The 282113-nt window shown below is 40.0% G+C and overlaps 20 protein-coding genes, 4 long non-coding RNA genes and 4 other non-coding genes across 43 annotated transcripts; 12 read left to right on the top strand and 16 right to left on the bottom strand.

Annotated features, from left to right (window-relative positions):
* Window positions 1–1712: 1712 nt before the first annotated feature.
* cd2bp2 (CD2 (cytoplasmic tail) binding protein 2) lies at window positions 1713–8683 on the bottom strand. The gene is made up of 7 exons (XM_004552449.5): window positions 8553–8683; window positions 8143–8221; window positions 7035–7164; window positions 3890–4047; window positions 3128–3692; window positions 2966–3051; window positions 1713–2252 (listed from the first exon to the last, which is right to left on the bottom strand). Exons 2-7 carry the CDS (start codon window positions 8215–8217, stop codon window positions 2142–2144), a joined length of 1125 nt encoding a protein of 374 aa, XP_004552506.1. The 5' UTR covers window positions 8218–8221; window positions 8553–8683; the 3' UTR covers window positions 1713–2141.
* On the top strand, window positions 8157–12668 carry pheta2 (PH domain containing endocytic trafficking adaptor 2). 3 transcript variants are annotated; one of them, XM_076883400.1, is made up of 5 exons: window positions 8157–8272; window positions 8629–8708; window positions 11036–11124; window positions 11217–11517; window positions 11807–12668. In XM_076883400.1, the coding sequence occupies exons 2-5, from the start codon at window positions 8693–8695 to the stop codon at window positions 12208–12210; spliced, it is 810 nt and encodes a 269-aa protein (XP_076739515.1). In that variant the 5' UTR covers window positions 8157–8272; window positions 8629–8692; the 3' UTR covers window positions 12211–12668. The 3 variants fall into 3 exon arrangements, with proteins under 3 accessions (XP_076739515.1, XP_004552508.1, XP_004552507.1); XM_004552451.3 differs by lacking the exon at window positions 8629–8708 and having other exon boundaries at window positions 8163–8272; XM_004552450.5 differs by lacking the exons at window positions 8157–8272; window positions 8629–8708 and adding an exon at window positions 9673–10057.
* A 3779-nt stretch (window positions 12669–16447) lies between these two features.
* mylpfa (myosin light chain, phosphorylatable, fast skeletal muscle a) lies at window positions 16448–20544 on the top strand. The gene is made up of 7 exons (XM_004552448.4): window positions 16448–16602; window positions 17206–17304; window positions 18629–18704; window positions 18800–18904; window positions 19076–19154; window positions 19248–19296; window positions 19690–20544. Exons 1-7 carry the CDS (start codon window positions 16600–16602, stop codon window positions 19789–19791), a joined length of 513 nt encoding a protein of 170 aa, XP_004552505.2. The 5' UTR covers window positions 16448–16599; the 3' UTR covers window positions 19792–20544.
* Window positions 20545–20781: 237 nt separating this feature from the next.
* On the bottom strand, window positions 20782–32325 carry tbc1d10b (TBC1 domain family, member 10b). The gene is made up of 10 exons (XM_004552447.2): window positions 31851–32325; window positions 30013–30928; window positions 29194–29293; window positions 28812–28919; window positions 28191–28297; window positions 27390–27504; window positions 26055–26120; window positions 25781–25970; window positions 24785–24939; window positions 20782–24635 (listed from the first exon to the last, which is right to left on the bottom strand). Exons 2-10 carry the CDS (start codon window positions 30912–30914, stop codon window positions 23706–23708), a joined length of 2673 nt encoding a protein of 890 aa, XP_004552504.2. The 5' UTR covers window positions 30915–30928; window positions 31851–32325; the 3' UTR covers window positions 20782–23705.
* Window positions 32326–37354: 5029 nt separating this feature from the next.
* LOC143418405 (uncharacterized) lies at window positions 37355–37829 on the top strand. The gene is made up of 2 exons (XR_013098405.1): window positions 37355–37688; window positions 37775–37829. It is a non-coding gene; the product is annotated as an uncharacterized LOC143418405 (long non-coding RNA).
* A 5410-nt stretch (window positions 37830–43239) lies between these two features.
* Window positions 43240–47977, top strand: LOC112434766 (uncharacterized). The gene is made up of 2 exons (XR_013098404.1): window positions 43240–44754; window positions 44841–47977. It is a non-coding gene; the product is annotated as an uncharacterized LOC112434766 (long non-coding RNA).
* Window positions 47978–50021: 2044 nt separating this feature from the next.
* On the bottom strand, window positions 50022–58927 carry hsd3b7 (hydroxy-delta-5-steroid dehydrogenase, 3 beta- and steroid delta-isomerase). The gene is made up of 6 exons (XM_004552446.6): window positions 58723–58927; window positions 57368–57523; window positions 54429–54537; window positions 52285–52384; window positions 51666–51828; window positions 50022–51163 (listed from the first exon to the last, which is right to left on the bottom strand). The coding sequence occupies exons 1-6, from the start codon at window positions 58880–58882 to the stop codon at window positions 50751–50753; spliced, it is 1101 nt and encodes a 366-aa protein (XP_004552503.3). The 5' UTR covers window positions 58883–58927; the 3' UTR covers window positions 50022–50750.
* A 53-nt stretch (window positions 58928–58980) lies between these two features.
* On the top strand, window positions 58981–60978 carry LOC143418404 (uncharacterized). The gene is made up of 3 exons (XR_013098403.1): window positions 58981–59166; window positions 59821–59973; window positions 60855–60978. It is a non-coding gene; the product is annotated as an uncharacterized LOC143418404 (long non-coding RNA).
* Window positions 60979–61065: 87 nt separating this feature from the next.
* On the bottom strand, window positions 61066–84817 carry setd1a (SET domain containing 1A, histone lysine methyltransferase). Of its 4 annotated transcripts, none has more exons than XM_004552445.5 (21): window positions 84795–84817; window positions 83620–83764; window positions 83433–83531; window positions 83071–83341; window positions 82632–82762; window positions 82272–82522; window positions 79950–81621; window positions 78639–79631; window positions 78143–78310; window positions 77266–77350; window positions 77038–77180; window positions 75490–75526; window positions 75214–75403; window positions 75085–75125; window positions 73699–74990; window positions 71896–72250; window positions 71520–71701; window positions 65980–66090; window positions 64867–64986; window positions 64467–64604; window positions 61066–64352 (listed from the first exon to the last, which is right to left on the bottom strand). In XM_004552445.5, the coding sequence occupies exons 2-21, from the start codon at window positions 83755–83757 to the stop codon at window positions 64179–64181; spliced, it is 6591 nt and encodes a 2196-aa protein (XP_004552502.2). In that variant the 5' UTR covers window positions 83758–83764; window positions 84795–84817; the 3' UTR covers window positions 61066–64178. The 4 variants fall into 4 exon arrangements, with proteins under 4 accessions (XP_004552502.2, XP_004552500.2, XP_076739513.1 ...); XM_004552443.5 differs by lacking the exon at window positions 84795–84817 and adding an exon at window positions 84454–84788; XM_076883398.1 differs by lacking the exon at window positions 84795–84817 and adding an exon at window positions 84485–84788.
* A 2391-nt stretch (window positions 84818–87208) lies between these two features.
* Window positions 87209–96130, bottom strand: ccdc47 (coiled-coil domain containing 47). Its single transcript, XM_004552442.2, has 13 exons — window positions 95973–96130; window positions 93201–93493; window positions 93001–93102; window positions 90373–90547; window positions 90146–90267; window positions 89994–90059; window positions 89776–89877; window positions 89485–89595; window positions 89273–89358; window positions 89141–89199; window positions 88932–89041; window positions 88691–88858; window positions 87209–87829 (listed from the first exon to the last, which is right to left on the bottom strand). Exons 1-13 carry the CDS (start codon window positions 96022–96024, stop codon window positions 87749–87751), a joined length of 1527 nt encoding a protein of 508 aa, XP_004552499.1. The 5' UTR covers window positions 96025–96130; the 3' UTR covers window positions 87209–87748.
* A 14865-nt stretch (window positions 96131–110995) lies between these two features.
* Window positions 110996–117725, top strand: dcaf7 (ddb1 and cul4 associated factor 7). Its single transcript, XM_004576365.3, has 7 exons — window positions 110996–111398; window positions 111713–111871; window positions 113514–113625; window positions 113733–113851; window positions 113940–114149; window positions 114398–114515; window positions 116468–117725. The coding sequence occupies exons 1-7, from the start codon at window positions 111261–111263 to the stop codon at window positions 116638–116640; spliced, it is 1029 nt and encodes a 342-aa protein (XP_004576422.1). The 5' UTR covers window positions 110996–111260; the 3' UTR covers window positions 116641–117725.
* A 243-nt stretch (window positions 117726–117968) lies between these two features.
* On the bottom strand, window positions 117969–118040 carry trnac-gca (transfer RNA cysteine (anticodon GCA)). Its single transcript has one exon. It is a non-coding gene; the product is annotated as a tRNA-Cys (tRNA).
* A 1031-nt stretch (window positions 118041–119071) lies between these two features.
* Window positions 119072–145613, bottom strand: kcnh6a (potassium voltage-gated channel, subfamily H (eag-related), member 6a). 2 transcript variants are annotated; one of them, XM_004552440.2, is made up of 17 exons: window positions 145446–145613; window positions 145050–145161; window positions 141453–141683; window positions 139700–139849; window positions 139314–139417; window positions 138188–138497; window positions 136328–136530; window positions 127574–128002; window positions 126234–126651; window positions 125578–125777; window positions 124526–124778; window positions 123658–123851; window positions 122622–122721; window positions 122247–122534; window positions 121862–122045; window positions 121124–121331; window positions 119072–120615 (listed from the first exon to the last, which is right to left on the bottom strand). In XM_004552440.2, the coding sequence occupies exons 1-17, from the start codon at window positions 145569–145571 to the stop codon at window positions 120328–120330; spliced, it is 3798 nt and encodes a 1265-aa protein (XP_004552497.2). In that variant the 5' UTR covers window positions 145572–145613; the 3' UTR covers window positions 119072–120327. The 2 variants fall into 2 exon arrangements, with proteins under 2 accessions (XP_004552497.2, XP_076739512.1); XM_076883397.1 differs by having other exon boundaries at window positions 121862–122042; window positions 145446–145612.
* trnac-gca (transfer RNA cysteine (anticodon GCA)) lies at window positions 121745–121816 on the top strand. Its single transcript has one exon. It is a non-coding gene; the product is annotated as a tRNA-Cys (tRNA).
* On the bottom strand, window positions 125099–125170 carry trnac-gca (transfer RNA cysteine (anticodon GCA)). Its single transcript has one exon. It is a non-coding gene; the product is annotated as a tRNA-Cys (tRNA).
* Window positions 139885–139956, bottom strand: trnac-gca (transfer RNA cysteine (anticodon GCA)). The gene has a single exon. It is a non-coding gene; the product is annotated as a tRNA-Cys (tRNA).
* A 4252-nt stretch (window positions 145614–149865) lies between the features above and the next one.
* On the bottom strand, window positions 149866–155891 carry gfap (glial fibrillary acidic protein). The gene is made up of 9 exons (XM_004552438.3): window positions 155308–155891; window positions 153548–153608; window positions 153355–153450; window positions 153094–153255; window positions 152796–152921; window positions 152439–152659; window positions 152308–152351; window positions 152011–152093; window positions 149866–151559 (listed from the first exon to the last, which is right to left on the bottom strand). Exons 1-9 carry the CDS (start codon window positions 155826–155828, stop codon window positions 151518–151520), a joined length of 1356 nt encoding a protein of 451 aa, XP_004552495.1. The 5' UTR covers window positions 155829–155891; the 3' UTR covers window positions 149866–151517.
* A 6062-nt stretch (window positions 155892–161953) lies between these two features.
* map3k3 (mitogen-activated protein kinase kinase kinase 3) lies at window positions 161954–182813 on the bottom strand. Its single transcript, XM_004552437.4, has 17 exons — window positions 181402–182813; window positions 176261–176350; window positions 175667–175788; window positions 172798–172838; window positions 172259–172358; window positions 171721–171834; window positions 171369–171489; window positions 170594–170727; window positions 170140–170213; window positions 169877–169944; window positions 169393–169488; window positions 169080–169241; window positions 168205–168353; window positions 166877–167008; window positions 166208–166337; window positions 165877–166054; window positions 161954–164664 (listed from the first exon to the last, which is right to left on the bottom strand). The coding sequence occupies exons 2-17, from the start codon at window positions 176262–176264 to the stop codon at window positions 164436–164438; spliced, it is 1854 nt and encodes a 617-aa protein (XP_004552494.2). The 5' UTR covers window positions 176265–176350; window positions 181402–182813; the 3' UTR covers window positions 161954–164435.
* A 2688-nt stretch (window positions 182814–185501) lies between these two features.
* Window positions 185502–196653, bottom strand: limd2 (LIM domain containing 2). Its single transcript, XM_023152544.2, has 4 exons — window positions 196463–196653; window positions 188757–188801; window positions 188415–188551; window positions 185502–188324 (listed from the first exon to the last, which is right to left on the bottom strand). The coding sequence occupies exons 1-4, from the start codon at window positions 196463–196465 to the stop codon at window positions 188165–188167; spliced, it is 345 nt and encodes a 114-aa protein (XP_023008312.1). The 5' UTR covers window positions 196466–196653; the 3' UTR covers window positions 185502–188164.
* Window positions 196654–198800: 2147 nt separating this feature from the next.
* Window positions 198801–206999, bottom strand: ddx42 (DEAD (Asp-Glu-Ala-Asp) box helicase 42). 3 transcript variants are annotated; one of them, XM_004552429.5, is made up of 18 exons: window positions 206861–206999; window positions 205100–205321; window positions 204829–204979; window positions 204684–204745; window positions 204294–204330; window positions 203853–204005; window positions 203623–203727; window positions 203345–203464; window positions 203084–203260; window positions 202863–202991; window positions 202665–202764; window positions 202514–202561; window positions 202323–202420; window positions 201800–202076; window positions 201434–201660; window positions 201203–201313; window positions 200987–201100; window positions 198801–200103 (listed from the first exon to the last, which is right to left on the bottom strand). In XM_004552429.5, the coding sequence occupies exons 2-18, from the start codon at window positions 205312–205314 to the stop codon at window positions 199498–199500; spliced, it is 2730 nt and encodes a 909-aa protein (XP_004552486.1). In that variant the 5' UTR covers window positions 205315–205321; window positions 206861–206999; the 3' UTR covers window positions 198801–199497. The 3 variants fall into 3 exon arrangements, with proteins under 3 accessions (XP_004552486.1, XP_004552487.1, XP_004552488.1); XM_004552430.2 differs by having other exon boundaries at window positions 205100–205316; window positions 206861–206942; XM_004552431.4 differs by lacking the exons at window positions 204294–204330; window positions 204829–204979; window positions 205100–205321; window positions 206861–206999.
* strada (STE20 related adaptor alpha) lies at window positions 206960–216438 on the top strand. Of its 3 annotated transcripts, XM_004552433.5 has the most exons (13): window positions 206960–207100; window positions 207732–207795; window positions 208249–208306; window positions 210549–210577; window positions 212597–212699; window positions 213431–213552; window positions 213745–213853; window positions 213991–214114; window positions 214216–214387; window positions 214541–214645; window positions 214853–215106; window positions 215223–215265; window positions 215435–216438. In XM_004552433.5, the coding sequence occupies exons 2-13, from the start codon at window positions 207784–207786 to the stop codon at window positions 215588–215590; spliced, it is 1287 nt and encodes a 428-aa protein (XP_004552490.1). In that variant the 5' UTR covers window positions 206960–207100; window positions 207732–207783; the 3' UTR covers window positions 215591–216438. The 3 variants fall into 3 exon arrangements, with proteins under 3 accessions (XP_004552490.1, XP_004552491.1, XP_004552492.1); XM_004552434.5 differs by lacking the exons at window positions 208249–208306; window positions 210549–210577; XM_004552435.2 differs by lacking the exons at window positions 206960–207100; window positions 210549–210577 and having other exon boundaries at window positions 207734–207795.
* Window positions 216439–216476: 38 nt separating this feature from the next.
* Window positions 216477–221082, bottom strand: rnf113a (ring finger protein 113A). The gene is made up of 10 exons (XM_004552428.3): window positions 220926–221082; window positions 220437–220516; window positions 219949–220047; window positions 219583–219690; window positions 219283–219392; window positions 218855–218961; window positions 217332–217421; window positions 217162–217255; window positions 216976–217082; window positions 216477–216620 (listed from the first exon to the last, which is right to left on the bottom strand). The coding sequence occupies exons 1-10, from the start codon at window positions 221029–221031 to the stop codon at window positions 216553–216555; spliced, it is 969 nt and encodes a 322-aa protein (XP_004552485.1). The 5' UTR covers window positions 221032–221082; the 3' UTR covers window positions 216477–216552.
* An 884-nt stretch (window positions 221083–221966) lies between these two features.
* Window positions 221967–235717, top strand: rundc3aa (RUN domain containing 3Aa). 4 transcript variants are annotated; one of them, XM_004552427.4, is made up of 11 exons: window positions 221967–222242; window positions 230079–230194; window positions 230408–230541; window positions 230647–230732; window positions 230930–231019; window positions 232922–233002; window positions 233096–233261; window positions 233347–233504; window positions 234108–234221; window positions 234322–234428; window positions 234773–235717. In XM_004552427.4, the coding sequence occupies exons 1-11, from the start codon at window positions 222136–222138 to the stop codon at window positions 234913–234915; spliced, it is 1302 nt and encodes a 433-aa protein (XP_004552484.2). In that variant the 5' UTR covers window positions 221967–222135; the 3' UTR covers window positions 234916–235717. The 4 variants fall into 4 exon arrangements, with proteins under 4 accessions (XP_004552484.2, XP_004552483.2, XP_076739510.1 ...); XM_004552426.4 differs by having other exon boundaries at window positions 230079–230206; XM_076883395.1 differs by lacking the exon at window positions 221967–222242 and adding an exon at window positions 226170–226357.
* LOC105940928 (uncharacterized) lies at window positions 223805–228823 on the bottom strand. Its single transcript, XR_001167588.4, has 2 exons — window positions 227242–228823; window positions 223805–226173 (listed from the first exon to the last, which is right to left on the bottom strand). It is a non-coding gene; the product is annotated as an uncharacterized LOC105940928 (long non-coding RNA).
* zwi (zwilling) lies at window positions 223805–229743 on the bottom strand. The gene is made up of 2 exons (XM_076883396.1): window positions 228830–229743; window positions 223805–226173 (listed from the first exon to the last, which is right to left on the bottom strand). Exon 1 carries the CDS (start codon window positions 229502–229504, stop codon window positions 229256–229258), a length of 249 nt encoding a protein of 82 aa, XP_076739511.1. The 5' UTR covers window positions 229505–229743; the 3' UTR covers window positions 223805–226173; window positions 228830–229255.
* Window positions 235718–237284: 1567 nt separating the features above from the next.
* Window positions 237285–246472, top strand: fam117aa (family with sequence similarity 117 member Aa). 3 transcript variants are annotated; one of them, XM_004552424.3, is made up of 8 exons: window positions 237285–237831; window positions 239218–239360; window positions 241916–242011; window positions 242204–242317; window positions 242634–242750; window positions 243107–243332; window positions 243473–243647; window positions 245066–246472. In XM_004552424.3, the coding sequence occupies exons 1-8, from the start codon at window positions 237708–237710 to the stop codon at window positions 245277–245279; spliced, it is 1209 nt and encodes a 402-aa protein (XP_004552481.1). In that variant the 5' UTR covers window positions 237285–237707; the 3' UTR covers window positions 245280–246472. The 3 variants fall into 3 exon arrangements, with proteins under 3 accessions (XP_004552481.1, XP_004552480.1, XP_004552482.1); XM_004552423.3 differs by having other exon boundaries at window positions 237287–237831; window positions 239215–239360; XM_004552425.4 differs by lacking the exons at window positions 237285–237831; window positions 239218–239360 and adding an exon at window positions 240960–241373.
* A 246-nt stretch (window positions 246473–246718) lies between these two features.
* Window positions 246719–253425, top strand: slc35b1 (solute carrier family 35 member B1). The gene is made up of 9 exons (XM_004552422.5): window positions 246719–247407; window positions 249289–249380; window positions 249566–249696; window positions 249815–249845; window positions 250329–250489; window positions 250636–250762; window positions 252058–252164; window positions 252299–252452; window positions 252739–253425. Exons 1-9 carry the CDS (start codon window positions 247283–247285, stop codon window positions 252789–252791), a joined length of 981 nt encoding a protein of 326 aa, XP_004552479.1. The 5' UTR covers window positions 246719–247282; the 3' UTR covers window positions 252792–253425.
* A 3266-nt stretch (window positions 253426–256691) lies between these two features.
* ndufa4a (NDUFA4 mitochondrial complex associated a) lies at window positions 256692–258332 on the top strand. Its single transcript, XM_004552421.4, has 4 exons — window positions 256692–256852; window positions 257448–257536; window positions 257657–257717; window positions 258061–258332. The coding sequence occupies exons 1-4, from the start codon at window positions 256811–256813 to the stop codon at window positions 258115–258117; spliced, it is 249 nt and encodes an 82-aa protein (XP_004552478.2). The 5' UTR covers window positions 256692–256810; the 3' UTR covers window positions 258118–258332.
* Window positions 258333–282113: the final 23781 nt, after the last annotated feature.

Raw genomic sequence — 282113 nt, 5'->3', positions numbered from 1 at the left:
GATAGTTATGAATGGTTGCTGTTTTTTCACTACTTATTAATGCAACAATAAGTAGCTTTGCTCGCATAATTTCATAAAAATACCAAATATTAGCATACCCCCCCCCCAAAAAAAAAAAAAAATATTCAGTTTAGTATAACGTGTGACATCTAACAGCAAACCACTTCTTTTTCTTAGGTTTACTAAATAGTCACTCAGCTAATCGAACAGTTACTGCACCATCTTTCACCATCTTTTGTTACATGCACGCAAGTTGATCAGAGTTGGATTTTGGTTTTTCTACTTTCTACGTATATTCTTCTGTATGGAAAATGTGCATTTTCCACGGCAGAAGTATCTTAATAGTACCTGTAAAAATTCCTGTGTGACTTTATCAGTCTTGCACATGATTGTGGAGGGGTTTTGGCTCACTCTTCTTTTCAGTTCAGTGAGGATTGCCAGATTTGTTTACGCTTTAGCATTTTAATCAGATTGAGGTCTGGCCTTTGTCTGGGCCACTGCAACACCTTGATTCCTTTCTTTTTCAGCCATTCGGTGATAGATTTGCGGCTGCATTGAGACTACTGTCCTGCTGTATGACCCAGTTAAGCTTTAACTCTCCTCAGATTTGTCTCTAGAAAACTTTAGTGTATAGTGTTCATGGTCCACTCAGTGACTAACTCCTGATTCATGGAAAGCTTCATAACTGTGAATATTTTTAATGTTTTCCACTTGTGAATAATATTTCTCACTGTAAAATAATAAACTTCAAATTGTTTGGAAACAGTCATATATCCCCTCCCAGACTGACTGGCACGCAACGATTGTTTCTCTAAATAATTTGCAGATGTATTTCCTCCATGGAATTACTTGGGGACCAGCAAAACTGCCAAAAAGTTCTGCTTTGAGTCAGCAGTGGGCTGTTACTTACCCTCTTAATTTATTCATTCTGGAATAAAGAGTCGAAACATTGACTCTACATAAGTGATTTTGTGCGTGACTACATCTATGAGTACATATGTTTGTGTAGATATAGGTCGATGTATGTATATATGAATGAGCTGTATAGCTTGTATACATATTAATGCATTGGTGCAATTTACATCTCGATATATGTAGGCCATAAGTTTTGTTGAAAGGAAGATGAATGTTGCAGTCATTTATTTAACAATAAGAAGGGGGAGGGTTATAGCTTATACTTCTTTATACTCCCTTTTTTTTAACATAAAATGCATAAAAGTTGAGTCCCTTACATTCAATTAAAAGCCAGACCTCATCTGTTTAAAAGCCTGGAAACATTCACAAATTCTGCTAAGAATAGTGGTCAAATATCAAGCCAGAATTATTCCAGTAGCTTGTTGATGGCTACCAAAAGCATCTGGTTGAGGTCCAACTTGCTAAGGAAAGTTTAGCAAAATATTAGTGGGTTGTATGTATGTTTGTCTGTATGTATACTTTTGACCTTGTGTGGATTAGACAAAATCCAAAATAAATTCAAACATGTGCACCCAGTTGTTCTTTTTCAAAGACATTAAAGATGTATGCTGTCTAATCATTCGACCTTGGAAAAAGAATAGTTCCAAGAATCAATTAAAATCCCCAAATTACCATGACATTCACACCCATGAGTGGATGTAAACTCTTGACCACAACTGTATCCATCTGTGGAACCAGTGAGGATGCTTTCACACACTGCTTCTTCTTTTTGGCTTGTTTTAAATAATGACACTCTGTAATATGTGATTTTTTTTATTATGTCCAGACAGTAAAACCTTATCATTTAAAGAGGGTGTACCTTTTTTTTTTTTTTTTACCATGGTTATAAGTGTAAAATACTCTACAATAACTGAATAATTCAGTCTCTCAAAATGTGCTACATGTACCGTCAACTGGAAAGGCTATTTAAACTTTCAGCACATGTCAAGAAAGAAATAAAACACAGTGAGCTTAAAATTGAGTCATCTGATTCTAAGATTAACAGAAACATGTCAGATTACTTCACCACATACATCATGTATTTAAAAAAAAGTGTACAGAAAACAAAACCAGTGTTAAAATGGCAGATCTGAAACCAAAGCCCTAAAAAAAAACATGAAAAGGCTGAGAATTGATTGTAGCTGAAACATAATATTATCTTCAAAGTTTTCAATACTCGATGTAAATCATGTATAGAGTTCAAAGTCCAGTCTCTTGGAGCTGTAGAACTGCGATCCCTCCTGGTCCACCCTCCTACAGTAAACACCACTGCTGAAATAGCCTTCATCCACCCAGTCCTGGAAAGACACCAGAAGATAAGATATTTCAAATTTCAAAGCTGAATGTCATTAGTGTTTTTAAAATTCCTTAAACCTAAAAGCTCTTAACTCTATGAGGTTCATTATTACATTGCTCTAGATCCACAACAAACACCTTTACAATTAGGATAATGTACAGTATAAGATGCTATAATCTATTCATTAATTTTCTGCCTCTTATCAGCCGAGACACCCTGACCTCTTCTTCTCAGCCACCTGCTCCAGCACTTCTAGGGGGGAAACCCTCCCAAACAGTCAACCTCACCCTATCTCAGCCCCCTTCCAAAAAGGCTCATTTCTGCTACTTCTATCTGTGATGTCATTCTTTCAATGACTACCCAAAACCATAGCTGAGATTAGGAGCATAGACTGACCAGAGAATCGACACCTTCACACTCTGTCTTCAACACAATCGATCAGTACAGTGTCTGCATTACTGCAGATGCTGCAACAGTCTGAGATACTTCGAGCAGCAACACCTCCCCAACACGGAATGGACACTCCACCCATTCCCAGTTGGAAACCCAGGCCTCAGATTTAGAGGATGAAAAGATTTTTGGTCTAAAAAGATTCGATTACCGTTATCGATGGCCAGAGAGGGAACCATTTCCCTTCTGATTATTTTAAACAGTCACCTACAAACACTTAACAGAAGTCCTGTTATTCAATTTCAAGTAGTTTTAGGAGAGTACCTGCATCTGCTGGCTTGTGAAAGGGCCGTAGACTTCTGAATTATCCTTATTTTCCCACTTGTACTCCCACATCACTTCATCGCTCACTGGATGGAAGGCAAAATGGGATTAAACCAAAAATACAGTCTTTGAAAATTAAAGCAGATAAAATAACTAAATTACCTCTATTATTGTCATCTTTGTCCTCAGCTGTTTCACCATGCTTCTCATCAAACTTGTCAGCAAACATGTCAAGCTCATCTCCTTCCTCCTCCTCACCCCCCACCGCTGGCCGCTTGCTAGTCATGCTCTTTAACATGTAGGCCAGTTTTTCGTAGGTTTGCTGATAGATTTCAAACATCCCGGATCCAACCAGTCGGTCAGCTAGCGCTGTGAGCCGATCAAGCTTTTCTTTATCCCCTTTGGTCTCCTCTGTGGATTTTTCTTCTTCCCTCAGCTTTCCCTTCTTCCGTCCTCCAAGGCCTCCTAACCGACGGAGCGCTGTAGCGACTGTTTCTCCAGGCTGCAGTAGTTCGATGACAGCTTCAGTGAGCTGGTGCTGTGTGAAGGATGCCAGTGGGTCCTCTGGAGGCTCTGCCTCTTCCTCCTCCTCCTCTTCTTCTTGGTCTGCTTGCTGTTCTTCTCTCTGTTTTTCTTCCTCTGCCTCGTCCTCATCACCTGCTCTGCGTGTCCTTTTGGCTCCAAGACCTTTCTTCTTTTTTTTGAAAGGCTGCTCTCTTATTCTCACCTGAAGAAAGAAGAGACTTTTATTACTGAACACTGTTTAAAATATGAAGCACCTGTCACCAAAATGAGATTACAAACTCGTGAAATACAAAGACACCAACACTCAAAAGCAGATTTCGGGCTGAAAAAAGCAGACAAAAAAATAAAAACAGTGAGAGAAAGAATAAACAGTGGTGTAATACAAAGGAACTCAATTACCCAGTCAATGTTATCAAGCCAGTTGTCTCTAATCTGTTGCTCCTTTTTGATGAAATAGTTCCCCTCTGAGTCAAAGTGTCCTTCTTGCATCTCCTCTTCCAGGTTGAAAGGAGTAATAGAAACTCCCTCATCAAAGTCAATGGTTGCTCCCTCTTGACCTGAAAACACAGTTGGCATAGTCGTATTAACCAACTACTCACAAATGATGCTTACGGGTTTTTTCCTGGATTAAAGCGGGTCTTTGGCAAAGCAGTATGTATGTGTTGCTATATTTGCATTTTGTTATTTATGACCATTTATTTCACTTGTGATTTTCCATTGGCTGTGACTAAAAACCCACTGGGGTGCTGCCAAAATTCGCTCTATGTAGGAAAACCCCTGACTGAGCCAAAACAACATCTTTCACTTGCATAGGACAGAAATCAGAGAATTCAGCACCCCTTCTCGCTAAAATGGGTTTGATTTCTTTAAAGTGGGATTAGGTAGGGACACATAATTAAGCACTTTAATCTTGATCAGGACTTTGGATTCCCACAATTAAATGAGTATAATCCTGTGATATTTAGAATACATGCTCCAACAGTTAAAACCTTGACTACCTAACCACATGTGTGAATGTACCACACAAACTGAAATTACCTAGATGTAGTCTGGATGACTAAAACAGTGTTAAAAGACAGATATACAGGGTGGGCCATTTATATGGATACAGCGTAATAACATGGGAATGGTTGGTGATATTAAAGTCCTGTTTGTGGCACATTAGTATATGTGAGGGGGCAAACTCCTCAAGATGGGTGGTGACCATGGTGGCCATTTAGAAGTCGACCATCTTGGATACAACTTTTGTTTTTTCAATAGGAAGAGGGCCATGTGACACAGCAAACTTATTGGTGATGTCACAAGAAAAACAATGGTGTGCTTGGTTTCAACGTAACTTTATTCTTTCATGAGTTATTTACAAGTTTCTGACCACTTATAAAACGTGTTCAATGTGCTGACCATTGTGTTGGATTGTCAATGCAACCCTCTTCTCCCACTCTTCACACACTGATAGCAACACCGCAGGAGAAATGCCAGCACAGGCATCCAGTATCCGTAGTTTCAGGTGCTGCACATCTCGTATCTTCACACCATAGACAATTGTCTTCAGATGACCCCAAAGACAAAAGTCTAAGGGGGTCAGATCGGGAGACCTTGGGGGCCATTCAACTGGCCCACGACGACCAATCCACTTTCCAGGAAACTGTTCATCTAGGAATGCTCATGACCTGGCACCCATAATGTGGTGGTTCACCATCTTGCTGGAAAAACTCAGGGAACGTGCCAGCTTCAGTGCATAAAGAGGGAAACACATCATCATGTAGTAATTTCAAATATCCAGTGGCCTTGAGGTTTCCATTGATGAAGAATGGACCCACTATCGTTGTACCCCATATACCACACCAAACCATCACTTTTGTTGGTCCAACAGTCTTGGAGGGATCCATCCAATGTGGGTTAATGTCAGACCAATAGCGTTGGTTTTGTTTGTTAACTTCACCATTCACATAAAAGTTTGCCTCATCACTGAACAAAATCTTCTGTGTGAACTGAGGGTCCTGTTCCAATTTTTGTTTTTCCCATTCTGCAAATTCTGTGCGCCGATCTGGGTCATCCTCGTTGAGATGCTGCAGTAGCTGGAGTTTGTAAGGGTGACATTTGTGAGTAGCTAATATCCGCCGAAGGGATGTTTGACTAATGCCACTCTCCAGTGACATGCGGCGAGTGCTACGCTGTGGGCTCTTGCTGAATGAAGCTAGGACAGCCACTGATGTTTCTTCTTTAGTGACAGATTTCTTGCATCCACATTTTGGCAAATCCTACACTGAACCAGTTTCACGAAACTTAGCAAGCAGTTTGCTGACTGTAGCATGGGAGATGGGTGGTCTCGCAGGGTGTCTTGCATTGAAATCTGCTGCAATGACCCGGTTACTGCGTTCACCAGATATCAACGCAATTTCGATCCGCTCCTCACGTGTTAACCTCTTCGACATGTCAATGGCTGCGAACACAGAGAAACTTGTAAATAACTCATGAAAGAATAAAGTTATGTTGAAACCAAGCACACCATTGTTTTTCTTGTGACATTACCAATAAGTTTGATGTGTCACATGGCCCTCTTCCTTTTGAAAAAACAAAAGTTGTATCCAAGATGGCCGACTTCTAAATGGCCACCATGGTCACCACCCATCTTGAGGAGTTTGCCTCCTCACATATACTAATGTGCCACAAACAGGACTTTAATATCACCAACCATTCCCATGTTATTACGCTGTATCCATATAAATGGCCCACCCTGTACATGCTCCAACAGTTAAAACCTTGACTACCTAACCACATGTGTGAATGTACCACACAAACTGAAATTACCTAGATGTAGTGTGGATGACTAAAACTGTGTTAAAAGACAGATATACAACAAAAATAAACTGTTTGGCACTGTAGAATTGCATTTGCACTGCATTTCGTTGCCCTGTACCTGTGCATGTGCAATGACAATAAAGTTGAATTCTATTCTATTCTAGAAGGTGTCCCGCTTGTCCCTCAGAGTGACTCATCATTTGGTGTTTCGAAATGCTTTGGGTTTAGCAACTAATGTTAACAAAGTAGAAGTTATATGCAAAGTGCTGTGTGTCTGCACTTTAAAGCAACACAACTAACTAAAAAGACAGTACGACCAATGCATGAAGGCCAAGTAAAACAAGGCAATGCTCAAGTGAATCCTCCAAAATTTGCTCAGATAACACAAGGGTGTACGATGTGTCTCTGTAACTGTTCAGCTGACAAAGACACACTGAAATCACCAGTCAACTAAAACTCATTTGGCCAAAAATTACTGTCAACTTAACAGACCTATGATATGTTATCCCCTTCAGCAATTACTTTTCCAAAGTGGCACTACCTCTACTATACGCAAAACATTCCAGGGGGAAATAAAAGGAATCATAATATCTCATAAAATCCAAATTCTAAGAAATCAAACTGTCCCTTTAAAGAAATAAAGGGACAGTTCTAAATTTGACTCAATGTGGGGGAAATAAACATGTGAAGAGTAAACAGGACCACTTAAGAGTTACAGATACAGCTTAAATAATCAACATACCCTCAACATCATCACTGTCTAAAATATTATATTTGCTGCTGTTTGTGTCCTCTCCTTCATCCTCTTCATCGCTGTCGAGGGAATGTTTACCCTTAAACCTGGAGCCTGGTCCGCTGACAGCTTCACAACTCTATTTCGAGAGTAGAAGAAAAATAAAAATAACACAAATATTTCACCAAGTGAATTGAAATGACATAAAAAAGATGTATTGACTACTCCTATTTCATCAATTAGTTTTTGAAAAATAAACAAAACAGACACACACACAGAGTAGTGTGCTTTTAATGGTTTCGTCCAAAGAAAAAAATAAATAAAAAGGCTCTAACATTTTATTAAATGTGCCAAAGCACACGAAAAACTCTCTCAGTTAATGCTGCTTCTGCTGTGGTCAAATTGAATTCTTCGGCCACCAAATATAGTCTTTACTAGAGTAAAGGTTATTTGCTTATACGATGCATCTGTGTTTTTAGGATGACTATGAACTACAAATGACTGAGGTTTTTAATGTCATCAATTATATTTGCTGCACAATAATTCCATCCTGGGAAAGAACAGCTCAAAAAAAGCCGTTAAAAGCCCAAATTTAGCATGACATTCACGCCCTGACTGTATGTAAACATCTGCAGCTTTGCACTTGCTTTGAGCATCTCTGGTACAGATGCTTATGTGGCGTTAAGCTGTCTCTTTAGAACATGTTGCTAACTAGTTTGTTACATCAAAAGCTGAAACACTGCTAAATGACCACACATTTGCGTTTTTCAATACACTAAATACATAATAGATAAACACAGGCCAATATGTTGACATCAGATTATTTCACTCTACGAAAGTTAGTGTTAGCACCACCTAACTTTCTATTATTATTGACTATATACACAACTGTATGCATGACACTGACAAATACTTCAGAGCTAAATTTCGGTAACTGACTTATACTGGCGCATTATTGTGCCATTTTAACATTGGAGATATCGAAAGTACGTGTGTGTGATGCTTGGCTGTAAACAACTAGTAAGAATCTAATTGCACTACAAAATAATTATTGCTAACCTATGCCACCACAGCAGTCTATACTTTTTAAATAACCGTGTAAAGAAGACAGCATTACCTTTTTATTCGGGACATCGTCTTCGAGGTCAAACTCTCCGTTGCCATCCTCAAATGTTACTTTTCTTTTCGACATGGTGCTACAGGAGGAAAAACAGTGACTCTTTTATTCCCGTGAAGTGGAGGTGAAGGTGAGCTGTGATGTTACTTGAGCAGTTTTATGAAACTTTTAAGGCGCGTAGCCCTGTAACGTTGTAATAATTAGCCCTGAACATGCAACTCAGGTTAGCTCTGTGGCTAACATGTTAGCCAAAAACATGAGCTACAAACCACATGCAAATATTACATCTCAAAACGCCTTTGTAGATGTGAAATAACATTTACTGAGTATAATGTTTGCACGCTATAGGTGAAATATGAAAAAGAATCTATTAAAATAATGTTTTGCTGTAAAATGATGTAAAAACTTGCCGAAAATTATTCAAACGACGTTCGTTTTCGACTCAGTTTCTTCTTTTCATGTTTTCACGTTGTCGTTAACAAACAGCGATACGGCGCACTACCGCCACCAGCTGACGAGGAGTATGAATTGGCTTGTATTGTCTTGATGCATGCTCAATCATCCAGGTAAGTAAAAATCCCAAAAGTTGATTCTGTTTACTTAATCATCCACTGAAAACGCTAGATGAACAGAATCAGCTTTTGGGGAATTGGATCGTATATTTCAGAAATACGTGTATTACAGACGTATATAGTGAGTTGTGTGTGAGGCTGGACAATTAGAAAGGAGAAAAGAACTTGTTACGATTGGTTAGGCAGAGAGGTCGGGCTGGATGGGATTTAGTTGTTAAAGATAGAGATAGAAAAGTACTAATGAGTAAAGAGAAAGTTCTTAGACTTAGAGGTGGCAATGAAGGAAGAAAATGCGTGAGATAGGAGAATAGTTAGTGAAAGTCAGTAGGAGCAAGACAGAATACATGTGTGTGAATCAGAGGCGGGTGTAACAGTGAAGCTCCAAATGCTAGAGGTTGTGAAAGTGGATGGGTTCAAATACCTGGGATCAACCATCCAAACTAAAGGACAATGCTCTAAAGAGGTGAAAAAGAGAGTGCAGGCAGGGGAGTGTTGGTGGATACAAGTGTCAGGGCTGATGAGTAACAGAAAAAAAGCAGCAAGAAAGATTTACAAGGTGGTAGTGAGAGATGCCATGATGTGAAGACTGTGGCACTTACAAAAATACAGGAGGCAGCGATGAATATCCAAAGTATATAAGACATCCAAGGCCTTATATACCAAGAAAGGGCTCCTCAGTGTATAAGGCCTTTGATGTCTTTACACGTTGGAGCCTTTTAGATTCTAAATTCTCTGAGGGCCATAAGGATAAAAAGGATAAGTGGATGTCAAAAACAGACACAAGCAAAGAAACGATGAGCTACATTTTCAGGAGGCCATTTAATGTTTTTCTGCTTTTAGATATATGGATAAATATATACTTTTTCTGAACAAAGTTCAAGATACAAGGGACATTTGCCTCACATACAATGAGAGACTTGATCTAAACTTAACTGATATTAAGTTTAGATCAAGTGACAGAAAATACAGAAGTGAGAGGGCTGAGCATCTCACTTCCAGGTAGCACTTCTTGTCAGTAAGGTTGGTTTCAACTGCCGGTGTATGACCCATCAGCTCAAAGCAGACTCAAGCGCAGAGGCGAGAGAATATAATGTTACCAGGGTTTTGTTACCAGGAAGTGGGTCGAGTTATTTATATTTCAACGCTCGTCCTCTTGTTCATGAGGGAGAACCGGTGGTAGTAACCTGAAACTATACATTCAAACATTGTCTGGATCTGGAGGAGAACAATCGGCTTCACAAGCAGGAATGACAGGAATCAAAGAAAATATGTGCGAATGTAATTAAGGTAAAGTCCACGCGAGAGGGCAAACTGACCCCGTGAGCGATTTATCATTGGCAGGGGTGAGTCTGAGACACCGTTTTCTATTATGTCACTGTTGTTTATAGTTACTAGACAAGAGTGTCGGATTTTGGTCGATACAATTTAGCTGCACAGCTATACACCTGTTTTCACTGTGACTGTAACTTACTTATAGAAAAAGCTCGTAATGGTTGAAAAAGCAGTATGAACACAGCAGTACAGCAGTAATAAATTTACTGTGTTGGATCTAGTTTTTACTGCTGTATATGCAAGTATTGCAGTTTTTCGGTTCCTCCGTGACATGACATGGCGAGATTATTTAGCGTGGCTTAAATGGCTTAAAATTCATTCAAATCACATTTAAAAGACATTAAAATCAAAAGCAAAAAGTTAAAGGTACACAAACCAATTAAAGTTAAATAATCTGTATACTTTTAATATTTGCAGACTGTTTCACTAGAAACAGAAGATAAAATCTGCCTTGCTTGGTTTCACTGTAATAGGGAAAACAGAGTAAGCTTGACTCTGATGACCTGAAATATCATTGCTTAATTTTTTCGAATTATTTATTTAGTTTTGAGTCCGTTTTTTGAGTTTTTTCTATTGTTTCAAAATGTTTCATTTTGTGTTGCTACGTTGTGGATGCGGTCGACTCACAGTCATGTAGAAAAATCAAAGCCTTGTGTAAAATCAGGCAGGTCATGTTAATAAATGTAACTAACCTGACACTGACTAAAAATGATGTTAGTTTTATTAGTGCACATACTTTTCATAATTTTCATCAAGTATTTTTTCATTTTTATTTGTTTTCTTGAACACCTGCCTTTACTTTTTAACTTTCATGGATGTTTTGTATCATACCAACAAATCCATTTTGCTTTGACACACATAAAACAAGTACAGTAATTTAAGGGCCATGCATGTTTTGCCGTATCACTCTTCTGTCATGTGTTCGTTACATCTAGTGCAGATTTTGGTATAAATATCATCCGAATGCATCAGCGCTTTCTCCTTTTCAGGTGTTGTGATGAAGCTTCATGAGAAGATTTTAACCCATTACCTCTCGTGCACATCTCCAGTGGATAAAGAGGGATATCTCAACAAAAGGGTTTGAGATGATATACATCATAAACAATGTGAAATCACTTTTCATGTGCAAATACAATCTTTTGACTTCATTTATCTTAAATGTCCCCGTAGAAAAAACGAAATGACACCTACCACCGGCGGTGGTTTGTCCTGAAGGCAAACTTGCTTTTTTACCAGGAGCGCCCAGCTGACAGACACCTGCTGGGTGTCATTGTGCTGGAAGGGTGTGCTGTTCAGCACTCGGAGACCGATGGACATTTTACCTTCTCCCTGGTGTTTGGGCCTGGACTCAAAACCTACAGATTTGCAGCAATAGATCGCCAGGGTCAAGAGAGTTGGGTGAAAGCTCTCCACTCAGCCAGCCACTGTTACCTCTCCATGGTGGTGAAAGACCTAGCGAGACAGTATGAAGGTGTGTTAGGAGTACTGCCACCTATACATCAAATTCTCATGTGTTTTTTGCTTTCAATCAGCCATTTTTATATGTTTTTAATCTATGGTTTGCCCAGCACTTAAACAGCTCACTGAGCTTTTAAAAAATATATAAAAATAGAATAGTCTGGTTTATTTACAGCAAGTTATTTCCCCTAGTCCTGAAATATCACAGCACATAACCTGAATTTAAAATTTAACTGTTGAAATTTTTACACTTTATATATACAAGCAGGGTTCTCTGTTCATATTTTGGTTTCTATTCACAGAAGCTAAGCGGCAGCAAAGCCTGGGTGAGTCCCACCCCTCTGTCAGTGCCCTCAAGCTGCCCACAAACAGCTTCTTATTCACCACAATGCAGCAAACAGCAGTAGTCAGAGAGGGGAGGAGCTTCAGTGCCAGCACCCTTTTACAAGCACCTTCCATACCAGCTAAAGTAGTGGCAAAAAAATCCCCCAAACTCTGGACCAGGAGACATGCTTGTGTCACACCTCTTAATGGACCAGCACCTTTGTATGGGGAGTGGCCTTTGGTGGGATTTGACCTGTTCGAGGATTTTAGCAAACTCCATGATTATTATGGCCAGGAAGTGAAGAAAGTGCGAGAGGACTGGCTGAAAAGTCGTCAAAAAGAAGAGGACCACACTGATCAAGATCTTATTGACCTGGGGTGAAAGAAAAAAGAGTTTAGTGTTTCCTTAGGAGGAACTGAGATGGGGTGAGTCATGTGTGTCAAAGAGGAAGCGAGCCTGTTTTAGTATTTTGACATTTTTGGCAGACACCTGACATCTGTCTGATCAACGCCGGTCATTTTTTAGATTAGCTTTAAACTCTTTGCAGAAAGTTCCGATTTTCTAGATTCTGTGAAGAAAACACACTGGAATGTAAAGCAGGGTAGATGCTGTTCAAAGGGGCCTTTTCTTTTTATATTTTATGGCAATATTTTACACCTGTGATTTTCTTGCTGTGGGATGCCCACCATGATGCAGTGTTAAATAAAAGAGTATTATATGAAATTCACTGTACGATCAAATAAAACATGTCTATTGTTTTTTTATGACTTGTAACTGGTTCGTTGGCATGTTGACACACAACTTTGATGCACAAAATACAAATAAACATAACTCCTAAGAGCCCCTTCTTAAATCTACGCCTGTGATTAACAGTGGTGGTAAGAAAGTCCATGTTCTGAAGGAAGATGAGCTTAAATACCATCCAAAGCAAAAGAAAGGAGAGAGTGCAAGCATGAGTGTCACCGGTGATTTGTGACAGAAGGATGGCAGCAAGAGTGAAAGGGAAGGTTTAGAAGATGGTAGCGAGACCGGCTACCATGTATGGTTTGGAGATGATTGCACTGACAAAAATACAAGAGGTGACAGAGTTGAGGATGTTAAGCTTTTCATTTGCAGGTTAGAAATCAGTACATCAGAGGGACAGATCAGAAAGTCAGAGCGGCAAGGCTGAGGTGGTTTGGGCATGTAAAGAGCAGGGATTGTGGATACACTGGACAAAGGGTGGAGGAAAACCACAGAGAAGATTCATGGATGTAGTGAAGGAGGGTTTCTGTGACAGAGGAGGTAGATGAGCCGCTGTGGTGATTTCTAAAAGGAGCAGCCGAAAGAAGAAGAAGCAGTGGATGGATGACTGAGAACCTGCACAGAGAAGAAGAAGCAATGAAGGAACATGAACAGTAGAGGGAGCTGCAGGCACAGTGTGTGACTGACTGATTTATAGACGCATGCAAGAGACACAAAGAATGCAGCTGGTGTTACATATTTAAGAAAATTTAGTGGATTTAGTTAAGTTAGTTGCTGCTTACTTTTATCAGCAGCGTCCACAATTCAGCTGTCCTGCAACTTGAAAAACAACAACAGACACCTGAAGTGCTTTTGAAATTCACTGAATGGCGACTGATGTAACACAATCACAGATGGACTCAAATAACCAAATAGAGTAACCTCAGACTGGACGGTGATCAAACACACATTATGACATTACAAACTCTCATGTCTCCCGTGTCACTCCAATTTGCTAAGACCGTCTTCCCCATAGGTCAAGCAGGGAGCTTCTCCACATTCCAGACCCTACATACACACATACCAATCATCCAGAAATGATAGATGGCTTCTCAAGAGCGTGGTGGGATGCGTCACATTACAGCACAGGCACCTGCAATGTACACACATATCTGTATGAAAGCATTCCCTCGCCACAGCGGCGATTAAACACAATGTGCAGACGGTGAAGTCAGTAAACTGCAGCAGTTGACACATCTGTGAAAAGTTTGAGATGTTACAGCTCGTTTGCATATTTCTTAAGAAGTGCTTGACACTCGTGTCCAACTAGAAGGGCCAGTTTGAAGAAAATGATTATTGTGGGAGCAGATTATGGAGCCGCTTTTAAAGCTAAAACACAGAGTTTCAGTGTAGTTTAATATGGCGCTGCACGTGTTGGCACTGTCACCTCACAGTAAAAAGGTTCCTGGTTTGAATCATTGTTTCTGCGTGGAGTTGCCTGCTTCAGTTTCCTCCCACAGTGCATTTCGTCTCATGTATGAGCGATAAATGAAGTGTACAGAAAAAAATATATACAGGCAAATCTTATCTTATCCACTTCTTCCTCTTAAAAGTAAAAACTGACACCATGTGGTGTGATACATATAACTCCTGCAACGAGATGTTGATGGTCTAGTGAAACAGAGGTCAAAGGTCAACAAGAATACAAAGTAAGTACTGAGACTCAGACCCTGGAATTCCTGCACGTCCAGTGAAAACAAACACCAGCCTAATTCAGATTACTGAGGGACTGGAAACCAGTGAAAAGCAGAGATGTGACTCATCGGTGGCTGGTGGGGAGATAAGTGGAAACACAAACAGTCTCAACCACAGAACAAAAATAAATGTGCCTGATTAATGAAATGAAAACAGATTATCTCTGAAGTAGATTTGGATATAAAACCTGAAAGAGCAAATGAAGGAAAGCATTTTGCTATTTGGGGGGGGGGGGTGGCGGCACGTCGACAGACTGTTAGGTTTATTTAGCTATTTTGGTCGCACTCAGCTGTCCCTTTTATGCTCTTCTGGGAATGTCTGCTGCCATCACCCTGCCAAGTAATCCCTTTATATTTAAGGGGGTGGGAGCCTGAGGGGTAGATGGTGTGAGAGGGGGCCAAACAGGTGGGAAAGTGTTCATGACTGTAACCAATCAGAAAACACACACCTCTGTAGTGATGAGAAGGCAGAGCCTCAGACAGAGATTAATGGTGCTTTCAATTGTCTGGCATGTTGTCGTACATTTAAGGCTCGCAACACCCCTTCAGAAACAACAAACACACAAAAAATGAGAAAAAAACGACTTACACAAAAGAGCAACTCACACTACACATTGCAAATTAATTGCCATTCTGCTTGTAAAAGGTAGTATTGTAGTTTTCAGGCCTCAAAATTAATCTTATATATGAAGCGACTATCTGCTTCCACAATCAAAATTGTATTTAACTAAGGGACAACATATAAATGTACATGTTTAAAAATTAAATTACTGGTGTGCAAACCTTTTGGCTTATGACTATGATGTCTTTGTTTAGTCCAATAAAAAAACTAAGTTAAATATTGAAAGTTAAGTGAAGTTAAATTATCCCTGCCAGGTATTAAGTATCTAATTAAGCCACACATTATGTAATATCTCATTTTTCTCTAGGATTAAACTTTTATTAATAATTTAAGGACATTTTCTTAAAATTACTTTCCGAATGCAGGAAGTATTCGTACATTGCTCTTTTGCTACTAAATAAATGTTTCAGGCATTTCATGTATCACCCCCTGTATATCTGTGACCTACAATAGCAGAAATTGTTTAATTATTTCAATTACATTATTAATTATTATAAACATAACAATTATGTTGTTTTTATTATTTTTCATTTGTTCATGTTTCATTGTTGTGGCACTAATCTGCATCCCTAACACATTTACATTGTTTGCACTAACATTTTAATTATTAAACAATAAGACTGTTGGATAAATAATTTGTTTAAGCTCTTTGTTTACACCTTATCCTTATTCATTTAATTCAGTTTTGGCAATGTTCCTTTTCACCATGATGGAATAGGTTTGAAAAGACTGAAAAAGAAAGAGGAAATAAATACATAAAGCTCTTTTTACAAAACAGACCAGTTTGCATTTGCATTAATGCATCCAGAAAGGACGGGGGTAAAATACAAATAGAAATTCTATATAACTAAGTCTGTAAGCATGAATATCCTCAGACACGCTCCCTTTTCTACAGCACGATTCTAAAGTATTTCAGTGTAAGGATTAAGTAAAAAAAATATTGCTTATATATCTTGCTGTTGCTCGTTTTATTAATGGCTGCATGTTTTTATGTAGTACTACGTATTTGATCCTGCTAAGCAGCTCCTGTCATCATAACTTCCATGGGAAAATCCCAGATTTGACATCAGCATCATCACTTTGTCACGGCTTAAAAAAAGAAAGCAGCGCTGTGCACATTCAGGGTAAGAGCTGCATCAGTTGCTGAGCATATAGAATGCCTGTCAAACTGTAATATCGCAAATGGACAAACCAAAAATAAAGTCAGAGTGGCCTCTGTGCCTTTCTGCAGACGGATGGAGGTGGACAGAAGGAGGGGAGGAGAGGCAGTGTCCAGTGGTCCAACAAGTATATATGTCCTGAATGTCCTTATTAGTCCACGTGGGACTGCAAACCTGCAACATGGTCCCTCAGCTATCAAGTTTACTTAATTCCAAGACTCCCGGGTCTATTTTTGATCTCCTGTAAGGTGATACGCTGCCCCGCCATTCTGTCTCCTTCACTTTTGCCATCACTTCATCCTTGGCCATCCTCTCTCTCTCTTTCTCTCTATTTCACATACACACACACACCCTCTCGCTCTCTCTCTTTTTATTCCCATCCAAACTTGAAGCTGCGGCTAAAGTTAGATTGGCTGGTGGATGAGTATATAAGCCCCCGGGAATAAACGTATAACGCGGCTTCACACACGGTGTCTTCCCTTTCTTGATCACCCAAACCTCAGCTCTCAAGATGGTGAGTACCAGGCTTCCCACATCTCTGCACAGTGATGGTGGAAATATCTACAGGAGAGTTTGAACCAACCCCATGGATTACAAATTTATTTTTTTTGGTCTAATTTTGAAATAGAAATTCCAGAATAGAAGTGTGGATTTTGGAGAACTGGATTTTTGATGATGCAGCTGTAAAGAGGCTTGGATTCTAATGAATTGTTGCTATTAGTTGATACAAGTTTTTAGATACATTGCAAGCCAAATTGATTAGTTCGGTAAAGCTAAATTGAGGAAAAAGTATCAAGTTTATAAAATTTCACACAAGCATAACTTGTGTTAAAATCCTGTTTTTTTTAACAAGCCTGAGTGATGACCTGAACTTGAACCTGAAGTGTAATCTGGATGAGCATTGATTTCCAATCAGACAAGTTTAGAGATGCTATGCAAAATTGATTATTTTTATGATTTTAGTATAATTTATAAATCTTATATAGCTTAGAAAGGTTAATATTATTAAACATCCTATTGACATAGATTGATAAAAGTAAGGGTTACCGAATCTTGTTCCGCACTCATCAGCATCCCATATTCATTTGAAGATGATGTGCTTGTCTCTGTCCTCCAGGCACCAAAGAAGGCCAAGAGGAGGCAGGCAGCAGGAGACAGCGGCTCCTCCAATGTGTTCTCCATGTTTGAGCAGAGCCAGATTCAGGAGTACAAAGAGGTGAGGTCGTCTTCATCCCTACTCCATAAGCATCCCTGATGGCTGAACGCCCTGGAAGCGTTTGACAGTTTCCGATTAGTTGTCAAAGATATTTAAATAGCCTCAGAATCTGAATCTGTGCAGAATTTGAGTTTGGTTTAGCAACTCTAAGGATCTGTTTTCACAGCGGTTGCTTTTTTGCATGCTTCCACTTCTCCCCTGACAGTTTAATAATCATAGGAATGTCGTTAGGAGCAGCGCTGAAATTTCGACACCATCTGAACCTCTGACTCCCCCCGTCCTAGCTACTGTCAGCTGTCACAGCTGGGTAAAGTCTGGGATGCCAAAGAGATTAAACTAACCCCTGTTATGATGCAGAAAAGAAAAACAAAGGGGTTAGACTCACTTTTGGGCATGACATATTTTTAAAGGTTTATTTTTCAGATGCCACTGAACATATTGTACTATTCTTAGTTAGCGTATTGTCTGTCTTGTCTTAATGTTGGTTTAAAATGGAGCACTGTAACAAAAAATAATTTCCCCCAGGGATCAATAAAGTATTCTGATTCTGATGATTCTGATTCTGATTTGATAAGATTAGAAAGAAAAGACAAAGAGCAAAAGGAAAAAGTGTAAAAAATAAAGATTAAAGGTTGTGTGTCAGAGTTCATTAAGGTCAGGGAGACTTGATTTGAGAAGAGCACGCCGACACGACTCTAGATAACGATGGTGTCCGGGTTTTCAGTGTGTTGCCAAGTGATGTGAGCTCCAAATAGACCATATTTATCCCCTGATAAGTGATACAGGCTTCTTAAGTGCCACACAGGGAACACATGTAATAATGATTAGGATGATCTTAGCACATTGCATAGATGGAAAGCTAGCAGGCAGCAGGATGTATTTGTAACTATCAGTACAAATGTGTGTGTGTGAGAGAGAGAGTAAGGAAAAGGAGAGCAAGGGGAGAAGGTGGAAAGAAAGGTCAGTGAGTGAAGTTCAAGTCCAAGTCCAAGGGGTTATCTTAAGTTTCATGGTTGTAAGATGCAGAGCAGATCAGATAGCTGTACTCTAATGATACTTTCCCAAATTAACATGTAAGAAAAGACTGGGGTGGGGGGATTAAACACCCCCTCCTGCCACCAAAAGCCCACTAAGGTTCTTTCTTACACAGTATCGTCTATCGTCATTTGTGTGTCAAAGATTCTTACCAGCTGCCACTTTAATGAACAAACTATTGACAGAGGAGTTCGTAAATGCCTAAAGAGGTCTGATCCCGCCCAACCACACAGACCGCATCAGCCCCAAGTGTTTCCTTCCAATACTAAACCCAAGCGTTTCTTTCCAGGCTTTCACAATCATTGACCAGAACAGAGATGGTATCATCAGCAAAGATGACCTGAGGGACGTGCTGGCCTCAATGGGTGAGTCCAAATGGAAGCAATTCACACCCCAGAAAGCATGTGCGAATTCACTTCACGCTCTCTCTCATCTTTATTTTAATTTCTGTGCTCTTCAGGCCAGCTGAACGTGAAGAATGAGGAGCTGGAGGCCATGATCAAAGAGGCCAGCGGCCCAATCAACTTCACCGTCTTCCTCACCATGTTCGGAGAGAAGCTGAAGGGTGGGAATCCCATTTTCACCAAATGACTTACATTACACTGGCGCTAAAGTTCCCTGATTTCCTTTTAAGTGCTTTCAGATAAAGGGGTGCCAACACATGATGCACAGTTATGTGCTAATGCTAGCATATTTTCCCGCTAACACTGTGTAACCGACCCCCTGTCCTCACCAGGTGCTGATCCCGAAGACGTTATTCTTAGCGCCTTTAAAGTCCTGGACCCCGAGGCTTCTGGAAGCATCAAGAAGGAATTGTGAGGACTTTTAAAACAATCTCTTTTATCCTCTATGTTGATCCAAGTGGAAAGAATTCAGATTAAAATCTTTTTTTTTTTAACCTATTCCAGCCTTCAGGAGCTCTTGACCACTCAGTGCGACAGGTTCACCCCCGAGGAGGTAAAATCAGTAATTCCACATTTTGGCACAATGGCCCTTTGATGTTGTTACTGTATACTGTTACTCAGCCTATCTTTAAGAAATAAAATTAATTAACATTAAAGAAATTATTTAATAATTTAACAGAAGTAAGTTAAAAAGTTCTATTTTTTTTAATCTAGATTTCTTTGGATATTTGGGATGGGTCTTCCCTTTACTGACAAAAATGTACACCCAAGTCTATTTATAGACGATTTTTGTAGTCTTTAAAACAAATCCTTTCTGTTCCTTTAAACATATAATTTATTATTGTTCTTCAGTGAGAGATTATTTTACTGATGGACCAAATATTTAATTATGGACCATGCTACTTTCTCAATGTGGTGAATTTCCAACTTTGCTTTTCTCCCTCAGATTAAGAACATGTGGGCCGCCTTCCCCCCTGATGTTGCTGGCAACGTAGACTACAAGAACATCTGCTATGTCATCACACACGGAGAGGAGAAGGAGGAGTAAAGAAAAAGCTAGAAGACAAGAAAGACAACAATCCCTTTGCTATTCTGCCTTCCCTGTCCTTTTCTTTCCTCCTTTCTTCCCACTCACCTTCTGTGTAAGCCCAGGTGCACAGCCGCTCATGTTTAAACCAAAGACTTGTCACACTGACACATGAGATGACTGATGCCCGAGGGATGTCTATGTTTGCTTATGGGGAATAAGGATGATTATTAATAATAAAAATGATCCTGTAACATCATTTCCAACTTTTCTTTCCGTGCAAACAGCTTCTGTCGTCTCACCTCTTCGTCTCTGTGTGGCCGGTCACTAGCTTCAAAGGTGCTTTAGCGTGAATGAATCGCGTCCCCTCTGCTTCCCTCGGTATCTGAGAGGAACACATTATTTGGAGGGACACACCAAGCATGAGGACTTCATTCCAAATTTTGAAGATGTCCTTCTGAGTAGAGGAGGTGGGGACAGAGAATTTGCAGGTTAGATTAGGAAAAAGTTACCTCATTAAAGTGATGGAAACTTAATTTATTTGAAAAGTTTAAAAAAAAAAAAAAGAAAGAAAAGGTTGAAGGAGAGGAGAGAAAGGGCCGAAAGAAAACATTCAATTCTTCGATTCCTTTCCCTCCCCTCCTTCTAGCAACTAACAAATCACCTTTTTTTTTCCATAAGCTGACTTGAATCCAGTGACTGGACTCTTCCTCACCTTTCCTGTAATGAATAAAAGGGAAAAAAACTGAATAAAATCTCTTTTCTTTTGTACAATAGTGTGTCTGTTCAGTGGCTTTGTGGGGCAGGGTTTGAGCAGCAAAAGTCACCCATCTGGTAACATCTGGTGGAGCTTCGTCTTGCCAAATATGGCTGAAACAATTATAAATAAAAACAGACGAGGACGACTCTTAATTTCAAAATTGAATGCTGGTTATTTAAATCCAGCCTAGATTTTTAATCTTTCCAAACATGTAAGCCACACACCAAAAAAGAAAAACATTACCCAAGTGATTTAATATATTATGGTTTATTACTCATCACAAATGTCATTATCATCATTAATTATAAATACAACAGTTGCAGATCTGAAGGAATGAATTCAATTAGCTATGATTTTATTTCACTTTCGCCAGAGAAGAGAGTGACATGTAAACTTAAAGACACTAAAGACGTAACGGCATAGGAAAGAAAAAAAAAAAAACCCACACAGCTGAGACATTTTCCTTTTTTGAAATGTTTGCATCAGTTGAGTTATTCCCAATGAAATGTACTTAAGAATTACAGCTTCAGGGTCAATGGAGAAATGCACAAAGGACTTGATACAAATAGGCTTTGTCACTATTGCAGAGCAGAGCAAAGAGCAGCTAGTGTCAGATTCATTTGATCATCACGTCACCTCCAGCTCCCTGAACAAAGACAAACGACACCATCATCCAGATGTGAGCTGCGAGGACATATTGCTCATAAATACCATAATCCGCGGGCCTGAAAGTGTTAAAGGAAAGGAAAAAAAAAACAAAAAACAAAAAAAAACATGTGGTGAAGCACAAAATCCTTTCCCCCACCCCCTGACGGCACCACTCAGATCAGCACGAGGTAAAATCAGTGCTGCTGTCACCACATAGACACACGCCAACAGTCATGATGAAGCAAAGTTTGCATAGATGTGTTCAGATTATCCACACTAAACACTACACTTAATCTGTGCCTATAATGCGCTGCCGTCGAAACAGAAGAGGGAAAGAGAGTGTGTGTGTGATATTCATATTCATATATAAATGACAGCCCTGTGAAGACCTGAAACAAGTGGGAAAACGATGAATATGGAGGACATGTTGGCTACAAGTACACGAAAGTCCCTCTAATCATCAACTACCAAACAGTACAGCTAAAGAGCATCAATGTTTGTTTTTCTTGCCATCAAATGGTTTACACTAACTACCTGGCACTATTCATCATATACTGACAGGGTTCAGCGCCACTTAATGTATGCATAAATATGTTACAGTACAGAACATTGAGTGTAAATACATTAGGGAGTTAGTCCATAAGTCATTATGAATGTTACAACACAACTTGGTGAGACAGAAGTACTTAAGATGTTCAATTAAAAACCACTTTTTAGTATATGACACAGTACAAAGACCTTCAGTTCCTAAATATTCTGCCAAAGTCAATCGTTCTAAAGGTTGTTCTCTCAATCTAAGGCTCATTTTCCCCCCCACACTCAAGTCTGTTAATACTGCACTTCAGTAAACTGGAGACTCGTGAACCTAAGCTGACCAAACCAACAGTGAAAGTAAACCAAAAGACATGCATTGAGTTTGCTGAAGCTGAAGACTTAATGTGCAAAAAGAAAACAAAAAAGAAAACAAGAAATGAAATAAAAATAAAAGACTTTGAACAGTTCCTCTGCAACTACGCTGTGTAGTCAGCCTCTATTCCAGTCAACCAGGTGTCTCTCACTTAGATAGAAAAATACTCAGATCCAAAATAATAATAATAATTCATAATATACTATATTTGATTAAATTAACCACTTTTTACATAAATACATCAGAGCCCAAAAGGTCAAAGATCAGAGGTTAATGCTACATTGGCACACCTGGCACCTCCAGTCAAGTGGCTTCCTATAGGTCCACAAGGCTGAAACCAGCCTGCTGAGACGCTTGTTCTCCATGTCACCGCACTAAAGGAGTGGTCACCTTCAGTGGTGCTTTGTGACAAAATGACAAGTGCAAAAAAACCCAAAACAAACAAACAAAAAAACAAGAAAAATTCTTCATTCTCTTACGATAATTGAAATCACATTCTAATGAGTTAAGGACCCCATACCTGTGCACACTATTTTGTTCAATGAAACTGAAATAATACTAAACTCACAGAAGGATATTTGGTCTGCAGGAGTTGTGCACAGATACTGCTTGCATGTTAGCACACAAGCAATTTACTGATAATGTTGTACCTCCTTTTTTTAACCTTTGAAAAAAACAACAAAAAAAACCCCCTAAAACCTGAAATAAAAACATTACCTGCTTATCCAAAACACACACAAAAAAAAAAAAAAGAGTGACCCATTAAAACACTGCCGTCACTAACAGACTACAAGGTATGGTTTTTCCTCTACTTCCCCCTCTTTTGTTTTTGTTGTTTTTTTTAATCTAATCTAGTAAAAGTTTGAAAACACAGAAGGGGTTCAATGGTAGTTTGACTTAAAACAAAAAAGGGAGGCCACACAAAGCACATTGACACATTTCACTACACTACTAAGGCACAGACAACATTAAACGTGACAATAAATACATCCTCAACAATACTACTAGCATTTCTGTCTTCAGTGCCTGCGTTTGAGACTTTAAATGATTTATTTCCGTTTTCTCCCCTCCCCCAAATAACCCTTTTCATCAGATGAGACGCGACGGGGCATTTGGAGTGTTAACACGATCCTATGTATCGTAGGTAGACCTTTTATTTACATTTTCTATGGCACCGTAACAACTTCTGCAAGCGTTTGAGATGATTTTCCCCTCACACCACTGCCATCCGTTTAATTAAAATAATTAAAAAAAGAAGAGGAAAAAAAAAGAATTTAAAAAACTAAAACAGAAAGTGACTGCAATCCTTTATATATATATAATAATTAAAAAAAAGTTTCACAGTCCATGCTCCAGTTGGGGAAAAAAAGAAAGAAAAAAAGGAAATTTTGTCCCATCTCACAAGAGGCAAAAAGTGCTGTTGAAACCATGATCCAGTTTTCTCCAACATAGTCCTTACACTACTTTAAATCCTTGAAATGATGCATTATATAGGAAGCCATCCCATTTTTATATTAGTCACTGTTTTTGGGGATCTTTTGTTCCCCTGACCTCTTTTTTGTGTTGTTTTGTTTGTTCAGCCTCCCTTTTTTTGTTATCCTGGAATGACGAGGTGGAAAATTAGGCCGACTCTTTCGCTGCTGCAGCTCCATTTTTGTCCTCTGCATCCCCTCCTCCTCCTCCTTTGTCTTTTTTCTTGCCCCCTTTCTTCTTCTCTTTTTCTAGCTTCTCTTTCTCTTTTTTGAGCCTCTCTTTTTCAGCCTTTTCTTTTTCCTTTTTTTCCTTCTGTTTTTTCTTCTCGTCTTCTTTCTCCTTCTTCTTGTCCTCTTTGCTTTTCTTCTTCTTCTTTCCTTCTTCCTCCACACTTGCGGCATCGGCTGATGGAGGTGCAGTTTCTTTTTTTGAATCTGGTAATGGGGGCAGAGGGGTGTTGTTTGCAGTAGGAGACGGGATAGTGGGAGTAATTTGCTCCGAGACGATCTTAGGAGAGGGGGCCAGAGTAGTGGGGGGTTGTGGTGTGCTTTGCATTGGGGCCGAAGAAGCAGGCTCGCCCTGTGCTGATGTGCTCTCTGAGGCTGGAGCAGGACCATGAGATGAACTAGCCACCTTTGATACTAAGGGGCTCTGCGGTGCTGCCTTATGACCTGCCCCTGGGGGCATAGGTGGTTTCTGGCCGGGCCCTCGGTTCGAGCTCGATGTTACTGCGGGTGGTGACGGAGGTGGAAAGCCCTCAAATCCTGACGGCCCTGAGAAGGAGCCCTTCTTGGCGTGGGAGTGGAAAGGAGCCTTAGATTTGCGGAAGCCAGGGAGTGACAGCAAACTGGAAGAGGCCCTGAGGGGTCCTGGTGGTGGGATCGAGCTTCCTAGGAAAGAGAAGCTTCCACCAGAGCTGATGGAAGCAGCTCTGCGTTTGTACTCAAAGATAGCTCTTGTACCGTGAAGGCGGCGTCCCGGCTGGTGCATAAGTTCCCCTCTGGACTCCCTCCACTTCCTCACCTGAATGTTGCACTCTCTCTCTATGAGTGCCTCAGTCACTGGGAGAGCGACGATCTGGACAACAAAACATCAGACAAAGTAGAGACAGACAGAGGAAGTGAGGATAACAAGATGAGCCACAACAGGATAAAATGACTAATAACTCGTGTCTCTGAGTAAAAACAGAAACAAGCTTTATGTACACGGCCTCCATAAGCACTGACCTCCTGTACCAATATGTCCTCTCTGATAGTGTCGGGTGAGATGTTTCTTAGACGCTCCATGGTCTCATACATGCCCTGAAGTTCCCGAAGTTTATCCACAGAACCAAGCATCTGTTTCAGCAGCACCAGGCCGACACGGAAGACTATCTTCACTCCTACACACAGACACTTAAGTTAGGTTTCTTTCAATCTAGAAAAACTAGATCTAGAAAAAAAAAGCAGTTCTCAAAGTTCTGTTAAAGGGGATAATTATGCATTTTCTTATTTTCACAAGTCATAAACACCGATACAGTTGAGGACACAGACATTTTCTATTCTTGGTTGCGTACGATGTAAATGAGGGCTGATATTCCTAATATGGTCATCTCAGGCACACCGCTCTGGCTGCGACCACAGAAGAGGGCGGGGCATCTGTGGTTGCAGCCACACCGCCACGTTTCGAGCATTTTTGAATAGAGCAGCTTTAAAGGGAGGAGAAAGGGGAGCTACAATAGCTTGAAGAGGATGAACACTATGACTGCAAAAGCCCCAGCGCCAGATAAACGTGGGTTACTTTGAATGGTGGATCATGAAAAACTACTACAGCAGAATCCAATAGCGAAAATACAGAGATGGAAAAAACACCCTTTTTCTCTTTTTCCACAGGATTAAAATAAAAATTATTTAACAAAAAAACAAAACAGTAAAATGCTGCATTCTTACAGCTCCTGCATTTAATCAAATCAGGTTGCTGGTCGTAAAGTACCTGCTATTTACATTTTAAATTTAATTTGATGCATTTGGGTTTTATTTTTTTGCCGTTTTATTTTATTCTATTGTTCTTAACTTATTTAATATTTTAAAGCGCTTTATAAATAAAATCGGATTGGATATTTAAGGTCAGACTGTTTCATGCACATTTGCAAGTAATTTCTAAACAGAGGTACATGGATCAAATTCACTAAACAGACAAAAGCGCTGCCAACTGGCTATGAAACCTGTAGATATTAACGGTACCTTCACAGAAGAACATGTCCCATACACGCAGGACACAGGACCATGGTAAAGTGCGTGAGAAGATACACATGAACCACTCCGTCATGTAGAGAATGGGATCAATCTTGAACTTCTTAAGATGACGATACGCCATTGGACACGTGCGACGCAGCACAGAGAAAAAGATTTCGCCATCAAGTTGAATCGCTTCCTAAAGGAAAAAAATAAATAAAACAAAATTATTAAAACTGAGATAACTGTGTAACAGACTAGCAATACATATTTATTCACTCACCAGCCCTGCACTGTAGTAGCCAGGAAGATATTTCTCACATATTTGGACGAGGCACCAAAACGCTTGCTGTGAAAGAGAAAGAAAAGTTAAAGGTTTGCACAGCAAACAATAAATTGTAGATTGAAAAACAAATATATTCTGACTTATTATAGTGTGGGAGAGGACTATGTGGACACTACACTACAAGTAGATTGCAAAATACTAAGAAACAATATAAAAAGTAGAACTTCTCATCAGTGTTGTAACCACAATTGAGTATAATCCGAGTGCGTTTAAAGCAGATATGTGCATTATTATGCCCTCTGCTGCTACATGTGTTTGCTAAGCAAGTGTGTTTAATATTAAAGCATTAACCACTAAAACAAAGAGCAAAACTCGACTGAACAACATCAATCATTTCCTGAATACATCTTTTTATGTCAAACAAACAAACAAACAAACAAAAATCAGCTTGCCCAGCTTTAAATAGATGTTGGTTTCATAAGAAAGCATTATCTGAAAAAGAATCTACAAGTCTAATTGTGACAAAGAGATAAAGGTGCAGTTTGCTATGAGGTACTGACGTGAGAAAACAAGCCTTACATAACACAGTTCACGCTCACCTGTTTATTTAAAGAAATGAGCAAACTTAGATTTCACACTGCGACAGTAACATTTAAGCAGGCGTGGTCACAATACTGTAAAAACATCAGCCCACGCTGTTTCCATCGCAGACAGAAGTGAGGTCACAGAAAGAAATGATGTCACCTTGTAATATGCGTTAGGGGCGGTGCAATAAGCATTTTAGGCTTCTTCGGTCTCCTATTTTTAATTAAGAAGACTTTCCAGTGAAATAGCAACCAAATAAAGTCACGTTTCAGATGCGTTTTGTTTTCTCGCTCTGCCTACTCTCTTTTGTCACGCGCCCTCTCTTTATTAACGTGTCAGCAGAGGAGGGATAAATAGAAAGACCAAGGCTAAAACAAAACATCCCTGATTTCTAAGAAAGTCTGACCACACACATAGCTAAAGGTTGTAAGATTAACTCATCATCCAATGCGTCAATTCATCCAGTTTCCTTTTTTTCTCTTATGTGAAAACAAACGCTGCACACCGGATTTAAAACACTGCTTCAAATGATACATGTTTAGATATGGAGGACAAAAGTAAACTGGACGGTATTTAACGTACCTGCATTTATTTTAGTTCTTTTGTAGTAAAAACAGACTTTCACCACAAGTCATTGTTCATATATTTATGAGACTTTCTCAAGAAATCACGCTTCTGAAGTCATCATTGTGAAACTAACACTCAAAACCTAATGAGAAACAGTACCCTAACCATTCCACCCCTCACCTCTGCAGGCATGTGCATGAGCAGTACTGCAGCCACCGGCGCTTGGGCCTGGCAGTAACCCTCATCGGGCCGGTAGATGGTGTAGGCCTTGAGGATTCGGTATAGATCCTGTTGCCTGCAAGAACAAGCATGACAATTATTCAGTGGCTTACGAGGGGAACTTGGGTGTTACCTCCAGTTCATGAGCTATTCAAAAAAAAAAATTACATAAATAATAATAAATAATTTCTTTCAATAAACTTGAAAGAAAATGAAAGAATATTAATTATTCTATACAAGGATTACTTCAAACATCTTTTTAAAGTACACATTTGTTTTGTTCATTGGCTTTGTTTTGTCACGTTACCCTTTTTTTTCCATTTCATCTTTGAATGTCTGATATCACTATTACTGCTATCTTTGATTCTGCCTTTAATCGAATCCAATTTGTTTTATTGTGGAAGCCAATTTTCCCTAAAAAACAATAACAAAAGTTTTTGATAAAGCCTCAAAAAAAAAATAAAAAAATAAAAAATTATGTTTTATTGCTGATTGCAGACCCACAGCCAGCAGCTTTTATTAGTCCTTTTTCAATGAGCTATTGTGATTCTGTGTTTTATTCAGGATATTATTATATGGCACAGCCTTAATGTTTACCGACAGATATAGTAACATCCTACTGTGACCCTGCCCTGATACGCAGCTACAAAGATCAAATCATTTCCAAGTAGTGCAGAGTGCATGGTGTTCCTTTTTTAATCAATCCTGCATGCCATGGTTCCTCTGGTATAAAATAGACTGTGTTTGTGTTTATTGTTTTACCCATGGCCACCGCGAGCAGCAAACATCTCATGAAAGGGGAACTGCCTGTGGAGATCCTTCTCTATAATGTCCAACCATTTAGCCTCTCCCTGCTCTCTCTCCAGCTCCTGTAGCGAAAGAGAAAACAAACAAACAAACAAAAAAGTTATCAATAAATTCTCTGGAAATTATTTTTTAGCCATAAAAGTGGATTATACAGGACGTTTAATTATTAACTAAAAATAAAAAAGCTGGCAAAGAAATTCTTTCATAGATAAGAGGAACAATAAGTTAGTAAATGGCTGGACACCGCCTAGTCAAGGCCAGACCCTCTCAGAGGGGCAGGGCATCAACAGGCAGGATTACTGGTCCTGATAAGAGGCTTATTGCTCACTAGGCCTGCGCCTGCGCCCCTTTAGCACTCCTGGAGCTGCAAGTGGCCTTCTCAGCCCCACTACAAGCCACTTAGTCAATACTAAAGATATCTCCCAAAATGTTTTCAAACCAGCTGCAATTGTCTTAAATTGAAAGAGAATTAAGTTGAATAACAGAGATCAAATAATTTGTATTTATTCCACTTTCTACATTGAATAAATGAAAACTAGTTCATTAGTGCTAAAAATGACATGACAACTGTGATACCTCAAATTTCCCAGGGTTGTCTCTTAGAAGCTCCTCACTGTTGGACAGCAGCTGCCAGGCTCTTGCTCTGAGAGAGGATGGAATCCCCTTCCTACAGCGCAGCTTCACCTGTAAGGCAGACATTTAGGCCATCGGCTCTGACATAATGTTTACCCATCATTAATTCATACTATATGTTCTTTTGGGGGGGGTGGGGGGGGGGGGTTCTGTGTGTGTGATTCTAGTTTTTACTGGCAGCAGTGACGTTATAAATAATGATTTTCAACTTGAATGTTTCATTAATAAAGATCAGATGTGCGACTTGATTGTTCTGTTATTTAATTTTTTAGCAGTTCTGTTCTCACTTTTACCATCACATACTGAAAGGCTGCTGTGTGTGTACCTTCTGGAAGCGATGTTTGACCCACTTATCCCAGTGGCAGAACATGTCAATCCATTTCATCTCCCGCTGTCGTGCAACTTCAATTCGAACTTCCTTTTCACTGCAATAGTGAGTAATATAAAATGACTTTATGCTGACAGAATGAGGAAGTTCTTTGTTCTTTTGATACCACTAAAAACTACACTTTGAGCACTTGAATCTAACGACACGAATGGCTTGCCTCAATTTGCAGAACATTTTGCTAACTCACAGAAAATCACGAACAATGGCAGGAATTGACTGGCACTGACACCCAGGGCAAATCAATAAGACTTTAATTATTCAACAGAGGAAGAGCAATTAGCTTGCCAGAAAAGTAAAAGCAAATCTGACAAAAAAAAAAGGGGAGGAAGAGAGCAGATGGGTGCGATGGGAAATACAACACAGACAGAGTCAGTACATAATGAGTCACAAAAGCGCTCTCAGCACTATCTGAGTCAGACCAAGGGGAGATAAAGGACAGACAGATATGTTTAGAGTAGCATAGAAGAAGAGGAAGGCAGGAAAGGGAGGCTGGGATGGATCTCTGTGAGTCAGATGGTGTAAAGTGGCCATAGGAAAACAGTCAAGCAAGAGTTACACTTTTCTGAGTAAACCAATTCTGTGGTCATGATTTAATAGTGTCTCATATTACAAATAGTGATCCACCTGCAGTGAAGCTAAGCATGAAAAAGCAGATTTTTGCTATGCTTTGTTTAAAATATTAATATTACACAGCGGCACAGCACATGCTTTTGTACAGTAGCTGGGAGTGTGTGTGACTGGTTAATGTGTACTTACCCCCCTTCACTGTACTGATTCCCACCTAGGAAGCCATACTTGTCAGTGCGTCTGACAGTTAGGCCATTAATCTCTGAATCTGACCCCACGGAGCTGCCATCTTCTCCCAGTCCAGACAGAGACTCCAAAGTTCCAGACATCAGACTGGCTGACTCAAGGTAACTGAGGGTGTCTGGTGCCGGCCGGGGTTTGGGTAGAGCGAAGGACAACGGTGGCTCTTGGATCAGGGGGAGTGGTGGGCTGTGGGGTTCAGCTCTGGTAGGAGTAGCAGGCAGTTCTCCCATCCTGGCTTCATTGGGAGTACCAGGCTTTGGGTACAAAGGTGGAGGCTCGTTTGGAGCATTTTGTGCTTCTTGGAGCGGCTGAGGTTTTTCTCCTTCAGCTGCTGCTGCTGATGATGATGATAAGACTGGAGGAGCAGGTGCGGGATTGGGACCTGCAGTCGTCTGGGGTTGTCCCACTTTAAGTTGAGCTTCTTCTACAACAGGATTTGGGTTACAGGTGACTTGCAGGTTAGGGTATAGGTTAGGACCAGGATTTAGATCAGGAGAGGGGGACGCCTGTGCCACTTCGCTTGGAGCTGGTGGCTTTCCTGCTGATTCTTCATTCCCTGGAGCAGGCTCCTGTACCGATGATAGAAGGGAAGCCTCAGCTGTGAGGTCGGGAGGATTTGAGGATCGGCGGGGAATCAAGGGGGACCCCCCTGCCAGTACTGCAGAAGTTTTTCCACTCAAAGCTTTGTCATTAAAAAGGGAAGACTTGGGTATGGACACCTCCCTGGGAGACTCTGTAGCAGTGCTGTTAGGTGGAGGAAGCCCTGGTGATGACGGAGGGATAGATGGAGCTGCATGAGGATCACCCAAAGCAGGTGGGGATGGGGATAAGGTGGAAAGCTCAGCCATGGTTCCACTCTCTCCTTTAGAAAAAGAAAAGAAAGACAAGCAGTTGAATTTTAATTGTAATAATATTAAACTCACAGCTACACAAATAATGCTTCTACAGAGGGATAAAGACACAAATCTTAACAGCAACGGGTCAATAATAAAATAAAACATGGGTGTGAAAGTGTATGAAAACAGACTTCTAACAATTCCTTTGCAACTCTTCTTAAAACAGAAGCAGTTTAAGAATGAGTCAAAATTTTTAATTAATATTATTTTTAAACTAATATAATACATTCACTATAAAAAGATTCACAGCCCATCCCAGATTTCCCTCATAACATCAAGTGTGCTATCAACATAAACCTAACACCAATAGATACACGAAGCTACATTTCCTCTTTTGCCACGAAAGCCTATATTGTACAGTGAAGTGATAGTGGTGTGTCTACATAATTCAGGAACTTCTTATTTGTAGTCACACAAAGGCTCACGGCAAAAAACACACAAAAATGAAAACTCTTAACAAATACATCAGAAATGTACTTAATCGATGATTAAGCCAGTGTCCCAGAAAATGCAATTTCCTCATTACATGCACGAGTGCACTGGTACTCAACAAAGCGGACGGACAACCATGGTGATCCAGCTTTTTTGCTGATGGAGCAGGTTCATGTTTGTGGTGGCTTCTCCAGACAGCTATGTGTTACGAGCTAGCAGCTAATAACACCACCACAATAGTCACAGTCACTGTGTTGTTATGTCCTCTCAAGAGGCCTTGCTACAAGCGACTCGACTTCCCGATTCAGCGCGCTAAGGCAACATTTTACGAGCAGCTAATAGTTAACACCCACCCTGCCTCCCTGCCAGGCCCCAGCTGAGCAACGTCCACAGGCCTTGTCCACCCCGCCGCTGCCCCCCTATCAACTATAACTTCAACTCCACTCTTCAACTCACCCACACCGGCGTGTCACTGTGATCGGTCCGCCTGGATAGCCAGCCAGGGGGTTCCTGTCGTCTCGTCCCCCCGCCACAGCTCCGGTTCCGTAACCTTATCCAATTAATGAGAACACGAAAAGGCGACACAGGGGCAGGAACCGCTGAACGGGGAGATGAGCTGGGAGAACAAACGTCCCGCAATCCGTGAGCTAGCTAGCTAAGTTAACAGCTAGCTAAGTTAGCTTATTTAACTATTAGCATTAGCCCCGATAGTGTTCTGTTTCTGTTAGCCGTGCTAGCTAGCGGGATGCCTCGGTACCGCGGTTACACATGCGCACTTGTTCGACGCATTCTCACCAAAGTCAAGCGAGTCTGTAAGTGATAATTTTCATTTTGTAATAGGCCGACTTTCTGTGATCAGATGTCCAGGCACAGCCGCAGGGGCTCGGCAGACACGAACAGCCTGTATTTCCTACTGACAGCTACGCGCGCGTTCGCGTCAAAAGACGACAAGCACGCACACGTACAGGAACCTCCCTGCTTACACACTGTCATTGCTTCCATAAAAACTAATTTAGAAATTCGGGATAATATCAATAGATATGTCTAATTTTTTATTGTTGTGAACAATGACGTTTGTTTCTTATATATCTATGTTAAACACCCCCACTGCACTGTTTACTACTTTGGATTGTTATGTTAATGGGAAGTGTTTCACTAATGGCTGAATGGTTCTTTTTGTCAGTGTCACCATCTTCAAACCATACATCACTACCGCCTTGTAAATCTTTTCTTTCACTCTTGTTGCTATCCTTTTGTGAAAAATCACCCCTGGTGCTTGTCTCCACCTGCTTCAACTCACCTGGCCTGCAATTTCCTTCCATGTTTACTATTACACCTGTCTCGGTCTCATTCACACACATTTTCTGCTATGCTTCTATTGAGTTTATGTTTCATATATCTTTTATTAGAAGCAAGTATCACAATTGTTACAGGTTAGTAGGATATATGCCCCCTTTCTGCTTCTATTGAGTTTAATTCAGCATATCTTCACCTTTCCAGGTTTTCTTCCACCTTTTACCTACTTTCATTGTCATCATAGTTCATAGAGACTCCTGCCTGACCTCATCTGTCATTCTGTCCAACACCAATGCAAACAAGAAAGAGCTCAGAGCTAATATCCGATGTAGTCCCACCCACACAGAGCAAGGCGTTCTGACCTTCTCTACTCTTCATCAGCAGTCTCAAAACAAACATCTCATCTGCAGTGCTCTTTCTTGGCATGAAATCATACTGCTGTTCGCTGATCATCACCTCTGTCCTCAACCTAGCTTCAACAACTCTTTCCTATATCTTCATGGTATGGCTCATCACTTTTGTCCCTCTGTAATTATTCCAGGTCTGCACATCATCCTTGTTTTCTTTTTTTTAATAATTAAAGTTTTTTATTATTATTATTTTGAACAATTAAGAAAACCATAACATAACAACCCAAAACAACAAAAAAACACACTCAGCGAAGAAAAATAAATAAATATATAAAATAAATAAATAAATAAATAGATAGATAAACTGTTGCACACACAGTTAAGTCTTAATTCATACTGTATCTCACATTGTCTTCATGTTGTAGGCCCATATAAACCAAAAAACTGTCCCATTGTTCTGTTAGAGTCTCTGTCTTACTGCTCAGTCTTCCCAGCATTTTCTCACATGCGGCATTTTCAGTCATTTTCTCCTTCCACTTTTTTAGGGTTGGAGTCCGAGGGTCTTTCCAAAGTGTTAAAATGAGACGAACACACGTCACAATCCCAGTGTTTAACACTCTAAATCCTGCTTTGTCTAACTTTGGCACCTCACCTCTGTCCCCCAATAGGCACAGTCTTGGTGATCTATGTAATTTTAAGTTTCACCCAACCCTCCATATATTTTAAAACATTTTCCCATATTGGGGAGACCAGTGGACATTCCCATAAAGCATGTACTAACGTACCTTTTCCTTCTTGGCACTTCCAGCACAGGTCGTCTTTACTGATTCCCATTTTACAAAGTCTCGTTGGTGTATAATAGTACCTATTGAGAATTTTATATTGAATACATTTGCCTCTAGCTTCCCTAATGTAGAACCCATTTTCAGAAACAATTGAATCCCATGTTCCCTCATCGAAGGAACAATCCAGATCTTTTTCCCAAGCCCTTTTAAGACTTTTACATATGTTGTTTTTAACCCAATGACATAAATGATACCATTTTGATGCCTTTGCAGTTAAGGGTGGAAGTACAAAGAAATTCTCTATGACATTTTTCTCCTGAGACAATTTTATTTTATCTTTCAGACAGTCTCTCATTTGTAAATATCGCCAAAAATGGCCGGGTCATTCCAAATTAAACTTTACTGTCAAATCATTGAAGGACATAAACATGTTATCTTCATATAAATCACTTATTAATCTTATGCGTTTTTTGTGCCACTGTGGCCAATAAATTGTTTGTTTACCTATTTTTATTTTTGAGTTGTGCCACAGGGGTGCATATTTTTGAAAGTATGGGGAGAGATTGCAGCTCTTGTGAACCTCTTGCCACATCATTTTTGAAAAAAATAACATCATCTTTGTTTTCTAAAATAAGTACCAATCAGTTAATTCATCAGACATCCTCTCACTCTCCAGGACTGTGTTAAGCAATCTGATTAAAAGCCCACCTCCCTCTCTTCCAGACATCTCCATACCTCCAAATGCATAGATAAACACAGATGTCTTCCGCTGTTCATTTGCTTCATAGCTGTTTTTAGTCATTAGTGTCAGTTTAAATGAAAAACTTGCTGCTATGTTTAGCAACCTAAATGATAAAAAAAAGTGCAAATAATTTGGACATCAGAAAACAACAGATTTCATCAGTACAATGTATAGTAACTCCCTTTTCCCTGTAATTATAAAACCAAGTAGAATAACAATTGATACAGCTACATTGATAGATAATATATTCACAAATAAAATTGACCATGAAATAGTAGGTGGACTTCTTATAATTGATATAAGCGATCATCTTCCTGTTTTTGCAATTTTCCAAAATTATTTTGGGATTAAAACTAAACAAAAGAATCAAACATTTGATATGATACGACATAGAACAACAAGAGCCATTGCTGCCCTCCAGGTGGACTTAAAGGAACACAATTGGAATGAGGTTTTTGCAAATGAAGATTCAAATAGTGCATATGATGCATTCCTATCAACTGTAATCTCACTATATGAAAAACATTGTCCTTTATTGGAAATCACTAGAAAGCATCACAGATCAAATAAGCCATGGATCACAATCTATATAAGAGATTCATAAAACAGAGGACAAAAGATGCTGAAATAAAGTACAAGTTATACAAAAATAGATTAGTAAATATTATAAGAACAAGTAAGAAAGAATATTACCACAAATTATTGGAGAAAAGTAGAAGTAACACACAAGAAACATGGAGGATATTAAATAATATAATCAAAAAGGGCTCAAAAGATAAGAATTATCCAGACTATTTCAAAAAAAGATAAAGACATTGTGCTTGATAAAACTAAAGACATTGCAAATGAATTTAATGATTTCTTTGTAAATGTTGGCTTTAATTTAGCAAAAGAAATTCCAGAGTCAAGAAATAATAACGACTTAATTATTTAAGTCGTTATTATTTCTTGACTCTGGAATTTCTTTTGTGTCCTCCATGTGTCCTCCATGTTTATTGGTGCTGTAACTCATAGAGAAATAATTAACATTGTGAAGGCATTTAAAAATAAAAAGTCCACTGACTGTTTTGGTATTGACACGATATTAGTTAAAAGTATTATAGAATATATAGTGCAACCTTTCACATACATTTGTAAACTTTCCTTTCGAACTGGTGTGTTTCCCTCACAAATGAAAATAGCAAAAGTTATTCCAATCCATAAAAACGGAGAGAGATGTCAGTTTACCAATTACAGGCCAATATCACTGCTCCCACAGTTCTCAAAAATTTTAGAAAAGTTATTTGTTAATAGACTTGGAGAAGCATAATCTCCTAAGTGATAACCAATATGGCTTTAGAGTGAAAAGGTCCACTTCGATGGCAGTGATGGAACTTGTAGAAGGGATATCTAATGCTATAGATAATAAGGAATATACTGTTGGTGTTTTTATAGACTTAAAAAAGGCGTTTGATACAATTGATCATTCTATATTAATGAATAAACTAGAGAGAGATGGCATAAGAGGGATAGCATACAAGTGGATGAAAAGTTACCTGGATCATAGATCAATATGTCGAAATCAATAATGTAAAATCTAAGCAGTTGAAGGTAACTTGTGGTGTTCCTCAGGGCTCTGTGCTGGGCCCTAAATTATTCATATTATATATAAATGACATATGTAGTGTTTCCAAACCGTTAAAATATTGTTTGCTGATGACACCACTCTGTATTGCTCAGGTAAAAACCTAGAACAGCTTCTGACTACAGCGGAAAAGGAGTTAAATATATTAAAGACACTAGACACATGAAAAATGTATCTAAACTCAGGGTTAATGGAATTGAAATTGAAAGAGTGTACGAAAATAAATTTCTTGGAGTGATAATTGATGATAAGCTGAGTTGGAAGTCTCATATAAACCATGTGAAAACAAAAATGTCAAAAATGAAAAGAGCAAAAATAATAATACTGAAACTCTTGACTGTTTTTCTTTGATGTAGTTACTTATCTAGGGTGGAAAGGGTTTTTTTTGTTTGTTTATTTGTTTGTTTTTGCTTTGCTTTGTTTTTTTCTTTGCTTCGAGCCCTGTGTACAGGAGCTGTATGCAAAAAGATCTTGTGTTAAAAGGGTTGGTGTAATAAGCAAATGCTTCAGCCAATACTTTTTGATTAGCCTTGTCTCGTGCTTTCTTGCTTTGTAGTAGATCTTTGTTCTATTTGAATGCTAATCAATAAAATCAAAAAATCAATCAATCAAAATCAATCAGTTACTGTATTTATTTATACTTTGTAAGGAACTAAAGGGAAGTTTCAAAGAAATAGGTCATATCAAAAGGAGAAGGCCACAAGATTTCCCACATCAAAATAATGATGGGAAGTTAGGTCAATGAAATCAATCTATTATCGGTTTTTTTTTTTAAAAAACTTTGTTGGTGTGTTCAGTTGCGCCACTAGATGGCGCAGTTGCATTTTATTGCGACGAGTTGATTAAGTCTGAGTTTCTAGATGCAGATATCACCATGGCAACGGGAAAATAAAGAGGAGCGTCTCCTTTTTAATCCAGTGGGCCCAGGAATGTGCGTGTCAGTGATGACCGTCTGTCTCAGAGCACTCAAGTAAGGATTACTGTCTTAGAAAGCAGGAGGGGAGGTGGGGAAAGTCATTTTGATTAGCTTGGACCACTCTGTCAACATCGTAGCATAAAAATTTGCATGTGAAAGAAATAAAAACATATGGGGACACAGTTTATTTATGAACCTGTGATCGTCACACCCATAGTAATAGAGAAATCCACAACCCTGATTGTAACAGTTGGTGAAATGTTAGTATTTGACCACTAGGCGGAGCTCTTGTAATGATAATGTAACTAACTCATTTTATTTTGTATGTTTTATTTTTGTGTTGAGCATGTTAACATTTTCCTTTTTTGCCTACCGGATTGGTGTACAGTTAATTTGATACATGGAAAATAGCCGGTTAATTTTGTAAATATAAGGTAAGGGCAGAGGTCACTTCCTGTTTTGGAAAAAAGTCAGAGAAGCTGCGCATGGTGACGGTCTAGCCGTGTAAAAGTCAAGCTAAGAAAGAAGAAATAAGCCCTAAGTTCCAGTTACACCGGTTTGTCTACTTGCAGGCCAAAGTGGTATGTTTGTTTATATTTTGTGAATTTTATATTGTAATATGTTTTAATGCTGAAATATAATTTTCTTGTACATTTGTATTCACCAGTTCTACGGTGTACCTGTACGTTAAGAGAAGCACAGTAAACATCAGTAAAGAAGAACTCTCGTGTCTCTCGTGTATGTGTACAAGCCGGCATAGTAGAACACTCCACTGCTCCGGAGAAGGCAACGAGATGGTTGGACCGACGCTACTAGCAAGAGACGCTACTAGCAAGAGAAGTTACTAGCAAGAGAAGTATCACATGCTCCAGCAAATGCATTGAATACGTAAAGAAGCAAGCTAACAAGTGAAAGATAGTCAAGCAAGCACAAAAGTCCGTGTCTTGGAAGTAACAAAGCACTTGTAAATTGTTATCAAGCCTCAGTTCCATTTGAAATTCAAAGTGACCTTTCATATTAAGGAGCAGCTAAAATCAAGATTTATCAAGTAAATGTTAAAGTCAAGTGAAAATACTATTAAGACAACATGGCAGATGAAAATGAAGATGCAATACAGCCCACTGAAGAAGAAAGTGCTGAGGATAATTTTCAAAATGATGAAAGTAAAGAGCAGACAAATGGAGAAGAAACTCCACAGTGCTCAGTATTTACTGAAGGCACACAGTCAGAAAGCTTACGCAGAAGCCAGCGCACACGCACTCTCACTGAAAAGGGACAATCCTTACAAGAAGCCAAGTTAAATGACTTGACAAACAATTTTGAGCGAGTTTACAAGAAGTAGAAATACCACATAAACTTATTTAAAAGAATGGTGAAGAGTAAAGACATTGAGTTAATACCTGAAGCTGTAAGTGTTATAGACACTAGTATGACTGACATCTGTAACATTCATGATGAGATCAGAAAAATACAAAGTCCTGATATTGAAATGCGCAGAAGATGTGATGTGTGCATGGCTATCAGTGAAACTGCCAGAGCAAAGGCTCGGTGCCTTTTAGAAGAAGATGGTGATCCAAATAGTATACCCTGGCCTGATTCAGAGTCCGTGTATGACAGCAGTTCATCCAGTGCTTCTTCAAGGATCACATATAAGTCAAGGTCTATCTCTGGGATGTCAAAGCAATCATATCTGGTCACACTACAACAAAGACAAGAAGCTGCAGCTGATGTAGCAGCTACAGAAGAAGTCATTAAAATAATGAAAACACAGCATCAGTGTGAGGAAGAAATCAGAGTACTTGAAGTTGAGGATGCAAGGAAAAGAGCTCAATTTCTAACTGAGAGCACCTCAATAAAGACAAGGTTAGATGAAAAGAGAAAGGAAGTGGAACTTTTGAGAGAATTGCAAAAGCGTAATGCAGCACAAGCAAGATTGAAAGTGTATGCTGAAAGTGTGAATAGTGAGGATGAAGACAAATCTCCTGTTCATTCCCAAGTAAGACAAGATAGTTCCGTCCCGCAACCAAGCTTTCCAAATGTGAACTCGAAACCATTCATCCCATCTCAAGTTAGAGCTCCGCAACAAATTGCACCTCTCCGAGCCTCTGTCCCTCAAACAGCAATTCGTAGTGCAAATGAAACGCCCTCCACTGATCTTGTAAGGATGCTCGCTGAAGCTATCATTGCAAACAGAATCCCAATCCCAGAGCCTCCAGTCTTCACAGGTGATCCACTGCAGTATAATGACTGGAAGTTGTCTTTTCAAACATTAGTTGACCGCAAGAATCTGCCAATTCAAGAAAAGCTATTCTTCCTGAGAAAGTATGTTGGAGGTTCAGCGAAGAAGGCTATTGAAGGACATTTTCTGGTTGGAACAGACACCGCTTATCATGCTGCCTGGGAGATACTCAACGACAGGTTTGGAGATCCCTTTGTGATAGGCAAATCATATCGTGACAAGATTCAGTCATGGCCAAAAATTAACAACAAAGACACTAAAGATCTACGTGAGTTTGCAGATTTTCTAAGCAGTGTTGAGTCAGCCATACCTTATGTTCAAGGTTTACAAGTTTTGCATGACTGCGTGGAAAATCAGAGGATAGCTGCAAAGCTGCCTGATTGGCTAAGTGCACGGTGGAACAGAACGGTGACAGAGTTTCAAGATGAACACAGAATGTTCCCAGATTTTAGTCATTTTGTCAAATTCCTGAATAAAGAAGCAAGAATTGCATGTAATCCTATCACTTCTCTGCCTGCAATAAAGCCGACTGAACAAGACAAGCATGCATTCAAAGACAAGCCCAAAAGAAACTACATGCTGAATGCTAAGTCACTTAGTACAAGCTCTAGTGAAAGGACAAATGTCACATGTCTCTTTTGTAAGAAACCTGGTCACACGCTTCAGAAATGTCGCAAGATAATGGACAAGTCAGTTGAAGAGAGAGTAAAGTTTGTGCAGTCTGAAAAACTGTGCTTTGGTTGCCTCAAGACTGGTCATAACTCTAAGAACTGCACTTCCAGAAGTGTGTGTGACAAATGCCAAAAGCCTCACCCAACTTGTCTACATCAAGACAGAGAGAAAAGAGACAAGGAACAAAGAAAGAATAGCCAACAACAATTTAAGGCTAACCAGGAAACAGAGGTTTCTGAAGTACAAGAGCAAGTATCTAACCAAGTTACATCCAACAGAGTTGTGCAACAAAAGTCAAAAGGTTGTACTTCCTCAGTTGTCCCAGTTTATGTATCCACTGTGGATGAACCAGAGAATGAAAAGTTGGTGTATGCTTTGCTCGATACTCAAAGTGACACCACTTTCATCTTGAAAGACACAGCTCAGTCGCTCAACGCCATGTTAGAGCCAGTTAAACTCAAGATTTCCACTATAACGTCCAAAACAAAAGTTGTTTCAAGCAGCAAGTTAAAGGACTTACAAGTAAGAGGCATTTACTCTGAAACGAGAATCAAACTACCAACAAGCTATACCAGAGACTACATTCCTGCTAACAGATCACATATTCCCACAAACAAAACAGCAGAGAACTGGTCACATTTGAAACATTTATCAAAGGAGATGGCTCCCAAGCTTGATTGTGAAGTTGGACTACTGATCGGATATAACTGTCCTCAAGCATTGCTCCCTCTAGCGGTGGTCAGTGGTGATCGAGACCAGCCATTTGCACAGAAATCTCTGCTTGGCTGGAGCATCATTGGCTACAGTGACTCTGAAGGTGATTGTGAAGATGAAATAGGAGTAAGCCATCGTGTTATTGTTAGACAAGTCTTGCCAGCTGTAGGACCAGCTCACAAGCTCAAAACGGAAGTTCACTTTGTAAGCAGAAACAAAGTCAAAGAAATACTTACTCCAGCCGAGATACTTAATGTGCTAGAGATGGACTTTGTTGAAAAAAGTGTTGAAGAAGAGTCAATGTCACAAGAAGATCTACTGTTTCTAGCCAAAGTAAAAGAAGGCATAAAACAAAGGCAAGATGGCCACTTTGAAATGCCACTACCCTTCAGACAAGAAAGACCTGACTTGCCAAACAACAAACTTTGGGCAGAACACAGACTGAAGTGTTTAGAAAGGCGTCTCAGAAAAGACGAGCGCTACTACAAGGACTACGTGACTTTCATGCAAGACATCATAAAGAGAGGTGACGCAGAGAAAGTGCCAGAGGCTGAGCTAAATAATCAACCAGCATGGTACATTCCTCACCATGGCGTCTACCATCCGCAGAAGCCAAATAAGATCCGCGTCGTCTTTGATTGCTCTGCAAGGTTCCAGAATACATCGCTCAACGAGCATCTCCTGTCAGGACCTGACCTCACAAATACTCTTGTTGGAGTTCTGTGTCGTTTCAGGAAAGGACGTGTAGCTGTCATGTGTGACGTGGAGCGCATGTTTCACCAGTTTCATGTTGCCCCAAAAGATCAAGATTACCTCCGATTCCTATGGTGGGAGGATGGTAACATGGAAAAGTCCACATCAGTGTTTCGTATGAGAGTCCACTTGTTTGGTGCAGCATCTTCACCAGGATGCGCAAACTTTGGATTCAAGCATGTCGCTGCGCAAGGTGAAAATAAGTTCAGTGAAGCCACGGTGAAGTTCATGCAACGCAACTTCTACGTGGACGACGGTTTGGTGAGTGTGGATTCAGTGCAAGAAGCTATTCAACTTGTAAAGGAAGCTAGAGAACTGTGTGCCACCGGTAAGCTGCACCTGCACAAGTTCATTAGCAACAGCAAGGAAGTGATTGCTGCTATCCCAAAGGAAGAATGTGTAGCAGGAGCAACTGATCTGGATCTGGCACTAGGAGAGCCAAAGATAGAAAGAGCCTTAGGGGTCCAATGGTGTGTAAGCTCAGACACCTTTCAATTCAGGGTGATTGTAAAGAATAACCCCTTCACTAGAAGAGGAGTGCTCTCGACAGTGGCCTCAATATTCGACCCACTTGGATTCGTCGCTCCGTTCATTTTAGTTGGTAAGAAACTCCTCCAAAGAATGTGTCAGGAAAAGCTGGACTGGGACGAGCCGCTTCCAGAAGATCTCAAGCCTCAATGGGAAGCTTGGCTCAGAGACCTCCAGAACCTGTCCTCCATAAAGATATCACGTTGTTATGTCCCATCAACATCTGACCAAGTGAAGCAGTATGAGTTACACAGCTTTTCTGATGCCAGTGTAACCGGTTATGGTGTGTGCTCATACTTGAGAACAGTGACCAAGTTTGGAGAAGTACAGTGCACTCTTGTGATGGGTAAAGCAAGAGTCGCTCCTACTAAAGTGACAACCATCCCAAGATTGGAGCTTTCTGCGGCTGTAGTAGCTACGAGAGCAGCTGACTTTCTAAAGAGAGAATTGGAGATCCAAAATATTCAGGTGTACTACTGGACTGATTCCAAAGTTGTCCTTGGTTATATTAACAACGACGCAAGGCGCTTTCATGTATTCGTTGCTAACAGAATACAGAGAATCAGATCAAGTACAGAACCAAGTCAATGGCGATATGTTGCCTCTGAACAAAATCCTGCAGATCACGCATCACGTGGAGTCATGACAAAAGAACTAGTACAGTCCAACTGGTTCACAGGACCAAGTTTTTTATGGCAAAAGGAACTACCACAAGAAGATGCTAAAGTGAAAGAGATCAGTATCGAAGATCCAGAACTCAAAGTCACAACAGTATTCGCAGTTAAGGCAAAAGAAGAGAAATCCATTTTAGAACGACTGGAAAAATTCTCAGATTGGACGAGAGTTGTGAAAGCAATAGCAAGATTAAGACGACGTGTAAAGTATGCAAAGAACTCAAAGTAAATGTCCAATGAAAGTACTACGTTGGAAGAAAGGAAAGAAGCCGAGGAGTTCATCATACAGACAGTTCAACAAGCATTTGGAAAGGAAATTAAGATCATAAAGGATAAGGAGGAAGTCAGACCATCTCACTCAAAGCTACTTCAGTTAAGTCCATTCCTTGATCAACACAATATCTTGAGGGTAGGAGGAAGACTTACAAAAGCATCAGTCCATCCCAACATCAAACACCCAGCCATTCTGCCAAAGAAACATCATGTGTCGCACCTGCTCATCAAACATTTTCATGAGAAGACGAATCATCAAGGCCGAGGGATGACAGTAAATGAGATACGGTCCAATGGCATATGGGTAATTGGCTGCAGTACTGAAGTATCGTCATTTATATACAAATGTGTCAAATGTAGAAAGTACAGGAAAGGCAATCAAGAACAAAGGATGGGAGACCTGCCACCAGAAAGACTGGAAGCTACCCCTCCATTTACATACAGCGGTATGGACTGCTTCGGACCATTCTGTGTAAAAGAAGGGAGGAAAGACTTGAAGAGATATGGACTCTTGTTTACATGTATGTGCTCGAGAGCTATACATATAGAAGTTCTAGATGATCTCAGTGCAGACTGTTTTCTCAATGCACTCCGTTGTTTCATAGCAATACGTGGCAACGTAGGTCAGCTGCATTGTGATCAAGGCACCAATTTTATCGGTGCAAGAAACGAGCTTCTAACGCAAGCAACTCAAGAGAAAGTCAAAGAGCTGGGAATAACTTTCGTTTTCAACCCACCTGCTTCTAGCCACATGGGAGGAGTCTGGGAGAGGCAGATTCGGACAATAAGAAATGTTCTGAAATCCATTCTTGACCAGTCAGCTTCAAGATTAGACACTTCATCATTGAGAACGTTCATGTATGAAGCTATGGCAATAGTAAACAGTCGACCACTAACTGTAGAGTCTATCAACGACCCTGTAGGACTGGAGCCGTTGACACCCAACCATATTTTGACGATGAAGTCAGCAGTGATCTCACCACCACCTGGAGAATTCGCTAAAGAAGATCTCTACCTCCAGAAAAGATGGAAACGAGTACAATATTTGGCGAATGTATTTTGGACAAGGTGGAGAAAGGAATATCTGTTAAACTTGCAACAGAGAAGCAAATGGAATAAAAACAGAAGAAATGCAAAAATAAATGACATTGTGTTATTACAAGAAGACTGTCTTCCAAGAAATCAATGGAAACTCGCCAAAGTTGTGGAAGTCACTCCAGGAGCTGACGGCAGAGTCAGACAAGTTAAGCTTCTCATCGGTGACTCTACTAGAGACAATAAGGGGAAGCACACAACTAAGACGATTTTAGAGAGACCCATACATAAGACTATACTTTTACTTGAAGCAGAGTAAAGACTCAACATAATGTTTATTGGTTAACCTTCGCTAAGTTCATTGTTGGGTCAAATTCCTTTAGGATCACACATGCTGTTGCGATAGTGTGATGGTGGGAGTGTAACAGTTGGTGAAATGTTAGTATTTGACCACTAGGCGGAGCTCTTGTAATGATAATGTAACTAACTCATTTTATTTTGTATGTTTTATTTTTGTGTTGAGCATGTTAACATTTTCCTTTTTTGCCTACCGGATTGGTGTACAGTTAATTTGATACATGGAAAATAGCCGGTTAATTTTGTAAATATAAGGTAAGGGCAGAGGTCACTTCCTGTTTTGGAAAAAAGTCAGAGAAGCTGCGCATGGTGACGGTCTAGCCGTGTAAAAGTCAAGCTAAGAAAGAAGAAATAAGCCCTAAGTTCCAGTTACACCGGTTTGTCTACTTGCAGGCCAAAGTGGTATGTTTGTTTATATTTTGTGAATTTTATATTGTAATATGTTTTAATGCTGAAATATAATTTTCTTGTACATTTGTATTCACCAGTTCTACGGTGTACCTGTACGTTAAGAGAAGCACAGTAAACATCAGTAAAGAAGAACTCTCGTGTCTCTCGTGTATGTGTACAAGCCGGCATACTGATGGATTTAACAACCTTATTTTGCTGCTCATGCCTGGAAAAATTACATCTTTATAGCTGGTCTGGAAACGCCTAGGATTTCCCCCAGATGAGCTGGATGAGGTGGCTGGGGAGAGGGAGGTCCTCCCTTTTGTGTTAGACTTCTGCCTCCAAGGGGCTGGAAATGGATGGATGGACTGTATTGCTTAATAAGATTTACGGAAAAACTCTGCTGTAATGTCCCCCAGTGTGGCCATTTGTAATTTCTAATCTAATTTCAGCCCACACAAATCAACAGCAGTGATCACAAAACGGTGTATAACTGAATACAGTAGTGAGATCTTTAACCAGGTCTTCCCATTAACACCTGACCTGTCCAGAGGTTCAGTCAATGAGCTCGTCAATAGCTTCAATGCTAAAATGTTAAATGTCATTGACACTATTGCTCCCATTAAGGTGAAGGTTATCTCTGGAAGGAAAAAGTCTCCATGGAGAAACTCCACACTGGTGAAAAATGAAAAAAGAGAGTGTAGGAAAGCTGAGCGCAGATGGAGAAAAACAAACCTCCAGGTTCATTATGACATCTATAAAGAGAAACTTCACAATTATAATTTACAACTGAGGAGTGCAAGGAGGTCCTACTTCTCTGACATCATCACCAAAAACAGTCATAATGCTCGGGTCTTATTTTCTACAGTTGACAGGCTAACAAACCCTCCTGTGCCAGTGGCAGCTGAACTTCATTCGACCATGGCCTGCAATGACTTTGCCAAATTCTTCACAGAAAAAATCCAAAAGATTAGATAAGCAATTGGTACATCAACAGCATATTCAGGATATGTACTGTGTCCACTGAAAAACTGTTTAAACACCATCAAACAGTTTCACCCGATTAACAGCAAAGACCTGAAGACATCTTAGGTCAACTGAACAACTCCTGCTGTTTAGATGTCCTGCCAACAAGTTTTTTCAAAAAGGTCTCAAAGACTTTGGAGTCAGACCTGTTACAGATCGTCAACTTTTCTTTAATGTCAGGTGTGTTTCCAGAACCACTAAAAACTGCTGTAATAAAACCTATACTGAAAAAGGACAATCTTGACAAGACACAAATGAACAACTACAGGCCGATCTCAAATCTCCCATTTTTAAGTAAGATCATTGAAAAAGCAGTTTCTCAACAGCTCAATTACTTCTTAAAACAGAATAACTGCTATGATGCCTTCCAGTCAGGTTTTAGACAGAACCACAGCACTGAAACCGCTCTGACCAAAGTGTTTAATGACATATGTCTGAATACAGACAGTGGAAAAATGTCAGTCTGTCAGGGGTTGACATTTGTTCAAACACAAGTAAGAGAAATAAGACACTGTAGACCGACTCAGAGAGTATTAGAAAACGTGCGCACGGGTGAATGTCTCTGAGAAGACACACACACTGAGCGCAGGCTTGGTTCTTTATTTATAGTGAAAGTAAGTTACATAGTACTTCCTCTTTTAACTGAAAGGGGAGAGGTCAGGCATTATCTCAGCTTATCTGACCTTGCACACATATACTGAAAATAACAATGCAGAAGTATATCATGCTTATCTGACATCACACACTGAGGTAAGGAATGCATTATGTTCTCTTTAACAATAAGCTTGGTTATGTAAAAATATATGAACACACAGAATATAAGGCACACTTGATTATATTGTATTATAGAGATTTGGTTATATTGTATAATGTAGAAAATCTCTTAACACAGTCTTAGTTTTACTGGATCTCAGTGCAGCATTTGATACAGTTGACCACAACATATTACTCAAACGACTGGAGAACTGGACAGGTCTTTCAGGAACTGTACTAAACTGGTTCAAAACATACTTAGAAAACAGGAAATACTTTGTATCAATAGGTAACTTCACATCTGAGCAGACAAGTATCACATGTGGAGTTCCCCAAGGTTCCATCTTGGGACCCCTTCTGTTTAACATTTACATGCTCCCACTGGCACAGATTATAAAGAACAACAAAATAAACTACCACAGCTATGCAGATGACACACAAATATATATCACAATGTCACCAGGAGACCGAGGCCCTATACAGGCTGTTGGTAAATGCATCGAGGAAATTAATGACTGGTTGTGCCACAATTTTCTCCAGCTAAACAAAAACTGAAGTAATAGTCTTTGGTGCCAAAGAAAAACAATTACATGTCACCAGAGAACTTCAATCTATACACCTAAAAACCACAAACCCGGAGAGAAATTTGGGGGTAGTGATGGTTGCAGACCTAAACTTAGAAAAACACATTAAGACAATAACAAAATCAGCTTACTATCACCTCAAGAATATTTCAAGGATAAAAGATCTGATGTCTCAACAGGACCTGGAAAAACTAGTCCCTGCATTCATCTTTAGTAGGCTTGATTACTGTAACAGCATCTTTACAGGTCTACCTAAAAAATCAGTCAGACAACTACAGCTCATTCAGAACTCTGCTGCTCGAGTCCTCACTAAGACCAAAAAAGTGAACCACATCAGTCCAGCTCTGAGGTCTTTACACTGGCTGCCTGTCCGTCAGAGGATAGACTTTAAAGTTCTGATGCTGGTCTATAAAGCTCTGAATGGTTTAGGACCAAAAATACATCAGTGACCTCCTGACCCAGTATGAACCTTCCAGATCCCTCAGGTCATTTGGATCTGGTTTTTTATCAGTTCCCAGAGTCAGAACCAGACACGGAGAAGCTGCATTCAGCTTTTATGCTTCATATATCTGGAACAAACTCCCAGAAAGCCTCAGATCAGCTGAAACACCCAGTTTATTTAAATCCAGGTTGAAGACTCCTATTCTCAGCTACATTTGAATAAAACACCAAATCCACACTGTTAAGCTTAAATTTCAAAACTTACATTTTAACTACTGATTTTATCTACTGTCCTGATTTTATCTACTGTTTTTTAATCAATTTTAACTCATGCTTTTTATTTGTTTTTGTTCTTTAATGTCTCTAAAGCACTTTGAATCACCTTGTTGTTGAATTGTGCTATATAAATAAACTTGCCTTGCCTAATCTAATCTAATGTCGGCCTTCACTGTTTCCTCTCTTGTAGCCGTAGGAGAGATGTCTTATCGAGTTATTGTTAATAGTCATAGTTAGAGCATAGTAATGGTTTCCTATTTAACTGAAAAAAGGCAGGGCAGCTTTACAGGTCTTTATTGAATGTAAGTTTTATCTGTAAAGGCAAACATGTTATGAACCATTTTAGATAAGGACCGGGGAACAGAATACAAACAAAATAAATGAAATATGAACATAAAAATTCAGTCTAGACAGGATGAGCTGCAAAATGGCCATGCTGAACCTCATCCTTGAGTCCTTGATCTTTTTCTGTAGGGCATGGTTTGCTGATCCATTATGGAGCCTCTAATACCTGCAGCTGGGTCCAGTTCTGGGCAGACCCACAGAGTCTGCTTTATGTGATTTTCAGTGGTACAGACACTGTACCTTTCAAATGCTGTTTGACATAATAAGTGAATCTCAATCTTTGAACAAAGACAAACATTACATGTAATCAGATTACATTCAGACAGTCTGTCTGCTTTTAAAACACCCCTTTAAATTCCTTTAGTTTAGTCTTAGTCTTAAAAATCATTTCTGTTCCTTACCCAAATATCCACATCATATCCAAGGTTCCATCTGTAACACAAAATGTTTCCATTAGTGTGACTGATTGCAAAACAAAGAACAGATGTCTTTTATTTAAACAATGATTGCTACAGTGACCTACAATAAATGTTGCAGTGCAAGGAAGCTGGCTGACCCTTACTGTCCACAGAGTGGAGGTCTCTGTTTTCTCTGTCTCCATAGTTCCTGCTTCCTGGAACAGGACCCTCACCTGCCACAGGTCTACGGAGTGGCTTTTCTGACAAAAGACTGTAATTTTTTTTAATTTGTATTATTTTTTGTCTTCTGCTATTCCTGGAGTAAGGATGTGATGCCAGCATTACAACAATGGTGTTTCAATCACAAAGATGCATAATATTGTTTCCTTCCAAAAACTATCCATGTAAAGTCTTTTTCTTTATAGAATCAATGTGATCTGTCGATTGTTATGACAGCAGACTCTCAGACAGAGTTGAAATTAAACTTTAAGACATCTCAGGCTGTTCATGTTTTTGTATATATAAAATGTTCAGAATATCTATTCACTTCTCATAAAAGATATAGGTGTTTGTTTTCACATAGGTTGTGTTTTACTGGTTCACCCCATTTGTTATATATAGCTCCTGGTTGGCTTGTGAACTCAAACAGGTTTGACACACCTAGAGACTCCAGTTGTGAACCACCAAAACACATCAGTTAAACTCATACAGATATTTTGCTGTATTCCCACAGACATGCTTTCTCTTACATCATAGAAACATTTTATAAGAAAGCCTAGCCTTTGTGTCAGACCATATTAAAATCTGCTGGAAATGTAAAAAACAAAACAAAACAAAAAAAACCACACACACAACTTAATTTTTCCACATTCTTGTTTCCACATCTTTTGGTTTTGTTTGCAAAAAAGGATTTATGAGTTTGTTTGGAAACTGTTAGTCTTTGCTTTGTATTTCCTAGCACCATGCATGGTGGTGTTTTGGAGATTGCTATGCAAAACCTCAAAATGGGGGACACCCAGGTCTACAGGAACACTATTTAGCAAACTCTAAAGGAACTCCCTTTTCCTTCTGAGTCATAGAAGTTCAAATCCAGCTGGTTTTAATATAGCATGACAACAAGTTTCCACATCATTTCATTCATTCATTCATTCATTTTCATTTATTTATTCATTTTCAGGCACAACACATGACTTCAAGGAGTGATTCTCTCTACCTACCGCAATGGGTAAACACTTGGATACATAGAAACCGGAGGACACAATGTAACCATGGGGATATGGTGTGGGCAAATATGCATACTGAAACAAAAACAAGGATTTAAAGTTGTGCAAGTGGTTTCCAGGGATGGGATGTAGTGATGTGTATCAGAGTTGTTATGCAACCAAAGACTGGGATGACAGGCAATGAGATCAGGGCACCGCCCTGATGCCAAGCACAACACACGAGGCCTTGTACAAAGGATTAAATAAATCTTTATTTGTAATGACAAAAAAAATTTAAACATTCCAATTGTGTCACAATAAACATTTATTCAAACAGTATAAAACATTTTATAAACTCTGCTAAATCAATAAAATATTAGTAACCTGAGTAGTAAATGCATGTAAATTGAGTTTACATTGTCACTATTAATACTGTGCATATTGATAATATTTAATGTGAAATGCATATCTAAAATTAGTACATGCCACAGAAATGGATAGAACAACAATGTAATAATTATGTCGTCTTCACCATTTGCCCCATCTAGAACTAGTTCATTAACAAATGTAGTTAACGGTTCTGATGGAATCAGTGGTCAACATTTTATAATGAAGCTTATTTTAACTTTGAATTAAGGCATTCTGTGGATGTTGGCAGAACTGAAAACACCAACACAAGACCAAGAACAATACTGCTTTATCGGTACTGCATAGTTTTTAAAGCTTGAATGTCGAAATGAATGCAGTTTCAAAAATGTTATGAAAGCACCTTTTAATCTACTACGACGAGAATTATTGAGACATCTTTTATAAAACTATGTTTATATGCTCTGTATAAAAGCTCTGATACACTGTCCCTACTGTAAGGCACAGTACTGCTTGTTTCTCTACAACATTAATAGACAACAGGCATTATTTACGTATTGCGATCCCGTCTGTCTACATAGCAGCTTCTAATAAATGTTGCTGTGGTTGAGCTCAGATCAACAGTCTTTGGAGTTTTCTGAAGGAAATGTGCTAATCCATTTCTTTGTGCGGGCCAGACATTCATCCCAGCTGTACAAGGGGCGGTAATCGAAATGACGCTCAGCTTTGTCGGTGCGCACTGTGAAGGTGGTGCTAACAACGGCCAAGGTGTAACTGTTCAGCAGCGGCGTGTAGTTGTATATGGGTTTTAGTAACCAGTGCATCAAATCATTAAACATGGCCAGAAACCATAACACCATTGTGGGTATCCGTGCCTTTCGAAAGTTAAACTCTGAGAACAACACCATGTTGAAATCTTCGTAGCTTTTGTAGGGTGAGTCATCGTAGCAGTAGAACGCTTCTCCTCCAACTTTCTCTGGGCGCTCTCTCAAAGCTTGGGCTGCAAGGAGATGCATCCAGGCAACATTGCCTAGGTAGACAAGTGGATAAGTAACGGATTTAATTATGGTGATGGTAAAGAGTGCAAATACTTAAAATACATCAATTGTAGATACTACTTTAGTCATTTAATCTGCATCCAAGTGACATCCTTTCTATCCAGTTGTGGCTGATACTGCATGCCTTACATGCATTTGTAAAATGTATTAATATCATAAATGCAATCATATTCTGTTAGGAGATCAGAGGATTTGTGGTGTGAATTGGATGCATGTATACATGTTCACCGATAATGACCATCTGGTATTGAATTTATTATAAACCTATTAAAAGTTGTTTAAGAGCATCAGGGTTTCTTATCATATTATCATCTGAAATTCTAATGTTATGAATTGCGTTAGGTGTAAAACTGTAAACTTCCTGCGAAGTGCAGAGGAAGTGCTTCTACATGCTACATCTGCTTTAAAAATGACGGCGCCTTTAACCAAGTTTTCAGTGCCACATAGGAAACATCACAGAAGTGGTAATTTTACCTGCATAAACTCGACCGTGTTCAACATGATCTGGGATGCCTCCAACAATCAAGCCTCCCCTTTGAACACCCTGCTTATAGAAGTCCTTTATTAGCTGGTGCCCCTCGCCATAGATCCCCGTTGGCCTCAGTGAGCATGTGTATAAGTGCTTACCACCCTTAACCTGGACAGGAAATAAAAACAACTTTTAGTTTCCAGGCCGGAGGCAGATAAAATAAAAGAAGATTTAGATATAATTGTAAACAGCAAAAATTACACCATTGTACCACCGCATAGCCACAAGGGAAATTCTCACATTCTGTGGCAAAGTTGCACAAGAAACCCCCCCCCCACACACACACTATGACTTTGTTTTTTTAAAGGCTCCAGTCCAGCTCAGCAAGAGACTAAAAAACAAAAACATCTGCATATCTCGAGCCTCTGCATGGAACTGCCCAGTCAAAGTTTATCCAGGTTAAGCCTTTTTAGAAACTAATCCTTTTACTGGTTTCACTGCATTATCATAGTTCAGTTCAAATGTACATTTACTAAATCTGCTTCATTGTGATGTAGTTCAAACAGTATACCACTTTTCTTTACACAAAGTAAACATACCATTAATTTGTGAAATATATCTTACCTTGGTGCCATTAGCATCAAGCACAATTTTCTCTGCCTCTGACTTGCTCTTGGGGTAGGCCATGCTGTGTTTCACTGTATAAGGTGTGTCTTCATTGCCCCTACAAAGAAAGAAGTTAAACATTCAGAGAAGTGCTCAGGAGAAGATAATCACCTAGTATTTTCTTGACCTTGCTGTGTGTGTTAGGAATGTGCTTATGACGTACTAAACAGAAGTGTTGAAATGAACCTTGGCAAAGAAGAACAAACCTGATATCCATGTTTATTTGCAAGTTTTTCAAAGTTTGTTCTTATCTTTTTTCCAAATCTACTGTCTAAATAGAACAAATATTTGTAACAAGAGAAGGAAAAGGTTCATTCTTATAGGGTAACGTCAGAACTACAACAGCTTCCAAGGTGCCTGTGTACGTGCAAAGAGTGCACACCATCTGGAAGGCAGACAGCACGTCCAGCACGTTTGCTGGGCGTGATTTTCCTCATGTGACAAGGGCATTATGTGGAATTCTTTAAATCCATTTGTTACTGTAAATCCATTTTTGATATTGATAGTAATATGCTGCGACTTTAATTCTACTAGGAAATACCAGAAAGCTAATCTGTCTCAGTGGCTGGAGATGGGCTGACGTAGAAAGATCTCAGTAGATAAGAGGGCATCCACTTGGAATGATTATATCAATATTTTTCTTTTGAATCTTCATCTAACAATCTGAGAACATATTGTACTGTGAAAAAGCTTTGCACGTGTTCTACGTCACACATCAACAAGAAGGTGCCTGATTGGTCCCAGATCCTTCTGTAGCATCACAAACATCCCAAAGAATCATCAAAAGAGACAAAAAGAACAAGGAGTCCAGCCTCAGATGCTGGCCTCTGTAAAGCCCTAATCTCAAGATCATGGAGCCAGTCTGAGATTAGCAGGCAGCACTCAGAATTTTACTGGTACAGGTTGGAGGGTAAAGGGTGCACATGCTAAATATGTGGTCAGAGTTTCTGCAGCGCAAACTCTTTTGTTTTTAACCCTTGGTAGTGGTTGGCCAGAATAGATTAACCGTAAACCTTCAGGAACTGGGTGGAATTTCCAACCAGACACTTAAATATTGAAGAATGCCCACTTGTGCACCGTCACCTTAACCTTAGTGCATACAAGCATTGCACACCAGGGTTTTTCATTTCGGTCATGGGTGACAATGGGAAAAACCCTACCTTGAAATGCTTTCAGCCAAAGCACAAAAACTGTTCCCTCTAACCGACATATGCCAGTAAATGGTCTGTCTGGGTCTCCTATTCCTATACTCAAACAATATGACGGTGAACTATACACCTGGATCTGACTCACGCCTTTAGGAGTGAACTTTCCATTTGTCATCAGTCTTGATTCAAGAGTCATTTCTATTTTGGTTTCTGCTCATTCTTACCCAAAATATTCCATAGCTACACAGGTATGGACATGCCACTCAAATGATGTCACTGAAAATGATGAATACACAGAAAAACCCGGAGACAGCCCATATTTAGAAATCACATTGTGTTGCCTTTTCCTCTCATGACAGGCAAAAAACCTGGCAAATGTACATTACATAACATTTTTTATTTGTTATTAAATAATTCAGAACTATTCCTCTGGTATCAACCAACCTTGAGTGACATAACTGTCAATAGCATGCCAATGCAAATGATGGTTGCAAAACAGTTTGAACTTTAAGCTCCAGATTTAAAAGCTGTTTAACTGCAGCAACATTACATAACAAGTGCGTGACATAAAAGTCTGGAAAATATTAAAGCACTGGCAAAAGAAAGCTCAGACAGTAGCTCCCATTTAATGTCTTTTAATCAGAATAAACTACCTTGATCACTCGGTTGAATAACACACAGAAAATACTAAATACTGCATTTGTCATTGACGTTTGACTCCACCCCATCATATCTTGCGCTGCACAAGTCATGTGTTAAATGATGGTGCTTTTAAGATAAGAGTGGTTACAAGGCAGCAACTACAGAAAATGAACTAGATGAGCTAAAGCACTTCTTCAAATGGGTTTAGATGTCTACTATGTTGGCTCAGTCAGCATAAAAAAATAAGAATAATTAAAAAAACCAACAACAACATTTTAAACAACTAACAATGTTATAGTTTTTGATTTTCACCTCTTAAAGTGATCTCCATTGATGTTGGGACCGACCACTTCCATGCTGCTGGTATAGAGGAGGCACTCTATGCCGCACTCCACACAGGCTTTGATGACATTCTTTGTTCCTAAGAGGAAAAGAAAACATCGTTTTTAGCAAGTCTGCTCACTTTTGTGTTGATAGAGCAGACTGTAGCTCAAAGGACACTGTGACACAGAAATAGTTTATTCCATCAGTGCAGATTTGAAGAAAGCTGCTATTTTTTATTTTTTTAATGGATTGCTTCAAATTACTATATGAAACATCTCCGTGTGAATAATTTAAACGGGACCCATGCGTGTTCTGTTTGTATGAGAGGATGCCACGAATATTTCTGGCTTCCACTATTGAGGCTATTGTTTACGTATCTGAAAGTTAAAAACAAAAATCTACGGAGTAAACACTTGACAAGCTGCATAGTTAACATTTGTTAAAGTGCTGATGAGAAAAAGAAGTGCTGATGTGTTTAATTTGCCATCTGAGCAAAACAAAACAAAAAAGAAACCCACAGAGTTCACAAATACCATGCACAGCTGCACAGACAACCATACCACTCCCTGTAAAGTGACAGACTTATCAGCACCAATGTGGTAGTAGATTATCAGGAACGTATGCCATATTTCACTAGAACAGAGCGAGAGGTTTCACGCGCTACAGAAAAACTGAAAAAGCCAGACCAAAAACACCTCTACAAAATCTAACAGTAAATTTGCTGAATATGTGTTGTGATACTCTATTCTTGGCAAAAGTGATGAACTGAAATTACCAGCACTGTCAAACCTACAGCTTTGCTGCTAGCACAGTTAAAACTAATCTCACTTTAAAGGCAAAAATACATAGAACAGGACACAGATAAGACAGAGGAACAGACCATAATTTAAGATTCAATTTAGGTAAACCAGTTCCACAGTCTTCTATGCATAGTGGCTCACTGGCATGATTTCTAGGACACCTAATTAAATACAGGAAACACTAATTAAATTTGTTTGATCTGTGCTTTTCCTGATGCAGTAATGTTTACCCTCTGCAAGCTCTGCTGTCTAGCTTTTGTGCCAACATGTGGTCTGAAAGGAGGTTAAACATTGCAGCTACAGCCTAAAATACACAGGCTATAAGTGTTTACAATATACTGCTGTTAGACTAGCATTTTAAATCTATACCAGTTATGAGAAGAAGAGAGATTTTAACCAGACACTAGAGGAGGAGGAACTAACAAGAATGTGTTGAAGAAAACCCCTTGACGCCAACACAGGGGAAATATTAAAATTCTTGAAATATTTTTCAGGTCCGTGAGGCCAAATGGGACAATCTCCTTGGACCGAGTAAAACAGACAGATGCAACTACTGGATCTTATCAGATTTTTACAGAAGAAAAACTTTAACTGTAGTGGTTTGTTCATATACACTCTAGCAATCCAAATAATTAACATCCATATGGAAAAAAGCTGACCTCTGCACGAGATCTTTGGGAGCCTACAGACAAAACTGCCTTTAATCTGCAGTGATTGTTTTTGGGGTACAGATATTAAAAGCAAAGCCTCACCAGCAACATTTGCATCCCTTCTTTATTACTGTGATCAGTGTCTTCAATCTGGTTTTAGATTCAGATCAATGAAATGTTTTTGTTTTCCTTCATCGCAGCACATCTGGCATGCTGCTGTCAATAAAATTCTTTAGTCACTTGAAAGTCAGCGCCAGAGACATTTCAGGAACTCGGGGAAAATAGGCTGCAGCATTTCCTGGCTGACAATTGTAGTCAACAAGTCCACTGAAAACAAATACCTCTTAAGTATAAAGAAGGCTGAATAGCTTATTCCTCTTCGTCACAGAGCTCCACTGTTTTCCACACACCATTTGATTTAAGGTTCAGTTAGCTGAATATTTTTTGAGTTTGTCTAACATGATGCCAACCTACTGTTTTAAATGTCCAAATACCAAAAATATTATAGAGATTAATGATAGCAAAAGCTTCAGTGTTTGAGCCAAATTTATCTCTTGAGAGCCATTTTGCTACATAAAACAGTAGAAGGAATGTTTAGACAGATTTTAAAGAATACAACCTGCCCACCTTCAAAAACCCCTAGAAACAATAGTAAAATAAACCCAGTAAATTCCACAGACCCGAAGAAACGATACTTTTGGGAAGCATTTAAAATAGTTTTCCAGTCAAGAGTAAACTCATTGGTTAACTGTTATTTTGGACTGCTTTTGGCAATCCAATACATTTATGAGTCACTAACTTTTCCAGGTTTGAACAAGGTGTTTTTATTTAACTGAGACACTTGACACACAAATCTGGAGTCTGTCTCTGATGCTCTCATGTGCAAATAGAGCTCTACAGTGACATATGATCAGTTAAACCTTGACCTAAATGTATAATTCAACCGACTCTATTTAGTCATAGTTTCAGTCAGTGAATAGTGACACTACTCTCATCATGTTCCAAAAAAGTAGAGGGGAAGAAAATGGGTTTCCCCAGCAGTTCGCTTCTCGTCTGCACAAAGGAAACCCATCTCCAATAACAACTTCAGCATCATGTAACACTTAAACTCACCGCTAAATTCCACACTAACAGCATCAGCCAATTAGAGTTGAAGTTTAAGAGAATCTGAGACCTCTGGTGTTTAAACAAAGTATCCTTTCATAAAGACGAAACAACACTTTGAACACACAAAATGACCCTTGACTGAAAAAAGAGGAAACCACACCTCAGACCAGAAATGTGAATATGTGAACTATAACTATTTTTCCATTTTTTGGTTGAAGGGAAACGCCTTGGAAGTCATCCAAAGTAAATGTAGCCAAGGTTCTCCTCTAAATATCTTTCTGTGGTAAAATGTTTTTCAAGTTTAACTGTTGATTGATGTTTCCACCCCACCCCTTTTCCTTGTTATCACTTTGATCTTTCCAAGCCTCACCTGTTACGTTGACAGAGTAGATGAGGGGCTCTGGGACTTTGTACCAAACATCAACCAAGCTGGCTGTGTGGATGACAACATCGGTTCCACGGGAGGCCTCCAACACAGATTCATAATCCGTGATATCTCCTTGAATGACAACCACTCTTGTCCGCTCTGGGTAAAAAACATGAAAACACAAAGTTAAAAACAAACAAATAAACCTGAAAATAATGTCCATATTCTCCCGAGAATTCCACAAGGATGTTACAAATACACTGAGGAACAAACAGTTTGTTTACCAAGCAACTTCAAAACAACCTCATTCTTTTCCCAGCCCGCCCTGATTTCATAATAGCAGTGTTATTTCCAGGTGTGATTTGCATCTTTCCGAATCATCAAGGCAAGTCCAATTTTATCCAAAGTGATAATGTCTTATTTTTAAATTCCACAGAAGTTTAAAACAATATAAGAGATCAGTCTCCACTGTTGCGCTGACATGGCAAAAATATTATGAAGGCCTTGAACCTATAAATTATCTACCATTTGTCCTTGAAACGCTGATAGCTCTGCACCTGGACTTTCACACAGAGATTCTGCTGAAATTCAAACTCTGTTTTATGGGTTTTGATTCTTAGATGGATCACTAGTCTTTTTGTTGGGGCATTAGTCACAGCTTTGAGGGTCTTGTCTTGCTTAACTTCTGTATTTTACTGTAAGCAGACCAGCAATCAAGGAAATAAAACATATCTTGGCTTCCAAGTGATTTCAATAATGTTTCCCAGGAAGCAGGGAACAAAAACAAACACATCATGTGAACCACCTTTGGTCACGACTTCTGGTTCTATGTAAACCAACAGGTTAGCATTCAAATTATTCAGAAGGTGCTGAAAGTCACGGCAGGTGCAACAACAAGACACGACAGGTAAATTAGGGTGCGCTCAAAACACAGCTTTCTTTACGTTGCCAAGGTGATTAAAAGCATATCTGAGACACAAACATCAGGGTATGCCATTTTTTTCCTTATAAGTAATGCTGTACCTGCTCGAGGTATTTCATTCAAACAGACTCTAATTAAGATGACATAAAGCTGGCACGCTAAAGGTTTGAGTTACGATTCTTATCAGGAATGCGGTGGCGAAGTGATGAAGACAGTTTTGTTTTCTCTGGAGAATTACCATGAAAAGGAAAATGCTGCCGAATAAAACAAACAGCTCGAGTGATTTACGACAATATATCTGCGCGTATGTCTGTTTGCCGGTGAAAGATTTAACGTTAAATCGGTATATTAGCTAACGAAGTTCCGCATTATAAACAGAAACAGCATTGCATGACATAAGTCACGAACAGTCAAGAAGCGCTTCTGCTCGTCTTACCTGTGCTGAGATCATGCAAGGTCGGATCTACGCGTTTGTCAAACACCCGTATCTCCTCTAGACTGTCCTCCTTTTCCAGGAGAATTCTCAGTAAATGCTGGCCGAGAAACCCACAGGCACCGGTGAGCAGATACACAAGACCCCGCTGGTGTTCCGACATCGTGTTACGCTAATGAACTCTGTGCTCTGCAGCGGCGAGCTGGAGCTTTTGCCTATACTCGCCCCGCCCTTCCCGCCCACAGAGATGATGACATTTTAGGGATGAAGCTGGACTCTCTTAATTTGGTGTTGGAGGGGCGAATGTTGTCCAAGATAAAGACAATGTTGGCTAATTCCTCCCACCCACTCCATGACATGCTGGCTAGCCACAGGAGCATGTTCAGTGAGAGACTGACATCAAAAAGCACCACTGCACGACACAGGAAATCATTCCTTTATTTATCAGTAAGTGAATTATTTGTATGTATATATTGTGCTACTTCTTGTACTTCTTGTATTGTCTGTTTTTGTTACTGTTTATACTGGCACACTCTAACCAACATAATTTCCCCTAGGGATCAATAAAGTATTCTGATTCTGATTTACCCCTTTTTGTGTTTTTGTGGGTTGATCAGCCACTATTTTAAGTTTCCCCTTTGTCTCGCTAGGTAGGTCAGTTTGTTTGAGTTATAAGTATTGTTTGTCAACTTTGAGTAGAGTTCTGTTACTTTGACCCAAGATTTCGATTTTTTTGTGTAATGTAACCAACTTTGTTTTGAGGGGAGCTACGGGGGCCTCATCTTGCTTCCTTTACTTTCCTTCTGTCATGAATATATTGTCATAGTAAAATGGATCAGGAGACCTGTGAATGTAAAAGTAATGCCTTACACAAAATGGTCCATGTTTTTCTGCTGATGTTTTTAATATGTTTGCCTCTTGAACACACTCACCTACTTTTCACTGTGAGGAACAGTGGATCAGAAGAAAGTTGGCCTTATAGGGAGAGCACTAAAAAGATGGGAGTTGGAAATGCATATAGGGGCACATGTTAGCCAGCTGTAGCCTCGTCAACTCAGGTCACCATCTGTTCTCATCAGATTTCACTGCTTCCTCTTACAGTCTATGACAGTTGCAGATGCATTCATTTCCGGCACACAACTTCCTGCTCAACCAACATGCCTTTAAAGTGGCATAAGAGAGCGATCAACTAGAAGTCAGACTCTCACGCTTGTTTCCAATCTGAACATCCATATCCAGCAGGACACTGACTTGGTAAAGAAAAACACAAGATTTTCATTTATTTAAAAAATATTTTTTCAACATGTTGCTTTAAATAAACATGGAGACAGTTCCATATTTATGTTGTTTATAAAATAAATATAAGAATTATGCTACATTTTGCTTCTATTTCACTATATTTTGGAAACAAATATTAGTTTATATTATACAATATTGCAAACCATAGGTTTATTTTAGTCATTGCCATTTTTTGCTGGTTGGCAACCATTAGTGAGGGTAATTTGGGTCAACAACAACAAGGCATTTATGCTGCATTATGACAGAAACGGGTCCTTCTTGTGTTCACCATGCTTCATTAAATGTTACAAAGGATCTCCACTGGACAGCGGACTACACTTTGGAAAATCTTCTGCTCTGTAATTGTTTTAGCATGTTGCATTGCTTGATTACATCTACCTTTAAGTGCACAACTGCTTCTCAAGTTTACTAAGAAAAGGCTTTTGAAGTGGTTAGCACTGTTACAGCCCTCTTCTTCAACTTGGGTGTTCGAACCCACTGTGTACTAATAAATTCAGTAGTCTGTAGGCATGCCTGTTTGGTTAACTGATGATTTTAAGGTGACCAATGATGTTTAATGTTTAAGAACATAAAAATGATCTGTTGTGATAGACCAAAGAACACCGCATACCCATCCTTGTGCCTGAGGGGAGCTAGGATTGATCCCAACCATGAACCATAAAATGTATTAACAGTTTTAAGACCACACTTTATGCACCATACTTAAACAGAGGACGTCATTAGAAAAAAGGGAAGAAAACTGGTCACATTTCTATAGTGTCATTTCAAAAGGAAGCAGATAAGAATGACTTGATGGTTAAAGGTTAAGAACTTTTCTTTTTTTTTACTGCTTCCAGATGAGTTACAGGGCTAGGAGTCTTCTGAACCTGGTGCCTTTATTGCCCTCAATAACTTTTAACCAGCAGCTAATGGCTTCAGAAGTGATGAGGGGAGCTACGGGGGCCTCATCTTGCTTCCTTTACTTTCCTTCTGTCATGAATATATTGTTATAGTAAAGTGGATCAGGAGACCTGTGAATGTAAAAGTAATCACTTACACAAAATGGTCCATGTTTTTCTGCTGATGTTTTTAATATGTTTGCCTCTTGAACACACTCACCAAGATTTTCATTTATTTAAAAAATATTTTAATGCACCATTAATAAAGGGTCCAACGCATTAATACAAGAGAAATATTGCAAATAATATTAAAATAATCATCAAATTAAAAGGAAAAACAATAAAAAATAAATGAATGGAAGGTATGTACATGTTTCCTCCTCATTGAGTAAGGAAACGGAACAACATATTTACAGCTTGGAATCAGTGTGTTTCTACAAGAAACAAACACCTCTACAATATTTACATGTACTTCTTTGTTTTTTTGTTTTTGCTTTTGTTTTTTCCTTTCATCTTTTTCTCCTTTATTAAAGAGGGTTGGTTTGTACTGAAAGGCTTTCATTGCAACAAGAAATATCTTACACATTTTCCTGTTTGGGAAAGAACAAAAAACAGGAGTTTAGTTAAAAGTTCAACATCAAAGTTAAACTTTGGACGGCCATAGCCATGAAAATAAAAAAAAGACAACACAAAAGGTCACTGAAATCCCCGTCTGCAACGTATCAGAAACTGGCTAGGATTGTTAACCTCGCAGGGACACGGACACTTTCACCTATCTACAATGCAAACAGACTGTAAGCAGGATTTTTTTTTTTTTTTGAGTTACGATCTTTCAGAAGGGATGACTGAAGTAAAATATAATGCATTCTCATGAATTCTGCAAAGATCTGCAACACAAGGGGAAAACAAGAACTTTAAGTCTTTGAACAGAAACCAAATCAAATAAATGTGCCTTACAAACAGATCTGCCAAGTTTACCTCGAAGGAGTTCTTCTTCTTATTATAACTTTATTTGACTTGGGGCTCTGCTAGAAATGCAAACTTGTAGCAAATGGCTGCAAAGCCAGCAGCATTGTTCACAAACTCACTTGTGTAATTCAGAACTTAACAAAGCAACTAGGGAGAAGGATTTGCAGAAAACGCTTTTGTCAATTGTTTAAACAGGAATTTGTGCGCATGTTGAAACGAAACAGGGTGATATATTGTAAGCAGCAACAAAACCTTTTCTTGACTTACGTCACTGACATACATGCTTTTAACCAACAAACGCAACGGCTGTGAAACCAGCGTCATTGCTAATAGGATTGCGTCCTTTGTGAATCTTTAGAATTCACCCACAAACAGGGACGTGACCTTGTCGACAACGAAACATACTTTTGCGACTTCTCTGTTGACACAGCAGATATAGCGTGCCAAATCATCGCTGACAAACAAGCGATTCGAGCTATGAACGTATACACTCCCCCTCCATTGTGTTGGTGATAGAAACAGTCATTGACAATTTCTGATCCCACCCCCACTGGACATGTGCTCAACTGCATTTCACAAGCACAGCCCTAATTATTGTAGATGAATAAAGAACCCACAAAGAGCGCACAAATAATTTGTTAAAAGCACCTATGTCAGTATCCATAAGTTTGGAGAAGAACAAAAAAAAAAAAAAAAAAAAAAAAACATAAAAAGGGGAATATAAAAGTTTAGCAGTGGCATTTAAAAAAAACAAAAAAACAAAAAAAAACAAAAAAAAAAACAAAAAACACGCACACTGTAAGCTGAAACCTAAATTACACATTTTCACAGTGGGTTAAAACGGCTTTACTCTCATACAGACTGTTGCAAAACAGGAGAGTAACACACAGTGGAGAGAGGAGAAAGGATTTATAGGGCTGGTGGATCACAAAGCCACTGAGGACAGTGGATGGGTACACTGAAGCTCATTTCACTGTAATATACTTACAGCTAATGCAAATAAGTAACAATACCATTAATAACAGCAATAGTAATATAATATAATACTATGAAATGAAATTTAAAAAAAAGCTCCAAAACAACCCTCAGGCTTGGAAATCTTGCATAACTGAAGACCAAATTGATTGAAGTGATTTATCTTAAAAGTTACGCCCTTAGTGAGCGAGTCTAAAAACCCTGAATTTTTCTGGTATTCGTGTGCGTCTCTGTGCGGATTTGTATGGGTGCGTGGTTACAGAAGGAATTCGACACTAGAGGAGTGACTCCTGGACGACGCCGACAAAAGAAAGCCCCTTTCAGACATGACCTCCTTATCATTAACGTGACGGCATCCAAATGCACTGCTTCACATCTGGATAAACACCCTGGCTTCTGTAATTGTCACAAAGAAAATCTTAGAGAGTAGGAGCCTGGCACAACTCTGCTTGCTGCCAAGTCTACAGATAGTTATGCACAATATTATTTTTGCACGTCTTGTGCATGTTTGTGAATTATTAAGTGCCCTAATCAGCAGTAACTTCTGGACGGCATTTTTCCTACCGACTGCTTTTATTAAAGATCAAAGCGTCCCCCACCGATTTGTTTCAGCTACACCCAATAAAGAAAAAAAAACAATATTTCAGAGGCTGGTTATGAGACGCACAATACAACTTCCACAGCAGCATGCAAACACGTGAACAAGTGCTGCTCTTAGAGATAATGGCAAAGGAAATGAACACCGAAATTGTAGTTTCACTTCACTAAAGTCGTTACTAACAATAGTTATTTACAAAAATATAATCCTTTTGAAAGTAAGTCATGAGGAACATAAAAATGACCCATGTCTGACTGATGCCGTCACTTTAAAAGAGTAATGAAGCCATGTCTGAGAGAGTGCCAATAAACATTTGTCCTTTTCTATTTTTTTCTCCACATTGTCTCCTTTCAAACGGATGCCGGCATGGAATCAGACAAATCCTTCATGCCCTGACTGACGCAACAACTTCCTTGGAGCACCCGGTTTTGTCCAGTAATACTGCCACTAACGAGCTGATGCTAAAGGCCTTGTCATGCATCGAGAGCCAGATGACGCCAATCCATCACCCACTAGCTTGTGGAACTGCCTAGAGAATGAAAACTGCGTGTGAAAAGTGCCAAGTGTGTGCGTGTCTACGTCCTAGGTACTGTGAGGCCGGCTATGAGGCCATGAGGAGGGGCAGCATAGTGTACTGGGGTGGTTCAAGTTACACATTTAGGAGAGCGAACTCATGGGGAAAGGGAGGTTGTTTACGGGTATGGCTGGCCATTGGTAAGTGTGGTAGAGAAGTGCGTTGACTAGTTGAGCGTCCCACGACAGTTCTCCGTTCCGCACAGACAAGGGATCTTGTTCTCCTCCAGTGGGAACTTGTAATCGTACGTGATCTCTTCGTTGACGGCAATGGGTTGCTTTGAGTAGATCACAATCTTTTTCTGGGACTCTATGGTGATGACCTTGGCGTAGCAGTTTGGCTGCAAGGGGGGAAAAGCATCGACAGACTGATGGGCGACAGCTGCAGAACTTAACATCAGTCCATATCTAAAGCATGTAAGAGGCAGATCATTGTTGAGTGTTTTCAGACTTACAGTGCAGCAGTGGTTGATGAATCGTGCCAGGTTCCCACACTTGGTGGCATCTATAATCGTATCATGGTCCACTCTGAACAAGTAGCTGCTCCCGATGCCCTGCTGTGCGTAACGCTTCTCTCGATTGTCAGCCACCATCTGCGCATAAAGAACATTTTCTGACTGACCACACCCTCAAAGTGTCTGAAAAACTGCAATTCACATACAGTCATATCAATATTACAATGCAAGAGTAAGGGTCCAACACAGCAGGACTCTTAGAGATTTATTATTTGTATAAGTATTTTACAGATTTGTTTAGATGGCAACAGTGGATAATGAAAACATTTTAGATGTCAAGATGGCTGAAAAGTTTCAAAAACCATCACTGGTTAAACACAAAACTCCTTATAAGTCATACCTGTCTTATGTTTTGACCCACATACTCAATGACCATCTCATCAGCAGCAATGGGCTCCATCGCAAACAGGCCCCATTCGTGGATTCGGCTGCGTCCGAAACGAAGCCTCTTCTTTCGGAACTGCATCAGGACAGAGCGGATGTAATTTAAGAGGAGCCTTACTAGCAATAGATATTTTTATAAACTAACCTGTCCTGAATTAACAGACAGCTTTAAGTATTTACAGGCTATATCTTTGTTTTATAATTGGATCTTTAACAATTCAAAAAGGTAAACTAATCCAAGTTGATAATTTGGTGTGAAAACCAGAAAAAAAATAAATTGTTGACTAGAATAAGAACATGCAAAAAAGGCCCACACCCAAAAGTTTGACCACTGACCTACTGTAGTGAGCAGATTTTCTGCACGTTTAGCACAGAGGCAGATCTGTGACCTCGACCCCGGATTTGTGTAACAATGAAAGCCAGAGATACAGCCTCTTTCAAAACCAAACACACACACGCACACAAAAAACGAGACAAGAGCCACCTTCCAAAAAAACGCCTATTCAGACATTGCATTAACAAATAAACAAATTCATCTTGAAACCAAAAGATAAACCCACCATTGTGAAGGTAAAATTTCTGCATTCAGCCCTGAGTTTCATCTTGTGAAGCTTGGAAAAAACCTTTTGCGAGTTTTGATTGATAAACCACAGAGTTCGTGTCAAAATTGGTCTTGTTTGTAGTCTAAGTCTGGACTTAAAGAAGTCCAGATGCTTTTCTTTCCAAGCTACGATGACCTGGATGACTGAGAACCTTCACAGATGTCTTGTTTGTATTGTGTTTAGACTGTAAAACATGTTGGTATATATCCTACTAAATTCAGCTATGCGCTTCTAAAAGCATGGAATCAGTTTCAGGCTCTGGAAATTTATTCCTTAGATGACCTTTTGATTACACTCGTGAACTGTAAACCATTTAATTTATTGTGTCAGGTGGCATAACTTACAGTGTTTTTGTTTTTTAAGCAAAGATTTTTTTTTAAAGTTAAATCTGTTGACAAGTCGCAGGTTGCAGTTTAACTTTGTCCTTTAGCTTGTAAGTGACCACATGAATATAGTACTGCTTGTACCTTAAGCTGGTTGAGTTTAAGCAGGTCAGAGTCCATGACAGCAGTGGTGCCGATGACAGTGAGGAGGCGGCGCTGCTCTGAACGTCTCTCTGATAGCACTCGGTTAGCACCCTGCCAGGAAACAAACAAAAGAGCTTCAGAGAGTGCAACGGTTACACTAAGACTTCATCAGATGGCCTTGACGGGTAACAGCATGAACCTCAATTTCCAATACCCCTGCTCTTGTAGCAGAGGTTCATTTGCGAAAGAGATATGACTGGAAAAGTTATTACGCAAGAATAGAAGCAAGTCTGCCCTCGAATACTTCAGTCCCAACTACTGCCTTCCCTCTATTATGGTTCAATAATTAAATTCTTCAGATGTTAACTTGTGTTCCTTATACATATCAAAAATTACTCTCATAACTACTGTGAAAAAAACTTGAGTGTTAAAGGGAGCCCAGCAGTGTAACTGTAGCACAAATTTCCAAAAACAAGGAAAAGGAATCTATGGAAAAAATGAAGCAGCTGAAACTTCCTTAGAAACTTCAAACTGAAACAAAATGAACTGACATGTTCTCATGCTACGTCTCAAACATCATTTTAGATTTTGTCAGACTATGCAACTTCTGTGTTTTTACAACCAATTAATGCTTTGCTTTCAGTACTAAACAGATCAATATTACAATCAAGATAATAATCCATGAGATTACATTTCATGTTTCACCTATAAAGCTAAGTGAAACAGCTGTTTCAATGTATCACCATGAAGTTAAATCATGTGTGTCTGTGTTGCTCTGTGTGCGGGGGAGAGATCCTCCTGAGTATCAGTAACTCTTTAAGCCTGCCACAAATCTTTGGTTTGAAAACATAAACAGGGATTATTCATCACGACACATCTCTTTGTTCCTGATATAAGCACATAAAAACCTCAAAGCAGCAGACATATCTCAGTTATTGGGACACTTTGATCAGATAATAAAAGACGCAGACTGATGTGGTGCCCCAGTTACATCTCATTCTGTGCGGAGTCTGAATTAGTCTGTAACTCTAGAAACAGCAAGACTGCATAAAACATGCCACAGTAAAATATAATAATTTGTGTGTATTATTCTAAGGAACTATGCTTGTGTCCATGGAAGCAGTAAGGGAAAGCACAACAGCTAAATGGGAAATACATTACGGAGGAATAAACCTTGCACAGCAACACGATAACGTGGATTTTCCACTCTTAACTCACACAAACACTAAGTGAGCTGATTTTTCAAATGTTCCTGCGTTCCATGACAATCTGGCATTGTGTGGAGGATAACTGGCTGCACATGGGACCAATGACGGTGCATCATATGAGTGTCTGACGAGCATCAAGATCATCACCCCCAAGTGACCCAAACCTTATTTGCAGACATTATAAAAGAGGAACGTTGCATGATGAAATCATAGAATCATCACAGTAATAGCCATATTTAGGCCTATGATAAATGTGTGGGGCTCTGTGACCCCTCTTACTCCTTTTTTTTCTGCTTTTGACTCTAGGCAGACTTATCAGAAAGCTTTCCCTGCACTTACACCAAAGTAATACTCACAAAGAGCTGAAAATAACTGTTAAAAATACTGTGACGCATTCAGGACACATACTATGTTACTGCCCAGCATTATGCACCGGGCAACCATAGCTCTGTAGGTTAAAGCTGACCACACGAACATATATGCAGTAGGACTATATGCATGTAGTGCAACTGTAATTACTCCTGGCACACAGGAAATGGTTCTCACACATTTTTTTAATCAGCCATTACTAACAAATAAAAATAAAAAAAATCATCCAAGCTGAACTATATTTAAAGGTTAGCGCAATACAATCAGCAATTCCAACTTATTTTCCCTAAATTCATTCAAACATTTTTATTTTCTCTGTCCACACGCCTCCTTCAGTGGCTTCATGCCCCAGGTCTTTGAAATTAATTGGCTGTAAATAAAAAAAACTGACTTAAAAAAAATATATATATATTTTTGCATGTCTGTGTTTGCTTAAGGCTGGGAGATGTCTATACTTGAGCAAATCGTGCCTTGGAATACAAAGTGATAAGTGCACAACCGGTCTAGCCTTACTATTTTTGTTTTTTTCTAAGTAAATTCTAATGAAGACATAGTGGTTAGTGTGTTTAGTGTAATAAATGCTGCGCTCATGTTTCCTGTTTGTATTTCCAGCTAAGAGGCACCCAATTCAGCAGTATTTCATGGAAGTTACAGACTGAACCCAGTCTTTTTTAATGAAAAACACATAAAACATGTATTCAAATCCTCCAATCTTTGAATGTGTGATATTTTCTCCTTTATTTTTAAGAAAGGAGAATTGGTTTAATTCTGGATTGGGAATACATGTGCTGTGCAAATTTCTAGAGCTGTTCAACCATGCTTGACGAAAGTTGGAGTTGCACATTTGCTCTGATTATTCTTTCCAAAACACTTTAAAGGTGTGACACTCACTATGATCAAACTTTTCAGGGAACTTCATAAGAATTTGTGATCGTTAGGATCCTTTGACGTAAATTGGATTCATCATCTTTTGTTCAGGAAGGAGTAATTCACATGTGACAAATCCGGATCTACATCAGGAAAAAAGAATTATGGATTTCCTGTGTCACAAACGGGAATGATCACTGTGCTTTACGTGAAATAACGCCTGGACTGAAACATCCTGCCACTGGCCCAGAGGAAGAATTCACTCTTCAACATTCTCGAAATGCAATAACATTTGTACTGTTTTTGAATACTGACGATAAGATACGTGATATGAACATTAAACTCAAAAGCAGTGGACACAACATACAATTTCAAGTATGTTACAATTATGGCTGCCAACAAAACGGGAAAACAAAGGGAAAACTACACGTTTACATTCAAGGTTGCCGCACTTGTTTCGTCTGTTGTTAAATTCATCACACCCTATCCCCACTCTAAACCCACTTCTAACAGCAAAGATGATGAGAAAAAAAAGAAAAAAAAAATGTCAGTCAGCAAGAAATATTTTTGTTTCAAGTAGTCTTGCAAGGAAAAACAAAAGCCTAATGTTTTCAGACATCACATTATTCCTGTGAACGACCACATTCTGACTCATACAAGCCTGATAAATCAGGAAGCCCGACTAGAAACGACACGCATCTCGCACGTTTCTCCATGACTCTTATTTTCACACAGTTTTTCAGTTTGTATTGTCCTTAGAGCTGGGCGATATGAGATTTTTTCATATCACGATATGTTTTTTTCATTTCAGGCGATAACGATATCTATCACGATATAAGCCAAATAACTATATTTGTAAGATTTAAATGTGCCGTTGCTCACAAGTAAAATGTGAAATAATCAGCAGCTTGTTTTTATTTATATATTTATTTCCCATAATAAGTTCAACAGGGTAGATGTACTTAAGGAACATGAGACTTTTTCAGATAAAGGCAAATATTGCAAACTACACAAAAGGCAGCCGCTAAAGCGTTTAAGTTTCAAAATAGAACAAACAAAACAGACTAAATTGTCAATTCCACTTAGAAACAAAATATTAATTCTAAAAATAAATCTTAGTTTGTTTTACAGAAGAACAGACAAAACTGACTAACTTTTGTCAATATCAAATAAACTGAGAACTAAAAGGAAATTCTCAATCTCTCCTTGTTGTATAGCTGAGCTTTTCAAACAGTTTTAACAGTTACTTTAGTCTGACAAAAGCCGAATGACGAATTAGCGCTTCCAGTCAGAGACTGAGGCTACGTCCACACGTACACGGGTATTTTTGAAAACGGAGATTTTCCGTTTTCGTTTTAAAAAAATAATCCCGTCCACACATAAAGGCAGAAATGAAGAAAAACGCTGCTAGGAACATGCCAAAGCAGCAGGTGGAGCTAGATTCCTAACCGTGCAGAAATGTTGGCCAATCAGAAGTCTAGAAGCCTCGGTGGGAAAAAGTAAACAAAGCTGGGGCATAGAAGCAGAACCGAGTCGTAAGTGTGGACGGACAGTAACTGTGTGTATATGTAAGCATTTAAACACTGCAGAGAGTAGAATTAACAGTAACAGTATTGTAGAAATTCATTTCACCGAAACAATAACGTGGCGCACAGTGTGACGCATGCACCAGTTTATTGTATTTCCAGACTTGCTTTCGGCACAATTTACAGTGCACGCTACTCTGTTTTTTGTCAGACTTGAAATAGCCGAAATACCTTCACACTACGGAACTTCTATGGCTCTTCCGTTCGACAATCTCTCCGGCATTGGAACCATCATCTGTTTTCTCTTCGGTCACGCTCGGTTGATTTTTCTAGTCGGCACACTCATTTCCTCCATTACCCGCTGGCTGCTTCCCAAACAAACACACGTGCGGCTTGGCACTTGTGCTGTACGTAACAAGTCACGCGACGTGACGCTGCGGCTGTGATTGGTTCGGCTCTGCGCTACTTAATTTGGATTGGCTGACCTTTAAAAAAAAAAAAAAAAAAAAAGGACAAGAGCGGCGAGGTCTATCGCGATAGCTTAATTTCTCTATCGAGTAAAAGTTATATCGCGATACATATCGTTATCGTTCTATCGCCCAGCTCTAATTGTCCTTCTTTTTTTTTTAAGCATGATTATAAATCAATAATTTACTGATTATTATCAGCCCTTATAGCACTGTTGTTGTTTTGTTGAATTTAATGTTCTTTTTACTGACAAAGAATACATGCCATGCTTTAAACATATGAGCAGTGATGTATGTGACTGAAATTAAATATAATTTGTTTTTCCTGCATGAGTCTGTCTCAACCACCAGACAGCACAAATGTAATGCCTAAAACCTCTGTATTGTAAATGTCCACATACTCATCATCTTACTTCTCTGTCATTTGAAAACCCTCACCTTTTTCCATCTCAAATCCTAAAATTACCACTTCAACTAAGCCAAATATGAATCACCTCCATTCCAAATGCCTGAGAGGCACTATCTAGCCAAATGTTGACTTTATAATAATACCCTGAAACAGCTACAAACCCCTAATAATTGATTACTGAGGCAGTGGAGACCAGCAAAATATTTTTCCTGGAAAAAAAAAAAGGTTCAACTGGATATCACATTAAAATTCCATTTAAACCCGGCTTCAACTTTCCACACAATCGAAAGCACGTCCACACCAACGTCTCCACTGCCAATCAGATTTACTGACTTTAGGTTGTGCTGCACGCACAGATTCACCTCACGGGCATTTTATCCTGTTCTTTCAACAACAAATGAAGAATCAAGCACAACAGAATCTCCAATCTCACAAACATTAGATTAGGAGAGTGAACGTTATCTGTGAGCGAGTGAACATGAACATTGAACTGTCCAAGTGCGTCGGCCTGTTACCTGATGCCGACTCGTTTTAAGGAAAAGCCTAAACAAGTTTCGCAAGATATCTCAAGTATTTCAGCAAAGCTTCTCAACTGCTTTAACAGACAAAATCAAACTGATGTGAGAACAACAGATTCAATAAATGGAAAAGAAATAAAAGAAGATGCATCCAAAAAGATTTGGAGTCTGCCTACCGAGGTGTCGACATTCTCCACCTCCCGTATGACCTGCTCGGGTAGGTCAAGGTCCAGGTAGACATCCTTCTCCTTGCGGCTGATGGCGTAGTACCCCTCGCTCCTGGCACAACCGGTCACATGCTCACGAAGCTGCCCATCTGTGTTCTTCTTTTTGCGGCGAGGATTTGGCAAATTGGTTAGTGCAGCCCAAAGGTCAAGGCTGACAACAGGGCACCAAATATCAAAGCATTCCTCAATTTAAAAACGTCACGTTATGCAGACAATTTAGTAAATTCATAACAGTCAGACTTTTTGGATATTGTGTCACTTCCATGTAAATCAAACCTAGTGCCCATACATCTTTGAGGTGAAAGATAATCACTGAAAAGGATATTAGTATGGTTGACCCAATGAGTGTCATTGAGCCAGTCGGAGCTATGGTCATCCTGCAGCAGCTTCTCATAAGTCTTCTTCAAAAACGACAAGTCTTCACCATCCAGACCAGAGTTCCAGATGTCATACAAGATGGTCATCTGCTCAAATTCACTGCGGTTGTCAAACTTCACAGCTGATGGCTCAGGCGCTGGGACAGGTTTCGACCAGTTCTGGGATGTTATTACTCCTGCTTCTTGCAAAAAGAGCCGCTCACTCTTTCTCACTTCTTCAACCAACTCTTCCTCAATGTCTGAGCTGGACAGCTCCCCAGATTCAAGCTCCTCCACATCCACATCTTTGTCCAAATCTGAGTCCTGCAGGAAAGAAAAACAGTCTTTTAGTTTCTAGTCTATGCGGTGTTTACACTAATACAGACTGACACATTGGACATTTCTCTGGCCAGTTAAAGTCATCTAATCCATAACAATATTCATAACTATATTCAGTGACTGAATGTCATTGACATTTTGGTTGAACATAAGTGTTCTTAGAAAAAAGGCACAGGTGTTGTGCCAAGATGCAGTAAAGATCAAAGATTACAATGCAGGGACTCCAGCAACACTTAACGGGAAGAGGATCAACTTTATTGACTGACCAACGCATTTCGCAATTATGTCTCTAAAATGTAGACTTAAAACGAGATGTCTAGAAAGCTTCTCTTTCTTTTGTTGATAAAATAAATTAAATTAATTATCTAGTCCAGTGTTTACTTGGGCATGCCTTAACCAATTTACCAATACCAACCTGTTATATGTCAGCTGGTTTACCTATGAAGATGTGATTGGTTAATTTGAATTTTTTTCTGTTTCCTGCCTTTTATTGAAGCACACTTCTACTATGTGTTACTATGACCCTGATGAAGGCCACAAGCCAAAATGCGTTGGTCAGTCAATAAAGTTGTTCATCTTCCCTTTAAGCGTTGCTGGAGTCCCTGCATTGTGATTATTTTCATCCTCTCCACACACTTTGGAAGCAGGTGAAGTTGTGCCAGAAATTTTTGCAAAGACCAAACCTGAACCTGAGGTAACCTATTGTTTGGAGCACCATCTGGTATTTCAAATACCTATTAGAGAGGAGATGCCTCAGAATCCGTCTGACTAAGTTCAGGGGGTGAAAACAGCAGAGACTCAAAAACAAATCAGAAACTCATCCAAATTGGTACTTTTTCATATATAGTGCACGAGTTGAGACAGTTTAATTCAGACGAAGTCTCTGGACTGTTACCTGCTGTATTTGCAAAAAGCGCCATCGGACATTAGACGTGTCACTGGCAGGTGGCAAGTTTATGGTTAATGAAAACTCATCTGCGCAAGTAAAAGAAGTTTTTTATGATGCAAAGCACCTGGCTGACATTAGCTTTAAGCAATGCTAAGGAAATGTCAGTAATTCTAGTGTGATTGCACCAGTAAGACTGAGAGCAGAGCGCTTCTACAGGGTACACCCTGTTGTTACCCCATCTGTTTTCAGCCAGAACATACCCAAGAATAAAAAAAACAAAACTGTATCACACAGTTCTGTAAATGCAAAAAAACTACATTTCTGTCTACACTGGAAATATATTCCTGGTCTGGAGAGCCCAAAGGTTTACCAGCGGATTCTGATTCTGAAAATTCTTTCAAGACATGTAAAACTCTTCAACTGTACCAATTTCAAAATTCCAACTTTGGGCTTACTGGTAATGAGTCAGTGCTATTGTTGCCTGTGGCATGTTTACGGTTATGACAATCTCAAACATTTACAGGAACAAACATGACAAATATACCTCTAATTTCCGCTTCCTCTTTTTCTTGCCTGGCTGCTCCTTCTGCTTTTTTGTGTGATGAACCTCAAGGTTTTCTTTATCTTTTCTCTTCCTCTTTTTGCTCTTTTCCTCTTCAGCTTCAAAACCCTTGCCAATTAGGTTCTTCTTCTTTGGTGATGGAGACACCGGCGTAACCTGGCCCGTATCCTCAGAGTCACACATCTCTCCCACTGCAGAAAAGAATTCTCCTGCATCTCCCCGTGACGTAAGTGGATCTCCAATGACTTCCTCTGGGGCTTCCAGCACGCCAGAAATAGAGTTGAGGTCAGCTGGGAGCAAAACAGAAGAATCTTGTCTGGAGGAAGTCCTTTTGGCACCAGTTGGTACTGGTACAACAGGGGGTTTGCAGTAGTTGTGCTCCATAAAGACGATTACAGCCCCTGGACTCATAAGGAGGGCCAGTGACTCTGGGGCGAAGTAATTTCCTTCCATCTTGTGCTCCTCTGCTTCATCAGATGTTTCTGTCTCCTCTGAGTCTCCAGGATCAGGGTCCATTTTCAAAGCCACATCAGCTAACACAGAAAGGTCAGTTGTTGAAGCAGAGGCCAGCTGCAGGAGGCTGGAGGCCCCAACCTGTTCTCTTAGTCTTAACCTCTGCTCACTTTCTTCCTCATCCTCATCTTCCTCTCTGAGAGAGTGACAGGAAGAAGTAGACAGGCTAGATGTCCGTGGTCTGCCTCTGGACCTTTTGTTGACAGATGGTGGTGCTGGGGCCTCCTCAAAGGCCATCCTACACATAGAGGCATGGTCCAAAGGCAGGTTCTGCACAGTGCGGCACACCATAACAGGAGGAGCAGGAGATTTGGGAGACTCTTTGCCTGCACCGCGTTTGCTAGGGGATTTGACTGGGGTAGTCTGGGGAGAAATGAGGGGTCCTCTCTTGGTCTCCTCGGTATCTTGGGTTCGTCCAGATGGGGGCACAATGAGAGCATTCCCTTCGCCTGGTTTAGAGGCAAAGGGAAGCAGCTGGATGCCCTGACTGGGACGAGATGAATTGGGTGAGGTTGCAATGATGGGTGAGTCTGGAAGCCTGCCTGAAAGGAGGGGAGATTCACCCGAAACTTGAGACGGAGATGGTGGTGCAGCTGGCAATTGCATTTTGCTTTCGTTCTCGTCTGTAGAGAAGGAGACTGTCTTTTTGCGCTTCTTGAGAGGGGGCACAAGAACGATAGGGGATGTAGGGCGTGGGTATGGTGGTGAGGGGGGATGTTTGGTAGGCGCCGTTGTGTCTGCCTTGCCATCTTTTGTATCACCTGAGAAAAGATACAAGTTTTCAAAGATTGAACTCGAACTGAAGCAATTATGTTACTGGTGCTTTTTGGTGATTTATAACAACTTCTGACTAACCTGTTTTGACCTCTGCCTTTGGAACAGCTACATTATTTTCCCTGAGAAAAACAAAACAAGCATTTGAGTGTTGAAAAGTACAACATTCATTGTTATATAATTCTGATTACAGCAGTACAAGTGATGTACCTCTCATTGTCTTTCTCAGTTGTGCTATCCATAGTTGACTCATCCATGCTGTCTGGTCCTTCACTCTCTGCCCGCTCTCCTTCCTCTTCATCTTCATCCTCTTCTGATGAAGATGAAGATCCTGAAGATGAAGAGCCTTCAGAAGAGGATGAGAGGCTCTCGTCATCACTGTCTGCACTGAGGACATCATCTAAAAAAATAAAAAAAAAGTCAATGTAAACAGTCATGATAGCTGAAAATAAGAACAAAGTTATGAGATTCCTGTTTGTGGTTTACCATCAGACTCTTTTCCACTTTCGTCTTCCTCATCCTCCTAAACATGGGGGGGAAAAAAAGTTGTCATCACAACAATATAATCACAGTGACATCCTGCCATCTACAGGTGAGGACAGAATTTGTAACCCTGCTATGAAAATTTCTTTTTATTGCATTCAATTCACTACAGAACTATTTCCTAAGTGGTGTTAAAGAGAGCATGGAATTTTTAAACACAGCTTTTCCAAACATATTGGGTTTTTTTTGGATGCTTACATTATTTTACTTTGCACACAGATTTCATAAAAACTACCAGGGTTATTACCCCCCTTGATATTAATAATCAACTGCATATCCTTTTCCTGGATAACAGCCTGCAGTTGTTTGTTATAGTTTTCATCAAGTCACACACACACACACACACACACACACACACACACACACCCTGAGCAATCGCAGCCCATTCTTCTTTGGCAAATCTCTCAAACTCCTCCAGAGATTTAATGGGTTTTCTGGCACAGACCTCAGTCTACAGTTCACCCCACAGATTTTCAGTGGGACTCAAGTCAAGGCTCAATGTTAACTTGGCTTTCTGTACCAGGAACAACCCATGCTTGGGTGTTGTTGAGTTGGAGAACAAAGCTTATGTTCTACAAACATAAGCATTGTCTCCATGGCCAAAGAACTCTACTTTTGTCTCATCTGACCAAAGGAAACATTTCTTTGGTTCCAACTTTGCTTAGTCATTCACTAGTGTCTTGGCAGTTGTTAATGGGCTCTTTAGACACCTCAAACCCATGCTTGTTTTAGTACTGCATGCAAATTGGAAAATAACCTTCAGTTTGAACCTTCACAAAGTCAAAGCACATCATTGCACAGCAGTGGTTTGTGCTATGGCTCAATAAAAAGGTCTCATTTTCTGGCGACTTATAAAGGTGACACTGGTAATTTTTGATTTCTCAAAAAATTGTTATTGTGTGTAAAAACAAATCAAGAAACAACTAACTTATGGTTTCTAAAAAAATTTAAATAAATAGTATCCTTACAAGTGCTATGTTAAAAATCCCTTGTACGTTTTAAAATAATGGTGATCACCAGTTCTACCCCTTAGCCTCCTAATAGATGCACATATAGCATAAATTTGAAAATCCTAGGCGACTTCCTTCTTGAGTTATTGTATTCACAGGAGTTTCAGAAGATCAAGGTCACCGGGAGTCAAACTCATGTGAGATTTTTAGTTGATGCACCAGTGGTATGAATTTCAAAATCCTATGCTGCCTCGTTGACGTCGCAAACTTGGGATGCCCGCCTGCCTGCCCAATGGGGTGACAGCAACAGCCCATCAGCCTTTTACAGCTGAGAGGTAGAAACTACTTTGGAAAGTTTTGAAAACAACTTTAATTTTCATACGAGGCTAATAATTTTGTTCTTATCTGTAGCCAACTAAAATAAATGACAACATGAATTATAAACTCATGTTATCACATTCATATATTCTAATAATCTAAAGTCATTTTTTAAAAATTGTGTTTTAATCTTGAATCACAATTTTAAAACAAACAGACAAACCTTTTCAGTAGAAGAACCATCAGATGTTTCTTCTCCCTCACTGTCAAGCTCCCAGGGTTTCCGATTTCTTGGCTTCTTTTTCCTCCTCTTGTTGTCCCTTTCAGCTCCATGCCTGTCTGCCTCTGGTAATCTCTCGTCAGCAGCTGAAAACAGGATAATTTAAGACTTACATGGAGCAGATCAAGTAATCCAACCTTTTTTTAAAGCCTGAATTACAGCTGAGCAAACCTTCATCATCTTCGTCCGGTGGTGTTGAGGGCCGTGGCCGTTTCATGTCGCCCTCTTCAAACTCTAGAGGTTCTTTCCGTTTCACCTGCATAGTTCAAAGTGTTTTTTAAGAATAAAAACCCCCCAAAAAACCCCAAAATTGACTTTACAAAGTCTGACTATTTTTCAGAACTAGAGGAAGTACCACAAACTGACAACACCAAACACTTGTGCACTTTTTGAATATTGTGGTACCACATAAAAATTCAAAATATTAGAATGACAATATCAGATATTTTAAACTACTCTTGACACCATTTATTGACTTAAGCTTGACATATACTGTGCTGAACATTTATACAGTATGGTTTACCTGTGACAGCCTTAAATGTAGCTTGAAGAGTATCTAATAAGAATTCCAACTACACAATGCACCAACACAATCATTATTATTGGTCCATTTGGTACTAACATGCACTGTAAATACTGCACTATTGCCTGAGAAACAATAAGCAGGAAAACAGCATGATGATAATGCAGTGAAACTTATGCCGTTTTATTATGTTCATGTCACATTCAGTTCATGTATGAACAAAATTACTGTCTTTTCTAACTCCTGACACTGGACAGGTCTCCCTTGTAAAAACAGAGTTCAGTACAACTAAATAAATTCTGTATTTATTAGGTCCAACATGGAGAACAGTTTCAGTTACCATTTAGTGACATCAACAAAGTGCCTCAACAAGGTGGCATACAAGCACCACTGCCACCTAGTGTTTTGGTGGTGTAATGGCAAATGAGACACTCCAACAAACAAACATAAAATATGAAGGCAGTATAGATTCCATACAGTAACATGGAGATGAAACCAAAATCTGCAGCAATAAAGTACTGTTACCTTGAAAGAAGGCAGTCGTAGTGCTCCACGGAGAGAAAATCCCTCCATGCCACCACTCTTTGCCCAATCCACAAGAGACATGAGAGGCTCCCGTGGACGGTTGACCTTTTCCTCTTTTTTCTCTTCATCCCGTAACGCAGAAACCCCCCTAACCATCGTCTGGAATGGCTACAAAAAGTAGACATTTACAGAAGATATTACGTTTTTCTGGCCTCGTAACAACAGTCTTTCTTTTATATAGTTAACTGACTAATAAAAGCATCATTAAACTGAGATGAAATAGTAACAGGAATGACATCTTTCATTAAAAAAAACAAACAAAAAAACATGCTAATTATAAAAAAATCAATTACAGTTAAATGGAGGAAGCACATACATAAACTAGTAAAATTATTAAGTAACAGGGTGGGCCTATTTATTTTATTTTACATGCACAAAAATTAACTGCAACCTTAGAAAGATGACCTTCATTATTGTTGAGGCTGGGCTTCCTTACCTTGGCCTTGGTCTCTTTCCGCTCCCACCACTCGTCAAAGGTGGCAAAGGCTACATTCTCCACCATCTTGCGGTTCAGGTCCCTTTGCATGATATTCTTCATTTCTTGGATAAGAGTGGCCAAGACCATCTGCACTGTGGCTTCATGAGGATTCTCTGCCAGCATGGACATCTCCTCCCCTGGAGCCCTGTACTCATCTCCATCCCCAGGCAGCATCGTGCCATAGCCAGGTGGGGGCATATAAGATGGGTAGTGTGGCGGTAAGACATGTGGAGGCCAGCCACTGTGTGGAGGCGGGATACCATGGTGTGGATGGGGTGGTATTTGAGTGCTGTGGGGATCGGGGTAGGGATAGGTCATGTGGGGTGGCATGTATCGGTGGTCTTGGTCATAATGAGTGCCTGCCCCATTGCCCTCTTGGTCCATGTAGGGGTGGTGTGTGTGATGTTGTGGAATAGAGTGGAGATGGTAGGAATTGTAGTCTGCAGTAGCTGCCTCACCCGGGCCTGTGGTGCCATTGGATGAGGACATGCGCAGCTGGTGTAGGCGACTTAACATGTGGGTCTGCATTTGGAAAGACATAGGGGTTCCACCACTGTACTGGTTCATCAGCTCCATGGAGCTGGCATAGTCATACATGTGGTGAGGCATGGGGGGAGGATACTCAGGATGCAGCTCCATGTGAGGAAGGGGAGGAATCCCTGGTGGAGGTGGGGGTTGTAGGGAGTAACCAGGGGGTGGTGGAGGGGGCAGATGAGGGGGGTAGGATGGTATGGGAGGGTGCATGGAGGTGCCAAAGTGCTGTGCAGAGTCAGAGATGGGTGGGGGTGAAGATGAGGGGTCTGTTGTTTGTGAAGTCATGGCAGCCTGAGATGAAGAAGGTGAGGATCCTGAGGTGACTGATGGCTGGTGGGTGGTCACGGTTGTTATGGTCGTAGTCTCCTCCTCCTCATCTGAGATCTCCATGTCTTCTCCTGAGGAATGAGGAGAGGCCTGAAAGAAAACAGAATTTACTGTCTTAAGTTGAGAAACCACCCACATATTGAAGCAAATTCTCAAAATAACACTTACTGAATTATTTTTCTGTCCCACTTTTCTAACATAGAAACGGGCACATTAAAAGCAAGAAACCAAAACATGAACATTATGTTTGACAGCACTCAGAATGTTAATCACTGTGTCGGTACTGAGGAGGTTTTTATTCATTTCCACCAAATATTTATTTCTCTGCCCACAGACAGGTATTTCTGGGTGACTATCAAAACAACTGATTCTATTTATAAAAATAAATTGAATCAGGACAGATCATACCTGACTCTGTCCATTAAAAGGTGGTGTGTGCGCTCCTGTCCGGCTCTGTGCATCAGCAGATCCAGCCTGTGAAGACTCTTCCTGCAATACTCCAGGACCAGCTGGGCCGACTTGGGCCTGAGTTTCCTCTGGGGGTGGGATGTGGGGAGAATAAGTAGAAACGGGTGGTGTAGATGCTGTAAGTACTGTGGGGCTCTTCCTGCCTTCTCCCCCTTTTCCCCTTTTTCTTCCTCTGTGGCCATCTCTGTCTCTTTCCCCTTTCCTCCTGTGGTCTTTCTCGCCATTGTCCCCCACCTGTTCCCGCTCCCCTTTCGCATCACTTGACCCACGTCTTGTTCCAGCTCCACTTCCATGCTTCTCCTCTTTCCTATCCTCCTCATCTTCTTCATCAGAGGCAAGAAAAGAGAATTTAGCTTTTTGTTCCTTCAAAAGCATCTCAATACGAGAGTCCAGACTGCTGCTGTGGTAGACAAACGGTAAACTCTCATTGGTGGAATCTGGCTCTGGGGAGGACGAGTCCCTTTGAGGGGGTGGAGGGGAGCTAGAAGAAGATGAAAGATGGTGGGGAAGGGAAGTAGAAGAAGGAGAATTTGAAGAGGAAGCAATGGTGGGGTGGGGCGGAGAAGAAGGCGGGGGTGTCTTGGGTGGGGCAGGTGGGGTGCTGGGACGACGTTTGGGTTTTGTCCATTGTTCTTCACCAGCAGGACTATCCTGGTTGAAGTCCAGTGTTCCAAGTGTTTCTGCTACAGCTGCTGCAATAACAGAAGCTGGTGGGAGAGGTGGTGTAGGAGGTGGAGGGAGAGCACTGTGGTGACCATGGTAGTCTTTTTCAGCACCTAATGAAGGCAGAGAACCCCTCTCTGTGAGACTTGTGCTCCCTAGGCGAGTGGAAACGTCCAATCCCTGAGGAGGGGCTGGGGCAGGCTCTTTGGAGGAGTATGTAGAGTAAGATGATGGGGGAGGAGACATGCTGTTAGATGAAGAGCGGTACGAGTTGGAATTGTACCTGGGATCCGAACTGTTAGAGTAGTCACTGTCCCTGTCTCTATCTCGATCTCTGTCTCTGTCTCTGTCCCGGTCATGGCTGCTTCTTCTGCGGCTGCTGCTGCCATGGTGGTTGTGAGAATGGTGGTGGTTGCGGTGTCTCTGGTGGCCGTGGTCACCTGACCGAGAGCCCAGGCTGTCTCGCCTGTACCCCCTGTCATCCCTGCGATCTGAATGGTGGTGGGAATGATGGGAATGGTACTTTGAGGAAGAGTTTGTGTCTTGCTGGTGATGATAAGATGACCTCCTGGAACCAATCCCCGCTGGCCCATACCGTCCCCCTGAGTCTCTTTCACGCTCCCTCTCCCTTTCTGACATTAGGGGCTGATCATATTGGTTGGCAAGAGGTGGTGGGGGCATTGAGGAGTGGTGTGCCATGTGTGGCCCAGGTCCTCCAACATTAGGGTAAGGGGGGTAGCATGGTGGCTCATTGGGACGGTATGATGTTGTTGGGGGGTACATAGGACGACCCCGGTGATACACTGAAGGTTCCTGTGCATCATCAGAGTAGCGTGACACTTTGTATCCTCCAACCGTCGAGGAGACTGCAGAAGACGAAGATGAGGAAGGTAACATGTCCTGGGGAGGGTAGCCGCTGCCCATTGTGCCAGTATTGTAACCAGGATGCCTAAAATGCAGAAATGAGGAATTTATATATGAACCACTAAGTCAATCAATGATGCTTTTTGACTTTATGTGAAAAGGTAAAATGTTGTTTGTGTTGTAACGTCATTTAAATGTTTTTGTTTTAAAAGGGATGACATGAGAAGGATTTTGAGAAACACAATAAAAGCAATAACAAAAAATGGACACCATCAGTCATGGACTGGTCTTTCCAATGCCCAAACCTCAACATTACTGAGGAAACAGAGAAGGAACAAATGACAGCCAACATCCAAATAAGAGCTTAGATATGACCTTCAAAAAGTCTGGAGAACTATTTCTGAAAACTACTTAAGTAAATTACAAGAAAGCTTGCCTCAGAAGGTTCAGGCTATGTGGAAAAATAAAAGGTTTTCAAAACAAATATTTCAAGACTATCGAACTTGTTAGAATTGTACAAATCTTGTTTTTTTGCCTCATATACTGTATTTTCATGTATGACTGCATGTTTAAAAAAAATCGCTGCATCCATTTCTCATTTTCCTAGCAAAATATATCGAAACAAGGGGTGCCTCAGTCTTTTCCACAGTACTTTGAACCAAACCACAACAGTAAGACCACTTAAGGTAAATTTTATTCAAGATGCTTTGTTCCAGTTAATTATCAGAAACTAACCTTCCACCAGCATAGCCCGAGTCTTGTGAAAAAGGGGTCCCAGATCTTGAGCTGTAAGGTGTTCCTCCCCCACCCTGAGATGACGCAGAGGAGCTTGGGGTGTAAGGACCTGCCATGGAGGAGGGGGGCGTGTCTAGACGCTGATCATAGCCAGTCTCTACAGAAGGTGTGACATTTCCCGATGTGAGGGCCTGGACCCCTGCTGCCAAAACTGCAAGCTCACTGGAAAGCCTTCGCCTCATTTCTGATGGCTATGGAAACAGAGTAAAAATGTATAAAATTAAATGCATCTTCATTCAGATTACCACTCAAGCATGACATCACTAAATAAGTGAAGAGATGTTTGTGCAGTCACAATACCGTGTCAGGCTGTGGCTGTGTTGTAGCCTGAGGCTGAAGCCTGTCTGTCAAAGCCTTGCCTCCTAGAGGCACTGTCTGAGGAGTGTAGGACCCATTTACTATCAGGTCATAATATTTCTGCCTCTGTTGACCTGTATAAAAATAAAAGTCACAGCTATTTAAATGCAAGCTCTCAAACCGAATCAACAGACAAACAATTTATATCTAACATGGTTTGTATGAAAAACTTTAGATTTAACTGCAGCTTAAGTTTTTTCTGTGTCACTTGACTGTTTTGTTAGCAAGTCTTCTTCCTTTGAGGAACTGCTCAAAAGATTACATGAAAAAGTGACTCTCTTTGTCTTTTGATTTAAAATTGCAAACTGCATATAAAGAAACTGCCCAAAGCATCACTGTAACAATGTGCATCAGATGGCAAAGAGGAGACATTTTAACTTACCTTTTATATCCAACTGAGCATGAATGATGTTCCCCATGACAGAGGTGTTGTGCAGGTGCTTGACTGTGTCCTTGGCTCCTCTGGTGCTGGTGAACAATACTCGGGCCAGGCCTAGGTGCTTTCTAGTCTTGGGGTGAAACAGAATCTCCATCTCCTCCACCTCACCAAACTTGGCACACATTTCTGCCAAGAAGGGTTCCTTGATGTTGTCATTGAGTCGAGCAAAGGTCACCTCCTTGAGAGGTATGGGACCCACATAGAACTCATCAAGCTGCGGTAACAAATTAAAGGATCAGTGAAAAGATAATCAAACAGAAAGCTCCCGAGACGTGTCAAATGAACACTAATCCAAGTATTCTCACCTTAAACTTTGGCACTGGCAGAGACAGCTCTGTATATCTGGACCACAGTCTCCGGGGTCTTGGATCTCGCAGTTCTCCCACAGGTGGAAATCCAGAGTCCTGGGGACGAAAAATAAACAGCATGCAACATACAAACAATAGTCGAAATGATTGAAGATAAAATAAATAAATGTGAACATTAACTCACTGGCACACTGAAATGCACTCCATCATATCTGTAGATCTTCTGGGTGACACGCCTAATGGCTGGGTCCTGGACGAGTTTGTAGCTTTTCCACTGCAAACTGACAGCTTTTTGTGAATCTGCCCCACCGTCTGGATCCATCCTACAACTGTCACACAAAGAAAGACCACCATTACACACACAGTGCAGAAGCTACTGATAGAAGAAGAAAAAAAAAAGACCGGGCATCAGCACAGGGAAGTAAGCTTTAAAAAATCCCTGCGGAATTAAGCCAAACAGATACAAAGTGCTGCAGTAATTACAGACTATGAGCACTCTGTATGGCAACCTGTCAGGCTAGCGAGCTGCGTCACATCAGCTGCTAACGATCAACTTTTCGGACATCTATATTTCAGTTGTAGTTCTTCTTGCATGGGTAAAATAAGTAAATTAAACAGACTAGCAAATGGGACGCTCTTAGCCGCGGATATGATGCCGTGTGCTGTCAAAACAATGATCACCGTTACGTCACTGACCATATACTTCAGCTAGCCACCTGCTGTTAGCAACGGCTAACCTAGAATATGCAAACTGCTGCTTTCCGGCATCATGACAGATTTCACGTTCCACGCATTGAATCGGGCTTCAGAAACACTCAGTAAAACGCCCACCTATCCGTTTCTCTCACCTCAGATCAGAGCGATGTGATTGTAAATTAGTTATGCCTTCTCGTTTTAGCTAGGGCAAGTCAACGGTACGGTAAGCTAATGCTAGTTAGCAAGAACATCACGTTAGGAGTTAAAACTGTGCTCTTCATGTCCCTCAACCCACAGCGATAAAATGTTACCAGTTACGTGCCTCACTACGAGGATCTGTAGACTCGTTTCACCTTCAGTTTAATTAAATTCAGACCCCTCTCCTCTTCGACACCTACTGCCCGCTCATCCGAAAGTAGCAACCCGCCGCTACAGTGTAGGCAGCTCCAGCCAGGCCCGGGAGACGAACAAGAAAAACACTGAGTTCCTAACAGAAACGGCTCACCTCCGGCCCGGCTTTAACGCAAAACCGACGAGCTAAAACGATACCGCTACCATTCCGACAGTTAGTCAAAACAGCAACGCGCCTGTTCGAGCAACGGAGCCATTGTTTTCGCTTCGAAATCCTGACATTGTTGAGAGAGCGGCCATCGCGTAACTAACCTGAAAGCCTCGCCTGTTCTCCATCAGTGTGTTCAAAATGCAACCTGCGATTACTCACCGGCACTTTCGTCAAAGCTGAAACTAAATACAGGGAACTTTCACATTGACACATAACACTGTACACACAACAGCATTAAAAATTGTTAATGTAAATAAAGTCATTTGTTTTATTCAGCGTGAAATTTACGCATTTTTAAAAATTGGTTTGAATCTGCTCCTACATTCGCAAGTATAAAAAATGGCCAAAGGTCCCTCTAGCGGCTGATAAGCAAACCTACCTCAAAATTACTGTCAAATATAATTTATTGTATATTAAAATCTTTCAAGGCTCATATTATACTTGTAGTGAACACTTTAAAGGAATTTATTTCAACATATTAAGTGTATTTATACCGCTACATCTTGAAGAATTTAATTACTTGCCACATACACAATTACACATCTATAATGTGTAGTGAAGTGCTTAAGTGCCAGACTGGCTGTACAAAAGAAAGCGAAATAGAGAAGTATTCCAATCAGCACCCCCCCCCCCCCCCCATTGTGTTAGATAGCTGGTCAACAGCTATCAGTTGAGTAGCTGAGTATCAGATAGGCAGTGTGTGAGTTGCAGTCTCATTTAGCAGTCTCGCGGCTTGAAGGTAAAAGTTCTGCCTCATTCTCTTGACTGAAGTAACTACACTCCTAAGGGCCACCATCAACGTCGTGATGCTCCGACTAAGGATGCTTTCTATAGTGTAAGAATAGAAGTCCCTGAGCATCCCAGCCAGGAGTTTGAAATCCTTTTTCGTTATCTAAAGTAGGAGAAGCAATGATGGGATTTCCTTATCATGAAGTCATCTCTGATAGAACAGCAGCCAGTGGGCACAACTTGGAATATTGATGCTGCAACTTGCTGTAAATAAGCTACAAACCATGAAATTCAAATAATTCGGACTGACCTTAGGCACAGAAGATCTAAACAATCTCCAAAGCTTCAAGGTGGGCACTCAAGATTTTTGTCCCTAGTTCAATAATTAACCAGATGTAAAATATGCTTATAAGCTCCGTCTGGAGTACCTGCCTTGTAATGTTGAATAGTGTGACAATAAAGTTGGTCTTAAGACATTTTGGATAGGAAATTCCATAATTTATTAAATAAGTTGATTAACACCAAGTTGGTTACACTGCAGGGATATCAATCTGTCCGGTTATGAAGAATAAACTGTTGCAAATCCATGTTGTTGGGGACAGCATAACATTTGCCATGGTGTTCCTAGACTCCGTCACTTGAACACACCAAGGTGCTTAGCATGAGCTTGTTCTCATCTGTGTAAAGAACAGGGTGCCAGTGGTGAATCTATCAAGCTGCATGGGGCACAACTGTGATTGCAGATCTTACTAAAAGATACCAGGATCTTTTAGTAGGACCTCATGTCACCACCATGGAGCCAGGTTCAGAGTCCAGTCACAAACATGAACCAGGCTGGAGGGCATTTTCCAGAGTTCTGGTAGGGATCCCTCTGATTCTCTATGGAAAAAGGAGCAGATATTATTCCTGCTGCTGGGCTGATGCCCCTCTAACCTCTTGAGACTGCTACAAGAACCAGAACCTTTGTGTGACTGTGCCAGGTTGGCAGAGTCACACAAAGGTTGTTGACTCTCCATTGCATCAGTTGTCACTTTTAATGTCCCAAAGCAGGTGAAATGGATTCATATTGGTTCTAGCTTTCTAACTGGACAGATCAATTGCCTGAAGTTTAACCGACTTTGTGTTAGAGTGTGACGAGTATCTATTATCTCTCTGATTTATTCGAGATGAAAAAGAACTCACCTGTCAAAGTATGTAAGAACTGGTTTGTGCTGCTGAATTGTATATTTAGTAAATTGATGTAGTTCTAGTTCACCTTTAAAAGAAGGGCAGCAATAAACTGCCAATAATACTAACAAGTGCCTTCTGTTACTTTAATCAGAGAGGGGAGTTCATTAAACAAACATCTGGGACTGTCACACTTTAAAAAAAAAAAAAAAGAAAAAAAAAAGGAACTAACATTTTACCAAAGACAAGGATTAAATTATTTTAGCTGACAAAATGACAAGTCCATTTCTGCACTTCATTTCTCCAGATTCAGTAAACTATTAAACACCTTCATGATTACAAATGACTTCCAGCCTCACAGGACTATAATATTTCAGCCTGTTAAGACACGACCATGCCGATGTTACCAAATGTAGCTCAGACTGCTGACAGAGTCTACTAGTTAAATTTAGCACTAAGCCCCACCCGTATTCTGGTGCCCATTTTATTCCTTCACTCTTTCAACAACTACCACCCAAAGAAGTATATCAATTTAATATTGAGAGACTATTTTATTACCCACACACACCACACTAACACCCATAACCAGCTGCCTTGTCATTTACCATTAAAAACAAAGTTTTCCAACAGACTCCAGTACATTTTATTTTTTGCTCAGATAAAGATTAGAAACAACTTGCAAGAAATCAACCACATTGCATATATAAATTAAAACGTCCTTGACAGTATCATTTATTATATTAATGCTAATATATATCCAATGAAACCACAGCAATCCTTTTATTCCTTTAAAAAAATGTGTCTGAGTATTACCAAATAGCGTATTCCTTCCCTGCAAACTAAGGTTAAAAAGCTCACTGAGCTACGCAACGTTCATGAAATTCAGGGAAAAATCTTGACGTGAGAAGTGGTGACAGATTCAATGGTGAAAAAAAGTCCTCATATTCACTCACAGTCTTTAAGATTTAGCCACTGACATGGAGCAGGTGGTGATACAAACAGCTAAGCTCGACACATCCAGAGGTGCAAAACGTCTGTTTGAAGCTTTGAGCGACTTGTAAGGAAGAGCTGTGGACGTGGTGAGACAAGCTGGAAGAAAACGGTCTGAGCTGAGCACTGCTTTTATGTGTGCTTGTATCCTCATCCCTGTGGTGATGTTTCACATGGCTTTGACTTTGATCTGCTTCATCTTCATCTGCTTCTTCTCAATCTTCTTCTGCTCACGCCGCTGGGCAGCTTCCTGAAAATGTCACATGAGAGAGTTGAATTTTGCAGATTTTGCACACTTGCTGTCTTGCTAAGGTATAAGTGTCTTAATTAAAAGTGTTGTGACACCCCAACACCATCAATGTACATTATAACTGATAATATTAGTCACTTGAACTGAAGATATCTAAAAGATATTCAAAGCCGATTGCATTCAGAGATGGACTTGCAGCAGTCAATTGCTGATCATGAAACTCCCTCAACCTCTGGCCACTTTTGATTGCAGATGTTGCCTGATGGGAGGCAACCCATCTCAAACTCAGGCTAACTGCAATCACTCAGATTGCTGTTATTTCCAAACTTTCACCAATCTGATTTACAATAACAGACAGTTAGTTTGAAAAGATGTTGCAACCAGTCATTAGGTCATGCTTTTTAATCACACTTGCATACCAGAACACCAAATGGACAAGGTCCAGACTTCTTGTCACACTGCTGCTTATTGTCTTTGCTCCCAAGCGCAAAATCTATTAGTTTTCCCTTGTACAGAGCTTTTTCCGTCTGTGCCACCAAGGCTTTGGAGCAGATTACCACTCCAGCTCTGTTTATCTGACTCTGTGGCGTCTTCTTCTCACGGTCTTCATTTATGTTTTTTAAGTTCTTTTTTTAAAACATGGTTCTCTGTTGATATTGTCTTTTAATTGTGTCCGGCACTTTGTGTGTTTTTTGTCTATGAAAAGTGGTATATAAATATTTTAGTTACTCACTTACTAGTGGATTTTACCATGTTTGGTCAGTTTTTCTTTTTCTTTTAGCTAAAGCCATCAGCACATTTACTGCATACCATATCATATCATTTTGAGTGTATTCAGTCTGAAAAGTTCTTGTTGCAGACCTCCAGACGACGTTGTCTCTCAGGGTCCTCTTCATTCATGATCCTCTCCTTCTCTGCTCTCTTCTTCTCCTCCCGCCGTGTTTGGGCTGCCTCCTGACGCTGAGCGTGAGTCTGCTTCAGGAAGTTCTCTTCCACACGGGCACGGTTTTTATCAGCTTTCTGTTTGCCCTAAACATACAAGAATGATTAAAAAAGAAGCTAAAACATTAAAACACTGCAATAGTGGGTGCACTGTACACACCTCTCTGTTCAGACGAAGCTTCTTGACTTTATCGATGCTGTAGATCACCATGTTCATGAGAGGAAGCAGAGCGTCCATGTCTTTGGGAGAGGTGTTGCCCATGCCAGGCACTGAATATAAAAACATAAAATATATTAAAATAAACACCAGTGAAATCAAATTAGGTTTAATGACGATGTCCAAGACAGTAGCAGAAATGACATGCTCACCATTAAATGTAAACAGCAGTGTCTTCTTGGTCTCAGGCAGCTTTAAGGGCTGACCCTCCCTGAAGCATCAAATAAATCCATCAGTAGACAGAAATTCTTAACTATAATCTGAAAAAGTAAATGATTACTTACTCTTGCATAATTTTTGGACCAGAAAATTGGTCCGAGAAATGGATGGACTCAATCTTATCAGCATGATTGGTGATATAATGTACCATCTTAAATGACAAAAAAAAAAGGGAGGCAACACAGAGTTTTAATGACAGCAACAGATTTAAAGAGAGTATTCTCAGAATATTCAGTCTCTTTTATGACACTGCTTTGATATGAGAGCCAGACTTCACCTTGTTGTCCATCACACCATCCGTAACCTCGCCCATCTCACTAAGAATAGCCAGGGAGTCTGGGAGCCCATACTTGGCTCCAGACTTTGGCTTATCACCACAGAACTCACTCTGAGATAAAAGAGATAAAAAATAAAATAAAAAAATAAAGGAATACATAAAAACAAGGCTTTTATTTTAATATTAATGCATAGCTGGTAAAAATTCAAAAAATCCAGACTACACAAGTCAGTATTTGCATAAAAACAGTGAATTTCAAAATTGCATGTCCAATTTGAGGAGGAAACTCACCAAGTCCTGCATCTCCTTCTGAAGCCGGGCCGTGGCCTTCTTGGTGCCCACAGCAAATACAAAAGTATCCATGTCCTCATCATTAAGAGTCACTTTGACTTGCTGCAAAAAAACCCCAAAACAAAAATAACAACAAAAACCAACCCACAGATGCGGCTGGTTAGAAAGTGTATCTGCAGCAATATACAGCGGAGAGAAAAGAAAAAGTGAAAACGTACCACTTGGTCACAGGCGGGCCTCATCATCCTGGCCAAAACGTTAAGCAGGTCCTGCCTCTTAAGAAACTTTAAAAGACAATAAAAACATGAGATACATGTAGCATACATATATCTAATACTCATACTTGTATATCAGAACACATTGCCCACACCTTGAGTTGGATCAGCATGCCTTCACAGCACACACGTCCAGAGCACCAGAGGTTGTAGATGTGCTCATTTTCCTGGTTCAGCTTCCCAGTGCTTACCGCTTCTTTACTGGTGCCATCATCACCTACAAAGTGTCAACAGTTAACCTCATGCTAACCATTAACACTAAATACAAGGAAGCAGATCTAGCCTGTTGAGTCATCTTTCTGGCAGTGTGGAAAGAACTCACCCACTAGTGCAAAGTTGCTTTCAAGAAGCTCCCTGTGCGAGTTAAACCAGGCCTGAGCCAGGCGACTGTTTTTGTTCTTTCCAATGATGTAGTTCATGATATAGGCCAGCAGGCCTGTCACCATCAGGATCTCCATGTAGTAACTCTCCCAGCTGTTCTGGAGATGTGCAGGAACCTGCAGAGAAGCAAACAGCCAAGAGTATGGCAGCTCAGTCAGGAATGAAGATTAAATTTAAAGAAAAAAAAAAAAGACAATAAAGATTAATTTATAATTTCTCACTCTAAGGCCTGTTTTTATTATCCTTGTTTTTAATGTAAACATTTAACAGCATCTTTAATAAAATTAGAAGATTTTAAATTAAAGGTTTATTACACTTCACTACAAAATGACTCCTAAAAGTACCTGGAAGCCTCACTGATCTTGAAGTGAGTCAAAGGTTTTTGCAGGTGGTCCTTCCTTAGGATCATTATTAGCCTGCAGCTGTTTGCTAATACATTGTGCCATTTGGTTGTTGCTTTTGTTTCCCCAGTGATGTTGTGCTGTTCTTCCCTAGGTGGATTAGTTCATTGCTGCCTGGGGCTCTTGTTGCCCCCATCTACACCCACAGGCATGCTGTGGGCCAGCGGGGGACTGACTGCAGCCCTGGAAAGACTGGTTTACAGTCAAAAAACACTTGCTAGTCTGAGCCTAATGATTACAGAATGACCTTGTGTCTTCCAACACATCCACTTGTTCAGCCGTACATGTTTTATTTAAATTAATCTATCCTTAAACTTTAAATTTAATTTTTTAGTTCAATAACTACATGAGGCTTGTTTATTAAAATAATGATTAAATGTGATTTTTGCCCTGAATTACTGAAGTTTGTGTTTGTTTTTTTAAGATGTTCTGAACTATTAAACAATGGCAATTTTTAAAAACAAAAACAATCTTCAGGTTGAAAACTTGGTTGATTTCTTTTTGACTGTAACATAATAGGGATATTACAGGTTGCTACTTTTGTTCTGGAATGACTGTACTGTTTCTAAATAACCCCAAACCTGGTTTGACATTTCTGAGATCGGTCATTCCTTTGCAGACATACACAGACACTACTGTGTATGAAACAGGTGAATAACAGCCAGGGTATCAGTCTGACTAACTTAGTAATCTAGCTCAAATCAGTGCAACTCTGAGACTATTTTACTCAATAGACTGATGAGGAGGGCAAGCTCTGTCCTGGCCAGTCCCCCAGACTCCATAGAGGTGGTGAGAGGAGGATTATGGTCGATGTACAGCTCCTCTCTCTCCCCCTGCATGAGAATGTGGAGGCCCTGAGCAGCTCCTTGAGCATTAAATGGTTACAGCCATTGTGTAGGACAGAGCACCATAGCTCCTTCCTCCTGACAGTAGTTAGATGGTACAATTCACACACATAATAGGGTGTGTTACGTGTGCTAAAACTCAGTCCAGATCAAAAGTTTAAGACCAACTTGAAAAATGTAAAAAAAATAATAATAATTTAAAAACAATCCACATTCAAAAGGTAAAGTTTTTTGCCTTTGCCATCAGAACGTCATGACAGTGACTACCTGACAGAAAATTACAATGAATCCACATTTTTTGCACAGATTTGGCCTTTTAAAGGCATGTGGTCCTAAACTTTTGATCAGCTGTAAAACAGCCTGTTTCAGTTTAAGAGTTGTTTTCAATAAATTGCACTCTCGAAAAAAAAAAGTTTAGTCTCACTCCCATTTCTTCGTGTTGGATGCTGAAGCTCTACTTGGAACCTTGTTAAGATCCAACAATACAAAATATGTTTTTTTTCCACATTTTTCAAGTGGCCTTAAACTTTTGATCGGGACTGTATGAGTGTATACACCATCACTCCCACTGCACTTTATGTACACATAAAAATAAAATCTGAGTGTATTTTACTGGATAAAGCAACCTTTAATATACAGTACAAATTACTCTTGTGCAGTATTTTGGCTTTTTTTATTTTTTTAATTTGTACACAGTCGTTTCTTTCCATTTCTAAACGTATAATATTGATTTTTCTTTCTTCTTTGTGCTGCTGTATCATGTAAATTCCCTCAGTGTGGGATTATTAAAGTTGATGTCTGTGTCTTTAGGATTGACCGAGTTTTATGACTGGCATAAACCTTTTCTGAACTGCTGATCTTTCTGTATTATAAGACATCATGTTTAGTGTTTTTGTTTTTTAACATATGATAATGATCATTGATTAGTATTGATGGCAGAACAAGTTCCCCTGTGGAAGGTTTTGCTACACCACATCTAGGCAGAGTTCTCTTTCATCTATGCATTCATTTGGACACTTCACTTATATGACTAGCAATAGATATCCAAGTCATCATCCCCATTTTACTTGTTTGAAGTCTGCTTGAAGTCCACAGACTGGAGAGCATGTCAAGCTGTTGCACAATAATGTAAATTCTCCACATATAAATGGAGAATTTATGTGTGGTCAAATTAGTGATCTGCATGGATCCTTGCACTCACAGTCCTATTTCGCAGGAGTAAGTGGACTCACAAACATGCAAAGTATATTTAAGGATTAGGAATGCTCCACTCACTATGCCAGACTTGCTTTTTAGGAGATTTCAGCAGTAAGCCCGGCTTACCGTGTGGATTATCAGGGGGTCTTTCATGGAGTGTCCAGTCTTCTCCATGTCTCCAATCCCCTCAAACTCCTCCTGGTCATATTTGCTGTATATATCTTGATCCTAGTAAAATACGAAAACAAAATAAATCAAAACAAACATGATTTAGTATGAAAACTGTGTTCAAATACTGAGACGTAAAGAGTTAGAAGGTAATGAACCTGTGTGTCTGGGTCTTCAAAACCATCCTGTCCATCCTCCAGCTCCACTGTGGCTTCATCTTCATCCTCATCCGGCTGCAAGGATGGTGAAGCCCGAGGCGGAGGGGCGGTTTCTGCTTCAGCTGCTGAATCATCGGTCATGTCCTCAAACTCGGCAAAGTCATTGTCATCGAAGTCTGCTAGGTCCTCTCCATCGTCAAAATCATCATTGTAACGCCCCCTGGAGACGGGGATGGCCAAGAGGAGCAGCAGAGCAGGTATCAGGAGGAGATAGAGGCTTTGCATGGTGGGACCTGCATCAGAGAGAATGTTGATGCGACAAACAGGAAAATAAGGGTTAACATTAAAGCCACTTATGTCACCTTATTTGTAAATACTCAAAGAGTATTGTGTAACTTCATTTAACAGAAATCTGTGCATTTTTCTTTAATCATTGTCCATTTTATAAAACCAGTTCTGGTGAAAAGCCAAACTTTTATACGCAAAATCCTTTGTTAATGTAGAAAAGAATATCTGCAGGATGTGAAAGATATAATAGATGGGTGTGGGAAGCACAACCTCTGCATCAATGTGGGGAAGATAAGGAAGTTGGTCTTGGACTTCAGGAAGAGGAGCAATACTCCATCTCCCTTTTCATCAGAGGAGGAGCTGTAGAAACAGTCCACAACTTCAAATACATCTGAGAACACATTTCCAGGGAATTGACGTGGAACAGTAGCACCTGCAGCATCATTAGGGACGCCTACCAGTGACTTCATTTCCTCAAGAGGCTGAGGCAGGTTGGCCTCAACACCCCATCACCACCTGGTATGCTGCTGAGAAGAAGCCGCTGCAGAGCATAGTGGAAGCTGCCCAGATCATTTGTAGCTCCCTCCCCTTCATGGTCTGTATTATGAGGGATCCCACCCACCCACTGACCCAGCCTATAAACTGTTATGACACCCTGCCCTCCACTCAGGCAGAAGACTGTTTAGCATCAACACAAAACCCAAAAACTGTAAGCTCCATACATCACTAACTACACTTACAGTGCTATACTTTTAACATGCAGTGTCAGAGCTTTATTAGTGATACGCTTATAAGTTATAATGCTGGTTTACTCTTAAGGATAGCTTGATGTTATGCATGGAGCTGGTTCTCAGGACAGATTTGGTTTTTCATGTGGAAACATGCAAAAGAAAGAAATCTTCCCCCTGATATCTACTGCTATGTAAATATGCAGGTTTCCAAGCAAACAACAACAAAATAAAATAAGTCATTTGCACAGTTCTGCCCGCCGTGAATGATTTACACAAAAGAGATAACCTGATTTTGTTTTTGTTTTTTTAATTCTTTCTCTGTGAGAAATAAACTGAACTGTGGCTTTAGGGAAATTTTACAACCTCAAAGTGTACCATATCCTCAACCGGATACTAAAAATTTTAAAGTTTAACTCTCTCTTTCTCTTACTCCACCCAACAGAAGAACATAAGGCCACTTACTTGAGAACTTTAGAGTTAAGATATAAAGACAGACATACTGAAGCATAGAAAATAAAACCATAACACTAATTATAACCACCTAGGACCATCCCCATCCACACCCACTAAGAGACAAGGGTCATACTTCTTTTGGCTACTCCCTTTAGGGGTTGACATCTGCCCCCTTCACTACATCTATGAACCAGTCAAGTCCCTACTCTCACATCTACAGTCCTGCCTTTCCTTCTCTTGCAGTCTCCTAATATTCCTTCCCTCTCTCCTCTTCCTTTGTTTTCAGCCAACAGTAACGCAGTTTCCACTGGCACCCCAATCTGGTATGGAAATGTCATTCTTTATGACCAGCGTGTTTGAGAACTATATCGATGAGATCGGACATTAAATATTTATGTGGTTGTTGTACTGTACATTAAAAATTAATAACTGCATATAACAACATATTATAAAGAACAATATTTTTGGACAGGTGTGGTAAAGTAATTATTGACGAGTGTATAGTTCATCAAGTTAATGATGCCAAAGACAGAGCTCCAACAACAACAAAAATACAAGATAAGCAGAAAAAGATCCACTAACTTACTAGGATTCAGCAACACTTGACCACAGGAACTTACATATGCGTCTTACGTTTAGCAGATCTTTAACCCAAAGACTGAAGTATTAATCTAAAACCACCATCTTTCTTTGAGATTAAACTCTAAGGAAGTTTAATCTCGTCACACAGTGGGATATTAAGGTGACAAATTCCCAAAGAGGAAGCGCTCCCAGTATAGCGACAGAAACCAGAAAGGACTAATGAAAAAAAGTACCTTTAATTGTCGCATCTCCGCTTTATCATTAAAGAAAACTTATAAAACTACACCTTCAGACGTCTGTAGACACACATGCCAGCCGGGAGTAACTTAAGCAGCTTCAATCCTATGAGCTTTCTTTAGCTCAAGTAACTTTTAGCCACCGACCCAATCTCTGCTAAACACTCGCTAACAGCTAAAACAGAGATTTAAGTCTTTGACTTTTTAGTGACATTTGTGTTAAAACTATAAATGCGGCCTTATCTAGTAATGGCTATATAATTAAAGCATAAACAGTATTAATATCACCCAACCTATCCCCCCCGCCGCCCAGCTTTCACTCACTCATTAACCGCTAGCAAATCTGACATTAGCATGCTAACGGTAGCTAACTAGCATGACAGCACGTCTCTAACAACACCGCTTACGATTTGAGGAAAACAAAACTTCCTTTACGTTTAAAATAAGCCCACTTATCATAAACTAGTGAATAAACAGCTCACCTGAAGTCGACCTGTGACGGTAAAAGTAGTGCTCGTGTAGATTAAATAGCATGAACTGCCCTTGTGGTGACGGTACACCTGAAAATCAAGAAAAACCTTTCAAAATTAAAGTATCGCGACCGGATGTGGTGGATTTGTTTCTGTACATTTCCAAAATGAAACTTTTATTTTGATTGTTAAAACCGGAAGTGTTTGCATGTCTACATTAAGGTCTATCGACACTGCCGCTCCCTGGCGGACACAGCGCGCAACTACAGTTACACTTAAAACCTGAGTTGTCATACACCACATGTTAATCTTAACGATATTTCTCGTTTACCGTCAATCTTAACGGATTCAATAAAACGCTCTTATTTCTAAACGATAAAAAAGTAAATCAAATAAACAAATAGATATATAAGCATAAAATATATAATATAAAACATAAAAACATCAGATCCTCAGATAATATGGCAAGCGTAATTTATATTTGCATGCAGGCTTTTGTACCTAAAAAGACTAGTTTAAAAAAAATACTCCTTTAATTTACAGTCGTCGAAACACAGTCCCATTCGTTCAGTTATTTTGGTAAAAGTTTGTGTTAAAGTGACAACTTACAACATATCAATACTTATCAGTTAAGTATAATCAACATAACAATGAGGCTTTTGTTTTACTCGAGTTGTTCTTTGCATATGGTTACTTTGCAAATTTCTCCAAGGGAACCCAAATTGCCAGCAGCAGCCCTGAATGTGAGACTTTCAGAAAGCTAGAGCTACTTCTAAACCTGCAGGTTTTGTGCCTCAAATATATCCCTTTTCGTTGCTCCAGATGTGGGGAGGCAGATGAACGTTCGAGGTGGCATCGTCCCCTTCTTATGTGCTCAAATGTGCGTTTGCATTACATTCTTTTTTCTACTTGCCTTTGTTTATACATAAGTGTTAGTTGTTCTTGGATTGTTCCAGGAAGGGTTATCTTTTTGTCAATAAAATCCATGTTAATGATTGAAGCAATGTCTCTTGTCTTATAAGTAAAATAAACATCTACAAACTGCTCAGACACAACATAATCAAGAATTAACATAATCTTGATGTAATTATAATCAGGGGTTTTGTTTAATAAGGGTTCTTTGGGTGTTTTGTGACAGATAAAACCCACAATCTTACAGGGAGCACACTTAATTCAAACTGAAAGTTATGAAGTTATAATTATGAAGCCATTCTCTAGTTTTTTGACACATTTTAAAAGATAAATCAAATTATTTTGTGCTGTATAATGTAGATATATTCAAATATAATTGAATATACAACTTTTTACATCAAATAATGTTATTTAACCCAACTGTTAACTGTATATTTCTGCAAATTTAAGCATTATTATTCATATTGCCACATTCATTGACCTTGCTTATAGGTAATTTCATTGTTTAATCACATTAAAATGTTCCTAATTTAATGTCTAAAAGCACTCGGAAAAGGCAAAATCCCATGTAAAATTAGTGCAACAAACTCTATTTTCATCACTGAAAATAACTGTATTTTTATGAGAAAGTTATTTTCTGTTATTTTACGGTATTACTTTGGCGCCCCAGCCGGGGGGTGCTTAGAAATGACTGAAAGATTGGCTCTGTTTTGAGTTTTGTTCAAAAAAGAATGACTTCATATGGAGAAGAATATATATCACATATATAGGACACCTTAAACTAGTTTTTTAATAAAGCAGCAAGGCAGAACAAAGTCGGGGCTGTATCAAGACATGCGGACTAAGCCCTAATTCAACCAGACCCAGAACTGATCTGGAATTAAAACAGGACTACAACAGTTCAAAATCAGGACTATTGGAGGGGTGCTTTATGGAGCTTCAGGTCCTTGAAGGGAATAAATGCCCTTTTAGATGCCTATCTATCTCCGAAAACGTTAGAGCACTTATGCAAGCAACACATTGCGAGCAAGTGCAAAAACTGAGCGAGAGGGGCTGCTATTGTGTATGTGTATGGATAATAGCAAACACTGAAATACATTTTTGCACGCAGCAATGAATTCTGTTCACTCAAATTTAGCTTTTCTTCGCTCAAAATAAATTTCTCCTCAAAATGCAATACTTGCACCTGCAAAAATTTTCTATGTGCGCTCACTTTTCTTTACGTGCGCTCAGAATAGTGGCACAAAAATAACGCCATAGATGCCAGTGTGGCGTGGGTGTGGTCCTTGGCCAGCTGCAGAGGAGGCGTGACGCAGTGAGCTCCCGGGGCGGCGCAGGGGCGGGGTGAACAGGTGTGCTGGGATCTGACAGTGATTGTGTCTCTTTATGTGTTGGCAGTGACAGACGGAGAAGGAACGTGACAGCAGAGAAAGAGAGCGCGGAGTATATGTGTCCACTACAACCCGAGCTTAATAAAAAGTTCTGCACTGTCAAAAGTCGCTCCGGCTGGTATTTCTTGGGTTTCGGCACCAGTGTAACGGTGGACCCAAGAAATACCAGCCGGAGCGACTTTTGACAGTGCAGAACTTTTTATTAAGCTCGGGTTGTAGTGGACACATATACTCCGCGCTCTCTTTCTCTGCTGTCACGTTCCTTCTCCGTCTGTCACTGCCAACACATAAAGAGACACAATCACTGTCAGATCCCAGCACACCTGTTCACCCCGCCCCTGCGCCGCCCCGGGAGCTCACTGCGTCACGCCTCCTCTGCAGCTGGCCAAGGACCACACCCACGCCACAGCCAGCCCAGCATTTTCCTTCATCACCACGAAGGAAAACAGTCTGTGGTGGTCTCAGTTTGGTGATTTTTGTGTCACAGGTTTACGTGCTTAATACAGGGACCTCCACAGCCTTTTTAACAGCGCTGCGGACCTAGGGGGGCAGTATTGTGGAAATGACAGTCTTCACTAGTGGGGATAGTTACAACTAGGGCTGGGCCATATTATACCGTTCACGGTAATACCGGTATAATGTTAGGCAACGATAGGAAAATGAAATATCGCGATAGAATGGGAGTAAAACGAGCATGCGCAGTGCCTTTGTTTTCATACGCACATGGCCGATTGTTGAGTGAAACAGATGAACCAGAATTGGTTTGTAAAAATGGTGCAACTTCCGTGATGTGGAACTGGTTTGGTGTTTGTCCGTCAGATACACAACAAAGCACATTTTTTTGCAGAACATGCAAGCGGCTGTTGTTATTGTCATATTTGTCGGACTAATATACAGGACAAACAACACTGCAGCATCACTTAGAGTTAAAAACTGTCTAAATTCTTTTATCTTTAATAAAACGATCAGCATTGCTGCTTTACCAGGTGTAACTATAAAGTTTAACTTCCAGGCATCCATGAAAACAAAAGTTATTACATTTAACGGAGTTAGAAGTTAGCAGGAAGCTAGCGGAAGTTAGCTCGCTAGTTTCGCTAGTTACCTAAGCATGATATTGCATGTTCTGACTGAGAGATTTCTGAAAAAATCAAACGTACAGCTCTGCTATCACTTCCAACATAAATGAAGACAGGAAACTAAACAGCAGTGACGTTTGTAGGGTTATTGAAGTTGGGCTAGCTGGTATATAATGATGTGCTACGTGATCGCTAGCGACACAGCTATGTTAGCATAACATAAACAGTGAAGCTGGAGGACGAACACTAACACTTTTCCACTTATAAAAGTTAACGTGAAGGTTCCTGATAGATAGAGACAAATGCAATCGCATGGCAGGATGCTGTAAACGGACCAAACTTCAGTCAGGAGAACAACTGAGATAATCCATCCACAATACGAGGTTAGTCATTAATATACTGCAACAACATGGGAATAGAGCAGCTGCAGAGAATTCAACATTAATGAATCAAGGGTACAGAAGTGGAGGAAGCAAGAAGAATGAATTTAATAAAGTTTGATTTATCTGACTGCTTTGTTTCGCTTAATGTGCCTTATAATCCCGTGCACCTTATGGTCCGAAAAATGCGTACTGCACACTGCAGTTTAATGTTGCAAAGCACCTCTTTTTAACCATATAACCATATTATACGTGGTTATGCTCAGGATATGTCAGCCCATTTCTACTGGAAATGCCTTTTGGTTAAACTTTCAGCAAGGAATTTGCATTTGCACTGTTACATTTTTATAAAGCTTTAATGTACATAAAAACCAGCTTCTTGTTTAAGTGAAAATAAATGGAAGGTTGTCTTTTTGCGCTAGTAATGTTGTGGAGTTGTATTTTGTCTCGCATCAATTATATCGTCGGTTATATCGTTATCGCAAATTTTCAAATATATATCGTGATAAATATTTTTGGCCATATCACCCTGCTCTAGTTACAACGCTTTCTCCGTTATGAATTAACATGTTTTTATTGAATATTTGAAGAACCAGCAAAAAACCCCAGAAACTCTTGTAGAGGACAAAGTTAGAGATAGAAACGACAAGGAGCTGGTGCATCTAGTACAGGTAGAGCTGCTGCAAAAACCCACAGAGCTCAGCAGCCAGCGCAACAAATTCTGGATCCTTGGCTTTTAGTTAGCAGTTAGCATTAGCAGCACATCCTGCGTCCTATGTGAAAGGACCTTTATGCTGCGCACTGTGGCTCACAGCAATGGTCCCGGGTCAGCCCTGACTTTGTGTTAAACTAATCCTAAAGTAATAATGGTATTTCTAAACACTGATATACCACGACTTTATCTTTTCAACAGCTACTGAAAGTTAGGGGACCTAGCTTCTGTCGGATATTTACATAGAGATCCTCCAGCTTCATTCAAACTGTATTACCCTTCAAGGACCTGCAGTTCTGCAATTGGATAGTTAAATTTGTGACTGACATGACATTGGCCAATCAGCATCCTGCTATGCGATTACCTTTGTTCCTGACCACCGAGAACACTCACGTTAACTTATATCGAGTGGGAAAAAAGTTAGCTTGTTTATATTATGCTAACATAGCTGTGTCGCTAGCGGTCACGTAGCACATCATTATATACCAGCTAGCCCAACTTCAGTAGCCCTACAAACATCACTGCTGTTTAGTTTTCTGTCTTCATTTATGTTGGAAGTGATAACAGAGCTGTACGTTTTAATTTGTTTCCAAAACCCCGCAGTCAGGACATGCTATATTGTATTTAGATAGAAGCTAGCGAGCTAACTCCCTGCTAACTTCCAACTCCGTTAAATGTCATAAATTCCGTTTTCATGGATGCCTGGATGTTAAACTCAATTGTTACACCTGGTAGAGCAGAACGCTGATCATTTTATTAAAGATGAAAGACTTTAGACAGTTTTTGTGATCGTTTGATATATGGACCTGCAGCAGAGTTTAGGCCCAGACACGGCTAGTGACGTCAGACTGAACGATTGGATTATAAATAATTCTAATTATACATCTTGCTTCCATATTTGTATCTTGTGTCACTAAAAATACATATTATTTTAATTTTATACATTGATTAATGACCTGCAGAATCTCCTTATCATATTAAGTGATTCATAATTGTCACTTTATGCTTTCTCCATCTCTAAAGTGATGACATTACACATTACATACTTTAGGTTCATTTTCTGCAGGCAGGTTTCTGACAGAGAACAGGCAGATTTACACTATAACATGCAGCGTTCTATAGATGGGCACATAAAGAAATGAAAAATTATATGTATGTGCTAACTTTCTAAATACTTTGTCACATTTATGATAAAGTAGATAAAACACATTTATGTCAGCCATGGCTCATAGTTCTTGTCTTTAAATTAACTTTGTCTGTGTGTGTTTCAGGTCCTGCACTCTCAAAGACTTCATGAACCAGCATTGCAGCCATGGGTCATTGTGAGCATCACAGGGAAAGTTGAAGCCGCCCACTGCACCTGTAAGGCCGGAGTCGCGGAGACTTGCACCCATGTCCCTGCTCTTCTGTTTAATGTAGAAGCAACAGTGTTGATCTGTGGCACAAGGACTGTTACAGATGAACCTGCATACTGGGTTTTGCTGGGTAATATGACCAGGATACAGTCAGTGGTTGGCCATAAGATGGACTTCTCCTCTTCAGCTGCCCAAAAAAAGGCTCTTGATCAAAACATAAACAGACCATCCGTATTGAAAGGTAAAAGGAGCCGTCCTCAAAAAAGAAAAATCCCACCTGCTACTGTGGAGGAGTTGTCACTGCTAATAATGCCATAATGTGTTATCTAGGGGTCTAGATTTATGCCCGTAGTGCACTGCCGTGTAAATAATTTGCATTTACTGAATATGTACTGACTGAGTCCCGCTGTTTAAAAATTGAATAAAGAAACAAACTAATTTTTGCCTCTTTTTTTTTTTTTTTATTAAAACCACTTTATAGAACATCACATCTGTTACAGTGTAGAATCCATGTCATTTATAGTTTACAAATGACAAAATGTTTACATAAAATCATGACAGTGTTTACATGATATCACCCACTACTAACACTACTTTATTTACTGTATCTTTTGGGGAAAAAAAGAAAATATACCGCTATTTATACAGAAAAAGACTTAAGAATATTTAACAGGAGCAGGTTTCATTTTTCCCTGGTTTTATTATCACACTGTTCAACAAACGGCAGCAAACCTTCACCATCTTATCCAGAAGGGTCAGCTCTTCACCCTCACATGGAAGAAGTAATCTGATTGGCATGGTGGTTTGTTTGAAGCAGGTCCCTTGTGTAGCGCTGGAACCCAGTCATGATGTTTCATCCATTTCATAGACTGGTTTGCTGCAATAATGCCAAATAATTAGCAACTCTATAAATAGAAGGTAGTTCTGCAAAATCACTCAGTAGGATGTTTGTTCTAATTTGCTATGAGCTCAGAGTGCATCGAAAAAATAAAACTAATAGGCTTTTATAAAGAGTGAACATATTTAGAACTTACCGGAATGAAAATGTCTGGAGCACCAACAGATATTTGGAGAGGGAAGAGAACTGGATATCTCACAGTTCTCTTCCCTCACAGCTGCTATCCAGGCTAGACGGCTTCGTTTGCTAACATCAATACACGAGCTGCCTCATGTTGCTTCCAGGTTGGGAAAGAATGAAAAGAGAAACCCTTTTCAAGCTTATTCTCTTGCCGGTCGTGCGATCGAACATTGCAGCCGACCACACAGCAAATATGAACGGTGGCTGTTGTGTGTGCCTTCGCTCCCTTTTCGCTTGCGCTTTGTTTAGACCCCCAAAATGGCGAATCGGGCCAAAATCCTTTCCACGCCCACCCCCGTGACATCACGCTTCAAAGCGTTTCTATATATTGATATCTATTGAATTTCTTAAAAACAACAAATCTCCAGGCACAGATGGGCTGGTGGCTGAATTCTATAAATTATTTTCTTTTCATCTTGCATCCTTTTTGTTGCAGGTTTATAATGAAAGTATTGAAAGGGGCACTCTGGCCTTACTCAAGGACTTATTACTTTAATTCCCAAACCTAAGAAGGACCTACTTTTTATAGACAACTGCAGACCAATAAGCCTCCTATATAATGATTATAAAATTTTAGCTCTATTGCTAGCTAGAAGAATTAAATATATTTTGGATGATATTGTAGATGAGACAGTCTGTATTTATGACAAACAGGCACATCTCCAATAATATTAGACTCGTTTCATTTCTGGTGCCGCTTACACAACAAGCCGGCCCGGAATTAACAGTTTTTATTTCTGCAGGAGCCAAAAAAAAGAGTAGCTCCACCACTCACCCTAGCCGACTGTACAGGAAGAAATCCAGGCTCTCGCTGGGGCTGTGAATGCTGGCGGGGTGTCTGCCGCTTCCCTGTTGAAGAGGGAGCAGGGCTGGCTGAAGGTGATGTGAAAAAACCTGGCTGTTGTGGTGATGTGGGCAAACTCTGCTGCGGTGTGGAAATGTTGGATGCACTGGGGGTAACAATGATAATCCCTAGCATTTTATAAAACGCCTGTGCTGGCGTGAGCTGGTTGCTCGCAGGCTCATAGTATTCCCTTCCATGAGCTCTGCGTTTTCCTTCCTACTTGTCATATCTGTGTGTAGGCAGGCAGGAGGAGAGGACCCAAAACGCAGGACTCACGGAAGCGGAAGTAACTCAAAACACACAGCTTTATTGCTGGTATGAAACTGAAAAGGAAAAACACTAACTAAACTGGGTGAACAGAATAACCAAACTGGGTGAACAGAATAACTAGACAGGTTGGCATGCTGGCAAATGGAACACACAGAGGATGTGAGGGTGAACAGCCGTTAATGACGTGACACTGACACAAAGACACACTGGGCTTAAAATATACTGAGGGAGTCATCAAGGAATTAGAGACAGAAGGGGAACACAGCTGGGAGAAATAAGACCTAACGAGACAGGGAGAGCAAAGCCGGAACACTGACATCAGACAGGAACAAGAACCTTCAAAGTAAAACAGGAAACAAAACACACTTTACTAAGACACGGACTAGACAGAGAGAGACAGACTTGACACTGACCAAAGCCTACTAAATAATAAGCATAATCAAAACAGTATCACTGATTAATCAAATCATAATCTAGAAAAACACCAAAGCATGAAAAACAGAAAGCTGGGTCAACATGACCCAGAATTGTGACACTACTATTTTCGAGCTCTTGCTTGAGATCTGGGTTTTCTTTCCTAATATTTTTGAGCTCTTCCCTGAGATCTGCGTTTTCTTTCTTAATATTTTAGAGCTCTTCCCTTCGTTCTGAGTTGTCTTTCCTACTATTTTTGAGCTCTTGCTTGAGATCTGCGTTTTCTTTCCTAATATTTTTGAGCTCTTCCCTGAGATCTGCGTTTTCTTTCTTTAGGGGCAAGGATAGCTCAGTAGGTAGAGTGGTGGCCCCATGATCGGAAGGTCGGGGGTTCGATTCCCCTGAACAGCTACCCTGAGGTACCCCTGAGCAAGGTACCATCCCTACACACTGCTGCCCACTGCTTCACTGAGTGAATGGGTTAAATGCAGAGAGACATTTTCCCCACGGGGACCAATAAAGTACACACTTTCTTTTCTTTTCTAATATTTTAGAGCTCTTCCCTTCATTCTGAGTTGTCTTTCCAACTATTTTTGAGCTCTTGCTTGAGATCTGCGTTGTCCTTATGGTGTATTGACACTATTGAAACTTTTCAAAAGCAGTCTAATGTTAGAAGAGCTTTTAAGTAAACTGTTTCTGTTGTTATTCCCATATGGAAAAGATATATATAAATCTTATAAAGTTTGTATCTGTCTTGTGTGAAACTTGTATGAAAAGCATATAAGAGTGAAAACAGATATAAGATCCCTTGAAAAATTATGTAATGAAACTTGTATGTTTTGGATACTTACTAAAACAATATATGAAAGTAATGAGAAAGTGGCCACTTTCATGAGTAAATCATGTAAGGCTTATATGATTTACTCATGAAAGTGGCCACTTTCATGAGTAATCACATATAAGTTTTTACTATTTCTTTTCCATATGGGTTATTATTCTTCTTATCATCATTATTATATATTTTATTAATTATATTTTTATTATGATGTTGATTTGGGTGACAATTATTTGAAAAATATTATATATTAATTTTCTAAACATATTAACCATTCCTAAGCTTAAAAAACTCTTAAAAATATTTTTCTTCCTTTAAAACTTGTGTATTGTTTGACTTTTAAAATGTTTGTATCAGGTGTAAAATTACTTTTTAAATAAAGTTGTTTTTAATGTGAGCAGCTCCTATTGCCTCGTTTAAAAAGAGGGAGGAGCAGATTGCATAGGAACTGCTTGGGGTCGTTTTTGACCCCACTTGTGGAAGAGTGGGGTAGTGATACAAAAACTGCATTTTTTTTTAATTAATGAAAAAATAAATAAATAGAAATGGCTTCATGTTACAAACATATTTTATGAGGAATACCTGGAATATGAATATATTACAACTTTTCATTTTAAAGATTTTGAAGAAAAACAACCCATGGGGTCATTTTTGACCCCACGTGTGCATCTAAGGGTTAAAAGGAAAAAGCTGAAAATTTAAATAGTTAAAAGTTGAAATGTAAATAGTTGGTTTTTGTATTATATGATTTATTTATTATATTTTATGTGGAGTGAATAAATAAAAGTATATTTATGGTGCCTGCTAGAGACAAAGCACGTACAAACCCCAAAACACGTAAAAACTCCATAGCACGTACAAAGGCTGTGTAATTTTGTAGATAATGTCATTGCCCTATGCTCACTGTCGGCAGGTGCAGAAATGAGGTTTTGCCAGGACACTGCTGTCACTAGCACAACAACAGTGGCCTCAATGGAGACAGAGACAGCTCCTGAACTTGCACAGACCGCTAACACAGTTGACCGCAACACGGAAATGCCAGTTGATATTTCACAGGAAACAACAGTCAACTTGCACAGCACAGCAGAAGATTGCCCTGGTGCCAGACTTATCACTAATATCCAAAATACCAATAATGTCAAGGTTATTCAATTTAACATCTTTAAAAACCTGGAAACTCAAAAAAGAAAAGTCCCACCTGCTATTGTGGAGGAGTTGTCACTGCTAATAATGCCATAATGTGTTATCTAGGGGTCTAGATTTATGCCTGTAGTGCACTGCCATGTAAATAATTTGCATTTACTGAATATGTACTGACTGAGTACTACTGTTCAAAAATTGAATAAAGAAACAAACTAATTTTTGCCTCTTTTTTTTTTTTAAATTAAAACCACCTTATAGAACATCACATCTGTTACAGTGTAGAATCCATGTCATTTATAGTTTACAAATGACAAAATGTTTACATAAAATCATGACAGTGTTTACATGATATCACCCACTACTAACACTACTTTATTTACTGTATCTTTTGAAAAAAAAATATACCACTATTTATACAGAAAAAGACTTAAGAATATTTAATAGGAGCAGGTTTCATTTTTCCCTGGTTTTATTATCACACTGGAGGACTTATTACTTTAATTCCCAAACCTAAGAAGGACCTACTTTTTATAGACAACTGGAGACCAATACGCCTCCTATATAATGATTATAAAATTTTAGCTCTATTGCTAGCTAGAAGAATGAAATATATTTTGAATGATATTGTAGATGAGACAGTCTGTATTTATGACAAACAGGCACATCTCCAATAATATTAGACTCGTCTTGGATATTCTGGACTACTCAGCATTAATATCTGATGACTCATTTATCCTTCTCCTGGACTTCTATAAAGCCTTTGACTCAATTGAGCATGAATTTATATTTCTTACACTTCAGAAAGTTTTGGTGATATCTTCTGCTAAGATATCAAAACTCTGATTATTATCATGACCCCACAGAGCGGGACATTCACTTTAGCCGAAAAGCATTGAGATGGCCCAGCAAGCTGCAGGAACAACAATGGCCACTGTGGCAAGACCTAAACCTACTTTAAGTAGGCGCTGATTATTTTCCACATTTTTCACGAGTTCTGCATTCGCTTTCGTGCTTTTTTCGAGCTCTTCCCTGAGCTTTGTGTTGTCTTTCCTGCTATTTTCAAGCTCTTCCAAGAGCTTTGCGTTTTCTTTACTGCTATTTTCAAGCTCTCCCCTGAGCTCTGTGTTGTCTTTCCTGCTATATTCGAGCTCTTCCATGAGCTCTGCGTTTTCCTCCCTACTATTTTTGAGCTCTTCCATGAGTTCTGAGTTGTCTTTCCTACTATTTTCGAGCTCTTGCTTGAGATCTGGGTTTTCTTTCCTAATATTTTTGAGCTCTTCCCTGAGATCTGCGTTTTCTTTCTTAATATTTTCGACCTCTTCCATGAGTTCTGAGTTGTCTTTCCTACTATTTTTGAGCTCTTCCCTGAGATCTGGGTTTTCTTTCCTAATATTTTTGAGCTCTTCCCTGAGATCTGCGTTTTCTTCTTAATATTTTTGACCTCTTCCATGAGTTCTGAGTTGTCTTTCCTACTATTTTTGAGCTCTTCCCTGAGATCTGCGTTTTCTTTCTTAATATTTTCGACCTCTTCCATGAGTTCTGAGTTGTCTTTCCTACTATTTTTGAGCTCTTCCCTGAGATCTGGGTTTTCTTTCCTAATATTTTTGAGCTCTTCCCTGAGATCTGCGTTTTCTTCTTAATATTTTTGACCTCTTCCATGAGTTCTGAGTTGTCTTTCCTACTATTTTTGAGCTCTTGCTTGAGATCTGGGTTTTCTTTCCTAATATTTTTGAGCTCTTCCCTGAGATCTGCGTTTTCTTTCTTAATATTTTCGACCTCTTCCATGAGTTCTGAGTTGTCTTTCCTACTATTTTTGAGCTCTTCCCTGAGATCTGGGTTTTCTTTCCTAATATTTTTGAGCTCTTCCCTGAGATCTGCGTTTTCTTCTTAATATTTTTGACCTCTTCCATGAGTTCTGAGTTGTCTTTCCTACTATTTTTGAGCTCTTGCTTGAGATCTGGGTTTTCTTTCCTAATATTTTTGAGCTCTTCCCTGAGATCTGCGTTTTCTTTCTTAATATTTTAGAGCTCTTCCATGAGTTCTGAGTTGTCTTTCCAAATATTTTTGAGCTGTTGCTTGAGATCTGCGTTTTCTTTCTTAATATTTTCGACCTCTTCCATGAGTTCTGAGTTGTCTTTCCTACTATTTTCGAGCTCTTCCCTGAGCTCTATGTTGTCTTTCCTGCTATATTCGAGTTCTTCCATGAGCTCTGCGTTTTCCTCCCTAGTATTTTTGAGCTCTTCCATGAGTTCTGAGTTGTCTTTCCTACTATTTTTGAGCTCTTGCTTGAGATCTGGGTTTTCTTTCCTAATATTTTTGAGCTCTTCCCTGACATCTGCGTTTTCTTTCTTAATATTTTCGACCTCTTCCATGAGTTCTGAGTTGTCTTTCCTACTATTTTTGAGCTCTTGATTGAGATCTGGGTTTTCTTTCCTAATATTTTTGAGCTCTTCCATGAGTTCTGAGTTGTCTTTCCTACTTTTTTTGAGCTCTTCCCTGAGCTCTGTGTTGTCTTTCCTGCTATATTCGAGCTCTTCCATGAGCTCTGCGTTTTCCTTCCTACTACTTTTTAGCTCTTCCATGAGTTCTGAGTTGTCTTTCCTACTATTTCTGAGCTCTTGCTTGAGATCTGCATTTTCTTTCCTAATATTTTTGAGCTCTTCCCTGAGATCTGCATTGTCTTTCCAACTATTTTTGAGCTCTTGCATGAGATCTGCGTTTTCTTTCTTAATATTTTTGAGCTCTTCCCTTTGTTTTGCATTTCTTCTACGGTTGTGCTCAAATTGAAGCACTACGTCTCTGTGAATTTGAGACAGTCTCATCTCACTAGCCTCAAGCTGCATTCTTAGTGACTCATCTCCACTATCGCTTCCAGAAGATAAGTTATTTAATGACTCCTGTGGCATTTTTTTAAAGGTTTAAAGCACCGTGTCACAGGTTAAATACGTATTAGCTTTGTCTAAAACAACTGGCTGTTTCTGAAAATGCTCCAATGTAAACTGTTAAAGGAGCTCCCTATTTAAGGACTAGCAGAGAACGTGAAGTCGACCGTGACGTCAGAATGGTCCTTTGTGAAGATCAAAGGATCAAAGAGCGGGGTGCGTTCCAAGATGGCCGAGTAAGTACACGCTGGTCGTGTCCAAATTCAAGGGCTACATCCTCCTGAGGCCGCATTTGTAGACCGATTACGTCACAGCGACGCGCCGAAGGCTGTCCAAATTCGTAGGCTGTGTCCCAATTCAGGGTCTGCACGCTTGAAGTACGCGCACTACGTGTACTACGTACGGTGCGTACTATAAGTACAAGAATCTTTATCTGTTGTACAGTGTCCTTGGGTGCTTTGAAAGGCGCTATTTAAATAAAATGTATTATTATTATTAAGAAGTGCAGAAGTGAGAGGCTTGTGAAATGGGACGGTCTAGCCTTCGTCTCGCTGTTCAGGTTGCCTAGCAACCATGATACTAATCGCGAGAAACGTTACATGCATGAAGGAGAAAGGAGATGTGACATAAATGAAGGAGAAAAAAATGTTTTGTTGGTCATTCATTTTTGTCATGACATCACTTTGATCAGTTGAGTATCTGAGGCTGAGACCACAGGACTGTAAAACATGATTGTTGGGCTTCATTTCTGTACTGAACAGTCATTTCAAGATTAGTTAGTAAATAACAATTAGCTAATGTTGTTCATGAGACTAAAATCATCTCCCTGTGGTAATGTAAATATAATATGGCCAATATTATAGTATTGTCAGATTATTATGAGTGATATATATACACACACACACACTCACACACATACATATATACACACACACACACACACACATATATATATATATATATATGTGTGTGTGTGTGTATATATATGTGTGTGTGTGTATATATATATATATATATATATATATATACATATATATATGTAACTGCACAAAAAATACTGCAGTACATTACACATTAACAAATCAGTGCGAATGCTGATTAAGCATTATGAAAAATGTAGTGTAGTCCTTATTATGCCATTGTACAACAAAAGCACACGAGTGAGAAGAAAGCAATCGTTGCAAATGTCATACATTATTTGATAGATGTAAGCTATGAATATGATATTACTAAAGACAATTTACTCATAGGTGATTTAGACTCATTGACGTACTGTTGCTGTCCCCAGAAAGGCAAAGTAACTAACATTCTTCGACTTTTTCCGCATGTAAAAGGAAATTGCATTTGTGATGAGATGATGGATTGTATGTTTGTCGGGAAATTTTTGGGAAGAAAAATGAGGAAATATTTGCTCTATTTCAGCATTTTCAAACACTGGTTCAACTTGGACAACTTGATTAGTGTTTCAGTTTGGTTTCCACATTCACAAAATCGTTTCAGTTTTAATTATTTCTCAAAAGTCTATTTTTTTAAATATTTATTTTAGTAAACAACATTATTTTTCACAACTAGTTTTAGCTTTTAGTTTCGTTTTAGTTTAACCTGGGAAGAAGCACAGGCGTTACAGGGAGCAGCAGTTTCCACCTTTTAATCACCCGCTATTTACATCCAACCAGCAGGTGGCGGTAATGCATCTCTAAGCTTCTTCGCTGACCGCCAATAAATTCAAGAGTAGAGGGGCTTTTATGTTGGAAATACTAACCGGAAGTCATCTGGATATCGTGTGACTTGACCTTTTCTTCAGGTTGAAGCCAGCGATGGTACTCTTTGTTAAGTAACGTGGTGGTAAACGTTGCTTTCAGACAAGATTTGCTCATTTAAATAGCCGCTGTCGCCGTGTCTGCCGTCATTTGTTCATACAAGTTAAAGAAGCGGTCGAACTTCGCTTGTGGGACTACTTAAATCGCAGTTCGCTGACGCTGGTGTGTTGGCTGCAGTTCGAGGGGGGATGTCTCTTCACGGCAAAAGAAAAGAAATCTACAAATACGAAGCGCCATGGACGGTGTACGCCATGAACTGGAGCGTCCGTCCGGACAAACGGTTTCGGTTGGCTCTCGGCAGCTTCGTGGAGGAATACAACAACAAGGTGCGCAGTGTGGTTTGGGCCGCCAGCAGCTAACGCAGCGTTGACGAATTAATGCTAATGCTAGCTGCCCTAGCGTACAATAACAATGTCCGATCTGTTGTTATTTACCAGTAAAACTAAAACAACAACAGTGGGCATATGTGTTAATAACCAGCGCGTCTTTTGTTGTGTATTACTAATAATATCCCTTAGTAACGCCACTATAAATGGATAATTCTAACTCCGAACCCCCTTGGGAACAGTCATTTGGTTTCATTCCCGATATATCAGGTCGTCTGTTTGATATGACAGGAGATGTTTTCCCTCCTGCACAGGTTCAGCTGGTGGGTCTGGAGGAAGAGAGCTCAGAGTTTGTCTGCAGGAACACATTTGACCACCCTTACCCCACCACCAAGATCATGTGGATCCCAGACACGAAGGGGGTCTATCCAGACCTGCTGGCCACCAGTGGGGACTACCTGCGCATTTGGAGGGTAAGAATACAGATAACTGTGTTTTATATAGGAAAATCCTGAACACGCTACAAAGAGAACAAGTAAAATATAATAGATAATATGAATTAAAACCGCGAGTTTCCAAAAGTGATTTAAAAGAAAACGGCAAACAAGACACGGTTAGAGTAGTATGTTGTGAGCAAAGGGGTCACCACACAGGAACGAGGGTGTTGGAAGACATGTATGAGTACAGCGTGATAGTGGTGAGGATCAGCTCTGTGCCCCTTCTTGTTTGCACTGGTGATGGACAGGCTGAGAGATGAGGTTAGACAGGCGCATCCATGGACTGTGATGTTCACATGATATCGTGATCTGTAGTGAGAGAAGGGAGCAGGTGGAAGAGAGTCTGGAGAAGTGGAGGTATGTTCTAGAGAAGATTAAATTATTAGAAGAATCAAAACAGAATATATGTGAGTGAATGAGAGGGTGACACGTGTAACAATGAAGACGCAAGCAGCATAGGTAGGCAAGAGAAGTGAAGAAGAGAGTGCAGGCAGGGGGAAGGGAGTGGAGATGAGTTTCAGGGGTGATTTGTAGCACAAGGATAGGAGGAGTGAGAGGGGAGGTTTACAGAGTGATAGTGAGATTAGACATGATTAGAAATGAGTACATCAGAGGGAAAGCTCAGGTTGAGTGGTTTGGAGCCAGATTTAAAGAGGCAAGGCTGAGATGGTTTGGACATGTCCATAGGGAGTGATGGCGAATATTGGTCAAAGGAGGCCTGAATATGGAGCTGCTAGACAGGAGTAAAATAGGAGGACTACAGAGAGAAGATTCGTAGATGTAATGAGAAAGGACATGCAGAGGGTTGGTGTGACAGAAGAGGATGCTTAGAGACAGGGTGAGATGGAGAGAGATGAGCTGCTGTGCTCTAAAAGCAGCAGTTGAAAGATGAAGAATAACAGGGAAGAGATCAAGATGACATCTCTTTATGACCTACTGGCTTTTAGAGTGATCATTAAATATTTTTAATACCTACTATTATGTTTTAAGTTGTACTCTAAAACAGACGGGGAGTAAGTCACCTGATTAAATGTAAGAGCCTGTGGGGCGAAGAAGAATTTGCATTAATTTAACTGGGATGAAATGAATGCACGATTCTGCTTGTTAAAGTCTTAGGAGATAAAATGAGCAGATAACAAATGTAACTGGAGGATCAGACAGCCAATTGTGTTAACAAATAAGAGCTATTTTGTGTCTCTGCGCTATGGAGCTTTGCTGTTGTTAAAAAAAAAATATATTAATAATACATCAATGACCCACATTTTACTTCTTTATTATGAACTGAAAGTGTCCCGCTGTTCTAACTATTACCTCATGGAACAAATGCATGATTGAATCCTCTTTAGTTGCTAAAAACATATCCAGCTGTTTTAAAAGCAGGAAATATTACATTTGTGAATTGTTGAGGACTTTTAAGAAGATGCATTTGGTCTTTTTTTTTTTTTTATGTTTTCATAGCAAAAGTAAAAACGGTATTTCCAGCCTTATTTAACTTGTCTGCTGCTGAAATGCACAACTGCATGTAAAAGGACTAAAAGATTTTTTTCGTCCTGGAGGCTGGCTGGTGGCACATTAGCTGGTAGCACTTGTTGTATAAGTCCTTGGGTTTGTGTTGCAGGTCAGCGACACAGAAACACGTCTTGAATGTTTGCTGAATAACAACAAGAACTCAGACTTCTGCGCTCCCCTCACCTCCTTTGACTGGAATGAAGTCGATCCTAATCTACTTGGTAAGTAACCCAGTATGTCATAAACTGTAAAGAGTTACTAAATTGAATGTAGTTTTTCTTTCTTTTGTGACCTTTGAAATCGTTAAGCTTTGTTGCTTTTTCTGCAGGTACTTCCAGTATTGACACCACCTGCACAATCTGGGGGTTGGAAACCGGCCAGGTGTTGGGACGAGTTAACCTTGTGTCTGGACACGTGAAGACCCAGCTGATCGCCCACGACAAAGAGGTGTGTGTGTTTGGAGCCCAGAGGTGATCCCTGTGTTGCTGTGTATGCACAGGAATATTTAATTGAATCCAGCTGTTTGTCTCTGCAGGTGTATGACATCGCGTTCAGCCGTGCAGGAGGTGGTAGAGACATGTTCGCCTCTGTTGGAGCCGATGGATCCGTCCGCATGTTTGACCTGCGACACCTCGAGCACAGCACCATCATCTACGAGGACCCCCAGCACCACCCGCTCCTCCGTCTCTGCTGGAACAAACAGGACCCCAACTACCTGGCCACGATGGCCATGGACGGCATGGAGGTGGGTTTGCTTTAAAATACTATAACACTTTTTTTTGTTTGTTTGTTTTAGGGAGCAAAAAAAGTAACATTTAGATTTTTTGGGGCATGTAATTATCAAAGTACCTCTTCCAGAGTTTTCCATTAAATACCTCAGCAGAAGGAGATTCCCAGAAAGACCTTAGCCATTTTGTAACATCAGGCCACATTTTATCTGTTTGAGGAAAATAGTTTTATTATTATTTAATTTGAAATCTTTTTGTTTAATAGGTGGTTATCCTGGACGTACGCGTGCCCTGCACTCCAGTGGCTCGGCTGAACAACCATCGCGCTTGTGTTAACGGCATCGCGTGGGCACCGCACTCCTCATGTCACATCTGCACCGCAGGTAAGCAAACTGCAAGCAGGCCTTCAGTAAAATTAGAACCACTCACGGAGATGTGTGATCTCAGGTACCGCTAAGACGTAAAATAACACACTTCAGTGTTTAACTAGAAGTTTATATTTGTGTTTTTAAAGGCTTGTAAGATACCAATATGCTGGATTTTGATTTGTAATATTAACTTATCTTTTCTTAGAAACAGAAAACCAGGACTCATGCTACAAAGTCATTCACTTGTATTTTGATATGCTTAAGACAAATAGCGACATATACAATATGAAAAAAACTACGTGTGGGTAATTTAACCATTTAGTGGGGCTTTATCCTTCAGTGGGAAATTTGTGAAATGTTGTGCTTGGCCCATTAAATACTGTTGTTCCATTTCCACAAACTACAAACACGCTCCATCTACCACAAGCAGCAGACTTCAAGCACACTACAAAAAAGTGTAACAGTCATGATTATTTGGCCATCAAATCTCCACCTGTCCATGTCTGTAACGGGCTATAATTGAGGCTTTTGACTGTAGTCGTATGTCCTGCTTCTGATGTTAGGGGCCATGAAATGTTTAATTGGTGCATTATGTAAAAGATTATAACATGCTATTTTATTTTTGTGGTTTTATGATATTTGGCAAACAGCTTCGACCATATTTGAGCAAGGGAGGTGCATTACCTACTGCCAAGCAACAGTGAAAACAAGCGACACAGCATGCAAAAACCCAAAGTTCACTTTCATTTATTTGTCTTCACATTTTTTTTTACAAAACTTTTTTTTTTAGATTTCTTTTTAAATGTCAAAACATCTAGATTAACATGCAAAAACAGATTTGATCGGTCTTTGTTCGTTTCTTCAGAATTTTTAATTTGAAATAGCAAACTGTGTCCGTTCTTTGAATTATTTTGGTTTAGGAAAAATGCAAATAGATAAATACTGAATGTTGCACTCACTCCCCACGCCGTGAGCGGGGGTTTCCCCTTATAGCCAAAATGTTTGCTGGATGAGGATATGGAGCGAAATAGTGCATGGTTTATTTACCAAATTTCCTCTTGTGGGACAATTAAATGATTATTCTATTCTATTTACAGTTTATTGTAGATGTTTTGCAGACCGTGAGGTTGAGATAACAAACATTAGAATTATCGGAAATTCCTTTTCTTGACAGTGTCAGGCTGTTTCTTTATGGGTGGTTTTTCTGTACCGAGTCTCACGTATTTTAGGACATGAAATATTGCATAAATGATTTGATTTGTCTTGTAAACCATGACCTTAACAAAGTGTAATGATTTTACTTTAAACACCAAAACCAACATTTGTCTACTTAAAATAAGTTTGGGCAGAAATACAAAACGATATTTAATAAAAACACTTTAGTTTTCTAAAAGTGTGTTGGGCGAGACTTCTCTTTAAAGAAGAGTGCTTTGCCTTTCCCATTTAGTTTTTTTTCTTTTTTTGTGGTAACTGAAACAACCTTCTCTTTGTTGTCAGTATGTCAGTGATTAAGTTAATAAAATCGGTCATAAAAAGCCCGTGGATAGGCCAAATATTCAGTGCAGCAGTTATCCAAATGTTGTGTTCATTGCTGTAGAAAGTATAACAAAGATTCGATTCACGATTTAAGATGACTCTGCCGCACATCATCACGTCAGAATAGATCAGAACAGCAGTTTTCCAGCTTTAAGCCAGGGTCTGGATAGAAAGGTGCACCGTTCTTTGCTGCTTTTAAGAAAATTCAATATTAGCAGTGTGCTCATTTTGTTACATTTTCTTTAAAGTTATTTTGCCCAGCCCTGGCATAATTATGTTAGAGGAAGCACTTAAACATTTTATTTCCACCTCAGCACCGATATCTCTGCTTTGCCTGCTTCCCGGGTTTCCTTTTCTGTTCTTTTTTTAAAAAAATTCATTAATTGATTGTTTACATTTTATTGTTCCCTTTTCTTTCCGTCTCCTCTAAGCTGACGACCACCAGGCCCTGATCTGGGACATCCAACAGATGCCACGGGCCATCGAGGACCCGATCCTGGCCTACACCGCCGAAGGCGAGATAAACAACGTGCAGTGGGCCTCCACGCAGCCGGACTGGATCGCCATCTGCTATAACAACTGCCTGGAGATCCTGCGTGTGTGAAGTCACGGAGAAGGAGCGCCATTTCAGATGTGGACTTTTTTTTCCGTTCTCATTCCTACGTTTTCAAGACGAGGATGAGGTGTCGAGTGAACTCTCTGAATGTGTTTGGAATATTAAACACCTGCTCCGCAATAACCTGGTTTACAATGTTTTTTCCATGTCTTTACTGTTATATTAACCGTGTTTAAGCACTTATTTATTTTGCTCACATGGTAGTGTTCAGCAGCTGGAAGAGACACGAGTGCTTTGAGCTGCTGTGTATGAAAGTCCGATTTTTGTACTCCTCGGTGTGATTTGTAGCCAGCCGTGTGATATTCATGAAGGGTTTACCTTCCTTGTACATTTCATCTGTTTCCTTTCTAAAGGTTGATACCAGCTACTGTAGGTGCCAGAAGATGGCCTCTCTAATATGTAGGAATATGTTGTAGCCTTTCTCGTGAATGCATACCTTTTTATCGATAATTCGAGGATTAATATATTGCAGTCTTGTTTACCCTTGTGGCAATTAAAGCTGTTAAATTTGGGTGTATGTACTCTCTTCAGATGACTGTGCCCAGCCTCAAGCTTGTGACTGGTGCAACTTTTCGAAAAATGTAAAATAACCTGAGAGGGTTCATGTTGTCACTGCAGTGGTGTGTCATCATATGTTGTGTTTTAGTTCGGCTGGCGATGCTGTGAAGCAACCGTGTACAGCAGCACTCAAAACCTACCAGAGCAATGTTGTTCAACCTTTTATTGCCCCCACCACCCCCCAATTATTCAATTATTCTCCTCTTTGTCTTATTTTTACATGTAGAAAGTTGTGCTTGGAAAGCTGCATTTTTTTTTTCATACGCGTGAGCTGTAAAAATGGGAGGAAAAAACTTTCTGACTGTTTATGTCTGCCTCTTTTTTTGTTGTTGTTTTCAGTAATTAAAGGGTCATGTCCTTGTAGCATGCCATTACAAGACAAATTGTACATACATATAAATATATCAACTCAAGTTGTTTGTAAGACAAGTGTTCATGCCGTAGTCTTTTTTTCTTTTCATAAAGTTTAATATGGAATTTACTCAAATAAATTGTATTCCTCCATGTCTTACAAACTAAGCCTTGTGTTGCCTTATTTCTTTTTTGCCCCCCAGCTTTTGTAAGATCATTTTACTGTTGCTGCCTTTGCATGGCACGAGTTAATCTATTTAGAAAGCTACTGCTGTCAGCACATTCATCCTGCAGTTCTCAGAGAGCCAGAGCTGTCTATTTATAGTTCGGGGTCATTTTCACCTTACGCTCAGTTGCCTCTCTCCAATAAACATAATTTCAGTTTGTGTTGGTAGAAGGGTGAAAAGAGGGGGCACCCGGATTTGAACCGGGGACCTCTTGATCTGCAGTCAAATGCTCTACCACTGAGCTATACCCCCTACAGGTGCAATACTGTCGTTTTCTCTTCTTAGTTGTCAGTTCCCTGATAGGTCAAAAACACTGTTCTTGTAAAAGAGGTAGCTTTTTTTTTCAGTGCAAAAAAACCTCAACATTGCACTTCCCATCAATAATTTTAAGGTCTGATACTTGCTTTTCATAAGAATTTACTACTATTCCTCCTGAAAATTCTGAAAGGTGCAGCCTTCCAATTTTAAATTGGGCTAATCTGCTCTTCCACTCAGCTTTCTGTGCAGCTGATAAATTTAGATCACTCCCTAGAAGTCACGTTATGACCACTTATGCTGGGCACATGCTTTAAATTTGTCACAGAAATTAAACATGAACTTTTCTTTTGCACTGACCCAAATTTTGAGCGGCGGATCACCACTGGCAACGGAAGCTGGGTTTCCAGGAACTGAGCTTTTTCATCAGTTTTCATGTGAAGAGTGGACAGTTTCCTTTTCACATGTCGGGTTAAGAGGAAGCCCAGGAGGATACTAAACTGGCTTCATCCTGTTGTGCACTATAAAGTTGTCCCGAGTGTGAGACTATCAACAAGGAGTTCTAGTGTGATGCCCTGAGTTCTTTGGCCACACGCGTCATACTTCCTCATCACCTGCTCCCCTTGGCTTTGCAGGATTGCTGTTTTGACACATTAGAGGACATCCAGCTGCCACTGCAAGTGACACAACAGCAAGGGGACATAAGCGGCCTTCCTTTGAGAGACCTGAAAACATCAGCCTAATTGAAAACGGTGCAGAAGTGCAAAAAAAGTTGACCTTGAATGTGAGGTTGGCCAAATTTACATCAAGATTTTTTGCTTTTATACACGTATTCTTACAACTTGTTGATCGGGCTGAGGTGTACAATATTTAGGAAAACCCGTCCTCCTAAATGACAATATATTATATATTCATTGAAAAGCTTAGCTTTAGTGTGTTCTGTTATTTTGAAGTGTTTGCAATGTGTCATTTGGCATTGCAGTTATTATCCCAGCGCTCGGGTAAGTTACTTGGAAAACAAAAGGAAGTAACTTTGCAGTGTGTCTTTAATCTAAAAAAGACAAATAACAGGAATCTGTGCTTGAAGAAGCCTTTCACAGAATTATAAATGCTTAATAGGTCATTACATTCACCCCGTGGCTGAAACTGAGAGATCATCTCGGCGCACATTTAGACGTCGTCTCTGCGCCTGTATGCGATTGACAGTTACCATCCACTTCAATTGCCACTAAGCTGATTTCCCTTTACGTGCGTCCAGGGTGCGGTTTGTCCACTGCGAGTCAAAATAACTGAGAGAACAAGTCCTTCATTGTTGGCACTTTCAGATAAACACATCAGGAGCGTTACGACACCGTGTGACCACGCTGCTTTGAGAAATAGTCGACACACGTCTGAGGTGAGCGGATAAACAAACACAGAAACGGGAGCAATCAAAGCATTCGTGACCAAAAACAAAACTGTAAGAGCTATATTTAAATGTACATGAAACTTTGGCGTTTTTTGTTTTGTTCTGTGCTGCTTCATTGTGTATATTCTAATATTTTCTCATGACACGCTTGACACGTTTTCATTCACATCAAAATGCTGCAACAGGAAATATGAGATGAAAACGACGCTTTCTCCTACGTCTGCCATAAATCGTCATCCTTCACGGTGTGTGAGACAGTTATTGTACGACTTTTTGATATTTTTAAACATACACAACAACGACAAAACACTGAACCTAAACCACTCACAGTTGTTACATTTACTAAGTGCATGGTCCTGAATGTACCTATAAATATTTGCAATATGAAAATAATTTCATTTCCAAATAGCTGATTATAGTTTTCTATGTTCAAATCTAAATGTGCAATTCTTACACAAAGTGACTGCAGATAATTCTTCAAACGTGAAACCTCTTAATTCTTTCTTGTCATTTCACTTCTCTTCAAGGACGCCTCCATGTAGGAGCGGTTGGTGTAGCTTTGAGATCCAGTGACTGCTTGGCATGTCCTGTAGATGTCAGTGCACCATCCTGCTCTTTATTGCACAGGACTTTGGGAGTGATGGGATGCTGGAGCACAAAACTACAGCAGCCTTGAGGGCATTGTTCGGTCTGTGCTTGAGAAACTCGAGACACTGTGTACCCTCTGTGATGTGAAAGGCAAGGCATCCCACGCTCCACAGCAGCATCTGAACAGGAGAGGAGGTTTAAATGGGAAGGAAGTACCGATGTGGGGAAAATATGGCTGTACTGTCCAAAGTACCAGGCTGTAGGGTGTGAGGGTCAGTGATAGCTCTTCTAGCTGCCCGGCAGGACAGGATCAGACACATGCCTCTGGATCTCCTGCATTTCTGTGGAGATCTCCAGGTGCTCCGGGAGAGAGGGGAAGCGCTGGATGCCGCACAGAAGTCCTGAAGGCTCTTGGTCTCCAGAGCAGAAGATCTGAGGAGGAGTGAGGTCGACAGAGGGTAGATGTGGTCGGTCTGCCTCTGGTGACATGGACATGGTGTCATCTGATGCCACAGTTAGATGGATCCCGCTGGACAGGGAATCCTTGGATTTGTGCTTGCAGTCAGAGTCTGGACTCTGGAAAGACAGAGAAGTATTAGTTCATACAAGATTAGATGTATGTAGTGTATAATTTAATTATATTAAATAAACGGCCTGACTGATGTTCTGCGGGACACAAAGGTCAGAATCTTTTTTAGAGTCTAATTTTAAAAAATAGTTTAATATTATGGATGTTTTGGGCTCAAAAAAAGTGCTCTGAATCCAAAAGCAAGGAAGAAAGATCCTGCATTAACTGATCTCTTGCTACAGATAATGCAAGACATAAATGATGATTGGGGCGAAAAGGCAGTCTGTTATCTTGAAACCTGGAGATAACAATCATCGTTCGACTTGTAGATTTATCAGATATCTCTGTTATTCTTTTTCCTTTCAGGATTATGGATGTCTTAAGTTCTTGTTTTCTTTTTCAACTCTGATGAACTGAATTGAATTGCTTAAATAGTTTTTCTGGCAAAAGTGTCAAAAAAAGTAATGACTATAGAGGAGCAATCTTATTGCACATAGCATATGATAAGTAAAGCACCTGGAGTAATGAGGCAGTGCTGTCGATCTGTGGTGGCTGCTTTGGAGGGACGGTGTGGATTGTGGGTGTGCCCGTGCTGTACAGTGTGGTGGGATGAGGTGGGTGAGGGCTGGGGGACACAGCGCTGTAGGCCGGAGGCACCAGAGCCATCTGTCTCTGAAGGAGCTGCAGGATCACATTAATGTCTGCAGTCATACGGGTCTCCAGTCTGGACAAGACAAGAAGATAAAGATATATGGCTTCAAGACTCTTTCACACATTTTTTCTTTGATTTCTATGATTTGATCCTGGTCAGAACACTTCTATAAAGCATTATGAGTGTTAACACACTTTTCTCTATCTGTCGCTATAGAATCATCACGATCATTCACGTGGAAGCAGGCAGGCAGTTAAAAGAAAACATACATGATGGACATTTTCAGTCTCACCCCTGACCCTTTCTTATCTCTGTTTATTTTGTTCTTACTCCTCCTTTTCTCTCACACACATGCAAAATAGCCCCATGTAGTAAGCACTCAGCTGGAAACTGATATGCAAACACAGAAAGGGTGGAGCTGAAATGCAAACACTGCCTTGGGACAACAGTGACAAATGCATCCACCTCCCAGGGGCCTCTGCACCGGGGGTATAGCTCAGTGGTAGAGCATTTGACTGCAGATCAAGAGGTCCCCGGTTCAAATCCGGGTGCCCCCTTTTTGTTTATTTCTTTAATTCTAAAACAACATAAGTCTAGCTTACCGGTTTAATTGTGACTGAAGCAGCTCCAATCGAGACTCTAGCTCACTGGGCCGATCTTCAGCACAGGGTGAAGGGTGAAAACTCGCCCTTACTGAGGATGGCCGCCTCTGGCTGTCTGAAAACTGACTTGCTCTGCGGTCTGGCCAGTAGCTATACAGGCCTGGCATGTTGATAGGGGTTGCTGCTGTGCAAAAGTAAAAGAACAATCATTTCTTGAAAAAATGTTTGTTAAAATATGCGAATGTATTACTCCACAGTTATTTTTTATTTATCTATCAGTGCTGCATTCAAACCAAAAAAAGCAAATTAAAATGGAATAAAAAATTTACATTTGTGGAGTTTTTGTGTTCTCTGTGCCTCCAAAAGTGTTTTAAGTGGATTTTACCTGAGTATGGAGGTCCTCCAAGGTCTACAGGCGGGCCGAGTCCAGCTGAAGGTCCACTGTGAGGCAGAAGGTTGACTACTGCGGATGGATAGTCTCTGGTATCACCCGCATGGGGGTACAACTCCCCTTTGCTGTGTCCTATGGGCTTCATTTCCTCATCACTAGACTGTGAACATATACTAGCACTGCTGCAGAGGTCTTCCCAATGAGATCCTGCCATTGTTCCCCGGTGGTGGTTTGACATCGAACGTGACTGATCTGGGTAAGAGTCTTCACGATCCATCCCGTCTGTCCACACAGAGTCACAGCTCAGATAGGAATAAGACAATAAGTTGATACAGGAGCATTTGGCGTTAGACCGCGTCCCTTACTCACCTGGCCTGTTTCTCCGACGCAGTGAGCTTCTCCGATGCCTCGTCAGACGATAGCCACATTCAGAGTCCCTGCCTGGGGTTGTCTGGTTTATTCTATCTACCTGATACAGATCAGCTTCAGTAATTCAAAATTACAAACCACATCTCCTGCTTAAAAGAAACATACAGCACCTTTTCCATCAGTATATTTAGAAATCTAGGTGAGATCTTTATGATTTTACCACTTAAGATTACCTCTGATACTGGTAACCACTTGTAGCGCTGTGGCACAATGCTTACTGAGTGTGTTGTTCAAATGCCCCAGTTTCAATACTGCCTCTAAACCCTCCTGCACACTTTGCCTATATTTACATGTTTGTCTGGAGGGCCCTCACATTAAGTGCTTTTCCAAACCGTTTAGTTTTAAGTTGAAACGGCACCACACTCAGAAACCAGGAAGGCTCCAGTTAGCCACTGTGATTATTTCAGGACTGACAGAGTAATATATGAAAAGAAATGTCTTTAATGGACATTTTATACATGTTTGATCACAATTTCATTGTACACATGCAATGACAATAAAGGGCAATTCTATTCTATTTATTGTACTGTTATAAATATTAGTTATAAATAACAAGAAATAACAACGTCATGAAGTCATATGGGAGCATTTTGGAAAATGTAATAGATTCATTTACTTTGAAATGATAGACATGGTTCTAGTTTATCTTCTTGACAGCACTAGAGATCAGCAAACTGGAAGTTCCTGTTTCCAAAAGAGAAAGGCAGGTATTTCTGCCCTAACCCTTAAAAGAAATTAAAAGAAAAGCGTGACCCCACACAAAGTTACACTCATCACAGAGAGGAAAGGCATAGCGGACCGATTAAAACCGGGGCAGAAAATGCAGTTTTAGCATGTTTATGATGTCATGATGACAACATCTCAGTTGATTTGCTACGTTTTTACTAACAGAATAGATCTTGAGACATAAATCTATGACTCTAAACTCTAATCACAAGCAGGATGCTGTGTAACAACGCCCCCTGGTGGCACTCACGTCTCTCAAGTTGAAGGTGATCTCCAAATTGTTCCAGAACATGTTGGAAAAATCAGGATACATGTCTAGCACTTCCAGAAGGTCGTCCCTCAGGATCTTGTGAAGATCACAGTATGTCAAAGCCCTGACATCAGCGCTGGATTTCCCTGACCTCTCGTACAGATTGATGGGTTCACCAAAGATGTCATTCTTTCCTACATACATCACAGCAAAAGTAGTGGAAAATTCAATTAGGCAAGCCCATCCTTGTATAAGCAATAACAGGGTAATGTCAGTTCTTTTATTTATTTATTTTCTTGTTTAATGTTTAATGCATTATTAAAAAAGAATGCACCACAGTGACCTGATCCACAGCAGTACAGCCACAAAGATGTGACCTGTGCAGCCTGGATAAGCCAGTGCTGGCTCTATTGATGATCAATCGCTGTGGAATGAAAGTGGAGCTGTGCCCAAACACCTCTGGCCACACAACACACACACACACACACACACACACACACACACACACACACACACACACACACACACACACACACACACACACACACACACACACACACACACAAGTGTGTGCTGATGTGAACTAAGGGCCAATGTCAGTTCTGGCTGTGACTTTGCAGGAAGAGAAAGAACAAGTGAGTGGAAAACAAACAGGACTGCAAAATAAAACAGCTAAAAAACATTTCATAATCAGATAAATATAAACAAATTAAACTGGTTTTGCCCAAAAATAGGTGAATTTTTTTGTTTAACCTTGAAAATTGTATTCTGGTCATAATTATTTTAACTAAATGGAAAATGAAATGATTTTTCTTAAAGTGTTAACAAGTAATAATAAAAAGCTCTTTATTAGCAACTTGCAGCTCACCCAGTATGGCCACCACCACATCGTCCCTGAGGATCTCTATAGAACCCCTGGAAATGAAGTATAGGGCAGTGAGAATATCCCCACTGTGGACTAGGGTGTCACCCGGCGGAGCGTGGGTGGTCTTAAATCGCATGGCCAGAGCCCGCAGGCAGCCTTTGTTAGCACCTCGAAAAGCTTTGCAGTTCTGCAACAAGCTGCGGTTCAAATGAAGGCAGATATCAGCTTGCAGACACTCAGGGAAACCCTTTAAAACCTGCAGGAAGAAACAAATGGGACATAGGAAATCTAACTTTGTCTTCATATTATGTTTCTTTTTTAAGCTTCTGTAACATAAAAAAAGAAGTAACGTGAAAGCACATGAAAAAGGTCTGGAGGGGAGCAGAGTATCAGATTGATGCATGCAGGATGAGAGCTACAATTGATAAGCTATTCCCTCATTGAATTGGCAGGCACTGATTCTGCTCTTGCGCTCTGGTTAGCAGGGATGTCCCAACCAGCAACATGACGCACATCACATCTGAAAAGTGGGTCTCTCTATGAGACACCGGAAACAATGAATGTCTGTAAATGAAGAGGGGGCACCCAGAGTTGAACTGGGGACCTCTTGATCTGCAGTCAAATGCTCTACCACTGAGCTATACCCCCATGAACACAAAGATGCCCCTAAAAGTCTCTGAAAACGTTTGAAATAAAATGTGTTATAAAGGTTTTATTTTAATATTACGAAAACTTTTTTTTCTGGGAGCAAGTGCATCAAACAAAGCCTGGATTTGTACTTATTACTACTTTTAAGAACTACATGACATTAAAAGATCACCACACAAAAACTGGGCCATTGCAGCAGCATAGAATACGGCAAGCAGCCAGTGTAGGTCAAACACTGGACATGCAGAAAAACTGGTTTGAGAACTTGAGGACAGCAAGTGTTTCTATAAATTGTAACACATTATTTGTACTTCAGTTAGGTGCTTTGAACGTGCACATTGACGTTTGCACTTTGAAAGCATGCTCATAAGGGGAAGGCAGCAGTCAAAGTTTTTTCATTTCCTTACAGCATTCATGTCGATGCCGTTTGTGTAGGACCAGGCATGTTGGAAGTACTCCTCCAGCCTTTGTCTCAGACCTCCTGGGATCTGATGGAAACGTATGAACTCCTTGACCCGCAGCATCTGGGTGTGGTAGCGGGCCGTGCCTGAGTAAAGTCTCTGAATGATGGCTGATACGTTTCCGAATATACTGGCATACATCAAAGCTGCATGGAACAGAAGGCAGAAACAATTTACTCCTGGGGTTGTGATAAATTTGATTATATTTCTCCTGTCTATCTCTGTACCATCAAAAAATAGGTTAGCAAAGGCTGTATGTATGCTCAGGATGTACTGGATTTATGTAAACAGTACAAGTTGTTCTCATAAAAACAGGTAAGATCTTGGAGGACTTATTTTACCAGCTAACAAACAGTGACTGACCTAATATTTTGACATGATTCTCCTTGAACTTGCTGATTTGTTTGACATTATCTTTGTAATTTTCCTCATATTAAAATGAGGAAATATCACCTAAGTGACTGAATATATGCAAGAAGAATTGAATTACTCCAGAGTTTCTAAGATGAGCTTCAGAGTTAGAGCAAAATATTCTGGATTCTACTTCAATGATTCGAAGTCTGAAGTGTTGCATGTTTCTGATCCTTTTCCTTTCTACTCACAGCCGATTAGCATGACACAGATGGAGAAGATCTTCTCTGGGTTGGTGTTGGGTGAGACGTTGCCAAAGCCCACACTAGTCAGGCTGCTGAAGGTGAAGTACAAGGCTGTAACATACTTGTCTTTGATTGAAGGGCCAGAGGCTGGGTCACTGTCATTATAGTATTTCCCAATCTGGTCGGCCAGATTGTCCAGCCAACCAATCTTCATGCCACCAATGCGGGCAGAGCCATGACGCTCCACATTACCGATGGCGTACCAGATACAGGCCAGCCAGTGAGCAATGAGGGCAAAGGTGCACATAAGGAGGAAAAGAACAGCAGCTCCATATTCTGAGTAACGATCCAACTTCCTGGCCACTCGCACCAGCCTCAGAAGTCTGGCCGTCTTCAGTAGTCCAATAAGAGTGGTTGTTTGAGGCTGTTGAAGACAGAGAAGATTTAATGTTAGTGCTATTAGCAGACTGGACATTTACCATGTGTAACTCAGCGGGTTTTCCATCTTCTTAAAACGCATATAAACACTTCTAATTTGTCCATAATGCTTCCAGCTATCCTGCAATAATTACTCCATCATAGTATTATAAAAATATCAATTTTACATAAACTGGTAAAAGGAAAAGGACATCACAGATAAAAGTTTCTCCAAACCAAATATAGCTACATTTGTAGCACAAAAAGCACAGGCACGTTAGTTGGTTCACTTAGTAAGAGTTAAAAGGCCAAGAGCTGCCACTCATAACAGCAGTGCCATGGCGCTGGGGGGGTTGTTCATGCATTTTGAGTTTAGTATACTTGTTTATTTAGTTGAGTTTTGATTGGTATTTGTTTTTTGATAATGCCAGGGTTTGGAGGCTACTTCTGATGGCAGTTTCTGTTAAGGCTGAGAGTTTGCTATTTAAACATAAGTCTTGTATTTTGGTTTATTTTCCTAGCTTTCCTTCATATTTCTCTGTGCCAGGCTGCTGTGTGTGTCAGTGTTGTGCCTCTTATTTTTTACATGCTTTGTTTTGCTTCTTGTATATCATTATCTTGGATATGCCTCACTTTCCTGCTGTTTCCATTTCCCCTGATTGCCCTCTGTGATTGCTGCTCCCTTACAGCGTTTGTCAGCGTGTCTACTTATCCACCCTAGTCTGTTCCCGAGTTACCTGTTTTATGTCCTAGTTGGTTGTATTTTGGGACTTTCTGTATTTGACTTTAATAAAAAAGTTGTGTTTTGAGTAATTTTCCAGTTTTACTGCAAAACTGTAAAAATCTGTTACACATAAAGGCTATAAAAGGAGACTTTTCATTTAATCTTTTGTCTGAAACACAAAGTGATATTCCGATAGCTTTCTCACCTCCTCAGACCCAGAGCGAAATATGAGCAGGTCAAAGGGGATGGCAGCAACTATATCGATCAGGAACCAGCCCTTGAAGTAGTGCTGCGCGATGCGTCCCGGGTGGCTGACCACCTCGTCGTTATGGTTCACATAGGTGGTTCTGAAGTTGATGAGGATGTCCACGATGAACATGACGTCCACCACAAGGTCCACCACATTGAGTGGGTTGCAGGTGTAGCCGCAGATTCTTCTCTGTGTTTCTTCTTCCGCTTCATTGAGAAGGAAGGCAGCAGAATATGGCGTGAAGATGGCCGTGTAGATGACCAGCAGCAGGATGACCCAGTCCCATACTGCTTTGAAGGGGCTGTAGTGAAGGATGGTCCATTTGTGGATGCGCGGGGCCTGGAGCTTGTACTCTGGCAGCACGTCAGCTCCGAGGGATAACACCTGATAAGAGGCCAATGGGATACAGAGGAGGTTATTAATAATGGAGGAAAGATCAAGGCCCATAGCCAGAAAGTATAATATAAATACTATATAGAGTACTTTATGAAGCATACAATTAAAACAGGAAAAAGGGGGAGGCGTGTACATTAGCTAATGTCTGAGACGAGAGTAAAGGAAGTAAGTGCACAGTTCTCACAAAGCAAACAACTATCCTTATTCAAAAACAATAACTTAATTCTGACATAAAAATGTGAAATGTTTTTGGTCTGTAAGTCAGCATCTTAAGTTATCATTTAAACAGCTTTCACTGCGGTTTAATTATTAGAATTTAACAATTTTCAGGTTTTATCCATAAAGCAATATTTAATAAGAAATTTCAATTTTCTTAGTTAAAATGAAAATGATGTTCTTTACAAAACAGCCAAAACTAATTTCAGTCATTTTTTAAAAATTCCAACATACTGATAGTGCCTTAAAAGAATTAAAGAGAGAGTTAAAAGAGTGTATGTTAAAACAGTCTGGTAGCTGTTGCTGACCAAGTAAGACGAAGGTTGGGGAAACTGAAAAACAAGCAGAATTTATTGCAGGAAACATGGTGCACGACAGCCCAAGAGCCCAAGAATAACTGTAGCTTTCATAATTACTGTTAGTGCCATCTCAAGTATTTACAATACAAGCTGCAAAAATCCATAAGGTGTAGCAGTACTGTGATAAATAGATAGACACTGGGATACTTTTACATTAACCACACCCCACTGCACCCTTAAAGTAAAGCCCAGCATGTCCTTTGATAGTGCCATGCCACCTCAGATGATGAACTTCATCATGAACACGGCTTTAATTTATAATAAATGGTGCATTGCTCAAAATATTCTAAACCTAATATTCTAAAACAGCAAGAGGTTAAAAAACAACTCTGGACTCTTCTTTCAGGGTGGCAGAAAAGAGCAAAACACAAATCCACTCATATGTCGAGTACCATTTACATGCAGACCAACACAAATCAGAAAATTACCAGTGACTGAATCAGTGATGAGTAAGATCCACTGACCGGTACAACAATAAGAGCTTCCATGTCCAGGTTCTCATCCTGGCGTCCACAGCAGCAGAGGAGGCTTCTCCAAACTCTCTGCAGCCCCACCTGCCTTCTTCCCCATCTCCCTTCCTTCATCACTTTCTTCCAGATAAATATGTTTGCTGATGACTGCCATGAACACACATCCCAGCTCCTGCCTTCTTCTATCCTCTCTTCAAATGCACTTAACCGAGCCAAATCACTGTCCTTTTTAGAGAGTCCACTGCAGCCTCACCTGCCTCCGCTGCACCACGTGATTGCCACGTGACCCTTTCTGCCAGCGATCTGATCAATTTCAGACTGGAATAAGTGCTGGCATCGACTGGGCTTCATGCAGAGGAGTGATTTTAGGTAATTTCTGTTAATGGAAAGGTCAGCTCTATTTGGCCAAACTGGCTTTGCAGAAATCAAAGTGCTTTATTCTTTTAATGCACTATAACTGACATTCACATCTACATGAACCACAGAGCGCTAAACTGCTGTACATGCTGTTGGGTTTCCATGTCCTTCTTGTCCTTACAAACCCTTTGGCGGTTAGACCGTCATTTACATTTCAGTTTGCATAATTATGTTGATAGTCATCATGACAAAAGAAGCTGAACTTGTATGGCAAGCACACAGATCAGTGAGAAATTAAAAGGGAAAAGCTTTTGGTGTGCTATAGCTCAAGTCCTGAAGCCCACTGCAGGGAATGAACCATATTCACCAAAACAGCTTCTTATCTGGTGTTTTGATGAAGAGAATGTGGTGTAACCCTGTAGCCAAAGATCTCCCATATGTATCCAGCTGATAGATGGATACATATGGGACTGTGAAGGCCATGACATATGATGTGCATCTTATTTATATTTAACTATTAAGTGATCCCTCCCCTCCTACTGATGGAAATGACACTGTAAAGCTTGAAAAGATCTCTCTCTTTTCTCTTAATTCGAGCTAGAAATGTTTCACCACAGGATAAATCTGATGACTCAGAAGAACATTGCATTGATTGATACATGAGCTATCCATCCAAGGGGAGAAGTGCACCCAGAAAAATGTCCCAACAACAAAACAGGGCCCTTGGATCTCCACAAGTCGAGAGTTTTTCCTTTAATTTGTCACATATTGGTACAAGAAACCAGTAAACCCATCTTCCCTTGCAAAATGTAATATATATTTAGACTTTTTTGTTCGTTGAGGGAAAAAAAGTCTCCTCAAAAATGCATTTCCCTTCCACTTTCCCAGCTTGAATGAAAGCAGTATCCATAAATAGTCAAAGTAAACTTTTTCTCAAGACAGAGTACTATATATAAAAAAAGATGGTCATTGGGAATAACCAAGGTTTCGATAATATTTCCAGTAAAGGGATGTTGGCTGCTTCACTTGCTTCATAATTTGGGTTTACGACCAACAAGACAGCGTTCAGTTTGGAAAACAGACGTAAATGGAAGAAAGTGCACAGAATTTATTGAATTCTCCATCTAGGACAACAAACTGTGACAACCTTTTGTGTGTAAGCAACTAACCACAGGAGCTGAACAGATGTGAAGAGACAACACAGTAATGAGAATGTAAACACATGAGCAAAGGTTCACTCATCCAAGAAATGTTACGTTATTGATGTCCACCACAGCTCTGTTTAATGATAATGATGACCAGACAACGACAGGCACCTCTAATTTGCACGCTACAACTCTCTGTTGCTACTCCGACTTTAAAATCATCATGGGAAGAGATCAAGCTGATACATTTCAAGCTGTACTAGATTTAAAAGTCAGCAGAGCTGTAATCAGAGAACACGATTTAAAAAATATATATCATATAATAGTAATAATCCAGCATATATATATATATATATAAATATATGAAGAGAGAGAAAAAGTGAGAGACATGCATATAGATATAAATATATATATGAAAGTGCTTCTTCTAAGGTATTCAGAGCAGAAATATAAAATATTCATAATAATATGACAACTGTGGATAAAGCAACAATGCAAAGCACAAAACATTTTAAATATTTTAGTTCAAAGTTTAAATAGTATCTATAAAAAATAAGTAAAGATAAAATTAAGCCTTTAGGATGTGAATATCACATTAATAGAATGCAGACATGAAAGTAGCATTTATTTTCAGCTTAAAAACCCCTCAGTAAATTTGAAAGTGCTCTAACTCTGCACAGTTCTCGTGTAATCTCTGTGAAGTTACGTCACTTTGACATGTCATCAGCTTAACTTGAGTCAAGTGATCATTTCTAACTCGTGGAGACATATTCAGTGAGCTGGAAGTTTGAGGTGGAAGACGACTAAAGATGGGGTGAGGAAGAACAGGGAAAGGAACACTGGCAGCTAACAAACAGGAATGTGGAGCTGAAAAAGAAATGGAGTTTTGAGGGTAACTGCAGAGAGCATGAAAGACCCAGTAAGGCTGTACTCACAGGCTGAAGTTTCTGCTTGACGCTCATGCTGAAACACACACCACAGGGTAAAAAGCAGGACAAGACTACGACTAAGAGAAAGAGAGAGGGAGACGGGAACTCTGTCCGTCAGTCTGTGTCTCCCTCCCTTCTGCTCCTCTCGCTCTTCCTCCCTGATTGTAGCCCTGCCCTCATCATGGGATCCTCTTTCAAGCACATAAAAAGTGATGGATGATGGTACCTGCCTCCTGTGTGATGCTCAACAAGTAGTAATTATTGGAGAAAAAAAATCAAAGGTGGTTGTGTTTGGCCTGACAATAAAAAGCTAAACAGCTAAATAAATTTTAAGCTCTTGACTGAAGTAAAATTTCCCTTTAGCTCTATACAATCTTTATAGGAGGTGAGATTTATTGTCAGTTGCTGCGGAAATAATTATAAAAGCATTTGCGTGAATTGTTTGTGAATGCAAATACATTGTGCGTGTTTGCTGTTTTGGTTTTGTTTAGTATTTTTGCATATGCAAATTATTATCTGAATTAATGTAGTGTATGTGAGGTGTTGTCATTTTGTGAATAACCTTCCAATCACTTTTATTATATTTTCAAAAAATAAAGGTTTACGGTAACATTGCCCTGTCTTTTCTCCCCTCTGAATTAATGTAATTCTTTTTAAAAAATATTTTTTGCAAAGTCTTGTAAATGAACTAATAAATTCCATCAAAAAACTCAAATAACCTCATATTCAACCCTGATATTTGGAAAATATATTTACACATTTTTAACTGCCTAGTCTCTAAGACGCCTTGTGAGGATGTTGTTTTTTAGAAGCATGCGTTATTTGGGTGTGACTGCTTCAGAGTTCAATCAGATCTCAAACGAGCATGTTATCAACCTGTACACACACATTCATGGAGACAAATACTAAAAAAAATAGCTGTGCAAACCTGCAAAAAACAGAGCCACACTCAGTTAAAGCTGCAACTATCTCCAAGTTGCCCTGTTGCAAGATCAGTCAACGCCAGGGGGCGCCACATACACACCGACACACAGTACTAGTTACAGTGTGCTGAGGCTCTTGTACAGTTATCTGTCTTTAACAAGCCACAGTCTATAATCAATCGCAGTGTGCTTTGTGTTATGCAGACAAATCAATATGAACAAAGATCAATGACAACCATCATGCCTCTTTTTTTAACTTGCCAATCGAAATTCAATTATAAGGGCAGCATAAAGAAAACATTCTATGCATAATGAAACTGGGGCCACAGAGAAAGGCAACATGTGCTTTACTATTTATTACAGTACCTGTAGAAAACTCACAGTCAGTAAAAGACCACTGCTACAGTTCACATGGCAGCAGCCGTGATTACTGTGACGTTAGCCTGACCTTCTTGTCTCTGAACTCAACATTATGATACTCAAGCAAGTTGGTTTAACCGGACAAAAACTCACAGCGGTAACAACACGCAGTTGTGATTTAGTGTCTGACAGAGGCACAGAGACCAAGCCCACTGCCCTCCACTTCCATTAGTTCCAGGGGCCAAGGTCACTGGCAACGTCAAGCCACGAGTGCCGCTCAATAGTCTCGCTCCCTTTCATAAATCCAGCTAACCAGCAGGACTCCTCTCCACACTCACAGGCAGCTGTGAGCCCTACATACATCCAGGCATTCTTCATGTACTGACATTACATAAAGAAAACACAGCAATATGACTACACAGAAATTTGGAAATAACTTCCATTTGCATGTGCAATTAATGAAACCTTTTTTTTTTTCATTTTTGAATGTTGAAGAAAAAGTTTATATTTCTATAAGACACAGACATATTTTCTTTATTTGGATGCTTGACCTTTGTGTTTATAGAATTTAACCCTAAAAGGATTGAACAGTCATGTAGTTAGGAGAGATTTTACTGTTATGGTTCATATGTATTTAAGTTGTGTACATGAGTGGTGACCAGGAAGGGAAACACCTGAAACCTCAGGTGCACAAACTCTGACAATTTTCAACAAAGTAGGTTAAAATGTTTTGTGCATTGTTATATATTTGAAAAAGAAATATGTTTTCACATTCATAGAATATCAAAAAACAAAACAGGAATAGATTTAATTAATTGTAAATAAAGCAGCAGCAATGGATGGATGGATGGAAATGCTTTGAGTTTATTTAATGTTGTATAATCTTCATCAAAGCACTTTATCAATCTAAAAACAACTAAACATCTAAGACGGTGTGTGGTCTGCCAGCAAGTGGCATACCAAAGAGATTTATTAATCTTTATTTTTATTTTTACCTTCTACCTTCCAACAAAAACAAAACAAGACTAAAACAAACCTCCCTGACAAGCAGACAAACTCTGTCTGTGTGGTTAAACAGAGGAACGCTTACTTTCTAACCAATCTTGTTCATGACGTCAGCTAAGCCAAGATAACAGATGAAGTGTTCAGCCAGGCTTTTCGAGAGGTCTTCTGTTTGTGCAGTCACTTTTTCCAGGACCACAGAAGCTACGTTGCTTGCATATAGAGTCAGAGCTGGCTGTCAATACCACAATCACTCCCAGTGCAAAGAAGCAATATCTCACCACCACCACAGCAGCAACATTCAGTCACAATGCAGTCACATGAGGTCACAGCACTGTGCAAATGCACAACTAACATCTCCTAAAAGGTGGTATCCGTACTGAAATGTTTATTAAACTTTCTAAGTAATTTAATAAACTTCACAAAGATTAACCGAGTCATGGTCGCTTAAATGCCCAGAGGCAGATTCAATTGGGGTGAACTGCAACCAAATGTAATCAAATCACTTACTGTGAGTTACTGTGTGTAGTTTTATAGCCTGGATTATATATATATTTGGGGAGGAACTAATAGATGAATCATTAACCCAGATTTAAAAAAAAATCATACTGTATATTAAATCAGCTGACGCTCTAAATTTTAAAGACTTTAATGAATCAGATAATTAAAATCTTGTAAAATGTTACAAGTCATGAACCATGTAAATAGCTTACAAAACACCTCATAGTGAACCCATAGCTCCTATATCTGATATCCTGCTAAAATAACAAACCAGCCACTCCAAAAAAAAAAAAAAAAAGATAAATGGGACACAAACAAAAACCCTTCTTTGGTCAGTTTGGCTGAAAAGAGGCTCAACTGACCATCCTGAAAGCCTCTCAGATAAACCGGTTAATGTGATGCACTTAGGGAGCCCAGCATTGCCTTATTTTCTGCTTTATACCTGAACAAACAGGCCTTTGCATTGTTACAGTCATAAAGAAAAGCTTTATCATTTTTTCTTATGTTCAATGTAACATTCGTAGATCCATTTATACTTACTAATGGCAGCAACCTGCTGTGCAGCGTGTCTAGTGCGGCATGAGACCTTCATCAAATCTATTAAAAATATTTAATAATTATAGTAATTTTAATAATTTAATTATTACTACTAGAAAACATGACATACTGCTGTACAAATAATAATGCATTTAAAAAATATTTTGGCATCTATAAACTGCTTTTCTTAATCATTGTTCATGTTACTTACTAACATATGACGTCACCACAGTGAATTTTAAAACTATCAAATGTAATTCAAGTGCAAAGCTATAAAGCATCAAGTGAGGTTTTTGAATCAGCTTCAAATATTATGTCTGCTGCATTTGTTTACATGGGCTCAGGCCTGACCTCACCATGAAACTGCCTGTGAGCCAGCAGTTCATTTAATTTTAAGCTTCTGAAATTGGGGGACTGTGTATAAAAATGACTGCTAATAATAAATAATTTGTCCTGTACTTTTGTAAAAAACCCTTGAATCAAAGCTGAAACTGTGCACTTCAATCACATGTACTCATCGTTTGATTTTAAATCACTTGTCGTGTATAGCGGCAAAACTGCAAAAAAAGAAAATATCGACCTAACTGTATTTTACTGGAAATAACGGTTTCCCTTCTTGGTTATTTTAAGGTATTTTCCATTGTGGTCCTTCTTTCACTCTTGTGAGGCAGTTTGCCAAAATATACACAGAGACACCGTGGTGTGATGACAGGTGGCTGATGAATGTGTTTTGCTGCTGGTGCCATAGATGTCACACCTCAGGTGAGATTATTCGTTCACGCTTTCACCCTGTGAGTTCGGATGTCTCGCGTCTTCAGTCACCCTGAAGCATGTACCATTTATAGACACCTTTGACTGAACTATCTGACAGAAATATGATGTTAATGATCATATTTCTTTTTTTCCAGTTAGAAACATTATAAATTTCTCTTTCAGGAAGAGCCAAAAACAGCTAAAAATACACCTGAAAATATTAATTACTCAGTTATTTATTGCTGTTCCTTGTATTAGCTTAAAACAATAAAAAATGCAGTAGTTTAACACAACATTTTCCAAGTAGAAGATGATACAAGAACCAATTCTACCAGCCGAAGTCTGTGTCACTGATTCCTTTTCTAGGACATAAGTATTGTAATTGTGAACATTTTCTTCCTTTTAGTGTTTCCTACCACTGATTGCTGTTCAGCGGCTGCAGACATATCTGCTGTTGTGTATTAACCAAACAAAGGGAAGAAAGGAACGCTGGTCCCTTGTTATTACAGTCATTTAACAATTTGGCCAATCTCACAGGTGAGAAGCAAGTAATTTCTGGCAATTTTGCCTCTTAAAGATCAGACAGCAATTTGGTTGATGTAGCCAATTACTGAATAAGAAAATATATATGCAGCCAGCAATGTGAAATGGAAAATTTAAGACCCTGGTGATGACATAAAATTAGTGAAGATGAGTAAAGTGCAAAGAAAACAGGCATTTATTCTCCCTTTTTTCTCTTGAGATGGTAAAGAGCAGCTTACCTGTGTGACCTGAGTGACCTTCTCTGTGACGTTCTGCGTTCGGTCTTTAATCTTGCTGGGTGCAATGATTTCAATCTCAGTTGGGGAAGGCGGTCTCATTCGGTCAGAGCTGAACGTGAGGGTAACCTGTGGGATGCGGCCTATGGTTCGATGTCTCATAAGGTCTGAGTCTGAAGTGGAGTTCAGAGTATTGGGCTTGAGATCTACAACACAAAACAACAGCATCAGCAGTCAAGTAAAAAAAAAATCTGTGGAAGAGTAGATTGAATAGAAAACGGGAAGAGTATGATTGGAACCTGTACAAAAGAAAACGTTTCCTCATGAAATATTTCCCCTGAGAGCGGAGGTTAATAGATGTGCAGTGATGAGCAATTTTAACACAAACCCAATCACTGACAGAAGAATTGATTATTGTGTCTCTACTGGAATTTTTATTAGGCAGCTGCACAGAGGGACGCTCTCTGTGTTATAAATATCAGAGCAACAATCTGACATCAACAACCTGACAAGTGCCGAACTGGTGAGAAATCTGTTGAAAGCTGTTACAGCTCAGCTGAAAAAAATCAGTTTTGATTCTGATTAGTTTGCATTTATGTGTTTTAGGATATGCCAAGGACATTTTAAGCTACTAAACATTTAATTCAACTGCATTTAACTTGATAATACTAATGATTTGATGTGTCACCTCACTTTCTAATCTGATATAAACTTCCTTTTCTTTTTTCAGCTACTCCCTTTAGGGGTTGCTACAGCTGATCATCTGCCTCCATGTCCTCTTTAATGTGTCCAATACACAGCCCTCCTCCTCCTCCTCCCCTAACCATTCTTTGCACATATTCAGATCATCTCAGTCTTGCCTCTTTAATTAGGTTTTCCAAAAACACTCACCCTGAGATGTTCTTCTGCTGTACCCATTTCTAATCCTGTCCTTTCTGCTCACTCCCAATGAAATTCTTAATATCTTCAGCTCTGCCACCTCCAGCTTCACCTTCTGTCTTTTGTTAGTGTCACCATCTTCAAACCACACATCACAGCATTTCTCACTACCATCTTGTGAACCTTGCTAGCATCCTCTGTCACAAATCACCTTTGACTTTTTTCTCCACCTGCTCCACCCTGCCTGCTCTCTCTTCTTCTACTCTCTTGTCCACTGTCTGCTGCTTTGGATTTTTGACCCCAGGTATTTAAACTCATTTGCTCCTTGCATCTTCACTGATACATCTGTCTTCCTCTTATTTACGCACATGTATTCTGTCTTGCTTCTCCCGCCATTAATTTTTCTACAGATCACAATGTCATCTGTGAACATCCTGCCTGACCTCATCTGTCAACATGTTTGCCACCACTGCAAGCTTGTTTCAAGTCTGAGATCCTACTGTATCCTAAAATAACAAATAATAGACACGACTTGTTAGAGATCCCTTTAATACCAGCAAACCTTCCAGCAGATCTCACAGTGAAAATGTTTGTTTGTATGCAAACCAAAGTGGCAATAATAACAAAGGCAAATTTATGTCTCAAAGCAGGTTTTTTTTAACAGAATAAAAGGCTAATGAAGAAAAAAATTTGAACTGCATTCTGTGTCATTTTCTGAGTTAGTCAGAGAAACCAGCTGTGAAAAGTGCTTTGTGTGATTTAATTTATTAGGATGCTGCTTTATATTCCTGTCAGAAGGTTAACCTGAAAAAAAGTTAAACACACATTAAATTCCACTAACATCATAAAAAAATATGCATTGTAAAGACTTCATAGTTTCTTTGAGACACAAATACAGCAACGATAACCTGATGATACTCTTACTAATTCTATATTTTATTCACAGCTTTAGTTTCCCTCTGAGATGCCCCATCAGACACTCACTGCTGTTAGTCCGGGGGTCTCCAGGCCGACTGTTCCATTCTGCCCTCATGCCATCGATGTCATCCAGTGACGAGGCACGTCGGAGGCTCCGAACACTGTCCCTCGAGCAACTTCGAGGTAATGTCCCTCGGGGGAAGGCATGCATGGGGTCCAGTCGATCTGTCAGAAGGGAGCGTCGTTTGGTGGAGGGCTGAGCTGCCGGCGATGGGGGATCCATGTCCTGTTCTATCAGAGCCTCCGTCTCAGACTGCATACAGCTTTCCTTAGATGGGATCCGAAACTCTTTCAGAGGGACTTCCTCGCTGTTTGGCTGTCAAGGAAGGGCAATAAGGCACAAGCTACTTTGAATATTACGTAAATGAAGGCCATGCGTCTCTTTATAGTTCAAACAAATAATTACACACCATATTTGCTGGTTTTTGGCTTGAAATGCTTTTTTTCTCTTCTAAATGTTTTCTTAAAAACGTTGTAATATTTCACACTTCACAAATGCTGTTCTGAAACAGAGAGGAATGTCACCTCCCCGCCAGCACGTAAATGTAAAACAGTCCCAACATGTCAATTTATCTGATTCAGTACAGTTCCAGTGTCAGGTAAGGATACTGGCAGGAAATACTTTCATACAAGGTGCCATTCATCAAAAGAGAGAACTCTAAACACAAGTAAAGGAAAATTCTAAGAAGAGAAAGATAAACAGACCAGTTGCTTTTCCCCCTTATTCTTCCATTTGGTGTCTTTTTGGGCTGAGAAACAAGAACTTCTGCTTCAAAAATATCTCTCTGCTATTTAAGGTGGTTTGTATTTAACTATTTGAACTGCATATAAAACTAAAATTGTATATATAGCACTTGAAAGGCAAATCAAAGACTTTGTTGTTACTATAGTGTGTAGAACATTTTGATTAGTGCTCTTCATGCATGATTGAAGAACAGTAGAAGCATTGCAGGCATAATATGTCAGTAAGTTTTAAAATTGTATCATTGCAAATGTCATGCCTAGGAGTCACAGTATGACGTATTATCTTTGTACAGATTTTTTTCCACTGCCAGATGTGTTTATGTATTCCAGCAAAATGCAAAGCATGCATTCATGCAAATGGACTGCACTGCATGCATGTGTTATTCACCTGCAGGTAGTCTACTACCACTCCTTCAAACTGATCTTTTGAGAGTGAAGGTCGTCGCATGGATCGCAGCACCGGCAGCCTCATCTTCAGCCTGCGATTCTGGCCTAAAGAGAAAACTTTATCTTCAGCTCACTTGTTATCGAAGTTCAAAATGTATTCAATTCAACTTTTCTGCTTTAAAATATCCAACTTTTCTGCTAAGGTAAGACAGTAGTACACATTCTGACCAATATGATGAGAAAATCAAGACTAATTACACACATTAATTTCTAATTTATATTTACAGTTGCAGAATTCACAGGAAAAGAGAAAGACAGAAAAATGTTTAGCTTCTATAAATTTGAAACACAAACAAAACATGCAGTATGCAGTGTGAAAGGCTTTACAATAGGCCCATCCTTGGGTGATTCTCTGTCTGAGAGCAGTCTTCTTGTGGGAGGGATCGATGAGCTCCTGGAAGTCAAGGATGAACATGATCACAAGGCCTTCTTCATTTTTTACTGGAACGATTCCCACAAGGCAGGGTCTGCAGGTCCCTATTGACACAAAAGATAAGAAACAGCAGCTATACAGGGGGCACCCGGACTTGAACCAGGGACCTCTTGATCTGCAGTCAAATGCTCTACCACTGAGCTACACCCCCTGTTGGTAACCTAGAAGTTACTTCTAAAATGTGATCAGCTGAAGGCTGGCCTAGTTTAACGAGGTTATGTTTCTAAGGGAGGTCACACAGGAGAAAGCAATATGAGCAAAGGAGAAAGAAAGAAAGGAATCGTTTCAAAAACTGTGGAAGCTAAAAAAAAAAGGCTAAATGAGCAATACTTCTGTCAGGTCTGACTTCACTTCACAATCAGTGAGCTCCAAAAATAGAAACAGGAGAGAGGGCAGAACGGACAAACACACACACACACACACACAGTGCATGCATTCACTTCCATTCATACATTCACCCTGAAAGACCTTGAACAGAGATTTTGTTTGGAGGTTAAGAAAAAAAATCGACCTGTGAGCGCTGTAGTCTTGTTCTGAATCACATTGCAATCACATGTTCAGATTTTTTTCCCCGGTCTGTTCAGCCTGGGAGCACAGTGGGAAGCAGGGGAACAAAACAAATGGATGCTTAGTGGATTTGATCTGGCACACAATCCCATTCCCATGACAACAGCACTCTAAACTCCGCTCCTCATGCCCAAATGGCAAAAGTTATAACAGACATGTACTATGAATGTCCTTGTATAAATGTAGACAGTAAATGTATGGTTTATAGTCGGTAACTGTCATTGTCTAACTCATGCTCACTCATGTGTGTCTACCTCAGTTCCTTTGTGCCAGAAAAAGATGATAAAGAAAAAGAGATGATGGAGGTTAAACACAGACCTCGGCAGAGGACAGTGTTTCACTGGCATCCCAAATAACTTGGAATAAACAGGAAATTAAACTTTAAAAATAAAAGTAAACGATGTGCAGAGAATCATGCATAGGACTGATGAGAATACAGGCAAGTATGAATTAAGGCTACACCAAAAGAAGCAGGTTTGAAGAAGTGATTAAGACGCTGAGTCTGCCTGCCTAAATATAAGCCTAAATATAAAAGCATAATCTGGCCATGGTGACGGATTCGCAAGATCAATGGGAGTCCAGCAAAAGATAGCAGCTAAACTCGGATACCTGCCAAACATAGTGGTCTGAGATGAATAAAGAATCTCCTGAACTACACAAACTTAAAGGGAGACGATCTTTTACTATCTACTTGTTTTGATTGCAAAAATTATTCACATGAAAATCATCTTTGTGCATCAGATCCAGACATTTATCATGATGAATTATCAAAATGAAAGGACTAGTCTTGGAAAGCAGGAAGGATGTTTTAAAACAGATCCAATCGAATGGCTGGTGGACTGAGGTAACATTCTGGATTAAGATCTCTGTAACAAGGTTTCTTGTCAGAAGATAAATGATAAACTAGTTGAACATATGGAGGATTATTTGGACTGTTCTGATAACAATCAAGCTGTCAGCAGGCCAAATCTTGTGACAGCCAGAAGACTCTTTTCATGAGGTTTCGAGCTATAAATGGGCTTACTCCAGTCATTTTTCCTCCAGCTCCGTTGTCTTGTTTTTGTTTTTCGCGTGTCTTACCTTCCTTAGAGTAGTACAGGATCTCCACTTTGCGCTCCTCAGACCCAAGCAGGGCCTGTCCCAGCTGGGCCAGGGAACTCTTCATTGTGCCAGGACCCACCAAGAACTGGCAGGTACAGGGCTGCTGCATGATCTCTGCTCTGGTAAAACCAAACATCTGGCAGAAGCCTTCATTGCAGTAGATGATGCCACAGTTCTTCATCTGGGCATTGGCAATAATAAACTTGCGATCTGAAGGGAGGAACACAGTGTCAGTTGACAATTTATAAAGGCAAGATATCCATGTGGCAGTACAACGACCGCCCATTAAAGCTGGGTTAGAAGCAACACCGATAAAGCCAATTTCTTGCTTATAAATATTAATAAACTTTCTGCTCATTAAAGGAGAAATAATATACTGCATAGAGGTTCATAAATTAAGCTTAGCCATGACTATCTCACCAACTAAATTAGCCTTATACTTCGCAGAGGGTAATGACGCCTGATTCCAGTGATTGCACTTATGCCTGTCACTGAAAGATTGAAAGAGATAGTTTGTTAATGCTGACAATTAAACTGTTTACACTGTTTAAGATTTAATTTGATTTAAAGATGCTGAAGTACAGACTGTTGTGGATACGCATTGACTTCACGGCCCACAAAGTCTGTTCTTCCTCCTCTAGGCATGACAATCAGCTGAAGTGGAACTAATGAAGTCTACTTTTCCATGGTGCTAATGTTATTAGCGTCACAATTCCTCCCAAGGGATTGAAAAGGAGCAGGTGGGCACTTCAGCATAAGGGTATTTGGAGTATAGCACATGGCGCTAGGTAACTTATGGGAATCTACAGGTTTTGGAGCCTGTGTATCTGACATTTTTTAATTACATCATTACATTGGTATCAGCCACTTGCCTATGAATATATTTTATTTGTTTAGCAAGGCTACCTAAACAGTAAAAATATTACATTTCCAGATTTACATTGTTTATCAAAGAGTTTTCATATCTTAAAAGTACAATCACTGTACAGTTGATATTTTTGCCACCAGCTTTGATTTGTATTAAAAATGTTGCCAGTCTGTCTTTTAAGAAGGTCAGTACTTGTGAATGTAACACCTAGCCTACATTTGAAATAGTTTTGTTCATGAAAACACAATATTAAGATCATTTTACATTGAAATTTCATAATAAGATAAACATGTGACAGTGCGACAAAATAATAAAATAAAATAATGCCATTAAAGTTGAGATCAAATCTCTAACTGCATGGTAGCTGCTGGACTTCTCATCAGCTAATGACACTCACTGGGGCGTTGACCACCACCATCAGTGATCTTTCATCATGGGGGAAACACTGTGGCTGTACAGTGTCAGTTACAACAATAATGGTTCTTCCTGGTCAGTCAGCGCTTTGAGGGGGCAGGGATAGCTCAGTAGGTAAAGTGGTCGCCCCATGATCGGAAGGTCGGCGGTTCGAATCCACTTAACGGCTACCCTGAGGTACCCCTGAGCAAGGTACCGTCCCTACACACTGCTCCCCGGGCGCTTGCTTAGTGGGCTGCCCACTGCTTCACTGAGTGAATGGGTCAAATGCAGAGAAAAACAAGTAATTTCCCCATGGGGATCAATAAAGTATCCATTATTATTATTATTCTGAGTCTCTCAGAGTCACCCTGCTTTCAGAAACATCCCTAACAGTAACTCCAAGCTCCTTCAGTGCCTAGTACCAATGAAATGAATGATACTGTTCGTGGCAACAGAAACACCCACTGTCCCAAAAATGCTGCATGACAGGGAATTGGGGCAGTTTTGTTCGAAGGCTGCTAATGGAGGAGTTGAACGATCTGAATGAAAAGTACATACATAACCTCTGTCGCCTCTCATTGGCCTTTTTATTACACGCTGGTGAAACTGGGTTAAACAGCTGTTTCCTGCCCACACAGATGAGAGCAGGGGACTCTTCTCTTGGCCCCTCTTTTTGATATAAACGGGTGAGCTCTTAGAGTGGAAAAGCACATTCTGTCCAAAGTCATTATCTGGGGCTCAAAGCAAAAACACTGATCGTCACACCGTTGCTAAGCAGCACCACTGTGGCACGTGCACTCACCTTATCGTGCACGTGTATGTAGACTGCGCGTGCACACACATACACCTTTTTGGGATACAGTAGAGGCATTACATAATACGGGTTTCTTAGGGGATATTGGGAGATTCAAGCATTACTGGTCCTAGAGCTGATCATACTAAAACAGACTGAGAGTTGTCAGCAATCAACTATTTCTCCATCTATGGTCAGTATCTAATCAGGATGGCAGGGTTATTTTCAGTCCTGTGTCAACACGCTGCTAGTGGTGAGGAAATGTACTGATTATGGCACATGAGATATAATGTGGCATGGTGTCTGTTAGTGTTTTTGTTTTTAAACTAAAGTAGCATTAACAAAGATTTACAGGCTCATGTAATAAGTGTTAAGTACAGAAAATGGATGAAGGTAAAACTGCATACAAATAATGGTCAGGTCAAAAGAAGACAGCAACATATGTGTTCTATCAGAGGCCTTTGTGGTTTCAGGGAAAGGGATTTTTTCCTCTCCAATAAGTGAGAGGTGGTCTCTTCTTCCAGCCATTGGAACATGTGAGCTAATGGAACACAATGTAAGTCATAAGGTGAGCTCTCACAAACAAACTCACATGCAGGTGCAACAACCCCGCAAACATAAAAGCAGCAGCTGGGTTCTGTCAGCATTACTGATACAGATAAGATAAGATGTGTTAATTTATTATAATATAAAAAGCCTGTCCTTCTACCATCTGTTCAATAGAATAGAATAGAATAGAATTCAACTTTATTGTCATTGCACATGCACAGGTACAGGGCAACAAAATGCAGTTTGCATCCATCCAGAAGTGCTTTAGTGATATAGATATATTACAATATATATTAGCAATGGTATAGATATGTAAGTATATTACAGAAATGGGTCTATTATGGTATGTTATAATATACACGGTATGAAGTATGTTGTGAATATTCTATAACTATAAGTATGTACAGGCTGTAGTGAGTACAGGCTATGAACAGGATATAAATATGAAAAACTATACAGAATATGAAATAAATAACTTTACAGAAATCTGAGATATACAGCTATACAGAAATGGGAACTATGCAAGTTGTAAACAGTTGTTCAAGCAATGAGACTGACCGACAAACAAACACAGACGTGTGAAAAATAAAGCAAACAAAACTATACCAACAAGATTTAACTGGATACACTAACAGCTCTGAAATAAATACAAGCTACCACTCCTACTGATGAACTAGCTGTCAGAAACACTTTTCCCATAGACAAAGAGCACACTTATCCCTTTTAAAATAGAGAATGTACGGTAATTAATTCAGCGTAAATTAGAGTTCGCCCGTCTCTGCCATCTCTTTCGGATTTATTTAAAGCATTTGCGAGCTAAACCATCGCAGCAAAAACCAGTCCAAATGTTTAAAATGGGAAAACTAAATATGTATTTTGTAAAACGTTTGGAATCTAAATATCACACCCTTTGTTCGGACCTCAACAGCAGCACAGACGCATAACTGAAACTAATTTCATGTGCACTTACTTTGCTCGTCGAATTTCCTGATGATAGTATCCAAGTAAGTGTTCTGGAGCGCAACATGACCGCGTCTCACGGGCATTTTGATGCTGAGAGAAAACACTTCCGACACATGAACCTGAGATAAGTAAAAAAGCAAAGAGATTTGAACTGACGCCAGTGAACAAAAGGGTCCACTTCCACTTGGAGGGCGAGCGTAAGCGGCAGATTTTGGCTTCCCTCGGAGCCTGCCTCTGATGGTGAGGGGTGAAGCGCCAGAGAATGATGGAGAGGAGGGCTGGTTGCCAGGGCAATAGCAGTTGCAGGATGTTGCACGCTGATAACGTGGGGGTAAAAAGTAGACTAGGATACAACAAAAGCTGTATGAAACCGATTCGAAAGTCTTTTCCTTAGTGAGGTTACCTGTTGTGGGACAAGTTGTGAACAAAAGCTGCAGAGCGCAGAATCCGTTCGTTGCTTTATAATCGCTGCATTCTCCCTCAAGTTTTGGACAATGCGCGATAAGGATGGCAGTGAAGAAGCTCCCATTAGCCCGATCCCAATCCACTCCCCTTGCACCACCCCCTGTCGCCCATCAGCAGCGTGAAGGCAGAAGACAGCGGAAGCATCAGTTATGTATATATAAGTATTAAGTCTCTCTACATATATATTAGATATACCTTAGAAGACATACCGTATGGAATTTTAATTCAGGGAAGCGATCCCATAACATTACTCATTAGCATCACTGTCAGTCAGGTTAGAAGATATTTGTGATGAAAAACTATGAAGAATTTGGTTATTAGTAATCCTGGATATCCAAGGTTGGTTGGTTTTGTAATCATATTAATTATTTCTTCTACATTTCTGGCACCCTATTCCTTAGGCGCTACATATCTTTTATCTAATAGCTGTTTGTACTTTGTTTCTCATTGAAGTAATGTTTTATTTTGAAATGTATATACTGACATTATCTATTTATGGCATTGTGGATAGCTCGACAGTGATTTGACAATGATAGAGTGCAGACCCACAGCAGTCTATTCTGCTTCACCCTACATCTGAAGACTGTGCTGAAAATAGCAGCATCTTCTTACTCTGTGGCTGCCATTGCACCTCTGAAGTATTATATTAAACTAGTGATGGTAATCTTAAAAGTGCACTCATTTGTTTGTGTTTACATGTGCCTCTGTGAGAGGTTTTTTATCCCTTTTTAAATTGTTCAGAAAGCACATTTTAAGTTTGTAGGTGAAAGTAATCCAGGACTTCTGTGGGAGAAAGGAATTATACACTGCACCGGTTAGGCGCGCAAGTGCCACTGCAGAAACAATTGAACTGTCAAAACTAAAAAAAGAAAAAGGGATTCAAAACATGGTCGTAAACTGAGAAGATAGATTACTTTGTGTTTAACAAGCCTGAGACTGTGAGACTGGAAACTTTCAGTCTGGATTTTATTGTGCCACAGCCAGACGTGAGGATGCAGACTCAAACAGTGTGACTCGATCTGAGTTGCAAAAATGAAAAATTCAAGTTTGGCTAAATCAAAAGCTAGATGGGGTTTAGCTTTCATACTGTGAGTTCTTGCCTGGGCTTTAGTCTTATAACTCAAAGGCCTCAATCCTATCCTTAACTTCAAATTGGAGCAGCAAGGACACGATTACCTGGCACTGTCTTCTGAGACGGAGCAGAAATCGTGGCCAGACTTTCTATTGTGTACCTAGTTAAAGGTCACCTGCAGGCTGCAGCTGCCTTTTTCAAATTCACACAATGTGCACATTTTGTTTGGAAAAAAACACAAAAGAGTTTCACAGACAAAGCAGGCTGAACAGAGCTGAGTTATATCTATTGGGCCTTCCTCTTTTTATTGCAAATTTTTCTGTGTTTTGTCCACCACTAGTAAAAAATACGGTCACTTACAATATGTCTAAATGGTTTTTGAATCTTTAGAGTCTATGTAAATATGTTATTCTAATCTTCACCATGCAAAAACTCAAACAATGTGACAGAAACCCACCAGGAAGCCACTCATGACCCTTTGAGCTGCCAGCAGACAAATGTGTTTAAGAAGTCATCCTTCCACTTTGTCCAAAGACATGTGTTCACTGAAACCTAGACAGAAAAAGGTGTTAGGAGATCAGACGGTTCACCTTTCACTAGACGGGTTGAGGTAGTGGCTCTGTGTTTTGTCTCAACGGCCTTGATGAAATGAGGGCTAAAATTAACCAAGGAGCACACATGCCTCCCCATGACCCTGTGGTGTGAGAGCCACCAAAGGGCTCTCACACAGGAATGTGCACTAAAGAGGGCAATGAAAGACAAAGAGCTTTGACTGGAAGGCTATACACGTGAATTTGCCCTGATTCGCCATCACCCTGATTATTTCCTCTATGAGAAGTTAATGAACATGTATTATCACCACTCCAGTGTGATTTGATTGTCTTATTTTTGTCTTAAAAAACAAAAAACAAAAACAAAAAACCCAATTAGGAATATGTAAAATTAGGTGAAATATTTTTGTTTAGTTTCGCATCTAGGTGCTTGTGTAATTTCTAACTTTCCTGAATATCTTCTGGAACATCCAAGTATAATTTTTTTTAAATGTATTTGCATAGTAATTTGATTTGTTGTTTAAGCTTTAAATGTCTAGATAATACCAGCTGGTATGCCAATGATACAAAAGTGGGTTAAGTTACAAATTAACAGACATGTGGGACAGGAGTGTAAAGTAAGGCACCATCTGCCTCCTCTAGTAAAGATGCCCTTTACTTGGTGTTTGTGGGTGGGATCAGACAAGCCTTTGAACTCAACCTTCATTTTGATCTCAGATACACACTTTAAAATTTTCATGACAGTATCTCCCGTGGCTGTAATTCTATCATTTCGAATCACAGCCTCCACCAAGGCAAAAAAAAAAAAAAGCAACTGCCAAAATACTCTAAACGGCCGCTGTGAGAGTCTTTTCTGTCGTCCGTGTGACTCGAACCATATTTTGCAGCAAATCCTAACAACTGAGACGCTAGAACAAGCTAATCCAAATTGTTTGTCTAAATGGTGTAGATAAATCCTCTCTGTAATTCACCTGCAAGATTTAGTCGGCTTCTTTCAGTTGAGTATCTCTGCAGAATTTATTAGAGAAACATAGAATTTCCTGGTGAAAATAATCAATTTCAGAGGTTTATTTTTTCTCTTGATATTCGGATTTACATAGTTCAAAAAAGGTGTTGGCACTGTGTGCATTTGTGACTTCTGTACATAACATATGCATGCATGACAGCTGTTGCTACCTCACATCCACCGTAAAAAGATAAGCCTGAAAAATGCACGTCTCTGTAACCCTTTGTACCTTCTCAACCTTGTGGAAAAGGACTAGATGGGAAACGGGGCCAATTGCCTGAGAGTTTTATCTACTTGGAATTCCTTCAGCTCAGGGTTGCCTTCAGTTAAGACCTGAGAACCTCCATTCTTCTGATAAAAGCTGGACAAAACAGACACATGCTGTGCTTACGGACGGTTACTGGATCATACTTTAACCCTGTAAGACCCAACCCATAAAAAATAACCAGAAAATTCATTTTAAAATTATGGCAAGTATTGATCTTGTTGATGAGATAGAGGTATCAGAAATTCACGTATCAAATATGATACAAAGGGAATTATAGAGTTAATACACATGTTCCACTCACCTGCTTTTGTTAATCCTTATTTAAGGCAAAGAAAATCCTTTGAGTTCAAAGTATAGTTTGAACCCTATAACTAAAAACACCCACTGGAGTGCAGCACAACCCGTTTCAGTAACTGTTGGTTAACAGACCAGATTCAGAGCCTGTTACAACTCCTTAAAAAGAGTAAATTGTCTTTTGTTTTTAAATTGTCTTACAACAGTACTCCTATTCCCATTGTTGGTACATCAAAACATGCTTTGCTTACTAAAATAAATCCTTCCATAACAGTTTGGAGATTAAAAAAGAAAAAGTGATAAAAATAAAAAAAATTAAACATCCTGTGCAGTGAATAAATAAATAGATATAAATAAATAAATAAAAAATCTGAAGTTTATATAGTTTTGTATCTTTAAAAATCAAAAAAAAAAAAAAAATCAAAGACAGTGAATATGTGCAAAAAATAATCCCTAAAAAAAGTCTTTAAGCTTTCATTAAAACTTTAAATTAAATTAGTGACTAGTGGCCAGTATCAATAAGAGGGATAATTTCAGGAGCAAAAAAAGTTTATATTTTAACACCTGACGAGTAGTTTGAGACACACATGGTTGTGTAGGTGCCTGAAATGGAGTGGCCTAGTGTCGAGTCTGTGGCCCTTTGCTATGTGTTTTCCCCTGCTCTCTTTCCTGTCTGCAAATAAAAGTCAAAAGCCAAAAAATAATTTAAAAAAATCCAAATATCTATCCTTTAAAAACTCAAACTCAAATTGTAGCCCAAATGACGTATAAGGACACCTCTGACAATGTAGGAAACTCACTTTTTGAGATCATGTGTTTATCAGTCCAGTAGAAATGTTTATCTGCATCTCAAGCCATACTATCTTTTGCCACAAATGATATCTAGGCCCATACATACAGTGAAACTCACACAGGGCCATGACATAACTTGTAGTGAACCCATCTGCTCAGCGGTACAGCCTGCTTGAAGGGCAGAAACAATCAGTTACAATGAATAATATCTGTCCGCTGCTGTCAGCCCTCTTGTCAGGATACATAACACAGCTGAAAGTGATGAGAGCTGATATACTGTATGAATGTGTCAGGCTTGTATGAGAGGCAAAGGACCATGACTATGAACACATGAAAACACTGTTAGGACAGACTTTTTATAAAAAACAAGAGGGATCAGCAAACAAATTGTTTTATTTTTGTTAACATGACATCACAGCTCATGGCACTGGTCAAAACTAATGTTATATTCACACCTGCAGAGGTTTCTAAAGAGCAAAGGAGCAACAACTTCTATTTGACATTCAGTAAAACAAAATAAGTTGCTAAGTGTTATTAGAGGAAAAGGGAGAAGTGGCTGAGGGATGGGGGTGAAAGTTCCAGTGTAAAGGGTGCTAGGCATGAACACATGGTGTCCTTGGCGACAAGTACAGACACAGCCAGCTTTGGCGTAGCACCACTCTAATTAGTGGCAGGTCCTGTCAACACTGCTTCAGTCTGTGGGGGTTTCAACAAAAGTTGGGGCTTGGATTACAGCGTTTGAACTGTGATGTCCATCTATGCTTCCAGCAGTTTAAAAAAAATCTAAATTCCTCCCATTCAAAAAGAAAGAAAAGGAAAAGTCGGAACTGCAGCACAGTTTATATGTGAGGTTATTATAACAACCGCTTGGTCTCTGTGTCTTCCTCTGCTATCAGCCTAAAATACAGGAGCTGGCTGACACTTGGTGGAGGCTGCAGGGCAAAAGCCGTGTCAGTACCCACACCTGTAAACTTGCCTGTCTTTTCCTGTTATCGCTACAGGATAAGTGGGCATGTCATGACGCATCCTGGTGTCAAAAAACTCTGCCCTTATCAGGTTGTGTTCAAGAGGCAGAGGATGCTAAAGAAGAGACAGAGGAGTGAAAGGACAGTGATGGAGGGCATTTTAGAGGCCCCACACAAATGGTGCTGCTGACAAGCTCTTACACTTTTTATAGAGCGAATGAACGCTCTAGAAGTCGCCATAGTTACTCCCTCACGACCTGTATCTGCACATTTATTTGTACTTCCATCTGGTTGTGCAGATTTAAGTCCCCAGAGCAGCAGAGATAGCTTTGTTTGGGCAGTCATTCCAATGCAATGCATATAATGTATCTACCTATGCATGTGTGCTATACTTTACATTCAATAAGTAATGAACAAGTAGAGACTAGAACAAAGGGAGTGAAAAATCAAAATAAAACCAAACGAAGGGTTAAAAGAAAAAAAACAACAATTCAGACTCACATGCTCTGACAGAAGCTGCAGTACACACACATATCTGCCAGTACTTGCCTAAATCCATTTAAAGTGTCTGCATCTGCAACTCCCTCCTTTATTTCACTTGCACATCAATCTCCACCATGCTACATGCTAAACATAATCACTATGATTCTGTGCCTCTTCTGTGTCATTTAATCAGAATCAATGCTAAAAATCTGTCCTGTCAGCTCAAGTTAAAATTAAAACAGCTTACTTAATTTTTATTGGAAAAATCTAAAGATGGTGTAAGGTGACTGGGCTGCAAACACTTCAGGTTTATGGTGGAGCTGTACACAAAGCCACACCGAGATATCTTTCAGGAGAAATTCTGACAAGGGAGACTAAGTACAATCGGTGGTTATATTGTGGTTGCAATAAAAAGAAGCAGGTGATGGAGGAGGGAAAAGAGAGGGATGCAGTGAATTTGATGGGGTAGCTTTTGTGTCTGGAGACAAACAAATAAAAATGGTAGTAATATCCAATAATGCACATTCAGAATCCCCAGGTAGTAACTAAGGAAAATATGGATGAGCTGGTCTTGAAACTTTAAGGAAGATCTTTGTGTTCAGTGGTTGATTCCTTAATGATCTGAAAAGGGGAAAAATTCAGTTAAAAATAACAAAAAGAACAAATCTCTCGTGGGTTTTTAGTATCAGTTGCACAAGGCATCAGGTGTACTGAGCCACAGTGAATCTGTGAAAATCTGCAGAAGAGTTCAACATTGCCCTCCAGAGGGAATGGGTTAGAGGTGCAATGTGCAGATCGTCCTGAAGCAGTGTGAAAGACTTATACAAGCACTAATTCACTCGGTTTACTAAGTGGCTGGTTGATTACAGTAGCAGAATATAGTTAGTTTGCCAAGTTCTGTCCTTATGACTCCTAGAACATATGCTGCAGACCACTGACATGCCATGGAAAATGAGAAATGTGTGCAGATTAAAAAGATAAATTAAAGTTAAATAAATAAATTGGTGGTGAGGAGAGTGAGGTATGCTATGTCTGTACGATCCAGTGTTGCTCTTTGTGTTCATCCACATACCTCCCCATCCCTGGTCTCCACAGTTCGAACCAGGATGCTTCTCTTCACATGGGCCTCAGGAGTTTTAGTGTCCAAGTTAGTTTCTAAGGGAAAAACACAGGGAGAGTGAAAGGATATTAACTCTGACCAAACCTGCTGAAACACTATCCTCTGTTCACATTTGGTTTAGAGTACAGGTACAGGATTAATCTCTTTTTAACCAATAAATACTGTCCAGTTTAACTGCTGGTATTCTACAGCAAAAACAATTTAATCAGTCAAGGGAAGAAAATACCGAGGTTCAAAATTTAAACTGACCTCTAAACTGCATGTTGGAAAAACTTTGAACTGGAATCGTGATCCTGGAAGAAAAGAGACAAAAATAAATAAAAATCAGTATCACATACTATGATTTATAGTTAAATCTGACCAGACAAACTCTAACTCACCTGCTCTCCTCTCCCTCCAGGAGCTTCCTGTATGTGGCAATCTCAATATCCAGAGCCAGTTTGACATTGAGGAGATCCTGGTACTCCTGCAGGTGCCTTGCCATCTCCTCTTTCAGTGCCTGGATTTCCTCCTCCAGTCGGCTCACTGTATCCTGGTATCCCGCTGTTTCCATGGCACAGCGCTCCTCCATTTCCCGGAGCTGGCGTTCCAGTGACTCATTCTTAAATAGAATTATAGTTTTAACAGGCTATTTTATAGACAACAAAAAAGTGTGTGTTTGCCAAAAGTCCATCTGACTGCAGTGTAATTTGTGAACTCAAAATGTCTGTGTAATCTGCGGGATCTGGTGTACTTACTGTGCCACGAAGAGCCTCCAGGTCACAGGTGACCACTTGGATCTGACGACGATATTCATTGGCTTCTTGCTTGGCCTGGCGGAGGGCTTCTGCATTTCTATTGGCTGCATCTGTCAGGTCAGCAAACTGTGTACAAAGGTGAAACAGCTCGTTCGTATGTGGTGTGTGCATTAGCTTATTAGCTGTGAAACATTATCTTTATCTTTGTGCATTTTTTTTAAATTTTCACAGGAAATACAAAAAGAATTGTCACACATATACAATATGTGTTTTATGTCAGACAGCTAATTCTTCTCACCTTGGATCGATACCATTCCTCAGTCTCCTGCATATTCGAACTTGCCATGTTTTCATATTGGACCCTAATGTCTCTGAGAGCAGCAGTCAGGTCTGGTTTAGACACATCAAGATCAACATGGACCTGCTGGGCCATGATCTGCTCCTGTAACTCACGCAGTTCCTGCAAGGAGGAAGTCCAAATTTGATTGTGGTTAGTGGCAATTATTGGTGCCTTAATATTTCTCCTCCGTGACTTCTATTCCTTCAGTTGTATTCTTACCTCCTCATGAATTTTCTTCAAGAAGTTTATCTCGTCCTGCAGTGCATCAATCTTCCTCTCCAGCTGGACACGATTTAAAGATGCCTCATCCACATCCTATGCAAGAAATGAGCACACAGGGAGATGAAGTTGGATAGTCAGTCATACCGAACGTCTAAATTATTTAGTTGATGATTTCAGGGAACAGAATTACCTGTCTGAAGCCATTTAGATTATTTTCTGCATCCTGTCGGAGCCCGATTTCATCTTGCAGTCTAAGTCACACAAAGGAGAAAAATCCCCAAAATAAAAAAAAATTACTCAAATTTGTTTTTTGTAGGTTAATAGAACATCCAGTCTTTCCAGTTTTTGCTCTGCAAAATACTTTTATAGACAAAAAAAATCATAAACACGGCATTTATTTTGAGTTAACTTGTTGTGCATGAGTATGCCTTTTTGTCAACTCCTTCACAACTCAGCAAGAAGGAAACAAGCGTGGACGGATTTAAACTTTTTTTTTACAGTTTCTCATTTATGTTTAACAGAGTATCATCTGCAAGGGCTAAAAACATATATTTAAGCACATCGATTAGATTTGCGATATCAGCTTTACCGCTGCTCCCCATGCTGCTGGGGATGTGCGGGGCTCAGCTGAAAGGGCAGCTTACGCATCATTACACATTCACTCGAATCTAGCAGCCAGAAGCCTTTCCCACGGGATGGAGCAGACACACACAGAGACATAAAAAGGACGCATCTACGCACAGCCTCGTGCACAGATAGGCACCACCCTACAATCCATCTGCCATGCACACAGTGACATGGAACTCTAAGCATCTGTATGGCTTCATGGAGCGATTGCTGAATAGAGGGCTTCAAGAAGAGCAGCATGAATCACAAAAGTGACCTCTGACCAGAATCATCACTATTCATGCTGCATTATTTTAGAGGACCAGCAGCTGCGTGGTAATCGGAGGATGTAGTGTGAGAGAGACCTTTCGAACCATTAGAGGCTTCAAGTCAGTCATTCACAAGATTAAATTATAGATTCATGCCACATATGCATCTAAATTTAAAAAAAAAAAGGTGCATATGCAATGGCAGTGAATCAGTATTTTGGAGTAACAGGGGACTAGTAAACATCTGCCCGGCTGGCCGTTCCCTTTGTGTTGGGCTACCATTGTGTTTCCCTCATTCCTTCGCACTCACTCAATGGGGACAAGGGGTTCAGCGAGGATCAAGTTTGTAAAGAGGGATCCAGGAGTAAAGCTGGGGCAGAGCACAGTGGGCTGCATTCCAGCGGGTCTGAAATCTGCATATAAATGAACTGGCAATTATAAAAGAAAACTAAGAAAAAAAACCTTTCCACTGGAAAGAGTTTGTCTTATTTTGTGCCAAAATACATAAAATCTACTCCAGCTGAATGTGTTTTCCAATCAAAGACCAGCTAACCAAAAGCATTTGTCTAGAAAACACACTTTGTGGGGGGTTTTTTCACAGTCCAAATATATTTTTCAGAGTGTGTTTCAGGTTCTATTATGCTTTAATCAAGAACATGGAAAGGTTTAACATAAACATGGCTCCAAAACATCTGCACACTAACTGAAATATGAAATATGAAATTGAAATTCAGTACATAACTCTAAAAAATCTATAATATTTGAGTAAAGGAAGCACATAGGGGGTTCATTCCTACTCCTCCATCTTTTAAAAAAATGGTTATTCATTTAAATTTTAGCTTGTAACCCTAAACATAACACAAAATGCCAATGATATCACAAAAATCAAGTCTTTGATTATTAGAGTGTGCATTCAAGTAAAAAGAAAGCAAAAGGAGTTTGCATTTCTTTCATTATTCTTATACATACATATGCAATCTCTACAAGAGATACAAATGGGTGGTACTACTGTGTGATCATACATCACATCTACATGATCCTCCACCCACAGAAGTCCTGCCCTGCTCCCTCTTACTTCTGCTTAAGTACAGCCAGATCTGCAGCCAGGTTATCCCTCTCGACCTCCAGTCGAGCCTTGTTGTTGGTGAGACCATCCACTTGTCGTCGTAGCTCCCTGAGCTCCTCCTGGTAGATGTCTCCCAGTCGGCTTGGCTCCTTCCCCTTCAGCTGGTTCAGCTCTGCCACCAGCACCTTATTCTGCTGCTCCAGCAGGCGCACCTTCTCTATGTAACTGGCAAAGCGATCATTCAGGCCCATCATCTCCATCTTCTCGTTAGTTCGTGTTTCCTTGTACTGGGCCTTCAACAGAGAGTCAGCTGAGAAGTCCAGCCGGTCAACGGGGCTCCCCAGCAGCAGGGCTGTGCTGCTTGAGCCCAGGGAGATCCGTGACACAGGACTGGAGTGGGTGACATTGCGAGGGGTGCCATGCCAGGAGAGGCGGCTAGAAGAAAGGCCACCAATTCTGACTCCAGAGCTGCTCGAGCTCTGGGGCCCAAAACGCTTTCTGTACGAGGACTGGACTCTCTGACTCTCCATGTTGGGGAATGGAGCTCGTTCTGGGCACAAACAGGGCTTTTATACAGCCAGGCAACCAACCCCCCCAAGACCAAAGCAGAGAGACCACAGGGTGGGGCAGAGAGAAGGGAGGGTGGCAGGCAGTGAATGGGACAAAAAGGGAGAGCGAAGGGGTGGTTTACATGACACTCAAAAAGCTGTGTGCCAGGGATTGTCTGTGCTCGTCCACTCAACTACAAATGTCTCTTGGCTTTCTCCCTCTCCCCCTTTCTCCTCCCTTCTCCCCAGCCTCTAACTCACTCTCTCTCTCTCACTCTTACTTTCACCCTTTTTTGTCTTCCTCTCTTTCTTTCTGTTTGAGCTGAATGAAAAGGAATTTGTGTGACAGGGTCTGGCCACCAATTCAAGCTGACCACACATGCGCTCTCACAAAAACAGAAACACAGTTTGATCAAACAAAAGGGTGCTGGGGAGAGATCTTCGCTCTCTAATCAGAAAATAACTTTATATTGGCAGGTGGAGCAGGTACAGATACAAAGAAAGATTAGTATATTAAAAACATTGCTGAGTGTATTGGAAGTGTGCACAACAAAAGCCTGTGAAATCATTTGAGACTGGGGTCAAATGATTTCACAGGGTCAGTTGTGTGGAGAGAATCTAAGAGCTGTTGTCACTGCTCTTTCAATCACAGTTTAGGGCAGTAGTTATATAACAAAGGGCATAACATTATTCATGAACTCATCCTAAATAGGAATATTTATTATAAAATGTGCTTAATCAGTAACGAAAATTAAAGTATGATGAAAAAGTTCATATTACCCAGATTGGAGAAAATACATTTTCAACTAAGTATGTTAAATTCAGTTTAAATTAAATTGTATTTATACAGCACCAAATCACAACAGTTGCCTCACGGCGCTTTCTATTTTAAGGTAGACCCTACAATAATACATACAGAGAAAAACCCAACAATCATATGACCCCCTATGAGCAAGCACTTTGGTGACAGTGGGAAGAAAAAACTCCCTTTTAACAGGAAGAAACCTCCGACAGAACCAGGCTCAGGGAGGGGCGGGGCCATCTGCTACAACCGGTTGGGAAGAGAGAAGGAAAACAGGATGAAAGACATGCTGTGGAAGAGGGCCAGACATTAATAACAAGTACGATTCAATGCAGAGAGGTCTATTAACTAGTGCTGTCAGCGTTAATCCCGTTAAAATGACCTTAACGCCAAAACCGCATTAACGCGACAAATCTCCATTAGCAAGTTAGCGCAGCTCGCCCTGTGCGTGGGGCTGCACGGCAGTTAGCTTGTTAATGCATTAGCGCCATGCAGCCCCACGCACGGGGCGAGCCACGCTAACTTGCTAATGGAGATTTGTCGCGTTAATGCGGTTTTGGCGTTAAGGTCATTTTAACGAGATTAACGCTGACAGCACTACTATTAACACATAGTGAGTGAGAAAGGTGACTGAAGAAGAAATAATGCATCATGGGAATCCCCCAGCAGCCTACACCTATTGCAGCATAACTAAGGGAGGATTCAGGGTCACCTGATTCAGCCCTAACTACATGCTTTAGCAAAAAGGAAAGTTTTAAGCCTAATTTTAAAAGTAGAGATAGTGTCTGTTTCCCGAATCCAAACTGGAAGCTGGTGCCATAGAAGAGGGACCTGAAAACTGAAGGCTCTGCCTCCCATTCTACTATTACTCTAGGAACAACAAGCAAGCCTGCAGTGCTCCCCGGGCGCCCAATGGCTGCCCACTGCTTCACTGAGTGAATGGGTTAAATGCAGAGACGAATTTCCCCACGGGGATCAATAAAGTACTCAATAAAGTACTCTTTTACAGTGAAGTGCTCTAATAGTGTGATATGGTACTATAAGGTATCTTACCTTATAGTACCTTATGGTACTATAAAGATGAGATGGCACCTGATTATTTAAGACCCAGGCTTTTCATTATATATGCCATTAAATATTAATCTATAACACTTCATCTCAAAGCAGGAGCTTTTAATAGATAGATAGATAGATAGATAGATAGATAGATAGATAGATAGATAGATAGATAGATAGATAGATAGATAGATAGATAGATAGATAGATAGATAGATAGATAGATAGATAGATAGATAGATAGACAGACAGACAGACAGACAGACAGACAGACAGACAGACAGACAGACAGACAGACATCTATTGCCTTTCAATAGAAAGAAGAAAAACACTTCCCAATGAAACGGTTAAGACTTGGAGATGTTCACTGTGTCTGGTTATTAGATGTCTTGCTGTTTCCAAAGACAGATGGATGGCAGAGATGAGTGGGGTCAGGTGGTGAGATGTGGGGAGGAAGGGAGTTGGTGAGTAAAGCCTTTTAATCTGAACTCTGAGGACTAACAGAGTCTGCATTGCAAAACCATTATCATCCATTACCTTGACAACCACAGAGCTGGCTACCTCAGACCACCTCAGCTGATCTTTTTGAAGAAGATGTGATTTATGGAAATGCGATTTTGACCAAGTGCCCATTTCCTTCTGCAATAATATATCCCTCATGTCAAGAACAGAGTATTTTGGCATGACAATAATATTATTAAAAACAGAGCTGAAAAAGACACAAAAGTACTAAAGGTTTAGGGAAATACTGCTGAAAAAACTATGAGTAATATTGGTTTTATTTTGCTGACAAGATACAGTAAATAACTCTAAGTAATTTTAATGAGAAAAGCTACGGTAACTGTGTAGCAAGTTTCTTTCTTTTCTCTATCTCCTCTTTCTGTGTTCATGTCTTTCTCCTCAGGTGTTCCCTTCTCACTATCTTTAATTTATATTTTATATATTTCATATAAGTCTTTTGTATCCATGTTTGGTCATGCAAGTTTTTGTTCTTCACCTTTGTTTGATTTTGCCACCTATGCTTTATCCCTAATGAGCCTTCTGGGTTTATAGAAACCTCACTCTTCCTTCTGTTCTTTGTTCTGGTGTCGTTTGTGTAATCCTCAGTGTGTGTCCTGCTCTTGTGTCCTCATGTTTCCTGGCATTTCCTACTTCTTTGGACTTTTTGTATCACATTTGGAACCTTGATCAACCTCTATAAAGGCTTGCCTTTTGTTTAGTTCTACATTTGGGCTCTGCACCCCCCCCCCCCCCCAAAAAAAAAAAAAAACAAACAGTTGCAACATGGTAAAAAAAAAAAAAAAGTACCAGTATTTGGTTAAATTCCAGAAAAAATATCAATTCTGTTTTTGTTTGGTGTTGGAAAGATCAGACTGGCAGTAGCACATTAACTTGCTGAAGGTAGTAAAAACCACAACAGCAGTGGTTCATAAAGGATTTCTTTGTTACTAGGCCATAAAATCACAGGGACTGTAGACCAATCATAGTGCCTTTATTCAGTGGGAGACAGTGAATAAAGGCCCTAGGACTTTACTATTTGGCCTCTGAGTGTTGTTGCTAGTAAAGAAGAAAAACAACAACGCACTGTCTTGAATTCTAATTGGTATCTCTTAATGCAGGTTAAACAAGATGGCACACTGTAAGTCTGGCAGAGATTTGTTGATTAAAAAGGCTCCATCTCTAAGGATTAATAGCATGCTTGCATCATTAAGGTGACAGTAATTGTTTCGCCCCTCTGAATTTTTCCGGCAATCACCACCGTTGCCCCAGTTCTGGTCACTGAGGTAATATGACCTGATGATTAAACATCCACGCAGAAAGAGAGTAAAAGTGGTGCTGCAGACCTCTCCTTCTCTTTGCTCCCTGCTGCAAGAGTTTTATGAAGGGCCAAGTCAAACAGCTGATTCATAGATCCAGCACAAGAAGACCATCTCATCTGCAGGACTTACAAAAAGAAGGGGTGTGGGGCAGAATCTTAAAACTGAAATGATCTCAGGCCAAGGTAAAACTGCAGCCAGCTAGGTTTGACTGCTCTGGCATTTTGCGTCCAGAAACCCCAGTGTGAACCTCTCAGCTACCATTCTTCAACCTGGCTGATGTCTGAATGTACATGGCCACATACCAAACTGAATCCTGACCAACAAGCTGGAAATACAACTATCTCAGCCCCACCTTCATCACTACATCAAGGACAGACAGGGTTTAAATTAAGGGATAGGCCTTAATCAAAGCTAGGTGCTTTGGGTTTAAAAAAAAAGTGTTACACCCACAAAATGATGTCCTGCAACAAATTAAACAAGATGAATTTAACCTTTCTGCATTAATCCTTGTGAACATGAGACTTGCATCCCCCAACGACTATGCAGGTGGGGAGAGTGCTTGATTGTGTCCCTCACACCCCTGCTGCACTTGTTTGGTCAGGACAAATTATACTTTTTAGTGACTTTGCATAATTCCCTGCATAGTTGAGCCAACTCAGACACTGATATTGTTAGGAATATTAAAAAACAACAACATAATTTAATGCAGATTTTATTTATGCCTAAAACTAGGCGTATTTCTTGTCTGTAAACTGATCCTCATGGTGCAGTATAGTTTTCATTTTACTCCTTGTCCTTCTTGAGAGAAATTATTGTACATGAGATTACTATGAACCTACCATATCTTTACATTTACCTGGTGTGCAGGGCTCTTGGCTGATTAACTGAGACTTGTGGAGGGAAAATAAGTAGATTTAATTTTCTGCCATTATACAAAAATGGTTCTTTCCTTTATATAAAAACATCCTGTTATAAGTTAAATATTAAAAACATATAAAATTCTTAAACCTACTTCCAATTTTCCCTACTAGTCACATATAATACAGGGGCACTGAGCTCCTTTAATTTATATGCTTAATTAAATCCCATCTAAGGAGTGTGTGGAGCGTGCCTGTCTGTCTGAATCTCCTACTTGCTTCATTCAGCTTCAACGGTGGGAAGGTTTTCATACTTTGATTATTTCCATAACACTCCCCCCCCCCCCCCAAAAAAAGAGGACTAATTGGGGAAAATAAATGAAAACACCTGTTCTTGTGCAATAAACAAAGGATCTGAGCACTCTCCCACTGCTGGTACTGACTGTAGGCTGGTGCCGATGGAGACTTGACAGTTAAAAACAACACAGCTGAATGCTTGGGTTCTACTGAAGCTGCAAGGCCTTATGGGAAAAGGGTTTTAATGAAAATCAGGGGGGCTTAACTGGGACAGACTGAACAGCAATATGACTCAGCACCACTAGGTCCAAACAGAGCGTAGCCACAAAGAAGACGTCAGAGAGACGGGGTTTAGAGCCCAAGCTCCAGTCTGCCTGTCAGCAGGAATGCTGGGGGCCCAAATACACACAGATAGCTCTGCTTACCCTACACATCACATAATGAGGATGGCACTCAGATAACAACCCAAGCTTCACTTGATTATACTCAGGTCAGAAAATCATTAACATGTCAGAATTTACAGCCTCATTAAAGACAAGAAAGAGAGGGCACGCTAGAGTTTTTGTTGGATAAGCGTTAACATCATCAGCTCACAGTAATAATCCTAACCTTCAGATATTTAGAGGCCTCGTTCTCCATGTTTAACAAGTTGCAAATACTAGTTACTAAGTTATCTAGCAGACAGAGATGTCATTAGTTTAGCAAAGTATTTTGATAGGATGAGAATACTACAGGATGTGCTTTGACAAACAGTTTTGAACCAATTAAAACCAATGATAATGGTTTCCTTATGGATAATCTATGCAGCACATTTGTGGTAAAATGATTAGTTGAAACAAAAGAAAAGAAAGCTGTCATTTACCCTAAAATCTCACTCTACACTATAATCCCATTCTCAAAAAAAGTGAAAAGACAATAAAAACAAAGCCTCTCAAAAGTAAGGGAATGTCTATATGACACCAGTTCACGAAAAAAAAAAGACCCTTTGTTCGATACAGTCTGTTTATCCATCTCACAGGCGGACACGGCCTGTAGAAATCTCTTCTTCCTGTGTCTGCCTCCTGCTTTCCCTCATGAGAGGAATGAAAGAGCCAAACGAGAGGAAGAAACAGAGCGAGGGAGGGAGAGAAAAGAAAAACGAGCGCATCAATCAAGTAGCTTCTTATTGCCAACAATGAGCTCAGTCTCCTGTGTCCCTTCATTTACAGGACTCACTGGGTTTGGACAGGCTCGTCCTCCCACGCAAATAAATACACTGATAACAATTAGACAACATATTTAAAAACTATTTATTTGTTTTTGAGACAGGGAAGGACATATATACAGTATATATTTATATATAACATACTATTCTTTTCTTGCTGTAAAATAAATTTGATACATTAGACTTTGCACTGCAAGTCTTGTCATGATACATATAATACATTTACATATATTGATTTCTACCAGCTAGTCTGTATTCATTTGATCATCCTAGGGTCCTTAATTTCTTTAAAACTGCATCACTTAAAACACATTTTAGCTGCCTTTAGCATGTAGCAGCCCCATAGAAATAGTTTTCTATTACAGTTACGGCAGTAGCAAGCTTATTGCCCAGAAAAATCATTTAATACTGGACTCGTCTGAACCCTGGGATAAACAAAGTCGTCGTCTGGGTTGAACAGCGAACTCTGACATTCAGCGCTGGCTCTGATCCTGTTTGTCTTTGGCTCACACACCACTTAATTATGCTTTAATAACACTGAGTTCACAGAAAAATATTCCTAGAAATTTCTTTTGTAAGTTAAACCCCTAAAGGTTTCATTCATGTGTCTCCTAGATGAGTCAAAACAGTATGGCCAATCATGCAAATTTTCCATAACCTGTCAGGTAATACTGCCTTCAAAATGTATAGCTAAGGATGTGTGGAAACATTTTTCTGCACTGGAACAAAAACCAGGCAGCCTGAGTTCGTTTTCCATCCATTTTTCATTTATAAACCCCATTTCTGAAATGTCTGCAAAACCAGTTGCTTTCAATGAGTCACTTTTAACAAAACTAAGTCCTCAAAGTATCATTAGCTTTGACAGAGTCTGAATATAAAAAATATATTTAAACATATATACCTATAAACATCTAACTGGAGTGGACATGGGGATATAAATACAAGTGAAAGAATTTTCACATTTGAAGTTAAACAAACCAAAACATCACAAACATTCCTTTTATAGAAAAGTGCATCTGATTTAAATTGATCTTTACGCTAAAGCTTCTCAGTCAGGGAGGTCTGGGCCAGACACACGTGAACACAAAGAAGGCCCATCACATTAAGGCCTTTAGTTTGACTTTTCAAACAATAAAAAGCGTCATCTGATTTACTTTTATACATACAAGGTTAGTTTATCTACTCCTGCTCTGAGCTACAGCAGGAGGATGTCTGACAGAAAAATTAGTTACTACGAGGTGAAGTTCCACCCTAAACATCCCTTAAACTGTTTATTACATTATTCAGCTCAGTCCCCAGACTGTATTGAAACGCACTGATTTTCTGAATTTACCTGAATGCATTAAGACGGCCTGAAAGAGTAGATATTGTTCTTCTACCTGAAAACTAACTGTTAGAAAAATCTCTCTTAGATCAGGCTAAGCACCTGCATTGCTCCTGTTTGCACCTCTCACACATGAAAACTAGTTTCAAGTGAAAGAGCGAAGCATGTCAAAAAAACAAAACACCTGGCAATCGTTGAAAAGTTTGCTTCAGAAATGTAGTTTCTCAAAATTAAACTTGAGTAAAAAACTAACTAATTTAAACTAATTGGTCAAGTTGGGAGTAACGTGCGTTTCTTACTTTAGCCGCACACGACAACTCTTTGGCAGTTACAAAGTCTTGATTTCTACTTCATGTTTTAAAAAGATTTTTCTTATATATTCTGTTCAAAGACTGCAGGATGACTATTTTCCAGATAAACTAATGTTAGATCCATTCAAATGCAATAAACAGAAAAACAAATTACCCTCATAGTTGTGGAGGATCATCGTCTATTCAAGATAATATCATCAGGCTTTGTGTATTTGTGTCCTATCATGATGTTATCCAAATTTCCTATCTTCCCTTTTACCAAGATAACTAAACCATCCTAAAACATCTTAATTTTAAAGGGGTAAAAACTGAAAAAGTGCATCACAAATAGCTTAAAAAAGAGAGATTTCTTTGTCTCAGAAAGATGGAGATGGACAAGATGGGGAAAACAGAACAGCGATCCTGTCCATTTAGCGACACTGTGGTTCAGCTTACACTTTCGGCTCACTGTAGCTTTAAAATGAGCCTAAGCTGCATGTTTAGATTTAAATACTTAAGGATATCTGGTATTTCTCATAACTGCACAAGTGAATGTAAACATGGGAGCTGATGCAACTGGTGCTTGAGCCTTAACTACATCATTCTGCCTTTGGAGTGCATCATTTGGTGTGTGTGACTGTGTGAGCTTGAATCTATCAAGCTACTTAATCTGTGTTTTGTTCCCCCCTTGTGGAGACTCTTGTAAGAGCACATACTGGCATTTCTAAGGCTTCGTGTTGACTGCCATGGTCAGTGTTGTTTGTGTTCTTTGGATGTGCTTGTGAGAAATCTTCTTTGAAGTATCTGAGTCCTGGAAGAAGCTCAGTGCCCTTAACACTGACATCTCAGTCATCTCTATGTCTGGATTTCTGGGATCTTAAGGAAGCTGCACATGCTGCTGAGGCTACTCTGTGGTTCAGTTCAGAAACCACGCAGGTCTCAACACAGTATCTGGGAGAAAGGGTGTCTGAGCAGCTCCTCAGCACTGGGCCTGTGTTTGGCTTCCACAAAAATGCTGCGGATGAAGTCCCGTGCCTGGTCGGACGTGTGCGAGGGCAGAAGCGGGTTGGTGGGCTGGGTGGCAATCTTGAATATCGCTGCCATGGCCTCATATTCAGCCCACGGTGGCTTTTCTGTCAGCATTTCGACCACTGTGCAACCAAGACTCCTACAAAAGACATACACAATAAATGTAACTTTAATATGACTTACAGTGGAGTCTCAAAACAAGTTGAAACAAATACCACATTTTTTCTGTGCGACTCACTCCTAAAGCCTTACAGGAATGTGTTTGGTGGAAACTTCGACACACACTGTCTGCAGATGGCCTCTGCCACCTATCTGGGAGCATTACTCTCCTTCCAGCACAAACTGAAAACCTGGAACATACCAACTTCTGTAATGACCTGTTTGACTGGCCTTCAGCCAATCACATCACTCGCCTGGTGGGTCACCACCCAATTAGACTGCATGAGGGAATGTGGTCTGCTGTGTGTGGGAGTGTAGTAGAAAGTGGGTTTCATACAGCAGGCTCCTCACTCAGTGTTTTCTTTTGAGAGAACATTGTTACTCCTGCTTACCAAGTAATAGCCTGGTATTTTCACACGTCTCAGCCTCCCCATTCCCTCATTGTGTGATCCTAATTTCATCTTCAAGTGTTTCTGCCCAATAAACTTAGCAGTTTGTTACTTCAATCAAGGTGCTTCATGTGTTTGTTTCACTCTCACACAAGTTTCCAGCACCAATCGCAACAACAAACACCCGATTATTAGTGAATAAAGACTGCTGGTGATCTCATTCACTACTGCAGCTACTGCAGGAGCATATCTTAGCTGTCACTGGGACAGAGGGGGTACATCCTGGACAAGTTGCCAGTCTACTGAAGGATTTGGGTAAAGATACATCTGTATGTAAAATAAGATTTCCGTGACCTGACAACATTAAACCTTGCTTTTTTTACTCTATGTTTAATGTGTAAGTTGATTTGTTAACTGAGAGACACAAAAAACTGAAGTAGAGAATGCTTCATGTATGGATGTTGCTGTAAAGAAGCAGTGTACCAAAAGAATAAAGCAAGGAGGCATAAAAAGATGTACTCAAAGTGCAGTCCTTGAGTAAATGCACAGATTAAGAATATAGTTCTTGTAGTTTTAGTCATTATTTTGTGCCCCATCTAACGCATCCATGTCAACACCAAAACCTGTACCACCATCATGCATTTGTATCAGTTCCATAGTTTCTACTAAGCCTCTCTCTCTTTCTAGCAAATAAACTGTATGTCAGCAAGCCTTTTGAAACGGTGCAGAGGTCAACTTCAGTTTAACACACCGCCTTGATCAACTTGGACAAAACTAAACTGAAGTGGATCTTTTGGTCTTACCAGACATCAGCTTTCCTTCCGTAGCCCTCTCCACTGATCACCTCCGGACTCATCCAGTAGGGGGTGCCGGTTACAGAGCGTATGCCGGTGCCAGACATGCAGATGGTCTGGAGCCTTTTGCTGGCACCAAAATCTCCAAGCTTCACGTTTCCCGCTGAATCCCGCAGGATGTTGGCACCTGAAAGCCACAGTTGATATGAAACATGCAAAATATTACATGTCAATAATCATCATCCACACGCAGTAAGAACCAAGCATCTCATTATAAAATACTAAACATTTTCTTTCTGCAGAGCATGATGTTTCAGTATCTGCAGTTTAACAGGAATACCTTTGATGTCCCTGTGTACAATCATGTTGCTGTGCAGATAGGACATGCCTTCCAGTATCTGCCTTGTGTACTTGCGGGTGACATTTTCTGTCAGGGCCCCATAGGCCTTCAGCTGATCTTTGACAGAACCCTGACAGGAAGAAATCACAGGTTTTACATGGTAACGCCTTAAAACAACAGCTTAACAAGTCAGAGATAGTGAATGCAATAAAGAGTAAAGACAATGAGCTAAGAAATCAAGTTAAAAAGCTGAAGATGACAGAAGAATGAAAAGGAAACAAACATGTGTTTCTCAGCCAGTTATTCAATAACAAACAACTGCATATGAGTAAAGAAAAACATTATTTTACTTTCCCCGCTTAAGTAAAATCACACATTGTCACTTTCTGTCACTAGTTTCTAGAATAGTTAAAAAACAAAAAACTGCCCAGTTACTGTGAGCTACAGTGGTCAAATCGCTTTACTGAATAAAAAAATATGTTTATATTGTCAACACAGCAATGCAAAACATTAACTCGTGGACATTTGTGTCTTTGTTGCCCTCGTGCGACTGGTTTCAGTCCTACATGCAATGGAAATGAACACACAGCCTGCGATTGAGCAAATGATTATCATGAAAACAATCACTGCTCTGCCTGAATCTGTAAAATGAGAGCTGCTGAGACTCACCCCCGGCATGTACTCCATGAAAATAGTGAGAGTTTTCTCATTGTGATCCCTCAAACAACCGTAGTACTGAACAATGCGCTCGTGATGTAGGTTTTTCAGCAGCTGGATTTCGCACTCTAAAGCGCTGACCTCCTGCACAGAACAGTGAACACAGGGAAAATTAAAAACTGAAGAAAGGGCAACAAATAACAGAAAATCTATAATTTTTCAACATCTTTGCATTTTTATGGATTTGCAAATTGCACAATGTGGATTTCAGCTACAGCTAATTCCCGCCCCAGACCCTGTTATATCAGTTAGCATTACACAGTCATCATAAACAAATGCAGCCATAAACAAATGCTACTTTTTCTTTACTGCATGTGAAGTCAAGCCAAAAGTGGAAACTAATGCAGGGAGTCAATAAAAGCCAACAGCACAGTTCCCTAAAAGTAGTTCCTGTGTTTACTTCAGAGAATTAGGCCACAGCAGAGAGAGAGAGACAGAGAGAAAGGAAGAGTAGGAACTCAGAGGGACACAAACTAATCCCCAGGTCCCAGCACTGAAGCTGCTTTAACAGAAGCAAATACTGAATCACATTTGCTACAAGCAGGAGGTGGGAGTGGGGGTGTGAAGGGGTAACAAGAGGTCAATGCAATGCTGACCCATCGCCCCTCCGTCACCACTGCTCTCAGATACAGGAAGTGACAGTGCGTGTTTTCTCTGTGGCAGACAGGAAAAGAAATTAAAATGGGGAAGAGGGGGGTTGATGGTGGAAGGACAACTTCTACGATGCATTCCACTTTTAGTTTGTAGATTTTCCTTCCAGCAGGCTTTTATTTTTGTCTCGGGGGATAAAATAAAATTGGAAGCTTGAATCCAGAGCCGTAGCTAAACTGTGGATGTTGGTTGATTTATTAATCCCATGCTCAGCTATTCCTGCTAACAATCTACATTCCAGCATAATGACCCGAACAGATTATCGTATGAAGTCACACTTGGCACATTTTCAGCTGGACATTGGTCCCGACTCATGACTTGTCAGTAATGTGCAACCTTGAGTTTGACATTAAAAAAAACAAGAAGAAAAAAACGATTTCATCATTCATGAGATATACAGTAAAAAGAGGATGTGATGTAACCTTCTGACAAACAATTTTAATGTACAAGCAAAAGCAAAAGTTTGCAAATATACAACATGTGAGCATGACAAGAAAGTCACCGTGGAAATAAGAGTACCAGGGAGAGAAATAGTGAGAACAGCCACACACGTGCAAAAAAAAAAAAAAATTCTGCTTATGAAGGTATGCATAACCATCCGTGTCAATGAATATCTCCTAGCTCCTCACCTTACTGGTCTCAGGACTGTCAGGATCAAACTGGACTTGCTTGGCAGCCAGCTCTCTCCCAGTATCTACATCATAACACAGGTAAACCTGACCAAACGCGCCCTGGCCCAGAAGCTTCCCTCGGCGCCACGTCACCGGAGCACTGGGCGCTGAAAACAAACAGACAAAAAACAAAAAACAAAACATTTGTTGGTTGTTGTTTTATGTATCCATTCATTCTCTTCCACTTATCCTTTTCAGGGTCGCACAGGGCTGGAGCCTTTCCCAGCTGTCTTAGGGCGAGAGGCAGCGTACACCCTGAACAGGTCGCCAATCTGTCGCAGGGTTAACACATATACACACCTCATACTCACATTCACACCTATGGGCAATTTAGATTTTCCAATTAACCTATCCCCACTAACTGCATGTCTTTGGACTGTGGGAGGAAGCCGGAGTACTCAGAGAGAACCCACACAAACACGGGAAGAACATGCAAACTAAACAGACAGAAAGACGCCAGCCTAATGGTGGAATTGATCTCAGGACTGTTACACAACTTCCTTAAATGGTCATTTCCAGTTACAATTTCAAATCCAGTCTTTAAGGCAGACTTGGCTCCAAGTACCCGGAGTTAAAATTGTCATTTGACCGAACTTCCTGTCAAATTTAGTTACAAGTTTCATTTACCGACACTATAATTTTGCTCCCGTGGGTGATTTTATGAAGAGGATGAAATCAAATGGTTTTTTCTTTATGATGCAGTATAACAGGAACTATCATGATCGAGATAAGCTTCAGCTGAAAAAAATAATTAGCGCTGTTGACTCATTTATTCACCTCTGTCACAAGCACTGCGTATGAAGTTTTTTATTAAAAAGTTGTGTTTTACTCACACTTATGGGGAACAGAACGATCCTGGGGGCGTAGCCTGCCTTGTGCGTCGACCTGCTGCCAGCTGCCCAGACTCTCCTCACTGCCGTTGAGTGACCGTCTTGAGGGCACTAGAGTGAAAAGGTTCCCCTGAGGGCGACGAATCCGTGGAAACGTTCGGCGACCTTGAGGAGAACAGGAAAGAGTGCGGCTGATTCTAATATAACATTGTGAATGGTGAGACTAAGGAAGGCTATACTACAGATGGAGGCAGTAGGAAAAAATTTTTACCTACTTGAAAAATACTACATATATAGTAGATATCATTAATCTCACCTTCACTGTTGTCCTTATAAGGGAGGGACACAAGGTACCTTCGAGGAAAGGTGCCTCCCTTCCCTGCAACCCTGTCATACACATGATTCTCCCGATCTGAAAACAAACACCCAGAGTGTCATAGCTCAGCAGGAAGCTGCAGTTGAACAACAGTTTAGTTAGCTGCACGGTGTCACGTACCATTAAATTTAGCTTCTTTGATACTCTATTTTGTAGCTTGTACTTACAAAAAATGCTGTTCATGTAAGCTTGCAGTCAGTTTACATTATCACTGACAAGAAAACACTGATTAACAAAAGTAGATAACAGATAAATTATTATTAAATGATTATATTGTGTATAATATAATCTTTACCCAACTTGTCTTCAGGGCTTTAAAGACATACTAAGGTATTGACTGAATGCACACATTGTATGTCTTATTACATGAGTGCTGTAATCATCTTTCTATATAGGTAATGGAGATACTTGGCTTGGCTGTTACCTGAGCACTCTTGACGATTATCAGGGTAACTCTTGGCTCTGTGCATGCGAGACTTCCTCAGTGAGGGGCTGTGAAAGAGGAGCGGGAAGGATGAAGACTGAGGTATTTTCAGAAGCCTTCCCATAATGAGCTAAGCATTTCATCAGCAAAACATTGCATTTATTTTATTTTCCAAATACCAGTAGTTGAAATGTAATGGAGAAGCTCCTGGTAGGAGGCATCAGTGTTAGTTTTACATTTAGCAGGCAGAGCCTGTTTGTCACCTGTCTGAGTTGCTGTCCAGAGACTGGCAGCTTCCAGAAATTGAGTTCTCTGCACTGCTCCAGGGATCCAGCACCTGCACAGGGCACAATGGAAAATTCAGAGTGTCCGTTTTTATGCGCGTGTGGTTTGCGTACACACAGGACTATGTTTTTGAAAACTTTCATTTTCTGTAGAACAGCTGCACTGGAAAATGGAGATGAGCAAATCTGGGGAATTCACCGAGCACTTAGTTCAGCTTTTTATTCCCAAACTTAATTTGAACTTCTTAGGAACATGTTTACAAAATCTCATCATGTCAGCCTCACAGCCCATTAAAAACCAAAGTCGGAAAAGATCTTAATTGAATCTCATAAGTAAACAAATCTTAAAAGTCGTAATCACAAAGACACAAGATCCATATGATTTCTATTATAAGTTTTCTTTTCCCCCATTATGAATAAAGAGATGGCTCACGCATTGATCGCTGGTTTCTGGGATGAACTCTCCCTCACTGTTTATGCTGGTGTATGAACCTTGGCGGGCAATCCTCTGCTGGCGTTCAGGGACGTAGCCAGGAGGTGGGGAACTACGCCCTGTGTTCTGAGAACCTGGAATCAGTCAGAAATGATGTGTATTAGCAAGTTACATGTTTGCCTGATTTTAAAAATTGTTAGGCTCTGTTCCTCTCAACTGAAACTAATTTTTATTTTCCTGTACACATGAAAGTCGGACATGTTGCTGTTGAGACTACAGTCAAAAAACTCGATGACACATCCATGTTGTAATTTTGGGGGTTTTCTTCTTGCTGACCAACAAAGATAAGGCAACAATGAGAACTAGTTTCAGCATTTAAACTTGTTATGATGCAAAGCTCTCAAGCCTTCTAGGAGCTACTTTGACCCCTCCTCTTCTAGAGGGGGAAAAAAAAAAAATCCTAAAACAGACCACTGGTCCGCCACACTAATAGCATTCTGTAATCTGATTGGCTGCTGTCCAGCAGGCATCGTCTAGTGATGGTGAACAGGAAAAGGAAGAGGACCCATTGCAACAAGGGGAAGCAAAAGAAACACCAGTACAAGAGAGTAAAATAAGACAGGCAAGGAAATCAAGGCACAACAAAAATATCCATAACTGATAATTCAGTAACTCTCAGGAGATATAATCCAGTTCAAGTCAATCAGATCTCTTTTTTTCTCAAATGAGTAAAATTGTGAAGAACTTTAAATAGACCAGAAATCACAGTATTTACCAGTTGATAGGTGACGCCCCCTGGGCTCGGAGCTTTGGTACACTGTGCTCACATCTCCAGTGGAGTGGGAGGATTTGATCCTCACCTGCTTACATGGCACGTGGTGGGAAGGAGAGGACGCCTGTAGTTTGGGAAAAGATAGGAGAACAGAAGATGTGAACAATGCTTTAACACATTTAACAATTTCCTCATGTCATCAAACCAGTTAGTGTCGGTAAATCAGGAACTTGGGTATTTCAGAACATGGCGCTGTGGTGGAGAAATGGTAGTGATGCAACTGTATGCTGTAAATGCACGCCCCTGTGTGTGTGTGTGTGTGTGTGTGTGTGTGTGTGTGTGTCTTGAGTCTTACATTGCTGTGCTCCTGAGTGAGAAGCAGTATCCTGATGCTCTTCATGTTGGCGCTCCGGTCTAGTAAGTCGATTGCCTTGTCAAGGTCATCCTGTCCTCGCAGAGGAATGGACAACTGCCAAGAAACCAGACAACAAAAAGAACACACACATTCAAAATGACATGGAAACAAATTCTTGCCAACATTTACAAGCATACACAGGCTGCTGTTCAAACGTAAAATGCACGAACATTAAATCAACACAGAAAACAGACATGCAGGAAGGCACAATTGAGCGAATGAGAATTGGAAAGTTGATAACGGATGATCCATTACTCATGTTTCCATTTACCAAATTACTTGCCCTTCCTCAAAAGAGGATTTACAACTACTATTTAAGAACATAACATCTTAAGATTTAAAGTACAATTTCCTGCATCTTTTACTTGACTCTGAACATGTCTCGACTCAACGATCCGTCAAATTCTTGAGGAAGGAGCAGCTGTGGGTGGGTGGTTGGGTGAAGGGGGCGGGGGGGGGGCACAGTATAACACTTTACCTCATTGTTCATATAATGCAGGTCTAGCTGCTGGCCAAAGACCGTCTTGACTTTCTGCTGAATTTCCTCAAACTGTACAGGTCGTCCAAAGACCAGGATCCTGCAAAAAGAAAAGCAGCAATGAATCATCCAGACAAAGGAATTATGAAAGATTTATACCAGTTGGTAAAGAAACTGCATTAAATTACGTGCACACATGCAAACAAAATACACAAGCTGATGTTTTGAGTGTGTGCAGATTTTTCTATGTACACCTTGCATATTTGTGGTTTATGTTGGCAGTCGCTGGCTAACCACAGTCCTTTCCCCTTCTCTTCTCCAGCTCACATACCAGTCTGAATGAAGTGTGTGTCAGACTGTGAGAAGTGCTCTTTCATGAACTGGAACATGTGACAACAGCTGCATGCCTAAGTGAATGTGTTTATGTCTCCTCCATAAGTTATTAGTCCCTCTCACTTGCATATGAACGTATACTACTGGAAAGCACGATAGCCACACATTCACAACATGCATGTTAATGCAAACCACGCCAAACTCACCTCCTCTCTCCTGAGAACTCAAACTTTATCCTGACGTCATCCTGAAAGAAAGCAGAAATAGCAAGCTCAAAGAGTGCTAATACAGTAATGTACAAAAGTCTCAAGTAACTTCTCATTTCTTTATATTTTGCTTTCCAGGAGCCAGATTTTCTTGCAATTTTTTAAAAAGTGAGCAGTGGTTTGCTAATCTTAATGCAAGTCTTTAAAAGATTTTCTTTTGGAGATTGACTGCTTGACTCATTATTTAGACCAGTTGTCGTTGTACCTGAACCTTTTCAGAGAAATGTTGTTTTACTCAAAGTTGTATCTACACATAACTAACAACTTAGGAAAGAACCTATTTTAAATTGCGTCTTCTGATTCTTTGTTACTAGCGGCCCGGTGGAAAAGCACATAATTATTTCTTGTTTCTTTACTGAATCTATGTAAAATGCCAATGAGAACAAAGTTTAAGCCCTAAACAGTATTCTTACACCAGTAAGATGATTCGCGAAGAGCTATATGCTGCACACTTGGCATATCTTATGCAGTGTGTCCTTAAAATTTTAAGGAAACTAGACAAGCAGAACAAAAATTAGGTGGCAAAGATTCGGATGAGTCATGTCTTTAAGAAATAAGAAAAAGAAATCAAATTTAGACCTGACACAGGCCTTTGCATTTTGTCCTCCAATTGATCCATCTACTGTTCACTGAACCCTGATCAGAAATGGTCTTAGTGAATAGCTGTCAAGAAGCCATTCTTAAGGAAGGGAAACAGGGAGAAAAGCCTGAGGTGTGCCAGACTCCACGAGAACTGGAGTGAAAATCAGTGGCAACAGGTCTTACAGAGTGATCAATACAAATTCCAAATTTTTGGTTCAAATCGTCAGTACGTGCGTCAAATGACGTCAGAAAAAAGGGCCAAGAATGAGTGTCTACAGCCACAATTAAGGCTCTGTCTGGTTTGGGGCTGCAGCCAGTGGTGTTGGAAATCTTGTCAAAACTGATGGAATTATGCATGAAAAAACATACTGTCAGATTTTGATCCACCATGCAATACCATCTAGAAAGTGTGTGATAATATCCCCAAACACACTTCCAAAGCATATAGGTATAGAAAAAACACAATGAAACTCCAGCAGTCATGGATTGGCCTCCTCAAATGATAGATCGTATTATTACTGAAGTGGCGTGGAATCAGACAGAAGGCAACAAAAGGCAGCCAACATCCTAAGAATGTCCCTCAAGACGTCTGTAAAATTATTGCTGAAGATTAATTAAGTAAATTACAAGAAGGCTTGCCTAAGAGAGTTCAGGCTGCACTGAGGAGTAGTGGTGATCATACCAATTAGACTTCACCTGTGGGTCTCACACAAAGCCGAGCCAATGTGTACCTCTTTCATTTCTTAGAGAACTTGCACTCGTAACAACTGCAAATAAAGTTACCGAGATTACATGGATAGCCAAGCAGAGAGAGAATTTCTTGTTATAATTCTACAGGAAACAAACTTATTCACCTTCTTGTAGAGTTACATGAGGAGATTGCTTCCTGACTGACCATCAGAAAACATGAAGCTACAGCCAGGATCCGACTGGAAACGGAGAGATCAGCTAACATGGTCCTGTCCAAAGGTAACAAACTGCACCTACCACCAGCTCTAAATCTTACCAACTAAGTTATTTCCCATTGCTTTCATTTGGACAAAAAACAAAAAAAACAAAGTGTAATACTGGAAATTGAGGACAAAACTACAGCTTAGGATTCAGGATGCTGACCATTAACCCATGAACAGCAACAACCCGGGTCAAATTTAACTTGGATGTATTTTTCTCTTTTAAATATTGTCATATCACTACTATTACTATCCCCCACAATTTGCATTATTATATCCCGGGCAAAGATTCTTCAAACAGCCCACGTAAAACTGTGAAATGAGGAAGAATTTGTTTCTACTACTTGTGAACTTTTCCATTCTACCTTTGGACAAAACTAGGGTCCTTGCTCCCTAGTGTCCAATTTCTTTTGTAAACTTGTCAGGTGCTCACATAAGCTTTATATATATACACACACACACACACACACACACTGTACAGATAAAAGTGAAGTATGTATATCAATCTTTAGATGCAACTTTTGCAGGAATGGGAACGAGTTTTATTTCCCAGAACGTTGCTTTGGGCAAACACCAAGATTAAATTTTAGGTGGGCCAAGTGCCACTTTTTCTTTTTTCTTTTTTAGAAAAGCTAAAAAATTATTTGACAAATTGGTGGTGACTTTGGAAATTCATGTAATTTTGCTAAAACTATGTACCATGTGCGTCAGGAGAAATACTAAAAGCATCAAAAAATTTTGCCAAATAGTCCTGGACACTTACACTGAGCTCTATTAAAGAAGTTTTCTCTAATAAAAATTCTTTGCTTGACACATTTGTCCCCCCTGATCTCTAGACTCGGGGTTTTAAATTGAATTATAGAACAATTTATGTTTATTATGTTATGATTATGTTTATTAAACTCATTTCTCACTACACGACTTAGAGAAAATATAGTCCTTCAAAACACAACATTACAACGGATTCATTTAAGACACAACAACTGAGGAAGCAGCTTATGAAGACAAACAAATTTATAGGGTTTAACCTTTGTTTAGACCTGTTTCTAAAGGGTCTTGCCTAATAAATGACAACTTTATGTCTTCAGAACTGCATTGCAAAACTCACCTTATGTGTTTTTAGACTCACAAAATCTTGATGTTGTGTATTCATATTGGATCAGCATGTTTTGTTTTTGATTTGTAAGATTTTAAGTTCTTCAGTTTCATTAATTTTCTGAAATTTTAGATAATTAATTCTTACTTTATAGCCAAATTGCGATGGACTGATGCTGTACCTGTCTGTTGGCCTGTGCTGGTGTTTTGGGTTTACCGCTGTCATGAGACAACACAGGCTGCCGCCGCGTCATCTGGAGAGCAACGAGGTCCTTCATTATAGAGTGGAGAGCCTGCCTCTCATCTACAGGGGAAAATAGGTTGGCAAAAAGCAGACAATTAGACAGTGGATTAACAAATGAGTGGTGTGAGCACGGCACAAAGTGAAAGACATATGAGCTCTGCACTAAAATGTGTGAAAAGACAATCAGTCATCTTTAATTGCAGCTTTATTGAAACTATCCTGTGACTGAGTATTGGAGGCTTGAAAGAAGTACTTTGTTTTTGATAGCCTTATTCCCACATTTGATCTCAGGGCAAGTTCTGTCTTGTCTGGAAAAGCTCACGAAAGAAAAATATTCCCCTTGTATAGCTTGGACAGACATCATACAGCCCTGGGGCTGAACCAGACCCCTATCTCCAGAATGCTGAAAACCAGTCCTCTTCACCTGACTGTCTGGAGAAGCAAGTCGCACCAGCTATGCCCTCGGGGATGGTGATTGGTGTGTTTGTGTCTGTTTTTAATGTTGTTTAGAAAACTATACTCTAAGACTTACTCATTGTGGCGTTGTTTGTGATCGAGGTCTACAAACCAGTCTTCGGAAACTTGCAGGGTTGCCTCTGCTGTGCCAACCAACTCCCAGAGCCTTTAGTGGTAAACACAGAAATCAATTAGTTATGAGAATAAAGCATGCAATAATTGAGGTAAGAACAGATAAGACAAAGGGCATCATTAAAAACTTGCACTACCTTACTGGTAAATGTTATTGGAGACAATAGAAAAAAAAAGGAATCGCAGAATAAGACCAGAACGCTGGCATGACAAAGAACTTGTTATATTGTACCCGTCTTATATGAAATTACAGTAATGAAATTACACATTAGTGTTTAATGTGTTTCAGAGAATCTCTTTTTCATTTACAACACAAATCTCTTCTCATTCCTTGCAGGCACGTAACTGAACCCTGCAGACCACAGACCTAAAGAGTTTTTCTGACTGCAAGGCTAGGCGAATGAGAAAGTGTGCAGTGCATGTGAGAATGTGTATTGTGAGTTTGCCCATGAGAAAGAATGACAGTTGGAAACGGCTGAAATTCAAGCTGCCCTGGCAGTGATTATTCTGGCTTTGTTCATATGGGAAAAATGTTCTTTGTGAGGAGTTTTCTGCTGTTTCAAGTAACTACCAGCTTTAAACAGCCTCCTTTGCACGAGCTGCAAAACTCAAAGTTGGTTGTGTCATAACTCCATTGTTGATGTTAACAAGGCAATATTATCAGCCCTGCTCAAGGCGTCAACAGCATTATAAACTGAGGCATTTCCTTCAATGGAGAGGGTTTCCCTCATATTTGTACCAATAAACCATGGAATTTAAACTAATTCGGCAAAGGCAAATACAAAGCACTTTAGAGTTTCTTGAGACTTTGAGGTCTCAACACAAACTTCGTTTTCACAAATGCCCCAAATAATGAGTAAATATTGTTCAGTCAACCAGATACAAGTGACTCACTGCCAGCAACTACAGTTTAAAACAGCTGTTCCCCCAGAAATGCACCGACTTGTTTCTCACCCAGTTCTGATACCTCAATGTAATATCTGGTGATATTATGTAGAAACTGTGTACCACACAGCACCCTTAGGAAGATGTTTATGACCAGAAACTTGAACCCACACTTGACACATGCTTTATTTTTCTTGAAATATACTGCAGCAAATCAATCCCTCTACACAAATTCTATCATTAGCTGCTGAGTAAGTCTTGAAAACTAAGGACTGGTTTGATTTAGAATATAGCTGTGACTAAAAAAACCCCAGTCAAAGAAGGTCAGACAAGAAGCTGAACAGTGTCTGAGTCTGGAGCCAACAGCAGAGGCTGTCCGTCTGTATTCTGTAGTCAAAGGCTGTCTTAAAGGAAAACAAGAACTCGAGAAACTCTACTGTACATGAAATAAGCAGCATTGGCACCTGAGGCAACTCATTGACTTTGTGGCTTTCTGGGTAATAATCACCCACAGGAATGCAGGGCATGTCCGTCTGTGGTCGCCGGAGCGTTGCCACATTGCTTTCAAGCTTATGCTACTCTCAAGTTGCCCTGCCAACGGTGAAGGTGCCAAATAGTTTTGTCCTGCAGTCCTTGAACTTGTTTATAGCATCTAATTCCAAAGTAAATAACACTGAATTTATGCAGCGTGTATTTCTCACTGCTGCATTAGTGTACAGACACTTGAGGTAACATAGAGCAATTACCTCATGCATTACCTAAAAAAATGTGTGAGAAAGAGAACAGTCAACACAGTATTTAGAAACAAAACCTCAACTCAAGTGGTCCTTATGGTCAACAGCACAACAACAAGCTTCTCTGTCAAGTCCCCAAGCTACCCTCATCTCTCTCTTGCTTCTCCTGATTTTAATTACCTCCCAAGTGGAATTCGGGGAATTCAATGGAGAGTAAAGCTGCACTGTACCAGTCCAGTCAGCTGTGCCTGCTTTATTTTCCTTGTATCGCATTTCCAGGACTAGCAGGATTTACATGGATTTTCCTCCACCCTCTCTTCTCTGTCTGCTTTAAGAGGTGTTTAGTCTGAGGCTGTTTTTCTCAGCCACAGTCCCCTGTCTCAAGCCCGTGATGCATTAGGACTGAGGGCTTCGCAGCAAAATCCCATGGCCTGATGTCTGTCCTGTTTCAGGTGCACATGTGCTTTTCATTTAGTGCAACCCACCACATTTAAATATTGCAATCTCAACAAAGAGCTTGTGCTTGTGTTGGCTACGTGAAGTCTTAGAACGTCCTCTGTAGTGTTTTCACACATGGAAATACACTGAAAGTCAAAGCTTATGTACAATGTACATCAAAATGTTCATTGTGCATGTTAATATGAAAACCACCGAAAAAGATTTAAAGACAGAAAGCTGGCACCTTCTGTTGCATTCATGGATAGGCTTGCAAAAGTGTTGTGAATAAAGACAACTTTGTTTTAAAGCTAATATACTACTGTATATTAGCTTTAAAACAAAGTTGTCTTAGTAGCAGGAGTTGGCAATCAAAGTCAGATGTATCCAGCAAATGGGCCCATTGCTTACTCCTCAATACAAATGTGACAAAAATTAAACTCTAACCAGGATGGCGTGGGGAATAGCCTATAGTGAGCTCTGTTCTAGGTTCATAGTTGCATTTAAACCTAGCCTTTCAAAGCATCCTCTAATATGTCTCCTCTCAATACTTCATCATGCAAAATATTGCAGTTAGTAAGCAATTGCATCACTCATTATCAATTCTCTCTTTTCCTTTAAATAGTAACATGAAGTCATTCAAGGTTAGTTTTCAACAGTAGTTGTTAAGAAAACAAACTTACATCTGCAGATACACAAACGTTACTGTGTATCTGGAAGTTCTGACACAGAAGTCCTGACTTATCGTCCATAAAACAGATTTATGCTTTTATATGCCCATAACTAATCTGGCCCAAAGACTTCCCGTATTGACTTAAGTTAAGATAAACTCTGTCACACTTAAATTTAGACCTTTGAATATTGTCAAACGACTATACTTGAGTGTAGGTGTTCATTGCCATCTCAGACTTCACTGACACACTCTCTTTCCTGTGCTGCTCTGGAATTCAGATCAATAAAAATAACTGCACAGTGGAGCTTTGGGTACAAGTTATTAATTTAGCTGTTGAGTTGATTTTTGTTCAGTTGTTTTATTTAATTTTACCTGCAGAAGGGGGTATGCTGCAAAATAGTACAGCCACCCCCCCCCCCCCTTCCATGAATTGCCACCTTATCATGATGGAGGGGTTTGTGTGCACACATGATCCCAGGAGCTATGTTGTTGAGTGCTATTTGCCCCTGGTATGGTCTCCCAAAGCAAATTGGTCCTGTTTGAGGGGCCAAACTAAGAGTGATTCACAAGATGAAGGAAAAACAAACAAACAAACAAAAAGGGGCATGGATACCCTGGGATAGGGTTACTGGGGTCCCACCCTGGAGTCAATCGCTGGTTGGGGGTTAAGTTTGGGAGGAAGGGGGCAATCCACAGCAGTGATTTGGTCAGGCGGATTGACTTTGTGATTGTTTTTGTTATCAGACCATCTGCCTGTTGCAGTTTGTGTTGGACACTCAGGTAAAGAGATGAGCAGAGCTGTAAACTGATCACCACCTGGCTATAAGTTAAAACAGGTGGTGGTAGAAGATGCTGGACAGACTTGGCGTACCCCAAACGTATAGTGAAAAACACGGGTCTGAGAGTCTGGGGAGGCAATGAAGCAAGACTTTCGGTCTCACTTGGCAATTATGGCAAACTGTCAGGTGACTCAGGAAGGGGAAGCAGCTTCCTGCTCACGCTGTTTACAATGGGGATGGGGTTCTGCTGACCTCAATAGAGGATATAGTCACTTCTCAAGCCCACTGATACACCTTCTGCAGTAGAAGCAAAGTCTGGGGACAAGGAGGGGTGACTGGCCCATTACTGTGACTGATTTTGAAGTAGTCAAAAGCTCTTTAGTGGTCGAGCCCCTGGGGTGGATTAAATTTGCCCCGAGTTCCTTAAGACTCTGAACTTGTGGCTGTCTCGTTTGACATGCTTCTGCAGCATCACTTGGAAGTTTAGGATGATGCTTCTGGCCCTTTGTTGCAGATTCTGTTCATAACTTTTATGGACAGAATTTTTAAGGCATAGCCACATGGCAGAGGGCTTCAGCTTTGGCAACCTCAGGATCACGTCTCCGCTCTTTGCAGATGATGTGGTTTTTCCGTACTAATCAGGCAGTGATCTCCAGCGTAACATGGGTTGGTTTGCAAGCAAGTGTTAAGTAGCTGGAATGAGAACCAGCACCTCCAGGTTTGAATCCATGAACCTCAGCCAGAAAAGGGTGGATTGCTGACTCCAAGCCAGGGACGAGTTACTGCCTGATGCTCTCCCTTATTGAAAAGATGAGGAGCTCAGTGATTTGGGAGGGACTCACATCAGAGCCACTACTCTACTATTGATAAAAGCCAGTTGAGGCGGTTTGGGCATCTAACTAGAATTCCTCCAAGTCCTGTGCTAGGAAGGTTTTTTTGAGCCAAACTGGGAGAAGGCTCCAGGGTAGAAAAAGCACACACTGGAGAGATAATGTCTTGGCTGACTTGGAAATGTCTCAGCAGTCCCCCAGATGAGATGGAGTGCCCACGCAACCCGAACCGGACAGATACAGAAAATGGAACAGAATGGAATGACACACATGCTTGAGGAAGATAAGCTATTAAATTTTGTAAGCACAGCTGTTATATATTCACTATGGAATATGAATTTAATTTTTTTTTCTCAATTAAAAAGGTGGAAAGCTGAATGGCATTTTCAACCCTGACTGATTAAGACAAGAGACCACACACAAATCATTTTAGAAAATACTACAACTACAATCAATATTCATTTTCAATTCCCTCCAGCTTTTTATACCGTCAATTTCTTAGACTTTATTCAACTAATTCAGCAAAACAAATAATTTCCAGGACATAGCCTATTCAATAATAATAATAACAATAACAACAATAATAATAATAAACCCGACCCACGTAAATAATTAGAAAAGTTTACATTTCTGTTTTTGGCAGACAGATATAAAAAATATTTCAAATATATACATTTTTTCCCTGTCGCGTGAACACAGCGCATAATTTACACCTGTCACTACTCTCAGGTGTAGCTCACAACCCTCACCTGTAGAGTCGGCAGGTCAGGTCAGGTCAGGTCAGGACCGAGGTTCTCCCGCGTACGGCCGACTGGTCACCGTAGTCTAGCGGCAGGAATGACGCAGTAGGTCCAGCTGTTGTTAACGTCCATTAGTGTCCTCGGTCAGACCAACACACCAAAGAGTGTGAGTGACTGTAAAGGTGCCATCGGCGGGGCTGACCCCCCCAGGTACCGGGGCTTGTCTTCTTTAACGGAAAGTTAGATCACACACACAAACCGATTCTTTCCAGGTTGTAAAAACAAGCACGGTCACAAGAGGCAGCTGTAAGCCTCACAGAGAAAATGTTCCGATGGGAAAACCTACATCAAACAGCTCCAGCTGTGGCCCAGAGGCAAACTTTTGCGCCGTTGTAGCCTCGGATCCTTGGAAAACTTAAATTTCCAAAACATCTTTAGAAGTCACACTAAAAATCGATGAATTTAGAAATGTATTCAGAGCCGTGTCCCATTACAGTGTTAAATACGAACAAAAGCTGCCAAACCAAAGTGTAACAGTAACCGTATGGCCTGTATGAAATCCATTTGTGGGTAGCAGCTCGCCAGAGGAAAGACCGTACGATTTCCGTGATTCTGATGGCCTCTCTTCCTGCTAAGTTTGCAGATTTTCCTCGACCGTGGTTCCAGGTTTAAATCCACAATATTCTAAGCAGAAGATGTTTTTTATTCTCATTGTTGCATTGAACATAACTGCATCGCATTGCAACGTGATTGATGATATAACATAATCGGGGAAGAATACACGAAGGCCTATCTGGCCTATAAAAATGTGCAGATTAATTTAATTGAGATAGCACCGTTCTGGGTTCAGACTTAAAAATAACAGACTATTGGGACATTGGCAGAAAAAAGTACTACATTTGAGTTTATTATATACTTTAACCAGATGCGTTATGTCATGCGAAGCCAAGTAAGATAAAGTCCATCGATGTTTAAACTTCGCAGGGCTGCAGACTCTAAAATTGTAGATCCTGGAGTATTCATATAAACAGCAAAGTGATATTTAAAAAATAAACAAAAAAACGTACATTAGACGAGCTCGGTCTGTTTTTAGCGACAGTAACAAAGATGTCGTTTGTTGAAAGGAACCAGCGGTCGTCCACAACTTTTCCGAACCAAAACAAAGCAAGAAATAATCTTCAGCTGAATACGTCAAACTTCCTGACAGAAAAAATATCGCCACCGGAACCAGCTTTTATGCTTCCAAGAAGTCAAGAAAACGGCTCGAAAAGGTTGTATCCATGTTTCCCAGATGCTTCACTGTCCGGCATCCAAACGCAAGTAATAACGATGATTTAATCCCGGGGGGATTTCTGACTCCTAAACTATCTAAATTAGAGCCGAGCAGCCGCGGGGACGCGCTGTTACTCGGTGGAAGTCTTCTTTCTGGAGCGCGCACAATATTATTGGAGGGGCGGACCAGCTGTGACGTCGTGAAGCGTTTGCTGCCGTGAAAAAGAGTTGGGAAATCCGAAATTCACAGCTTTTAATTTAACAGTCCTCATCCGTCTAAGAAGTCATCCAATGTTTCCTTTAAGATTGAACAATAACGTGCATTCCCTGATTGAATTTAAATGACACGTTAGAATAATCTAACGTGAAGTATTTGAAGTCAAGTAGTTTCATTTTATTTTTGTTTCAGCAGTACTGGACCTGGAGCGAGTGGAATACTTATGTAAAAAGGTCAACGGGTTGTACTTTATTATATCATAGGATTATTGTTGCATGTATTTGAAACATTTATTGCGCAGTGTAATGCAACAATTATACAATATATGCAATTTATCTAAAAGAAGCAGAAACACGCTCGCGCGCGGGCGCGCACACACACACACACACACACACACACACACACACACACCAGTCAAAGGTTTGGACACACACAATCCATCACTCTCCTTCTTGGTCAAATAGCCCTTACCGACCTGGAGGTGTGTTTGGGGTCATTTTCCTGTTGAAAAATAACTAACTAAATGCAAACCGGATGGGATGGCATGTCGCTGCAGGATGCTGTGGTAGCCATGCTGGTTCAGTGTGTCTTCAATTTTGAATAGATCCCCAACAGTGTTACCAGCAAAGTCCCCCCACACCATCATATTGCCTTCACAGTGGGGACCATGCATGTAGAGACCATCCGTTCACCTTTTCTGCGTTGCACAAAGACACTGTGGGTGGAACCAAAGATCTCAAATTTAGACTCATCAGACCAAAGCACAGATTTCCACTGGTCTAATGTCCATTCCTTGTCTTTCTTGGCCCAAACAAATCTCTTTGTTTGTCGATTTTCCTTAGTAGTGGTTTCTTAGCAGCTAAGTGACCATAAAGCCCTGATTTGCACGGTCTCCTCTAAACAGTTGATGGAGAGATCTGTCTGCTGCTGGAACTCTGTGTGGCATTTATCTGGTCTGTAATCTGAGGTGCTGTTAACTTGTGATTTCTGAGGCTGGTGACTCGGATGAATTTATTCTCAGCAGCAGAGATGACTCTTAGTCTTCCTTTCCTGGGCTGGTCCTCATGTGAATCAGTTTCATCGTAGTGCTTGATGGTTTTTGCCACTGGACTTGGGGACACATTCAAAGTTTTACCAATTTTCCAGAGTGATTGACCTTCAGTTCTTAGAGTAATGATGGACTATCGCTTCTCTTTACTTAGCTGATTGGTTCTTGCCATAATATGAATTCTAACAGTTGTCAAATAGAGCTGTCAGCTGTGTATTAACCTGACTTCTGCACAACACAACTGATGATCCCAACCCCATTAAGAAGGCAAGAAATTCCACAAATAAACCCTGACAAGGCCCACCTGTGAAGTGAAAACCATTTCAGGTGACTACACCATGAAGCTCATTGAGAGGCCAAGGGTTTGCTGTGCTGTCAACAAAGCAAAGGGTGGCTACTTTCAGGAATCTAAAATATAAAACATATTTAGAGTTATTTATCATTTTTTTCTATCTTGGCCTCAGTGTTTTACCTTTAGTTATGCCATCTTTAGTTATGCCTTTAGTTATGCCATCTCCCTTATCCATTCTTATGTCTCTTCTGGTGTTCCGTGTCTCCCTAGTCTATCATATGTTTTATGTTTGTGTGTTCCATATTGCCAAGCTTGTGTTGTCTACGTCTCTCAATGTTTCCTGTTTTATTTTGAAGAGTCGGGTGTTTCCATGTTCAATGTGTTTTGTCATTATGTTCATTCCAGTCAGCTGTTTTCCCATGTGTTTCCACTTCCCCTGATCACCTCTTCTGTGTATTTAGTCTGTGAGTTTTCATTCAGTCTTTGTCAGGTTGTCTGTTTTCCTTTCTCCACATCAGGTTTCAAGTGGTTTCCATGATTCTGTTCAGAGCATGTTCATGTTTCAAGTTCACTTTTTTTTTTTGGTCCTATACCTTCTCTCATGCTCCTGCTCATAGCTGTTAGTCTAGTCCACAGGTGTCGAACTCCAGGCCTCGAGGGCCGGTGTCCTTGATCCAACACAGCTGATTTAAACGGCTAAATGATCTCACCCTGGTAATGAACTCAGGTGTGATGACCCAGGGTGAGATCTAAAACCTGCAGGACACCGGCCCTCGAGGCCTGGAGTTCGACACCCCTGGTCTTTCCAGTTTTGTTTTCGCTACTGTTAGTTTTGCTTTGGATTTTGTATTCATGTTTTTCAGCCAAATAAACTGCTCGCTTTTTGTTAAACTTAGTTTGTTTTCTCCTGTCTCTGATTTTGGGTCCGTTCCTTTAACGCACTGGCTTTGCAGCCGTGACAGTTCTATATTCATAATACTTTGTTAATTCCAGATAATATTTTGTGGTCAAAGTTACTCCAGTAAGAACAGCAACTAACTAAACCGCATTCAAAAACAAAATATATTACAAAATATGACAAAAAAGCTGTAATATAAATATTGCAGAGTAAGATGGGCAGTATTTTTCACTGCAGTGTATTAGAATACAAGTATAGTGTATCAAGTACTTCAAAGTTGTACTTAAATGTAGCCAATTACCTTTTGGATTACTTCCATTACAGCTAAACTTTATTAGATCTAAGTATTTCACCACAAATAAAGACAATGTAAAACTCAGTGTGTTAAATCAACACCAGCATTTTATTTATTTATTTTTTTCCAAAAGCATGTAAAAAAAAAAAAAAAAAAATGCACAAATGATTGTGTATATTGGCGTAGAAAGAGGGCGCTCACATTTTAAAATGTACCATACTACAACTAAGCAAGAGAGAGGAGGAGGAAGAGAGGAGAAAGACTGCATACAGTCCAAGCATCCTTTTGCTGTAAGGCCACCTCAATCCACAGGTCATGTCTGTAATATAGAACACACTTTCAAAGATGCATACGTTTAAAATGTCTTTATGACAACGGCAATAAAAAAGGAATTCCACATCAAGTGTAGCACAGAAATGAAATGATTCACAGATTTAACAATAAAACGTCACACTGCAATCATTCACCTGAGCCTTGTGGCACCAGTGTAAAGTGTACCTTGTCTGCTCTATTAGACTTGGACATTGCAATTCACAGATTTTGCAGTTGTACCTTGGCGAACTGCTAACAGAGAGTGACAAACACAGCATTTTCAGATACAATTCTCTTGATTTTTAAAGCATTCTCTGGGATCCAGAGGGCCGTTTTAAAATGACATAAAGAAAACATACATGTTCACACACACAGTAGAATTAGAACTTTTGTACATGTGAATAAAGATGGTTAGGTGGGGAAAAATGGCTGCTGGTTGAGTGAAGTAATCCTATGTTAAAGAGTTGGACTCTACAATAACCAGATCTGTTTTTAAAAAGGCATGATCACAAGATTGTTGTAAAGATCTGTGCACTCAAAGGTGTTTTGAAAAAGCAATAAGGTCAGCTCTTTGTTTTCTAAGGCTTCTCTTTAAAAAAAAAAAAAATCCATCTGTTTTGCTTCCTATTCTGCACAGCAAGCTCAAATTAACAGTAAACCCTCAGTCACAGAAAGTACTTTGTGCCATTCAAGTGTCAGCGGTACTCAGACATTTTCTAAAATGTGATGATTTGATGGCTTTGGAGTTATCCTTTGTACAGAATGAAATAAAACCATGGAAATCTACATTGAATTAATTGTTCTTACATGTTAAAACTAAATAAGATCAAAAGAAGCTGCTGATCCAACTCAAAAACTTGAAAATAAAGGCTATACTCAAATCATGGGCAAGTTATCGTTTTATCCTCTCATGTGAGACGCTATTGTCACACTTTCCCCAGCAGGGGGTGCTCTGCACTGGCTTTTGCATGCAGCCACACATCAGGGTGCCCATATATGTGACAAACTATCCATCCATCTATTGTAACATTTATATTAAGAAATAGGTCCAGTTGCATTTAGCAAATAAGACAGGAGAACCAGAAGGCATTAACTGAAAAAGGACTCAGGGGTTCAAGACAGAGTGACTGGATGTTTATGTCGCTATAATACAGCTTTTAAAACTTCATCACAAGACAACAACAAGCTGACAAGCATGAAATTATGAAGCAACACACTGTGAGACCTAAGCTCTGTCCATCAACATCCTCATTTATAGCATACATGCAATAATCAATTTATCCAGGTGTTTACAGTTCCTCTTAAAATGTTTCATAGGACAGATGGAGGGATGTTTACATACTAAAGCTCAGCTTCCCTGCCATAATTAACCTTTTGTCTGGTGATCGTGTGTAGATATATGTGCAAGACAAGGGTACAGCACAGAGGGGAATGTTTACTAATCACAAACTACAGCTAGTATACAGACAGTATACAAAGCACAATCTGAAAAATTCATTAAAATCGTAACCATAAAAAGCTCAGAGATCAACTTATGCCATGACATCAATCAAATCTAAACTCAAGTGGGTCTAAAAATGTTAAAAAGATCATCGCTATGCAAGAGAAACAAATGAAAGTAACACTCACACCACAAACGATCAATACAGTCATAAGATAAGGCTATCAGGACCCAGTCATGCCAACATGCAAGACTCATTAAAATAATGAAGAACCGTGTGATGAAGTGAGCAATAATAAGACTAACGAAAGCTAAAATATAAACACAAGAGGTGAGTTGTTGCTAACGTGCACGGTTATTTTACAGTACATTGTACCCTGTTTGTTCCTCAAATATATGAAACCTGACAAACCTGTCTGACAGCATTGTCATAATACAGAGGATCGTTTTTTTAAATTTGATGTGTGTTTTTACAATGAGTAATAAAATCTGATAAGTCTTCTTTTAAACCCATGGGTTAAAACTGACCTGAGTGTATGCCCTAACGCAAAACGTGATGCTCTTTAACCCCTTAGATATGCTTGCCTGAGCATACAGTTTACTTATTTCTAAAAGTAAAAGGGTGCAATTAATTAAAACAAAATAAAAAGAGAGAAAAAAAAAAATCTTCACTATTCCACTCTCCACACCAGAGAAGGCTTTTGGTCACAATCAACTACCAATTTCAAACAGGAAATTGGAAAATACAATTAGGAAATTAAGAGTTATCATCAAATTATACTCAAAATTACGGTAAGTGGTATATATCATGACTGCCCAGTAATTTTCAAGATGTCTGTGCATGTATTTGTTTTGATGGCATTTAAAAAGCGAGTGAGTGCGTGGGTGATTTAACAGTGCCCCAGCTTATGAGGCATGTGTTCATCGTGATGCATTGGAGGTGTTAGGAGGAGGGAAAAGAAGAGGCAGGTCTGCGACAGGACAAAGGCAGACATGATTATGGCGTCTTTGTTATAGTATTTGTCTCCTTAGCGGCCCAGAGCTGTTTGTGCTGCTCGCGTCCAAAACCCTCGTCATAGTTTCCTTTGCTCTTGAACAGTTGTTTGAAGTGGGGTTTGCAGTAAAATTCACCTTGAAGAGATGCAAAAGTGCCAAGGCTGCCAGAAATGGAGGAATCAAAGAGTTACATGCCGATCACAGTGGTCAGGAGAAAAAAAACAAAAAACCAGTATACTATATATAATCACCTGAGTTTGGCATTGCAGTGCCTGCAGCAGAAACATGCTGAATGGAAGACAAGGTTGTTTGCAACCAGTTTCTCCATTGGGTAGACTGTCTTCAAACATGATGTACACACTTCCTTCTGGGTGTTGAAGCTGAAGGACTGAGCACACAAATATACTGCTTTACTACCAGGCATGCACATAATGTTCCCAATACAGCCTTTTAGCTTTAGCAAGATGAAAGCTAGACACTAAATGCTCTCTCCTAAGATCAAATGCTGATGAAAGTGAAGTTGGGCATAAGTATCACATGCAGGTGAACACAGAGCTGTGAACTTGGGATAAGACAAATACATATATGTTTACCTTGGATCGTTGAACGGATTTTTCTTCCGTGGTGTTTCCGGTGTCCTGCGTGAGCACAAAAAACACATTTAACAATTAAATAAATGATTCAAATATGTATAATGCATAACGTGTGTGTGTGTGTGTGTGCTATATACGCATTAGAAATATTAGGTAACACTGTCCGATAAAATTACAGGCGTCACAAAAATCATACTAAAGGGTATTTTCACTGTCCTCTTTTTACCTTTGCCCGTGTTTTAATAGTGTCAATCTGATCTCTTTCTATTCACTCCATCTGTCTCTTTACACCCCTGGGAGAGGATCAGGTGCCTTCTGTTTAGTCATGTGACTTGAGCTGTGCGTTGCTCTGCATGGATCAGCCCTCAACATAGCAGAACAACTCAGACTCAGTCGTTCAGTTAAGAAATCTTAAGGGATAATGGCATGGACTATTACAAAAGGTAGAAGAGCTCTCACTGAAGTAATAAAACTGATGTGCTGCTGCCAGTCTTTATCTTAAAAATGACTCAACTTTGCAATCTGTAATCAGTTCATGTAATGAACCATTTTGTTTGACTCAACCCTACAATCATGCACATTCATAAATTTACTCTTTAATTCTCTGGCTGCCATACAACACAAGTCAGCACAGTTTTCTGCACACTACGGGTGTTTAAAGTTTTTGTCATGTAACTGCAGTTTCGTTCAGTTTTATAAGCAAAAGAGACACTTCTCAGACATGAAGACGGTTAAGAAAGATGAAAAACTTGCTGGAGGAAGTGACAGTAGTACTGCAGTAGGTTTCCTGAAGCAATGAACATGATCACATCTTTAAGCAGAACTAACAGGTAGATGAAGCAGATAATAAACAGAAAAACATTCAAAACAAGTTTTTCAAGAAAACTTAGTGTGCAGAAGAAGGGAAGTCGCTGTTGAGGTAGGGGAAAGTCCACTGCAGACTTTGCTAAAACCCTATTATATAAGGCAATCTGGCTGGAGCTGGACCTTGGGGTGAGGTTATGGTGGTTCAGAGACTGCTATAAACTTCAAAGCTCTTTAGCATCAGAGACAAATGCTGATTGCTGGGTTTTTTTTGCAGGTTTATTACAGCTTTGAAAACAAAATAACAAACAAAGAGTTAAGACACATTAGAGCATGAATCGCTCTTGAACTGCTGACACGAGTCAAGAGCAGAAGTTAAGCAACAAACCAGTGATAAATAGCATTGCAATGTGCTTGACATGCCTGAAAAACTAGATCCCTGTACTATGTATAGGAGTGAGCGATCCAGGTGCTTTCTTGGTAGTCAGAAGTTTGTTTTGAACAGTAGAGCAAATTAAGTCTTACAGATCACAGCAACTGGTCCCATTGCCCCATAAAATCCAATTTAGCTAGACATAACTTATATTGGCACCATGTGTTATATGTAAAAAATTATTATTTATTTTCTCATTTATATTACTGTCAAAGTCAGGCTAATGTTTGGTCTGCATTAAACACACAATTCACGTCGTCACAGAACTCCTGCTCATTGAAGTGCAGCAAGGCCACAGCTAAGCAAATAGCAAGTATTTCTGGCTACAATCATAAATGATAAAGTTTTGCAAAACTTTATTGACAAATGTGGCTTCACAATGTATGGATTATTAAATCACACTTCCTGGATTGTACATCACGTGTTAGTTTAATGATTAGAGAGGTTCTACTTGATTAACAGTGTAAACTGTTGCCGTATTAATTAGCATATTGTTTTTGAACAGGGCTGCCTTTAATGCACCCTCAAAGGGAGAACAGCAAGGGTGTTGTCTGTACTTATGACATCCGGATGACATACTTTGAAACGATTGGTTCATTAACAGTGGGGCCATGCCGCTTCCTGTAGATGTAATCACATCCCAACAGTTGGACGTCTCCCTGTTATCCCCCATTCATCTTGAACTCAGTCATTATGCTGCTGCTGCTCGCTAGCAGACAGCTCACACTTTTCTGGTTATCTAGCAAAACGCATGATAGACCACTTCCTGTTGCTGCAATACAACTGAGAAACTAGCATGCATCTGATCTTCTCAAATGACTGAACACTACAGAAACTCAAATTTGATTTTGTAATATTTGTAAGTTTTTTTGCAGGGGATATTTACATCAGTAGAAGGCTGTAAAGGCTGATAAGGAAGTTGTGCAAATGAAATCATGAAATAAATGTAAAAAGGGTAAAGTGATCAAAGCAAAAGCAAAGACTAGCTAATGTTTTGTTTTCTCTTTGGTAAAAATAACCCAGCAGCATGAGTTTCTATGTTAGGCCTGGGTAGTCATTCCAAAAACACGTACACAAACATGCAGGAAGACTTGAGATTAGCTTGTGCCATCTTGTCTTCTTTTACCTTATATGGGTCTCAGTTGCCATCAAACAGCTTGAATGTGGCAGGAAGTTGTTTTGACACATCTGGCTTCCTCTGTCTTACATAGTCCCAACAAGGAGTATAATCACTATGTACCTAACCAACTTTCTTACTAATAATTGACTGTAAACGGCAACTTTGTGCTGTATGAATAAATCGCAATAAAAAATTTTAAAGATAAAAATTGATCTAAACATAAATAAAGTTTTGTGGAGTGATTAATTAGGCCTGCAATGAGTAACACTGTTTTAACTGTGGGGCAGTTCAGCATACCAGTGTATGAGGAGCGAGAGCCAGCTGGAGCGTGGTTATCTTACCAAACAAAGAGCACTTTCACTCAAGTTTTCAAATCTTCTTGGAAAAGAGCTTCTACTCTTAGCTCACAGCATCATTCCTCACATTCAGCCCTCACATTGCTTTAATCTCACATGCACGTATGCTTGTGTGCATTTGTATTCATGCTGCAACCACCTAGGAGGTTTTGTTCACTTTTGTTGACTTAGATTGAAGGTTAAATACCTCTATTACACTTGTATAGTAAATAAGAAGCTACACATCAACCCCGTAGCACCATCGCTTGCTAGTACTGGTGCTACAGGGTAGTTTTTGTTACAGTATGGCAGAGGCATGTTAGCCATTTTCCCTATTTATATTCTTAGCTACAGTATCTTTCCTACAGAGCTTTTAGCAGCAGTAAGCAACTGTGCATCCTGATCTCCATGTTGAAGTATGATTTCAATCCTTTGACTTAAAATACCAAGGTCCCAAAATCCTACTCTCCTTTTGAGGCCATGGATGTGTTTGACCAGGGAGTCAAATGGCCCTCAGGTCTGTTCTTATTCTGTCAAAATCAAGAGGAGACGTAATAGGGAGAGTATGTGGAGATGCCATTTAGGAATTATAGGAAGTATTAAGCAATAAAGCATATACAGTCTTCACTGATGTTGACGTTAAACAAGCACCAAAACTACAACCCAAGGCCCTCGATCTCTAAATCTTTGAAATGTATACAAGAGCTGTCTGCTGATGTAAATCGCAGACCTTTAACTAGCTACAAAAACTCTAAAAGAGTATTATGGGGGTGAAAGTTCAACATACTAGTGAAGTTCAAAATTGACACACATTTTTTTCTATTGTAGTGCTGATGGACAGAACACAAGAAGGCAAATGCCACCACCTCACACTTGATTATCACTTAAAACACAGAGTGCTGCAGCAGGCCCCTACAAGGGAATGGAGGGAAGCTATGTAACAAATGTCATTTATCAAATAAGGTTCCCAGTCTCTCTCTCTCTCTTTCTCTCTCTTGCTTACTTTCTTATTTTTAGAAACAAGATCATTGTTTAATAATTTGGAAAGCAGAGTCAAAAAACCGAACAATGTACCTCGTCGTCATTAACACATCACACAACAGTGTTAATGAGCTTGTTTATCAGCAGCCTAACGGTTTCACAAATAAAAACAATAATTTTCCAGACCAGTACTTACAACATAAACCTAGAACTTGAATATTTATTTTACAGAAAATATCTAACTGTACGTAATATGGATGTGCAAGCTACGGAAATGATCCAACAACTACAAAACCTGCTGAAGAGATTCGATAACGCTTAACGTGAAGAGACAAAGCAAGCTATGTGGACAACATGCCAGAGAAAGGAAAAAATAAAACACTCATCTGATATAAGGTTAATTTAAAAAAAATAAAAAAATCTGTGATGCAGAAATATTTGAACATGGCTACTGGCTGGGGAGCAGCTAAAAGAAGAATGACATGGTCTTGTTCGCCAGAGCACAGATAGAGGTTTGCCTCAACAGTCTGCAGAGTAATCATGTCTGAGCCAAGTTTTGGTATTTGCTTGACCACTACTTCTCTTCTTCTTTTGAACTTCCTGTATAAAAGAAGAAAATGACGAGGCATTTTCTGTGTTCGACAGTATAGACCATTTATCACATGTCCACGTCTCATAGGTTTTTTCACTTCCTGTCTAAGATTGACAAAGAAGTTCGTGAAACCTATGTTAATGAGAGACGACATGAACTTTAGGGGTGAACTGTGAGACTAGAAGATAACATCTTTTTAGTGCTTTTCTGATTCAGTCTATCATTCATTGTTTCATTATCTTGGCATTTAACTGTGAAAATTAAAAGATCGTCATACAAGAAAGCTGCAACCAGAAAAGTTGTGGCAAATATGCTGTGCATTAACTTTTTGATGAATAACAAGTCAATCCCAACCATTTCTGATCTCTATTTTCTTTTTGGTTTTGCTGTTCTGTTAATTTAAGAAGTAGGAAAAGTCTTTCAGTAGTACAAAAACCACAACATTTTAATATCATTTGCATGTATCATTTCTGAGAAGTAGTTTGCCATTTCAAAAGGAGAAAGTGTTACTGACTTATCACTTGCAGTTAAAAGCAAGAAACATATAGTAACTTATAAGTTGCACTGCAGGGCTACCTTTGCTGAAGAGACCAAATTCCAGTAGCACTACTGTCGGTGCTGGTATTCAGCAGCAGGTGGTATGTTTATGGTTTCTTTTTAAAACTGAAAGAAGTAAAACCAGCTTATAAAAAAAATGTTTTAGAGACCCGGAGTCTGTGTTGACTTGATGTAGCAAAATGCCACTGCTTTCAGCAACCTTGCTGGAGGTAGAACAGAAACTGATGCAAGTTCAAGACATGATCTGATGTTATCGGGGACTTCAGAAGAGAGACCATTTCACAATCAACTTCTTCTCCTTGAATGGAATTCACCGTAACATGTCTCATCCCGTCTACAAAAAAATGGCCCCATGCAAATATCTGCTTTGCAATCACAGCAAAATTTCCATCACAGTGGCAATGGAGGGCAAGGAACAGGAAATTAAGTGTTGCTCAATAAAGTGCCTTCAGTAGTTACTTCTCAAGTTCAAAAGTAATCATTTGTGAGGTGATTGTCTGCAGACCCCCACAGACATGAGATATCTTAGATGTTCTCTGTTGACTTATGATGCTGTGAGGAACTGGAGTACTTCAAAACTATTTTCTGTGAGGACTTTAGACGTTGGACCAGTGCTGACAACCTCAGAGACAAAACGTAATGTGAGTTAATGGTTTCAGTCCAGACTGAAAAATACTGGTATAAAGAAGAGACACGCAGAGCTTTAAATGGCAGTGGGGGTGGCTGGGGAGACCGGACTGTATAAAAAGAATGGAGAAAAGACTATAATCATGTTGAAGTTTCTTATCTTCAACTGGAGCAGTTGCTGGCAATGGTCCGGATTGTTGGTGTACGAGTAGAGCAGCCAAACCTTTATTACCAGCACCACACATCTGTCTGTGATCTGATTTACAAGAGAATGACATGAAACTTCTCAGGAAAATTAAATAAATCAAAGAGAAAGTAACGTACTAAGACTTCCTGGAATGAGTCTTTATGCAGGTTTACAGACTGCGAGACTGCACATACCCACAGGAAACGAAAGAGACGTGTATTTTTTTCCTTTTACTAGGTCAGGTATATTTATGTGCTCAACTGGCAATCAGTGATTTGCCCAATGATTGAAAAATACTGATTCGTCTCTACACAGCTGCTTTGGCTTGCAAAGAAGTGACGTTCCCATGCAACAATAAAAAAAAACACAAATACACACACACACACACACACACACACACACACACACACACACACACACACACACACACACACACACACACGAGATATATATATATATATATATAATCAGTTAAAAGCATTAAATCAACTGTGAAATTGTTTCAACATCCTTCCAAGCCTGAGCCTGCCTGCTTACACATACCTCCTGGCTATATTTCTTATTTTCAGTAAATGATTGATAGAGGGGGATATAAAGGCACAGGTATGCACCCCGTGTAACTATGTGCCACTTTTTCCTGCAGCTCTATGCCATGGACCTGCTGGCGACCCATTTAATACTCCTCTGCACATCTGACAGCAGGCAACCCCCCCCTTCCATCCAACATATGGCACTTCTGACATGCCCAACAAATTAGGTTTTTGTGCCGTTAATGGTAATTGTTTGACAGAACAGCATATGGACAAACTAAATACAATTTTTAGTAGTCCTCATTGCAGCTTTGGAAAATGGGGTTTGCTGAAAGCTGCTTTATTTATTTACTGTCTGGGCAAACAAGTGAGTCAAACTGCAACAACAGGCTCCCAAATCCAGCAGGATACTGACGTAGTTCAGGCAGCAGAACAGGGTGTCAATCTGTGCAGTCTACTCCAACTGAAATTACACTCAGACAGTACACTGATGATAGTAGGAAATCAGAGAATGACGGTATACTTACTTAAGCCTTCTCGCCATATGCCAGGGCCATAATTACAGATTTCTAAAGCTGTGGTGCTTTGGATGGATGAAATGTGGTTTTACCACACCGCACATAATGGTTTGACAATACAAACCACTACAGTAAGTGCAAATAAAGCTGAAAACCCAGTCACTTCTACATTTGGAAGGCGACTTTGTATGCTGCAGGGCAAAGTCAAAGAGGACCATTATATTCATTGTATATCCATTGTATTCAAACCTGGATAATTGCTTATCCCTCAATGAACACAGTTATTTCATAGGGATGCAGGAATGCCTGGATGGATGCTGCTAGTCAACATTTATGTTATGATCATGTATGAAGCCAGCTGGCTGCAAAGTATGCCCAGTGAGTGGAACACAACACGCATCTTTATACTTTTTTGCGTGCTTTTCTTTCCCAGGTTTCTTGAATGCTCGTCCATGGTTTGGTGTAATTGCTACAGAAATATCAGGTGCAAGTAATGACAATCTGCTATGGCTAGTGCAGCTCAAGCAAAACAAAAACATAAATACACGCCACATAATATTCAGCTGATTTAAACGCATGTATAAGTAGGCCGATAAAAAGGAACGAAAATTAATAAGTCGTAGACTTAATAATAAGCAAGAGTGATTTGTAATAACGCACCAATAGTATATTTAGATACTATGGTTAGATTATAGTAATTAGCCATCGAGCTAGCTAACGAGCAGACAAGAAGCGGCACACTGTTAGCATTTCTGAGGAACACGGCGGCTGCGGCGGCGGGCATTTAAATTCTGTGGAAATTTTTCAGAGCTGATTCTCTCCTCCTGCCCCAGCAATTCACGCAGTGGTTTACATAACAAATCGGTTTCTACACAGCTAACCGTTCCCGGGTGGAAAGACATTACCACCTCACATCTTCTCACAAAAAAAATTAAAAGAAGAAGAGGGGCGCGCGGCGGAGGGAGGGGAGGCTGCAGACACACACACGGTGCAACAGACAAAAAAAAAAATACACACTCACCATCTGGCTTCTTGTCTGCGATACACTGGCTGATAACACGAAGTCTGCTTGCTCAGTAGCTGGAGGCAGATACCTTCCCTCTCATTCACTTTTGGGTTAAGGCAAGATTTTTTTCGGAGACAGTAACCCCAACGCCGGCGAATTTCTGCCTCCTCTTCGCTTCTCGTTTCGGGTTTTCAACGGAACGTGTTTTTTTTCCTCCGGCAGAAGGTCGCACGCTATTGGTTCTCATCTGTTCTGACACATTCGCAGGTTATCGGACAAATCACAACTAAGGCTCGAACAGAAAGTTTTTAAATAAAGGTTAAATATATTTTAATCGTAATCTACATGTTTTAAAGGAACAACGATAATAATTTCCGGCTTATTGGTTTAGATATTCTTTGGTAATTGCTTTGAACTGCACATTTCTTCTGATATTATTCATATTATTGCTACGTGTCTTTCCTGAATTCATAAGTGTGTGAACATGTCATGTAAGCTTTCGATGCTTTTTGTTTTTTTCTATGCATTAAATTTGTCAAAACCATGTGACTAAATGTACCGCGGAATCGTGCATTATTTTATTAATTTAATTCACTGATAATCCTCGTGGGGTGATGCGATGGCAGTATTTATACACAGGAGTAAAAATGTGCTATAAGTTGAAAATATTTTTAACTTACTACTTACTTAAATACATGTAGTTCTGATCATAAAGGTGCAAAATACTATTGTACTGTGTTCATCTGTTACAAAAATGCGTGTTGTGCAGGTTTTGTGCCTTTAAAAGCTGCACTGTTTGAACCCGAGCTATAGCCTTCCTGTGTGGAGTTTGCATCTTTTCCCCTGGGTACTTAGACTTCCTTCCACAGTCAAAATACATGCATATTAGATTATCTGTGAATTCTGAATTGGCTATGGGTAAGAGATAGGTAAAGTCCTTGAAGTGCATAAAATAAAGTGTTTCGTGAATGTATGGTAAACACTTCGAGTTGTTAGTATGAGTAAAAAAAAAGATATATATATATGAATGTGAGTAATATGGAAGTGATAACAGTAAAATCACTCAATGTGGACAAACTGAGATGTTATGGTGAAAGTGCACCTTTGTTTCTTTAGACATCTTAGGCTGTTCATCATAACACAAAAATCTAATCGTGTGATAATGTGTGATATATTATCAGCACACATATTTATTTGCTTTATCAACTATCAGCTTTTCACCTTATTCATTATATTTGTTTCCCGATTCAATCAATTCTTAAACCAGGAGATTACAAGTTACCAAAATAAAGTACATAATGTAAGAAGACTAATGTATTTATATCCATATATATCCTCATAATAATGTAGAAATGCTCCATCAAAAGTGGATAGTCTTAGATCTGTGTAGGTTCTTGGTGATCCCGGTCACGGTAGTCTTAAGAGCTTGAAAGTTTAGACAGTGATTGGACGTCTTTAAGTTATTCGAGGACATTGCATCATCGACTTAAAAAATAAATAAATAAAATAAATCACCCCCACTTAAGAAACAACTCCCACTAGGGTTTAAATACCTGGAACTCTTCATCTTTTAGACGCATCTTGGATGAAAGGTGAAACATCTTCAAAGAAGTTAAATATGTCCAGTTGCCTTCTTTGAAGCTCTTACACACAGGAAATTACACTTCATTTTGATCAAAAGCTCCAGACTAGAAGCCAGTAAATGTTAGTAAAATAGGTAGCCATGGTAGAATTAATTTGAAAATACAGGTCATAGTGTTGAGCAGTGTGCAACACACTGAAGCAGTTAAACCAATCGTTATGTGAAGTGAATGCCAAATATGGAAGAGAAAATTGGTTAAACTTTTTTGAAAAGGGGGAGTAAAATTGTGACATGCTAGTTATTTACTTTTTGCTTTGTAGTTTATGTGAATAAAATTTGCACAGGGATTATACGCAAATATCTGAGCTGCCTGCAAAAATATGTTTGACACCGCTACGATTATGTGGAATGATGCGTATCACAACCATTTATGCCCCCCAGTGGCCACAGTGAGAAATGACAAAACCACTTTTTTGTGGTTGTTTGCTGCCAGGAACTGTTTAAGTTTAAATTAAATGAATTTAAACCACTTTAGAGAAATATACAACTCCCATCTTTCATGTCACCTTTTTGGATTTTAACATCAAGAGTAAAAACTCCTTTTATGTCACATGATGCTAAAGCAACAGCCCATACAACAAGAGCTTAGTTCTTAATGTGGCAGGCTGGGTTTCACTCCAGTCCCTTTGCATCATGTCATCCCATCTCAATCCCAACTTTCTGACCCTATCACTATGTAATGAAAGCCAAAAATGAATATATAAAAGCATGTGCCAAAGGAGTCCTTTTAATCAAAAACCTCTCATTTTCCATGTCAATATACACTTGAAATTCCTCTCAAACAAATGCATTTTCTTGAAAACATTTTGGAATACAGACTAAATGCCAAAGAGAGGCACTTCACTAAAACTTGAATACAAGACACAAAAAGAACTATACATATTTGTTTTGACATGTACTCGAGTGACTGTGAATCATCACAGTGCGCCTTCAGAAATCAAACAGTTTGCTTTGTAGATTAACAAAATGCAAAAATACAAACACACTTGGCAAAAAACCACTGGAGAAAATAAAGCATCAAGTTTGCAAGCCAAAAGCATGAGGCCAGTGAGACAAACAACGATAACACATCCTAATTTGATTGTTTTTAATGGACAGGAGGATTTATTACAGCTGTATTGCTTGACTTGACTTACAATAACAACAGTCTTAGATGGTATATGTACAGTAGCTGTCTCGGAGCCGCTTATGCTGATCTGACCAAACTGTTAAACTCCAAACCATGATGTCCTAACCAGCCTGATAGGAGGTTTGGTACACTTCCTATCTAATCGAAATCTATAAAATATCCCCTACGGTTCTGTGCTTGTGTCAGCCTCTGATATGCTCTGCTATCTGCCTATACAGACAAGCTTGTTATGGAGCAGTTGGGTGCACATAAAGATCGATTAATGTGTTTATGTTCTCTTTAGTTGTCCCATCTGCTCTTTCTACGTTTAGGTGGTTCAGGGACAGCAAAGCTATCGCTTCCTCTGTCCCTCCCATCTCCACTCCCCCTGTCTCCCCCATCCCTATCACTCCTCCGATCATCTCTGTCCCTCTTGCTTCCATCTCCGTTACGACTGTCACTGTGGCGGCTGCTGCTGTGGCGATCACGGTCGCCGTGGCGGTCACGATCTCTATCTCTATCCCCGTGACGATCCCGGTCTCCGTAGCGATCCTCGCTACTGTATCGATCGTTCCTGTCGCTATGGCGGTGTTGACTGTCACCGTGACGCCCCCGGTCGTCCCCGTGTCTATCACGTGAGCTCTCTCTCTGTGACGGAGGTGCAGGTGGAGTGTAGCTCTGGAGTGAACTGGTTTGACTGGTGGGGGCCACTGAGCTCAGGGAGCCAGCACTGGTGAAACCCACCATGGACAAGGTAGCACTGTGAGACCGTTCTGAGCCATTGGCAGATTCTGTTGGCACAGAGCTCAGGCTGCCGGCACTGGTCCATCCTGAGGAGCCACTAGACTTGGCACTGAGCTTTGGGGGGCCGCTGGATGCAGCTACAAAGTGGCTCTTATATTGAGCCTAGAGGAAAAAGAGACATTATGAATGACTAACTATCTTAAACCTAAGGCATTTATTCCTTTCTAACAAAGAATGTCCAAAGTAAGCGTACACAGTAAGTTTAAGATGAACTCATCAAGATGCAACTGAACTGCTTTTCAGCTTTGATTTAAGCGGCTAAACAAAAAATACTGCATTAAGCACTGAGGAGTTACAGAAATCTTTATACATAATACATGGAGGTAAGTCTAACAAAGGAGTATTAGGGCCACACTGAGGAAAAACAAATATTATTGATCATTTTGAGAAAAAAGTCGAAATACTAATTTGAGTTAAAAGTTGAATCGTGCAGATTACTGCTGTCGGTTTAAGGCAAACTGTCACGGCTGCTATACCCTCTACAAAATGCCTTGTGTAGATATAACATACATCCTCTTTATTGAACGAGGGTGGAACCATCGATAATCTTGCCTCTGTCCATTACCAGCCCTTCCATTTTGTACAAATGCACTCTTCCAAGTTTGTGTGGTTTTTCTGTTTGACCAAATGCAGCTTCTGAATCTTCTTTTCACCGTCGTTCTTATCACCACACTGTGTTTATGCGCTAAAAGAGAAATCATTTCTTTCCTTGTCACTTAAGCTGAGTCTGAAGTACGATTTCAGTAACTCTGAGGATACAGCAGCCGTGGGAATTTGTCTCGAAACAACAAATGTAATCTCCACATTTTGAATTTTTTCTCTAATTCGATTTTCAACTTTTATTTTATTCTCAAAATGATCAATAATATTTTTTTTCTTAATGTGGCCCTAATACTATGTCGTAAACGTGCATTTGAAATCTCTCTAGGTAGGAATAATTATAGACCATAAAGGAGAATGGCAGAAAAATTGAATTAGTGAGTACCTGGAAGGCTTGTTTCATTGCAGACATGCGATCTCCCATTGCCCCAGTAGTTGGTTTGCTGTAGCCTTCATAGCTACTAGTGGAAGACAACAAGCTACTAGTGCTGCTACGATCCTGTAAAGAAAACAGTTATAAGTCATTATCTGTTATTATGGGCATTTTGCTAATTAATTTACAGTGTGCATTAATGATTACAATCATTAGGTTTTAACTTACAGAACTTTCAGCCCCAAGGCCGGGTCTCTCTCTGTAACCAAGACCACCTCCACCAATATTCAGTTTCTTTCCTTTGCCACCTTTGAATCGTGACTTCCTGAACCAGGGATTCTGGGGAAAAAACCCCCAAAACAATGCAAATTGAGCAAAGTTTATAAAAAAAAAATCAATTAATAAAGTGATGCATTTAGTCCAGATAAATATTATTTGTGAATCAGTGATTTATCTAACCTGCATGGCCAAGTCCATCAGTTCTTTGGAAACAGCCTGATTAGCTCCCTCCAGATTCCGCACCAGGTCCCCAGCAAATGATGTGTCTTTATTAGTGAGGAGAGTGTAGGCCACACCTTTCTCTCCAGCACGACCCGTTCTACCGATCCTGTGGGTGTGTGTGTCGATGTCTCGTGCAACGTCGTAGTTCACCACCGTACGAATTGATGGGATGTCCAGACCACGAGCTAGTAAGAGGAAAAAAGGGAGCAAGGAAATGTGTTTCTCAGCTTGAAGAAAATTAAGTTGCTACAGAAAGTGATGAAAACGTAAAGAAAAGGGAACAAGGAAACCTTAGTGTCAATCAGAACTACATCGTGTACACACCAGCTACATCAGTGGCCACCAGAACGGGCAAGTTCTTCTTCTTGAAATCACTGATGACCTTGTTCCTCTCGCTCTGGTCCATATCACCATGCAGGAGGCCCAGGCTGTAGCCCTCTTGAGTCAGGTTAGTAGCTAGCTCCTCACAGTTGGCCTTCTTGGTGACAAAAATGAGGACCGATCCTGTGGAGGTGAATTCGACCAGCCGGCGAGTCAGCCAGCCCCATTTATCAGACCCACTGACCAGCATCTCCACTACCTGAGTCACATCCTCATTGGCCTTTTTAGAGAGGATTAAAATAAAAGCAGTGTCAGGGCATTTTTTTGTTTGCATTTTAATGAAAGCCTAAAAGAAACATGTTATGTACTTTTTAATACAGAGCTTCAAAGACAAAAATGTCTTACAAAACTTTTGAGTAGACATGAAACTACGTTTTAAAAATCTAAAGTTAGGAAAAGTTGAATTCTATGTACTTCACCACCCTGTGAACATTTAAGAAGCATTAACATTAAAAGCTATATTTACCTCTCCAATGTCTCCCTGCACGACACGAATGGGATCAACCAAAATGTCTCTAGCAAGCCGCTCTATCTTCTTCCGAAATGTAGCACTAAACAGAAGAGCTGAGAAGAAATTAATGAATCAATATTAATATATAAATTCTCAGTAGTTCCAGTATTTGCATTAAAAAAAAAAAAAAGAATCATATCACTTACTCTGTCTGTCTGGGCGAACGTGGCTGGCAATGGATCTAACCTGATATTCTAAAGCAAAAAGAAAGAAAACAAAAAATGATTTCAACATACTGTAAATTAGAAAGAATAAAAGCACAACATCTTTCCTAGAGCAGTGACCATGATAACCCACCAAAGCCCATATCAAACATTCGATCAGCCTCATCAAACACCAGGTATGTTACTCTCTGCAGAGACGTGGCCTTCTTTTTAACGTGGTCTATCAGACGACCCTGTGCAAACACACATGTGCAGTGAACTTAATGCTTATTTTGCAACAGTGCAGCAAATGCTTCATCTTTAACCAGGAGAAATGAAAAAAGGTTCTTACTGGAGTGCACACAACAATCTCTGCACCGTCCTGCAAAGCCTTGGCTTGCTCCCACATGCTGCCTCCTCCATATACAGCCACTGAACGCAATGAGTAGGCTTTCCCAAAGCGCTTACATTCTGCATGGATCTAGTAAATATTAACAGTTACACACCATACTGAGCCAACGCTTTTAACATTGTAATTTCAAATATACCCTTTATACTCCAACCTTCTCTTACCTGCTGACAAAGCTCTCTGGTAGGGCACACGATGACTGCGATGGGTCCTTCCCCAGGCTCCAGTTCCTTTTGGTCCATGATATGAACCAGCATTGGCCAGATAAAAGCTGCAGTTTTGCCGCTGCCCGTTTTTGCAATACCTATCATATCACGTCCTGACAGCGCAATGGGGACACCCTAAAATCAAAATTTATTCCCCATTAATAACAACTTATTAAATTTTCACCCATGTGAATATCAAAACATTAAATTACAACATACCTGACACTGAATTGGTGTGGGCTGAGTATATTCAGACTTCCGAATTTGGTGCATTAGTTGCTCATCGAAATTAAAGTGGGCAAAGCTGGTACAAGGTTTTGGAGGGGCAGCACCAGATACCTGAGAAAGAACAAAACAATGAGCAACAAATAACTTAATCTTTATTTCGCGATCCATGTTGCTAGTAATATCGGTGATAAAGAAAATAAGACTAGAAAAGAAAGCTTAAACTACATCCCTATCCCTTCTCAGGTACAAAAAATGAATAACAGACTTACTCGTAAGTTCAGTTTATGCCTCAACTCCAGCACCTGAGTTCCAGTCAAGCTGCTGAGTTCCTCATGCTCTTCGTAAAAGTTTTTCTCAAAGGGTGGATAATCAATCTATGAAAAATTGCAAAAAAGGCAGCAAAATGTACAATCAAATAGTTATCATATGTGAGAAATACAAAAACAACAACAACCCCCCCAAACAATTGTGTGTTTTCAGTGAGAATTATGAACTTTACCTCTGAGTGGTCAATAGGAGGGAGTGGCATGATAATTTTCTTGGTTGTAGAGGGAATTGGATTCCCATCACTGTCATAATCAATGTTTTCCTCCTCCTCTTCCTGTGTCAGCCCAGCGGTGGGATTCTCTGCCATGTAGCGGAAGTAAGCTTCCTGCAGAGATTAAATCATTTCAGGTAAAAAAGTGAGCTAGTACAGCCTTACTACAGCCTCCAGGATGAAGTGACAAATGAGACTTTCAGCTTTATAGCACAAGCTTAACATACGGGTTAAAGAATACTCAACAATTTAAAAACAAGAATGAAATGCATTTAAAAATATTGATCCTATATGCAACCTGGTCAAAAAAAAAGGGAAGACATGAGGCTTTATAACATTAGAGAGGGTAGACCTCTCTGACCAGCAAAGTAGAGGATTAAAAACTTTGGAGGGCTCACTCACTTGCTCATCTTCTTCTTCAATGTCATCACGAATACCCCTGAAATGACAAGCGGAGAAAAAAAAACTTCCCTGCGGCTCGTTCGTACACCAAAGACAGCCCACATCCCACTATGAGTACGATCAATCTGCTTACCTCACAATATCTTTCTTTTTTTTTTTATTTAGCAAAGGTACTGTTGGATTTTTATTTTTATTTACATTTTTTTCTTGGAGAAATTTGAATGATAAGGTTTGAGTAAAGTTTAACAGCTTTTGGCAACTTAAGCCACATTTAAAATTAAATGAAATTTTGATCCAATTGTGGGCAATTTCTTTTTTCCTGTTGAAATTATTTTATTTAATGCCTAACACCTAAATTAAGCATAAAAACAAGCAAATATAGAGTCTTACTTGGCTGACTTTTTCTCCTTCTCCTTTTCCTCTAGTTTCTTCATGTCTTTAGCTGCTTGGTTCTGAAAAATAAAAATAAAATAAATCTGTTAAAGGCAGAATTTAGTTTAGTTTGTGTCTCTGCTTATCTGTAAAATCTACTCACCTCAACTTCGGCCATGAAAGCATCCAAAGGGTCATCTTCGCTGTCTGAGCCACCACCTGACTGCATCTGTTGCCGTGTGGGTGAGTTTTCAGCTGGGATGTAAGGCAGATCCATGTTACTGCTGGACTCCTCTTCATCATCTTCAAAATATCTAATTGAAAAGAGGACATATGCAGCTTATACATTTACTCACAATCCCAGTATGTGCTGCTATCAAGGGCTGAAATTAATATTTCTATTACTGTACATATGTGAGATATGTAATACTCACGCATTTTCCTCATCAAAATTAGCTCTTTTGGTCCCTATTTTGTAGAATGATGGGAGCTGCTGGTTCTTCCCATATCCACCACTTCCAGATCCTGGGCCTCCAAATGATGTGTGTGATTGATGAGGAAGGCGAGGCTCTTCTTTTTTTCCTGCGAGTGAAAACCCCCCAAAGCCAAAACCTCGCTTCACACCAGGACCACCTTTGTTCCAGTTCATGGCTGTTCTGAAAAGAATTTAAAAAAAGAGCTCTTAGAGAAGTCTCTAAAATCTTAAACCAGCCCTGTTACACTTCCCAATTTAAAGTTAAAAAATAGTTCTTCTTTCAGTTCTTCTTTCTCCTTTGTCACACCAACCCTGCTTCACTACATCCACCAACCTCTGTGATCCTCCTCTCTTCCTCCTTACAGGCAGCTCAGTTTTTAAAAACCATCTCAAACTTGCCTCTTTAGTGTTGCTGGCCTGAGCTGTTCGTCTGATGTACTCACTTCTAATTTTGTCCATCCCAACTAAAACCTGATCATGTTCAACTCAGCTCAGGCTCCTGTCTCCACCCTGTCTCCACTGTCCGTTGCTTTGGATGGTTGACCCCAGGTATTTAAACTCATCCACCTTGACTACCTTTCACTGTTACACCTGTCTCCCTCTAATTTGTGCACATGTAATCTGTCTTGGTTATACTGCCCTCCATTCCTATTCTCTCCAGACCATAAATCTCACCAGTTCGCTTCCTCCAGCTCACTATTCTCACTACAAATCACAACGTCATCTACGAACACCATAATCCACGAAGACTCCAACCTGACCTCATCTTTCAATGTGTCCACCTCCACTGCAAACAATAAGGGGCTCAGAGCCGATCCTTGATGTAATCCTACCCCCACAGTGAACCCATCTGTCACACCTACTTCATACCTCACCACTGTCTGTCCTCACACATGTCCTGCACCACGCTTACATGCTTCTCTCCCAGTCCCCACTGCCTCATGCAATAACACAGTTCCTCTCTTAGAATCCTATCATACACTTTTTCTTGATTCAGAAAGACAAAGTGCAGCTCCATCTGACCTTTTCTATACTTCGTGGCTCTTTATTAAAGGTGCCCTCAGCACAATCTGACTCAGCATTATGGACACCTCTCTCTTTAGTCGGTCACATGGTCAATAGCGTCCACTTCTAACAAGGGCATTTCGGTGGATAATGACGAGTTTACTAACAAATAATACGGATTGTAAGTACATTACATCCCCTACTGCGGAAAGCAACTTTAGCTGAACAACACATGCGCAGATGAGCATCTACGACTATTCACGTCAATACGACTACTATGATAAATACACAAAATTCATGAAACGCCTTTATTGATGTCTATAACGGTACTACAGAAACTGCTGTCTATTGGCGGTATGCATATTTGTTAACAAGCAACAGCAAAGCATCGACGTTACGGTTCCTAAAGCTTACCGCATACGCTAAATACGAAGATAAAAGTAAACAATACATTTTGATTGCCCTGCTAGCTTCGAGAGGTTGTTTGCGTCGTAGCAGTTGGACAATAACAGCACTTGGACATGATTTATCTGCACCAAATGTTAGCGTTAGCTCAAGGCCGCAGTAAGGCCGAGGAGGTGTGCGACGTTAGGATCGAAACTTTGCCGTGAACGAGGCCCTTTCACACCCAAGCGCAGCACAGAGCTTCATTTTTTTTCATTAGCCGAAAGCATCGATCCTTTGTAGTGCTAAACGGTAGGGAGTATTTATTTACCTGTTTCTTTTACCAATAAAAGCGCCTCTGTTTTCACTAGTCCCCCACGGTGCTTGCGTCAACCGTGTGCGCGAGGTTTCTTTTTGCGCATTTCGTCATTCGCTGGCGACACGGCGCGCAACCCATAAAGCTTAGTAGAGAGCTATCAAAAACATCCTGCCGGAGAGGATGGTGCGCCAAATAAGTTAGTCTAAGACGGTATCACATCAACAAGGCATTTCTGCTCCGAGCATTATACGGGTGAGTTATCGAGGTGTTAAAATAATGGCGTTTCTGACTAAAACAGGTTGATGTCGCCGTTTTAGCTAACTATGCCACCCTGTGTCCTCCATCATAGCAACATTAGCGAGTACCCCCCCAATAATAACAATAATATTATTGTGGTACTAGTGAATGATTTCTTTATTTTCTTTCGCTTTATTCACGCTTCTCCTTCTTCTCCTTTTTTGTTGTTGCTGACAGTCGCTCAGCAAATCTGTTTGCGTAGCCATCATCAATACTGAAACGTAAACTCCGACCGCTTCTAAGCTTAAAATGACAAGAAAAGAGATGTCATGCGTCAAACCAATAGTTACTTCTACAGGTCATTTAGCTGGTTGTTTTATTTTTCTATACAAGGTTTAGTAAGCGCTTTAATGAACTGCGATAACTTGTAAGCGAAATGAAAACGAGGAAAGACTGGTTTTGCTTGTTTGGCGACGTACCAAAGCATTAGACATGTTATTGTCTACAACTTGTGTTAAATTTCACATTTATTCTGTGAAATAATTGTAATATGTATTGATTATATTAAATTTAATTAACCACTACTACAGCTGAGTGAGGCTAGACCGCTACATACATTTTTTTTCTTTCTTTCTTGTTTCCACAGTTATTCCCTTTATCTGTTTTCGGCATCAAATGTAACACACTTGAGAGGATCGATGTCTTTTCTTGTAAGTATTTGGTCAAATTCTTGTATTGTCTTGCAGGGCTGGTATCATGAGGATTGATTCTTAAGCCAGACCATGCCTTATGTCTAATTGTATGCTTTTATTCATTATGCCCACTGAAGATTGCCACTGTACCAAGAGAAGGATTAATCCCTTTAAGGGATTCATCATTAGTGTATTCATGTTTCTAAAGTTAACACATCAAAGAAACACTTTGCCTTTCGATCCAGCACTGCTTATAGATATACAAGACTGGACACAATTGCTAAATGTGTTTGAAACAGAGCTTTGCACAACTTTCTCTTGCACAATATTAAAGAAACTTCTACAGCTGCACCTTACTAAATTAACCAACTTTATTCAGCAACATTAAATGTGCCTATATTTATGTGTAACCTTTCCTTATTCTTGCTTGCATTTCTCTCCTTTTTTCCATTAACTCTCTGTGTATGTCAGCGTTGGGTATCTGAGAAATTGAGTGTGGAGAGCCTGCGGGATTTGGAGTTGTTTGGAGGTGAGACTCAAAGCCAAATTAATTTTTAACCATAGGGTTCACCTTTCACAAACCACTGACCATTCAACAGCACCAACAGAAAACAACTTTCAGTTTTCACTGAAGCTTTGCTCCAGTTGAGTATTTACTTTGCTGTGAATTTCACAATTATGAAAGCTTTCCATCCCCTAATCATCTGTCAGCAGCGTTCTTAACTTATTGTTTCATTTTACAAGGGAACATTATCACAGGATGGCACTCACAACTGATGTCATGTGGGCTTGCCACGCTTCTTCTGAAGTTGTATTTGGTATTAAAAGTTCTTATTTTTGACTATTAAATATTTTATTTCACAAGTAATTAAATGCGACTTTATCCTTTTAATGAATTAAGTTGCAGCTGACCACATGTACTGTACACCATTAACATAAATGGTCATTAAAAATGGGATACACAGTAGATACATATGTGAAACAATGCAGATCATTTAAACATGTGGTTATAAACAAAGATAAAACATACCTAAAAGAAAAAAAAATAGTGCAGTCCTAGGAATGTCTAAGAGGCAGAACTCTCAGAGTCCCACGCCTCTAGTAGAGGACCCGAGTTTGAGGAGCACATACCATGCCTCGGGGGTGAGAGGGAGATTTATTTATTTAAATAGGAAGAGGGTACAATAGTATTAAAACAAGGATGGGAATTAAAATGCTTTTGTCTTGATTATTTTGGTTCCCTTAGATTCCTGATCTGGGGGAAAAAATAAAAAAATTCACGAGGTTTCAGCATTGGTGCAACTCTGAGTGTGAAAACAGGGTGGAAATAAAGCAAAAAAACAACAAGGAAAAAACAAGAAAGGCATGCATGTGACTGAACTGTGCAAAAGGTCCACAGCCATTAGTTTGGTGTAATTGTTTTGCAGTGCTCAGCTGACAGAAAAGTATGCAAGCATTGATAAAAACTGATCTGAGGTCTGAGACATAGAGTTAAGGTAAATGGACAATCTGCAGCTATTTCTTAGTCCCCACCTTCAGTGACTGCAGTTCATGCATTAATTCATTAATGACTGCACCTTAAGGCTACAAGAAACTCTTTAGTGAGGTGTAGAGGGACTGTTGCAATGAGGGTGCTCCAGGTTTTGCAGGGTTCACAGCACTACAATGTCACATACATAATTTAATGTAATTGGTTACTGAAGAAACATCCATATTGTTGTAAAGCCTACATAGTATGGCGTCTCAGTTAATTGGGCTCCAAGGAGTCTAGTGTTAAACTCATTACACAGCCTTAGCAAGGGATGTCTGTGTCTCTCACTTTGTCTTACTTCTTCCCAGCTGACAAGTCATTTAACTCTGAGCAGCTTATTTAAGGTTAGATTTGGAATAGTTCCACGTGCATACAAGGAACATTTATGCAACTTAAAAAAAAAAAAAAAAAAAAAATCTTGATATTGGCAACAGAGTTGCTTTGCTAATGTGTTTAGAGTTGTAATGATTTGCTAACTCTTGTTTCTGATATTCTATATAGTTTTTACCCCTCAGCCATAAAGGGCTGATGGGGTATTGTTGTCACCCTGCCAGGTGGGTGATGTCGACACATTTTGTAAATGCAATAACTGAAGAACAAAGCGACGTACAATTTTCAAATTGACACCATATGTATAGCTACCAAAAAATCTTGAAGAAGTTCATATCTGTGTGACCTAGACCTTAAGGTCAGAGGTCAAGTTTTCTGAAAATCCTGTGAATGCAAAGCTCATCTTTGGGCTGTCAGACTCCTCAATAATTAGTATTATAATTGTGATATTCTTGTTATTTTTGTCAAGTGTTTGTTTTTAATAAGAAGTTGTACAGTATTTGTCTCATTTTCATTTCAATGCATGCAGATCATTGCTCAGAGCTGCATTTGGATCAAGTATTTAATTTCTGTTTTGGCTGTGTTCATGATGGTTAAAATAACATCTGGGAAGAGCCTGATGGGTTTAGTGAGATTGTTTTGTTTTATTTTTTAAATTTGTGTTTTTTAAGAACGAATGAAGCCTTTAAAACAGATAATTCTGTGTGGGTGGTCACCAAGGACAAAGATGCTGAATTAGACAAATCATGTGAAACCAGCAAAGCTCATTTATCAAATTTTGGGTCATGCAGCAAACCCTTACTTCCAGAGGCTGTGTTAACCAGTTCAAAAGCTTCTCTAAACACAGATCCTTCTCTTGTTTTGTTTGTGTACATGTTTTTATGTCATTGATGTGGTTTTTCTACCCCAGAGCAAGCTCAGGGAGTCTCTCGCAGGAAAGTAAGTGTGGTACTCCTGCCACTGCATCACCCCATGTGCCTTTTGTGTATGTGCGTGCATGCATGTATATGTATGTGCGCACACAGAATAAGCAGAATCCACTACCCCTTCAAGGCTTTGCACATTTATATATGCATGACTTTGCAGTTCATGACACACACTGTACATGCTTGTAGCATAGAAAGCCCTTTTCACCTCACTCACAAGGGCTTCTGTTTTGTGGTTTATAGACAAGCATACCTACAGCTTATTTGAAATAGTCTGAGTCCTTTGGTGTGCTGCTGTTTACATGTTGGCCTTCAGGCAGCTGCTGTTTTGGATTTTGATGGGTTTTTGTAGCCATACTAAAAGTCTTGAGTAACATTAAAAAGATATTGTATGTTTTCACACTTCCTGTGTGAGGTGACGGCCCCTATGTTGAGTTGGTGGTGAGCTGAAAGTGTCACACTTTGATGTCTGCGACCGTGTGTCCCTGCAGTTTGTTAATGGATGGAGTTCCATGTGTTGAGCTTTTGCAATGCATGGTAACCCTTTCTAAATCTGATCACAGTGGCAGCGTCTAGTGTACCCCATGTGATTAGATGACATTTGCTGACACTCCCTTAAGCGATGGCTACCAAAGCATGTTTGACTTTGCTGTCATGCCAGTTTTAATGTGTATTTAATTTAAACTACATAAAGATAATTTCTTGTGGCTTGGTTTACACAAGAAACAACTCTTAGTTTTATCTGTGAGGATATTTTCGGAGTTGTGTGTTCCTGATCTTGATCTTGAAGCCATCTCCAGCCTGTAAGAGTCAATTATGATCAAAGAAGGGTGCTGTTCTAATTTTGCCTGTCTCTTACTGCTGGTCACCATGGAGACAGTCCAAATATTCATATATCTTGCTGCCATTTGCCTCCACAGCTTGACTGCAGTCTGTCCATTTCCATCATTTTAACAGAAGTAAACTGATGGAATTCAGGAGTCCTCACTTTCAAAAATATAAGCTGTTCTCTACATGTTATGTAAAAGGTTTTAAGCTTAACTTCTGTTTTTGTTATTGGAGAATTAGTTCATAGCATAGATGGTTTAAAAGATGGCACAGTTACCATGAAGTCTCGTTCCGAGGCTTTGAAATGAGCATTTACACTATTAGCGTCTTGGTTGCAAAACAAACAAACAAACAAACAAAAAAATGCAATCAGATGTAATGGAGAGGGGCAGATCTGACTTTGAAACTGCTTGCTTATCGGTTCGTGACTTGTAATTGACAAGTTATTAGCACACGAGCGTTCACACATGGCTTTCAGATAGGGCAGGGGTGTCAAACTCAAATACACAGTGGGCCAAAATTCAAAACTGGAACAAAGTCGCGGGCTAACATTAATATTTATTGGAAAAAAAATCTTCCTCCAGATATAAGAATGAATCTTTTCTTATGGACTCAAATAAGTTTTGCTGGAAAACTGAATATGGAACAAGCAAAGCTTAATACTAAACAATATATATATTAGCTGTATAATACCAGTAGGCCATCTCTAATAGTATTTTGGTATGGCTTCGTGGGCCAAATGTAATTAGGCTGCGGGCCAAATTTGGCCCGCGGGCCAGAGTTTGACACCTATGAGATAGGGATTAAGACCCTTCACAATTGGCCTGGAAGCTACATCCATGTTTTTACACTGTGTTGTTCAGAGGAGTAACCATATACAACTGATGCACTGTAATTCTCTGGAGCAATTAAAATTGCGTATATGTCCTTAGGAATTATTGAGGTATTCTGATTAAGTGGAGCTCTGGTCATTATTTTAATGATTAGACTTATAGTTTGCCCAGTTTGTGTTGCTAATTTTCTCTAATTCCACTAGTGCTGTGGGTCATGCTAACATAGTCTCCTCTCTAGTGATCTTCTAACAGCTATCACACATAAGACTAAGTCTCCAGCTGTCACTCACAAACCCTTTTGGTTCAGTGCTATGACCACTGAGGTTCATGCCAGAACTGATCTTCGTTCACTGTTTCCTTTTCTCCTCCAGGCCAATGAGGACAGTCAGGAGAGTCTGACCTCGTTCCCTCGTCGAGACACTATGGGCAGTTTCCTTCCTGACAGCAGCTCTTATGAGCTCCTTGCTGTTATTGGTAAGTAAAATCAAAGACATGCCTCAACTTAATTCAGTTTTTGTTGGCAGTAACAGATTTGTTTTGCCTGCACTGGCTAAAGAACAGTTTCTTGTGATGTTTTTTTTCTTCTTCATAAAACTAGATCACCTAGGGTTTTTCCTGACTCCTAATGCACCTTTTAAGCACAGCTGGCCTCCATATAGTTAAGGTAGTAGCTTTGGGTGACCTTCATTAATGTCGTTCTTGTTATTTCTGGACATTTGTTAAACAAAATGTATTGATGCTTGAGTAAAGAACACTCAACTTAAAAATAGTTATATATAAACAAGTGGTCAAAGGAACAATAAGCTTTTTCTATAGCAATAAGTCTATCAACTGTTCATTTAAAATTTTTATCACTGCTCTTTTTTTCAGTATTGATCAGAATTTAATCAAATGTACACACACCGTGGTCACCTTCCTGTGAATTATGATAGCTCATGAGCTGGATCTGCTACTATATCAGTAGTTTAGAGTCCTGGTGGTTTTTCCTTCCTTTTAAACTAAAGATGAATGTAATGAATTGTTTTAAGTGTAGCTAAATGTGTTGTTTTGGTTTTTTTACTATTAAAGGTAGTATTTGGATTGTAAATAAAAAGTATTGTTAAGTTGTGTGTGTTTAGCATTTAACAACATACAACAACATAAATATTCAAACAAACAGAACTGGAGGATGACTTTGTCTCAGTGATTTGAATATTGTCTTGTAGGTCGGGGCTTGGACAATTTAATGACTGTTAACCTGGCTCGATATAGACCCACTGGGGAGCATGTGGCCATCCGACGGATTGACTTGGAGTCATGTACTAATGACATGGTTACCTACCTGCAGGTTTGAATCGCTCAATGCCTTCAGTGTGCATGACTTGACTCTTATGTCACCCTCCTCCCCATATTTCATTTTAGTGCTTTATTGAGAATTTATCTGTTTGCCAGCCTCGTAGTCTATTGCATTTTATGTAATCTTCTCCTCCCCATCTTTCGCTCTGACATAATAAGATGTAGTTTCCTTTCTGTCTCACAGGGTGAACTACATGTCTCAAAGTTGTTTCACCACCCCAGTATTCTACCATACAAGAGCGTCTTTATAGCTGAAAATGAATTATGGGTCATCACACCTTTCATGGCTTATGGTAAGAAATCCAATTTCTTACCTTATTGCTGTTTCTCATACGTTATGCAACTAAATTTATGTTAACAATTCATGAAGCGGCCTCTGCTAATGTCGGAGAGCTTTCTAATCACGATCATCTGTTTTTGAATCTTGCAGGGTCAGCCAGAGATCTCATCTGCACACATTTTACAGATGGTATGAGTGAGCTGACTATAGCATACATTTTGCTAGGCATGCTCAAAGCTCTTGAATACATCCATCATATGGGATATGTGCACCGGTAAGACAAGCATGTGGTTTAATGTATATTACCCTGTCATTAAAATACAATCATTCACACCTGATACGATATTGATTATCTTAAATGTTTTGGTTATGCAGGAGTGTGAAGGCCAGCCACGTTTTGATCTCTGCAGATGGACAAGTGTGCATGTCAGGTCTGCGGAGCATCTTTAGCCTCATTCGACATGGCCAAAGGGCCAAAGTGGTCCACGACTTCCCCCAGTATAGCGTTAACGTGCTGCCGTGGCTTAGTCCCGAAGTGCTGCAACAGGTACTACATTTTTCAACACTGACCGCAGAACAGCATTCACAATGTTAGAGGCTGCAGAACTATAGTTTTCATGCTACATGCACAACGAAAATGAGAAGAGGGGTACAGATGAAACTGACAGTTTCTATTTGATTTTTTTTTTTTTTTTTGAAGAATCTCCAGGGCTATGACTCTCGATCAGACATCTACAGCCTCGGGATCACAGCCTGTGAACTAGCCAATGGACACGTTCCCTTCAAAGACATGCCAGCTACACAGGTAAGCAGAGATGTGTCAACGGCCTAAATAGTCTCCTATGTTACATTTTGACTGTAGAAAGTAATTTAATGGTAAACAACAATATTGGTGTTATTTTCATTTTGATCTAAACTGAAGATTAGGGGCAAAGCTGAACACTAAAACCACAAACTCTTAAGGTGTGCAAGAAGGTCATTGGGTTAAACTAATACTAGCTCATTTCCACAGATGCTACTGGAGAAGCTAAATGGGACAGTGCCATGCTTGCTGGATACCACAACTATACCACCAGAGGAGCTGTCCATGAAGCCTTCCCGTTCTGGTGCTGACTCTGGGATCTGTGAGGGTCCAGGACCGGGAGGAGTCCGAAACTCCAACGGTGAACCCTCGTCATCGTCAGGAGGACACCCATACAACCGGACGTTCTCCCCACAGTTCCACACCTTTGTTGAGCTGTGTCTACAGCGGGACCCAGAAAAAAGGTTGGGGAAACTCTCCCTGCATATTTAAAGTATATATGCGATAAATGCACTGCAACTGCTTTTAGGAATGTGTTATGACTGGGACACTAACTGTTTTCCCAATTGCATTTCTTCAGACCATCTGCAACCAGTCTTGTTGGCCATCCCTTCTTCAAACAGGTGTGCAAGATATCGAATTAATTATAACATTTTCACTTGTGTACATGTATCAGTATATAGTATTTAAAGTGTTAGACAATTGTGGGAGAGTTAGAACATTTAAATTTAGTAAATAAGATATGAATTGGTCGTGTTTCAGTTTGTTCTCTAAATCTTTTTGTTTTCTTAGATCAAACGGCGACCTTCAGAGGCCCTACCTGAGCTGTTGCGGCCCGTGTCGCCTATCACCAGCTTTGAAAGCTCCCAGCCTCAGGACTCACCTTCTGGACTTGCCAGTCTGGAGTCCGGTCTCAGCCACCTGGAAGTAGATGACTGGGACTTCTGACAGTGGAGGATTTGGCGGGAAGATGTTCATATGAGAAACTCTCTGAGCAGATGGGACAAGATTAGTTTTTGTTATGGCCCCTATGTATATAATACTAAAAGGAGTGGCTGTTCTCAGACCCAGGTTACAAACCAGCAGCCATCCTGCCTCTTTTGACATCTCTCACGCTTTTGTTCTTTAGATATGCACAAACTCTTGCACTGCACTGATTGCCTATTTGTCTCTCTCTCACACACACACACCTACACCTGTTTACAGATTGTACTCTTACATTACAAGCCCCCTGGAGCTAAAACAAAACAGGACTCTCACTTCCTCATGCTAGTGTTGAGGTCAGAGAGTCTGTGTTTGTAGCCTAAAGAGTCTCACAAAACAAACTGGTTTGAAGCTGCTACTAAATATTCAGAGGGGACACTCTACCTCGTGTGAGAACAGGGCTGCTTGATGCGGCCCATATGCTCAGTGAGGCCATAATGGCGCACAGCAGTCCTCACAGCTGACTCAGTTAGTCTTCTGCACCAGATGGAAGGTTTTGCGTTTACCCGGAGGGTCAATTAAATTAACAGCATGTAAACACATTTCTTAGCTCTACTTGTGTTACAGTGTAAACTACATTTCATGTTTCAGGCAACTGTTCTGTTGCACAGAGGTTAAGATTAACGTGTTAGTTTAACCATCAAAGCATAGACGTATGTATTTGCTTGAACTTACTCTGGGTATTAACTCATGTCAAAAATGAATGTTTTATTGGTGCTTGTTTTGTCTGCATGTATATTTGAAAGTGAGGGCAAAGCAATGTGTTGCAAAACTCAAACTTGACTTTTAACAATAAACGTGGTTGACGTTAATTTTTTATTTTGATGGCACCACACAGTGAGGCTGTAAACCTTGTTTAAAAAATGTTTTATTTCAATTTTACACAGACAAACACGTAAGGGGAGGCTGGAAATGTTTGGATTTTGCTAATTGTCTTCATCGGATGGTGGTTGGTCTGTCATGGCATTGTGCTTCTCCAGCTTAGCCATCAACTCTGAGAGGGGAAAAAGGTAAAATAAAACATGATTAATGTTGCACTGATTACAATACTATCTTACAACCTTGATTATACTTATTGCGGTCAAAGACAGCTGGAAACCTGGTGGCCGAGTAATCATTGCTGTTATACTTTGAAGCCCGTCGCATGCATAGTTGACACACTTTTATGTAAATTCTCCACACCCGAGTGTGCAGTGACAAAAAGTAGGCAAACACACATCTGCATGGACTCCTTCACTCAAAGTCTAAAGCCAAAATTTATTTCACTCGTAACTGAGCGGACCCAAGGATGCAGAAAGGACAATCAAGACATTTAAAGAAGTCGTCTGTTTTATAGAGATCTTGCCTACCTTTAGCAGGATTGAACACTCCGTGGGTTTGAGTATCGCACACATAACAGCGCTTGGACTTGCGGTAATGCTGAAGTGCACAAACCTCACAAAAGAAGTGCCTGCACCTGAGAGACATTAGACTTGTTAATGTTTCCAAAAACAGGGAACAGCTTGGCAAGGAAAAAAATGACATTAAAGTCTTACTTTGTGACTACGGGATTCTTATAGGATTCCCGGCAGATGAAGCACTTGAAGGGCAAGTCTTCCTCATCACTGCTTACTTCATAGTTCTCTTCATCTAAATAAAAATAAGACAGCGTTCAGGAAAAGATCGTTTACAGTAGGAACAAAAATGCAGTTCCTTCTCAACTCACCATTGGCTCCATATCGTCCCTCTTCCAGTTCCCTCTCAATCTGCCAGCCATGTTTGTAGTCTGATCTGTCGTGAAGAAACTTGCAGCTGTCTGATAGGAGAGATGATCATGAGGAAGCTTTATTGAACGACCAGTATTTTCTTAAATGTCTCACACACACTACAAATTGCTCTAATCTATAGATAAATAGAATAAAAAACACAACTCAATCGCAATGAAAAAAGGTCTTAAGAAAAAATATAAGGTTTTATGAAAACCACCCAAAAAAGTGTCTGCCAAAATTTTTCTTGTAAAGGCTTTGGCACAGTTGCAGTCACACTTGTGCCACCTGATGCATTTATACACGTAATAGTTTAATTTCCCACAAAACAAAAACAATACCGGAATAAAAACAAAGTTGTAAGGGAATTTGATATTATTGCCATTAACTTTTCCCTGATTTTCTGTCGTTTTTGTGAATTTCCCTTTTTGTCATAGTGACTTCTTTTAAACAAAATACTGCATGGTTTGACTTCCTGAAAAATCCAAATTCTTAAGTTCTCCCATTACATCACATGTTAAAAGTGTTTTCTCTTATAAACGCAGACCATTTGAAAGCAGTGAGTTTAATGTCATGTATAAGAAACCTGTTTGAGCTTTGTGACGTTTCGTTATTGTGCTGGGAGCAAAGTCTAAAGATGCGCTGTGGTCATTAAGAGTATGACATGGTCAGCAACAATACTCATATATGCTGTGGCATTTAAACCAAACTCAACTTGTACTAAGGGACCCAAAGTGTGCCAAGAAAATGTTTCCCAACAATATTACACCAGCAGCAGCAGCATGAACTGTTAATACAAGACAAGATTCTTCTATCGTCCAGGTTAGAGTGAGCCTGTGTGAACTGTAGCTTGAGTTTTCTGTTCTTAGCTGTCACCAGTTCAACCCAGTGTGGTCTTCTGTTGCTGAACCTCCATCTGCATCAAGGTTTAACAGTTGTCCATTCAGAGATGCCCTTCTGCGTAATGTGTGGTCATTTAAATTACTGTTGCCTTCCTATCAGCTCAAGCAGTCAGACCAATCTCTGATTTCTGCCATCAAAAAGGGAAGTTCACCTGGAGAACTGCAGCTCACCTAATATTGTGAACCAGTCTCTGTAAACCCTAAAGGTGGCTCTGTGGGAAAATTCCAGTGCATCTACATTTTCTGAAATACTCAAGATCAGCTTGTCTGGCACCGACAACAATGCCACATTTGCCACATTTGAGTCACATAAACCAAATTTCTTGCCTGCTTCTATGTGGCTGAATAGATTTTTGAACCGACAAGCAGTTGAACAGATACACCTATTGAAGTGGCCAATGAGTGTATGTTGTTCTAACTAGTGGGAGGTTTTACTTACATTTGTCCCATTTAACACGTAACATTTAATCTGAGTTGTTTTTCTTCCTCAATAGATGGAGGGAAGTCATTAAAAAGACATTAAAATGAAAAGTGTTTGATTAATTATACAAAAGACATGTATTTTAAAATATCATACCCACCTCCAAAACCACAGAAACCAGTCTCCTTGTAGTCTTTGCAGATATCTGGCTGGTAGTCCCATCTGACTGTGGCTCGCAGATGTTCAGGGGCTCTGATTGGTCCTTTTCTGTTAAAATGATTGAACTGAATTATACATATCAGTATTAACTAATTACATTTCAGAACTAAAAAAAACCCAAAACTGCATCAGTGATAGATCATCAACCATGCACCATCATAGGAAAGTCTTGAGCAGATGGAGCATTATTTAATGTCTATTTCAAGCCCCTTAAAAAGCTCAAGATTTCCTTTGTCTTTGTGGTTTATTAGCACTTTTAATGATACACACATCCACAAGAGAAGTGCATTTGGTGTTCTGTTTACTTTTATTTTTTTAATGACACAATGTGACTGTGATGGAATGGATAAGCCTCGCCTTAATGCTCACCTGACCATGCCAGAGGAGGCATTGCCCATAGTTGTGTCTTTAGGCTTGATGAATTTTTGGTAGTTGTTGATGCCACGGTAGATTTTATCATCATCTTTACCTGTCAGTTCCTATTACAAGAGGAAAAAAAGAACATTAGTTCAATATTTAGTTGAAACTACTGGACTTTTTTTTTTTAAATTTTAGCACTCAAGTCACAATTTGTGAATATGAACAGAACAGTTTTCCAACTAAGTCATTATATGATAGGAGTTGTAGCCTTTTCTACAAGGCTTTAACATTAAAAATAGCATCTACTACCTCTTGGATTTTCTGACTCCTTTCAAAAATGGCCTGGGCATCTTTGTCTTTCTCTGTGTCCAGCTGATATGTAGCAGTTGCACCCATGTCCTCCGGTCCCTCTGGTTTCTTGTTTTTGGATAGGATTGGGAAAAAGATTTACATTAAATACTTATATGTGAGCACATCAATAAGTTTGCAAGACTGTGGCTCTTAAGCAGTATACAGGAGAGGGAACACACACACACAAGGCAAATCAGAAGAGGCCAAATCAGCATGCATACAGATGAAACAACAAAAAGGTTGGATACCTTGCTCATTCATATCCCCTTTACTTTTAAAAGGACAGCCTTTAAAAAGTCAGTATGATAGAAAAAGTCAACTCACCGCTGATCGTGTGGACTTGTAGGAAACAGTCATCTTCTTGTCTTCTTTCTCATCTTCACTTTCACTGGATGATACAGCATCTCTCTCCACTTTCTTTGTCTGGACAAAAATCCCAAAACAAAAACAGTCACCTCTGTCTCATTTGAGGCTACTGTCATAGCAGTCTTGTCTGCAAATGTGTGTTTGCATGATTAGATTTATCAACTTTTTCAAAATATCAGGTTTGCCCAAATTCTAAATGTAAAAAGAAAAAGCTATATATGCATTAACATAACACACTTTTAAATACTTTAGTACTCTTGTAAATCTAAATGCAGATTTAGACTTTTGCAAATCTAACTTTGTACCAGCTGATTCTGGATACATACTTGCCGTTTCCAGTGCACGTTGAGGTACACAGTGATTAAAACAGAAAAAAAACAATTCTCGACAAACACGTGTCAAAAAAATATAAATAATAAAAAATAAATAAATAATCCCCTAATTACCCTCTGAATCATTGGGTTGACGCGAGTTTCTTTCTTTTCTTTTCTCACAACGAGGGTCTGGTCCTCATCACTGTTTTCATCTGAAAAGGACATGAGTGAGATACATTTGGTGAAAAAATCTAGTAACTTGCCCAATAACTGACAGCAGACTTGCAAAATCTTAGAATAATCTCGGAGTTAACTGGGAGGACAAAAAACAGCAGGCGCATCCAGTGTTCCAAATTCCGAGGAAACGTAAACGAGGCACGAATGTGAAATTTGTTTATAACAGGAACAAAATATGTGTCATCTGCGGTACTTTACATCGTTTCTCCGATTTTTGGAATCAGATACAGTAGTTTTGCCTCTTCCCGTGTTAATAACACAGTGGTTATCTGTAAAGGACTACGAGAACAGAAACAAGTAGTCGATCATTAAAAAGCTCGAGCGCTGTCGGCACCGGAAGTTCACTGGGCTTTAAATGATCAGAAAGTGAGTTAAATAACAAACCTTTCTCGCTATCGCTTGCTTTTCTCTTTCGCCCAGAGAATTTCCTATTAGATTTTTTAAACAGAAAAGTGCAAGATCCCTCCCGAGGCTTCTCCGATTCCGCCATCTTGAATCTGTTTTGTAAATATCTGTTCTCGCCACAGCACCCTCTAGTGTCTAGGAGTCATCTTAAGTTAGTCCCTGTACTGGCCAAAAGGAGAATCACACCTGTCCATTTACTCAGGCATTGTAAAGTTAGATTTAAAAAGACAACAATGATACTTCAGTGAGAAAGTGGCTGCAATTTTTGCGAGCCAGTCAATCAAAGATTGCTCAATGATATTTACCTATTTCATATTTAAAAATAATTCATGAGAATTTAAGTTATGTCTTGGAAATCTTTAGAACTCTATGAAGTGCTGTTATGTTTTTAGAGCTGTGCCAGAACACGTTCGTCTGCCAAAGGGGGATTTAGATACTTGTCAAAAAGTTATAATTATTTAAACTGTTTTAAATGACTTGTTGGTCTATAATCTATCAAATAAATTGCAAAAGTTTCTGACCAGGCACAAGGTAGGAGCTGCAGGAAGTAATTGGCTAAGTTACTCTTAGACAGTGACTTCCTTTATTTTTCCAGGTAAAAAGTCTAACTGATATTAAAAATATCTTTTTCAAAACATGTTTGGTCAAAGAGGGCTTTGGGGATTACAACAAATGTAAAAGAACAGTTCTATAAAGATATTTTAAGCAGCAAAAAAGGACTGGATTGATTATAATGCAGGACGCAGAGTAGCTACAATAACGCAGAGTCGAGATACTTGCAAAAAAGGTCATTTCTTTATTTTATATTTAGCCCTTTGAAAATTCTGTTGACCCCAGCCTATCTGCCAATGCAAGGCAAGATATAACACATACAAACACATAAAAACATCAGCAATCACTTTTTTTGCCTGACACCGGAAGACTGGAAATTCCAGTATAATTCATGAATCTGTGATGAAAACGGGAAGATGGTTTTATTTTGAAAGTTTTAACCGGAATGTGCACTGATAAATACGTGTAACTTGGTTCTAGTCTCTTAGATCCCGTCCTCCTCCTCTTCCAGCAGCGACTGTAGCAGCATCCGTGACTCCCCGCAGAGGACGGCCGGTGTTTGTAGGACTCAGGGCCCGCGGAGGGAGAGGTCCTGGCCTGGGCACGAATCCCGAAGAGGCCCCGGGGCCGCCGCTGGATGGAGTCGGGCTGTATACAGACAGCAATGGCTATGGGTCTGACATCGAAAAAGGCGTCTGCTCGGAGCGTCTGCGTGGAGCGAAAAAACCTCATCACGGTCTGCAGGTATACATCACGACACCACCGACGTGCCGTATTTATCAGTAGGAGCCTGTCCTTGCAAGCTGTTCGGGTTATAGTTTCACCAGTATGCTCATCATGAAGGTTTTTTTTTTCATCCAAGAATTCCACCCCTGCGTTCATTCCCAAAGTGAAACAATGGCAGCAACATAAATGGAAAATATTACAGAAAAAAGGGCCACATTTCTAGAAAGGCGAGGGTTAAGGAGGGGGCAGGTGCGTGTTCACCTTCACGTACCTTCTGTCATCACACCCAGTTTAATAGAAACAGTACACAGTAGACTACAGAAACCACTCAATTATCCAGGGTTTGTTTTTAAATGCTCGTTTACGGCTTGCAGGGCTTCTTTTTTCTTTCTTTCTTTGCTATGATGTTAATCTATTAATTCTGTCTGTCGTTTAAAAGTACAGTCCCCTGCGTGTTTGTTTCTATAGCAGGAAATGCACCTTCAAGTGATTCAAGTGATGAGTGTTGCAAAATCAATTGCAGAATAGGGATGAAGGGAAGATAAGCCAGTCAGCAGCAGGTCTCCTCCTCCATCATGGTGAGCTTCAGTGCCTGAATTGGACAAGGGCATTTGGGGCAGTGCAAGGACTCCTCCCCACATCAGGGGCCCTCCATCCTTCTCCATCCAGCCTAGAGATGGCCTCTGACTGATTGGCTCTAATAAATCACTGTCTTCTGCAGTGAGGTTAGCACTGTAAATGTGTGAGCTGACAGCTCACACAACGAGAGCTCTTCAGCTGCACAGTAAGTGCAGTTTTATACAATAATGTAACACCCTCCTGGTTCCAGTCTGCACATTATTACATCACGTGTGATATTTAGAGCTTTAACAGCTTCCATCCTTTTTGACCAGAGGCTCTAATTTGCATGCTTCCACGTGAGACCAATGTTTATATTCATATAGAAACAATAAATGTAGCAAGACTATTAAAAATAGCCCAGAAATCTTTTTTCTCTTTTCTCTTTTCTCAGCACTTCATGACCTCCTTGCATTAATTTTGTAACCTTTCAAATTATGCACCCCTGATGTAAAAGTAACTGCTCATTTCACTGAAGGCTAATTAACTTTTGGACCATGTTATCACAAGTTCTCAGAGGCCTAGGTGCTATTTTCTCAAACGTCTTTTGCACAAATAATCATCGCATCCCAAAGATGGACAACCTAATACTGTACAAGTCTAGAAAAATGCCACAAATATCCACATCTCAGATGTTTTTTTGCCTTAAAATAACTTGAACTACCCATTTTGTAAAAATATGTTGCTGATTATTTTCCTTTCTCTGACATAACTAGGTTATAGTGACCTTATCCTACTTTTGGAGTACTAGTTAATTATGGCAGGAAAATGCTGCTTTGATCATGTTGTTTTGCTCTCATAAAATTTACTACTCCTCATCTTGAATTGCAAATTGACTATAATCATAAAAAGTGTTCATAAAAGTGGCATCATGCGTCTGAGCTCTGCTGTATTTCTTGTAATTTATTGCACCGTAGTGCTAGAAACCACCAATTAAAACAGAAAAGGACTCCAACATGGACTCACAGTCAAGCATTTTTATTCCAGTACCTTTATATCGAAGGTCCTGCCTGCGTTTTAGTGGCATGTACAGTGAGGCAAAAACACACAACATCACAGAGAGCATGCATGCAAAGAAAGAAAAGTTCTCACAGTGGACACAGACAAGGATTAGCAGGGACACAAAAACACCTTTGTTTTCAGTTTCTCCTGACCGTGCTAAGACAGATTTAATCATTTAAGCGTTTTAAAGACAAAGAAACTGGACAAGACAGAAATAAATCTCAAACAGCTTTCCATCAGTAATGCTTACTACAACAACTTTTTTCCATTTTCTAATGAACAACATGACATTGATTAGGTTCACTTCGAGGGCAGTTTCTTCTTGGCATGTCCAAGTTGCTGCCCGATCTCCCTGCTCATGGTGTTTTGGACCTTTTTCATGTTGTTCAGGTCAGAGCTGATTCACAGGCTGCTCGCTGATCGGATAATGAGGAGAGAGCCTGAATCAGCACCGTCCCTCTGGCTGTGCATTAGTGCAGGCAGGGCATCGTGTTGCACGATTCAGGATCCAGGCTCTGTCGCGGTTGTTGAGATGCAGCCATTCCCACAGCTGAGTTTGTGACATTAGTGCTTAATTAGTTCACCAGGCCAAGCTATTATTTACCCTAAGTGTGTGTGTGTGTGCGCATTTACTGCATATATAAAGTCTGCCCTCTTTTTTTTTCTTACTGCAACATCATACATGTTTAACATACAGTCAGCACACACAGAGATTAACATTTCTACTCCCAACAATTCCTTTAATGTGTTGGCATCAAAGTCCCGGTTAAAAGTGTGTACACTTGATCTGGCATGATGTGGGTCACGAGTACCAGCCACAGAAATCTGACTGATCTTTGCTCAGTGTTTCAGTGTCAGACCTAACAGACCAATCCTATTTTAATGAGACGTGCTGTATCTACAGAGAAAAGAATGGACAAAAAAAGAATAACAACAGAGAAAAATAATAAGAGATGGCTATTCTAAATAGTAAGTAAGAAGAATGCTCCTTCTTTTTAGGTTAGGGGGACTTTTGAATTGCCAGACATCCCAAAAAGTATCTGAAAACCCAAAAAATCTTTTTAGGGCCACGTAGAGACTTGATATTTATGACATCCACAGTGGTATCAGTATCGTACTGAGCTGGACTGTTGTCAATAGCAACAGGGTTCATCTAAATGTGGCTTTTTGCAGCGAGTGGAGGACATTCGTGCAACTCTCGGATTAGTGTTGTTTATCTGAGCTCAGTTTGACAAAATGTTTGGGGATCAGAAGAAGGAAACCAACCGGCTTGTGTTGGTTTGTTTTTAAGGGCGCTTTCCATCCGTTAATGTTTAAAATTGAATGTTTTGCTGCTTTTTTTAGTCTGGCTAAGAGCTCTCTTGCTGCGGTCCGTGACAGGAGAAACGGTGCTACTGTAGGCATGGTGAACCTGAGAAAAAAATAGATAAGATGAGTGAGACAAGTCTGATGTGAAGAGGTATCCATGCAGCCGCTTCCTGTAAACAAAGAGAGCTGGGAGAGAGGCAAGAAGGGAGGGCGATGTGCTGCATGTTGGCTGAGCTCTGAGGCCTTCTGGGGCGTGGCTCAAGAGAAGAGAATAAAATGTTCTGAACTGTAGTAAAGCACGCCTGTTAGACGTGCATCGGCAAGAGAGTCAACGAATATTTGAATCTACGTGTGCAGATGGAGTAACACTAATTTTAATCGTTCAGCTTCCGTGCAGCCTTCTTTTGCATTTTTCCTGATTTCTGATCCTACGCTTTTTTCTTTTCTTTTTTTAATTTTTCTTTTTTTTTACCAACACCGTCAAGTATTTGAAATTACAGCAGAAATGTCTAGAAGTTTGGCTGAACACTTGGACACCACTCATCAGCTGATCTGTCTACACTCTCACTGTTAACTTCTCCTGTTATTCCTCATTTTTACCCCTCTGTCATACTCTAATATCTGATTCACACTATCTGTGCTTCTCAACACCCTCACTGTCCGTCGTACGCCGTGATCCCTCTACACCTCCTCTGACCATGAAACACTTCCTGGACACTTGGTCACAGAGGGGTTCGGTGAGAGAGAGACACACCCTGCTGTAGTTGTTTTTTTTGTGTGTGTGGTTTTTGTTTTACTTTTTCTTTTTTTTCTTTCTTTTTTTCGTCATTGAGGATTTGGCCCAAATTGTGATTTGAAATATTCTTCAGAGCACAAAGCCTTTTCTTTTTCATGCCAGTCCAGTGCAGGACGCCTCCCCCGACAGTCCACGATGATAAACACAGCACTGGCTGGCGTTGTGCAATGCTTCGGCCAGTGAGGAGTTCACCTGTGTCATCTGATCCTGCTGGTTATGCCAAGGCTAGAAGACAGAGACAGAAATAAGAAGACAGAGAAAGTAGTCAGGGAAATGCATGTGAGGGAAAATAAATAAAAATGAAAGTCGAGAAAGTTAACGTGAAGCTTTGTGTTTTTAGGTTAGACATCTTTGCTGATGAATGCAGTTTTGGTTATCCCGTGTCGTGCTGCGGATCAAACGCAAGTTTGTAAGTACAGTAGAGGGGTGAGAAAGGAGAACAAGAGGGCATTTAACAAGAGTTGAGAGTGTGCTTGGCATTGATCCAGGCTGAGTGAGAGGTTGCACAAAAGAAGCTTGTCAGAAGGCCCTGCAGTTGTTTTTCAGTGTCAAATCGTACCAAGAACATGTTGCTATTCCACTCCATCCATTTGCATTTGAGGCACGCCAGAGATTCCCCTTCAGATCAAAGGACTTCAGTTAATTTACAATCATCTGTTATAATATTCCTGTTAAGATAACGTTGCTCTCACATTATTAGGTCAGACAGGTTTTTTACAGCTGTTGATATTTTGTTTTTATGATTTTAAATGCTGTAACTTTTGCTAACAAGAAGCTGTTACATGTTGGTTCGTATACTGAGCGTCCAGACCCACTGCTTGGGTTTCCATGGCATCTAGGCTCTGCACAGTGAGAAAAGATTTGATGTAATGCATTTTTCTGACTTGGAAGCATCACAAAGAGGAATTGTACTGTGAATTTGGGTGAATACGATTTACTGTTCACTCATTATCTCATATTTTTGACAGATTAGTACATTTCAAATTTTCTAACTTTTCTTCCTGATGGGATCCCTTTAGACAACATCAGGTAGTATGTAGCCGATTATTTTGTGAAGCTAAATCGTAGCTGTCGCCCCCGGTCCCAACACACAATATTTGTGCTTATTTCGCAATACCCACCAAGTGGATTTTTTTTATTCAGCAAAAGCAGTTTTACTGCCCAGCTGAAATAGAGAACACACTTGAAGAGATTCAGCCTAACATTCTGGATTTCTGGATCTATTATCCATTAATCTGCTGATCTACATGGTTTTTCAAACATTTTATCAGACAAAATTCAGATGCCACTAACCTGTTTCTTTGATAAATCCAAAGTGACCTGACAAAGTCAAGGCTCGAAAAGTAAATTTAATCCAGTTTTTGCTCTCAGTGCTGATTCCGTCGTGTTATCCATACGTCCTCTCTGATGATTCTTATTTTGAGTCAGTCCCCCCACCCCGTGATGCCGTCTTCTCTCATCTAGAGCGTCTTGCGTTTGGGGAAGATGGCTTTCCGGAAAGAGGTGCTGGTGGTACCTCTGCTGAAGGACGCACTGCCCAGCGAGATCTTGGTTTTCCCACTGGTGATAGTGGAGGAGCCCAGAGATGTTGTGCTCCTGCCCCGGGTGATGGAAGAATTCCCCATGGCAAGCTTGGTCTTCCCCCTCTTTATTGTGGTGTTGCCCAGGGTTAAGGCTGTCTTCCCCTCCGTGAAGCTGGTGTTGCCCATTGAGGAGAAGCTTGTCTTCCTGACCCAGATTCGACGGCAGGGTTCGGGACTCACTAGACGCAAAGCATCGCACACTCATGCAGCACTCTATGCTCTGCAAGCCCTCGGGAGTAATAGTAACATCAGCTACAATCCAGAGTGGACCAGAATGCTAAGCGTGGATAGTGCGACCCCCGTGTCGCATAATGCCTTCGTTGAGCTCTTCAACGTGGGCTTTGGAAGGCCACATACCACCCATGTGTCCCTGTGAATGGACAGAGGCAGCCGTAGGTGGCCACAGCCTATCTGGGGGGACTGGGACAGTAAAGCGATTGTCCCAGCGCCACGACGACACCGGACGGTTGAAGGAGACATTGTTGCAAAGAGGACAGTCTGTGGTGACATCACTTTCTTCTGAGCCATTGTTCCCTATAGCCTGTGATTGTAAGATGTTCCCTTTGTGTACAACTGTATGCACCATATGTGAAATGAGTTGTACCGTGTTGTTTTAAAGGAAAGGGACGCTGAATGTGCTCATGTTCTCCATATGTATGTGAAGCTTTGATTGCACCTCTTCTGGATTTGTGCCGTCCCTCCGTTTGGAATATGGGTGTGGTTCCTTCAGTTGGTGTTTATTATCCATTTGAAATCTTGCTGAACTTTTTGAACTCGTGCAAAGTTTTTATTTTCCTCCCCTTTAATGTGTTACAGATCTTGAAATGTCTACATACAAAACAGTCAAGCTCATCAGTGTTTAGACATGTTACTTTTATAAGCACTGTTACATCGATCAACCTTTACAGTCTTGGGGGTGAAAACTGGATTTGCAGTGTGGGAGCTTAGTTATGGAAATGTGAAGTATCAGTCAGTCTTATCAGCAGAAAAAAATACCACATTCAAACCAACGATGCGGACGTGTTGATGCACAACATGCAGGAGAAAAGTGCTGATGAAGAGCACACACATACTCTTCTGTCTCCACATACATCACACACATCCCCTCCCTGCCAAGTCAACACACCATAAATCGTCATTTCATCAATGTCACATTTGCATAACATGCTCAGCACTACTTTGGGAATGGGACGGCTCGCTTTTGATTGCGAACCTATTAGATCTGCAGGTCATTATCATTTTTTTATACACATCATAGACATAGCAGCTCTTTTTATTGATTTTGAATCACTACTGACCTTCTAAAACAGACCATATAGATATATCCATGGGTTTTTAAGTATGTGCAGGATTCAAGTGTGAAAATCCCAGTAGATGTTGCTATGCGTTTCTTTGCCCCTGACGAGAGTGGTTTTGAACACAGACACAGACTTGGTCCCATGGGTGCAGGTCAGGGTGGTGAGAGAGCTTGTAGTCTCTCCTCGTGAAACAGAGGTATTGCCCACTGCTATGCTGGTTTTGCCCAAAATTGTGGTGGTTCTGCTCCAGGAGATCGAGTATTTACCCCAGGAGATGGTGTACTTATTCCTCAGGATAGAAACCCTCCCTTTGGTGAAGGAGGTTTTGCTTGACGAAAATGTAGTTTTCCACTCATTGTTAGAGTTTTTTTTGGACTGCTTGGCTGCTTTGGGTGTCTTAGCCCTGGCTTCGGGGGTCCTTTCCATTTAGGTGTTCCTCCGCTTGGACGTCAAGGCTTTACGGAAGGAGGTGGTAGTGGTTCCCCGGCTGAAGCTGGCCCGTCCCAGAGCCACAGTCGTCTTTTGCCTTTGGATGGTGGAATCTCCCATGGAGGTGGTGGTCACTCCCCTGAAGATGGAGGAGTTGCCTAAGGAGACTGTAGTCTTTCCCCTGGCTATGGAGGTGTTTCCCACTGCCAGGGCAGTCTTGCCCTCTGTGATGCTAGTGTTGCCCATCGAAGCCGAGGCAGCCCGCCCGAGCCTGTGCCTGGATGCCCGCTCCTAACATGCACGCTGCATAGCGTTCCTTCTGTGGTGCAGCCGGTGGGGTGAGCATGTGAGGTCAAAAGCCAAGCTAAAGCTCCAGCAGCTGCCCTAAATAGATCACACCACAATGTATAGATAAGGGGGAGGGAATTATTTGATCATTCTTTCATGCTCGTCGGTCCCTCAGAGAGACAAGACCCAAAGGGACCTGGAAGCACAGCACGCACAAAGGCTGTAAAGACAGGGAGTTAATTGTATTGTTTTCATGATAACACTGCCAAAGCACTGAAGGGGTACATTGTGCAGTACACAAGACAATTGGGGTGACCTCAGTATGATAAGATGGCGTAGTTCCCAAAAAAAGAAGAAAAAAAATCCTCTCAGCTGTTGTTCAAATACAGTAGTACATTTGTCTGCTTGGTTACAGTACACAACTGCATTTCATGTGCAGCACAGCCAACTAAGAGTCCAAACCCCTCACACATTGCCATCAAAGTGTGCAGTATTTGTCTAATTTTTCTTTCTCGGTGCACTTCTATTTCAGATTCTCCGTAAAGACTCTCCTCGAAAAGTACACAGCAGAGCCCATAGATGACTCATCTGAGGAGTTTATCAACTTTGCTGCCATTTTAGAGCACATCCTCAGCCACCGCTTCAAAGGTAACACTGCAGGTAACATACAGGAAAGATGGACAAAGTTAATATGACTTTCATTGTGAAACAGTCGAAATATATTTGGAATAAAAATGCAGCAGGCATTCTCGTCAAAAAGCCATAAAATGGTCAGCTGGATTGTTGCTGTGGGTGCATATTTTAGTTTCACTTGCTGTCAGAACACAAATGATTGATTGGTGTGTTTTAATATTAAACCAGGTTCTGGCAGCTGGTTCAGCTCAGATGGACAGCGCAGCTTCTGGGAATACATCCGGCTGGCGTGCAGCAAGGTGCAGAACAACTGCATCGCCAGCATCGAAAACATAGAGAACATCAGCACATCACGAGCCAAGGCAAGGAGATTTGTATGCACTCTAGTGTGTGTGCGTGTCTGTTTGTGTGCGGATGAGTGTGAGAAAAGGTCCTCTGTTCCCACTCGCTAATGCGTCGTCCTACAGGGCCGGGCGTGGATTCGAGTGGCGCTGATGGAGAAACGTCTCTCTGAATATGTGTCCACTGCTCTCAGAGACACAAGAACAACAAGGTTTGACTGGATTCTTAATTTAAACTAAACCTTTGGTTTAAAATGATCCCCAGTCCTGTTTTCCTTCACTTCACATTCAGCGTCTCAATACGAAACATCGCTTCTATATACAGGGTTTTACTCCTATGAAAATGAATGTAAATACTCAGTATGATAACTAGAAATTCGGAAGTGATAATCACCTCTTTACTTGGCAGGAGGTTCTATGATGATGGTGCCATTATATTGAGAGAGGAGGCCACAGTGCTGACTGGCATGCTGATTGGACTGAGTGCCATTGACTTCAGGTGAGGTGGAGCTGTGCAGAGACTGTGACACAGAACACAATATATTTTGAAAGAAGCACAGACACCAGCCCAGGCATTTTAAAATCAATATGGTATTACGTGGAATGCGGTAAGCTATCATAAAGTGGAGCTATTATCCTTTCATTATGCTTTTTCCTTATTTTCTGTAAAATATAATGCCCTGCAAAAGTCCTAAGGTACCTCTCATCACTTTATATTTTTCCAGGAAAACAGGAAATAGGTGGAAGCACATGGAATTAGAGGATATAAGGCAAAAACTGAGTTTGTACAATTCTAACAGGCTTGAAAGTCACATTGACTTTCAAGCCTGTTGTGACCACTTTTATTTTTTTTTATTTAGAGCCTGGACTCTCTTAGCCAAGCTTTCTTGTCATTTCTTTAAGTAGTCCTCAGGAGTAGTTCTCCAGGCTTCTTAAAGGACATTCTTTTTTGGATGTTGACTGCCTTTTGATGATGACCCCTCATGTCTTCAGTAAGGTTGAGGTCCAGGCTCTGTTGAGGCCATGGCTGATAGTGTTCCATTGTGTGTTTTCTATCCAAGTATGCTTTTACAGCATTGGTTTTGCGTTCGGAATCATTGTCGTCCTGAAAAATGAAACTATTGCCAATCAGATGGTGTTGCATGATGGATCAAAATCTGTTGGTACTTTTCTGCGTACATAATGTTTTGACAAGATCCCAAACGCCACTGGATGAAATGCAGGATGGTTTACTGATAAGAATGACTTCTTGACAGCCACTCTTCCACTGAGACCATTTCTTGTGAGACTGAACAGTAGATGGATCAGCTGGAGCGCAAGATGTATCTCTCATGCTCGTTGTCAAGTCTTTGCTGGATGTTTTTTTAACTATTTCTTATGGGCTTGACTTATAGATACTTGTTGATAATTTGTCAAGTTTCTATAATTTTGAAGGACACGCTGCACTCCCACCATGTTGAGATATACCAAGTGTTTAGCCAATAGCTCTTTGGGAATCACCTTGTTGGTGCAAAAATAAAACTGTGTTGTCTGTGGCATTTTTTTTATATATTCAACTAAATAAACTGGAACAAATGATGTGTTTTTGCAGCAGTCTGAGTAACAAAGTGCCTAAAGATACTATTTTAAAACCAGTTCTTTGCTAAGTTGTCTGTTATGTGTGGATACAACACTTCTTTGTATTAAGTAATTAAGTAAACACTTAACACTAAACACAACTTAACAAAGAGTCTTTGAACTCTCAACAAAAATTCTTTGAAAGACCTTCAGAAAGCCTGAAAAACTTCTGCACAAGAACACTTTAAAAAATCCAAAAAGTCTGGCTTCTTGGAAGTAAAATGTAAATGAATGAAGTGTTGCTCAAAGCCTTTGCACAGCAATATATATACTGATACAGTGGTGAATACTAATACTAATCATGGCCAAAGTTTCAAATAAATAGGTCAGCTTTTGAACCAATAAATCGTTTTAAATGTTTGCTGTCAGACAATTTTTTTGCCTTAGTGTTTCATCTACATGCCTTTAATGTTGTGATCTAATTGACATTGTTCTGGGATGGGAGCCAATTAAATTGGCCAAATTGTCTCAAGGGAGAGTAGCTAAAACAGCTTGTTTTCGACAGTAAATAAAAGGTTACTACTGTAGCAGAGTCCAAGAATAATCCTACTTAGGTGAAAATGAGCATATAGGCCCCCTTTGTGTATGTTACCTTGTCATCTTTTTAGGTCTGCTATATAATTTTTTTAAGCCCAGTATTTATAGTGGGCTTAAAGCTGTCATCTGAATCTGAGCATAGTACCTAGTAATGCATCAAATTTTCCAGTAGTGTAGGCATGTTTATTAATGGATAATGTACACAGCACTTTCCATTTCTTTTTCTTTTTTATTTCTTTCCGTGTAGTTTTTGCCTGAAGGGCGAGACTCTGGATGGGAAATCCTCGGCTGTGATTGATTATACGCCCTACCTGAAGTTCACTCAGAGGTGAGCGCTCATCATGCCACTTCTAACAATGCATGCATGCATGCATGCACAGGAATGGGGTCACATTAATACTCCAGCCTCTCTCTTGTTTAGCTATGACTACCTTAGTGATGAGGAGGACCGGCGCAGTGTTGACAGCAGTAACAGCGAGGAGAGCGTCCCTGAGCATCCCTACATCCCTCTGGTGACAGACGAGGAGAGCTGGAGCAACAAGTGTCGCAAGATGGAACAAAGATTTAAGATTGTCTATGCTCAGAAGGTGACTCATAACAACATTACATATCTGATCATTGCTATGAGCATCGGCAAAGAATTACCTGCCTCATTCAATATGTGTTATTCAGGGTTATCTAGAGGAGCTGGTGCGCCTGCGGGAGTCACAGCTGAAGAACGTAGAGACGGAGAACAAGCGTCTGAGAGCCAAGGTGGAGGAGCTGACAGTGCAGAGCCAACAGGAGAAGAAGGAGCTGGAAGCCATTGTGCTGGAGCTGCAGGCACAACTGTGAGTTAGCACATACAAGCTTGGCGTTACATTTGTTCGTTTGCTCTTTCTCGCACAAAGATTTCCATTATGCAGTGTATTTACATGTTGGGCCAAGTTTAAAAGGGGAGCTAAAACTATTGTTTTAATGTAACCTCACAGCTTGGGACAGTTAGATTCTGACTTTTAGTTGACATAACAAGTTTGCTTCTGCTTAGAAGAATAAAAGACACTATTACACTGGCTTCTGACGCTGTCCTCATGAAGAGACTGCAAAGGTTTATGTCTGTAATACTTTGAATATATTTAAATGTTGTAGATATAATATAAAGAAACACAACCTGACAAAAAAACCTGCTTCTTTCAATCCCCAGTTTTCTACAATTCTCACTGATCTTGTTGATGTCTGTTAGTTTTGAGGGTCTGTTGTAAAATCTGAGGATGATTCTGGATGTTCAGCAACACCAGGGTCTGTATTTAACTGACAGCTGTTTTAAAGACTACTATAACAAACTATGGATGCTTTTGCTTGCTGCTTCTGTCTTTGATGTTCAGGCTCATATATTTGTCTACTAAAACTAAGAGTTTTTGGAATTTAATAATTTTACTCTTTGCTGCATTCAGCTCTGCCCTCATGCCCTGTGACTCCTCCCACCTGGCTAAAGATCTCTCCATCCCACTCATCAACCAGTGGTCAACCATCACAAACAACCAACGTGATGTCAAACTCTTCCGCAGGTGAGCTTAAATAAACAGCACAGCTCTTTTTTTTAAAACATATTGTAATACATGCTCATCCAGACATGTTTGTGTCTTGGTGATATTCTGTGAAAACTAGGAGGAGCTTCCACAGCTTGGAGCAGCTTTCCGCTGAAGTCAGTCTGAACTCCGACTCTCAGAAGACTGATGGGAGGCAGAATGGCGACGCTGCCTGGACCTCTGCAGGTAATAATGTTTGTTGTAGAGCATTTTAATGTTACTCTAGTGATGATATTATCTTTCTGTTTTTGTAGACAGTATTTACTGTTAAGTAAAATGCAATTTTATGCAGTGGCAGAGTCGATTTTTATTAGCTGCTTTTATACTTAACAAAGTAACCATAATCCTGCTCCCTCCTCTCTGCACAGCTACATAAAAGCCTTTCAGAAGCAGCCACCCATACACATGGACATACATATTCATAACAAATGCAAGCTTGACGCCCATTTATAATGCCTCATGTGGGCAGCTTAAACTATGCATGATCACAAGTTGAATTTTATTGTGTTCTCCGTGTTATGTTCCTGCAGGAAAAGATAACACTCCTTCCATGCTGGGTCTGTGCGGCTCTTTGGCCTCTTTACCGAGCTCGAAGTCTCTGGCAAGCCTCAAGTCCAGTGAGTGTTTAGTCAACATCAGCACTGAACCCAGCCCTGCGCTCTCTCCCAGCTAGGAGCTTCAAGACCAACAACAGCCGAGATTGAACCCCAGCCTGTCTGCCTTGCTGCGTTGACCATGTCCAAACACCCTACCAAAACCCTGCTCTCATCTTATAGCCACCTCTATGGGATAACAACAGGATCTTATGACACCACATCTGGATTTTTGTATATGAGAGTGAAGTTGTCATGAAGCTAAAAGAGTCTCTCTCTTTTGGTTGTTTCCTTTCCCCTCACCTTATCTTTTCTTCATATCCCTCTTTGTATCTGTCAATCCCTTCATCTGAAATCATGCAATGCCTCCGGGAACACTTGTCAGACATTTTCCAAAGCATCCAGTCGCATCTAAATTTTCCCATCTTGCTCCTTATTTGAAAATCGGTATTCTTCTCATGGTATTCTCTGTGTATTTGTGCACCTTTGGCCATTTTTATTCCATTTTAAGTGGCAGCTCTTTGGATGCAGAGACAGATGTGATGATCATTTTAAGAGATGCAGATTATCCATATAAAGTCAGAGGGTGGGTGGTTAAACAGGCTGCCCTTATGGTGTCATAGCATCGAGACGTATGCTCTGTGTGACTGAACGGTATTAGGGTCTGTCACCCTTGAAAGTGCTTATCATTCCTGCCTGGCTAATCAAACAACACAAACATTTTCAGAAGGTTTAAATCTGTGCAGCTATTTATGGATTCTTTTAAGTCTTAAAGTACCGCATATGTTCATTTATCATCTCCAACAGTATGTTCTTTTTACACGTATGCAGTACGTTGAGTTATTTTGTTTTGTGTTGCAATAAATTGCCTTTTTCCATGAAGTGTGTCTTTTAGTGTGTCTTAGAAGGAACAGTGGCAAAAGCAATGTAGATGTTAAGTAGGGAGTTGCATTGCTGTGGCTCCATCTGCTGGTTAAATATATTATATAAATATCATATAACTTCTAAGCCTTTGGGTTCTGCAACAAATTAGAGTACTTGCATTTTCACACAAAATGAAAAAAACAGACTTTACTTCCTCTAAACGGATCAAAACATCTTTTTAAAAATTCCAGCTTTGACATAATAACCTGCAAGAATTATTCTGCTGATGAGTGTTTGATAGAAAGGCTGAAACTTTACCAACTTTATAGTCAGTATTTCATGGCTGATGTAAGAAACAGTTGAAACAGTAGTAAAAGAATTCCTGGAGTTGATAACTCATGATAGACAGATCTGACTAGTCTATGCTGATCGTGGGCGTCCTGACATGCTTTGTCCTCACCAAAGCTTTTTTTGTTTTTTCAGAGGGCACCACAATCCTCCAGCAGTCACTCTGTGAAAAATTCTATCTACATCACTGAAATATGGAGTTGTCAAACAGCTACACACCCAGTGATTAATTTTTGTCTATGTTATTTTCCCTGACGCAATAATTCAACATTACAAGCATAATCCTCATCAGTTCACAGGAACCTCTCAGCCCTTCAGCAAGCTTCCTGTGCTTTTGTTATGCTGCCAGGACATATTGCTGGGAACAAACAATGCCTGCAGGGACTTTTTAAGTAACTCATTAACTTAATGTTAAGGTCTTTAAAAGTATATTATTATAATTTGCATCTATGTAGCATAAATAAAAACGTGTTCATATCATTTGTTTAGTCTGTAGATGCTCCCATTTGGCACATCAGTCATACTGAATAGTGCAGATGTTCCTCTATGATTAACTGCATTCCACAAGAAATTATACATTTTAATTATAACTCTGGCAGGAATTATGGATTATTTCAACTATATTTTGTGGTTATGATAGAATAAAAATGAAAAATCCAAGCAAATAGTTCAAAATCATGTAAACAGTGCACAAACCCGAATCCTGGTTCTTGTGTTGAAGACGTTTTTTATAGAAGGAAAAAAAGAATGGTGAAAATATCTGTTAGGAATATTGTATCAAATAAAATATTACTTTAATTTGTCTATTTCTGCTTAAGCCTGTGGAGGATTACCAACTTGCAAAACCTACAAGCACGTTGCTCTAAGGTTACTTCAGTGCCATTGCTTTATTCTGATATAATAGAGAAAATTGCCCTCGATCCCTTGAACCCCTGCAGTGACCTTTAGCGGTCCCTGAACTTTCTTTGAAAGACCACAAAGGCTCACACACACAGCCACACGTACACCCTGTGAATAGATTTAGGTTTGTACGTGGATTTTAAAGGGAGGAGGGGATGGCGCATGCCCCGCATAGTGAAGGAAAAAAAATCTCAACAAAGTGGGTGGGAGCTTCAATTTTTTTTAATGCTTGGGGGGGCGGTGGCTTTCCTTTTAGGAGACAGATGGATGTGATGGCCAATAAGTGCTCAGTAATATTCTGCAGCAACCAACCACATCATCCTCCCTTGGAATTACATGCTGCACGAGATAGTTGCACAGGTTGAGTAGTTGTGTTGTCACTTTGCAGACAAGGGAAACAAGCAGCAATGTGACACAGGACCACTCAGACTCTGCTGGTGCCCTTTTCACTCTGCAGCATGAAGAATAATACGGAGTTTGGTATAATGCGTTAAACTGCAAAGCTCACTTAACACGCGTGTTTTTTCTTCTTCCCGAAACTAAGCAGTGAGGCAGCAAACATCATGGTCAACATCACAAAAGAAAGCTCGAGTAGTTTCTCCATCCAGAGGCCCGATCAGAGCTTTGGATCATCAGTGTGGATGAAGTGAGCGCGCTCAGTGAGAAAGCCCGTGAGAGCTGCAGTGAACGACGAGGAAAAAGAAAAGCAGGGACGACTGTTTTCATAAGCTGCGCTCGGCTGTGGGAGCCAAGTGGGGGGATGTCGAGCCGAAGTGGAGGAGCGCCTCGGGGGTGCAGCAACCCCAGCCTGCAGCCCCTTAGAGCCACAGTCCCATACCAGCTCCAGAGGGGCTCAGCTCTCCTCAGCAGAGAGGTCAAGACGGGTAAATACACACTCAGGAGGAGGGGGCTTGAATCTGCATTCACTTCCATGTGGTCCAGAGCTGAAAAGTTTGATTGTGCATCACTTAATCATCATTATTCCTTAGAAATGTGACCCAGTGGGGCCAAGGGTTAATGTTTTGTGGTTTTGATATATAGTGGATTTTATTCAAGCAAAAATATTGACTGTGTATCATCACAAAGGGGAACTGAGCCAGAGTGATTAATCATTAAACATGAATTGCTGGGTGATTAATGAAAACTGACCCTGCTGCTGTTTTTATCGTGGATGAATTAAGTTGTTCTTGTCATTTAAAAACTGCATATTTTTATATTTTGAAAAGCTGGTAAGACAAAACTGTGAATTTGTGATGGGGGAATAGTTGCTATTTTCTGACATATTTAATAGGAAATGCATTATTTTTCAATTCCCCAAAGTACTCTGCAGTTTAATCAGTGCACCTTTGTAAAGATTCTTCCAGAAGTCTCTAGAACTGTTAATTGGAGCTCTAGAGGGAAAGCATGTAACACCAGGACCAGCTATTCATACACTGAATGATTAATGAACCACAGCACACTGAAGAAAAGCAGGAAGAATATTTAAGAAGCAAATACAAGAGACGACCATGCTTCTCACCCAAAGCCAGGGCATGAACTGTTTCAGTGTGCCTAACTATGCACCAGCCGTTTTACTTGGATTGTGCTCAAAAGAGCACAATTCCAACGTGCTAAGTCAACAATGAAGGCTGCTAGCCCTGAAACATAACACTGTTCTCATAATGTTATTTAGACACTCAGCTGCCCCTTAGCACTCTGACCTGTGGGATTCCTGCTGCATGCTTCATGCTAACACAGCAGCAGCTTTAAAGACCTCTTTGTTTTACTTTGAGTGCTTGTTCTTTCACTGTATCCACAAAACTCACATCTGCATGTTATTTATGTGTCCTGTCTGCCCTGCAGCATGGGCTGATGACAACATACTGTGGGTGTGCTTTTGGATTAGTTGTAAATGTACTAGCTGGCTGTGGTGAGTGTTGCCAGCGTTGTGTAGCTTGATGGCTTTGCTCCAGGTCAAAGGCATGGTCCACACCTGCCAGAGATACAAAACGCTGCCAACACGCACACATACACACTTGTTACACTCACACAGCCCTGTGGTCTGCACACTTATGGAAAGGAAGGAGGCTGTGAGCAACTGCCACTGGGGCTAAAGAGTTATTTACACTTACATGTCCAATACAGTGTCTTACTGAAGGCTAAACATGATTACACAGGCAGGAGTTCAATCCCTCTTCAGCACAGAAACAGTTTCGACATGTACTGAGTGGAAGCTTACACAGTCTCAACATGCCCCTGGCTTCTTTCTATTTTCTCTGTTTCCACAGCAGACAGAACCACGGCTCGTCCACCAAAACCCACCATCCGCCGAACTCTTTCTTTGGATGCGATTGTCGGACCCTATCTCCAGGGGCAGTGGCCCAAAGAGGCAGACGGGGCAGTAGTTAGCTGTGTCAATGATAAAGCCACGCAGGTAATGATTAATATATCCCGAAACCCCCAAATCTGCTGTGATACTGTGATGGAGTTGCTATAATCGAATGAGCTTGGTCTCAATTAATCCCAGTTTGTTCTGTACCAGTGCTTCTGTTAGTGCAGGAACACAGTGTGAACCTGTTGAATCAATTGCATAAAAGGCAAACTTGTGTGTGCTGTGCTTCTCCTGGATGTTAACGATTTCTATAGAGGACAAGATATCTGATGTTAGCTCTGCAGGTGTCTGGTGGTTCCAGTTCGGCGCGGCGGGTGGAAGGCAGCCAACTGGAAATACTCGTTTTTGTTCTTCTTTTAAAAAAAAAATCTGCTTCTCTTCCCTCGCTGCTCCCCCCCCCTCGACTGTATCTGCTCCTAACTAGTGCACAAAGCCTGGAGTAACATCGCCAAGCTCCGCAAGCTTCGTCTTCTCTCCTGACACAGTTTAAACCCGAACGAACCCCCTTTGCCTCCATTGTGAGACACAGGCCCCTCCTGACCTCATTATACAGGCACCCCATCCCCCAGCACTCCCCAAAAACCACACTAACACGTACTCAGCAGCACCCCACCCAGCACCTCCTTCTGCCATAGTTCCTCTGCATTATGTCAGATGATATGACTAGTTGTTTGGTGTTACTTCATTCTTTACTTTGCACACTACTGCACCTTTTTATTCCAGTCTGTGTTAGAATAATCACTTAGTGAATCAAATGAAAGTAACTGCAACCAATTAATCAATTAAATGTTTGAGGCAATTACATTTGATTTTAGTCTGAATTAGTGCCTGCAGCTCTTTGAGTTTTGTTGGCTTGTTTTTGAGCTAAATGCTAACATTATATTAACATGCTGACAGTCAACAATGTTTTAGCATTTTGCTAATTAGCACAAAGCTGATGGAATCTCATCCTCGTCATCCTCATCTTCGTTCGACTGCTCCCTTTAGGTGTTGCCACAGCAGCCAGCATCTCACCCTATTCTTTGCTTCCTCTTCTGTCACACCATGTCCTCCTTCACTACATCCATGAATCGTCTGTAGTCTTCCCAAATCTTCGACATCCTTTGTCCAATATGTCCGCTGGCCCTTCTCTGCACACGTCCAAACCATCTCAATCTTGCCTCTCTAACTAACTTTTAATCACCTTGGTGGTTAAAAATGATCTTGACACACTCAATAGTTGTTGAGATTGCAGATCTCATTAGAGTTTTCTTTAATTTGACCTATTAAAGTAGCAGCAGTTAAATATAGTAACCTTTAAAAATGAAAACTCTCTGATTGGGACTTCTTAAATCTGAGGTTCTGCATAAATGAAGAATTTTTTTTTTTTTATAGAATTAGCCCAAAATGTAAAGGAAATAATATTTTTTTCCACCTTGTTCACTATATTAAAAAAATAAATACCAAGCACATTTTAATCAGTGCCTCAAGCTGGAAATATTAGCCATGGAGACCAAGTGCTTTGGTACCTTGGGGTCTTTTTATAGGTTCGTGTTCCATGATCCCTTGTCCATGTTTTGGGGAGGGTGGGGTTTTTGATGTTGGATGGTGGGGGAGGTTGGTAGCCGTAACTCTACACCAATGCCACTGTATGACTGACTCATGCTGCTTTCGGACTTATTTAGCCTGGCGACAGAGTACGTATGAGTCGACTGAAGAGGAGATGATGTCGGTGTTTTTCTACAGGCAGTAATGGCACCAGTAAGACTTCCCTGAGCTGTGAGGCCGAGCACCTTGTGTTTCGGGGGACAGAAATTCACAATGCAGTCACGGTGCATGGTTGCCTGTGAGTGGCTTATGAATAGACTGGACACCAGGGAGTGGATCAGATTCTTTGAAAGTGTGTGAAGCAGTTGACCCTAAACGTGGAGGCACCAGAACCTAGAGTATCGGATCCTGTTGCTTAAGTTGACCCGTGTGATGATGAATGTCCAGTCTACTGCATACAACCAACAGTCAGCAGCAAACAACCCAGCTCCCACTGGTAGAAGATCAAGAGTCAATGTGAAGAAATCGGTACGGATATAGGAGTGAAAAGGATGTTACAGAGTTGTGACTGACAAAGGAAGAAGTGCACTAAAAAGTCTGCTTGCTGGCTGCTTTTTGTTTTTCCTCAACAGTGTGTGACTTTGTGAATAACAACAAATAACTTATTTGTGTGTGTAAGTGCACTGAGGTGTTGAATGCACTGTATTTATAGTTTTTACACTGATGTGGTTTGGATGTTTTTTTATGAGAGTGTAAGCCGGGCTGTTTTGCAGCTCATAGTGGTTTCTTGTCGCCTTCCGCTGTACAGCTGTTGTGGGGCAGGTGTGCAAGACAGCTGTGGGGCTCAACTTAAGTGTTGTGCATACGAGTGTCGAATGGAGTTTGCTGGTTTTGGCAAAAAAAAAAATAGAGTGGGTCTCCAAAAAGGTCGCCCTTTCTGACAGCCAGAATTACTGCCAATTAGGCCATTTTCTACCAGAGCCCCTCAACAGCATGTCAGGCAAAACACTGGATGCCTTATTTATATATGCTCTCTCTCTTCCTTTTTTTTTTTTTTTTTTTTTTTTAAGACTCCAAGTTCCTGGGCAGAGGAAACCCGGGGAAGACGAAGTGCTGGTGGGCACAAGCGCTCAGCTTCTTGGGGCAGTGCAGAGCACCTAAGGGAGGCAAGTATTGTATACACTAAAGCAGTTAATGAATCATTTCTTCTATTTCTCTCACATACCCACACTCTTCTTCTCTTTGGCCTCCCATTGATAGCCTGAAACAAAAGGGTTCCTTCAGGGCAAACTTTGAACCTTAACCTTGAATGAATCACAATGACCCCTGAATCATTTTTCTCTCCACTCTGCCCTCAGGTGGCCAAGCTGAGACACCAGTTGCAGAAGCGTTCCCGCCATGTCCCTCCCTCAGCAGGATGCGAGCTCCCCCCCCACCCCCTGCCTGCAGGTCATGCAGCAGGAGTCACTCAGGTAGCCTTTTGTCCAATTAGGATATTAAAGGACACATACAACAAAGTTTTCATGATTGCTCCCAATGCCAGACTGTGTTCCACAGGCAGACGAGGAGGAGCTTGGTAACAGGGATATAAAAAACACTTCTTTTTTTAGTACTGGCTGTCATCAAGTCTGCCGTGCTACTGCCATGCTGTCTCTGAAAGACAGTTTGAAACGAGCATATCACTCTGTACTGTTCACATGCACTATTAACAATTGCAATAGTGAAAAACCAGATAATCAGGCTTAGGCTACCTCAAAATTTGTCCGTATTATACTCGTTTCTCCTCAGACGATGCCGCTGATGCCGCTGAACAGACTTGCTCCACGGCTGCGACGGAGCGTCGAGGGCCTCAACTTAGAGCTGGAGGAAGTGTTTGTGTGTGAAAAACAAGACGATCAGCATGAGGTTAGGGCACTGAAACTTGCTTATACGTAAAACCAGAAAGGTTTTAATATCAAAAGGTTATAAGAACTACCAGTATCAACCAATTTATAGTGCAGTTGCTTTTCTCATCAAAATATCTGTGTGCCATATTTCATCACTGGTCACTTCATTAGTTACACCTTGCTAATACCAGGGTGGACCGCCTTTTGCTTTCAGAACTGTTTTAATTATTCATAGCAAAGATTCAACAAGGTGCTGGAAACATTCCTCAGAGATTTTGGTCCATACTGACATGAAAAAAAGAAAAGGATCGTTATTCACATTCACTTCAGTGTTATTATGCTAAATTTTCATTTATTTGCTTCTAAATTTCACAGATTTTGGATATCCCAGATGGCCACAGAGCTCCCGCCCCTGCCCAGAGATGCAGCAGTGGCTCTCAGAGTGACCCCTCACCGGGGCCACTGGATCCTTCCCTTCTTTCTCCTTCTCAGTCCCCTTGTATTCTTGATACGTCACTTCTGACACCTTCAGGTTCACCTTGTCCTTTGAATCCATCACTTTTATCCCCATCCCAATCTCCCTGCACCATGGGAGAGCCAGGTTAGACAGGCTTACATTTCCTGTTTTGCAGTGCTTTATTAAACCATAAATGGATATATTTTTGAAAAATAATAATACTACAGACAGAGATTTGCTTTAATTCTGGTATTGTTAGTGAAAATCTCTCTCTCTTTATGCAGAGCCTGTGGACTATGAGATCTTGTGTCCCTCTCCATCAGCATCGCTTCCTTCATTTGCACTGGATCCTCCTCTGCTGCAGGCCTGCTCCTCTTCGCCTCGTCCCAACAAAACCTACTCTTTTCAGCGCGAACCGCCAGAAGGCTGTGAGCGAGTTCGAGTGTGTGAGGAAGCAGTGTAAGTACACCAAAGCATCATGCATAGATCATATCATGCAATTATTTCCTACTTTCTATACCACAAATTTACTTTTGTACCCAACTAAACCCCTCCCACAAGTACCATCAGAGCAAAACAGGATGTCATTACCACTCCAAATCAAGTTCAGATCACAAGACAAAAGGCACACGTTGTAATCTTGGAGCCAGTAATGACAAATAATGTTGCAAAAGTTTTATACAAATTTATTATTTATGTGTATTTTTGTAACAGCTTGCTATGCATTTACATGTGGTCCCTTATGAATTTAACATTTCCAGGTTGAGCACCAAGTGTCCACCACTTTGATGAAATTTATGCCATTTTTCCAGTCTCTTCCAGTCTGAGAGGTCTCCAAGGAGGATTTGTTTTTAAATGTAACTTATTTACATTAAGCCACGTGACACGTGAAACAAGTACAAACTGAGGCCGTAACATTGCATTTGCAGGGGAATCATTATATAAACATAATGTATATACAAATAGAAAGAACTTGGATTTATAGGAAATTTTTCCTTAAAAAAAAACATATAGATGATAATAATTCCTATATGTGTGGTGATATTTATACAAAGTTTTGTTGAGATTGGCCCACCCGTTAAGAAGGACATAGTTATCTAGAGACATAAATGCATATATAATCTATGATTATTTAAGTAAGATGATGTTATTTGCACACTGTACTTGCTATCAAATTATGACACCATCTGAGTTTAGATTGGTTCCCTATATGCCACGTTTTCATCTGTTAATTCTGTTTGTCACTAAGTATGAAATATACAGGAAAAATGAAGCCTTGATTGTGTTACCGAATTAGGATGACTTATTATTTGTGGCACATTAATTGCAATAATATTGGCATCCTTATTTGATATTCTGTAGAAAAATCTCCAGTCACTATATCAGCAGAAACAGATGAAAAAGCATTTTATCCTACACATTTGTGGGATTCCATAGTGTGTTGATTAGCAAAATTGCCTAATGCCCAAAGGTCACAACTCGGAGGAAACGCAAACCCAGCCTCAGGAGGTCACGAGTCAGTATCTGCCTTGGAGCAGTCCCAAGTCTGGATAAATGAGAAGGTTACATCAGGAAGGACACCTGGCCTAAAAATGTGTGTTAAATCAACTATGCGGCTCAATGCATTATGACAACCTTAGAAAATAAGCTAATTTATACACTTTTGAAGAAAACAGCTTAAATTAGTCTTGTCAGAATATCAGTGCACACTTGAAACCTTCTGATCTTGTGTGACAGTTACTTTTCACTGAATGATTTAATGGAATTGAAGGGTTGTAGAAGTTGTTATTATGGTGCTATAAATATGTAACTACATATAAAGCCGTGGATGCTGTGTTGCAGTATGGGGGTTCATGCTTCTATCTCTCCATCTACAGCTCTGCCTATCAGGATGAGACTCTCCTCCAGTCATCCTGCCCTGACCCCAATAAAGTCAACTTCACCCCCCACGGAGGCTCAGCTTTCTGCCCGGTCAGTCTTTTGAAGCCCCTCTTGCCCTCCATGGACCTCCTCTTTCGTGGCCTGTCGGTATCTCCCGTCACTGGCTGCTCAGGTCAGGCCTCTCCTACCAGGCACCTGGGCATGCAGTAGGTGGATATCTGAGCAGAGTCTCTCAGGACTGAACCACATTGCACTGCCAGGACAAGCAGAAACTGGATGTGATATATATATATATTTTTTTTAATGCATCGTGACAATGGACAGTGTTGCATCACTGCTGTAACACGCCATCATCACTGTGATCAAAATAACCTTTGTGACTGTGAAGATTTGTTGCTGTCATACTTTAGAATAAATGTGGCCTAAATTCTGCCCGCTTTATCTTTTGTTTTGGTTTTTTTTATGTTTTTTTTCCACCTGCAGGAAGCTTTGATTCAGCTGATATTTACCTCATCAGCACTTAAACTGTCCTAGTATTCAACCGTATGAGGCATGGATTAGACTGCAGGATTTAAGTTGTGGAAATGCTTGAAAAGCTTTATAAATACTTGCGTTTATTAAATCATTCTTTTGCATTAAAATTGTTCTAGTTAGAGACCGCAGTCTAGAAGGGATGCTTTTATTTTCATCTTGAAACGTGAGAATTTACTGTCAAAAACCCTAGCACTTAGAACACACACTGGTACAGGTTTTGCCTTCTTACTATCCAAACAATTGATGGGTTTTGTAGTCGAGTATTGTTGATTTTAGATAAACATCCAGCTTAATTTGTGAGGGTTAACTGATGAAAAACAAAATATTTGTTGAATTTTATATATATATATATCTCTGTTTGAAATATTTTTGGCTTAAAGTTTCCAATGTCCTACTTTTCTACAGATGTGTTTCAAGGGAGATACATATTTTTATGTCCTTATAAGAAGCACACGATACTGCTTCTGTTTTCACTGTTCTGACTTGTGCTGTTTTATAAGCAGACATTTTGTAGCTTTATTTGCCTACAGGGGGCTTTGTTATAACCAAACTATTTTTAATAACTAGAGCAGGTCGCAGTGTTTGTCAGTTTGAGCCTTTTTTGAACCCTGGAGTTTAGACCACAGTGTTAGTGAAGAGCTTGACTTCCCTTTGATTGAATTATTATTCAGTTGTGTTTTTTCAACATAATAAATGACCTACATGATAAATGGGGAGTAAACGTCAACGAAGAATTTTTCAGCCTTTTTTCTTTTCTTTTTTTTGTATTCTTTTTACGTGATAGCAGTTACTGTTACCTGTGCTGTTGCCTGTGTAGAAAACAATAAAAGAAAATTGTTTTGGGGGCGTTAAAATGCCTTCTACGGTAATTATAATTCCTGTGGTTATTTTTTGTTGTCGTGTCTGCATTTGACACGTGTGTCTGTGGGCTTTTAAATCTAAACCCTCCCTCCTTTGCCAAATCAGCTTTGTGATTGGCTTAAAGCGGCTCCATAGTTCTTACACGGACCAATGAATTTAATCCACATCCTAGGACGACAAAAGGGCACGCGACATTTTCAAGAAAGGACCTCGGCTTTTTAAATAGCTGCCTCAAGTCACGACTAACCATTAAAGGTTAACGCGAACACCAAACGATCACAGAAGAGACAGCGTTTTGTTTGCAGGATTGGAGCGGCGTATATTAAACACGTTATTATGCCTGTATGACTCAGGGTAGTTTTATTAAACTTAATATAAGCGTACAGGCTCAGGTGCTGACACCTAATGGGTCCTTTTAGAAGATAACTTTTCCTGCTAATTGCAGGTTTTAATTTCCCAATGAAAACTCTAGCGGCACATCCTTACCGTTACACCGTTACTCGGGTGTGAAAAACGGGATGCTTTTAATATAGCAGCTGCACAGCTAGAAGGCCCTTCTGTCTGGGGTGATATAGGGCAACCAACTATGGCATGATACTCGAATCTCAAGACAAGAGTTGGAAAGCTCCGGCAAATAAGATTTACTGCGATATATCACCAAGTCTTCCAGCTGGTGCATAATCCACAGCCAACGTAAACACGCGAGCGCCATTTCCGGGCTCGTGATAGCGGCTATAGTGGAGCGAGAGGTCGGAGCGAGAGGAGCGGGAAGTGGAGCGGTGGTGTCGGTTAACATTCCCGGCGTGGTCGACGACGGCATGGCAGCGGGAAAGGGAGCTGGGAAGCCCGCCTGGCTGTGGGACAATATGAGGTTACGGTTCATCGTTTGCTTCTTCGGAGTCTTCGTGTGCTACTTTTATTACGGAATATTGCAAGAGACGATGTAAGTAACAAGTAACGAAGCTAAACTAGAGACATTGTTATGCTGCTGTGAACCAAAACTCCCTTCAAAAAGCTGCCGCTTTAATATTGCTATGCATACATTAAAATTTTAGTTGGAGTTTGGTTATAGTTTTGTCATTAGAAAAAAAATCACAGTTCTCATAATCGTAATCATATGAGCATATGACCTGAAGCACTGTCTTTGTAGATCTCCAGATCTGTTAAGTAAAACTAAATACAGTACTGCAGCAGTATCCCCCCTTTTTGATTGATTGATTTATTCTTACATATTTGTCACACCTAAATTTCACTATTAGACAAAGATGACCCATGTAAATATAAACCGTCATTTTTTAACTTGTTATTTAATTTATTAAAGGGGGGGCTATCAAACCCTACCGGGCTCTGCAAAAGTAATTACCCCCTAAAACTAATAAGCGGTTGTGCCAACCTTGGTAACAAGAACTGTAATCAAGTATTTGTGATAACTGGCAATGACTCCTTTATGTCACTGTAGGGCAGATATTGCTTTCCTCACTGTTCTTTGTAGAATTGGTTTGACCACATTAAATGGTTTTTTGAAAATGAATGTCTGTTTCAGGTCAATCTGAATTAAGTCTGGACTTTGACTAGCAGCTTTTAGCAGCTCTGAGGTGGACTTGCTGGTGTGTTTCAGATTATTGTCTTCCTGTTTAACCCAAGTGAACTTAAACTGTAGGGCACAAACTGATGGCTGGACATTCTCTATGAGGATTTTCTGGTCGAGCAAAATTTGCGGTTCCATCAATTAGAGCAAGTTGTTCTGATCATGAAGCAGCCTCAGGTCATAACACTACCACCACCATGTTTGACTGCTGCTGTTATGATGTGTTAGTTTTACATCAGATAAGATGGGATTCAAACTTTCTAAAAAGTTGATCTTTTGTCAGACAGGATCTATTTAAGCAATTTCTTTATTCAACGGGTTTGGCCTGGGTGTGACTAGTGAAACTGGGCTCAGCTTTCAAACTGCGGTAGTTAGAGTTAACTTGTGGTTTAACGATAAATGGGCGCAATTACTTTTTCACACAGGTTTGGCTCTTTTTGCCTTAATAAATTAAATCATGGTTTTCTCTGGTTACCGCTGACTAATATTAAAATTTGTTTGATGAAATGAAACGTGTGTGAGAAATATGCAAAAGAATAAGACATCTGGAAAAATTCTTCTCTGAAGAATAATTTTTTTATTTTTAGTCTATCTTAAAAGCAAAATTCTGCATTACACAGACTTTTGTTTTTGCGTTGTTTTTCTTTTTTGGGGAGTATATTTAAAAATCTCAGAGATTTACTGGTTCAGGCATAAGTTTTTGCAAAAGAGACATTTTAGTTTCATGTATACTGTTTCTCCTATACATGCAACTTTAAAATCTGCAGTCTGGCTTATGTAAAGTAAGCAGAGCTCTGCCTGTGTTCTCTTTCACATACTGAGAAAGGACACAGATGGTATGCTGTCAACAAAGGGTACAGGAATACTCTCTGGTTTCAAAATGATGACTTGAAAATGCCATGTGAGGTGAAGCGGCACTTCTACAAACCAATGTCTGACTTTTATTACATGTTATTACATGTTGTTATGAATATGGACATATTATCTTCAGATTAGCCCACTAAAAACAATTGCAAACTGACACCAAGTACTCAAGCAAGACAGCTGCTGAAAAAACTTTTGGTCCACTAACAGACTGCTACCCTCACCACACCCCTCTTTCACTCTCCTTTTCTGAATGCCCTTTTCACAGCTAGGAGACACATGAAACCACTCAGATGTTTAACCTAGCTATTTGCATGCTCCTGCCAAGACGGGTCTGTTGTGTTCAACATGCTGTTGCTCTCTGTTTTCTAGCACTCGAGGTGATTATGGTCACGAGAAGTTCAGATTCGCCCGTACGCTGGTCTTCATCCAGTGCATCATCAGTTGTGTCTTTGCAAAGATCTGTGAGTATGTGCTGCACAAAATGCACACAAAAACTAATAACAGTGGTTAAAAGACTCCACTGACTCTGCTAGGAAACACCTGAGAACAACACCAGTCGAATCTCTTGTATGTTAACTTCTCTGCCTAATATTTAAAATAATGTAATGTTGTGAACTTTTTTCTTTAATTCTCTTTTAATAATTAGTGATCCAGTTTTTTGAGAGCTCCAAGCCAGATCACACGAAGAGCTGGCTCTATGGCCTGTGCTCGCTCTCTTATCTTGGAGCCATGGTGTCCAGTAACTCTGCCCTTCAATATGTCAACTATCCCACCCAGGTGAGTATGCCCTATTTAAATGGGTCAACAGTAACTGGTTATGTGTTTTTCTTTTTTCATTGTATGTGTATTTGTGCTTGAGCCTTGCATATTCTATAACTGCGTTTTTGTTTGATAGGTTTTGGGGAAATCCTGCAAACCCATACCAGGTAAATCGAACAAAAATAAGTGTTGTAGTGTTGCTTTTTAAAGTGCTTTCTTTCACCATATCATTTACATAATATTTTGTCACTGCTTACCTTTGTTTCCGTAGACAACAGTCTGTCTGTACTGACTAATTCAGAAAGTGTACAGTATGCAGGGTGTGTATGAGGAAATATACAAAGTCAAATTATTTACTTTTTTTTAAAGTGTAGGCTACCAAACAAACACGAGTGATTCTGAGGTCTTTTCTTACAGATTAGGGACACATTTAGTTTGAATATTCTTCTTAGGCATGTGGAGCTGAGAGCCTGCTTTGCATATTACAGTATGTCCTGTTTATACATGAAGGTTAACTCTCACCCCTCACAGCTTGGTTATCGCTTGAATTCTGTTTCCTTCCATATGTTTCACTCTCAGGGCTGAAGTTTTGACACGCTGTCCAGGCTGGTATCAATCGGCTTCATATTTCTGTTATTGTGTCCTTGCAGTGATGATCCTCGGTGTGACAATACTGAGGAAGAAGTATCCACTGGCTAAATACCTGTGTGTGTTGCTGATTGTGAGCGGTGTTGCTCTTTTTCTCTATAAACCCAACAAGAGCTCTGCTGTTGGTGATGACCATATTTTTGGCTTTGGAGAGATTCTGCTGGTGAGCTAACACATATTCTGTTCATTTCACCTATTTGTCCTCATATGCTGCCCATCTGCTTGCATCTCCCTCGTGTCCTCACGGGTGCTTTGACTTTCCCATTACTTTCATCTCACGTCTCAGTGTTGTGTTTTGCTGCATCATAGCTGGTCTCTCTGACATTGGACGGTTTGACTGGTGTGGCCCAGGACCACATGAGGGCTCGCTTCCAGACGGGTGCGAACCACATGATGCTGAACATCAACATGTGGTCCAGTCTGGTGCTGGGACTAGGTGAGTCTCACATCTAATAGAATATGTGTCAGGAGCATGCAGGCTCTCATTCCAACTGAAAATACATCTGGCCATTACACTGATTTGCTCACCTGCAGCTAGAGAGGAGACACTAATGAGCAAACTCACCTTGGTGTGGTTCAGTACTGCCAACACTGGTGAATATATGGTTTCAAAGCTTTCTTTATGAATAATTATCTAAGAGCATAGTACCGGTTTAAGGCTTTTGAAGAAAATTTCTTATGGTGCTATAATATTTATAATTAACAAAAAATTTTTGATTAAAGATAAGAACAAAATATCCTATGTTTAATGTAGTTTTCTTCAGGTGCTTTTCCACTCAAAACTTTTTAAACACCAATTCAAAGTGAAATCACCTCATGGTGATTTTGCATTTACAAAAGTACCATAAGGTGTAGTGCTGTGTTCCTAAGGTGATTTTAATGTGAGTTTGGTATATTTTATTCTCATTCTGGATTCTGACATGAGCTCCAGGATGAATAGCGGGTGTGATGAAGTAGATGGTAGCAAGAAGTTTAAAAAAAAAAACCCTCAAACAGAACCAATAACAGCTGCATTAGAAGCAGAAAATGTGTGCACTTTTCCCTCAGGAGGCAAAAACTCATTAATTCAGTCAAGGCATAGTGCGGAGTGTTATCTTTTTAGATAAGAAATCCTCCACCTCAAAGCCCTCAGTTCTGTTAGCAGATTGCTACAATATGCTGAAGAGCAAGGCACATAAAACTAACACAATTTAATGATGGGTTTTTTAAGGTTGGGTACTAATGGGCTCTGAGATAAAGATCAAAAGGTCAAAGATTATATGAGAACTGGAGGACTGTCATCACTTTTAAGCTAACTAACTGGTAGGGTCTGCCGTCTTGGAGTGTTTTTCTATCCTTCCTGAACCACTTTATTATGCTAAATTACATTTTATAAAGCTATGGCGTTTTTTTTGTAAGCGTTAAGTGCAGTTCCAATATGCAACCTTAACAGCTTTTAGTTATTGGTTGTCAAATGTGTGCAAATGCAGATATACTCCTGGTTTCAACATGCACAGCAAGACTTTGATGTCTAGTATTTCCCAAGATGCAAAGGTATTCTTATACCTCCACTCATACAAATTCATTACACCCCCACACTAAGATTTCACCTAACTGCTAATACTGTACAGAACCACTTGGTGGTGCTGTACATTCACACTGTGAACTCGGTCTGGTTTTCTTACCAAGGATAGTCAGAAATGAACTGTGTTTTTGAAAAGTTGTTGATGTTACGTTCCTCTCTGTTCTCAGCGGTGTTGTGGACAGGGGAAGTGTGGGAATTCCTGAGTTTTGCAGAGCGCCACCCGGGCATCTTTTACAATATATTTCTGTTTGGAGTCACCAGTGCTTTAGGCCAGGTAGGTGGATCAATGCGAGTACTGATTATTAGCAATGCCATATTAAAGAACAGGAAACACCCTGTTGTGTTTTACAATAGATACTTAGTAATGACTGACATCCTGACTGACCGGCTCAAATGTTCCTTTTTCAGACCTTCATCTTCATGACAGTTGTGTACTTTGGGCCTCTGACCTGCTCCATTGTCACAACTACGAGGAAGTTCTTCACCATCCTTGGCTCTGTTATTTTGTTTGGCAATGTAATGACTACAATGCAGTGGGTTGGCACCATTCTCGTATTCCTCGGTCAGTAACTATATTACTTTCGTATTTTAATATATTAGATTTCCATTTTGTCAGGTTTCCAAAAGGTTGATTCTGTTCATCTGGACATAGTCTTTTCAATCCAAGTGACAAAACGTTTCTCCCATTGAAAACGCTACATCCAGATGAACAGAGTCAAATTTTTGGAATTTACTTACCTGGATGATTGAGTATGCATCAAGACATTTCATCAGGTTAAATGTATATAAAATATCTGTTCAGATGTTGTGTCTTCCCTCCATTCACATCTTTGGTTTTCTCACTTTAGGTCTTGGAATGGATGCTAAATTTGGCAAAGCCCCCAAGAAGACTACACACTGAAACACACTGGCGCACATGAGGAAAAAAAGAAGAGAAACACTAGATTGGAAACACTATAGCCAGTATATTATTTTCATAAGACATCATGTACAGGCACACTATATGTGCCTATGACTTGTTGAACTATGGTCAGATATTTTACTGCATTTAAAAGAGAGTCGTTGTAGTTTTCAACTCCAGCTTCTGTTGTGTACAGTTGATATACTGAAGAGATGCATTATATGGGATCAAGTCCAGAATGAGCTGTGACACAACCTGCAGTCCTTTTTGTGGAAGAATTTGAACTGGCTGAAGTGCACAGGTGTAAACCTTATTTTATTTAGACAAATCTTTATTGTTTCTGAAACCAGCTCACCTGCCTTGGATTGATGTTGAACCAAACAAGGCCTTAGAAATACATTTCCAGCAGTTAACCCATGAAATTACACCAAATGGTTTACAAATGGATGCTTGAATGTGTGTAATTGTAACATTTAGTTTGTCTGAGAAAACAATTAGTAAGTTTAATGTCCTTTATGAAAATTTAGACGGTTGTATGTCGCCTGTTGTCTTATGTCCAGTCTTACTTTTAAATTGTATTTACGTTTATTTTCTAAAGTTGAAAATTACTTGCCATAAAAGGGAAATTATTATATTTTGTTGTCATTTTTATTCTTTTTTTTTTCCAGTTTTTAAAAACTGGTTCAAATCGGTTCATTCTAGAATGGTATTGACTGCATCATGGCACTAATCACCAGCTACTTGTTAAACTTGTTAGCCAAACCCAACAATTAAATGTATTTAAACACCCATCGATATTCCAATAATATGTAGCTTACACAATTTTCTCTACTTCAAATAATATTTTTAAAGATGCATTGATTGTGGAAATGCACCTAAGGAATGAAAGGACACTGGACTTCTAAATATGAAATGCCCCATAATCAATATTTTGAATGGAACTGATAAAAAACTGGAATATTGATTATATCTTAAGGGAAATGTCCTTAAACCTGACAATTAAAACTAAATAGCCAGGGTTTTGTTTTGTCTTGAAAATCAATGCAGTGTTTGGAGGAGAAATAGCTGACAGTGAACTCTGCAGTTAAAACATGGATGCACTGATAAGAGATGTTAACAGCAGCCTGTTTTGTTTCTTTATATTTAATAAAGAATCAAAATATGCAATCTTTAATGTATTTAAATAAGGCCTGCAAAATTTTACCTTCATACTACAGAAATGTTAAGTTATAGGTCCTCAAAGTACTTAGGGGACATAAGTGTTTTCCCCCCCCAAGATTTTTAAATCTGTCATAATTTAATAAGTGCATTTGATAGCAAAAATTGAAATCTGATGACATTTTCAGGGTTTAACCTTCCACTTAGATTAGTTTTACACCCACTCTAAATGTCACAGTCCAAAGCCCAATTCTTGTTTTCTTTAGCATGATTAATTAATACATTTTTATAACCAACTCTTAACATCAATATCATAGTTCACCAATATCATACAGTGAAATCTGAGATCTATTTTATCATTCAATTAAAATAAATTTGAAGTAAATGAGCACTATTTATGTATAATGCAAATTATATACTCTGTGTGCACTTTGAGAGAAAGTACCCAGGAAATTATATGAAAGTAGCATTTAGCATTTAAATATACCACAGTTGTAGTTCAAAAAATAAAATTACAACTCATAACAGTGCAGAGGGGAGGCCTCAACAACAAATTAACAACATTAACTGTGAGGAGAAAATCCAAATAAAACAAAAGTGAAAACAAAATAGCAACTTTAAAAAAATATGATAACTCATCAAGGTCATGAAAGTCATGATGATTTTGGACTCTTTGTTATTTCTTTGAACTGTTGTTTTTCCAGTGTGGAATGATTGTACGACAAACATCTTTAATGGCTTTTAAAAACACGAATTGTTCTGTTTAGCAAGTTTCAGCTCAACCACACAGTTTTGGTAGCCATTAGCAAGCTGCTGGAAGAATTCTGGCTGAACATTTGACTTTTCTTGGCAGAATTTTATTTTTTTTAATCTGCTTGATTCCCTGGCAAGAAGTTGGATTTTAATCATACTGCACAAATTTCCAATAGAGTCGAGAATTTGTTCCAGAAACTTAATGCTAGCCTCCTTTATCCATTCCAAACCCAGCTTTGGATTTGTGCTTTGGATTGTTTGGTGATCCTTTTGGAACACCCAGCTGTGTCCCATTGTTCTGTACTGGTCAATCCAGTGAATCCTCCTTATGCTGGCAAAGAGAAATTACCAGTTGTAACCAATCATTCTCTGTGATGAGAAGTTAATAGGCCTTTGCCTTGTCAAAAAAGATTTGGGTGAATGTGTGCCGTATATATATATATGTTTATATATATATAGGAATATGTATCTGTATACTTTTGACACACTGGATTAGCGAAAATCCAAAATACATTCAAACTTATGCCCACAATTCTTTGTTTTTTAAAGATCTAAGCTGTGCAATCATTCCCCTCTCGAAAAAGAAATGTTTTTTTAAAAAAAACTAAATTACCATAACTTTCATACCCATGATGAGTGTATGTAAACTTCTAACCTTCTAACCTTGCTCTCTGTAGATGCCATAGAGCAAGATAAGGAGTTATGAAACTTTTCATTTCCCTAGAACAAAGTTAAGAAGCAAATAATGAAATACATAATGAATTACTCTGAATATTTATTCTCAAACATCATAATGATCATGGTGTGTCTCTACTGTTATCTATCATGCCACTAATATTAAAGATTTTTTTAAATAGAGTAAAGGGGAATTTAACATTAGGTAGACTTTATACTGTAGCTTGATATAATTATGAGCAACAGCTACTTCTGTCTTGGTATGGGAAACATATATAGCTGACTGCACATATTACAGTAAACACAATTTATATTTATAGTGCAGTATAAGATGATAAATGAAAAAATATCTGTTCTGGATCAGTGGGAACCAGAATTATTTTTTTAAATTATTTTTATTTATTTATTTTATTGAGTTTTGACTTCAGTTGAGTTTAATATAGCTCCCAAAATGTGTTTGCTCATTTTGGTTACAAATGTTTACTTTTCATTGAGTTTTTATTAGCTTAAGTCTTTATTTTAGGCCTCCAGGATATGGAGAGCATCTCCTGGAGAGGATGTTTAGGGAAAAAATCAGAATATCTAGTACATTAAAAAAAAAAACCTTTCTGAAAGCAGGTCACCCACAAGTCCCAATAAACATGTTCATCAAAGCCTCATCAGGCTGGTTACGATATGTTTTTCATTTTATTTTAAGTTTTTTTTTTCAAGTACACAAAATCGTTTCAGTTAGCTTATATATATTTTTTCAAAAGTGTACTTTTTTATTTTTATTAACTAAAAAGCTTTTTCGACATCTACTAGTTTTTATTTTAGTTTTAATTAATTACAATAACCTCGGTAGGATCTAAGCTTTTCTTTGTTTAATAATCACATAAAATTTGAACGAAATATTGGGAATAAGAATAATAAAATACTTTTTTTTTCATTGGAGTAGGTAAATAGGTACATAAAATAAGTATTCCAAATTAAATTAAGACGAACATTTTTTAGGCTTCACAAACAGAGACAGTCCTGAAGGTTAATTTTATTCTTGACCTCAAGAAAAAGAGAATATATATTAAATATTTGTTTTGTTCAAAATAAGCAATTGTTGGGGCTTTTAAACCACTTTGACTTTGCCGGATTAAAAATGCTGCGTGGAAATCAAAGCTCGAGCATTATAACAGCTCATTAATTAAGCCATGTGAAATTATTCGGAATTTATTATATCCACTAACAAAATTATCGATATGCATACTGAACATAGTAATAATTAATTCCGTTTTTTAATCACGCTGGATCAGGCAGTGTGTGAGCATCCTATTGGTGCTTGCTCTACCCTCCTTCCGCCCTTTCTCAAGGATTAAATTGCGCACTGTTCTGGCAAGACTGCTCGTAATCCTTTTATTTGGGTACAAAGTCGGTTAAGTTGGCACGCGAGGAACGACAAAATGCTCGCCATAGTCCGCAAACAACTTAGAAGTCACCCAGCTGTAAGTATATTGCAACTATATTCAGGTTAAAAGTCATTTTGGGTAATCTTTTTGAGAGCCCAGGCTGGTACTAGGCTAAGTTGCCAGTTAGCAGTGCTAGCTTGATTAGCCTCTGCGTTTGACCGCACTGACTTTGAGAGATCAAAGTATGTAGCAGTCTTTGTTTTCATTTTTTCTGTGTAATTTGTTGGTTAAGAGTGATCCTTCTGGCAGCTGATGACTTTCAGTTAAATAAGGTCACGACTTTAGTCATTCGATGGTTGTTGATTATTAGCCACGAAGAGCCTTTTCATGTCCTCTAAATAGCTGCTCCCACTAGTTAGCTGGCTACATTGGGTTAGCAAGTCCTTGTGAACTATTAATAGAACCCACAAAAGCGCCTCTCTTTTCGACAAAATATGTGTATATATTTTATAGTTATGGTAGTTAAAGTTGGCCAATTTTAGCCCCTGTTCGTTTCATGTTTCATTCCAGAGGCTGCCTACGTGAGCAGGGGCGTGTTTTCAGTGTAAACATGTAGTTGAGTGTCATTGTCTTGAGAGCTTTAGGCTTCTCTCAGCTGATAAGATGCCTTATCTTCCTTTGTCTCTTACAGCTGATCCCCCTTTTCATCTTCATCGGTGGAGGAGCAGCCATGTCTCTGTTGTACCTCGCCCGTCTGGGCTTGAGAAACCCTGATGTCTGGTAAGTCATGTGTCGTTTTCTTAATTAAAAATGTGTTTGTTTTTCGTGTTTGCATACAAGAGAATTTTCAAGTTCGTTGCCATGTACCTAGGAGTTACTCTTTAACTCTTCTTTCTGCAGCTGGGATCGCAAGAATAATCCAGAGCCCTGGAACAAACTTGGCCCAAATGATCAGTACAAGGTGTGCATCCCTTATGTTTAATTGTCTTGCAGTCTTGATTTTTCTGCTCTGATGTATTTAACAGTGGAGGTGGTTTTACTCTTGGATTGTATTGTGCAGCTTTAGTGGTGGAGTTTCTTATCCAGGGATAATTCCTCTTTAGTTGGACTAATCAAACATAATCTTGTTAACGCTGACCTGTGTTAACAAATCTTATCAAGTCATTAACGAGTGTAACTTGATGTAGTTGTGTTTGTTGTGGCAAGTGACCCAAACCATTTATGGTGGTGCATGCATTTTTCTGTGCAATCTTGGTGTTGGGCCTAATTATTTTTTATTTATTTTTTTGTGTTTGTCTTTTCAGTTTTTCACAGTCAACATGGACTACAGCAAGCTGAAGAAGGACCGTCCTGATTTCTAAACAACAGCTGGACCACAAGCACAAAGATCGGCAGATCTGCACAAACTGGCTCATTGTGAACGTTCCTCTGGAAAGCTTAATGATGCAGAGGCTTAACCCGCACAGATGTTACATATTTAAGTTTCCTCATTGCATCGATTTGGCTTTTGGATATTGATTTACTCACAGTCTCATCAATAAAGTACAGGAGTCTTTTCTCCTCTATACTGAGAAAATTTGTTTTTATTTTTTCATGTGCTGTTGCCTGCTATATGCTTGTCCTGTCTTAATTTGCATCATCACTTTCCAGTGTCTAATATGCATACATATTGCATCACTTTTCAGACCAATGTCCACAACTTCTTTACATTTGTCATGTTCTGCTGCTGCTATACCTGCTTTGCATTCACCTAATTTTAGCTTTGTCCTGCTTTAACCCAATTAACAGTAAATTACGTACCACACTACTTTGGTTGCTGTCCAATCTTTTGACATAAAAAGGAAACCCTGTCTGTATTTGAACCACCTTTGGTTGCAATTGCTTCAATCGAGAAGACATGGTGGCAAAAAGGTGTGTGGGTTTCTCTCCCCCCCCCCCCCCCTTTTCAAAGCTGGACTTGATGGTTTAGAGCAGTAGCGTGTTCGTGTTACACATTAAGTGGAATGAACTGGAAGTTGGCAGTGGGACATTTGGAGGTGTGTCTTCTTACAGAATGCCATCGCTCTCAGCCAGATAAGTTTGTAAATGTCAACAGGTCGTGCTTTTCCATCTGCAGCCTGGAGAAATGCGACAAGGATGAGCAGTCAGTGCAGTGCAGAAAATGTCAAGGACACTTTCATATTTGAATGGAAGCCCTCGTTGGAGTCTTCACCCATCCTCTGTAGTTTTGCATACACGTGAATCCCCCAGTTTTCACCTTGGGGCTTTTGCTACAGTGTATAGCACAATATCAGCTTTTAATCTAAGTGTGTGTGTGTGTGTGTGTGTGTGTATATATATATATATATATATACACACACACACACACATATACACAGTGGCTTGCAAAAGTATTCCGCCCCCTTGAACTTTTCCACATTTTGTCACATTACAGCCACAAACATGAATCAATTTTATTGGAATTCCACGTGAAAGACTAATACAAAGTGGTGCACACGTGAGAAGTGGAACGAAAATGATACATGATACCAAACATTTTTTACAAATAACTGAAAAGTGGGGTGTGGTAATTATTCAGCCCCCTGAGTCAATACTTTATAGAACCACCTTTTGCTGCAATTACAGCTGCCAGTCTTTTAGGGTCTGTCTCTACCAGCTTTGCACATCTAGAGACTGAAATCTTTGCCCATCTTCTTTGCAAAACAGCTCCAGCTCAGTTAGATTAGATGGTCAGCGTTTGTGAACAGCAGTTTTCAGATCTTGCCACAGATTCTCGATTGGATTTAGACACCAGACAGGTCAGGGATAAAGTTATTGAGAAATTTAAAGCAGGCTTAGGCTACAAAAAGATTTCCCAAGCCTTGAACATCCCATGGAGCACTGTTCAAGCGATCATTCAGAAATGGAAGGAGTCTGGCACAACTGTAAACCTACCAAGACAAGACCGTCCACCTAAACTCACAGGCCGAACAAGGAGAGCACTGATCAGAAATGCAGCCAAGAGGCCCATGGTGACTCTGGACGAGCTGCAGAGATCTAGCTCAGGGGAGCTGGTCAGAGTTGATGGGAAGATGGATGGAGCCAAATACAGGGCAATCTTGGAAGAAAACCTCTTGGAGTCTGCAAAAGACTTGAGACTGGGGCGGAGGTTCACCTTCCAGCAGGACAACAACCCTAAACATAAAGCCAGGGCAACAATGGAATGGTTTAAAACAAAACATATCCATGTGTTAGAATGGCCCAGTCAAAATCCAGATCTAAATCCAGTCGAGAATCTGTGGGAAAGTTTTGCAAGCCACTGTATATATGCTGCCAAGCCTCACTCCAGATAGGTTCTTATTAGAGGTAATAAAATCTGTTTTAAAGGGGTGACAAGATGGAAGCCAGTGGCGTACTTGGTCCATAGTGAACACTCCATCAGGGGAGAGAAAACTCGCTTTCTGCCTTATTCATGGTATCACTAATGTGTACAGACATTTTTTGAATTAATGATGCAAAATCACTACCTTAAAATATAAGGAAATTGGCATTTAGACTTATCTAACAGATTTCTTAATTTTTTTTTAAAATGTTAATAATTTTTACATCGACTTTGGTGTTTTTGAGGAATAAATGCATTAAATAAAAAAAAGACTTTGTTGTAACAATTGTGCTTTCATGTAAATGTTAAGCATACATACAGTTTACATACACCCATCATGGACATGAATGTCATGGTAATTTGGGGCTTTTGTTTTCTTTTAACTTTCCAGGGTAGAATGATTGCACAGCATACATCTTTAAGTCCATACAGGGTCAAAAGCATACATAAAGTATGTATACTTACATGTATACATTCCAAATAACAGATATGTTGGTCCTGTAGCAGGTTACACCTTCACCATGGACTTTTGTAGCCATTAACGACCTTCAGGCATAATTCAGACTGGATATTTGACTGCTCTTCTTGGAACAAGAGTTCATTTATGATATTAGAGAAGGCTGCAGTCAACTGAGACTGAAGAATTCACTTGGAAGAGTGACAAAAACATTTCTTCCAGTGAAAACGCTACAACAGTCATCAGTTTTCCTGGATTTGCTTACCTGGATGATTGAGCATGCATCAAGACAAGAGATCATTTTAACTAGGTGTTTTTTTTTTGGTGGGAACCTGGATTTTAAGCATAGTCCATAAGTTTTCAAAAGAGTTGAGGTCAGGGCTTTGGGAAGTCCAGTCCAGCTTGATTTATCCATTATACATTCCAAACCCAGTTTTCATGTGTGTTTGGGATCATTGTCTTGTTGGAACACCCAGCTGTGTCCAAGCTTCAGCCATTTAGTTGTTAAGTTGGGGTGAATTTGTAGAATTCGAAGGTAGTCCTCCTTCTTCATTATTCCATCCACTGTATGCAATGTACCAGTACCAGTGGCAGCAGCCCCAGTGCATGATGGAGCCATCACCATGCTTGACAGTATTCTTTCTGTTTGAAAGCCTCAACTTTACTCTTCCAAACATACCTGTTGTCACTGTGACCTAATACTTCAGTCTTTGTCTCAGCTGGCCACTTTTCTTCAGAAGGCATTTGTCTTGTCCACGTGGGCAGCTGCAGATTTCAATCAAGCTTGAAGGTGTCAGTTTTGGAGCAGGGGCTTATTTTCCAGGAGCAAGCACTTTGGCGACAGTGGGACGGAAAATCTCCCTTTTAACAAGAAGAAACCTCTTGCAGAACCAGGCTCAGGGAGGGGCAGCTATCTGCTGGGACCTCAATTCCTCCCATCTGAGGATGGGGTTGTTGAGTGTTCTTCCCAAGATTTAAGTGAGTATATGCATATCTTTGAGCCAAAACACTCTCAGTTCTACCAAGAATATCGAGCCAGAATTATGCTAGAAGCTTGCTGATGTCTACAAAAAATCCTAAATAAATTCAAACATATACAGCCAATTCTTGTTTTTTAAAGTCATTAAAGAACAATGAATGTACATTGAATCATAACATTAACATAACATTATTACAATACTGGCTTAGGAGCTTTTCTAATAATCTAACAGTCAACTCTTGAGCGGTTTTTGACAGGCAGCTAAAGGGGGAAGAGTTCAAACTGCTTTGTGGCAGTAACACCTCTGAGGAAACTGGCTGAACACAACTGCAGAGCCAAGCTGACCTGCATCTTTACCCTCCCACTCCTGACCCTTGACCCCTTGAATTCAGCTTTTTTCTGCCACACTGCAAAGGTAGCATAGAAAAAAAAAGCAACAAGGAAAATTAATGTGAGGCAAGACACTAGGCAGCTGGTGCTGCAAATTTTCTTCAAAAGGTCAAACCAAAGGTCAGGCAGCCCAGAAACATGGGAGAATGCAGAGAATCTTGCACCATTCATATTAGCAAAGTCCTGACCAAAGCATCTTCATAAAGCTTGTGTGAGTTTTGAAGTTTGTGCATGAGAAGAAACAATTAAAAAGCTCTTCTATTCTCTTTAATCTGAAAGCCATGCACTTGAAGCTGTTGCAATTCTCCCCCAGTATAAGCCTGTTAGCAACAGCTAGACATCCCGTTTTCTCTTTTCGAGAATTATCTTGAATATTTTATGACTGTGATCGGCAAAGTTTAGCCATGATGTCTGAGCAGAAATACAAGTGAGTGGCCTGCTTAAATGACTGCTTTTCAAAAAGTCATTTAGGAAATCATCAGTACCACAAAAATAATCTTCAGCTGTCTTTTTTTCTTCTTTTTAGCTTTTGTTCAGCTTTTTGATTAGTGCCGCTGCTCAGGTTTAAAATATAATGGAACTTTAACTTAGAAGCTAAGGTTAATGGTTTTAAATCTATTTAATTTTACATTTTATTTTCAATATTCTTAATTCTCCAGCTAAAAAAAAACATTTCATTAAAATAAAAGTCCTTCACCTATGTTTGCCAATGATTTGCAATTTACCAACAAACCTTTCCAGCATTTAGTTTCATCCCTCATTTAATAACCAAATAGTGCAGTTTCATTTGTTGTGTTGCCCATAAATTAAATGAAAGAGAAACAGTTTGTTTACACCTCTTGATGAACAGCAAACACAACTGAACTGCAATTTCCTATATTATTATATGACATGTGCTGCCTTGTGCTTTCCTTATATCTATTTTCTAACTCCTCTTCTCACCAAACCCTCAAATATGTTGACACCTTAATTTCTAACTCCTTTTTTATGTCTTCATGGCTACAGCCAAGGCCAGAGGCATTTTGTTTTCAGGTTGTCCATCCATCCTTCCCATTGTCATGGAAGCAATAGCAGAAATACCAAAAGGAAATTTGATTTGATCTGGCACAAAGGTCCATTTGGGCTCAAGGATGACCTAATTGGAATTAAGTAGTCAAAGGCGAAGGTTGCTGTGACCTCACAAAACCCGTGTTTGGCCGTAACTAAGTGCTATATACAACCTGGGAGGTAATTCAAGTAACTGTCTCTACGCACAAAATATGCAAATGAGAAACATTCTTTTAGATGTCCTCCATTAAACACACAGTAGAGACACTTTCAATTCAATTCAATTTCAATTCAATTGGTTTTATTTATATAGCACCAAACCACAACAACAGCCTCAAGGCGCTTTATAGTGTAAGGTAAAGACTCTACAATCATACATTAGGTTCAACATCTAAAGTACCCACACACGCAGACACAAAAATCCCCCAAACACACTTTTTTGTGCAACATTTTATAGATATTTCATACAGAATGACAGTGAGAAAAACAAACAAGTGCTTCAGACTGAAAAGGAACAAACATCGTGATGGATTTCATCCACTTTTATCTCTGTGTCAATATTGCCTCAGTAATGTCTTAGTTACTTCTCAATTACCACTCTGTTTTTGGCTCAGTAGACTCAGACACAGACATCCACACTCACAGATGCATTACTGAAAGAATAAACTGCTTTCCCTCCCCTGCTGTGAGCTGTGCTGAGTAATGAGTGAAAGCCTTTCTCCTCCTGATTCTTGCAGGGTGAGTGCCTCTTATTTTTTTTTACCATTTGGTGTTCAACTCGGATCTGCTCTCCATTTGTTCTTGTTTTGTTTCACCCCTGCTTTATCCTTCTCTGTGACCATTTCTCCTTTACTCTTCATCATTTTTCCTTTTTTTTTGGACTTTTCCAGTTTCACTTCCATAAAGCTCAGACACTGACACATGCTCACATAGCCAACAGAGAGGGAGTTTGCTGTATACGTTTTTTTCCCCCCTGAATAAAATCACATTGATCCTTGAGTCTGCTCACCGAGGATGACAAAGTGCCATTTTCAGCAGATGCACAAAAAGGTCAGGGTTGTCGATGTATTTTTGCATGAGGGATTGAGTAAGGATGCTGCAATTTAACATCCATTTCAAGAGGAATACTGCAGGAATTAATCATCTCCGATATCTCAGGGACAAAGAGGCTGTGTGAGCATGCTTTATGTGGTGTTTCACAGCATGCATCACTCAGTTTGGAGCCAATTCAGCATTGGACTGGCTGGATGGTTAGAGACTGTCTCATATATACAAGGTCTCAGGTTTTTATCGCTGAAACAATCAGTGAGTGTTGTCCTTGAGTAAGACAGTGCACCCCTCAGGATAGACTGCCAACCAAATATCTGCAGTGAAAACGGATGTAAGCTAAAGTGTGATTAATCTGTGATCATTCTATCAGTGCTTGACAAGGATGGAAAGGAATGAAGTATTGCAAGAAAAACTAGCAAACAAACCCAATCCAAGTTCTCATCATTCTTGGCATCTGTGTTTTGATGAAATCTGCTTTTTTCACCCTTTTTTTTCTTGCATCCATGGTAGGAAAGCAGGTCAAAATTTAAATAGCTGAAAATAGAACATCTGGCTGGGCCTTGTCAGTCAGCAGTGCGTAATGAAATATGGAAATTGGGGCGCTCTTCAAAGAGATGGAGCCGTCCTGGGTCTCCAGCAGGCCCCTCAACAGCCCCGGCGGAGCCCCGCCCCTCTGAAACGTGTGCTACATTTCCAGGTGCTGCCGCTGCGGCCCAGTCCGCCGGCAGTGCCAGCTCGTTAGCGCTCACAGCCTGGTGGAGCTGGCAGCTGGCATCATTAAACTTCAAACCGGCTTTCGACCCGGGGTGCCGCCGCGGGGAGAGACCGCCCGCTTATCCGCCTGCCAACAGCTGATTAGAGCCACGCTGACACCAGCAACCAGACTACATCCAGACAGCGCTTCCACACACCAGCAGCTACACCAGCACCACCTATCCCAACAGCTTATCCCACACATCACCGACAACCACATAAACTATCCAAAGAGCAACCAGACATAGAGACAAGCCCACAGCACCGGAGTAACCGAAATCAGTGTGTGCAGCGTGTCTAAAGATTGGCAGCAAGGCTGAAGGAGAGCAAAAGGCTCCCATAGCCATTTAGCTTTTATTTTCATGCTGAGCAACTGTAGAGAAAAAAGTCAGACGCAGTAACACTTATGCAGAATTTGACTTTTAATGGATTACAAGAGTCAGTGTTTTAGCAAGGCCTCTGAATGTTATTCTGCATTAAAAACATCTGTTTCCGCTTTGAGACTAGCTGGAGAAAATTGGCGAGTACTTGAAAGTTATTGTATTAGTCAGAATCGAACATTTTTCCTCCCAGCAGTTTTGCATGAAGTGGCCTTAAAACAACACTTTAACACTTTAGAACAAGCTTTTTCCCCATGTTTGCCAAAAAGATGAAATATATAAATATAGCCAGGTTTTTCAAAGTAAATAATATTCTCATACATATATAATAAATTCCCCAATCTCCACAGGCAGTCTTTATCCTTCAAGTTCAGGTCCTCTACCTACCAGAGGCCTGGGAGCTTGACCGTAGGCAGTATCTTTGCTGTTTGAGAGATCTTGGCTGTCGTTTCTGGGATCCACTGGAACCATTAGCCTAGTTTGTGCCCTCTGATTACCACTGGGACCACTCTTCCCTTCACCTTCCACCTTCGTCATCTCTAGCTTTTCTGTCAGGTATTTCCCAAGGTTGGGTTACCAATTCACCTAACCTGATGCAGGTCTTTGGACAGAGGAAAGAACTGTAGTACCCCTAGAGAAACCATACAAGGATGGGGAGAACACGTGAATGCCACATCATCCAGTTGGTGGATTCAAACATGTGCTGTGAGGCAACAGTGCTAACCACTGTACAACCATGCTGCAATAAGATGGAATCAGTGTGCTGTCAGTTTGCAATTGAATGGGTGTCATATTGGCAGTTACGAGCAATCGCTTACTGATAATACACATATACACATTAAACAGAAAATCACATGAGCTACTTACATTCTGAGCTGAGTTGCTTCAGGATACTGATTTAACTAGAAAATGACAGACGCCCAGAAGTATAACCAGAATACAGCCATTTGGAAACGAGTTGAGTCAAGTCCCCTACTGATTCACCCCAGATGAGTTGTGCCGTCTCGCTCAGACTAATTGCAATCATAAATTAAACGGCAGTTATTTGCAAACCCTTTTCAATCTGTCTGAGAATGACTGCAGCCAGTCCAACCACATTTGTTTGGGGAGAGACTGCTTCTCACCAGGAGACCTGTGCAATCACCTTGTTATTGAAAGAACTCACCAAGAAGGTTGAAGGTGTTGTATGCTTTTCTAGTCACAAGGAAGTTGCTATCTCAGTCACACTTTTTACTCTAGTGTGACTGAGCCATTACAGCAAACATGGCTTGCTGTGTATCCAAGAAGCCTATGCTTGTGTGTGTGAGTGTGTGTGTGTGAGTGTGTGTGTGTGTATCTTGTGAACGAATTAGCAGGCAAACTAGTTAGCAGGTGTCGTGAGTTTGTGGGACGCACCCACATACAGTATAAAAGGTGGATATACCTTCTGGCTCTGAAAAGTGAAGCCAACTCTGAACTGCCTTAAACCTGCATTGCTTTTAATGGCCAACAGGGGGCGATACTGCTGTTTGCAAACAGATTTCTGTACCTATAGATTTCTAGGAAAAAATGCCCTTATGACTTCTGTTTTTCTTTGATAGATGTCAAGAGTGTCATAACAATATTATCACATCTGGCCCACCCAACATTTGCCAAAGGGCCCAAAGTATTTATATTAGACCCAAATTTGTCTGCAATCGGCATAGTGTCACTGTTCAGGTCAGATAACACCCAAGTTGCCTCTTTCTTTCCATTGAATAACATTTAGAAACACTACTGTCCTTTGCTTCCAGAGCATCTTTCAGATCTACTCTTTGAAAAAAAAAGAATACTGACAATATTTTCTTGTTTTGCTAATGTGAGAAAATATTCAACATAACCCACCAGTTGTTGATGACTCAGAGAGAGCACAAACCCGGAGTATTCTCCTGAAAGGAGTTTCTTTACAGTTATTGCCTCCAAATGGATTGTTGGCTAGTTTGTGTGCATACCTTTGCCTTTCTATCAAATGATGAAAAAGAATTTAATTTGCACTCAATCAGGCTCATGTATGTGGCAGAGCGCCCGTATCTCGTCAAACCCGGTGACACACATGAACACTAGTCCCACTGGAGCCACAGACTGGTTTGAGCTCCATTACCATCCTTTTGTTTCCTTACATTGCTCTTCTTTTATCTTCTCTCACTGCTGAGCACAAGCAGAGACTTGATAATTTCCACTGTGATTGAGTCATGAATGATAATGGCTTGATTATTTGGTTAGAATTGCTCTCTTTAGATTCATTTCATGTTCTGTGGTAATTGAGAAGCTTTTTCAGTCTGGATAATACCAAACTGTTCATCTGACAGCTTTTAAACATCCCCCAGTCTTCATATTTTCACAGCTGACTTTTTTTTTTTTTGGCCAGTGGAAAACTAATTTCATTCTTCGTGCTGTTGGAAAATCTCCAGACAATTTCCATTAAATCAATGTATTACCATACCACACGGCTTTAACAGAAACCTTAAAGCCAGTGCAATGTGCTCTGAGACTATACTCTCCTGTGACTAAAGACCGACCTCCAAGAAACCCTGCAGTTCATCAGAGGGCTGTCGAGGAACTTTGGCTCTCCCCCTTGAGGTCTAGGTCATTCCTTAATCATCCATTCTGTCACTCTTTAGAGCCTAAAGGAGGCCAGTGTTACAGTATTACAGTAGAATACCCAATATAAGAAGTCTGTTATTTAAATATTGATAACTATCTTTAACACTGAAAGGAAGCTTTTGCTGCAACCATAACTTTCTTGTAGAATAGCAGAAAATCCATTAATGTGCTCTAAAGGTACCTCAGGGACCGGCCTGGGCTGCTCAGAGGAGAAACAGCTCTGTTATGCTGAGTTTAAAGAGAGGACCGTAGTAATAATTCAGCTCTGCAGTTAATGAATACAAATACTCACAAATATCAAGCTGATTCTAGTAAAAGCAGGAGCAAAAGAAAATAGAAAACAGATATGGGGTCTAAAAAACCTTAGATAGGGACAACATGCCCAATCTTGTCTTTTATTTGGATGAGCTGCTTTAAACAAGAGCTGTGTGGGTCTAACAAACAAATGAGCAGGAGGTTAATAAGAGGTCCAGCCGAACAACTGAAGAAGGTGCCTCACTCCTTAAAGAATCCCTAATGAGCTCGCTCTGCTTTTTTTTCCACTACCTTGCGCATTGATTGCTCACAAAACCGTTGACACAAAGGTCAGTGTCCACCAAGTGATGAACTTCAGTGTTTTATGGTTTTGACATGACCTTTTGACCTCCACCTTCCATCTCAATCCCCCCCTTATTATGTTGTCACGCAATCCACATGAATCATCCAAAGCACTCCTTAGAGAAAACACGCATTCACATCAACATGTACAACATATCCAAATCTGGCCCCTCCCTGCTCTCCCTCTCTATGTCTTAGTAAAAAATTTGCTGCTTACTTGACGCCTGGAGTCTTGGTAATTTCAGGCATTGCTGAGAGACCTTGAGAGGGCATGTTTTGTCTGAAGAAAGAAATGCCTCAGCTCACACAGGACTTCAAAGCAAATATGCAGGGGATGCTCACATCCACTGGGAGGCAGTAGAGTGTTTGTGGGAGATCGAGAGGCAGGGCGACCCCTCGCTGTAAGCAGTTGACCCTTGCGGCGGTGGAGGGCTGAGGCCGGGCATGGCTTGCATGTTCCCCTGGCAGGTTGCCCTCAGGCTGGGGTGGGAAAAAGCAGGCAGGACGGAAGAAGCGGCGTTGGGACCAGAATGGAACCTTCGGACTCCATCTGTCGATTTCTCCGCAACAGAGAAAAGGGAGACGGGGAGAGCCTGAGACGGGTGGGCCCACCTCCCACCAGCTGGCACTGCAACCAGCATCTGCCCACAGCCAAGATAACTTTCCTGCCTCCTCATCATCACTTCTCAGACAGCTTAAAGCCTCTTGTTTTCTCTCATCATAGTCAGCTGTTTCTTCACCTTCTATGCTTTTTTTGGAGTAATTTCACAATGTTGCACAACAAAATCAGAAATGCAGATTTTTCTCTGCGCTTTAACAGATCAGAGATGCTCACTGCCTGAGCTGTTCCACTGCTGCTGTTGTCTGAAGTTCACAGTTCTCAGATTCAATATTAAATCAATGACAGCAAAAATGAAGCGTGGGGAGTCGGCAGAGGGATGCAAACAGAAAACAAATTAGAAAAAGATGTATGTTTTGGGACAACTGAAATGTGGAGAAAGGGAAAAAAAATGGCCTACAAGTTTAGATTCTTCATATATTTTGTTTAAAGGACCTAAAGGCCCAGTGGGAAATCTGAACAGTAGTTGAGTTTATGTGGCTATATCACGATTGGACTGTGAAAATATGCCCCCCTAGTCTGCAAACAAACGCCATTATATAGAGAATCCCATGGAGAAAGGTTTTTATTATGTATATATTTGTTTTATAGAAATGTCTGACAACATCTTCCATGTAGAATGATAAAAATTATTTAGGTTTTTTTAAAAACATCTTTTAATACTCTGACTTTATCCACAGGATCCTATTTATGGCTGGGTGCTATTTAATTTGGAAAATATGTGGCTCTTTTCACATATATCATATACCTTAATCAGCTTGGCTGAATGTAGTCTAGTTTTCCTTACCTATCGATTGACATTCCTACCTTAAAAACATCCCAAATTTTAGTAAATAGCAGCTGCAAAACTGTAAGGCCAAAATGAACATTGGGCTTTATCAATAAGAGACACTTGGGAGGAATAGGTTTCCTCATCATTAGTTCAGAATCCCATCTGAGATCCCCCACCAAATTACAACTGTAAATTAGAAAGCAAACAACAGCCATAAAACTATGAGTCGGCGACATCGATTTTACTCAGTGTTCCAAAAACTGCTGCTATACTCAATTAAATTGATGTAACACAAATGACACACAACAAATGCTACATTCACTTTCACTCGGTCGCCTCATGCCTGACACTATTTGATGACTCCAGCTGTATTCTTTTTAATGGTCAAAGAAATGATTTTCTGCCTATTTTATACATTTTAATTTATCAGGCTTGTATTTTATTGATCTTTTCTTGAGCGTAACTATTTTTTTAATTTATTTATTTTTCTACACTGGTGTTAATTTTATAGGGCTTAATGGTTTTTATTTACATGCTTGTTTAAAGCATTCAAATAATTAAAAAAAAATGTTTCACCTTTACGCTGTTCACATCATTTTATGGATCTCCTGACTATTTCCCCATTTTTTCAGCACATTGTGCTTTCACCTAGTATGAAATGTGCCATTTGAACAAGGTTTTGCTGGCTTGCTAAAATGTCATTGTTTACTTTACTTTACTATAGAGCTTTGCAGGTTGCCAATACCCCCAGTGGATTAACCCAAGGAGGCAAAACTGTAGCCGCAGCCCAGCACAGTGCTGTAATGACACTGTGCCTGAATAAGGGGGCAATATACCCCCTCTAAATAATGCAGGACCAAGCCTTGCAAATTTTTGAAACATTTACAACAGGTACCGTAGGATGTATACTCACCCAAGACTGTATTTAGTCATTTGCCTCTGAATGACACAAGGTGTATGTGAAGCCTTCCATCATGGCACTCTGTGAAGTGCAGCACTAGCAGCTCCCCCTTCCTATTTCTGCCATATCTCTGGTGAAACAGGCTAATTTAGTCGAAAATTGATACAAGAACGGGGATAAAATGTTAAGCAAGACAATCCAACAAGTCTGATTAGGCTGTATGTAGCCAATTAGGCCTACTGGCTTCCATCTGAAGTCAAGAGAGCAGCAACTGCAGGCACATTAGCCTACTGGAGAGCTTTTCGTCTGTCCTGTAACATAATTATGTCCATGCTGGTACATTTAATCGGATTCATGTAAGATTTAAGGTTCTTTTAAAGTGCAGATGAGCAATAAAACCGAAAGGGCAAAATGCAGCTTGTAGATTTACAGTTTGAGCCACAATCATAACACACCAGCATCCATTATTCGATTCACTTTTATGCCTTGCGTTAGATATAGGTCTCAAGATTTAAATGTAATCTTGATGTAGCCACTGGTTTATGAGCTGATTTGCTAATATGAAACTAGTTTGGTTGCAGAGGAGATACATATTCTAGGCACACTGAACTTTTAGCTCTCTGCCATAAATAGAAAATGGTAACAATGTCCATGAGGTTTAAAGGTTCAAAGAGAAGCAGAGGATTAACTGATTCAGTGCTAACGTCCAGTGTGCCGTCTGATCACTTTGACTGGAATGTTGCTCATTATTGCTGAACCGATTCTGTGGTCAGAGACATTTTAATCCATTGAAAATAAATTGCTCGGTATATATTACAAATGTTTCTTTTGTTTATAGCCTTTTAATACCGTGTTCACTGTAAATAACATCCCTTGAGTTTTATTCCCTTGGAAAAAAAGAGAAGCAGCCAATTTAATAGCATGCTCCGTATTTCCTGTAAGCTTTTAATACGTTTTAGAGGGAGCAGCATAAGCTGGTAACTCCCCCCCCCCAAAAAAAAACCATGCAAATGAGATCCTATATATTGCTTTCATGTCATCATGTGAAATCCAAACTTGCCTTTACATCACAAGAGGAAATTAAAAACTAATTGACAGAACAAGCTTAAGTTTTTTATCTGAAGTCAGGACATACTGCAGTTTATCACTTGTGCTACTTTTATTAACAGCTTGTCTGAGCAAATGTAAATTAATCATCCAAAAAACATGAACGGTCACGCAAAAATGATGAATGAATGTTCGGCACAAAATAATATTCCTTGTGATTTTTTTTCCGTTGTTGTTGTATTTTTATATGTAGTTGCTCCAGTGCCATGTACTGTTTGTGTCTGCTGCCTGCTGCGTTTAATCTCAGCTCTCTGTGGACTCCAATGTCCATCTGATCACAATGATTAGCTTTAACAGATGTGCAGTTGGGCTCTGTTTGATGACACAAGTTGTTTGTTGACTAAACCATTCATGAAATGCGTTAAGCTACAGTCAGGAAGGTTTCCTTCTATGATGACTAAAAGCGCCCACAGAACACAGACAGACAGTGTGTGTTAATACGCAGCTCTTGTATTAAGGATCTATATTTGGATTTGTCAATGCTTGTAAAAAAAAAAGCTTGCAATTGCAAGTTCAGGCAATAAGACTTTATAAACCAATTTTTTAGCTAGAGAATTAAAATTAATATTTTATAGAAAAGAAAGAAAATATGCACAGCAGCATGTGAGATGGGTAACACAATGCACAAGACTGCACTGGATGAAAATTAACGACTCAGAAACGTCAGATTTCTGGTTTTAAAAAACTTGGATAATGCTCACTGCAGTAATAAATGATATGTGACCAGCTCGCACATTCTGAAGTCAGTGGAAGTTAAATGAGGTGGAAATATGTATTTCAAGGTGTGATAACACGCCTCTGTGAGCACATGGTGCTATTATAAATGCTTTGGAGAATCCTATTTCTCCTGCAGGTAAAAGTACGAAGGGAAAGTTACAAATGAAGTGACAATAGGCTGAATATTAGAGAGGAAAGAGTTTTAGAAATGACAGACGTGTACTAGGTTCTTCTTGGAGACAGAGTGCACATGTTTCCAACATGGACATTAGTTTCTACTGGCATAAAGTGAAAAGACTTTGGTTAATATATGAAACACCAAATTGGAAGCCACAAAACATTGTGCATGTAAATGGAAATGCAATAACTGGACTGACTACAGCACAGACCTTGAGAGAAAATAATTACACTGTTTAAATATTAGAGTGTTGTCTCTATTTAGAAAGATGTACAAAATACTGTCCTTATCTCTGTTGCAAAGCTGACAGAAAATCCAGTTCTTAGTCTAGTTTAGGTTTTTCTAAATAGACATTAATAGGCATACACTAAAAATATGAAATGATAACATCAGCAAAATCTCACCCATTAAAAACAGTCTCACACTTGCTGTCACTGCACTGCTCGGCGCTGCCATATTTGCACCGTAGTGGAGGAGACAGATGTCCCAAATCTCCCCCTTTCACACTTTTATAAGAGGTCTAATCCCATTGCTAGTTATTGCCTTCATTTGTCTCCGGTATTATCATTACTGGAGGAGATTGGCAGTCCCTCGAGATCCTTTTTGGCGAGCCCCCTCTTTGCTTGAAATGTGTGAGCCAGGCGTGATGGAGGCGCCTCTTGGCACTGTGTGGTACCTATCTTCTGATCATCTGTTATCTCTGACTGAACATATTGGATTATTGATTCGGAGAGGGAATGTGTTTTTGCAGGGAATCCGAGATTCACGCTTGTCTGTAGAAGCTTAACATGCTCATTGTAGCCCCGCTTTGACCCAATAAAATGCACAGTTGAACAGAATTTTAATTCTGTTTGGATTCAGTCATTTGACAAATTCCAGAGTGGAGCTGTCCGTGGTGCTGTTTTACATATTCTTCCATTGGAGACTGAAACTGCAAGAAGAAACTGTACCTTAGTTTAACTTTTGAAAGAGTGTGCCAGCATCATAAAATATCAGCATTCAAAACATTATCCACAATGGAACGTGACCTTTGCCAATGATGTAATGCTAGTAAAGCGGCTAATAAAGCGTAAACAATATATGTAGCCGTTGTGACGTCACTTACTGATTAGTCAAGTCCTGCTATGATGACTCAAGTTGAGCCTCTTTTTGCTCTCTTGGTGTTTTGAAACTGAAATTGTCAATCAAGAGTCATTTTAATGAAACGATCCTATATAAGCCTCCTTAATGACTCTATGTCATTGAACTTCAAGTTTCATCTAGCGTGACGTGAAACTAAAGACTGAGCCCATAAAGTAATCGACTGATTACATAGGAAGCATATTCTTTCAATACAACCAAACAGAATGGCTGCGCCGTGCTATTACACAGAATGCAGGTTTAAGACGCCTGCGTGCTGGCCTCACTTTTCAGACCCAGATCCACCTTTAATAGTGTCTGTGGGCTAATACACTCTTAAACCATTAGCTTCAAGCAGGTGTGAGTAGGTGGCTCTGAAGATCTGAAGTTACCTCCACACCTGTTTATTTTTTAAGTGTTTTAAACTGTTTTCACACATGCACTGTAGCACTTAACTTTTGTAGACATTACACAACAGCGGTACAAGTGAGAATGTAAATGTCTGCAGTCAGATCAGTCATTAAGCGCTCTTTAATCTGCCAGTTCCCTTGTACAAAGTCTGTGCGATGTCAAATTGGTCCTTTGTGAGAACAGTGCAGGTAATTATCTGCTGGATTCACAGACAGCCAGTGATTGTCCAGTGTGCTGCCTCCTGTGCGCTCTAATCAAGCAACACCCTTCCCTATGTAAATCAAACTTGAGTGCTTTCTGTGGTGAAAACACTATTGTAGTTGGAAAAAGGCAACTAGTCTTCAGCACCACTAGATGTTGCCTCAGATAACATTAGGGTGAGATTTTCTAGAGCTCCCTCTAGAACCACAAAATAATTTATACAGTCTCCTCATACATAGAAACATGTACAAGTCCCATTAGCAGCATTTAATGTGTAAAACTCAAGGTGATTTCTTTTAGCACGCATGCACAAACGCCCTTCCAGCTTTAAACATGTCGCGCTCTGTTGCCGGCTCGTAAATATCTTTCTCCATGCAGAGGTTCAAACAGAAATGCTTTAGACAAATTGAAGAGATGTAATATAAAAGAACATTAAAGATTATGAAAACACACAGACACATCTTAAAACACCCACTTTAAGCGTTGCCATCTGGGAACAAATCTGATTTCTGGACTGTTACTCAACCTCCACTATTATAGGCATTCCTTTCCCTTAACGTGTGAAAGTCCGGGTGTGCAACAAAGGGTATAATGAACGAGCGAAGCAACAGAAAGTTGTGTAATACAGTAGATACCACTTTGATGGTTCCTCAGGAGGATCTATGAATTAGGACAGCCTGACGATCAGCAGCAGAAGATAGGAGGAGTCTGTCAACAGGAGGCAAGCAGGAGGGAATATGTGGCAACGTGGCAATGAATTTTATTGATATTTTCCTGACTGAGCCTGTGTCTTTGCACATGAGTGTGTGTGTGTGTGTGTGTGTGTGTGTGTGTGTATATGAGGCAAAAAGTGAGTGTCTGAGACATTGACCATAGACACCAGCCCACTCTGCTGCCAAGTCACATTAATTGTATATCAGCGGCTGCCTTTCATGCCTCCGAACTGCAGCATATTTGGATGCTGCTTCAAGTGATACCATGATTATTTCACAAACCACAGTGAGAGAGAAATCTAGTGATTTTATTTTGGTATCGGAGTAGCTTTAACCCGGTTTATTTAAATACTCACGCTTGTAATTAAAGTGTAAACATCCAAGAACATGTTATTTTATCTAGTTTTAAGCTCCCTCATTAGATGCTTTACATACCGTAGGTGGTCACTCCTAAGGGTATACTTCGTAGTATATGTCATGCTGTACAGTGGGTGTAAATCCCATAATTTCCTACACACACGTTTTCCCCCACCCTGGCTTCAGATGACTGGAAAAGCTAATGTATATTCATGAGCTGGGAATAGGTTGTATTGCTTTTATGTGATCTAATCTCTGTTACCGATTGATGTAGTCAGGCAAGAAGGTTCATGTTCAGGAATAGATGGACTAGATATATGAGTATTTCTTTTCAGAGACAAAGTTGCCAAATACTCCTTTAAACTAAGCTTGTTTTTCTTTCTGTCCGATGGGTGAATTTGAACTTAGAACATGTTCCCATGTTGGCTCGCTCTTACTGTTTACTGACATCTCACTGGAACAATAAGGATCAAAGTGTGTCTGGCTGTAAAAAAATCTCTGCGCTCTCATTTATAGGCTGTACTCCTCAGTTGTACTATTACCTGTCGCTGCTTTCTCCTCCGTGCACACAAATACACACTTGCTCTGGTTATATTAGCTGACGGCATGCTGTCTGGAAGCCGTTAAAGCACTGGGGACCTGCTCCCACTGTCCCCAGCTGTCTATATAAATTAGTAACACAGAGTGCCACTAATGCTCGCAGATCACAGTCTGAGGCACGGCAACATCTGTGCACATCTGAGCACATCAGTGTGAGTCTGAGAGTCCTTGAACTTAGCAGGGAAGTTGCCCTAAGGACACTTGCAACTGTCAGACAATCTGTAGGGGTGCTCCCAGGTTTAACCTAAAGCAAAGAGCCACACGTTCTTTTATTTACCCATCTGACTGCTGCAGTTTCTGTGTACTCAAGTAAAGTCTTGAGCTTCTAGCGTGCCAAAGCCCCCCTTTCACTACCAAACACCATCCTCGCTAGGCTGTCACTTCACCCTAGAGTTCTGATTTGGTATCTGCCCATCACTTCTTAATTGGTCCCTTCCATATTCTTTTTCTATTTTAGCTTCCTTGTGTTTGTTTATCTCTTTTTCTTTCTGAAACCACATAGAAAAAAATCCTCCTGCAGGCAAGAGGAAACATTGCCAAGAACAGCTCTGTTGGCCTGCTTAGAATTTACATATGTAAATGAGAGCCAGTGTTGCCCGTAGATCTGCAATTAGGCAAACAGCTGAAGCTTACAAACAATGTCGGTCCCCATTACTTTACCAATAATAGAGTTTCTTGTGCACTGATTTATATTGCTAACCCCATTACCTTCTTTCTCCTTCCTTTATGCAATTGGTTGAAGATAATGTGCTGGACTTGACTCAAGGTCTTTGATTAGTGAAGCCGCACAATGTGCTAAGGAAGGAAAGAAGCTACCCATTTTCTTTGTAAAACACAAGCTTGGCTTACTTTTTATGCTTTAAAGTTAAAAGAGCTTATCGGCTTGTGTTCATCAAAGCACTGTAAATCTATTTACATACTGTGTTCTACAAAGAAAACACCACTTCTAATAAGTTGCAGAAGTCAAAAGTCATGACCAAGATTTCACACTTATCACACATTATATCCTCAACCCCAGTTAACATTATGCAGCCCAGATTGGTGTTGGCATTATTTTGCATGTTGGAGATGGCCTCTTAAAACGTCCTGACTCGTCTGACATAATAATTGCATAATACTTACAGTTAGGTAGCTTACCGCTAAAATGTGACCAAACTCTGCTAACGCTAATATATCCAGCAGACACAGGACCACATGTGCAACCTGTGGGCGTGTTCCTTTTTTTTTTTTGTCAGGTTTTACTCCAACATTCAGGATTAGGATTTGAATCCTGGTTTGTCTGCTCCCACCAGGATAAAATCTGAGATTTAGTTTACTGAGGATATACTGAGGATATATATGTGGTTTTCCACGAGGGCATGCAAAGCTGGCCGTGCTTGTCCAGCAAAATCTAAAAATATACATTAATTAAAGAATCCCCAACCTCTAAATTGCTGCCATCTTTTGGCCAAAGTTGGCTATGGCTGGAATCTGGCTTAACTTGTCATTGTCTCTGCTTGCCATTCTGTAAAAATCACCACAGCCACTCACATAATCTCTTTGTTTTTCTCATATGCAAGTCAAGTTTGTCCATAAACTGCAACCATTCAGCTAAATGTTTGCTGATTGACTGCTTAAGGCATTAAGAGTGACTGCAACAGGGCATCCTTCCTTAATGATTCAAAAAGACAACTCAAAAAGACATTAGTATCACGGTAAAATCAATGCGAAAGCTTATTTGTATTTATAAGAAGCAGCTGGTTGTGACTGAAAGGCAACTGCGATAAGGTGGCCGTTTCTAAATGTCCTCTACTGCTGCTTGTGTGATGTGTGTGAAATCAAAATGACGTGCAGCAAAGTGGCTTAAGAGTTTTTTTGTTTTTGTTACCTTAGCAGTGTTACCATACAAGGTCTGAGTGTGGGAGTTTTTTTCTGATCTAACTGCATCAAATCCAGAAGTGTTTAGACAATGACATCATTTTTGACTCTTTGCCAGTGTGGATTTTAACTTAAACAATAAATATACAGTTCAAGTTCAGACTTTCAGCTTTAATTTAAGGGTTTTAGTATTGCATCAACTGCTGTTGTTTTTTTTAACAGCCATTTTTATAAAACACCAGCTGAAAAAAATCAATTAAAATAAATGCAGGATGCAATGATTTGTAAATCTCATATAACCATGTTTTATTCGCAATAGAACTCTGGAAATATATTTTGCTCTTTTATTTAACTCATTTTGAAATTGAGGGCAGCAACACATCTCAAAAAAAGCTGGTAAAAGGTTCCATGTTTACAGTAGTCAGCAGTCTTTAAAGTCTTTAAAAAAAAAAAGGTCTGGGAACTGAAATCAATTTTTGGACTTTTAGGAGAGAAATGTTGTCCCACTATTGTCTGAAATAAGATTGTAACTGCACAACAGTCCTGAGTCTTCTTTCTTCTTCTTCTTCTTTTTATTCCAAAATGCATCAAATGTTTTCGTTTGGTAAAAGGTTCCATAGGCATTCATACGCCTCCAAGCCATCAGAGATGCAGAGTTTGAACTGTGCGCTGATAAGAAACTGCACAGTCCTTCTCTGGAGAGCGCAGTGTCCATGTTTTCCAAATTTCAATTTGTCTGACCACAGAACAGTTTTCCTCTTTGACTCAGTCCAAGCTTTGGCCCGGCAGCAGGGTTTCTGAATCACGTTCACAAATAGCTTCTTTTTTTTTTGGACGCTAGAGCTTTAACCTGTTTGTCCAGCTGTTTCTTTTTAGTAACACTTACTTTTCCAGCCTTTTGTTGCCCCCATTCCAACTTTTTTTGAGATGTATTGCTGCCATTAAATTCAAAATGAGCCCATGTTTTTCATTCAAACATTTAAACATTGGGTATGTTGTTTGTGTTTTATTGTGAGTAAAATATAGTTTATAAATTTGTTATTGTTCTGTTTTTAGTTACTTTTGCCACAGCAATCAAAATTCTTTGGAATTGTGTTTGTACATAGTTCCCTATTTTTAAAGGCTCAAAATTAACTAGACTCACAGACAAATCTATGGCCAGATGAGGTTAACTTGGATTTGGTATCTGTTCAGTGGCGCTCTCAGTATGAGGCCCAAAGAAATGCTGATGCATCATCATTAGGCTGAGAAAACAAACATAAATCTTTTAGAGACATAGCAAAAACATCAGGAATGGCTAACTCAGCAATCCTGCACATTCTTAAAAGGAAGAAATGCACTGGCAAGCTCAGCAACACCAAAAAGTCTAAAAAAACTACACAAGACAATGAAAGTGGATGATAATAGAATTATTTTGATGTTTAAGACAACTTCACAACATCTAACCAAGAACACTATTGAGGTGCATCATTATCAAAGCCTATAATCAAGACATACTTGAATGAATGAATGAATGAATATGCAGTGGGTTTATAACAACATGCAAACCACTGGTTACACTCAAGAACAAGAATGCCAGATTAGACTTTTCCAAAAAACATCTGAAAGAGTCTGCAAAGTTCTGGACGAACGACTTTAGAAAAATGAAACCGAGGTGAACTCGTACCAGAATGATGGGAAGAGAACAATCTGATGCAGATCCCGTTATCTGTCGAACACGGATATGCAGTATTATAGCGTGGACATGTACAGTATGGGTGCTAGTGGAACTGGGTCACTAGTGTTTATTGATGATTGCGATAGAAGCAGCAGGATTAATTCTGAAGTGTTACAGGGCTATGCTCTCTGCTTACATTCAGCCAAATGCTGTAAAACTGATCTGATGGCATTTCGCAGTGCAAATGGATATTGACCAAACGCGTACTGCAAAAGCAATCCAAGAGTTTCTCAAAGCAAAGAAATGGGACATTCTTCAATGGCCAAATCAGTCACCTGATCTCAATCCAACAGAGCATGCTTTTCAGTTATTTAATAGAGTAGAGGTCTAGCAGAGCATCTCAAGAGATGAAATACTGTATTTATGGGTTGTAGATTTCAGGCAGATTTTCATCCAAGTATTGAGATAAATCCTTATATTTGTCTGAGGGGACTATGTGTAAAAATGGTGATTATACCTGAACAGTTAATGTAATTTTTTAAAAACTTTTTTAACAAAAGAGTTTAAAACCTTTTTTTTGATACTACTACTACAACTACTGATAATAATAATAATTTTGAACTTTCACAACAAAATCCAACCCAGTTTCAGACTTTCTAACATCTTCTGGGTAACAGATCGAATATCTTTTGCCAACTGGAGATAAGGAGGTCGGTTCTGTCATTGCGCACTGGTAGCCCGAGTGCTCTTCAGAACTTTCTGTGGAGATTTGAGGTCACTGTGCCCTCAGTAAGGGTGAGTGAACATTCTCCAATGCCACCTTCCCTCTGGATGAGTCCTTTACAGAAGGAATCAAAGAAATAAAGTCTTTCAAAGTCTGTGTGGTGTTCTGGGAAAATGAAGTTGTTAATTCAGGTCATACATTTTTGTCATGATCTTAATTGTAACCCAGTGAAACAAACATATAAAAAATACTGTAGGCAGTTTTTGAATAACTTATCCTTTGGTAAAATGCAATAAAAAAAGAAGAGAAAAACATGAAATAAGGAAGGATGGACGACTAAGAAAAGTTTATCTGTGACGAGTATAATAGTGTCTTTACAGATTTCTCCAAAGCAGCCAGACCGCTAGCGCTGGAACACTTTATCAGGCTAAGAAAGCAAAGCACAGTACGACAGTTATCAGATCACAGCAGTGACTAACTCCATGCCAGTGGACTGATTTTAAAATACTTGTTTACAGAACGCTAAAAGCTTTAGAGACAAAATGTACATTCATGACCTGCAGCCGGCTTCTAGCCATGTCAGGCTGTCTGGGACTGGGTTGTTTACTGTTTTGTGTTTACTGTTTTATACATCGCATATCTGTAGCAGACTTTGAAGCTGTGTGGCCTGATCCAGTTTTAAACACATTTTAATAATGACAGAAGAAAATCATAAAAGATGAATGTATGTATAGCCACACTCAGTTTATTTTTATGTTGAATAATGTCCCTCAATAAATAAATTACTTAATCACGCTTGCTACTACAAATATCTTACTGGCCAATCACATTGCAGCAACTCAATGCATTTAGACATGTAGACAAGATCGAGTTGACCCACTGAAAGTGAGCATCAGATTGGGGAAAATCGGTTATTTAGGTTATTTTAAATGTGACATGGTTGTTGGAGCCAAAAGGAGTGGCCTGAGTATTTGCTGATCTGCTAGGATCATCCCATCTAACCATCTCTAGTTTTTACAGAAAATGATTAGAAAAAGACAAAATATCAGAGTGTACTCAAGTTCTAACGGCTTCTACTAGCAGGATAACATGCCATGTAACAAAATTTAAATATCTCTTACTGGTTTCTAGAACATGACCTTGAGTTTTTGTACTCAAATAACCTCCACGGTCACCCGATCTTGATTCAATAGAGCACCATTGCGATACGGGTGGAACAGCAGATTCTTATCATGGATGTGGAGATGACAAATTTTCATGTCAAAGTGGAACAAGATCTCTAAAGATTTTTTTCCAGCATCTTGTTGAATCTATACCATGAAAAATAAAGGCAGTTCTAAGAGCAAAAACCTGCTACTAGCCGGTGTAACTAATGAAGTGGCAGATAGCTGCACATGTTTTTTTTATCTGATTTTTTAAAATTGTTTTTTTTATGCTTTTAAGACTTGATTGAAAATCTGATGTAGGTCATTTTTATGCAGAAAAGTCTAAGAAGCCCACTGAACAGCACTCTGTTCACTGATAGAAGACCTGTTGACGTCGGCAAGAGTAATATATTTCATCTAGCACTTGAAAGAATGGACAACAATGGAATCTTCTCACTGTTGAGGTCTGGGAAGCGCTTCCGCTCCCTTAAGGCCAAAACAGAGAGAATGAGGAGGAGCTTCTTCCCCCAGGCTACTCGGGCCCTGAACCAGGTGTAGGACTAGACTCTCCCACACACATCACATCACTATAAGACTGGACTCTCACACACATCACATCACCACACGCACTCTGGTTTTTCTT

The sequence above is a fragment of the Maylandia zebra genome, linkage group LG4, assembly GCF_041146795.1.
Source record: "Maylandia zebra isolate NMK-2024a linkage group LG4, Mzebra_GT3a, whole genome shotgun sequence".
NCBI classification, from domain to species: domain Eukaryota; kingdom Metazoa; phylum Chordata; class Actinopteri; order Cichliformes; family Cichlidae; genus Maylandia; species Maylandia zebra.
This window is presented reverse-complemented; position numbering and strand designations above follow the sequence as displayed.

Excerpts from the sequence above, each read along its gene's own strand:
- pheta2 (XM_076883400.1), top strand. Across the intron at positions 11,125-11,216 it reads AGGGATATCTCAACAAAAGG|AAAAAACGAAATGACACCTA; the intron begins GTTTGAGATGAT and ends ATGTCCCCGTAG. Across the intron at positions 11,518-11,806 it reads CCTAGCGAGACAGTATGAAG|AAGCTAAGCGGCAGCAAAGC; the intron begins GTGTGTTAGGAG and ends TTCTATTCACAG.
- tbc1d10b (XM_004552447.2), bottom strand. The coding sequence starts at position 30,914 with ATGGCTGAGCTTTCCACCTTATCCCCATCCCCACCTGCTTTGGGTGAT. Across the intron at positions 28,298-28,811 it reads ACAACCCTGGGAAATTTGAG|GAGCTGGAGAGAGAGCAGGG; the intron begins GTATCACAGTTG and ends CTTTCGCTACAG. Across the intron at positions 26,121-27,389 it reads TCATGCACATGCCTGCAGAG|CAAGCGTTTTGGTGCCTCGT; the intron begins GTGAGGGGTGGA and ends TCTCTTTCACAG.
- rnf113a (XM_004552428.3), bottom strand. The coding sequence starts at position 221,031 with ATGGCGGAATCGGAGAAGCCTCGGGAGGGATCTTGCACTTTTCTGTTT. Across the intron at positions 219,691-219,948 it reads ACAAGTCCACACGATCAGCG|AAACCAGAGGGACCGGAGGA; the intron begins GTGAGTTGACTT and ends TCCAAAAACAAG. Across the intron at positions 217,083-217,161 it reads AAGAATCCCGTAGTCACAAA|GTGCAGGCACTTCTTTTGTG; the intron begins GTAAGACTTTAA and ends AATGTCTCTCAG.
- setd1a (XM_004552445.5), bottom strand. The coding sequence starts at position 83,757 with ATGGATCCAGACGGTGGGGCAGATTCACAAAAAGCTGTCAGTTTGCAG. Across the intron at positions 72,251-73,698 it reads AGAGGAAGCGGAAATTAGAG|GACTCAGATTTGGACAAAGA; the intron begins GTATATTTGTCA and ends TCTTTCCTGCAG. Across the intron at positions 64,605-64,866 it reads TGGGTCAAAACATAAGACAG|ATGGTGGCTGACAATCGAGA; the intron begins GTATGACTTATA and ends CTTTATGCGCAG.
- map3k3 (XM_004552437.4), bottom strand. Across the intron at positions 172,359-172,797 it reads GAGTTCTCAGGAGAGAGGAG|GATCCTGGTCTTTGGACGAC; the intron begins GTGAGTTTGGCG and ends TTCTTTTTGCAG. Across the intron at positions 170,728-171,368 it reads GGGGCGTCACCTATCAACTG|GTTCTCAGAACACAGGGCGT; the intron begins GTAAATACTGTG and ends GACTGATTCCAG.
- limd2 (XM_023152544.2), bottom strand. Across the intron at positions 188,552-188,756 it reads AATCCGTTCAACGATCCAAG|TCCTTCAGCTTCAACACCCA; the intron begins GTAAACATATAT and ends TTGTGTGCTCAG. Across the intron at positions 188,325-188,414 it reads CACTGCAATGCCAAACTCAG|CCTTGGCACTTTTGCATCTC; the intron begins GTGATTATATAT and ends CATTTCTGGCAG.
- dcaf7 (XM_004576365.3), top strand. The coding sequence starts at position 111,261 with ATGTCTCTTCACGGCAAAAGAAAAGAAATCTACAAATACGAAGCGCCA. Across the intron at positions 113,626-113,732 it reads AGTCGATCCTAATCTACTTG|GTACTTCCAGTATTGACACC; the intron begins GTAAGTAACCCA and ends CTTTTTCTGCAG. Across the intron at positions 114,516-116,467 it reads ATGTCACATCTGCACCGCAG|CTGACGACCACCAGGCCCTG; the intron begins GTAAGCAAACTG and ends GTCTCCTCTAAG.
- ccdc47 (XM_004552442.2), bottom strand. The coding sequence starts at position 96,024 with ATGCTATTTAATCTACACGAGCACTACTTTTACCGTCACAGGTCGACT. Across the intron at positions 93,103-93,200 it reads TTGAAGACCCAGACACACAG|GATCAAGATATATACAGCAA; the intron begins GTTCATTACCTT and ends GTATTTTACTAG. Across the intron at positions 89,878-89,993 it reads GGCCCGCCTGTGACCAAGTG|CAAGTCAAAGTGACTCTTAA; the intron begins GTACGTTTTCAC and ends GTTTTTTTGCAG.
- gfap (XM_004552438.3), bottom strand. The coding sequence starts at position 155,828 with ATGGAGAGTCAGAGAGTCCAGTCCTCGTACAGAAAGCGTTTTGGGCCC. Across the intron at positions 152,922-153,093 it reads AGGAATGGTATCGATCCAAG|TTTGCTGACCTGACAGATGC; the intron begins GTGAGAAGAATT and ends CTTTGTACACAG. Across the intron at positions 152,352-152,438 it reads CTGGAGGGAGAGGAGAGCAG|GATCACGATTCCAGTTCAAA; the intron begins GTGAGTTAGAGT and ends CTTTTCTTCCAG.
- hsd3b7 (XM_004552446.6), bottom strand. The coding sequence starts at position 58,882 with ATGTCGGAACACCAGCGGGGTCTTGTGTATCTGCTCACCGGTGCCTGT. Across the intron at positions 54,538-57,367 it reads CTACTCTGTCAACGTAACAG|GAACAAAGAATGTCATCAAA; the intron begins GTGAGGCTTGGA and ends TTTTCCTCTTAG. Across the intron at positions 52,385-54,428 it reads AATGGAGATCACTTTAAGAG|GGGCAATGAAGACACACCTT; the intron begins GTGAAAATCAAA and ends CTTTCTTTGTAG.
- slc35b1 (XM_004552422.5), top strand. The coding sequence starts at position 247,283 with ATGGCAGCGGGAAAGGGAGCTGGGAAGCCCGCCTGGCTGTGGGACAAT. Across the intron at positions 250,490-250,635 it reads GCTTTGGAGAGATTCTGCTG|CTGGTCTCTCTGACATTGGA; the intron begins GTGAGCTAACAC and ends GCTGCATCATAG. Across the intron at positions 252,453-252,738 it reads CACCATTCTCGTATTCCTCG|GTCTTGGAATGGATGCTAAA; the intron begins GTCAGTAACTAT and ends TTCTCACTTTAG.
- kcnh6a (XM_004552440.2), bottom strand. The coding sequence starts at position 145,571 with ATGGGAGCTTCTTCACTGCCATCCTTATCGCGCATTGTCCAAAACTTG. Across the intron at positions 126,652-127,573 it reads TTCGCTCTGGGTCTGAGGAG|CCTCAAACAACCACTCTTAT; the intron begins GTGAGAAAGCTA and ends TGTCTTCAACAG. Across the intron at positions 122,046-122,246 it reads TGGAGGACCTCCATACTCAG|CAGCAACCCCTATCAACATG; the intron begins GTAAAATCCACT and ends ACTTTTGCACAG.
- mylpfa (XM_004552448.4), top strand. Across the intron at positions 18,705-18,799 it reads GGACGTGCTGGCCTCAATGG|GCCAGCTGAACGTGAAGAAT; the intron begins GTGAGTCCAAAT and ends TGTGCTCTTCAG. Across the intron at positions 18,905-19,075 it reads GTTCGGAGAGAAGCTGAAGG|GTGCTGATCCCGAAGACGTT; the intron begins GTGGGAATCCCA and ends TGTCCTCACCAG.
- cd2bp2 (XM_004552449.5), bottom strand. The coding sequence starts at position 8,217 with ATGTCGAAAAGAAAAGTAACATTTGAGGATGGCAACGGAGAGTTTGAC. Across the intron at positions 7,165-8,142 it reads ACGATGTCCCGAATAAAAAG|AGTTGTGAAGCTGTCAGCGG; the intron begins GTAATGCTGTCT and ends CTCTCGAAATAG. Across the intron at positions 2,253-2,965 it reads TCACAAGCCAGCAGATGCAG|GACTGGGTGGATGAAGGCTA; the intron begins GTACTCTCCTAA and ends GTGTCTTTCCAG.
- ddx42 (XM_004552429.5), bottom strand. The coding sequence starts at position 205,314 with ATGAACTGGAACAAAGGTGGTCCTGGTGTGAAGCGAGGTTTTGGCTTT. Across the intron at positions 204,980-205,099 it reads AATTTTGATGAGGAAAATGC|ATATTTTGAAGATGATGAAG; the intron begins GTGAGTATTACA and ends CTTTTCAATTAG. Across the intron at positions 202,765-202,862 it reads AGATTGTTGTGTGCACTCCA|GGTCGTCTGATAGACCACGT; the intron begins GTAAGAACCTTT and ends GTGTTTGCACAG.
- ndufa4a (XM_004552421.4), top strand. The coding sequence starts at position 256,811 with ATGCTCGCCATAGTCCGCAAACAACTTAGAAGTCACCCAGCT. Across the intron at positions 256,853-257,447 it reads AACTTAGAAGTCACCCAGCT|CTGATCCCCCTTTTCATCTT; the intron begins GTAAGTATATTG and ends TGTCTCTTACAG. Across the intron at positions 257,718-258,060 it reads GCCCAAATGATCAGTACAAG|TTTTTCACAGTCAACATGGA; the intron begins GTGTGCATCCCT and ends TTGTCTTTTCAG.
- fam117aa (XM_004552423.3), top strand. The coding sequence starts at position 237,708 with ATGTCGAGCCGAAGTGGAGGAGCGCCTCGGGGGTGCAGCAACCCCAGC. Across the intron at positions 237,832-239,214 it reads CAGCAGAGAGGTCAAGACGG|CAGACAGAACCACGGCTCGT; the intron begins GTAAATACACAC and ends CTGTTTCCACAG. Across the intron at positions 242,318-242,633 it reads ATGCAGCAGGAGTCACTCAG|ACGATGCCGCTGATGCCGCT; the intron begins GTAGCCTTTTGT and ends GTTTCTCCTCAG.
- zwi (XM_076883396.1), bottom strand. The coding sequence starts at position 229,504 with ATGGGCAACACTAGCATCACAGAGGGCAAGACTGCCCTGGCAGTGGGA.
- rundc3aa (XM_076883394.1), top strand. The coding sequence starts at position 226,248 with ATGAAAGTCGAGAAAGTTAACGTGAAGCTTTGTGTTTTTAGGTTAGAC. Across the intron at positions 230,207-230,407 it reads CTTCAAAGGTAACACTGCAG|GTTCTGGCAGCTGGTTCAGC; the intron begins GTAACATACAGG and ends ATATTAAACCAG. Across the intron at positions 234,429-234,772 it reads CGCTGCCTGGACCTCTGCAG|GAAAAGATAACACTCCTTCC; the intron begins GTAATAATGTTT and ends ATGTTCCTGCAG.
- strada (XM_004552433.5), top strand. Across the intron at positions 208,307-210,548 it reads GGATTTGGAGTTGTTTGGAG|AGCAAGCTCAGGGAGTCTCT; the intron begins GTGAGACTCAAA and ends TTTCTACCCCAG. Across the intron at positions 214,115-214,215 it reads CATATGGGATATGTGCACCG|GAGTGTGAAGGCCAGCCACG; the intron begins GTAAGACAAGCA and ends TTGGTTATGCAG.